General features: G+C 41.8%; 1 protein-coding gene across 2 annotated transcripts; it reads right to left on the bottom strand.

Annotated features, from left to right (window-relative positions):
• Positions 1-81,307: 81,307 nt before the first annotated feature.
• dock11 (dedicator of cytokinesis 11) lies at positions 81,308-268,558 on the bottom strand. Of its 2 annotated transcripts, XM_041220293.1 has the most exons (53): positions 268,351-268,558; positions 229,747-229,863; positions 229,275-229,364; positions 228,324-228,406; positions 228,159-228,225; positions 202,737-202,832; positions 201,326-201,460; positions 199,645-199,825; positions 197,221-197,300; positions 194,925-195,008; positions 194,221-194,361; positions 191,450-191,665; positions 190,570-190,692; positions 190,191-190,273; positions 185,414-185,536; positions 184,850-184,926; positions 183,411-183,595; positions 183,252-183,317; positions 177,004-177,096; positions 176,608-176,731; positions 174,477-174,598; positions 174,173-174,256; positions 171,655-171,744; positions 162,493-162,614; positions 161,736-161,805; positions 160,531-160,656; positions 152,342-152,413; positions 151,861-152,007; positions 143,895-143,978; positions 143,468-143,579; positions 141,908-142,089; positions 141,243-141,359; positions 140,902-140,980; positions 140,700-140,797; positions 140,495-140,609; positions 140,182-140,248; positions 139,792-139,839; positions 139,016-139,155; positions 136,915-137,030; positions 136,339-136,476; positions 135,997-136,179; positions 134,795-134,908; positions 134,250-134,465; positions 131,272-131,329; positions 111,583-111,689; positions 109,400-109,522; positions 108,154-108,267; positions 107,655-107,801; positions 97,518-97,728; positions 96,504-96,694; positions 91,452-91,552; positions 91,199-91,337; positions 81,308-82,712 (listed from the first exon to the last, which is right to left on the bottom strand). In XM_041220293.1, the coding sequence occupies exons 1-53, from the start codon at positions 268,450-268,452 to the stop codon at positions 82,587-82,589; spliced, it is 6,225 nt and encodes a 2,074-aa protein (XP_041076227.1). In that variant the 5' UTR covers positions 268,453-268,558; the 3' UTR covers positions 81,308-82,586. The 2 variants fall into 2 exon arrangements, with proteins under 2 accessions (XP_041076227.1, XP_041076226.1); XM_041220292.1 differs by lacking the exons at positions 202,737-202,832; positions 228,159-228,225; positions 228,324-228,406; ... (1 more) ...; positions 229,747-229,863; positions 268,351-268,558 and adding exons at positions 142,603-142,641; positions 200,286-200,359 and having other exon boundaries at positions 201,326-201,398.
• Between the last annotated feature and the right edge of the window lie 19,800 nt (positions 268,559-288,358).

The following is a 288,358-nucleotide window of genomic DNA, read 5'->3' as shown; positions in this document are numbered from 1 at the left end:
GACCGGAGATCCGGGGGTAAGGGGGGAAGTTTGCTCTCCGGTCCTAAGGACCCCCTCGAGATACCTGACAGAGTCTGGGTGCAACGCTGCTTTGCACTCCTGGATCGCTCAGCGGGCTGTCCTGACAGCCCCCAAGCTGCGTCTGGCAACCAGCAACTCGGGAGTCAGCCACTCCGAGCGGTCGTGATCCAGGAGATCCCAGACTCCCAGATTTCAGGTAGGCAGAAGCAGGGAAAAAAAGAAACTTCGTCAAACACAACCACAGAAATCAAAACAACCAACAAATTTGAGTCACTTCAGAATTTTGATGAGCAGAACCAACAACAAGAGAACGAAAGGAACAACATCCAGGACCCTATTGACAGTGGTGACTAGACAGCAAAAAGAAGGGAGGTCATGATTGTTGGGGACTCCATACTGAGAAACACAGCAAGTTCAATTCGTAGTTTGGACCCCCTTACTGCTGCCTTCCGGGAGCCTCTGTCAAGCACATCACTGAGAACGTGGACAGGCTCCTAGAATGAACAGGAGATGATCCAGTAGTAGTTGTCCACATCGGTACAAACAACATTGGAAGAGACAGACCAAAATCCCTGCAAACAAATTCAGAGAGCTAGGAAGGAAATTAAAAGAGAAAACCAAAACTGTAGTATTTTCTGGTATACTACCGGCACCTTGCAAAGGACCATATGGACAGCTGGAAATAATTAATCTAAACGCATGGCTGAAGACGTGGTGCACACGGGAAGGCTTCACCTATCTTGATCATTGGACCACATTCTACAACGAGGACTATCTGTATAGACGGGACGGACTGCACTTAAATAAAAAGGGAACCAATCTACTTGGAGAAAAGATCCTCGAGCAGGTTCAGAAGCATTTAAACTAGAAAGGAAGGGGGGAGACCGCATCAAAACAAGGACAACAACTCAGGTAAGACAACCATTAAATGTATTTATCTAAATGCTAGAAGTATCAGAAACAAAATTCTAGAACTTGAAGCTACTGCACTAACAAGTAACTATGATGTGTTACAGAAACGTGGTTGTCTGAGAGTGATGGGGACGAATATAATATTTGTGGGTATACACTGTATAGGAAAGACAGGCAGGACAGAAGAGGTGGAGGGGTAGTGCTATACATAAGAAACCGTCTTGAAGCCCAGGTGTTAAACCTGGACAAAAAAAATAAAGCCGAATCAATATGGGTCAGAATAACGGACAAAAATTCAAAGGGCATAATAATAGGTGCATGCTATACCGCCAGATTCAGACGGTGAGCAAAATAATCTGTTATACAATGACATTAGAAATGCGTGTAGCAAAGGAGAAGCCATACTAATGGGAGATTTCAACTTCCCCCATATAAAATGGGAAAACCCGGTGGGGAGCACGACGGATGAAATTGAAATGGTGGAAATGACAAATGACTGCTTCCTAACACAATTTGTCAAGGCACCGACTAGAGGGGAGGCATGCCTTGATTTAGTCTTTTCAAATAACGAAGACAGAATAACTAAAACAGAGGTCATAGAACCACTAGCAAACTCAGACCACAACATGGTCTCATTTGAAATATTTTTTAAAACCCCCAAAGTAATGACTAAAGCTAAGTGTGGCAATGCGATTGCCCTGCACAGTGGTAAATTAGTGTTGGTGTAGTTTATATGTGGGAATGGGTTTATTTTGTGTCATTTTGGGACTTGATTTGTTTGATTGAATACAGACGGGCACTCAATTGAGACTTGCTGCCTGCTATGCTTGGTTGAGGGAAGGGCAGCAAGTGATTGGCTGTGCTGGTCCTCAATCAGCAGGTGGGCGGGTCTCGACCGAGTGTCCATCAGTTTAAAAACATCCGCGGGAGATAGCTCGGGGCTGCTGCAAGGCCTGCCGTTTTCACGGCACCTTTTGATTTATAGTGTGAGGTATAATGTTTTATTTTGCACTTTTTGTACAGTTTGCTGTATTAGTCCTCTATGCATTACCATCGCTGGTAACGTCATATGACCACGTCACTTTCGTTTTCTGTTTGTGTGAGAATAAAACCTGCGTGCCTGTGCCGGCGTTTCAAAACACCTCTGTCTCTCTGTATGCCTGAACAGCGGCTACCCACACGCGTGACCCGAGGAAGACCCTGTCACACTAAGGTTTACAATTTTAGAAAAGCAAACTATGAAGGTATGAAACAGAGACTAACAGAAGTAGATTGGAGTAAAATAGAGAAAACATCCACATAAAAAGGTTTTTCAAAAATGTAGTACTAGAGGCGCAAAACAATTACATCCCTAAAGTAGACAAATCTAAATATAAAACTAAATTGCCAAAATGGCTTAATAGATCAATTAAAAAAAATATTCAGTGAAAAAAGACACTTTACATAGCGTTAAAAAGGGACCAAAAAGAACATAAGAACATAAGAACATAAGAACATAAGAAAGTTTACAAACGAGAGGAGGCCATTCGGCCCATCTTGCTCGTTTGGTTGTTAGTAGCTTATTGATCCCAAAATCTCATCAAGTAGCTTCTTGAAGGATCCCAGGGTGTCAGCTTCAACAACATTACTGGGGAGTTGATTCCAGACCCTCACAATTCTCTGTGTAAAAAAGTGTCTCCTATTTTCTGTTCTGAATGCCCCTTTTTCTAAACTCCATTTGTGACCCCTGGTCCTTGTTTCTTTTTTCAGGCTGAAAAAGTCCCTTGGGTCGACACTGTCAATACCTTTTAGAATTTTGAATGCTTGAATTAGGTCGCCACGTAGTCTTCTTTGTTCAAGACTGAACAGATTCAATTCTTTTAGCCTGTCTGCATATGACATGCCTTTTAAGCCCGGAATAATTCTGGTCGCTCTTCTTTGCACTCTTTCTAGAGCAGCAATATCTTTTTTATAGCGAGGTGACCAGAACTGCACACAATATTCAAGATGAGTTCTTATTAATGCACTGTACAGTTTTAACATTACTTCCCTTGATTTAAATTCAACACTTTTCACAATGTATCCGAGCATCTTGTTGGCCTTTTTTATAGCTTCCCCACATTGTCTAGATGAAGACATTTCTGAGTCAACAAAAACTCCTAGGTCTTTTTCATAGATTCATTCTCCAATTTCAGTATCTCCCATATGATATTTATAATACACATTTTTATTTCCTGCATGCAGTACCTTACACTTTTCTCTATTAAATGTAATTTGCCATGTGTCTGCCCAGTTCTTGTCTAGATCATTTTGAATGACCTTTGCTACTGCAACAGTGTTTGCCACTCCTCCTATTTTTGTGTCGTCTGCAAATTTAGCAAGTTTGCTTACTATACCAGAATCTAAATCTTTAATGTAGATTAGGAACAGCAGAGGACCTAATACTAATACATACATTGGATGACATGTGGGGCATGTTGTCAGTATCTTCCTTTGTAAAAACTTGTGAAAAGTAATCATTTAATATATTTGCTATTTTTTTTTCTTCATCTACGATTTTGCCATTTGTATCTCTTAAACATTTAACCTCCTCTTTGAATGTTCGCTTGCTGTTGTAATATTGGAAAAACATTTTGGAATTGGTTTTAGCCCCTTTAGCAATGTTAATATCTATTTCTCCTTTTTGACTTGCATTTGCAGTTCCGTGTACTCTTTCTGTGTACTTTTTTCGACCAGAATTATTCCGGGCTTAAAAGGCATGTCATATGCAGACAGGCTAAAAGAATTGAATCTGTTCAGTCTTAAACAAAGAAGACTACACAGCAACCTAATTCAAGCATTCAAAATACTAAAAGGTATTGACAATATCGACCCAAGGGACTTTTTCAACCTGAAAAAAGAAACAAGGACCAGGGGTCACAAATGGAGATTAGACAGAGTGGCATTCAGAACAGTAAATAGGAGGCCCCTGTGAGGGTCTGGAACCAACTCCCCAGTAATGTTGTTGAAGCTGACACCCTGGGATCCTTCAAGAAGCTGCTTGATGAGATTCTTGGATCAATAAGCTACTAACAACCAAACGAGCAAGATGGGCCGAATGGCCTCCTCTCGTTTGTAACCTTTCTTATGTTCTTATGACTCTGGTCACTGGCCGAGATCAACAGTCTCCGCACCGAGGTGGACTCCAACACCTGCGCACCTAGGTGGGGGTTGTGCCACAGGGGCTCCAGAAGATGTCCTTCGCCCTTGGTCGGAACAGTGTCTCGGCTGACGTTGAACATGCTCCGGGTCCTGAGCAGGTCCTGGTAGAAGACCGGCAGCTTGGGGAGACGGATTCCATGGAGATCGATCCAGAACAGCTGCCGGTCGTAGCCCAGGTCTTGCAGCTGGCGCAGGAGGAGGCAAGCCAGTGTGCACCACTGCGGGGCCCTGTCTGCGTACAGGAATCTATGCAGGTTCTGTAGGCGGAAGGTGTGCACCTGACTCTTGATGCACACCAACCCCTGCCCTCCCTCGGCCAAAGGGAGGCACAGCACCCCGACAGAGACCCACTGCTTTCTGGCCCAGAAGAAGTCCGTCGGCTTCTTCTGGACCCTGGTGGGCTCAGGACGTTGAACCAATGCCAGAGCATCGACTCCACCAGCTGGTTGATGACCAGAGCCTTGCCCCTGAAAGAAAGCAGTTTCAGCAGACCCGACCACGACCTCAGCCGCGCAGCAACTTTGTCCTCCAACTCCACCCAGTTGACTATGACCGAGACCTCCGCGGGGCTCAGGTGGACTACCAGGTATTTGAAGCTGTCCGCACTCTCCTGGAACTGCTGGAGCATGGCAGGGATGGACTCCACCTGCCAGGGACTTACCAATAACCCAGAGCATTTGTTCCAGTTGATCCTGGCAGAGGACACAGCAGAGTATACGCTCTGGGAGCTCCATATGCTCCAGATCAACCAGATCAGATTGTCCGGTCAGAGGGCATCCTTGACGCACTCGTCTCCTGAACACAACGGGCACAGTTAGGGACCAGTTTATCTTGATCATGCACTCGGCAGAGGCGTACAGCATCTGGAACAGGCCCACAAAGCGCAGCCCGAATCCAAATGCTCGCAGGGTTCCGAAGAGATACTCGTGATCCACCCGGTCAAACACCTTCTCTTGATCCAGAGAGAGGAAGGCGACCGACCGACCCGTCCTCCTGCTGTAGTGCAGGAGGTCCCGAACCAGGAAGATGATGTCAAATATCGTCCGCTTCAGGACCGTGTAGGACTGATCGGGGTGGATCACGTCTGCCAGTACAGACTTGAGCCTCAGGGAGGTGGCCTTGGCCACGATTTTGTAGTCCATGCACAGCAGCAAGACCGGGCGCCAGTTCTTGAGGCAGCGCAGCTCTCCTCAAGGACTGGGCAGCAGTGTGATTACCGCTCACCTCATCGAAAGGGGCATCTCCCCGGTCTCGTAAGTTTCCGCCAGGACCCATGCAAAGGCAGGCCCCAGCAAGTCCCAAAACTGTTTGACGAACTCCACGGTCAGCCCGTTGATGCCCAGTGATTTGTTGTAGGGCATCTGACTGAGGGCATTGGTGAGCTCAGCCAGGGTCAGGTGGCCCTCGAACTCTTTGGCGACGCCTTCGCGACTGTGGGAAACCCGTCCCACAGAACCCTGTATGCATCAGAGTCGACGGGATCAGGAGAGAAGGGGGCAGAATAGAAAGCGCTGGCCCTCTCGTTCACGCTCTCTGGATCCGTCAGAAGGGAGCCGTCCTCCGCCAGGAGGCAGGTGATATTCCTTCTATCTCCCTTTTTCTCCAGGACCACTGAAGCTGCAGGTCCCATAAGGTGTTCTTCTCCTCGTAAGCGCTCTGCTCGAGTTGGTCCCCGCGAGCCAGGCGGCTCCAGATCGAGCAGCTCCCTTTCCAGCCGCTTGATCCGTGAGTCCCTCCGCCTGAACGGCGCCGGCCTTATGTCAGAGGAGCGAACGCAGTGAGCGTGGTTCAGTGAGATGTAGAACCTGTCGATCAGGGACTGAGACAACCCGCTCCTCCCTCACTGTGGTGTAGGTTAAGGCCGAGGCGTACGGGTGTTGCCACTGCCAGATGTCGAACAGAGAGAGCCAAGCGATCAGCTCCCTCAGCTGCCAACGAGAGCAGGTAGTCTGCAGCCTCGAGGGTGCAGTTGAAATCCCCCCCGAGGACCACAAGCTCATTTGCACTGATGGTGTTCAAGTAGGTCGACATCCAGCGAAGAACTGGACCCTCGCCAGACCCATGGACAGAGCATACATGTTCAAGAGGTGAACGATAGCGACCCCGTCCCGGACCCGGTGGTGTAACAGACAGCCCGGCACGACGTTGACCACATCAAGTACCGTGGGAAGAGCGTTGCCACCCCACAAGATGACTCAGTGAGGTGGCTGAACGACAGTCTCTCCCCCCCACTCCAGCAGCCAGTTGGCCTTGGCCTGCGGAGTCGAGTGGGTTTCCTGCAGGAAGCACAGAGAGTAACCCCCTATTTTCAGGAAGGAGATTACCTGGGCCCTGCGGAAATGGTCCTTGCAACCGTTAACGTTCACGGCACATGGTCTTCTGTCAGAAGTTGTTGGTGACACTCATGGAAGATCCTGAGATCTCCTGAAGTTCACCAACTGGTCAAGAAACTTTCGGGCCCATGCCCGAAGTTCTGTTGGCGTGACTGGCCCTGAGGAAGGATCTCACCGAGTTCAGAATCCTATGGAAATCCCCCCATTTGTCCAGGGCCAGCCACCTCGGGGGCCTCCTCCCCTTTCCCCCCCTTTGATGTTATTGGGAGGGGGCAGGTGTTATTTTGCCCCCCTCTGTGGGCCTCTTTGAGGGCCCCGGGGGCGAGATGGACTAGGAGGGGCGCGGTGCCGGTGCGGGTGGTTTGGTGCCCTGCTGGAGCCATTTTTTCTGGTGCCCCAGCTCCTTGCACTGTACCTCCTCCAAGGAATAGAAAATGACATAATTGGTCCCCTGGAAGGGAACTACAAAATTGCCCTTCATGGTATCCCTCCCCGCCAGTTGGATGGTCACCTGGTGGCGGAAGGACAACACGTGGCGGAGGGGCTGGTCCTTGCACCCTAGAGGGATGGAGTGGATGGCTGTTTTCAGCTCCCCTAGGGCCTGAAGATGAGGTTTCAGGAGGTCATCCTGCAAAAACGGTGGGACGTTTAAAAGGACGACCCTGCTGCCTAACTCCTCCAAGGGTTCTATGGGGATATAGATCCCACCAACCGAGAGACACTTCTCGATAGCGGTGTGTGTGACAGCCTCAGATTTTAAAAAGAAGACGGCTTTGCGTACATCTTTGAGGCCGCCACGATGGTCTACGAGCCGAAAACCTTTGCCATGGCTTTCACCATGGCCTCTATCGAGAGGCAGTCTTCCCAGCGACAGCGAATGGGAGAAGTACAGGCGTGGAAAAGTGCAGAGCAGTTTCGAAGCAGTTGGAAAGCAGGCTGACGGCTGCAGAAGAAACTAAACTTAAAAAAAAAAAAACCTCAACATGGTCTTCAAGCCAGTAATCTGTGACACCTGCTTGATGTGGGAAATCCGAGAAAACCCAGCGGAGCTAAACCAAGTGTGCGTAAAGTGCCGCGCGATCCAGGATTTGCATAAACTAGTAAGTATGCTAGAAATGGAGCTGAAAGAAGTGAGACAGCAACAGGATCTTGAGGAACTGGCACACCCACAATTCATGGAAGTCTGCATCACCCCTAACAGAGTGAAAGCCACCAGGGAGATAGAAGGTCAGAACAGCTGGGTTCAGGTAGGCAGAAGCAGGGAAAAAAAGAAACTTCGTCAAACACAACCACCAGAAATCAAAACAACCAACAGATTTGAGTCACTTCAGAATTTTGATGAGCAGAACCAACAACAAGAGAATGAAAGGAACAACATCCAGGACCCTATTGACAGTGGTGACCAGACAGCAAAAAGAAGGGAGGTCATGATTGTTGGGGACTCCATATGGAGAAACACAGCAAGTTCAATTCGCAGTTTGGACCCCCTTACTACAACAGTGTGCTGCCTACCGGGAGCCTCGGTCAAGCACATCACTGAAAACGTGGACAGGCTCCTAGAACGAACAGGAGATGACCCGGTAGTAGTCGTCCACATCGGTACAAACAACATTGGAAGAGACAGACCAAAATCCCTGCAAAACAAATTCAGAGAGCTAGGAAGGAAATTAAAAGAGAAAACCAAAACTGTGGTATTTTCTGGTATACTACCCGCACCTTGCAAAGGACCATATGGACAGCTGGAAATAATTAATCAAAACGAATGGCTGAAGACGTGGTGCATACGGGAAGGCTTCACCTATCTTGATCATTGGACCACATTCTACAACGAGGACTATCTGTATAGACGGGATGGACTGCATTTAAATAACAAGGGAACTAGTCTACTCGGAGAAAAGATCCTCGAGCAGGTTCGGAAGCATTTAAACTAGAAAGGAAGGGGGGAGAAATCAACAAAAAAACAGAAGGGAGACCGCATCAAAACAAGAACAACAACTCAGGTAAGACAACCATTAAATGTATTTATCTAAATGCTAGAAGTATCAGAAACAAAATTCTAGAACTTGAAGCTACTGCACTAACAGGTAACTATGATGTGATAGGTGTTACAGAAACGTGGTTATCTGAGAGTGATGGGGACGAATATAATATTTGTGGGTATACACTGTATAGGAAAGACAGGCAGGACAGAAGAGGAGGAGGGGTAGCGCTATACATAAGAAACAGTCTTGAAGCCCAGGTGTTAAACCTGGACAAAGAAAATAAAACCGAATCAATATGGGTCAGAATAACAGACAAAAATTCAAAAGGCATAATAATAGGAGCATGCTATAGACCTCCAGATTCAGACGGTGAGCACAATAATCTGTTATACAATGACATTAGAAATGTGTGTAGCAAAGGAGAAGCCATACTAATGGGGGATTTCAACTTCCCCCAAATAAAATGGGAAAACCCGGTGGGTAGCGCGAAGGATGAAATAGAAATGGTGGAAATGACAAATGACTGCTTCCTAACACAATTTGTGAAGGCACCCACTAGAGGGGAGGCATGCCTTGATTTAGTCTTTTCAAATAACGAAGATAGAATAACTAAAACAGAGGTCAGAGAACCACTGGCAAACTCAGACCACAACATGGTCTCATTTGAAGTGTTTTTTAAATCCCCAAAAGTAAAGACTAAAGCTAAGGTTTACAATTTTAGAAAAGCAAACTATGAAGGTATGAAACAGAGACTAACAGAAGTAGATTGGAGTAAAATAGAGAAAACACCCACAGAAGAAGGATGGTTGTTCTTCAAAAATGTAGTACTAGAGGCGCAAAACAATTATATCCCTAAAGTAGACAAATCTAAATGTAAAACTAAATTGCCAAAATGGTTTAATAGATCAATTAAAAAAAATATTCAGCGAAAAAAGACACTTTACAGAGCATTAAAAAAGGACCAAAAAGAAAGTACGCAGAAAGAGTACACAGAACTGCAAATGCAAGTCAAAAAGGAAGTTAGAAAGGCCAAGAGAGAAATAGAAATGAACATTGCTAAGGGAGCTAAAACCAATTCCAAAATGTTTTTCCAATATTACAACAGCAAGAGAACATTCAAAGAGGAGATTAAATGTTTAAGAGATACAAATGGCAAAATCGTAGAGGAAGAAAAAAAAATAGCAAATATGTTAAATGATTACTTTTCACAAGTTTTTACAAAGGAAGATACTGACAACATGCCCCACATGTCATCCAGTTCCTATCCAGTTTTAAATAACTTTAGCATAACTGAGGCAGAAGTGTTAAAGGGACTAGGAGCTCTTAAAATAAACAAATCCCCTGGGCCGGATGAGATCCTCCCAGTAGTACTCAAAGAAATGAAAGAAGTAATTTACAAACCGCTAACCAAGATCATGCAGCAGTCTCTTGACACAGGGGTGGTACCGACAGACTGGAAAATTGCAAACGTAATACCGATCCACAAAAAGGGAAACAAAACTGAACCAGGTAACTACAGACCAGTAAGCCTGACTTCTATTATATGCAAACTTATGGAAACTATAATAAGATCCAAAATGGAAAATTACCTATATGGTAACAGGGTACTGGGAGACAGTCAACATGGTTTTAGGAAAGGGAGATCGTGTCTAACTAACTTGCTTGATTTTTTTGAGGATGCAACATCGATAATGGATAATTGCAAAGCATATGACATGGTTTATTTAGATTTCCAGAAAGCTTTTGACAAAGTCCCGCACAAAAGATTAATTCTCAAACTGAACGCAGTTGGGATTCAAGGAAACACATGTACATGGATTAGGGAGTGGTTAACATGTAGAAAACAGAAAGTACTGATTAGAGGAAAAACCTCAGAATGGAGTGTGGTAACCAGCGGTGTACCACAGGGATCAGTATTAGGTCCTCTGCTATTCCTAATCTACATTAATGATTTAGATTCTGGTATAGTAAGCAAACTTGTTAAATTTGCAGACGACACAAAAGTAGGAGGAGTGGCAAACACTGTTGCAGCAGCAAAGGTCATTCAAAATGATCTAGACAAGATTCAGAACTGGGCAGACACATGGCAAATGACATTTAATAGAGAAAAGTGTAAGGTACTGCACGCAGGAAATAAAAATGTACATTATAAATATCATATGGGAGATATTGAAATTGGAGAAGGAATCTATGAAAAAGACCTAGGAGTTTTTGTTGACTCAGAAATGTCTTCATCTAGACAATGTGGGGAAGCTATAAAAAAGGCTAACAAGATGCTCGGATACATTGTGAAAAGTGTTGAATTTAAATCAAGGGAAGTAATGTTAAAACTGTACAATGCACTAGTAAGACCTCATCTTGAATATTGTGTTCAGTTCTGGTCACCTCGCTATAAAAAAGATATTGCTGCTCTAGAAAGAGTGCAAAGAAAAGCGACCAGAATTATTCCGGGCTTAAAAGGCATGTCATATGCAGACAGGCTAAAAGAATTGAATCTGTTCAGTCTTGAACAAAGAAGACTACATGGCGACCTAATTCAAGCATTCAAAATTCTAAAAGGTATTGACAGTGTCGACCCAAGGGACTTTTTCAGCCTGAAAAAAGAAACAAGGACCAGGGGTCACAAATGGAGTTTAGAAAAAGGGGCATTCAGAACAGAAAATAGGAGACACTTTTTTACACAGAGAATTGTGAGGGTCTGGAATCAACTCCCCAGTAATGTTGTTGAAGCTGACACCCTGGGATCCTTCAAGAAGCTGCTTGATGAGATTTTGGGATCAATAAGCTACTAACAACCAAACGAGCAAGATGGGCCGAATGGCCTCCTCTCGTTTGTAAACTTTCTTATGTTCTTATGTTCTTATGTTCTTATGAGAGAGGGTCTCTCCAGAGGCACCTGACCCAGTGCCTCCTGGTTATATTTTTGAAGGGGCTGCAGCCTCCCCTGCAGCCACCTTTGCCCACTGTTTGGGGGCCTGTGGAGCCTGTCCACTCATTTGTATTTTTTTATATTTGTATTTATTTAAAGTGTTCATTTATCTATTTAATTTATTTGTATTAAACAGACAAACAAAACACACACGCACACACACACACACACACACAAAGACAGACACACCCCTGCACTGCAAACAGTTACCAGTGCAGGGGTACACAAAAACAAAACAAACAGACAACCACCTACACTGTAATCAGTGTAGGGGCACACACAAGACAAAGACAAACAGAAAACAATTTTTTTTTTTTTTTTTTTTTTTTAATATTTATTTAGTTTTTAAATAAATAAATAAAATACACATGCACACACATACCCCTGCACTCCAATAGTGCACGGGCAAGCGACAGTGTGGGAGAAGTATAGCCGTGGAAAAGTGCAGAGCAGTTTAGAAGCAGTAAGGAGAAATTACATCTTTAATTGCTTTAATCAGAAAACACAGGACATTGGGCAAAGACTGCAGCTCAAAGTCAAACAGCCGCTTGTGTTTTTCTGATAACAAACAAGCTGAAACTCAGAGCAGCTGATTCAAATTCAGCGCCGTTCTGAGACACGGCAAGGGGAGGAGCCAACAGCACAGCAGAACAACGCAGTTAAACGAGGCAGTCTTCCCAGCGACAGCGAGTGGGAGAAGTACAGGCGTGGAAAAGTGCAGAGCAGTTTAGAAGCAGTTTGAAAGCAGGTTGACGGTGGCAGAAGAAACTAAACTTCAAAAAACCCCATCAACATGGTCTTCAAGCCAGTAATCTGTGACACCTGCTTGATGTGGGAAATCCAAGAAAACCCAGCAGAGCTAAACCAAGTGTTTGTAGAGTGCCGCACGATCCAGGACTTGCATAAACTAGTAAGTATGCTAGAAATGAAGCTAGAAGAAGTGAGACAGCAACAGGATCTTGAGGAGCTGGCACACCAACAATTCATGGAAGTCTGCATCACCCCTAACAGACTGAAAGCCACCAGGGAGATAGAAGGTCAGAACAGCTGGGTTCAGGTAGGCAGAAGCAGGGAAGAAAAGAAACTTCGTCAAACACAACCACCAGAAATCAAAACAACCAACAAATTTGAGTCACTTCAAAATTTTGATGAGCAGAACCAACAACAAGAGAATGAAAGGAACAACATCCAGGACCCTATTGACAGTGGTGACCAGACAGCAAAAAGAAGGGAGGTCATGATTGTTGGGGACTCTATATTGAGAAACACAGCAAGTTTAATTTGCAGTTTGGACCTTCTTACTACAACAGTGTGCTGCCTTCCAGGAGCCTCGGTCAAGCACATCACTGAGAACGTGAACAGGCTCCTAGAACGAACAAGAGATGATCCAGTAGTAGTCGTCCACATCGGTACAAACAACATTGGAAGAGACAGACCAAAATCCCTGCAAAACAAATTCAGAGAGCTAGGAAGGAAATTAAAAGACAAGACCAAAACTGTAGTATTTTCTGGTGTACTACCGGCACCTTGCAAAGGACCATATGGACAGCTGGAAATAATTAATCTAAACGCATGGCTGAAGACGTGGTGCACACGGGAAGGCTTCACCTGTCTTGATCATTGGACCACATTCTACAACGAGGACTGTATCGGATCTGTATAGATGGGACGGGCTGCACTTAAATAAAAAGGGAACCAGTCTACTTGGAGAAAAGATCCTCAAGCAGGTTCAAACATTACTTCCCTTGATTTAAATTCAACACTTTTCACAATGTATCCGAGCATCTTGTTGGCCTTTTTTATAGCTTCCCCACATTGTCTAGATAAAGACATTTCTGAGTCAACAAAAACTCCTAGGTCTTTTTCATAGAGTTCTTCTCCAATTTCAGTATCTCCCGTATGATATTTATAATGCACATTTTTATTTCCTGCGTGCAATACCTTACACTTTTCTCTATTAAAAGTCATTTGCCATGTGTCTGCCCAGTTCTGAATCTTGTCTAGATCATTTTGAATAACCTTTGCTGCTGCAACAGTGTTTGCCACTTTCTTTTTTTGTGTCGTCTGCGAATTTAACAAGTTTGCTTGCTATACTAGAATCTAAATCATTAATGTAGATTAGGAATAGCTGAGGACCTAATATTGATCCCTGTGGTACTCCACTGGTTACCACACTCCATTCTGAGGTTTCTCCTCTAATCAGTACTTTCTGTTTTCTACATATTAACCACTTCCTAATCCATGTACATGTGTTTTCTTGAATCCTTACTTCGTTCAGTTTGAGAATTAATCTTTTATGCAGACTTTGTCGATAGCTTTCTGGAAATCTAAATAAACCATGTCATATGCTTTGCAATTATCTATTATCGATGTTGCATCCTCAAAAAAATCAAGCAGGTTAGTTAGACATGATCTCCCTTTCCTAAAACCATGTTGACTGTCTCCCAGGATACTGTTACCATATAGGTAATTTTCCATTTTAGATTTTCTTATAGTTTCCATAAGTTGTTTCCCTTTTTGTGGATCAGTATTACGTTTGCAATTTTCCAGTCTGTCGGTGCAACCCTTGTGTCAAGAGACTGTTGCATGATCTTGGTTAGCAGTTTGTAAATAACTGCTTTCATTTCTTTGAGTACTATTGGGAGGATCTCATCTGGCCCAGGGGATTTATTTATTTTAAGAGCTCCTAGTCCCTTTAACACTTCTGCCTCGGTTATACTAAAGTTATTCAAAACTGGATAGGAACTGGTTGACATGTGGGGCATGTTGTCCATATCCTCCTTTGTAAAAACTTGTGAAAAGTAATCATTTAATATATTTGCTTTTTTTTTTCTTCATCTACAATTTTGCCATGTGTATCTCTTAGACATTTAACCTCCTCTTTGAATGTTCTCTTGCTGTTGTAATATTGGAAAAACATTTTGGAATTGGTTTTAGCTCCCTTAGCAATGTTCATTTCTATTTCTCTCTTGGCCTTTCTAACTTCCTTTTTGACTTGCGTTTGCAGTTCTGTGTACTCTTTCTGTGTACTTTCTTTTTGGTCCCTGTAAAAGCTCTGTAAAGTCGCTTTTTTTTGCTGAATATTTATTTTAATTGATCTATTAAACCATTTTGGCAATTTAGTTTTACATTTAGATTTGTCTACTTTAGGGATGTAATTGTTTTGTGCTTCTAGTACTACATTTTTGAAGAACAGCCATCCTTTTTCTGTGGATGTTTTCTCTATTTTACTCCAATCTACTTCTGTTAGTCTCTGTTTCATACCTTCATAGTTAGCTTTTATAAAATTGTAAACCTTTCTCATTTTATATGGGAGAAGTTGAGCCTTGAGAGGTCCCACAAGGCCACGGAGGGCGCTTTGAAATGCTTGCGCCTTCCTGCCTACCTCCAGCACCCAAGGTGGCCTTCACAGCCTGCAGGGGCAACTGGGCCTGAATGCCGCCCCCCACCCCAGAACAAAGAAACAGGCAGAGGAAGAGCCTATGTCAAGGGAACACTGCCTGCCAGGGGTAACCGGTTCTCCAGCTGAAGACTGACTCCAGGGCCTAAGAAAGATCCACCCCCTCCCAAGCCCAAGGGAGACCGCCCCTTAGGGGCCCCAGCTGCTACCAACCCCCCTCACAACCTGACTGACCAACAGACACCACCCATGGCAAGGCTGCACCCAGGGAAATGGCTGTTTTAACTAGACACCTGACATAAAAAAGTAGTGTTGCTATTACAGTGACATAAATCTTAAGTAACTTTATTTTCTGTATCCCTAGTGTGTCTACATTGCATTGCACCCCACTTTCTATGTGTATATAAACTATATTTTTGTGTTGAATACGGGACTTTTATTTTGATACCTTGCTTGCGCTGAGCCGTTTTGAAAACCGTTAGTAATCATCTTATTGTTGCTAGCTTGTTGATATTTTTTGTGCTGGATACAGGACTTTTAGCTAATAAAGTACAAAAAAGTCAGTTCTTTATTAGTAGCATTAATTATACAATGCAAAAATGGGTGGATAAAAAGAAAATAAATAATAACATTACACCAAGTTTAATTTATTTATTTATTAAATTATATTTATTTTACTGCATGTTTTTAATTGCATATACATATTACATGTACAATTAATACAATTTAAAGTAGATATTTAATGTAGATTACAATATAACAATGAAAATAATATAATATATATCATATAAATATAAAATATAAAAGGTTGTTTTAAAATGTACTTAGATTGATATAAAAGGTTGTTTTAAAATATACCTCTTTTATCAAAAACAAATGCTGCTTCTGGAGTGAGATGCGGAAGTAAGTTTTACCGGAAGTTGCTGCTGTTGCTTATTGTTGCTAGCTTACATTGCTTTCTAAAAGCTGTTACTTGTTTTACGTTTTGTTTAGCAGCCTCTGTAGATTCTTTCTTTTTAATGTGCAGTTCTGAAGCTAAATAGTGATCGATTGTATTTTCTCCAAAGTCAGATTACGAGGTGTGCAAAACAGTTTAACTCCATCTGCGTGTAGAGTTTCTTTAGGGAAATTTCTTGATACAATCCTCAGCTGAAATATACTTGTCGTCCAATTTTGGTATTTTATTTTACCTTCAGTGGTAAAAACTAGTAGATTTTAGCAACCTAAATCAAAATAACAGTGCAACACTGACTTTTTCCCACTTCCTGCACAGGGCAAAGAAAAGCCAGTACAGGCAAATTATACATCGTTGTCATGTGAACAGTAAAGAAGAAAGTTAACTGCTTTGGAGTATTTTTTTTTTTTTTTAATATTTGCTTAAGGTACATATTATTATTTTTTTTTTTACCTAAGTGCAATGCACACAAGATGGCGAATGATTTAAAAAAGGCCTAGCTATAGAATTAAGATAGGTAGTTTGCGTTGCTTGCGGTGTGCAGTATTTAAGAACATAAGAAAGTTTACAAACGAGAGGAGGCCATTCGGCCCATCTTGCTCGTTTGGTTGTTAGTAGCTTATTGATCCCAAAATCTCATCAAGCAGCTTCTTGAAGGATCCCAGGGTGTCAGCTTCAACAACATTACTGGGGAGTTGATTCCAGACCCTCACAATTCTCTGTGTAAAAAAGTGTCTCCTATTTTCTGTTCTGAATGCCCCTTTTTCTAAACTCCATTTGTGACCCCTGGTCCTTGTTTCTTTTTTCAGGCTGAAAAAGTCCCTTGGGTCGACACTGTCAATACCTTTTAGAATTTTGAATGCATTTAAACAAGGTTTCTTTTTTTTCCCTGCATACCACTCCAGTATGCATTGGACCCTAAAGAGGTGAATTTCGCGAGGACCCCTCAATTTCCCGATTTCTACGAATTCGCGAATTGGTAAACCCCTCCCTACTTATTATGGTCACAGAGATGGTTATACAGTATTGTTCATTACAGCATCCAGTCTATTCTTGAAGGATCCGATAGTCTCTGCTTCAACAACTCTATCCGGCAGCCTGTTCCAATAGTTCACCACCCTTTCTGGGAAAAAAGTTCCTTCTCCCCTTGGTTCTGAATATGCCCTTCAGCTTCCACCTGTGGCCCCTGGTTCTGTTCTCTGTGACCTGTAAAAAATAATTCTCAGCAGTTACTTTGTTAAACCCCTTGATAATTGTAAATACTATTAAGTCACCTGTGGCTCTCCTTCTTTCTAGTCTGTACAGATTCAGCCCTTTCAGTCTATCCTCATGATATACACTTCAATCCTGGGATTAATCATGTTGCTCTCCTCTGTACGCTTCAATGCCTCAATGTCATTCTTATGATAATGGGAACTGGATGCAATATTCTAGGTGTTAGGTCTCACTCGTGAAATAGGTTTTAATCTCAATGTGACTACAAGGATAATATATATATATATATATATATATATATATATATATATATATATATATATATATATATATATATATATATATATATATAGAGATATATATCTACAACCATGGGGTCATATAGTATATATATGTGGCACAGTTTTTGCAATAGTAGAAGATATAATATCTACATAATATTTCTGTGTTGGGCGACTTGTTGCAACCAGTTTGGGGTCATACAAGTACTAATATATTTGTGCACAGTTTTTGCAAAGGCTGTGTTGGGCACACAAGTCGTTGTCTTATATATTATAGATTATAAAACGACAACACGTGTCTAGAACAAAAATGGTTTTCGGAATAAGGTGTCTAGAAGGGCTAGTATTCTGATAGTATCCTAATACTAAGTGGGTATTCAGTATCACGTTTTCGGAATACTGGTATCCAGAATATAGACGGATTCATTCGGAATAACGTATGGCATGGAACAGCTATTCAAATTTCCCATTATTCTGAATACAACTGGAACAGGTGCCAGATTATGCAAACCCTGCATTATCTCCTCTCTTTTTAACTCTGGTACTTGGGAATTTAATATCTTCCTCAGCACGTCGCAGCAACGCGGTTATGAACCTTTCGAGCTAGCGGGACATGGCTGACTGGGTGATCCCCATTGTATCACCTGCTACCTTCTGGAAGGTCCCGGTAGCCAAGATACACTTCCAGACAGACACTACCAATTGCTCAGACAAGGCATTACTGTGCAGGTTTGTTATGGCCAGGTCATCATGCAGCATGTGACATAGATGAGTCTCGGTCGAGACGATACCTGGACACGATTTGCTCAATGCTGAGCTCCTCATATGTTTGCCGAGGCCGGTACACCCTTTCAGCATATCTTCGCCTATGTCGGGGTTGCTGTTGCTAGGTGTGCCTTGCATCATTCACATCCACATGTCGACAAATGCTACCCATGTTTCCCATTGTTGCCTGTTTGTAGTAAGTGCTGGAATGGTAGTTTGCGTGGAGTTAATGCAGTCCTTTTACAATCCTTATTCTGTGCGTCACAAACCTAGTTTTGTGCTTGGCGCATACCTTCGAATATACCAGGATCACACATCTTGTTGGCCACTCCCCCCATATTGCGCGATGCAAACATTTTAGTTCTTATTGTGATATGCAAAAGGACGTTTCGAATATGGCAACTTGGCACAATTTTGGCACAATGGCAATTTGCGACACGCATACCCCTCTGCGCGGTGCACAAACCTTTCAAATATTGGGCTCAGTAACTTCTGCAAATAACTAGGTGCTAATCCATTCAGGGCCTTGTAAGTTAACAGCAAAATCTTAAAATCAATTCTATACTGCAAAGGGAGCAAGTGGAAAGAGGCCAACACAGGGGTAATATATTCAATTTTCCTGGTTTTAATCAGAATTCCAGTGGCGGTATTCTGAACAAGCTACAAGCAGGATACCGCATGTTTTAGAAATAATCAATTCTTGGTGAAACAAAGGCATAAATTAGTCTCTTGGCATCTGTGACGGGGAACTCCGCGTCTATATGAACATGTTTGGAACTGGCAGGGAGGGGGTTAAATTTCTCCCTGCCAGAAAAACATGTGAGAATGTGGCTGGAGCTCTAATTGAATAACTATTGATTAATTGGGCTCCAGCCACAGGGGATAAAAGCCAGGCTGGGTGTGTGTTTTTCTGTTTGGAGTGTGTTCCTTTGTTTGGAGTGTGTTCCTTTGTTTAGGAGTTTGTTTTTGTGTTGCAGAGTTTTGTGTTTAGAATTAAAGGAGTATCTTTTAAAGACCTGGAACCTGATCATTTACTTGTAAGTTCATTTTTGATTATTTCTGTTTGAACCTCATTCTGTTGGCCCTTGTGCCTATTTATTTGATTATTTTTTTGTTTAATAAAGAACTTTATTTTTGCCTTTACCCTGTCTCTGAGCCTCAACACTCTGTCATCCTGTCACAGCATCAGATACGGAAATAATTGTTCTAAGTTTGGCTATATTTCTCAAATGGTAAAAATATATTTTAGTAACTAATATGTGTGTCAAATGATAGATCAGGATCAAACATGACCCCCAAACTCTTAATTTATAGTTTTTAAGTTTTGATGAGAGACTGCAAGGGTTGAGCTCATGTAATCCCACATTTCCTTTTAGTTGATTCTGTGAGCCCACTAGCATAACCTCTGTTTTATCTGAATTCAATATTAGAAAATTCTGTGACATCCAATCCACTGTAAGGCAAGTAGTTAATAACACCCAGGCAAAATAAATTCCTGGCTTTAGGGACAAATATACCTGGATATCATCAGCGTAGCAATGGAACTTCACTTCTGCAAATAATGTCACCTAGTGCTAGCATATATAATGAAAACAGCAAGGGACATAGAATGGAGCCCTGTGGAATGCCGCAGACAGCTTCTCATAATGCTGATTTTACCTCCGATAGCGACAAACTGAAACCTATCAGAAAGATTTGAACCAGGACAGGGCAAGGACGGACAGTCCTACTATACTTTCAAGATGACTCGGTAGGATGGAAAACGCCTACAGTATCAAAGGCAGCACTTAGATCAAGAATTATTAATACTGATGGAAAGCCCGAGTCAGAGCTTATCAAGCAGATCATTCACAACTATGACAAGGGCCGTCTCGATGCTATGTGCAACATGAAAACCAGACAAACTTCTCGAATATACCATGAAGAGTCAGAAATTTTTGTAATTTGAATTGTGTTTCTTAAGGTGGGTATTAATAACACCAAGAACATCTTTTAATAGTTTTGTGGACTAGGATCAAGATAGCATTATCTTTGTATTATTAAAGCTGCTGATTGGAAGTTCCCTGAGGACTCCTGGACAGATTCCATCGGGCCCTGGGGATTTGTTTATTTTGCTGCTAGCTCCCTTATTACTTCATTCTCTTTTATAACAAACTCTGGTAATGATGTTTGTGTACATTCTGTTAATTTTGGTATATTGTGTAAATCTTCCTTCGTAAAAATTTGTACAAAGTATTGATTACATCTATGATTTGGTTGTCTTTAGTCACTAAATCACCACTGCTGTCACGTAAACTACTGACTTCCTCTTTTAGTTTCCTTTTAGCATTAACATATGGAAAAAAACCTTTAGGTTTACTATCTGCCGCTACTTGTCTCTGTAGTTTCCTTTTTGCTCACCTGGTCTGCTTTTTCAGGTCTATTCATGCCTCTCTGTATTCTATCTGTGAGGCTGCTTCCTTTGATTTAATAAAAAGATATAATTATTTTATTTTTATTACCCATCTTAATACATCCATCGTGGTTTATTTTCTCATTTTTGGGATAAATTTATCCTGCATTTCTAACAGTATGTCTCTAAATTTAATCAAATTAGTGGACAGTTTTATTTTTTGTGAGAAATGCCCAAGGAGAAATATTACATGAAAGTGAGGTTTGCATACAGAATTTGTTTTAATCTAGTGCAGTATCAGATGTAATATTTTCAAAGAAAAATATAGGTTTGCTGTAACATTCATGTATCTAATTCATTTATTAGCTACAGCCACTTGAAATAAACTTTATGTTCAAATATCCTAGACAGTTGATTTTAGTCTTATGAAAATAGTATTTTCTACCAAATTTGTAAGTAGTGATATTAGACATTGTCAGATTAGCAAGCAGTTCTGCAGGCCTACACCAATGCTGTAGCAGAGAAGTGTGTCTACAGATACAGTGGTCTAGTGACAGCAAGGACTGTAAAAAGTATAAAAGGCTGTACATGTGACTTCCCTTCAGGAGTAGAGGATGTCACTGTGCAAACCCAGAGACTGTTTTCACAATAGGGATGTATTTCAGAATGAATGAACTTCAAAACAATAAGCAACTGCACAAAGAACATGGGCCTCACTGGCTGGGAAAATGCTTCATCACTCCCAAATCAGAAGCATGGTTTGTAATCTGGACAGATTTTAATTTTAAAAAATGAACTGGGATTTGATGCTAAAGCCTTTTTTGATGCAGACTTTTTGGTTTGGTTTCTGAATAGAAATCCCCTCACTGCTACTGTGACACTGCAGTTTGTTATACAGAATGTTACTGTTAGAGTAACACAGTGTGACATAGATCAAATACGCTTGGTGTTACCCAACCTGAGAGGGTACTAGATAAAGAGGGCATAATTCCCTGGACTAAAAGGCATGACACTTTATTCCCGTGGGTATGTGGAAGTTGACCGACTAGAAAAGGGACTGAGCTACGGTACTCAACTCAATGACCCGAACAGGAAACTGCGTGGCATCCGTGGATTGGAGAAACAGATGCACTTGTTAACCAAGGGGTCATGAGCAAGGTAGGGGCAAGCAAAGTAATCTGTTCATTTGTAAATGGTTAAAAAAACCAGCCTAAAAGTAGAGAGTGTTTTGTTAGTCTTTACCACGTAAATTTATTAAAGCCCTGGCAGGCAAGGGAGGCCTTATTTATAGCTCTAGGCAAAGTAAAGGATGATTTGCTGTGATTTGGATCACAGCTGTCCTTCAGTCTCTAAGGGCAGTCAGCTAACTTGCGAAAATGTACGTTTGCCATGAAAGAGACACAATATTTGGGATTTATAATGGGGAATGGCAGGGTGAAACCCACTGTCACCAAGGTCCAGGCTTTGGTGGACGCGGCAATCCCCAAGACCAAGACTCAGGTGAGGTCTCTACTGGGGTTAGCTGGTTATTATCACCTCTTTATCCCCAGGTATGCCACCAGAAAGAGCACACCAAATTCCATTAAGTGGTCAGAAGAATGTCAGGGGGCGTTAAGCAGAGACTTTGCCAGGCCCCCGCCCTAATCACACCAGACTTCACCAAGAGATTCATCCTCCACACCGATGCGTCGGATGTCAGCTTAGGTGCAGTCTTGTCCCAAATGGTAAACGGAGTAGAACATCCCATCCTGTACATTAGCAAAAAAAAAAGCTCCCTCGGGAGCGCAACTATGCTGTTGTCGAAAAAGAGTGTTTGGCCATCAAATGGGCTACGCACTCTTTGAGATACCGTGCAGGTAAAGACCACCAAAATGCAGATTATTTTTCCCGGGAGGGGGGAGTAATGGGAAAGGTAGATTTGCCGAATATTCCTTTGGCTCCACTCTGAGTGGTGAGATATGTGAAAGAGATCGAATGATGCTTGATGTTAGATCTTGGAAGTCAGCCGGCTAGGAAAGGAACTGAGCTATGGTACCCGAACTCAATGACCCGAACAGGAAACGGCGTGGCATCCGTGGATTGGAGAAGCGGATGCGCTCGTTAACCAAAGGGCCATGAGCCAAGGTATAAAATAGGGGCAAGCAAAGCAATCTGTTCCTTTGTAAAAGGTTAAATGGTAAACAGCCTAAAAGGAGTCCCTGCATTTAAAAGAAACCGTGAGTGTTCTGTTAATCTGTCTTCTAAATGCTGTTTGTTTGTTTCAACTGTTTAAGATTATTAGCATGATCCAGAGCTGCAGCCGCAGGCCAGCAGTAAAGCCGGACACCAGTACTTCACTTTGTACTAGTCTATTCACCACAAACATTGTCTAGTGTCTTCGTGTTTTGTGTGGGTGATAGAACTGGACTTTTTGGTTGCGGGTCAAACCCACTGTATCGCTTCCATCACTTATTATTTACGAGTATTTGCCATAAGGCTCTGGACATTGTAAACCATTTCAATATACACCCTTGCACCCTTGTTCGTAATTGTCTGTGTGATTTGTACCTGCACTGCACTTACCTGTATCTACTCACCACTTTGCCACACACGGGTAGAACTCTTTCTAGACCAGCATTGTGGCTAGTGCCTTCCTCAGTGTAATATGTAGTCTTGTTGATTAAATACCGTTTTGGACGGGACAGTCCAACTTTTGGAACACTGGTCCCAATGTCCCCAGAACTTTTCTTGGGACACTCATTTCATCTAATTTTTTCCCTGTGCATCGTCGCCCAGGTAACAAAAGATTGTATTTTCATGCAGGCAGTGTTATTACAGTACAATGACACTTGATGTGACTAAAGGGAAGATTGAATGGCAATTAATATTAACAAGCATCTGTTCAGCGCCGTGCAAATCTGGAGAATTACTGAACAGTCAACGTTCATATTTGCAACTGATCACAGAGAACTGCACGTGGGTTTATCCATTCTGTTGCTAAAGGAACTGGCGACTATCTTTGTCTGAATCATCACTCTCGATGTCTGAAGATGTTAGAATAGGTTAGTCTAACAATAACAGCTCATACAGGTACCACTGTATTGTGTTGGAAATATTCTCTTCAGCATAGATTTTTGTATATCTGTGTGGAAACGACTTTGCTTCATGTGTAGCTATGGGTGACAATTGTAGAAATCAACGCTGTCATGTCACATCACCATGCCATGTTTACATACGACGCAATGCAGTGAAGCTTGTCGTGTGTTGAACACTGCATCAAAATAGCCCATCACAACAATAGGAGGGGCTGTAAAATATGACAAAAGTATTTGGAAATATATTTTCTTGCAATCTAAATCTCTGAAGTCTATATTCACTTTCAGTTCACCACAGGTACATTCTAAAAAACATAAGTTAGTGAATAATACAAAATAGTTATTTTCATATTTGGAAAATTCAGTTTCAGAATTTTTATTTCTCTAATATACAGATTATTTTATTTTTTAGCAATAATGAAATACAATAGTTTGGTCATGTGACCATTTAGTTTTTTTAAAAAAAATATTTACATTGGTTGTTGAGCTGGTATATGATACAAATAGTTTAAAACAATTACAAAGAAAGAATCACGCCCTCCTTTTAATTGTACCTTTCTTGTTTAACAATATCTAAATAAGCTGCCTGAGAGCAGGATACATCTCTTTTAACTTGGTGAGCCCTTTTTTGTATTTCTTATTCTGCAGAGTTTAAGAGCATATAGAGAATATTTAAGATTAATGGTATCTGTTGCATAAGTGGGACAACTAAAGGTTTTTTACTGTATCACTGTGTGACAGAAATAGAATGAGTTCTGGTTGTAATCTTTCGACCTGTGAGGGTGCTAAATAGTGAAAGGAGAAGTATCTGGACAGGATGGCCTGACAGTTCATTTCTGAGGTCAGGAAGTTGGTCAGCCTGGATGGAAGTGAGACTCTGTTGCAGGAACGTATTAACCCGGAAGGTAAACCAGGTAGCAGCTGCAAGCTATAGATGCAGCTGGAATCGTTTACCAAGGGATCATGCAGGGTAGCATAAAAGGGGCCAGAGAAAGACTAATCTTTTCCTTCGCTTGGGTTGTGTGCATAAACCTGGAAGGACTGAGAGCCACAGTAGTAACTGCCTGAGAAACCGGATTGTGTGTATAATATTCGTGAGTGTTTGTTTGTTGTACGTGTTGTTAGTAATTGTCTTGTTTGTTGAATCACCAGATGGCTAAACACGTTCCGGAGCTGTCGTTTCTGGGCCAGCACAAGCCATAACTGCACTTCATGAACTGTCACCAAATAACCTGTTATCACCCACTACGACTCCTAGTACACACGCCCTGGACTGGTGACCGTGTTTTAGTATTATGGGGCGGTGTGACAGAGATCGAATGACGCTTTGTGTTAGATCTCCTTCCCGACCGGTGAGGGCACTAGAAAGAAGAAACAGAGTAACCTTAAACAAATGGCAAGACAATTTATTACGAAGGGTAGGTGGAAGTCGTGCATTTAGGAAAGGGGCGGAGCTATGGCACCCAAGCTCACTGACCCGGTTTGTGTATTAACACTGTTAAGAACATAAGAACATAAGAAAGTTTACAAACGAGAGGAGGCCATTTGGCCCATCTTGCTCGTTTGGTTGTTAGTAGCTTATTGATCCCAAAATCTCATCAAGCAGCTTCTTGAAGGATCCCAGGGTGTCAGCTTCAACAACATTATTGGGGAGTTGATTCCAGACCCTCACAATTCTCTGTGTAAAAAAGTGCCTCCTATTTTCTGTTCTGAATGCCCCTTTGTCTAATCTCCATTTGTGACCCCTGGTCCTTGTTTCTTTTTTCAGGCTGAAAAAGTCCCTTGGGTCGACACTGTCAATACCTTTTAGAATTTTGAATGCTTGAATTAGGTCGCCACGTAGTCTTCTTTGTTCAAGACTGAACAGATTCAATTCTTTTAGCCTGTCTGCATATGACATGCCTTTTAAGCCCGGAATAATTCTGGTCGCTCTTCTTTGCACTCTTTCTAGAGCAGCAATATCTTTTTTATAGCGAGGTGACCAGAACTGAACACAATATTCAAGACGAGGTCTTACTAGTGCATTGTACAGTTTTAACATTACTTCCCTTGATTTAAATTCAACACTTTTCACAATGTATCCGAGCATCTTGTTAGCCTTTTTTATAGCTTCCCCACATTGTCTAGATGAAGACATTTCTGAGTCAACAAAAACTCCTAGGTCTTTTTCATAGATTCCTTCTCCAATTTCAGTATCTCCCAATTTGCAGTACCTTACACTTTTCTCTATTAAATGTCATTTGCCATGTGTCTGCCCAGTTCTGAATCTTGTCTAGATCATTTTGAATGACCTTTGCTGCTACAACAGTGTTTGCCACTCCTCCTACTTTTGTGTCGTCTGCAAATTTAACAAGTTTGCTTACTATACCAGAATGTAAATCATTAATGTAGATTAGGAATAGCAGAGGACCTAATACTGATCCCTGTGGTACACCGCTGGTTACCACACTCCATTCTGAGGTTTTTCCTCTAATCAGTACTTTCTGTTTTCTACATGTTAACCACTCCCTAATCCATGTACATGCGTTTCCTTGAATCCCAACTGCGTTCAGTTTGAGAATTAATCTTTTGTGCGGGACTTTGTCAAAAGCTTTCTGGAAATCTAAATAAACCATGTCATATGCTTTGCAATTATCCATTATCGATGTTGCATCCTCAAAAAAATCAAGCAAGTTAGTTAGACACGATCTCCCTTTCCTAAAACCATGTTGACTGTCTCCCAGGACCCTGTTACCATATAGGTAATTTTCCATTTTGGATCTTATTATAGTTTCCATAAGTTTGCATATAATAGAAGTCAGGCTTACTGGTCTGTAGTTACCTGGTTCAGTTTTGTTTCCCTTTTTGTGGATCGGTATTACGTTTGCAATTTTCCAGTCTGTCGGTACCACCCCTGTGTCAAGAGACTGCTGCATGATCTTGGTTAGCGGTTTGTAAATTACTTCTTTCATTTCTTTGAGTACTACTGGGAGGATCTCATCCGGCCCAGGGGATTTGTTTATTTTAAGAGCTCCTAGTCCCTTTAACACTTCTGCCTCAGTTATGCTAAAGTTATTTAAAACTGGATAGGAACTGGATGACATGTGGGGCATGTTGTCAGTATCTTCCTTTGTAAAAACTTGTGAAAAGTAATCATTTAATATATTTGCTATTTTTTTTTCTTCCTCTACGATTTTGCCATTTGTATCTCTTAAACATTTAATCTCCTCTTTGAATGTTCGCTTGCTGTTGTAATATTGGAAAAACATTTTGGAATTGGTTTTAGCTCCCTTAGCAATGTTCATTTCTATTTCTCTCTTGGCCTTTCTAACTTCCTTTTTGACTTGCGTTTGCAGTTCTGTGTACTCTTTCTGCGTACTTTCTTTTTGGTCCTTTTTTAATGCTCTGTAAAGTGCCTTTTTTCGCTGAATATTTTTTTTAATTGATCTATTAAACCATTTTGGCAATTTAGTTTTACATTTAGATTTGTCTACTTTAGGGATATAATTGTTTTGCACCTCTAGTACTACATTTTTGAAGAACAACCATCCTTCTTCTGTGGGTGTTTTCTCTATTTTACTCCAATCTACTTCTGTTAGTCTCTGTTTCATACCTTCATAGTTTGCTTTTCTAAAATTGTAAACCTTAGCTTTAGTCATTACTTTTGGGGATTTAAAAAACACTTCAAATGAGACCATGTTGTGGTCTGAGTTTGCCAGTGGTTCTCTGACCTCTGTTTTAGTTATTCTATCTTCGTTATTTGAAAAGACTAAATCAAGGCATGTCTCCCCTCTAGTCCTAATTGTGTTAGGAAGCAGTCATTTGTCATTTCCACCATTTCTATTTCATCCTTCATGCTACCCACCGGGTTTTCCCATTTTATTTGGGGGAAGTTGAAATCCCCCATTAGTATGGCTTCTCCTTTGCTACACACATTTCTAATGTCATTGTATAACAGATTATTGTGCTCACCCTCTGAATCTGGCGGTCTATAGCATGCTCCTATTATTATGCCTTTTGAATTTTTGTCTGTTATTCTGACCCATATTGATTCGGTTTTATTTTCTTTGTCCAGGTTTAACACCTGGGCTTCAAGACTGTTTCTTATGTATAGCGCTACCCCTCCTCCTCTTTTGTCCTGCCTGTCTTTCCTATACAGTGTATACTCACAAATATTATATTCGTCCCCATTACTCTCAGACAACCACGTTTCTGTAACACCTATCACATCATAGTTACCTGTTAGTGCAGTAGCTTCAAGTTCTAGAATTTTGTTTCTGATACTTCTAGCATTTAGATAAATACATTTAATGGTTGTCTTACCTGAGTTGTTGTTCTTGTTTTGATGCGGTCTCCCTTCTGTTTTTTTGTTGATTTCTCCCCCCTTCCTTTCTAGTTTAAATGCTTCTGAACCTGCTCGAGGATCTTTTCTCTGAGTAGACTTTGTCTTGTGTTGTTTTCACTAAGACTACTGAGCACGATCCGGAGCTGCAGCCGGAGGCCAGCGTAAAACCCGGATATCACCACTCACCTGACCACTACAGGAACCGTCTCTTTGCATCACGAGCACTGAAATCACGCACTGTTGGAATTGTGTCTGTGTTTTGTGTTTTGTGTGGGTGAAAGAACTGGACTTTGGGTTATGGGTCAAACCCGTGGGATTATAAATTAGAAGTGATACACGCCGCTGTACCACTTCCAACATTATTGGACATTGAATTCATTTAATAAACACCCTTGCACCTGTATATCATCGTCTGTGTCATTTATCCACTCTGCACTGCACTCACCTGCACGTATTCACCACTTTGCCACATGTGGTGTTAGCAGTGGGATGGACTACGCAGCACTGTCGGCGCTGCTGGAGCAGCTGGATAGCAGACAGGAGGCGGAGGAGAGAAGGAGAGAGGAGAGGTACACCGCGCTTATCGAGAGGGTAGGGCTGGCGATACCTCCCCCCGCATTGGCAGAACTAGAGGCCATTGTGATCGAGCAGTTTTGCCATGTGGTCGGCGCTGAGACCCAAGCGTGGATACGACGCCACAACCCCGACACCCTGGACCAGGCAGTAAAACTCGCCGAGGACTTTGAAGACTCCCTGGTATCAGCCCAGACTGGGCTACTGACAACGTCATCCAACGGACCATCCGAGCCCCACCTCCTCTCTCTGCTCCACCAGCTCTATCACCAGGACCGGGACAACGACCTCCTAGAGCGCCAGCCCCAGTGGGCAACCTTGCCTCCCCCTCATGGAGACCAAGGTTGGCCCCCAGCTGGGGTAGAGGTGCTGCCCCCGCCCCGTTGCCATACCAGCAGCGGGACAGATCATTAACCTCTGTGCCCTCCTTTCCCCCTACCTGTTTTAGGTGCCACCAGCCAGGTCATCAGGCCAGGTCATGCCCATTTGCGATGGAGTGCGACGTGGCCGTATGCAATCTGGCATCTGAAGCGGGTAAGCGAGAGAAAAATGGTCGGGAGGGACCTTGTATTGTTAATGTGGTTTTGGGCAATGTGAAAACCCATGCATTAGTGGACACAGGGTGTGGTCAGACCTTAATTAGAGCATCTCTCCTAGGCGGTGTGTTGTGGCAGCCACAAGGTCAGGTAGCGATCTCCTGTATCCATGGAGACACGGCAACATACCCCACAGTTAAAGCATATTTATCGGTTGGTCCAATTAAACATCACCTGGTAGTGGGGGTGGCGAAAAGGCTACCACATCCAGTAATTCTGGGTTGAGACTGGCCAAACTACAAAGATTTGCTGAAATTAATGGCAGTCCCGACCATACATGTAAAAGTGTCAGAAAAAGCCGAAAAGGAAACGATTGGTAGCGTATTTCCTTTTCAAACAGAAATGTTCTCTCCCCTATTCCGGCCGAGAAAAACAAATAAAGAGAGAAGGTTGCAAAAATGGGAGGGAGCATTAATGAGACAAGGCTGGGGGCTGGTGGGAGCCTGCTATAACGGTGAAAAACGCCAGTCAAAGGGGGTCGGAACGCAATGCGACCGAGAAGGCGAGGTTACTGGGCCATTAAGGGCAGATGCTACTCCCGCCCCTCTCAATATACCGGACATGTGGTACTCAAATGTGGACATAGTGTGGGGCCAGAAAAACGACCCCTCACTAGTGCACATTTGGGGACAGGTCCGGTCTATTGAAGGTAAGGATGTTGAAGGCGCTGGGGCACTAGTGTTTCCACACTTCATTATCAAGGGGCAATTACTATATAGGGTAAACCTGGCCATGGGCACAGGGCAGCGTGTAACACAATTATTGGTTCCCTCGTTCTGCCGGCCAGAGGTCATGAGGCTGGCGCATGATATCCCTTTTGCGGGGCACCTCGGAGCCGACAAGACAAGAGAACGAATATTAGCTCATTTTTTTTGGCTAGGACTTTATAGAGATGTGTCGAAATATGTAGCCACATGCCCAGACTGCCAGCGAATAGCGCAGGGTTAAGTGCGCCACGCCCCTTTGGTTCCATTGCCGATTATTTCCACCCCCTTTGAACGCATCGCAATGGACATAGTCAGCTCTTTGCTACCTTCTGACTCCAGGTATACGCATATATTAGTGGTGGTAGATTACGCAACACGATACCCGGAAGCAGTTCCATTGAGGTCCACTAGTGCCGCGGCGATAGCCAAAGAACTAGTGCAGGTTATGGCAAGAGTAGGGATCCCCAAGGAGATATTGACTGATCATGGAACTAATTTCTTGTCGAACACGTTACAGCAGGTATATAAAATACTAAAAATACGTCCCATCAGAACGTCTGTTTATCATCCACAGACGGACAGTTTGGTGGAACGTTTTAATCAGACCTTGAAGGCGATGCTGAGACGGTTTGTAAATCAAGAGCAAAAACATTGGGTGTCGCTGCTTCCCTACCTCCTTTTCGCAGTGAGAGAGGTGCCACAGAGTTCGACAGGGTTCTCCCCCTTCGAACTCTTGTACGGCCGACAGCCTTGCTGCATTCTCGATCTGTTGAGAGAGGGATGGGAGGAGCACAAAGGCTTGTCTAAAAATGTAGTGCAGCATGTGCTCCTACTCAGAGATCGCCTAGATTTGGTCGGTCGTTTGGCCCAAGACAATCTCAAAGCGGCTCAGCACCGACAACAGCAGCATTACAATCAAAATGCATTGATTCAAACCTTTCGACCTGGAGACAAGGTAATGCTGCTGCTTCCCTCAACGGAATCCAAACTATGTGCTAAATGGCAGGGGCCATACGAAGTGATTCGGGCTATAGGAAAAGTGAATTATGAAATTAGACAGCCTGATCGCCGAAATGAAAAATACATTTATCATATAAATTTATTAAAGCCCTGGCAGGCAAGAGAGGTCTTATTTATAGCCCAAGGCAATGTAGAGGATGATTTCGGTCCCGAGTTAGAAACCTCTAGCACAAAGAACATTTCAATGGGGGAACAATTACTTCCAGATCAGCAATGTGATCTGCGCATGTTAATTCAGGAATTTAGTGATGTTTTTTCTAACGTGCCCGGTAGAACTAACCTTGCTGAATATGACATTATCACTCCGCCAGGTGTCACGGTGAGAGATAGACCCTACCAGATCCCAGAAAGTTGACGAAATGGCGTTCGCAAAGAGGTATGGGACATGCTCGAACTTGGGGTGACTTGGAGCGAGTGGTGCAGTCCGATTGTCATAGTGAGCAAAAAAGATGGCACCAACCATTTCTGTGTGGACTTTCGTAAGGTAAATGCCATTGTGAAGTTTGATGCGTATCCCATGCCTCGGGTCGACGAACTTCTCGAATCACAGCCGTCCTTAAGTCTCTAAGGGTAGCTCGGCTAACAGCCATCTGCGGAAATGTGCATTTGCAAAAAAAGAGATACAATATTTGGGCTTTATAATAGGGAATGGGAAGGTGAAACCCGTTGTCAGCAAGGTCCAGGCCTTGATGAACGCGGAAATCCCCAAAACCAAGGCTTAGGTGAGGTCGCTGTTGGGGTTGGCCGGTTATTACCGTCGCTTTATCCCCCAGTATGCCACAGTGGCCAATCCCTTAATTGACCTCACCAGAAAGAGCGCACCAAATTTAATTAAGTGGTCAGTAGAATGTCAGGGGGCGTTTGATATTGTTAAGCGATTTTTCCTCCACACCGATGCGTCGGATGTGGGTTTGGGTGTAGTCCTGTCCCAAAGGGTAAACTGTACATTAGTAAAAAAAATGCTCCCTCGGGAGCGCACCTACTCCGTCGTCGAAAAGGAGTATTTGGCCATTAAATGGGCTACTCACTCTTTAAGATACTACCTGCTGGGGCACTCATTTGATCTCGTCACTGACCACGCCCCACTCACGTGGTTAAGCACAATGAAGGACAGCAATGCCCTATAACTCGGTGGTATCTGGCATTGCAGCCCTTCATGTACCACGTGGTACACCGTGCAGGGAAAGACCACCAAAATGCAGATCATTTTTCCCGGGAGGGGGGAGCAATGGGTAAGGTAGATTTAGCTGAGTGTTCCTTCGGCTCCACTCTGAGCGGTGGAATATGTGACAGAGATCGAATGACGCTTGGAGTTAGATCTCCTTCCCGACCGGTGAGGGCACGAGAAAGAAGGAACTGAGTAACCTTAAACAAATGGCAAGACAATTTATTCCGAAGGGTAGGTGGAAGTTGGCCATTTAGGAAAGGGGTGGAGCTACGGCACCCAAGCTCACTGACCCGGATGGTAAATGGCGTGGCATCTGAGGATTGGAAAGAAGAACTGGACTTTGGGTTACGGGTCAAACCCGTGGGATTATAAATTAGAAGTGATACACGCCGCTGTACCACTTCCAACATTATTATTATTTGCCGGTTTGTTATAAGGCTCTGGACATTAAATTAATTTAATAATAACCTGTATATCATCGTCTGTGTCATTTATCCACTCTGCACTGTACTCACCTGCACGTATTCACCACTTTGCCACAGGCGGATAACGATTATTTTTTGGGGCAGTAAACCCGTTTGTTTGGCACGCATTGCACATTATTGTGTATTGCCGGAGCATTTTCTTTTTGGTCAACAGATTCCGGAATAATTAAAAAACCCTTTTCCTACCGGATTACAATTGTTTGTGATTTCTTCTGCACTGCATCCCCTCTACACTTGTTCACAATCACCAGCCACTTTGCCACACACTACTATTAGTTGAGAGAAGAAAAACAACACATTGATTAAAAACATATGTTTTTCCTTCAGCAAAAGAGACAAAGATCAGGGTTTGAATTACTGGGGGCTGGGGGTGGGGTCAATCCCTTTAAGTTTCTCCAGATATTTTTATTTCCATATGCCCTTTAACATGATTTAAGCTAACAGGTATAACTTAAAACAGAAAGGAACCTGTTAAAAACATGTTAATTGTGTGAAGTAATTTCCTGTCTTGTCTATGTAGTTTTTGAGCATCAGTCAATGATAATTAGAAAGCATCTCCTGACAATCTGAAGACTTCTTTTACACAGACTAATGCTTATGCTAATATTAAGAAGATTAAATAGTATTCCTTTCATAACAATGAAGTGGCAACATTTAATTTAATCAGAAAAGAAATACGATTTCATCTTAGTACACCTTTATTCATGTCTCAGCATATACTGTTGGCGCAAAAATTAAACTCCAGCAAAGAAATTAGCCTTCGCCAAATGCATACTTATCTAATTCAGATTGTCAGAAGACGCTTTCTCATGATCATTGATTGGTACTGAAAAACTTTGTAGATTGAAAATAATGGAAAAGGCAGGAAATTTCATCATGAAATTAATCCGTTTTTAAGAGGTTCTTTTCTATTTGAAGTGATACCTGTCAGCTTACAGCATGTTAAAGGGGGTGAATCTGGAAATACACCTATTCAGAGAAGCCTAATGGGCTTGCCTACCTGGATTAATATTTACCAGATTTAATAACTAGGTCAGAAGGAAACCCCTCTTTCTTATCACTGCAGCAGTGATAAAACACGACTTACAGAAGTGGATTATCTGTGAAAAGGTAGGAAAGCTTATGGGTGTGATGCAGTGGGCTACATTTATTGCGCAGTCAAAAGATATTAACCCTTTGCGATCCTATGTTGAACCAGGTCCAACATTACAGTTTTCCCTTTCCAGTCTGATGTCGAACCCTGTCTAACATCATCAAAAAGGTATCAAGCACAGGTCTCTAGTCGTTTTTTCTCCAGAAAAATCAGAGGAAACCTTTCAATGGCCAAGTGAGACCAATAGGAGCCGAGAGAAGCCGAAAAAGCAATACAATGCATATAGCCCCTGCACCACAGAGACAACACAGACATAAACAAAGAAGACAGCTGCTTCTGCAACGAGCACTCAAAGAATATCACATACATTTGCAGAGCTTTTTGAGATGTTATAGTAATAAAATAAAGACTTGGATCGCATCATTGAGGAGTTGGTGATAAAATGAGTGATAAGGGGAGGATTTATCAGTGCGCACGACTATGAAGAGGTATGTGAAAAATACAGCAAACGGGGTGGGGCTTGGAGTATCCTTTTTTCATGCAGTGCCTTGTAAACCCGTTCTACTCTGGAAAAAAGCAATTTAAACACAGCATGTAAAATAAACAGCGCTTGTGAAAATAAACTGGACCTGACGTGCATGACAAGCGCTGAATAAATGGACCACTAAGGATTAAAAACATTTCATCACCTTTTATAGCAATAGTTTAATAGTAGAAAAAAATCATAGTATCCATTAATTACGGCACACAAATGATCCAAGCAGAAACTGCAATAGGAAAAAAATACATACAGAACAAATACCATGTCATATTAAATGGTGAGAATTATTATTATTTTTTTTTTAATAAATAGAACTATTGAGATATTAAGTGTTTTCATACAGGAAGGGCCTGGTTTGCAGATTGGACACTGGAAGACAGCATAGAGATAGAAAGAAAGATTGAGAGTGGAAATCAAAGAGAGAAGTTTTAGAAAAGGGACTAGATTTGCAGCAGTAGTCAGCAATAAAACATGTTTTTGTGAATTGAGAATCTTGGAATTTGATATTTTTGAATTGCTACTGTGTAATGTAATAACCATACTTTTTGTGTAGAAATTAAATTACAAAGACAATAAGATAATATAAATTACAAAAAAAAAAAGTTTTTAAAAGTAAAACATTCCACTCTGAATATTCCACTCAGTGTCTGTACATTCCCTTTCAATATTAAATCAAACCTTGCCAAAGTGAAAATAAAAACCCCAGAGCTTCTCCAGCTTGGAAGTTGGAAGTTATTCACAATATTTCTATATTGTCCCATTTAAGGACTTAAAAATCTGGTCATCTTACTTTTAAGGCTTCTAATCCACTTTATAAAGCGCTGTGAATGTAAAGCCTTTTTGTATTTCGGAAAAACGCTTTCCGTGACTAAAATACCGAGCTCCATTACGACTTTAAACGTATAGGGTCAATCCCAGTAACTATTAAGATATATGCCCAGTTAATGACTTGAGAAGTGGAAATCACACCTTTACTTGAAAGCGAACATGTATTAAGGATGATTTATATATATATATATATATATATATATATATATGTATGTATTATTCAAACCTGCTCACATGACCACCTGGTCTAAGTGACCTCTTTAAATTCCTGTGCTTTTATTTACAGTTTTAAGTGAGCACCTGTCTACGGTGACCGGTGACCAGTGACCACAATTCTCTTACCCAGCAAGGGAGTCAAACCTGTATTAAGAACCCTTACACAGGGCTATTATATATGCTTTTAAATGTTACATCCTTAATCTAAAGGAATACGGTAACCATTTTAGCAGTCATTTATCCATAATCAATAAAACAACAGCGCTGTCTTTTAAAGGAAGAGAGAAAATGTGGAGAAACAAAAGGTGCTCCCTAGATAACAGAATTAAAGTTATTAAACTTGTAAAGATAGTATGTGCCAGAAAAACTGCTGAAATATTCAGCACTAGAAAGACGCAGAAACTTGTAAAGATAGATGTGCCAAGCAAAAATACTGCTGAAATTGAATTTTCATAGAACGCAAAAGATACAGCATGTAACTGACACAAACCTCTTGACTAAAGTTAGAAGAATTTAGTTTTGTCACAATTAATGATGTATTCAACGTTATCAAAATGGACTTACTCTGATTACTTGAACGATAATACAAAAGAAGACTTCTAAGAATAGAAGAAGAAGAAGAAGTGCTCTGAGAAGAAGCGGAGAAGACGCAGAAGCAGTCTTACCTTTAAGTTTGTGTTCTCGTTCGTTACTTCTTATTAGTGAAGGGGTCTACAATGAAATTGTACATTAAGCAAAGAGCGCAATGACTTGAACTCACTTCCCCCCAGATGTTACTCTAACATACAAATTCGTTTCGGCACTTGCCTGGCCTGGGAAACACAACTTCCAAGAAAGGGTAATTAAATGTGGTTTTCTTTCCAGATTATTTAATCCGAACGTTCGTCATAATTAATTTCCGTTCATTAATTTTCCAAGCTTTTATCGTCTAGCAGAACATCCAGCCTTAACACAGCCTTGTGTATTTCCTCCCTATAGCATTAAGACACAAAATTGTTCCCGTTTTTCCAAATCTTGTTAAAATTATAATGTAAAAATGTTCTATAAATTTTCAATTTTTTTTTAAATTAATCTCTACAATACCTCATTAATCTGTAAAGGTTTGTCATATAGCTTATGTAAAGGTATTCCTTATTAACTTGTGCAATTTTACATCAGGACAAATACACTCGTCTTGTAGATTTTAATTTTATGTTCTTAAATCAGAAAACAATTAAAAGGGATTAAAAGTGTCAAGGAAAAGTTACAGAAAAAAAAATCCTTAATGTTGTAATTGTTAGTTTATGCAAGATAAAATATTTTCATATCATACTTTTCTGTACCTTAAATTATATATTATATATATATATATATATATATATATATATATATATATATATATATATATATATATATATATATATATATATAACCTTTTTAGAGCTTCAATAGTTTATACAGTTGCATACAAATAATTATTATTATTATTTATGCCTATTAAAAAAACAAACAAAAAAACAACCTGTCTGTGAGGCGAGAGTGTATTAAATGGAATGTCCAGACAGTAATTTATGTGTACAGAAATAAAATAATTTATTTTTATTATCTATACACAACAAAACAATTAAATAACAAAAGAAAACAAAATGGTGTCAGGGAAGGCGTGCAGGGGTGAAATCCAAAACAGATCGTGAGAACTCGTCTTTAATCGTCTTCGTGGCGAACCATACATAAACAAAAAAAGACAAAAGAAATGTTAGTGTTTTCAAAAAATCCCGCTGCACCAAACTAGTCTCTCCCTCCACCCGTTACCCCGCCTATTTTACTTTCAGACCAACCCCGAACACAGTAGTACGTTCCCTTTAGTATGTAATGTCCCGCCTCTGTAGTCAGTGGAACACCAATCCCCAACTGACAAGTGTCCTTATCATTCACTTGACTCCAGTGGCTGGAATTTACATACTCGTACTTCCGCCCCTCACCAAGGTGACGCCCCTCAAAAAGATGACTTTTGCCATGGTCACGAGATCTTGGTAAGGGAAGACCCGAGTTGGTTTGATGCCATCTACTGTCGGGAGGCTGAATCACAGACCGAAATCCCTTTGACTCATCACACTGTCAATCATGAGGGTAGCATTGAAATAATCGAGTATATTTATGTATGTATGTACAGAAGATATTTATTGATTTTATTTATTAATATGACAAAATAAAGCCTGCAGGGAAAATATCTTACCACCCTTCATTCTGGGTTTCTGATCTCCTCTATATCTTACCACCCTTCATTCTGGGTTTCTGCTGATCTATACAGTGCCAAGAAAAAGTTTGTGAACCCCAGTGATAACTAAAGTTGCTAGCAACTATAAAGGCTTCCAAAGAAAAAAATGGTTCAATCATCATAAATAATCACTGATACAGCTCGCTGCATTTCCTATAATTAGTTAATGGGCTACTTAAGTTGTATCGTGTACAGAGTATAATCTTACGCTGAAGTTTAAGTGCATTGATCTGTGTTAGATACAGCCAAGATATAGGCCAATTTGTGGGTTTTGAACCTTAGCAGGGGTCAAAGGTTATGGGTGATGACATTTTTTTTATAGAGCACATATGACTTCCTATACGTGTTCAATATAAGTGATTGCCGTATCTGTGCTTGTGACAAAGTGCCTGCCCCTGTGTATATTATCTGTTATGTTGCGTATGGTTTGTTAAATGTTGGTGTATAGTCATTGGTACATGGGATATAAATGGGTCTATGTAACACGAGTGTTTAAAATGTATATTTGTATTTAGGCAAGGGACTGTACATCACTTCACGTACATTTAAAGTAGTTAATATGTGAGTACGAGGTTGCACATAATTAATTCACGTGCTGGGATTCAAGTGAATAATTAATTAGTAATTGAATCCCAGCACAACAGTATATATAGATGGAGGTTTTATTCACTCGCGGTTGGGTGTTCGGTGAGTGGAGAACGGGAGTGAGAGGAGAGTTAAAATATCAATTGCTATTGCGTGCTGGTGGGACCAGCATGATACTTGTATTTATCTGCTCACCGTGTTTGTTAGTGTGTCTGTCCGTGCACTGTGTTTTGTTAAGTATAGTCTGTTTTTGTTTGTCTATTTATTTTGGCGTAAAGTGCTGTGTCCTGTTTTTCTGTTTGTTTGTTCAACCCTTTTATTTTGCAATAAACCAGCGCAAGCAAGCGCCATCATCATTTCATTTCATCCGTCCTGTCTGAGTATTTCATTCCTTTTCCTGGTTCTGACGCCGCCCACTTCAGCCGTCTCTGTGACAGTGCTCCTTAGTCTTTTTTACCAGAAATGTTCATTTCTGACCCTTAGCAGAGGTCATGTGTAATGACATTTTTTTATAGAACACATACGGTTTCCTATATGTGTTCAATATGAACCATGACTCTATCTGTGATCCCTGAGAGGCAAGGAGTCAGTTTTTAGTTTGACCTTTTGGAGAGGTCAAAGGTCGCGGGTGATGACTATTTTTTCATAGAGCACATATGACTTCCTATACGTGTTCCATTATAACTATGACCCTGTCGGCACGCCCTACGAGATAGAATTTAAAAGTTAATTCCAGTATGGCTGCCAATCCATGTGACCAATTGCTTTTGATTTTAGTGGTTTCTACTTTATTATGGGCCTCACAACTGTACCAACATTGAAGAACATACGTGCAACACTATTCTTGTTATGGGCCATAAAAGTCGTTTTTCAATTATCAATATGGCTGCCGAACCACGTGACCAAAACACGCCATTTTGAAATCGACAGTACTTCACATTACCCTCTAATATCATACTCAGTTTCATGTCTATAGTGTATTGCATAGCTGTCATAGGGGCCCATAAAGTCGATATATAACAACATCAGTTTCATAGTATGAGGTCATAGTACAGATATCAGGTAACGTCATATCTTAAATATGATTAGGTACAAAAATTACTTTTTTCGTCCCGAAAATTTTTTGAAAAAGGACTCGTTTGCACCCTGAGCAAACGTGACAGTTTTGGTGCCAACGTCAACACATTGTTCTTTTCAGAAACTTATAAGATCGTTTGGTTATTTTTACGCAAACTTTTGTGGACTCATGAAATTGTTGTTTTGCTCGCTGTATTCATGTTTTTGTCAACAAGAGTTTTGAAAATTGCTCAATATTTTCACAAGATCTAGCCCATAGGCATCTACCTACGTATGCGTTTTCATAACTCTGTGACAAACTTTTTTAATAATATGAAATTATTACATATAATAATAAATCATTAATACAATTATTATAATATTATTTATTAATTGTTGTTATTGTTAACAAAGCCTTGGTCAGCCCCCAGCCTTTGGCTTGGAAGCCTAATTATGGCCTTTCAGGGGAGTTTAATGTTTACCATGATCGAAGCCTTCTTTTATAGGTTTATCCAATAGGGTTTATAAGGGTTTATATTAACTAATGGTGGTAGGAGTGTGATGGTTTGGGGCTGCTTCAGGACCTGGACGGCTTGCCATCACTGACACAACCATGAATTCTGCATTGTGTCAGAAGATTCTAGAGGAGAATGTCAGGCCATCTGTCTGTGAGCTGAACCTGAACCAAAAATGACTCATGCAGAAAGACAATGTTCCTAAACATACAAACAGATGTACAAAAGAATGGCTGCTGTCCATGCAAGGAAGCCCTCAAATTTCATCGAGTTGAAGCAGTTTTGCAAGGAGGAATGGGCCAAAATTCCTCAAAATCAATGTGAGAGACAGGAAACGCTTAGTTGAAGTCATTATTGCTCAAGGGGGTGGCGCCATTTACTGAATCTAAAGGGTCACATACTTTTTCACACATGGATATTGAATCTTGAACCATTTGTGGATAAATAAATGTTGAAAAAGTATTATGTTTTTGTGTCATTTGTTTAATCAGGTTATCTTTATTTATTATTAGTACTTGGATTAAGATCTAATAAAATTTTAGGTTTGAAATATGTGAAAATCCTAAGGGGTATACAAACTTTTTCTCAGCACTGTATATTACCACCCTTCATTCTGTCTCCTAAGCTGTTCATTAGCTGTCTGATCTTCTCTATATCTTACCACCATTCGTTCTGGGTTTCTGATCTTCTCTATATCTTACCACCATTCGTTCTGGGTTTCTGATCTTCTCTATATCTTACCACCATTCGTTCTGGGTTTCTGATCTTCTCTATAAATTACCACCCTTCACTCTGGGTGTCTGCTCTTCCTTATATATTACACCCTTCATTATGTGTTTTTATTTAACAAGCAAAAAACACACCCATTTTGTAAATCAATATTTTCATGTAATATAGGGAATGAAGTTCCTTACCTAGGCAATATGACCACCCGGTTTGCATACTGCTGCTAGGAGAGTTTCCATGCACGTGTCCGATCTAATCCTTCTACCGGTTTGCATACTGCTGCTAGGAGTTTCCATGCACGTGTCTAATCTAATCTTTCATATGGGTATGACAAAGGCCTGGGTTTTTGGGATGGAACCACATAAGTCTTGGTTTTGATTAGTCATTTTTGTCACAGGAATATGATGTCAACACGAGTAGAAAAACTTGGAGGCATTTTAACATTGGAGAGAGAGAGAGAGAGAGAGAGAGAGAGAGAGAGAGAGAGAGAGAGAGAGAGAGAGAGAGATTTGCTTTCCAGAATCTTTCAATTAAAATGTAATGTGACATTTTGCTGTACGAATATAACAAACTATGGGTGATTATTACTTTATGTAAATGATCAAGTTATGCACAAAGTCATGCTCAGTTTACCATAAAAAGTTAATTAATTTAAGAATAACCCTAGTACATGATCAAAGTTAATGTATTTTTTTACTCTCCACAGAGAACACTATTTTTTTTATGAAGAAACAAATACAATTTAAATATATATATATATATATATATATATATATATATATATATATATATATATATATATAATATATATATATATATATATATATATATATAATATATGCAAGAGTAAGTAGTAATGCAATATAGAAAGGTGAGGTTCTGTAGTTGCATTACTACAGGGCAATTTATCACAAAGATTTTTTTTTTTTTTTTACGTCTTTAAATTACCCCACTGAGTAGCTGCCGTAGGGCTCCACTTCTGGGCTGGTTAAAGGAGTTAAGTAATAGCAGCTGGAAGGGGGGAGGGGAGCGTTATATAAGGTGGCAAATAGCGAGGTACGGGGCTAAAAAACAACAACAGGGCAGTCGGTGCGGGAGAGAGCATTAGCCTTTGTGTTTAGAAACGGGTATTTAAAAAAAAAAAAAAGTAAACAACGTAATCAGGAGTGTGGGTTTCGTTTACAATAAAGCATGAGAACAGGAATAAACGGAATACAGTGGTGGATTCCAGCGAAACAAATTATGGACACAGGAAGACAACTACTGTGCAGCAAGGTAGTTGAAACAAACTTTTAATATCCTAAACGGGAGTGGGGCTGGGATTTTAAAAGGAGATATGTGTCGTATATTTTCACGCTGGGGGCTGTGAGTGAAGACATCAACCAAAGACTGTTTTATTCCTGCGATAACACGAGTGTGGAGTGTGTTGACATTATTTTAAAAAGAGTGTTCATTGAACTTGGAGTGCATAGTTCAGGCGATAACCCGCTTGAAAAATAATGCTGGCACCGGAGACTGTACACTTTTATAACAAGTAGCGCTTTGTGAAATTCGTGCTGGTTTTAAAGACTATGTACTATTCAAAAGGATCACCAGGAAACGCGGTGATGGACAATCCCTGCAGTATATAACTGTGTGTTAGAACCACAAGTAATGGACTGTTTGATAGAGAGTCAACACAGTTAATTTCAAGACTTTTATTTTTAGTTGTTGGCTGGAACAAGTACGTGGAATTTTGAGTTGGCTCTGTTGGGGGAAAATGAGCCTTGTTCTTTTCTTCACTTTTACTTTATAAACGCTGGGATTACTTCATCCTCCTTCGCATGACTTACCTGCTGGGGGCACCCTTGTTCGTCGGTAAAACCTGGAAGCAGAAAGTAAGTTTGTGTACAGCACTAAGCACGAATTATACATTTGCAACGATTAGAAAAGGAAATTTACCTGGGAGTCCTCCTGATGGCGAGTAGTGGAATTGCAGGCCAGGGGACTTGCAAATGAACTCTTAACGCCCCAGAGTATGGAGGTCAGTTAAGACTAGGGCCCGGTGAGTGAGCTAGGTTATATTTTCTGAGCCCCCATTTGAAAGTGTTTTGTTCTCCATTGTAAATAAACCCTCACTTATACTTCAATTCCTGCTCTTGTCTGGTCTTTTATCAGGTTACCACTCCAAAACAGAGCCCCACAGAGTACAGTGCAAAAGTTTTAGGCAGGTGTGAAAAATGCTGTAAAGTAAGAATGCTTTCAAAAATAGACATGTTAATAGATTATATTTATCAATTAACAAAACGCAAAGTGAGTGAACAGAAGAAAAATCTACATCGAATCCATATTTGGTGTGACCACCCTTTGCCTTCAAAACAGCATCAATTCTTCTAGGTACACTTGCACAAAGTCAATGATTTTGTAGGCATATAGTCAGGTGTATGATTAAACAATTATACCAAACAGGTGCTAATGATCATTAATTCAATATGTAGGTTGAAACACAATCATTAACTGAAGAAGAAACAGCTGTGTAGGAGGAATAAAACTGGGTGAGGAATAGCCAAACTTAGCTAACAAGGTGAGGTTGCTGAAGACAGTTTACTGTCAAAGGCCATACATCATGGTAAATCTGAGCACAGCAACAAGACACAAGGTAGTTATACTGCATCAGCAAGTTTTCTCCCAAGCAGAAATTTCAAGGCAGACAGGAGTTTCCAGATGTGCTGTCCAAGCTCTTTCGAAGAAGCACAAAGAAACGGGCAACTTTGAGGACCGTAGACTCAGTGGTCGGCCAAGGAAACTTACTGCAGCAGATGAAAGACACATCATGCTTACTTCCCTTTGCAATCGGAAGATGTCCAGCAATGCCATCGGCTCAGAATTGACAGAACACAGTGGGACCCTGGTACACCCATCTACTGTCCGGAGAAGTCTGGTCAGAAGTGGCCTTCATAGAAGACTTGCGGCCAAAAAGCCATACCTCCGACGTGGAAAAAAGGCCAAGCGACTCAACTATGCACTAAAACACAGGAACTGGGTTGCAGAAAAATGGCAGCAGGTGCTCTGGACTGATGAGTCAAAATTTGAAATATTTGGCTGTAGCAGAATGGGTCAGAATTAATGGTCTCCTCAATGCTGAGAAGGAGAGGCAGAAACTTATCCATCATGCAATACCATCAGAGAGACATCTGATAGGCTCCAAATTTATTCTGCAGCATGACAACGACCTCAAACATACAGCAAAAGTCATTAAGAACTATCTTCAGTGTAAAGAAGAACAAGGAGTCCTGGAAGTGATGGTATGGCCCCCACAGAGCCCTGATCTCAACATCGAGTCTGTCGGGATTACATGGAGAGAGAAGCAACTAAGGCTGCTTAAATCCACAGAAGATCTGTGGTTAGTTCTCCAAGATGTTTGGGCCAACCTACCTGCCGAGTTCCTTCAAAAACTGTGTGCAAGTGTACCTAGAAGAATTGATGCTGTTTTGAAGGCAAAGGGTGGTCACACCAAATATTGATTTGATGTAGATTTTTCTTCTGTTCACTCACTTTGCATTTTGTTAATTGATAAATATAATCTATTAACATGTCTATTTTTTAAAGCATTCGTACTTTACAGCATTTTTTCACACCTGCCTAAAACTTTTGCACAGTACTGTGTGTGTGTGTGTGTGTGTGTGTGTGTGTGTGTGTATATGTATATATATATATATATAATATATATATATATATATATATATATATATATATATATATATATATATATATATATATATATATATAATGTGTGACGGAAAGATGAGTTCTGGTGATAAATCTTCCTCCCAACCTGTGAGGGCGCTAAAGAACGGGAGGAGAAGTATCTGGAAGGGCTGGCCTGACAGTTCGTTTCCGGGTCAGGGAAGTGGGTCAGCCTGGAGGGAAGCGCGACTCTGTTGTAAGACCGTATTGATTTGAGAGATAAACGAGAGGCAGCTGCAAGTAATAAGGCAGCTGCAACCGTTTATCTTGATATCATGCGGGATTACATATAGGGGCCAGGGTAACGCTGGTCTTTTCCTTCGTTTGGGTTAAACGCTTGGAGAGAGAAGGATCGAGAGAGGAGCTCTCGTTGTTGCAGAGAATTACGTGTTGTGTTTTGTTGTGTTTGTTTTGTAATTGTCTGCGTTTTGCACCACCAGACAGTTAACTCACCTATCCGGAGCTGTCGACCAGGGTCAGCACAATCCGGATCACCACTGCACGGAACCGTCACGAAATACAGTGTCTTCACCCACCACAAGCACGTCTGCACTCACCCAGGACTGGTGACCGTGTGTTCGTTTTTGTTCGGGACTGTGTCTGTGTTATTGCTATCCCCGTGCTTTACACATTGTTGTGTATAGCCGGGGATTTATTATTTAACGGTCACCAGACCTGGATTATAAATAAAAGCACCTTTTCACTGGAAACTGTTGTCTGCCTGTCACTCCTGCATCGCATCACCGCTACACCTGTTCCCCTCCACTAGCCACTTTGCCACAATATATAAGAACATAAAAACATAAGAAAGTTTACAAACGAGAGGAGGCCATTCGGCCCATCTTGCTCGTTTGGTTGTTAGTAGCTTATTGATCCCAGAATCTCATCAAGCAGCTTCTTGAAGGATCCCAGGGTGTCCGCTTCAGCAGCATTACTGGGGAGTTGATTCCAGACCCTCACGATTCTCAGTGTAAAAAAAGTGTCTCCTATTTACTGTTCTGAATGCCCCTTTGTCTAATCTCCATTTGTGACCCCTGGTCCTTGTTTCTTTTTTCAGGTTGAAAAAGTCCATTGGGTCGACACTGTCAATACCTTTTAGAATTTTGAATGCTTGAATTAGGTCACCGCGCAGTCTTCTTTGTTCAGACTGAACAGATTCAATTATTTTAGCCTGTCTGCATATGACATGCCTTTTAAGCCCGGAATAATTCTGGTCGCTCTTCTTTGCACTCTTTCTAGAGCAGCAATATCTTTTTTATAGCGAGGTGACCAGAACTGCACACAATATTCAAGATGAGGTCTTACTAGTGCATTGTACAGTTTAACATTACTTCCCTTGATTTAAATTCAACACTTATCACAATGTATCCGAGCATCTTTTTGGCCTTTTTGATAGGTTCCCCACATTGTCTAGATGAAGACATTTCTGAGTCAACAAAAACTCCTAGGTCTTTTTCATAGATTCCTTCTCCAATTTCAGTATGTCCCATATGATATTTATAATGCACATTTGTCAAAAGCTTTCAGGAAATCTAAATAAACCATGTCATATGCTTTGCAATTATCCATTATCGATGTTGCATCCTCAAAAAAATCAAGCAAGTTAGTTAGGCACGATCTCCCTTTCCTAAAACCATGTTGACTGTCTCCCAGGATACTGTTACCATATAGGTACTTTTCCATTTTGGATCTTATTATAGTTTCCATAAGTTTGCATGTAATAGAAGTCAGGCTTACTGGTCTGTAGTTACCTGGTTCAGTTTTGTTTCCCTTTTTGTGGATCGGTATTACGTTTGCAATTTTCCAGTCTGTCAGTACCACCCCTGTGTCAAGAGACTGCTGCATGATCTTGGTTATCGGTTTGTTGTAAATAACTTCTTTCATTTCTTTGAGTACCATTGGGAGGATCTCATCCGGCCCAGGGGATTTGTTTATTTTAAGAGCTCCTAGTCCCTTTAACACCTCTGCCTCGGTTATGCTAAAGTTATTTAAAACTGGATAGGAACTGGATGACGTGGGGCATGTTGTCCGCATCTTTGTGAAAAGTAATCATTTAATATATTTGCTATTTTTTTTTTCCTTCATCTACGATTTTGCCATTTGTATCTCTTAAACATTTAAACTCCTCTTTGAATGTTCTCTTGCTGGTGTAATATTGGAAAAACATTTTGGAATTGGTTTTAGCCCCCTTAGCAATGTTCATTTCTATTTCTCTCTTGGCCTTTCTAACTTCCTTTTTGACTTGTGTTTGCAGTTCCATGTACTCTTTCTGTGTACTTTCTTTTTGGTCCCTTTTTTAATGCTCTGTAAAGTGTCTTTTTTCGCTGAATATTTTTTTTAATTGCTCTATTAAGCCATTTTGGCAATTTTAGTTTTACATTTAGATTTGTCTACTTTAGGGATGTAATTGTTTTGCGCCTCTAGTACTACATTTTTGAAGAACAGCCATCCTTTTTCTGTGGATGTTTTCTCTATTTTACTCCAATCTACTTCTGTTAGTCTCTGTTTCATACCTTCATAGTTTGCTTTTCTAAAATTGTAAACCTTAGCTTTAGTCATTACTTTTGGGGTTTTAAAAAGCACTTCAAATGAGACCATGTTGTGGTCTGAGTTTGCTAGTGTTTCTCTGACCTCTGTTTTAGTTATTCTGTCTTCGTTATTTGAAAAGACTAAATCAAGGCATGCCTCCCCTCTAGTCGGTGCCTTGACAAATTGTGTTAGGAAGCAGTCATTTGTCATTTCCACCATTTCAATTTCATCCGTCATACTCCCCACCGCGTTTTCCCATTTTATATGGGGGAAGTTGAAATCCCCCATTAGTATGGCTTCTGCTTTGCTACACGCATTTCTACTGTCATTGTATAACAGATTATTTTGCTCACCGTCTGAATCTGGCAGTCTATAGCATGCTCCTATTATTATGCCCTTTGAATTTTTGTCCGTTATTCTGACCCATATTGATTCGGCTTTGTTTTCTTTGTCCAGGTTTAACACCTGGGCTTCAAGACTATTTCTTATGTATAGCGCTACCCCTCCACCTCTTCTGTCCTGCCTGTCTTTCCTATACAGTGTATACCCACAAATATATTATATTCGTCCCCATCACTCTCAGACAACCAAGTTTCTTACTTGTTAGTGCAGTAGCTTCAAGTTCTAGAATTTTGTTTCTGATACTTCTAGCATTTAGATAAATACATTTAATGGTCGTCTTACCTGAGTTGTTGTCCTTGTTTTGATGTGGTCTCCCTTCTGTTTTTTTGTTGATTTCTCCCCCCTTCCTTTCTAGTTTAAATGCTTCTGAACCTGCTCGAGGATCTTTTCTCCAAGTAGACTGGTTCCATTTTTATTTACATGCAGTCTGTCCCATCTGTACAGATAGTTCTCATTGTAGAATGTGGTCCAATGATCAAGACAGGTATTTTTTTCAGTGTGTGTGTGTGTGTGTCTCTCTCTCTCTCTATATATATCTATATAACATATATATATCTATATATATATATATATATATATATATATATATATATATATATATATATATTATATATATATATATATATATATATATATATATATATATATATATATATATTTCTTAATATATATTATAATATATATATATATATATCTATATATATATAAATTACAATGAAAAAACTGCATTGCATTGGAATAGATACATGAATATTCATTAAAGCAGGTGTTTTCCTTTATTAAAGTCTAACCACATTTTTGAAAAGGAACATGGTATTCCAAAAAAAGGACCTCTCATTTGCTTATGTAATGTCCATCAATATATAGACATGCGTAGGGGTTTATCATACCTTAAAAAACAGAATGGCGGAGTTCAATATATTTTATTCACCTATCGCATGCAAAAACAAAAATACAATAAAGGCCTTGTGACAAGCTGGCCTGAGCTGTGACGTCAGACCCGGAAGAAACACACAGCACTGCGAGTGAAATGAAGGGAATGTGTTTTTGCGCTGGTCTATTACAAAATAAAAGGTTTTAACAAAACTAGAGAAACAGTGAACAAACAAAACAAACACTGAGTATTGGGCTACTATTGGGCAAACTACTCAATAACATTGAATGGGCACGAATGCAATTCAAGCCCACTAAGTCAAGGAGCATCTCTATAATTAAAGGTAGTGGATAAGAGGTTCTACTTTGACGCTGAGGCAATACCAACAGTGTCTGAGAAGCCTGTGCTCTGGCTGAGATGAAAAAGATTCTGGTTGGGGACCTCAAGCACAGTAGAAATAATAAAAAATAAATAAATAAAAAAAACATTTGTGAAGGAAGGTAAGTAAGCTGGGCTTAGCTGAATGCGGGACGCCAGATGCACTGTCAAGCCCTCTTAAGGTGTCATGGGCTAGTTGACAAAACGCCAACGATAGAAAGTGCACACTTGAAGACCCCAGAGAATTACCCTACTCAGCTCAGCGCAGACAGTTGTCATGCTGATACACTAGGGAGGCCACACTGTTTGATCCCTGGAGCCAGCATTGCAGCCGTTGTGTGTGCTGATGCGCTTGGGATGCAAAATAGGCTGATCCCTGGATCCAGCATTACACGTCAGCCATCAACACCAGGCAGAAGGATAGCTACATCATGAAAAGGAAGGAAACACAGATGGATCGCATTAGTTTACAGTAAAAGAAGCTATGTCTTAGTTTGTGCTTATCTTGGCGAGAGCTCAGTCAAATATCCGCATGAAGTTTTAACACCTACTCTCATTTAACGGAAATCAATTATTCAATAAAATTAAATTAACTCAAGAAAAAATGACATTTTAGCCTAAACCCTAGAGTCAACATTCCTATATTAAGAGCACTGCTGGAGCCCAGAGATGTTTTTTCCTCAGAGGAGGCAAGTATTTTATAAAATCCTATCTGTACAGCACAGGGATGCAATGAAAGATGACATGGTCTAATCCCTGGTTTTAACTGGAGGAGCAACTCCTACCCTCCCACCTCCTGTTGAAGCAGTGCTACTGTGTGCTCAATTTAGAGTGAAGTGTTGAATAATTGAAATTACAACAGTGGGTTTTGCATTCAGTTTTCTGAAGATTTTAAAGTGACCAGAAGAAAAAAGAAATCCATCATAACGGTAGGAAAAATGAAAAAAAAACATGACAAAGTTAAATACAAAGCCAGCATGTTGTTGAAATTCATCGATGACGGGAGTTGTAGTTTTTCTCAGCATTTCTGCCGACAGGAAACAGATATACTACTATTCCCAGAAGACACTGCATGATTGTATTGTCACTGGTAATGTCAGTAAAGAGAGATATTATGATAAGATTTTTTTTCTCTGGGAACAAATCTAGTTGTTAGTGTTTTTTAAATTAGTCATGCGTAAGGCCCAGTTCGATTCTCATGCAGTTTAGTAGGAAACTCCCAAAATATTATTTCCATGTGTAGAAAAGTTTACACAAGACTCGCCTGAGGAAATCCATGTGAAATTGTGTTTGACATAAATGGTTATTAAAGATCTTGTAAGGAATTTTGTAATAGTTTTTGCATTAGAACTGATTATTCTTTGATAATATGTTATTTTCTATTACAAATTGAAAAGAAACTGGTGGAGGTATGTTGGGTTTTTGAGCTTGGGAATATAAGTAGAGAAGGGTTCTCTGCTTGCTTGCGTGGGGGGATGGGAGAATCTCAGCGATAACAGATTCAAAGGAATATGAGGGGTGCTTGCCTGCCTGTGTGGTGTTGGTGAAGTTAAGGAATGTTTGTAAGGCTGGGAAACTTGCCATGTACACAGGTATAGTGAGTCATAAATGACATCATTAAAAGGGTGTGTTTTGGAATCTACCAAACTGAAGTGAATGTATGTCTGGTGCTCCGTTCTATCAATCTCAATGCAGCCCAGAGTGACGCGACTCTGTTCAATACAATTGTCTTTTCTGAGCTATAAAAATGGTAGTTCCTCGAACAAGTTAGAAAAACTAGTTTGAAATTTCTGTGAGTCTCTATACAGCTCCATCCACAGAAAAAGAATGGCTATTCTTCAAAAATGTAGTACTAAAGGCGCAAAACAATTACATCCCTAAAGTAGACAAATCTAAATGTAAAACTAAATTGCCAAAATAGCTTAATAGATCAATTAAATATATTCAGCGAAAAAAGGCACTTTACAGAGCGTTAAAAAGGGACCAAAAACAAAGTACACAGAAAGAGTACACGGAACTGGAAACGCAAGTCAAAAAGGAAGTTAGAATGGCCAAGAAAGAAATAGAAATGAGCATTGCTAAGGGGGCTAAAACCAATTCCAAAATGTTTTTCCAATATTACAACAGCAAGAGAACATTCAAAGAGGAGGTTAAATGTCTAAGAGATACAAATGGCGAAATCATGTCTACTGACAACATGCCCCACATGTCATGCAGTTCCTATCCAGTTTGAAATAACTTTAGCATAACTGAGGCAGAAGTGTTAAAGGGACTAGGAGCTCTTAAAATAAACAAATCCCCTGGGCCGGATGAGATCCTCCCAATAGTACTCAAAGAAATGAAAGAAGTTATTTACAAACCGCTAACCAAGATCATGCAACAGTTTCTTGACACAGGGGTGGTACTGACAGACTGGAAAATTGCAAACGTAATACCGATCCACAAAAAGGGAAACAAAACTGAACCAGGTAACTACAGACCAGTAACAGACTTGGATACATGCTGTGGGGATGCTTCTCATCAGCAGGGACTGGGCATCTTGTTATAATTGAAGGAAGAATGGATGGAGCAAAATACAGGAAAATATTGCAAGAGAATCTGCTTCAGTCTGCAAAAAAACTGAAGCTTTGGAGGAAATTTACCTTTCAGCAGGACAATGATCCCATGCACAAGGCCAAAGCAACATTGGAGTGGCTCAAGAACAAAAAGGTGAATGTCCTACAGTGGCCCGGTCAAAGTCCTGATCTCAATCTCATTGAGAATCTGTGGCACTATTTGAAAATTGCGGAACACAAGCGTCATCCAACCAACCTGAACAAACTGGAGCAAATCTGCCAAGAAGAATGGGCCAAAATCACTCCGTCACTGTGTGCAAAGCAGGTACATACTTACCCCAAAAGACTTAAAGCTGTTATTGCACCAAAAGGTGGCTCTAACAAATATTAATGTGTGGGGGTTGAATACTTATGCAAGCAAGATATTTCAGTTTTTTATTTTTCTTAAAAATATTTCCCAACATAAAACCAATGTCACCTTACAATAATTGATTTTGAGTTTCAGTGTTTTAAAATAAAATATCGAACAGAACGAAATTTCAATGTACCACTTGTAATTCAGTAATATGAGAAAATTGGTCAGGGGTCTGAATACTTTTGCAAGCCACTGTATATGTTAATATAGTGTAGAATAGACAATTATATTGAACAAAGTTGCATCACTCTGGGCTGCAGTGAGATTGATAGAACTGAGCCCTGAACAACCTGTCCACTTTAGTTTTGTAGATTCCAAAACACATCCTTTAAATGATGTCATCTATGACCCCCTCCTCACCATACCTGGGTATGTGGCAATTTGCCAAGCCTTACAAACATTCCTTTGCATCTTGTTAGCTCTGAGATTCTACCACCCCTACCCCCCATGCAACCAAGCAGAATCCTCTTCACAAATGGCCCTAAATGGTCATATTTGCCCACCCTTTAGTCAATCTGCAATTTTTTGAGGCAGACATTACATTCCAAAATACCCCACCCAAGCTACGTGCTCAATATCTCGCCATTGAAAGTACCATATATTCCAAATATTCTAACAATACGAGTATGGGCTATCACATTTCCTTAGAGTCCCAGCTTCTTTGTTCAATTTGTAACAGAAAATAACATCATATAAAAAGAATAATCAGTTCTAACACAAAAACTATTACGAAATTCCTTACAGTAGATACAGCGTCCGTCAGTTCTAGCAGATTCTACTGTACTTGCTGAGTGGTTTTCTCCCACTGCTAATTAAAAAATAGCCACCTAGCTATTTCATCCCAAGGGCTCAACCTGCATCATACCTATTGTAGATGCCTGTAACCAGATCCAGACTGTCATCCAGATTGCAGTCCAAACCAGACAGGACCGTTACAAAGCAACACAATGCCAAGTTTAGTGCTATGCAGAAGAGCAAAATTACTGTGGACAACAGGAATGACCAGTTAACTTCCATTATCATACATCAAGGAGAGGGTGTTACTTCCAGACACTATGTGTCTCTTCTTGCTGTGGGTGCTACTGGAAAACAGGTGAATGCAAATGATGCACTCATTGAAGTCAAACCATGGCCAACAAATGCAAAGGACATGAATATGACCTTTTATCAAGAGATCTAATGCTTTACAAATGCCTTACATTAGCCTAAGTTCATAACACAGAGAATAATGGTTTTTTTCAGCATTAAAATGTGTTAGTATACTACCCTTTAGCACTGACATGCATATGTACATTTGCATGCGTTGCGTTGTTTTGTACACGTCAATATCAATACATCAATACCCACCAAAACAGTATATTGTTTTCACCACTCATGGATGTACATTTGCAACTAAAACAATACAATGTTTACACTTTCATTATTGCCAAAAGTCCCTTCTCATCTCAGCCCTGGATCTGCAATGCCTTCCATTCTCATTATCCCTTGCACTCGTTGCCATTATTGGTCTTGTTTATCATCCTCATTGTTGGATATATATTGCTTCATGCTCTTTACTGTATTCTTTATGAATGGCTAAATGTCTATCCATGTGTGCCGGGATCTACCTGTGCATTACCTGCATTTTGTCCGTGTGTCTTCCCAAAGCATACTTGTCTGCGCCTGAGATGATGCTTCTCCCATTCTCTGTCTGTCTTTCTCTCTGTAGTACTGCTTGTAAGGATAACCAAGAACACTTCAGTCTGTGTTGAGCACTTTCACCGGCACATATGTGTCTCAGCATCTTTATTCTGGTTACAACCCAGATGATAAGGGAATGAGCATTTCACTGTAAAGTGGCGCGATCAAAAAAACAATTGTGTGAATGTTGGGCCCCAGCACCTTTCCAATTGTGCCTATTTGCTTGATGCTTGACAAGGTTGCCCCAATTGCTTCTCCTAACTTGGGCTTTTGTGTTTGATATCACCACTTTAAACTGCTGTTGCATTTTTCTCACTTGTTTTTTTGCATTAACAAAATTTTTGTTATAGATATGTTTGACACCACTAATATTGTTTATCAGTTTCATTATGTCTTACAATCTGATTTGCTGATGGGTCATGCCTGCTTTTTTGCTTTTTTTAATTTTGTTTTAGTGTTGTCGCCCTCACTGCTATTCACAGATCATCTGGTGGGGGGGTGGGGGTATATCTTTATTATTAATGAATGAATGAATGAATGATATAACTTACTGCATTTTATGCATCGCTTTTTATACAAAAGTATTGCAAAGCACTGTACAGTACATAGCAGAACAAAGAACAAACCACAATAAATTTGTATACATGGTCAACCACTCTATCCTCCTGTTCTCCTTCGCTGACCTGGGACTGCTATTGCCTGATTCTCCTTCTACCTCTCAGATCGCATGTACCGGGTTTCCTGGTGTGGCTCACCCTGTGCCTCTTGCTCTCTTTTGACAGGTGTCCCCCAAGGCTCACTCCATGGACCCCTTCTGTTTTCTCTCAACACCCGCTCCCTGGGTCCCCTCATCTCCTTCCATGGCTTCTCGTATCATCTCTATGCCAATGATACCCAGATCTTCCTTTCCTCTGACCCCGACGTTTCCTTCTGTATCTCTACCTGCCTCTCAGCCATCTCCTCTGATGCACTCGCATCATCTCAAATCCAACTTCACCAAGTCAGACCTTCTTTTCTCCCCCCTCTTCCTCCCCTACCGCTGATCACTCTATCTTAATTCTTCTTGAATCCAAAATGCTCTCTCCCTCCTTATTCACCAAGAACCTTGGTGTCACCCTCAACCCTTCCCTCTCCTACTCCCAGCACATCTCTACTCTGGCACGCTCCTGTCGCTTCTTCCTCAGCAACATACGCAGAATTTGCCTTGTCACAGATGGTTCTGGCATGTCCCTTTTGTGATATAAGTTATTAGATATTTTTGCATGGAAGGCCTTGGTTGCAAGGGTGTTTTGAAGGGTTCTTTGATGGACCCAGATTCAGTTAAAATGTGTTTGCCCACTGATGATGGGAACAAGAATGTAGAAATGGTAGCCCAGCTAACAAGATTTAAGTTTTTGCAGGTATCAGACTGTCTCCCACACCTGTGAGCAGAAACAGACTCACTGAGAACAGAAACTGACCCAAGACTAACACAGCTACTGGAATCAGGCTAATCTTTGAGATACACATGGAATATTTGTCAAACTGCAACAAATATTGTAATGACTGTAATATGTTTTAGGAAATATTTTTTAGCAGATCTGCACAGGCCTGTCGTGGTGTTCTTAGAACTAGTCCAAGCTGAGCCTGGCGCAGAGTTCAAATCCTGCTAGGAATGTGCTGAGTTATTAGACATGAATTGGATGATTTAGCCTGTATTGATTGAAATACTATGATATACTGTTTGTCAATAATTATAATAATTCTGTATATGTTCCTTTCAAAAAGATCTGTATACTCAGTAGAAAACAATGGATAGATGTGTGCAGTCTATGAAAGCACCTGCTGGAAGGAGTCAAACTTGGCAGGTTCTTATCATAAGGCCTTGTTAGCATATTCCAGTTTTATGAGAAAAAGTAGCCAGTTTCTTTCATTACTTTACTTTCACTACTTTTGGATAACAGAAGGTAGGAGTATTAGAAAATGGTTACGACCGTGTCTCATACTAATCAACACGAAACAAACTGGCAAAAGGCTAGTATGTCTTAAAACCTGCTTCAACTGGATTTTGTATGAGTAATATTAGCAACTCTTATATTGAAGTAACTGAATTAAAAATACATGTTATAAAATAATTTAAAGTCGATCTGTTATAAAAATAAAATTATTATTGTTGAAAGAACATATTACAGTTTAAAATTAAAGAAGTTCAGCACTAACTGACACTGTCAGAATATTGTAATAATTGTACTGTGTTTAAAAGAATATAAAATAAGCATAAATAATATTGCAGCAAATTATGAACAGGTTACAATGATTTGAACTAAGAAAACTGAACAAATCTTAATGTTAATAAAAAAACTTGTCTATGTGCCTTTGTTATTCGTGCACATACACTTTTGGAAGCCGGTCAGACTATTGCGCGTGGAAGCCTGTAACCTTGAAAGAAGCAGGAATTGCAAATTAGCAAAAACAAAAATGAGTTGACCAGTTAACTCAAAGATAAGAAATGTCAAGGCCGAGTGATGATCAGATTTAATGGGACTGATGTATTCAATGGAGAGACAATGCTATAAAAACCAAGGTAAAACACCAGTCAAGTATCATGCAACTTGCTAACAACAAGCTGTGTGGTCCATGCTCTGAGGATCCCTGAAAAACTGATTGCTGTCTGGGCGATGTCAAGTCTCTACCTTTTGAAGACCGTTCTTATTTTTCAATATATTCTACACTACACTGGAAGGTAAGCAAATATTTGAATTTAATATATCTTTTATATTGATGCATTGCTATAGGTTGTAAAAATTATTTTTTTTAGTTTTAAGACAGTGATATACATATTGAATGTTCTAGAATTTAGCGTTGGGCATTTTTAGCATTATGCATGCATAGCCTGATGGGTAAATATACAATAACCATATTTGTATTACTATATTGAAGTACTAAACAATATAGTAACTACAAGTTAAACTTGTAAAGGTACCAGATCGCCTGGACTGCTTATTATGGTGGTCTGCGTCAATCCAATTTTTAAAGCATTTAATAAACTGTGTGATTTTCTTGAATATTAAAAAGTTGTCTGGGCACATAGACCGCCCAGTGCACGAACAAAACCACTACTGGAGTTTTTAAAACATCTCTGTCCTCCTTGAATGTCTCCCCTGAGTTTAAAAGTGTGTTCAGAGCATATATATCAATAAAAAGAATACTTGCAAAAATTCTGACAGCCTGTTCCTCACCGACTCCACACAGCTCCTAGTTCAGACCCTGGTACTGTCCCCCCTTGACTACTGCAACTCCCTTCTGGCCGGCCTCCCTGCCTCTGTCATCAACCCACTCCAGCTCATCCAAAACTCTGCTGCTCCCCTAGTTTTTTTCTGTCCTTGTTTCTCCCATGCTACACCGCTGCTCTGCTCTCTGCACTGGCTTCCTATCACTGCTCGCATCCAATTCAAAATTCTTATCCATGCCTATCGTTGTCTTGATCTTTCTGAAAGAAACAGTGGTGCAGTGCAGACCAGGTTTAGTGCTGGCTTGTAGCGACAGCTCCCGGCTAGTGCTTAGCCTCGGTTTCTCTGTTTGGACTGGTTGTCAATTGCTGTAAGGGCCATCATTTTGTGATTGGGAGTACTATCAATTCATGATAGTTAATTACTTCCAATTTTTCCTTAACAGTCAGGTCCAGCAACCACTTCTTATCTAAATAGATTACGTAGGGATTTTATGGGTCCCAGTGCGAAATACCCTATGGTCACGCTTCCTCCGAGGAGGTTAGGTACTGACTGTCTAGCGAATCCATGATCCCGCTACTGACAAACCGTAGTACCTGAGGCAGGGGAGGACCTATTTGGCATCATGGCTGACTCCGTCCCCTTACTTGACGAGTCGGTAAGTCGGTTTCCGTGTGACCGTACAATGAACTGCTCACGCCATTCAGTATCAGGCACACTGTGTTATGTTACAAAGTGCCCTCACAGTCAACAAACCTTTCAATAAGTCGGTTTATACAGTTGTGTTTTCATAGCATTTGCCAGTATATTCTGAAGTACTGTAGAATCTGTAACCACCTGAATGTTACATGAATTTACAAACCCACAATGCAGTTTATCAAACATTTTTAGTAATAGTGTAAAACAGAAACTTGGTAAATACAATCTGTATGATTCTTTGTAAACTTAAGATGCATGTATGATTTTGAGAAGACTGAGAAAAAAGTGGGTTATCTGCAATACCAATCTGATAAGTGAAATACTGCAAACAAAGAATTAACTTCCCTGCTGCCATCTTTGGACCATGGTAACTTACATATTCCTCTGTGGCTTCAGGTAGGGCACTTGAGTGAGCTAGTTAACATTTTCATAAGACACTCATGTTTCCATGTGTAAGTGGGTGTTGATTTCACAAGCATTTCTTTGATTCTCACGCGTAAATGAGACTTTCCTGTTAAAATCCTGCGGCTGTTTTGTGGGACACTTTCACAAGTTTTTCTTGTCAACATGCATGGCCACATGAGATGAAAAAAACACACATGTAAACTGTCCTAATGTTGTATGCGGTGCATTTCAAACACACACTGGCTGCAGTGTGCAACAGTTATATTAGAATACATTAAGATGGGCTACTTTTTCTTTTCTCTGTTGGCTAGTAGAAAAAAATATGCTTGTTTAGAATGCACTTGTAGATCTCTTGATCTACCCCTCCAACTGTGCACTGGACTTCCCTGCCCTCAGCTGAAGCACTATCCTGCACTATTGCACTGCAATGTCATTGCAGATATAACCTCTTGTAATCCTAACTTTTTGCATCCTATTTCGTATTGTATTTTAGTAGTAGTAATTGCAGTTGTTGTAAACTATGCTATATTTAAATATTAATCTTGCATTCTAACCCTGTACTGCCCTGTAAGGTTAAACCTATTTCTGTAGACATACTTGCCAAATAAATAAATGGTAACACTTTAAAATAAGTGTCTGTAATTCCAATGTAACTAAAATGATTTCATACGGATTTCAAATGAAATTTCTACTGAATTCAAAAGTCACAAACTATTATTATTATTATTATTATTATTATTATTATTATTATTATTATGCATGCATTAAATACAGGCATACATTTTAACTGTAATGTTACTTTTAAACTAATGTACAAAAAAAAATGATATTTGCTTTATTGACCACAAACAATATGTCTGTGAAGCAAAATAAAGCATACATATCTTACAGTGAAAGTGTGGGAGTGACATCATGTGAGAAGTGTATCGTTAAAAAGGGCAGAGCAGTTAGAGGCAGTTTCAAAGCAGGTTGACAGCTGCAGAAACTACTCTTAAACCTACAAAAAAATAAATAATAATAATAATAATAATAACTAGAAGTTGTTAAGGCTGCCAGGGGTTTACAGCAAAATAAGATATCATATGAACATTTTGTTAATTGGAAAGCCTCATTTTATACTACTTGTGATTATTTGTGATAGAGTGCAATGCACGCTGTGGAACTTTCAGCTGCATATTTTAAATACCTCGGCTGTCAAATTTCTGTACAGCCCGAGATCACAGTAATGCAATGATTTTTTTTTTTTTTTTTTTTTTTTTTTTAAAAATGGCAAATAATATTTAAAAAATTCAATTTAAACTCTTAAAAAAATTAAGTGGGCACACTATATATTTTTATTACGATTATAAGATTTACTATTACATGTATTATTAGTATTAAGCAGTAGATGTTGCAGGGTAAGGCAATATCATTTTTATCAGGAATTACTAGTTTTCATGGTCATAAGAACATAAGAAAGTTTACAAACGAGAGGAGGCCATTCGGCCCGTCTTGCTCGTTTGGTTGTTAGTAGCTTATTGATCCCAGAATCTCATCAAGCAGCTTCTTGAAGGATCCCAGGGTGTCAGCTTCAACAACATTACTGGGGAGTTGATTCCAGACCCTCACAATTCTCTGTGTAAAAAAGTGTCTCCTATTTTCTGTTCTGAATGCCCCTTTGTCTAATCTCCATTTGTGGCCCCTGGTCCTAGTTTCTTTTTTCAGGTCAAAAAAGTCCCTTGGGTCGACATTGTCAATACCTTTTAGAATTTTGAATGCTTGAATTAGGTCACCGCATAGTCTTCTTTGTTCAAGACTGAACAGATTCAGTTCTTTTAGCCTGTCTGCATATGACATGCCTTTTAAGCCTGGAATAATTCTGGTCGCTCTTCTTTGCACTCTTTCTAGAGCAGCAATATCTTTTTTATAGCGAGGTGACCAGAACTGCACACAATATTCAAGATGAGGTCTTACTAGTGCATTGTACAGTTTTAACATTACTTCCCTTGATTTAAATTCAACACTTTTCACAATGTATCCAACCATCTTGTTAGCCTTTTTTATAGCTTCCCCACATTGTCTAGATGAAGACATTTCTGAGTCAACAAAAACTCCTAGGTCTTTTTCATAGATTCTTTCTCCAATTTCAGTATCTCCCATATGATATTTCTAATGTACATTTTTATTTCCTGCATGCAGTACCTTACACTTTTCTTTATTAAATGTCATTTGCCATGTGTCTGCCCAGTTCTGAATCTTGTCTAGATCATTTTGAACCACTGGGTCAGTATTAGGTCTTTTGATCTAGTCCTTAACACTACTGCCTTTATGATTAGATTCTGACCTTTGCTGCTGCAACAGTGTTTGCCACTCCTCCTATTTTTGTGTCGTCTGCAAATTTAACAAGTTTGCTTACTATACCAGAATCTAAATCATTAATGTAGATTAGGAATAGCAGAGGACCTAATACTGATCCCTGTGGTACACCACTGGTTACCACACTCCATTCTGAGGTTTTTCCTCTAATCAGTACTTTCTGTTTTCTACATGTTAACCACTCCCTAATCCATGTACATGTGTTTCCTTGAATCCCAACTGCGTTCAGTTTGAGAATTAATCTTTTGTGCGGGACTTTGTCAAAAGCTTTCTGGAAATCTAAATAAAACCATGTCATATGCTTTGCAATTATCCATTATCGATGTTGCATCCTCAAAAAAATCAAGCAAGTTAGTTAGGCACGATCTCCCTTTCCTAAAACCATGTTGACTGTCTCCCAGTACCCTGTTACCATATAGGTAATTTTCCATTTTGGATCTTATTATAGTTTCCATAAGTTTGCATATGCATCACCTCGCGCAGGAAGTGGAGCTCTTCCTCAAAGGTTAGTGCGTATAATCGAGGCAGTCTTCCCATCGACAGCGAGTAGAAGTCAGGCTTACTGGTCTGTAGTTACCTGGTTCAGTTTTGTTTCCCTTTTTGTGGATCGGTATTACGTTTGCAATTTTCCAGTCTGTCGGTACCACCCCTGGTAGAAGTACAGGTGTGGAAAAGTACAGAATTCATGGAAGTCTGCATCACCCCTAACAGAATGAAAGCCACCAGGGAGATAGAAGGTTAGAACAGCTGGGTTCAGGTAGGCAGAAGCAGGGAAAAAAAGAAACTTAGTCAAACACAACACCAGAAATCAAAACAACCAACAGATTTGAGTCACTTCAGAATTTTGATGAGCAGAACCAACAACAAGAGAATGAAAGGAACAACATCCAGGACCCCATTGACAGTGGTGACCAGACAGCAAAAAGAAGGGAGGTCATGATTGTTGGGGACTCCATATTGAGAAACACAGCAAGTTCAATTCGCAGTTTGGACCCCCTTACTACAACAGTGTGCTGCCTTCCGGGAGCCTCGGTCAAGCACATCACTGAGAACGTGGACAGGCTCCTAGAACGAACAGGAGAGGACCCGGTAGTAGTCGTCCACATCGGTACAAACAACATTGGAAGAGACAGACCAAAATACCTGCAAAACAAATTCAGAGAGCTAGGAAGGAAATTAAAAGAGAAAACCAAAACTGTGGTATTTTACCGCATCAAAAGAAGAACAACAACTCAGGTAAGACAACCATTAAATGTATTTATCTAAGTGCTAGAAGTACCAGAAACAAAATTCTAGAACTTGAAGCTACTGCACTAACAAGTAACTATGATGTGATAGGTGTTACAGAAACGTGGTTGTCTGAGAGTGATGGGGACGAATATAATATTTGTGGGTATACACTGTATAGGAAAGACAGGCAGGACAGAAGAGGAGGAGGGGTAGCGCTATACATAAGAAACCGTCTTGAAGCCCAAAGTAGGAGGAGTGGCAACCACTGTTGTAGCAGTAAAGGTCATTGAAAATGATCTAGACAAGATTCAGAACTGGGCAGACACATGGCAAATGACATTTAATAGAGAAAAGTGTAAGGTACTGCACGCAGGAAATAAAAATGTACATTATAAATATCATATGGGAGATATTGAAATTGGAGAAGGAATCTATGAAAAAGACCTAGGAGTTTTTGTTGACTCAGAAATGTCTTCATCTAGACAATGTGGGGAAGCTATAAAAAAGGCTAACAAGATGCTCGGATACATTGTGATAAGTGTTGAATTTAAATCAAGGGAAGTAATGTTAAAACTGTACAATGCACTAGTAAGACCTCATCTTGAATATTGTGTGTAGTTCTGGTCACCTCGCTATAAAAAAGATATTGCTGCTCTAGAAAGAGTGCAAAGAAGAGCGACCAGAATTATTCCGGGCTTAAAAGGCATGTCATATGCAGACAGGCTAAAAGAATTGAATCTGTTCAGTCTTGAACAAAGAAGACTACGCGGTGATCTAATTCAAGCATTCAAAATTCTAAAAGGTATTGACAATGTCGACCCAAGGGACTTTTTCAGCCTGAAAAAAGAAACAAAGACCAGGGGTCACAAATGGAGATTAGACAAAGGGGCATTCAGAACAGAAAATAGGAGGCACTTTTTTACACAGAGAATTGTGAGGGTCTGGAATCAACTCCCCAGTAATGTTGTTGAAGCTGACACCCTGGGATCCTTCAAGAAGTTGCTTGATGAGATTCTGGGAGCAATAAGCTACTACCAACCAAACGAGCAAGATGGGCTGAATGGCCTCCTCTCGTTTGTAAACTTTCTTATGTTCTTATGTCGTCCAGTTACACCTGGCAGCATTGTAGCGTGATCCTCTTCAGTAATTTCTCCGTCAGACACTTGAATGCTACAGCCCTCGACCAGCAGAAAAGGCAGTCTTTGGCAGCACTATAGGGGCAAGCTCCACCTGCCAGTAGCCACTTTTCAGGTCCAGTGAGCTGAACCAAGACCAGCCAGCAACCCAGTCCAGGGACTCATCTATGCAGGGCAGGGGTTTTGAATTCTTGCGCGTAAGCTCATTCAGCCACCGGTAATCCACACAGAACTGGCACACTCCAGAATATGTAACTCAACTTAAGAATCTCAATATAGCTGTCCTGAACCTCGAAAACTGCCTGCTGCTACCTTTTCCCACAGTATGAAGCCTTGGTGTACTTCTTGAAAGCAACCTCTCCTTTGATGCCCTCATCTCCTCAATCTTCCATACATTTCCAAAGTCCATCCTTACCTTTCCCTCCTGGATGCAGAGATATTTTGACATGCATTTGTCTCCTCTCAACTCGACTGCTGCAACTCTCTATATGGTGGTCTCCCAGCACGCACCATAAACCGACTGCGCTAGTCCAGAATGCCGCTGCCAGGATCCTTACCAGATGTAAAAAACATGACTACATCGCCCCATGTCTTGACTATCTGCACTGGCTATCTGTAAAGTTCAGGATTATTTTCAAAGCTCTCTTGCTCATCCAAAATACCCTTCATCACACAGGTCCCGAGTACCTCCTCAACCTACTGACCCGCTATGTCCCTGCCCGGAAGCTAAGGTTCTCTGACTCTGGCCTGCTTGTTATCCCCAAGCAAAAGTGCATCACACCTGGAGAACGCCCGTTTAGCTTCATGGTTCCGACTCTTTGGAACTCTCTCAGCTTTGGTGTGTGATGAGTCCACTGTCACTCGCTTTAAATCAATTCTCAAGACCAACCTGTTCTCTCTTGCTTTCCATGCTCTTTAAGCCTGATTTCTGCCAGTTATCTATTAGCTGCTGTGTCATTTCTACTATTTCACGTATTATGTTACTATCATGTATTTAGTGTACTATTTTATGTATTATGCACTTTCCACTGTATCATGTATTATGCATTTCTCTGTGTTTAAGGTATTATGGATTTTCTTCTTGTTAATGCATCTTGTAAAGCTCTTGTGATTGTGGTCTACTATAAAAGGCGCTATATAAAATAAAGTTTGATTGATTGATTGATTTTTGGGAACCAGGGCAACAGGTGCAGTCCTGGGCTGTGAGGCGGCTCAGAGGCCTGCCTTTCGCATCCCACTCCTGATGTTTTCAGCAGCTTCTTGTTGGCAGAGGCAGTCGATACTGAGGACCGGGTTTCCTACCCTCACAAGACAGATCCAGGGGGGTTGAGTAAGGGTCGGGCCCCCCTGGAAGCTGAGCCCCCTCCGAAGGTCAGACAATAGTCCCATTCAGATCTAGTCCAACAGAAAGACATGGGCTGGCCAATCAAGGTGCTACTGTCATGCCCATCGCCACCTTGTTTCCTGTCAGCAGACCCCAGAGCACTTCTCCCGCACACAGCATGGTCAGCACAGGTTCAAACAAATCCCACTGCAAGCCTCTGTTACAATATATTTCCAGCTATTTAACTAAAACAAAACAATGCTTTCGTGTGCTTCTTTCCTTTTCTTAGTGACAGACATGTTCTCAAAAATATTTAAAACAAACAAAAATGTCCAAACATTTTTTTAAACTGTACAGATACTACACTAATGCAAATAAAGAAACAACAGCATTGTATTATTTACTGATCGCCTTGCTATACAATATAAAGCATCCTGACTCTCTCTAAACACAGAAGATTGTATTTATTATGCATTTACCGTTCAAGAATTCATTTGACAGATAGGTCAGTTGATTGGTTAGGTTGAGGGGATAAAGATGGCACCAAGAAATTCTGAGGGTCATTCACCAGTTACAAATGCACATGGTGACTTGGGGGATTCAATAGTTTATTTTTTATTGAAAACGCATACTAATTGCTCATGTGTTTGTGGCCGTTCCCAGACAGCTACAATTGGCTGTACTGACATAATCCATTCTTTAGCTAATGCATGCAGTTTATTCACAATTCACCATTGAGACACCAGGAACCAACAAAGTACACAGTACACAAAGCTTGATAACATGCAAACTCAATCTGTGCATCAAAATTGCTATATCTATTCTTTACGCATTCAATTAAAATTTAATGTGTAATTCATATTTTTCAATGCATAAAACACCCAGTACACAGCTTATCTGGAGCACTGGCCAAAGCTATCAGGTTTCTGTGATATTCTTTTAAAACACTCTCAATTACATCAAGCATCCTAGCATTCTTCTCCAAAAATGCATTTACTTCTTTATATAAACATTAGTCAGTGGATAGTTATACTAGCTGTAGGAAATAACATCCCATTGTGTAGCACAGACAGCCAGATTAATGAACTTGTCAACAGCGCCTGCCACTGGAGCCCCACAACCTGTAATCAGTGGAGCTGCTTGTCAAAGTGTGTGGGTGAAGCGCTGCTCTTCAGCCGCTGTGTAATTAGAACATAAGAACATAAGAAAGTTTACAAACGAGAGGAGGCCGTTCGGCCCATCTTGCTCGTTTGGTTGTTAGTAGCTTATTGATCCCAAAATCTCATCAAGCAGCTTCTTGAAGGATCCCAGGGTGTCAGCTTCAACAACATTACTGGGGAGTTGATTCCAGACCCTCACAATTCTCTGTGTAAAAAAGTGTCTCCTATTTTCTGTTCTGAATGCCCCTTTTTCTAAACTCCATTTGTGACCCCTGGTCCTTGTTTCTTTTTTCAGGCTGAAAAAGTCCCTTGGGTCGACACTGTCAATACCTTTTAGAATTTTGAATGCTTGAATTAGGTCGCCACGTAGTCTTCTTTGTTCAAGACTGAACAGATTCAATTCTTTTAGCCTGTCTGCATATGACATGCCTTTTAAGCCCGGAATAATTCTGGTCGCTCTTCTTTGCACTCTTTCTAGAGCAGCAATATCTTTTTTATAGCGAGGTGACCAGAACTGCACACAATATTCAAGATGAGGTCTTACTAGTGCATTGTACAGTTTTAACATTACTTCCCTTGATTTAAATTCATGTCACTGGGAGTCCGCTGCTCAGGGAAAGCAAATAAGATCACACTGGCAGCTGCTAATAAAGGAAATATTGTCAGAAAATAAGAGAGGGATTACATTTTATCTATCCTTATAGCAGCTTTTTCAAAGTACAAAAAAACTTCTGTAGTAAAGACAACTAGTGTTGGCCACAGTTGTAATGTTTTAAAAGCTGCTTGAAGGATAGAGGTGCCAGGATATATATCACATACGCTGTCTTTTTGTTTTAATTTCTTTAACATTGTTGGATCAGATTTTAAAGTTTTATAAAGTATTATTAGATTTGTCCTCTTTTCTAGTACCAGTCATCTCCTGCTTTGTCCAGGCACCAGTGCATTCACAACCCTGCATGATGTCAGTACCTGCTGAAGAAATTCATTAAAGCACTACTCTATAGTGTATAAGTGCTACTCTACACTGTATACGCATGTAAAAATGTAGGTGTGATACAATACAAGCCAGATAGAGAGCGGATACTAGCAGGCTTGCATAAAATACACTGCTAAAAAAAGGCCCACTTTGTTTGTTGTCATGATTAAAGGGTTGCACAAGCCAGACAGTTTAAATGCACTTCCTCTACGCTGGATACCCTAGACAGTTCAAATACACTTCTTCAATGCTCAATCTTTATTAAACAAAATAAAAATACACATTTCCAATGTATTCCCTTCTCAAATAAACACCTTCTTCAGCCCCCTTAAGAAAATAACCTTGACAAAGTACACCAAAAACAAATACAATGGCAAACTAGACGCTCTAAAATACAGACATAGAACACAAGTTTTTTGGCATAAGATCAGAGCTATAACATCAATGCTTTTTGTTGTTTATTTAGTGATATAAACTCTGCACTAGATAAAAGAAAGCTTTGGGACAGCCCACTGTGTGCTATATGATACTGTATCAACATAACTGTATAAATACAGCAAACCAAATCAGAATAACCAGTAACTAGTACATAGCAACACTCTTTTACCATACTTTGTATATCAGGTGCTGTTACGGAATGGGTGCATGTAAGCTTGAAGGTGACCTGCTTTTGTATAGTCTCATGACACAGAAAGACAATACCCTGGTTAGCTAGAGATGCCAAGAGGATTACTAACAGGCAGTTAATGAGAGCAATGGTTCCAAGGCCCCAGAACAGAACTTCTAACAGGCAGTCAATGACACCAGTGGTTGCAGGGCCCCAGGAACAGGACTTCCATCAGGCAGTGAAAGACCCCAGTAGTTGCAGGGCCCCAAGAACAGGACTTCTCACAGGCAGTCAACGAGCCCAGTGGTTGCAGAGCCCCAGGAACAGGACTTCAATCGGGCAGTGAAAGACCCCAGAAAGTACTGATTAGAGAAGAAACCTCAGAATGGAGCATGGTAACCAGTGGGATCAGTATTAGGTCCTCTGATATTCCTAATCTACATTCATGATTTAGATTCTGGTATAGTAAGCAAACATGTTAAATTTGCAGAAGACACAAAAATAGGAGGAGTGGCAAACACTGTTGCAACAGCACAGGTCATTCAAAATGATCTAGACAAGATTCAGAACTGGGCAGACACATGGCAAATGACTTTTAATAGAGAAAAGTGTAAGGAACTGCACGCAGGAAATACAAATGTACATTATAAATATCATATGGGAGATACTGAAATTGGAGAAGGAATCTATGAAAAAGACCTAGGAGTTTTTGTTGACTTAGAAATGTCTTCATCTAGACAATGTGGGGAAGCTATAATAAAAGGCCAACAAGATGTTCAGATACATTGTGAAAAGTGGGGAAGGGAAGTAATGTTAAAACTGTACAATGCATTAGTATGACCTCATCTTGAATATTGTGTTCAGTTCTGGTCACCTCGCTATAAAAAAGATATTGCTCCTCTAGAAAGAGTGCAAAGAAGAGCAGCCATAATTATTCCAGGTTTAAAAGGCATGTCATATGCAGATAGGCTAAAAGAATTGAATCTGTTCAGTCTTGAACAAAGAAGGTTATACAGCGACCTATCAAGCATTAAAAATTCTAAAAGGTATGTCGACCCAAGGGTCTTTTTCGACCTGAAAAAAGAAACAAGGACCAGGGGTCACAAAAGGAGATTAGACAAAGGGGCATTCAGAAAAGAACATAGGAGACACTTTTTTACACAGAGAATCGTGAGGGTCTGGAATCAACTCCCCAGTAATGTTGTTGAAGCTGACAACCTGGGATCCTTCAAGAAGTTGTTTGATGAGATTCTGGGATCAATAAGCTATTAACAACCAATCAAGCAAAGTGTGCCTAATGGCCTCCTCTCGTTTGTAAATTTTCTTATGTTCTTATGATCCCCGTGTTTAGAGGACCACAGTCATGGTCATGTCCCCAGTCATTGCAGGGCTCCAGGAGCAGGATTTCTAACATGCATTCAATGACCCTAGCGATTGCAAAGGCCCAGGTACAGGATTTCTAACAGGCAGTCAATGAACCAGTGGCTATCGGGCCCCAGGAACAGGATATCAATCAGGCAGTCAATGACCGCAGTGGTTGCAGGTCTGTAGGGACATTACTTCTTACAGGCAGTCAATGTGCCCAGTTGTTGCAAGGCCCCATAAACAGGGTTCCTAACAGGCAGTCAATGACCCAAGTTGTTGCACGCCCAGGAAGAGGACTTATAACAGACAGTCAATGAGCCCAGTTGTTGCAGGCCCCAAGGAACAGGATTTCAATCAGGCAGTCAATGACCCCAGTGGTTACAATTCCCCGGGAACAGGATTGCTAACAGGCAGTCAATCATTCTAATTGTTGCAGGGCCCCAGAAGAGAATTTCTAACAGGCAGTCAATAATCCAGTTGTTGCAGAACTCCAGGACCATGATTTCTAACAGGCACTCAATGAGCCGAGTGGTTGCAGGGCCCCAGGAACAGGATTTCTAACAGGCAGTGAATGAACCCAGTGGTTGCAGGGCCACCAGGAACAGGAATTGTAATAGACATTGAAGGAGCCCAATGGTTACAGGGCCCCAGGAAAAGGATTGCTAACAGGCCATCAATGACCCCAGTTATTGCAGGGCCCCAGGAACAATTTCTAATAGGCAGTCAATGACCCCAGTGCTTGTGGGTCCCTAGAAACAGGACTTCTAACAGGCAGTCAATGATTCCAGTTGTTGCAGCGCCCCAGAAGAGGGTTTTTAACAGACGGTCAATTACTCCAGTGGTTGCAGGGCCCCAGGAACAAGAGTTCTAACATGCAGTCAATGAACCCATTGGTTGCAGGGCACCAGGAAGAGGATTTCTAACAGGCAGTCAGTGAGCCCAGTGGTTGCCAGGCCCCAGGATCAGGACTTCTAACAGGCAATCAATGTCCCTAGTTGTTGCTGGCCCCAAGGAACATAACCTCTAAAAGTCAGTCAATGAGTGCAGTTGTTGCAGTGCTCCAGGAAGAGCCCAGTCATTACAGGACCCTGGGAACAGGATTGCTAACAGGCAGTTAATGGCCCCAGTGGTTGCAGGGCCTTAGGAAAAGGATTTCTAACAGGCAGTCAATGACCCCGGTCATTGCAGGGCCCCAGAAATAGGATTTATAATATGCAGTCAATGATGCTAGTGGTTGCAGGGCCCTAGGAACAGGATTTTTAACAGGCAGTCAATTACCCCAGTGGGTGTGGGGCCCTAGGAACATGACATCTAACAAGGCAGTCAATGACCCCAGTGGTTGCAGGACTCCAGGAACAGGACTTCTAACAGGCAGTCAATGACCCCAGTGGTTGCAGGATTCCAGGACCAGGATTTCTAACATGCACTCAATGAGACAAGTGGTTGCAGGCCCCAGGAACAGGATTTCTAAAAGGCAGACAATGAGCCCAGTGGTTGCAGGGCCCCAGGAATAGGACTTCTAATAGGCAGTAAAGGAGCTCAGTGGTTACAGGGCACCGAGAACAGTATTGCTAGCAGGCTATCATTGACCCCAGTTGTTGCAGGACCCCAGGAACAGGATTTCTAACAGGTAGTCAATTACTCCAGTGGTTGCAGGGCCCCAGGAATAGGATTTCTAAAAGGTAGTCAATGACCCCCATGGTTTCAGGTTCTCAGGAACAGGACTTCTAACAAGCAGTTTAAACTCAACATTTTCAGGTCCCCAGTAACAGGGTTTCTAACAGGCAGTCAATGAGCCCAGTGGTTGCAGGACCCCAGGAACAGGATTTCTAACAGGTAGTCAATTACTCCAGTGGTTGCAGGGCCCCAGGAATAGGATTTCTAAAAGGTAGTCAATGACCCCCATGGTTTCAGGTTCTCAGGAACAGGACTTCTGACAAGCAGTTAACAAACTCAATGTTTTCAGGTCCCCAGTAACAGGGTTTCTAACAGGCACTCAATGAGCCCAGTGGTTGCAGGGTCCCATGACCAGGATTTCTAACTGGCAATCAATGAGCTGAATGGTTACAGGACCCCAGGAACAGGATTTCTATTAAGCAGTCAATGAGCTCAGTGCAGGGCACCACGAACAGGATTTCTAACAGGCAGTCAATAACCACAGTGGTTGCAGGGCCATAGTGACATTACTTCTATCAGGCAGTCAATGCGTACAGTTGTTACAGGGCCGAAGTACAGCGTTCCTAACAGACAGTCAATGACCCAAGTTATTGCAGGGCCCCAGGAACATGATTTCTAACCCTAGTGGTTGCAGGTCCACAGGAATAAGATTTCTAACAGGCAGTCAATGACCCCAATCATTGGAGGGCCCCAGGAATAGGATTTCTGCAGTTGGTTGCAGGGCCCGATGAAGAGGATTTCTAACAGTCAATCAATGACTCCAGTCATTGCAGAGCTCTAAGAGCAGGATTTCTAGCATGCAGTCAATGACACCATTGGTGGCAGGGCCCCAGGAACAGGATTTCAATCAGGCAGTCAATGAGCCAATGGTTGCAGGGCCCCATGAACAGGATTTCTAACAGGCAGTCAATGAGCCAATGGTTGCAGGGCCCCACGAACAGGATTTCTAACAGACACTCAATGACCCCAGTGGTTGCAGGACTCCAGAAATAGCATTTCTAACATACAATCAATGATGCTAGTGGTTGCAGGTACCCAGTAACAGAAATGCGTGTAGCAAAGGAGAAGCCATACTAATGGGGAATTTCAACTTCCCCTATATCAAATGGGAAAACCCGGTGGGTAACACGACGGATGAAATTGAAATGGTGGAAATGACTGCTTCCTAACACAATTTGTCAAAGCACCGACTAGAGGGGAGGCATGCCTTGATTCAGTCTTCTCAAATAACGAAGACAGAATAACTAAAACAGAGGTCAGAGAACCACTAGCAAACTCAGACCACAACATGGTCTCATTTAAGTGATTTTTCAAACCCCAAAAGTAATGACTAAAGCTAAGTGTGGAAGGGTGGTGGGTAATTCATTGACTCAGGAGACAGACAGGTGAACTTGAAAACACCACACAGGTGCCCAGTTTTATTTGCAAGGGTGTTTTGTTTCTTTAGCCTGCAGAGGGAGCTGTTGGTCCATGGTCTGCTTACCAACTATGGTAAACAGAACCACGGGAATACCAAACGATGGTAAACAGTTCAGGGTGCAAGCGCAATCGCAAGTGCTTCAAACAATAATTCAAGAATAGAAGGCAAAAAGAAAAAAATAAAACAGTAACAAAACTACAAAGAAAAGGTGCTGCACTTTGCAGCGATATCCCGGTCTCCACTGCCTGTGCGACCCGGATCACCGTCCTACGCTGCCGGCTAACTAGCCTGCTTGGCTATAATATTCAGGGGTCTGCCCAAGGGTTCTCTGCCCTCACCGTCTTGCTCTGAAACTCAGTTTCGTTCTCTCCAACTGGTTCTCGGTCGTGGACCAGCGCTTCTGCACTCTCAGCGCGTTTAAAAGGGCAGACCTGAGGAAACAACAGAGCGTTAACTTAATTATAGGGCTAACAATCTTCACAAGACCCGCCTCTCAGCCATTCAGAGAGGGGAAAAGTCCACACACCCACTTTCCCACCTCCCCATGTCACTGCCATGACTCACAGGCGGTTGTTGGACGACTGCTGCCCTCTTCCTGCAGCACCGTGAACACGCCAGCAGAGTCAGCACAGATCTCCCCCCTGCTACATATCCTTCCCCTCAGAATGACACCACCGGTTCATTCGAAAATCCTACACCCCCATGCCTTCCCGAGAGAAAAAGTCTGCGTTTTGATGCAGCTTTCATGCTCAGTGGACTACCCTGAAGGCATAGGACTGCAAGGCCAAGTACCACCGTGTGATTCTGGCGTTGCTATCTTTCATCCGGTGAAGCCATGCTAAGGGGCATGATCATGATCTAGGGTGAAGTGTCGCCCCAGGAGGTAGTACCGGAGTGACTCAACTGCCCATTTTACTGCGAGACACTCCTTTTAGATAGTGCTATAATTTTTCTCGCGGGGAAGGAGCTTCCTGCTGATGTACAGGACTGTGTGCTCGCTTCCTCGAACCTCCTGAGACAACACTGCCCCGAGACCTATATCTGACACATCCATTTGCAGGGTGAACCTCTTACCAAAATCCGGGCTGCATAGCACTGGCTTACTACACAGCCTCCGCTTCAAGGCGAGAAAGGCCCTCTGGCACGACTCCGTCCACTGAATCGTATTTGGGGCAGCCTTCTGGGTGAGGTCTGTCAAGGGAACAGTGAGCGTAGCGAAGCTCGGGATGAACATTCTATAATAGCCCACTAGTCCCAAGAAAGAGCGCACCTGGGTTTTGGTTGTAGGAACTGGCCAGTCAGCCAAGGCTTTCACCTTAGCAACCAGCGGTCTGATCTGGCCGCCCCCTACTCAATACCCCAAATACTCCGACTCACTCTTCCAAATGGCACACTTCCTTGGGTTAGCAGTGAGCCCCTCCTCCCACAAGGATTGCAGCACCGCCGCCACCTTGCACAGATGACTCGGCCAATCCTCACTGTGGACAACCACATCATCTATGTAAGCAGCGGCGTACTGCTGATGGGGCCGCAAGATGCGATCCATCATCCGCTGGAAAGTGGCGTTTGCTCCGTGCAACCCAAAGGGCATGGTCCTAAATTGGTACAATTGGTTATACTGTGTCTCCTGTCTGTGCTGTGCCTGCCACAAATTGTCATGCGCCCATTTCCCAACAGACTCAAGATGCTTGCGCAGGTCCAACACATACCGGACGGTATTGGTCGAATTGTCCTGCTGCTCCTCTTACATCTCTCTGACCAGATCGAGCACGCCCCGGGGTCTCCACCCATACAACAGCTCTAATGAAGAAAACCCAGTAGAAGCCCAGGGTACCTCTCTGATCGCAAAGAGAAGGGGAGGAATCAGCTGGTCCCAGTAACGCACATCACTACAAATAAACCTGCGTAACATGTTCCTAAGGGTCTTATTAAAGCGTTCCACCAGACCGTCAGTCTGAGGATGAAACACAGAGGTCCTAATGGTCTTAATTCCCAAAAGCTTACATGTTCCGCGGATTAGCCGGGACATAAAATTGGTGCCTTGATCGGTTAGTATCTCCTTGGGAATTCCCACCCGGGAGTAAACCTTTACAAGCTTGTTGGCAACAGACCTAGCGGACATAGATCAGAGGGGAATAGCCTCTGGATAACGCGTAGCGTAATCCAAAATGACAGGTAGGTGGGTGTTTCCTGCCGTGCTCCTCTCCAGTGGCCCAACTATGTCCATCCTAATACGCTCAAAAGGAGCTTCCACTAGGGGCAAGGGCATCAGAGGGGCTCGTGGAACGGCTCTAGGGTTGGCCTTTTGACATTCCCCACAACTCTCACAAAACCGCTTGACATCGCCATCCAGCCCCAGCCAGAAGAACCGTGACACAAGCCTTGCTTTAGTTTTGTCCCTTCCCAAAGGACCAGACAGGGGAATAGCGTGAGCCAGTTGTAACAAATCCTCCTTAAAGGGCTGAGGAATGAGCAACTGATGACGCACTTCACTGGTCTGGGTAATTTATCAGCACGGTACAGCAGGTCTCCATCAATTTCAAAGTGGGGGTACGTGGCAGTGCGTCTGGGCTCGACCACCCGACCATTAACCACCGCTGCTTGGTCAAAGAACCTGCCCAGCACGTCGTCACGCCCTTGCTCGAGTCAGAAGTCACGGGAGCGAGCTAAGAAATCAGCTCCCACGGCTTCCAGCTCGGGGTCAGGTCATTCCCGAGCAGAGGCAGCCGAGCCAAACCCCTGCGTTGGCTCCACAACCTCCCCCCCAGACTCTTCACCAACCGCCCCCACTTGAAACTTCTCCGACTCCCTCCATTGCCAGCCCTCATTCTTAGTGATCCTACTCTCCCGTTTAGTTTTACGGGGTTTAAATTTATGGCAAAACCATTCTGGATCGCGAAAGGGAAAAATCTCTCCAATTACTTCCTCTTTCTTAGCCAATAAAGAGGACGGGGCTGTCAGGGCAGCCAACCAATCTTTAAACTGCTCAGAACTACTGGTACCGGCAATCGAGGACATAATCCTACCTGCACCTGCGTCACCTGCTGGCCAATAGTCATACACACATTGATCTTGGGATAGGAGCGGACATCCCCATGAATACATTTAATATGTCCTGTGGCAGGCTGGCAAGTGGATAGAGGCCCAGAGACAGTCTGCAGTTCAAAAAAATAACTATTTTATTATAAACACAAAAATGAAAGGGCACAAGGGCCAAAACAAAATGATTTAAACACAAAAAGAAAGACAAAAAAGCAAAAAAACAAAAATAACAATTTCCAGGCTGGGCAATGCCTTCACTGGATTTATCAAAATTCAAAAATCACACACAAAAAAACCACCAACCTGCTTCCTCAGCTCCCTCCTCCCTACTGGGAGGCTGAGGCCTCCTTTTATGCCAGGTGGCTAAATGATAATTGATTAATTACATTAGTTGATTGCTCCCACCTGGGGCAATCAACCTGGGCAGGGAGGAGAATTTAACTCCATCCCTGCCAGTATTTCTAAGGGCAGAGCCCTGCTCTGCCACACGTCCCAATATTTGTTTATGCCCCGGTGAGATTAGGCTCTACTGTACTAGAGACTGACCACACCCTGAATCCAGGAGAGCCTGGGTTTTTGTACCATCCACTGTCACAGGAATAACAAAACCTGTGTGCTGAAGTGACTGAGGTAATTGACCTGGTCGGCTGAGGTCACACTCCATCACGGGGCAATCCCGGGCGAGGTGGCCCACCTCCCTGCACGTCCAACACCTCGGTGGGCTGGTTTCTCTCCCCAAAGTTTTGGCAAAAGGGGGAAACACTGGAGCCAAAAAAGGGGCTCGCCGATAAGGCATCTGCGCGAGACCCCAGTCCGACACTGCAGCAGCCCGTGGGTATCCCCACCCTGCCCCAGTTCCCGGGCCGGGAGCTCCCGCCGACACCCCCCGACCAAATCCTGGACTACCCCTTCCCCCCAGTCCCTTCGCCCTCTCCGGGGCCAGTTGAGGGGACGATCCAGTAGCCGCACTCCTCCCGGGCAGTTTCGCAGGCATTGGCTCCGCTGCCTGGTACTGCTCGGCCAGTTCGACCGCCCGATCCAGAGTATCTGGTGCCTGTTGCTGGACCCATAGCCGAGGTCCCGGGGCCAGACACTCCAGAAACCGCTCCACCACGATCAGCTCCACCAACCTGGCTTTGGTGACCGCGTCCGGGTTCAGCCAGCCCATGGCATAATCCTTTAGCCGGTGGGCAATAGCTCGGGGGTGCTCCCCCGCCGCAAACTGCTCCTCCCGGAATTTCTTCCGGTAGCCCTCCGGTGTGGCCCCCACACGATTTAGGATGGCTGCCTTCAGCAGGGGGTAATCCAAAATGTGTTCCGGGGACAGCGTCCTCGCAGCTGCTTGAGTCTCCCCGGTGAGTTGTGGCAACAAACAGCTAGCCCACTGGGCTTGGGGCCACCCGGCCGAGATCGCCATAGCCTCGAACACCTCCAAGTAGGCATCAGGTCGATCCTCGGCCGTCATTTTGGTGGGTCTCTGGATGGAGTGGTCTGGAGCTGCGGGTCTAGCCGCCCCCTGTACTGCCGCGGTGAGCGTCTGGGCCAGGAGGTCCATCATCGCGGCAAACTGGGTAGCATCCATTGCTAGTCTGCTCCTTCGGTGAATGCACTGCTCGTGGCAATGCCAGTGAATCCCACCTCTGACACCACGTGTGCAAGGGTGGTGGGTAATTCACTGACTCAGGAGACAGACAGGTGAACTTGAAAACACCACACAGGTGGCCAGTTTTATTTTTAAGTGTGTCTTGTTTCTTTAGCCCGCAGAGGGCGCTGTTGGTCCATGGTCTGCTTACCAACTATGGTAAACAGAACCACGGGAATACCAAACGATGGTAAACAGTTCAGGGTGCAAGCGCAATCGCAAGTGCTTCAAACAATAATTCAAGAATAGAAGGCAAAAAGAAAAAGGGAAAATAAAACAGTAACAAAACTACAAAGAAAAGGTGCTGCACTTTGCAGCGATATCCCGGTCTCCATTGCCCGTGCGACCCGGATCACCGTCCTACGCTGTCGGTTAACTAGCCTGCTTGGCTATAATATTCAGGGGTCTGCCCAAGGGTTCCCCGCCCTCACTGTCTTGCTCTGAAACTCTGTTTCGTTCTCTACGACTGGTTCTCGGTCGTGGACCAGTGCTTCCGCACTCTCAGCGCGTTTAAAAGGGCAGACCTGAGGAAACAACAGAGCGTTAACTTATTATAGGGCTAACAATCTCCACAAGACCCGCCTCTCAGCCATTCAGAGAGGGGGAAAGTCCACAAACCCAGTTTCCCACCTCCCTGTGTCACTGCCATGACTCACAGGCGGTTGTTGGATGACTGCCGCCCTCTTCCTGCAGCACCGTGAACACGTCAGCAGAGTCAGCACAGATCTCCCCCTGCTACACTAAGGTTTACAATTTTAGAAAAGCAAACTATGAAGGTATGAAACATAGACTTACAGAATTAGATTGCAGTAAAATAGAGAAAACATCCACAAAAAAAGGATGGCTGTTCTTCAAAGATGTAGTACTAGAGGTGAAAAGCAATTACATCCCTAAAGTAGACAAATCTTAATGTAAAACTAAATTGCCAAATGGTTTAATAGATCAACTAAAAAAAATATTCAGCGAAAAAAGGCACTTTACAGAGCATTAAAAAGGACCAAAAAGAAAGTACACAGAAAGAATACACGGAACTGCAAAAGGCCAAGAGAGAAATAGAAATAAACATTGCTAAGGGGGCTAAAACCAATTCCAAAATGTTTTTCCAATATTACAACAGCAAGGGAACATTCAAGAGGAGGTTAAATGTCTAAGAGATACAAATGGCAAAATCATAGATGAAGAAAAAAAAAATAGCAAATATATTAAATGATTACTTTTCACAAGTTTTTACAAAGGAAGATACAGACAACATGCCCCACATGTCATCCAGTTCCTATGCAGTTTTAAATAACTTTAGCATAACTGAGGCAGAAGTGTTAAAGGGACTAGGAGCTCTTAAAATAAACAAATCCCCTGGGCCGGATGAGATCCTCCCAATAGTACTCAAAGAAATGAAAGAAGTAATTTACAAACCGCTAACCAAGATCATGCAGCAGTCTCTTGACACAGGGGTGGTACCGACAGACTGGAAAATTGCAAACGTAATACCGATCCACAAAAAGGGAAACAAAACTGAACCAGGTAACTACAGACCAGTAAGCCTGACTTCTATTTTATGCAAACTTATGGAAACTATAATAAGATCCAAAATGGAAAATTACCTATATGGTAACAGGGTCCTGGGAGACAGTCAACATGGTTTTAGGAAAGGGAGATCGTGTCTAACTAACTTGCTTGATTTTTTTGAGGATGCAACATCAATAATGGATAATTGCAAAGCATATGACATGGTTTATTTAGATTTCCAGAAAGCTTTTGACAAAGTCCCACACAAAAGATTAATTCTCAAACTGAACGCAGTTGGGATTCAAGGAAACACATGTACATGGATTAGGGAGTGGTTAACATGTAGAAAACAGAAAGTACTGATTAGAGGAGAAACCTCAGAATGGAGTGTGGTAACCAGTGGTGTACCACAGGGATCAGTATTAGGTCCTCTGCTATTCCTAATCTACATTAATGATTTAGATTCTGGTATAGTAAGCAAACTTGTTAAATTTGCAGACGACACAAAAATAGGAGGCGTGGCAAACACTGTTGCAGCAGCAAAGGTCATTCAAAATGATCTAGACAAGATTCAGAACTGGGCAGACACATGGCAAATGACATTTAATAGAGAAAAGTGTAAGGTACTGCATGCAGGAAATAAAAATGTACATTATAAATATCATATGGGAGATACTGAAATTGGAGAAGGAATATATGAAAAAGACCTAGGAGTTTTTGTTGACTCAGAAATGTCTTCATCTAGACAATGTGGGGAAGCTATAAAAAAGGCTAACAAGATGCTCGGATACATTGTGAAAAGTGTTGAATTTAAATCAAGGGAAGTAATGTTAAAACTGTACAATGCGCTAGTAAGACCTCATCTTGAATATTGTGTGCAGTTCTGGTCACCTCGCTATGAAAAAGATATTGCTGCTCTAGAAAGAGTGCAAAGAAGAGCGACCAGAATTATCCCGGGCTTAAAAGGCATGTCATATGCAGACAGGCTAAAAGAATTGAATCTGTTCAGTCTTGAACAAAGAAGACTATGTGGCGACCTAATTCAAGCATTCAAAATTCTAAAAGGTATTGACAGTGTCAACCCAAGGGACTTTTTCAGCCTGAAAAAAGAAACAAGGACCAGGGGTCACAAATGGAGATTAGACAAAGGGGCATTCAGAACAGAAAATAGGAGGTACTTTTTTACACAGAGAATTGTGAGGGTCTGGAATCAACTCCCTAGTAATGTTTTTGAAGCTGACACCCTGGGATCCTTCAAGAAGCTGCTTGATGAAATTCTGGGATCAATAAGCTACTAACAACCAAACGAGCAAGATGGGCCGAATGGCCTCCTCTTGTTTGTAACCTTTCTTATGTTCTTATGTTCTTATGTCAGAAATTGCTGTCACTGCTGCTCCTGTATCGAATTTGAAGGAAACTTGTTCTCCATTCAAATATAGCCACTGTTGCCCACCTCTGAGTCAGACATGGACATCACACCCAGGAACACAGAATCTTGTTTGTAACTTGTCGGTCTCTTATAGACCTACATAATGCCGCAAAATGTCCTTTTCTTTGGCATTTTCCGGCATTCTGCATCTCTAGCTGGGCACATATGCGGTGAGGGTGTTGCCACATCTTCCACTATTGGGTTTGTGGTCTTGAGGCTCTTGAGGGTTGCCATTTGTGGTGTTCCTTTCTCCCTCTAAGTTCCTTTTTGAACTTTTTTCTTAAACCGGGGACTGCATCTAAATGTGCATCCTGAGGCTCAGATCTTGCACTCTGGCAGACAACGGGCTGTTGTTTTTGTATTTCTTCTCTTTGACGTACTTGCATTATTGCTTTGCAAGCGTAAGGTCTGGATCTATCTGTAGGCATTCAGATAGGTGATTATCTCTAATGCCAACTATGATCCTGTCTCTAATCATCTCTTGTAAGAGACTTCCATATCAATAGTGTTCAGCTAGTCTGTGTACATCAGTAATAAAAGCTTCTGTACTTTCACCTGTTTCTTGGCAGCGCCTGTTAAATCTTGTACACTTATATATAACATTGTGCTTCCCTGTGAAGTGTTCTTCAAAAGCATTCTTTACTATGTCATATTTCTTTTTCTGTTCAGCAGTCAGGTTTATTGCATATAAGATGTCATCATCTTTGTCTCCCATTGTATAAACAAGGGAGTTAGCTTGATATTCATTACTTTTCTCATTAAGTCCTGAAGCAATACGAAACCTCTCAAAACATCTTATCCATTGAGGTCACGCCCCCGTGTCATCAAAGTTAAAGTTTCCAGGTGAGGTTATAGTGAATATCGACTCCATTGCAGTTAAAGTCAGTTACGTTTTTTTTTTTTTTTTACTGTAGGAAACGCGCCCTTTTATCTCTTCATATGTGTGCATCACTTATTTTCTCTGTATTTTCCTTATTTGCTCATAGTATTTAAACAGTTTCTTAGCATATCTCACTTTTTTTTCTTTCTTTTTCCCAGCTTTCCCTTGGCCTCTGCTTTTTTGAATGTGCTGCTGCAGGCTGTGTTCTCCACTCTGCAGAAACTTTATCGTAACATTTGTGTTACTGCTTCGTTTTCATTTATTTCCACTTCTTTTCAAAGCGACTGGCTTTATTCCCATTTCTTTATACATATACAGTGATGGGGTTCAGTCTATTCTGACACCATGTTGTGTTTTACACAACATACGGACGGAGCACACACAGACACAGATACAAGCATTCGTGTAAGCAACATGTTTATTTTGAACTCACCCGGAACCGGAACAACTAGAGAAAGGCCATCACCATATTCTGCAATGTAGGTTAACTCTTTCATTACTTGTACAGAATTTAGGTTAAAATAGATTCTTAACAATGTATTTTCAAAACATATATTGTAAAAAAAAAACAGGTCATGGCAACTTAAAAAGATAAATATATTGCAGGAAAAAATATGAAATGTTTCATAGTACATGTTTATTCATAAAGCACATTATACAATGATTGTATCTTTTTTTAGATTCCAGCATTCTTTCATATATTATTATACAGTATAAGATAGAAATCTGCATATGTATTTTTTTCAGTGCAACAACATTTCACACTCTGTGTGTGTGTGTGTGTGTGTGTGTGTGTGTGTGTATACACACACACACACACACACACACACACACAGTGGCTTGAAAAAGTATTCAGACCCCTGATCAATTCTCTCATATTACTGAATTACAAATGCTACATTGAAATTTCGTTTTGTTTGATATTTTATTTTTAAACACTGAAACTCAGAATCAATTATTGTAAGGTGACATTGGTTTTATGTTGGGAAATATTTTTAAGAAAAATAAAAAACTGAAATATCTTGTTTGCATAAGTATTCAACCTGTGCTGTGGAAGCTCCCAGTTTGCACTGATGAAAGAAATTGCCCAAATGAGGACACAATTACCTTACCATTGGCCTCCACCTGTGAACCATTAAAGTTGCTGTCACATTTTCTGGATAAAAAACCCACTGTAGAAGGATCATTGGTAAGGCTGTGAATCTGAAGGAAAATGAAGACCAAAGAGCATTCTACAGAAGTTAGAGATAAAGTAATACAAATGGATAGATTAGGGAAAGGGTACAAAATAATATCCAAGTGTTTGGATATCCCAGTGAGCACAGTTGGATCAATAATCAGGAAGTGGAAGCTGCATCACACCACCCAGGCACTGCCAAGAAAAGGCCATCCCTCAAAACTCAGCGCTCAAACAAGAAGGAGACTTGTGAGAGAAGCCACAGAGAGGCCAACAATCACTTTGAAGGAGCTACAGAGTTCAATGGCGGGAGTGGAGTAATGGTGCACCAGTCAGTCATATCAAGAGCTCTGCATAACACTGGCCTGTATGGGAGGGTGGCAAGAAAGAAGCCGTTACTCAAAAAGTACCATCTGAAAGCACGTCTGGAGTTTGCCAGAAAGCATGAGAGTGACCCAGCTGCGATGTGGGAAAAGGTTTTGTGGTCAGATGAGACCAAGATAGAGCTTTTTGGCCAAAACTCAAAGCGCTATGTGTGGCGCAAACCTAACACTGCCCACGCCTCAAGACACACCATCCCTACAGTGAAGTATGGTGGTGGCAGCATCATGCTGTGGGGATGCTTTTCATCAGCAGGGACTGGGCATCTTGTTACAATTGAAGGAAGAATGGATGGAGCAAAATACAGGAAAATACTGCAAGAGATTCTGCTTCAGTCCGCTAAAAACTGAAGCTTGGGAGGAAATTCACCTTTCAGCAGGACAATGATCCCAAGCGCAAGGCCAAAGCAACATTGGAATGGCTCAAGAACAAAAAGGTGAATGTCCTACAGTGACCAAGTCAAAGTCCTGATCTCAGTCTCACTGAGAATCTGTTGCACTATTTGAAAATTGCGGTCCACAAGCGTCGTCCAACCAACCTGAACAATCTAGCACAAATCTGCCAAGAAGAATGGGCCAAAATCACTCTGACACTGTGTGCAAAGCTGGTACATACTTACCCCAAAAGACTTAAAGCTGTTATTGCAGCGAAAGGTGGCTCTACCAAATATTAATGTATGGGGGTTGAATACTTATGCAAGCAAGATATTTCAGTTTTTTTTATTTTTCTTAAAAATATTTCCCAACATAAAATCAATGTCACCTTACAATAATTGATTTTGAAAATAAAATATCAAAGTGTTTTAAAATAAAATATCAAACAGAACGAAATTTCAATGTACCATTTGTAATTCAGTAATATGAGAGAATTGGTCAGGGGTCTGAATACTTTTGCAAGCCACTGTGTGTGTGTGTGTGTGTGTGTGTGTGTGTGTGTGTGTGTGTGTATAATATATATATTATATATATATATATATATATATATTAGATATTATATATATATATATATATATATATATATATATATACCAAATTCATTGTGTTTGTACTACGGCAAAAGTGGTGTGTGTGCATTTGCACTTGCTTATGAATTGCAAACAAATATTGGTAAGTGAGATTTGTGACTATTAATATTGCATCAAACATTTTTATCATTGAATACATGAGTACACTGATAACATTTGTACTTTCTGAGATTAAATGAATCAGCAATAGTGAGAGGTGACCATTTACCTCAGTACAATCACATTCAATATGCCCAAAGATTATACTAGTCCTTGTCAGGTGAATCCTCCTTACCCAGATCATAATGCATCTCTCAGGTCACTCATATTTAAGCAATAAACCATGGGAATATGTAGTTTAAACATAATAGCTAATGACTTAAAATGTCAATTGAAGCTCTGCAATGTATCTAATAAGACATTGCAGTGTACAGTATTTCTCCTCCAGTCAGGTAATCATCAGTTTTTAACATTTCTTTGAGGGGAAAAGCATTCTGCATCTTCACTGTCACATTCTACTTGGTTTCTTGAGTAAGAGATGGGTGTTGTAAATCTGAACAGGAAGTAGATATATTTGTTTGTTGCAGTTTTGAGAGACACTTGCACCATGTTTGTGGGTAGGAAGGAGAGGACAAGACTAAATGGAATTAAAAAAATGTGATACCTGAGATAATTTAATACAGTAACCCTCCTTTAATGAAAGCAATCTTCAAACTGGAGCAGTGTTCCCCAACAATATCCGCCTCTCAATGGTACAGCATCAGCAGTGTTTATTGAGGGGCTACACTGTCCTTTCATTCTGCTGTACTGTAAAGTATAAAGTAACAGAAGCTGCTCTGAAGATTTGATGGAACCTTCACCACCAAGGCACTTCTCTTAGTGCACCATTATCAATATTGCACTGTATTGGGAAATCACAGTACAACACCATTCTTAATCATGATCAATATTGTACTGCATTGGGAAATCACAGTACAACACCAATTCTTATAGCAAAGTATGAATTGTTTAGCAAATCAATCTCATAACTGGCAAAAAATCTAAACCAAAAAATAAGCACCTTCTTTGACGTTGACCAGTAAAGCTGTCAGAGAAAGCAGATCAATCTTTAACAAACATAGGCTGTCCTGATTCAGTGAAACTCAATTATCTAAACTCTTCTGACGACACACAATTTTTGATAATCATGTGTTTTGAAGAATCAATGTTTTATAGGTTTTTACTGAGTAAGGAGATACTTGACAGTTTCAGCCTTGTGTTGATCCTGATAAAGACCTACATGGCAGTAGGATAGGAATGCTGGGGAGACCCGAAGCTCATCTCGGAAGAGGTCCCACTGATCGCTCTGAAGACATGCAGAGAGTTCTGCAGCAGGGAACGCATCATGTCTTCCTGGAAAATCTAAAAGAACATCAAAGGCAACAGATCAGAAATGAGGCTTATCAAATGAAATTACAATAATTGTGCTTAAAAGATTACCCAGTGTCCTTATAGCTGAATGACAAGGCAGCATGTTTAAGAGGAGAGAGGCACAAGGTTAGAACAAATCACAGGTCAACAGGATAGATTTTTCTTTTTGCAGGTGTTTTCTTTTTATAAATGTACAGAATGTATTATACATGTAAAAACTTTTCTAAACTTGTCTATCCATATGCAATGGAATATCTGGATGAACCCTGCAACACTACTAGTGTAACAGCAATATCAGCAGACATTCCTGAGTCTTGTAGTAATTTGAAGTAATTTGGAGTGTGTGCAGCAGTGCTCTGGTCTGTCACAGTCTATGTTAGGGGTGTCAAACTCATTTGGCAACATCGGCTATTTAAATTAGGACTCTTCACTTGGTGGGATGCACCGAAAAAAAAAAAAAAATTACACATAGTAATATACCTAAAAATGTCTATAAAATTGTGTGTAGGCCAATATCTCAAATATATTACTGTACACAAAACACCTCACCCCCATTCCACGATATAACAGTTTTTTTTTTCTTAGTACATATGACAAAATGTGCACTTTGCGAATTGTCGTAACGTAAATGCAAATTGCGGTATGTTTGCGCTGCAACTGGCCCATCTTAGTACATCTACCCCTTAGTCTCAATATTTAACTTATATTCCAAAATATAACGTTTTTAGTACCATTGAAAAAAAGGATACTGGCAAGCTGTGGAAATGCGATTTAGTACACAGTACCACTATGAAATGTACATTTTTATGACTTCTGTCAGGACACTTGGTCCTTCTTTTCTCACACCAGTGTCTTGATATCTGGCTGTATATCCTTAGCTGTAGTCACTCACAACACAGCAGCCAATTGTTCATCCATAAGCCTTAATCTGTGTTTTGATTTGTTAAGGTTCATTGTCGAGAACAGCTACTTGAAAATTTAAGTGCTTCCAAATAAACTCAGGATTTTGCGAAAATGTTCTGGCAATTTGGGGAACTCGTTGACTTTAAAAAAAAAAAAAAAAACCCTCAACATGGTCTTCAAGCCAGTAATCTGTGACACCTGTTTGATGTGGGAAATCCGAGAAAACCCAGCGGAGCTAAACCAAGTGTGCGTAAAGTGCTGCGCGATCCAGGATTTGCATAAACTAGTAAGTATGCTAGAAATGGAGCTGGAAGAAGTGAGACAGCAACAGGATCTTGAGGAACTGGCACACCCACAATTCATGGAAGTCTGCATCACCCCTAACAGACTGAAAGCCACCAGGGAGATAGAAGGTCAGAACAGCTGGGTTCAGGTAGGCAGAAGCAGGGAAAAAAAGAAACTTCCTCAAACACAACCACCAGAAATCAAAACAACCAACAGATTTGAGTCACTTCAGAATTTTGATGAGCAGAACCAACAACAAGAGAATGAAAGGAACAACATCCAGGACCCTATTGACAGTGGTGACCTGACAGCAAAAAGAAGGGAGGTCATGATTGTTTGGAACTCCATATTGAGAAACACAGCAAGTTCAATTCGCAGTTTGGACCCCCTTACTACAACAGTGTGCTGCCTTCCGGGAGCCTCGGTCAAGCACATCACTGAAAACGTGGACAGGCTCCTAGAACGAACAGGAGACGACCCGGTAGTAGTCGTCCACATCGGTACAAACAACATTGGAAGAGACAGACCAAAATCCCTGCAAAACAAATTCAGAGAGCTAGGAAGGAAATTAAAAGAGAAAACCAAAACTGTGGTATTTTCTGGTATACTACCCGCACCTTGCAAAGGACCATATGGACAGCTGGAAATAATTAATCAAAACGAATGGCTGAAGACGTGGTGCACACGGGAAGGCTTCACCTATCTTGATCATTGGACCACATTCTACAACGAGGACTATCTGTATAGACGGGATGGACTGCATTTAAATAACAAGGGAACTAGTCTACTCGGAGAAAAGATCCTCGAGCAGGTTCAGAAGCATTTAAACTAGAAAGGAAGGGGGGAGAAATCAACAAAAAAACAGAAGGGAGACCGCATCAAAACAAGAACAACAACTCAGGTAAGACAACCATTAAATGTATTTATAAATGCTAGAAGTAAAAGCTAACTAAGTATCAGAAACAAAATTCTAGAACTTGAAGCTACTGCACTAACAGGTAACTATGATGTGATAGGTGTTACAGAAACGTGGTTGTCTGAGAGTGATGGGGACGAATTTAATATTTGTGGGTATACACTGTATAGGAAAGACAGGCAGGACAGAAGAGGAGGAGGGGTAGCGCTATACATAAGAAACAGTCTTGAAGCCCAGGTGTTAAACCTGGACAAAGAAAATAAAACCGAATCAATATGGGTCAGAATAACGGACAAAAATTCAAAAGGGCATAATAATAGGAGCATGCTATAGACCGCCAGATTCAGACGGTGAGCAAAATAATCTGTTATACAATGACATTAGAAATGTGTGTAGCAAAGGAGAAGCCATACTAATGGGGGATTTCAACTTCCCCCAAATAAAATGGGAAAACCCGGTGGGTAGCGCGAAGGATGAAATAGAAATGGTGGAAATGACAAATGACTGCTTCCTAACACAATTTGTGAAGGCACCGACTAGAGGGGAGGCATGCCTTGATTTAGTCTTTTCAAATAACGAAGATAGAATAACTAAAACAGAGGTCAGAGAACCACTGGCAAACTCAGACCACAACATGGTCTCATTTGAAGTGTTTTTTAAATCCCCAAAAGTAAAGACTAAAGCTAAGGTTTACAATTTTAGAAAAGCAAACTATGAAGGTATGAAACAGAGACTAACAGAAGTAGATTGGAGTAAAATAGAGAAAACACCCACAGAAGAAGGATGGTTGTTCTTCAAAAATGTAGTACTAGAGGCGCAAAACAATTACATCCCTAAAGTAGACAAATCTAAATGTAAAACTAAATTGCCAAAATGGTTTAATAGATCAATTAAAAAAAATATTCAGCGAAAAAAGGCACTTTACAGAGCATTAAAAAAGGACCAAAAAGAAAGTACGCAGAAAGAGTACACAGAACTGCAAACGCAAGTCAAAAAGGAAGTTAGAAAGGCCAAGAGAGAAATAGAAATAAACATTGCTAAGGGAGCTAAAACCAATTCCAAAATGTTTTTCCAATATTACAACAGCAAGAGAACATTCAAAGAGGAGATTAAATGTTTAAGAGATACAAATGGCAAAATCGTAGAGGAAGAAAAAAAAATAGCAAATATGTTAAATGATTACTTTTCACAAGTTTTTACAAAGGAAGATACTGACAACATGCCCCACATGTCATCCAGTTCCTATCCAGTTTTAAATAACTTTAGCATAACTGAGGCAGAAGTGTTAAAGGGACTAGGAGCTCTTAAAATAAACAAATCCCCTGGGCCGGATGAGATCCTCCCAGTAGTACTCAAAGAAATGAAAGAAGTAATTTACAAACCGCTAACCAAGATCATGCAGCAGTCTCTTGACACAGGGGTGGTACCGACAGACTGGAAAATTGCAAACGTAATACCGATCCACAAAAAGGGAAACAAAACTGAACCAGGTAACTACAGACCAGTAAGCCTGACTTCTATTATATGCAAACTTATGGAAACTATAATAAGATCCAAAATGGAAAATTACCTATATGGTAACAGGGTACTGGGAGACAGTCAACATGGTTTTAGGAAAGGGAGATCGTGCCTAACTAACTTGCTTGATTTTTTTGAGGATGCAACATCGATAATGGATAATTGCAAAGCATATGACATGGTTTATTTAGATTTCCAGAAAGCTTCTTAAACTCAAAACTCTTCTTAAATTCTCAAACTGAACGCAGTTGGGATTCAAGGAAACACATGTACATGGATTAGGGAGTGGTTAACATGTAGAAAACAGAAAGTACTGATTAGAGGTAAAACCTCAGAATGGAGTGTGGTAACCAGCGGTGTACCACAGGGATCAGTATTAGGTCCTCTGCTATTCCTAATCTACATTAATGATTTAGATTCTGGTATAGTAAGCAAACTTGTTAAATTTGCAGACGACACAAAAGTAGGAGGAGTGGCAAACACTGTTGCAGCAGCAAAGGTCATTCAAAATGATCTAGACAAGATTCAGAACTGGGCAGACACATGGCAAATGACATTTAATAGAGAAAAGTGTAAGGTACTGCATGCAGGAAATAAAAATGTACATTATAAATATCATATGGGAGATATTGAAATTGGAGAAGGAATCTATGAAAAAGACCTAGGAGTTTTTGTTGACTCAGAAATGTCTTCATCTAGACAATGTGGGGAAGCTATAAAAAAGGCTAACAAGATGCTCAGATACATTGTGAAAAGTGTTGAATTTAAATCAAGGGAAGTAATGTTAAAACTGTACAATGCGCTAGTAAGACCTCATCTTGAATATTGTGTTCAGTTCTGGTCACCTCGCTATAAAAAAGATATTGCTGCTCTAGAAAGAGTGCAAAGAAGAGCGACCAGAATTATTCCGGGCTTAAAAGGCATGTCATATGCAGACAGGCTAAAAGAATTGAATCTGTTCAGTCTTGAACAAAGAAGACTACGTGGCGACCTAATTCAAGCATTCAAAATTCTAAAAGGTATTGACAGTGTCGACCCAAGGGACTTTTTCAGCCTGAAAAAAGAAACAAGGACCAGGGGTCACAAATGGAGTTTAGAAAAAGGGGCATTCAGAACAGAAAATAGGAGACACTTTTTTACACAGAGAATTGTGAGGGTCTGGAATCAACTCCCCAGTAATGTTGTTGAAGCTGACACCCTGGGATCCTTCAAGAAGCTGCTTGATGAGATTTTGGGATCAATAAGCTACTAACAACCAAACGAGCAAGATGGGCCGAACGGCCTCCTCTCGTTTGTAAACTTTCTTATGTTCTTATGTTCTTATGAATACACTGGTAGAAATCTTGCTGTGAATCTATCATTAAAATGCTGTTTGCACTAAAAATCGATAAGCTCCATTTGGAGAGCTGGCGTGGCTGTTATCACATTACAGGTAAATGGGTTTGCAAATAACTGAAAGAGGTTTTGATGAAATTGGAAGTCTTGAAATCGATAATCTAGTTTTTCTCGGCGGCGCCTGTAGGCTTCATCATCAAACTAATCTTTGTGTATCTCTTGAATCATTTGGCATGCAGTGAACTAAATTAAAGTTTTAGAAATGTTGATGCCACATATTCAGCTTTGCTTTGAAAACTCTCATCTCTTCATCCGTTAGTGTTACGATCTGCTTTGGCCCTTGGAGGCTGCATAAGATGTTTTCCTTGTTCTGACATCAAGTCCTGTATTATTGACACAAGTAAACTGCTTCTGCACTGCCAGACAACTCAGCCATGTGTAAAATACAGTAAATCATCATACTGCGATTCCAACTCGTTTAACAAGGCATGAAACTGTCAGTGCTGCAAACCCCTGCTGTGGATGAAATTCACACACTTGATATTAATGCTCATTACATGTTCTAATTCTGCTACTTTTCCCACATAATGCCTGTTGATGCAGAACACAGTGCAAGAAAATTGGTACTTCTGCATTTCTTTTTGATTTTTCCAGCACTCTGCCAGTCCACTCTTTTGCCCAGTCATATATAGTGGACCATCTGTTGTAATCGCAGTTAGTTTCTTCCATGTCCTTTCTTGTGGTTGTGTTGTTCATGCTTAAACTTAAAAGCTCTTCAATAACATTAACGTTTATATTACTGCCATTTCGGTAATACACTCAGCAACCGTGTCTACATCGATATAAATATACTACATCAGCTGTTTTAACCATGCAATGTTTAACAAATTCACCACATCAGAAAGGTTTGGCAAAACACGCAAAACTGGCACCCACAGCACTATTTTCTTCTCATTTTCAGAAGAATCTTTAGCTGGGACTCCATTCATCTTTGTGACTTGTCAGCACAAGCCTTTCCAATAAACTCAGAATATGTTGCTTTTGTGCAGTGTGTCATAGTGCCGTTGAATGTTATAAACTTTCATAACTGCAAGCAAACATACTGCTTTGCCGTCTAATTCAGTGAAAAAATAATCATCTGGCTAACGATTTTGGAATCTTCTGTGTTCCGCCTTCACCTTTCGCTTTTGTGAAATCTCCATCTACTTTTTGGCTGCTGATTTTAAAATTTTACTCAAAGTAAAAGAAATAGTTTAAACAAGCCTTCACTTCACTATTCTAATCAAAATGATGTGTGCTATGCATGTATGTGAGGAAACGGATCCTGTGCGCCATTTGATTGGCTATTTTGCTACCTCTGTGACCTGTGTTTGGTGGCTTTATGGGAATGTCACTCATACAATGCAGACTGCACATGCTGAATACACGTGTTATATTAAAGTGGCAGGTTGTTTTACTTAAGAATTCCAAAATGATACAGATACAGTACATCCATGCAATTTTAGAAACTAATGGATGGGCCGCCAAAAATTGCATTGCATGCCGTATGTTTGACACCCCTGGTTTCATCAGCATGGCATGGGGTGAGTTGTAATGCTAATGGAGAACATTGTGAACAGAAACCTGAGCAGAAGAAAAACATTAGGTTATTATCATAACCCTGGTTCCCTGAAATGGAAATGTATCCATTACCTTATGTGTATTTACCTTCGAAAGCACAGAATCCTGAATAAGATATATCAAAGTTAAGCATCTCTATCAAGGTTGCGATAGAAGCCTCCACCAGCCCAGTTTCTCATCATCGTGCACACTATATAAGGTGTCCATTAACGGGTAAACAGTAGGAGCTGTATACACATGATCCAAGGATGATTGGATTTCCAAAAGAAAATTGGGGGGGAGACGGGACAAATGGTAGACTCATCAACAAAGATAGACGGCTTTGTTTTGTCTTCTAGACCAGGGCACTTGCAAGATTGCAGTGGCCTTCTTGATCAGTGATAAGAGAACTGTCGATAGGGAGAGCTTAACTGCTTGGGACGTGCCGTCGGACTCTACATCTTCAGATGGGAATGCCAGCTCCTGTTCGCCCACCTCACCATAGGTTATAACAAAGTTTATTCAAGGCAAACATATTGCAACGTGTACCATCATATTCAGATTGTTGGTATTAAAATAAGAACATAAGAACATAAAGTTTACAAACGAGAGGAAGCCATTCGGCCCATCTTGCTCGTTTGGTTGTTAGTTAAATTACAAGAAATATTCTAGAAGTATTTACAGTCTTCATACTATATCAAGGCCAAGAGTAATCCGTTATTAAGATGAGATGTTGCTCTTGTTATTGTGCAGTATTCTTTCAGAATGTACTGAATAAATGGGATTAGAACTGTTTAAAACATATAGGGGGACATGTATCAAGATCGACCGATGCAGCGCTAAACTGGCAGTGTAAAGTAACACTCTGCCGTGGCACAAATCTGACACCATCCCGAATGTATTAACTGGCCCAAAATAAGAACATAAGAACATAAGAAAGTTTACAAACGAGAGGAGGCCATTCGGCCCATCTTGCTCGTTTGGTTGTTAATAGCTTATTGATCCCAGAATCTCATCAAGCAGTTTCTTGAAGAATCCCAGGGTGTAACTTTTACAATTTTGAATGCTTGAATCAGATCACCGTGAAGTCTTCTTTGTTCAAGACTGAATAAAGACTAATTATAACTTGTTCCACAGTATAAAGCTCCTTGACCATGTCCTTGAAGTTTGATTTTAGTCCTTCAAGATGGAACTGGCCTTAGGTCTAGTGTCAGGTTGTGGCAGCCATCTTGATAAGGTGCTTCCGATTCCAACACTTCAATCCCAAGGTTAAGCAATTAACCAAATTATTAATGAGTAGTCAGTATGGGGTTGATGGGGCGGGGTTGGGCGTATACAAGGAACTGTGATAGCTGGGGAAGGGACAGACGAGAGCCGGACTATATATAGGAATGAGACAGGACTCCTAACCTGCAGCCTTTTTTTCCTGTGACCTGGAACCCTAAGGACAGCCCGTGTAACCAGGGCTGGGGAACAAAGATACATGCCATAAAGTAACCATCTGAACTGGATGCACACAAAGCAGCCGGCTTAGTAACAGACCAGTCATCTCTTATTCTGTTTATTCTCGTCCTGCTCCCTTTTGTTTTGTTTGTTGTGACACTGTATTGTAAATACTGTAAATATACGCACTGTTTGAATTACACCTCTGGACTGTTTATTGTTTAATCCCTGCTGTACTGCCTATGCATACCAATCAACAATTACAAATATGGTGGTGCGTGGTGTCTATCATGAATTCCCTGGATACCTCTATACCAGAAGTAGGAATGAGGAACATTCTAGAAAGCCATGATATTATTTGTGACCCTCTGTGTAACAGATACCTGGGTATCCCTAAAACAGTTTGAAAAGTGAATGAATGGTACATAGGTAGTGTTAGTGGTAATACTGCACAATGGTGTATGTCTCTGTGTCTAACCTGCTCATGGATGATATCAGAAAGCTCCTTCACCATGTCCTTGAAGTTTGATTTTAGTCCTTCGTGATATTCAAACTGGTCCTCTTTGATCAAACGCTCGTTGAAGTCCAGAGCAATGCTACACGCCTGCACAAATTTCCTATTCAGAGAGAAGAGCAGGAGAGAATAAGGAGGACCACAACTGGAATCGAAACAAACTGGAACACTGGTTTCAGTTGTAAAAACCACACCTGAATATTTCTTTAAACCTTACCTGAATATTTCTTTTAACTCCTTCACCTTTTTATTTGGATACTTGCTGGATTTGGAATCATCAAGAAACACCCTGGCGTATGCTAATGGTCCAGCATTCACCTAAATATGAACAAAACATTATTAGAGAGGGGCTGTTGGGACAGAACAGCACAAAGCAACAGTGTTTAAACATCTACTACACCTGCTCTCTTACAAGCAGGGTCTGACACGGTACCGACCATGCGAATCTGTGGCATGTCATCATCAGCATGTTCCAATTTGTTGTTAATCGGTTACTATGGTTACGCATCAAGAACTGCGAGGGAAAAAATAGTTAGTAGTGCGCGCTGGAATTCGTTTATTTTTTCTTGTGAGTGGAGGAGCAGAATAATTCAAAATGAGTTCATCAAAGAGGAGGAAAGTTGATGCAGAATGCTGCATATTTAACAGACAATAGACCTCAAAATCTTTTCTGATGTGGCAAGGAAAGCTGCCTGCTTACATTGCAAAGAGAGTGTGGCTGTATTTAAAGAATACAACCTAAAACGGCATTTCGAGAGCAAGCATGCATCCAAATATTCAAACTTCTCTGCCGATGAGTAAGGAAAGACAGTGAACGGAATGCAAAAAGAGCAAAGTTGTTTCATAAAGATATATGCAACGCAAGATAGAACTACTAGAACAAGCTATGTGATTGCACACAAAATTACTCAAAACACCAAACCATTCTCACAGGGAGAATTTATCAAGCAACGCTTAGTTGAGTCTGCTGCGATATTGTGCCCAGATAAGAAAAAGCAGTTCTAGAACGTTTAATTGTAAAGGCGAAGTGTGGTGAGGTATGTCAAAGACATTGTGGATAACCTGGAACAACAGCTGAAAAGCAAGGTAAATGATTTTTCTTACTTCGCACTGGCACTTGATGAGAGTTGTGATGTCAAACAGCCCACTTGTTGATTTTATTCCGGGCATTAACAATACATTAATTTATAGAAGAACTGGCATCGATGCAGTCATTGAAAGATACCACAACTGGAAAAGACCTACTGGAGGCAGTAAATCAGTGCATTTCTAAATTAGAATTGGTGTGGAAGAAACTGGTGAGTGTGACCACTGACGGGAGTCCGAATATGACAGGCAGACATGTTGGGTTGTTGAAACGATTACAAAACCAAGGGACAGAAATAAACCCAGACCAGAAATTAATTTTTCTGTATTGCATTATTCACCAAGAGGTACTCTGCAAAAATGTTCTGAAACTAAGAAATGTCGTGGATAAAACTGGTTAACTGGTTAACTTTATTAAAGCGAGAGCACTAAACCATGGGCAATTTGTCTCTCTGCTAGAGGAGTCCGAGTCAGAGCTCAAAGATGTTGTGTATCACAAGAACGTTAGATGGCTTAGTTTGGGTAAAGTTTTAAAGACAGCGTGGGATATGAGAACAGAGATTGATCAGTTCTTGAAAATGAAAGGAAAGGATACCGATTTCCCTCAACTGAACGATGTGGAATGGATCGCTGATTTTGCTTTCGCTGTTGATGTTATGGGTCACATGAATGAACTGAATATAAATTTACAAGTAAGAGAGCTTTTTACACATACCATGTATTCCCTTGTAAATCTTTCATGACAGATTGCCATTTCTGATCAGAACTGGGAAAGATATGTCATCACTACTCACTCTGCATGCTGAATTTTGTCGTCACTCTGAGGATTTTAGAAAAATAGAAAATGACTTGTCTTTGATCTCATCTCCTTTCACATTTGATGTGAACAACGCAAGCGGGTCTAAACATCTACTGCACCTGCTCTCTTACAAGCAGGGTCTAAACATCTACTGTACCTGTTCTCTCACAAGCAGGGTCTAAACATATACTGCACCTGCTCTCTCACAAGCAGGGTCTAAACATCTACTGCACCTGCTCTTTCACAAGCAGGGTCTAAACATCTACTGCACCTGCTCTCTCACAAGCAGGGTCTAAACATCTACTGTACCTGTTCTCTCACAAGCAGGATCTAAACATCTACTGCACCTGCTCTCTCACAAGCAGGGTCTAAACATCTACTGGACCTGCTCCCTTACAAGCAGGATCTAAACATCCACTGTACCTGTTCTCTCACAAGCAGGGTCTAAACATCTACTGTACCTGTTCTCTCACAAGCTGGATCTAAATATCTACTGCACCTGCTCTCTCACAAGCAGGGTCTAAACATCTACTGCACCTGGTCTCTTATAAGCAGAGTCTAAACATCTACTACATCTGCTCACTTACAAGAAGGGTCTAAACATCTACTACCCCTGCTCTCTCACAGGCAGGGTCCAATCAGAGGGGGATCTATACACCTCTTTAACTCTTATACCAGCTTGTGGTAGGGTGCCCCGCCCCTGTGCATATTTTGTGTTTTATGTTGTTAGTGTATGTATTGGTACACGAAATATAATGTGGGGTTATGTAGCAGAAGTGATTTAAAATGGATACTTGTATTTTGACACAAGGATGGTACAATCACTTCAAGTGCAGATTAAAATGGGTATCAGTACAGTATTAATTCACATGCAGATGTACCAAGATTCTAATTGAATGACAGATTAGCAATCGAGTCTCGGTACAGCTGCATAAAAGGGTGTTCTTCACGCACATGGTGTTGAGTGTTCATGAGTGGAGAACGAGAGAGAAGAGAGGAGGTAACAAAAATAAATCATAACAATTGCTACTCGTGCTGGCTTTAAACCAGCATGATATTTGATTGTTCTGAGTTTGTTTTGTTAGTCTGTTTCTTTTGACAACATGCCTTCTGTTTTTGTCAAAGTGTTTGTACTTTGTTTAAGCCTTTTATTTTTGTTAATAAAACACTGATTGCCACAGCATCTCAATTTCGCCTGCAATTGCTGTGTGTTTTGATTTCATTTCTGGTCTGACGTCATCCCTGCAGTCATCCTGTTCAAACAGCTGTAATGCACTGACCCCCAGCAGAGCAGGATTAGAGGTAATGAGACCCATTATCATCACTTCATTCCTTCAATGTTCTGACAGCATCTTTACCTGAGCAGTGTTGTACCTACAGCTGCTGTGTTGGTTTACCTGCAAGGAGTGCAACTTCTATACCCCTGGCAGAGGGTTACTAGTGTCCATTCATTTGTAGGGACATTCTGTGGTAAAATGTGTGAACAGATTTTAAATAAAAAAAGAAAACAAGTTACACTTCAATGTGCTCAATTCTTTTACAGTAGGCCCTTGGGCTCTCAGTTTTACTTCTGTTTTTTGCGCTAAGGTATTTGCATTAGATGCAAATTAAACCAATAAACATATTGAAGCAGCTTCACTGTAAATGGAAAGTGAGAGAAACAATAAGAAATGAGTCTCCCTTTAAATCAAGCAGAAATAAGATTGCCTTTAAATCACACAGACCTTTCCTCACAAGACCTGCAATAGTATCAGGTGAGAGTGCTGTTTTTTATTTTATTTATTTATTTATTTATTTATTTAAATCGTCCTTTGTTATCCGGGGAGTAACAGGAGGTATCCATACCAGATTTGTGTTAACAGAAAGTTGTTATTTGCATGGAATACCCAGTTACTTATCAAACTGACTGTAGTTTATGGATGGACAACGTGGAGAACTACTCAGCCAGTGTTAAGAAACAATTTAAAATAATGTAGGGCACAGCAGAAGAGATGATACCATCGTCCCTGGATGAATGTATTTGCAGAGGAAGGTACAGCAGGAATTCGATGTGTTTATAAATATTCTGCATCAGATCACACAGCTGCAGGGAATGGGACCAGTGGCAGCAGGCAGGCAGACCAACCAAAAGAGAAGAACGGACAGACTGGGAGCAACGGCAACAAAATATCCATTTAACCACCAAAGTCACTTTTAACAGTGACCCAAATCTTTTTAAATTTTATTTTCAAAACCCTGTAGTTCAGGGAGAAGACTTTGGCAGTTCACCTAAATAATGTGCTTTTTTAATGAATTTTTTAACATACACTATGATGTGCATCTCACTTGAGATACCTTTAGTAAATATATCGATTTCTGACACGATTTGTTATTTTTCGAACCACTTGTGCTTTTAGCCTTGTGATCGCTCAATGTTACAAAGCAGTTTCCCCATGTCTCCATGGAGGGGTTTGGGGTTTACTTCAGAACAGAGTTTTGCATTTCTATTCTGTGCTCACGATTGATTCATCCTGTAGTTTAAGCTGTTAACGGGTGCTCTGGATTCCAAAATAAAGGAAAGCAAATCAACATGCCTGTATTTCTATTGAAAAAGAACAAAAACAAAGGTTTTCCATGTGAGAAAATATGTACACATTTCAGTGCAGAATTCTCGACCTGTGTGAATTCTGTCTTGATAACTTGAAACTAAAAATGCAATTTAAGTATGTTTCATACATGTTAACATTCTAAGAATTGAACATTGCTAAATATTGAACACTTTGCATGTTTGATGTTTATAAACATATTAGTATTACATTAAAGGTCGGGGTGGCCTACACTAAGGTCCTGCATGGCTCTCTTCTTTCTCTTCCTCTATCATGCTAAAGAATGGAGAACATCCAGCACAGGCTTATCCACTCCAGCTCCAGCAGGGGAGAAACAAGCCCTATATATACCCAAACTCTAGTGTACACTAATGTAAGTAAAATCAATCTCAGATTAGTCAACAATGCTTTGTTGTCAATAAGCTCATTGGTAAATGGTCTTCTTTCCATGTATTCACTCAATAAAAAATGAGCACACCACACCCACTCCAATGAAACCTGTAAATGAGCACACCACACCCACTCCAATCAAACCTGTAAATGAGCACACCACACCACACCCACTTCAATGAAACCTGTAAATGAGCACACCACACCCACTTCAATGAAACCTGTAAATGAGCACACCACACCCACTCCAATGAAACCTGTAAATGAGCACACCACACACACTTCAATGAAACCTGTAAATGAGCACACCACACCCACTTCAATGAAACCTGTAAATGAGCACACCACACGCACTCCAATGAAACCTGTAAATATTTTGAATCAGAGATCTCTCATGGATGGCAGTCACCTGCACTGAAACGCAGCCCTGCAGTTTTAGCTGCAGCTGGATCATATCCACGTCGCTGGAGGAACACAGCCCCTGCAGCTCAGCGGTCCTGTCTTTCATCTCGTCTAGTGCAACTTCAATCGGCTTCAGGTCCAGCTGGTGTTCGTACTTGACTGCAATTCTCTTTTTCACATAGGGGAATGTATTTGTCGCTGGGAAAGACAAGAAATGCTGTATATTATTTTTTTAAGCCATATCACTTTTATATAAGTTATAACAATACCTGTAAGATGTATTGCACCATGCTGTGCATTGCTCCAGTCGCGCTCAACTACCACACAGTAGAGCCTTCATCGACGGTCACTAACGCTTACATAATGGCACTTTTACATAACAGCGTAATAGCAAATTTTGTTTTAATAAACAATGGACCGCAGACCGTTAGAACTGCACTTCTGTCTTTCTAAAACTACACACTTCTTCATAATTTTCCTTAAATTCAAACAGCTGAATAAAAATACAATATTAGCACTACTAGTTTGCAATGCAGTAATATGTACTTCAAACACAAGAACAATACTATGCTGCTGCTTTGCAACTGAAGTGTGTGACTCATCGATTGCCAGTTTCTGATGTCACTTTTATACTCCACTGCCCTTTAAAAGTTTACCACATTTTTTTTGCACGTATCTTTTTACATTTTAATATACTGCACTAGCCACCTTTATAGTTACAGCAGAGGGAGTGCTTCTCTTTAATGTACTGATTTCTAAGACAAGGGCACCAAAACAGTTAATTACTGAACATGGTTCAAATTTTGCAATGATGTTATCAGACCTGCAGATATCCCTTACAAAAGTTTTCCAAAGTAAAAGCATAGTAAAGTGTAATAAAGCATAGTGAAAGCATGATAAAGCTTAGGTAAGCATTGTAAAGAATAGCAAGGTATACACAAATCATATTAATAAACATGCCAAACTATGATAAATGCATGGAAAAAGCATGCGTGACTGAATCATGCCCTTGGGTTCTTACTTGTCAGCACGGTTCTTTTCTTGCACTGCTCCTCGACACCCCCATGTTTCTTCCCTGATAAGGTATAAGGAGTCTCAAACACAAATCTGTTGATGTTGTGGTTCTTTTCGAAGTTGGTCTTCTTTTCAGCAAGTTCTTTCTCCTCAAAGAACGGTTTTACAAAGGTGACTTGAATGTATGCATATTTAGGGTCCAGTTGCTTAGAATCCACCTTTGAAGAAAAATGCTCTTTTACCTTGCTTTTATTGCACTGTTTAACACATATGCCTTAACATCATAATAAATATAAATAAGAACAAGCAATGTAGTGCAATGGCATTCTAATCAAATTGTTTTGTAAAAGTAAAATGGATGTGAATACATGTGATTTATATCATTGATATGTCTAGAGGTTGAAACTAGGGATGGGACGGTATAATATTTGCACGATATGATAATCGTTAAAAAAACAAACAAAAAAAAAAAAGCACCGTGGTAACCTTAATATCACCGTATACAGTACATCATGCAAGTTATAAAATAAAGGCTTAAATGAAGAAAGACTAATGTAAATCACTTAAATTACAGTAATTCACAAAAATAAAACCAACAAATCACACTTCCTTTCATAGCAACATTTGGTATTTAGTATATTACTATGCCAAATAACTTTTACATTTCTTTTTTATAAAGACAATCAGAATTAAAAAAAAAAAAAAACATAGGAAACTGGGAAATCACTGCAGCTTAAAGTCTAACATTATCTGTGTGTCTTTCTGATAACAAGCTGAAGCTCAAAGAAGTTCATGTGTCATGAGTTTTTCTTGGTGCATGCGCCTGTGCATCCAGTTTTACTGGCAAAGTGTCATTTTTGCTGGTGTTGTTGATGAGCCTGTCACTAAAAAGCAAAAAAAAAGAAGTGCAAGTACCGAATGCAGTGGGGGGAAAAATTATGATTGGGATTATAATTAGGATTTCACATACATTTCGCGGACCTGTTTAAACATTAAATATACCTAATATTTCAGAGCACTATAAAAGCCTAAAAACAGTGATAGTTAATCCTTTACAAAAACAGAGTGCTGTCATTTGTTAAAAGGCAAGCATGCATCATCCCCCAGCAGTTGCTGCCGACATTCTCTATCTGGAGTGGACTTGCCCGCACATTGAGACGGCACGCCTGCATCCACTGAATTGTTTGGAAGTGTAAGTCAAAGCTATGCCAAGTTAAAGAGATGTGGACATAAATTAGAAACGGTCCCAAAACTCGGTTACCCAAAGGTATTTTTAAAAGTCCATATATGCAGCATGTTTGTGGCCATGTTATTTGTCCCATGCACAGTAACTTATTTTATCAGTACTGAGTCAAAACAAAGAAAATTTGCCTATTCGGGTCTAAATTTCTAACTGCTTTTAAAAAGTAAACAGCAGGTTGTTTGTACCAAGGTAGCTGTGCTTGATTGTACATGTAGTGCTAATTTAACTGGTTCAATCGACACAGGAATACTTTTTTTTGTCTGCGGTAATTTTCCAGTTTGTTTTCTGAAAGCTGTTGTTTTACGTTCTGTTCAGCAGCCTCTGTAGTAGACTTTTGTTTTAATGTGTGATTCTGAAGTTACAGCGATCAATCGTGTTTTCTTTATCACATTCCAAGATGTGCAAAACAACCTCCATCTGCATGTACAGTTTATTTGCAAGGTTCGACATTAACCATGGCCTGGGGCTGGTAGAGAGCGCAGTTTGGCCGGTAGTTATGAAGCACCACAGGCCCGACTGGGCCGGTTACATTTAACTAGTATAATATATGTAGTGCACATGACTTCAGTTTCATGAATCCAGGAAAATGGGCCAGTGTGTCAAAAAGCTGAAAATTAATTTACAAACCATTTTTTAAAAACATAACTACAAACTAATCCTAACTTTCCCGCTACGTTTCATATATATTTGTTGTACAGTCAGAATCTGAGACTGCGTACGAAAGTGCTGTGTTGGTACTCGTTCCACGGCAAATATTTTACAAATTGGGTTTTCTACAACTAAGCATTTAATAAGCCAAAAGGAAAGCGCTGAAATCAATAAATCATAAAAAATGTAATTATGAAAAAAAATGAAGATGAACATTCTGAGTGGAGGCTTCATTATGAGAGAGGAAAAAAAGTAACGTTTTGCTTTGTTTGGCATCAGTTTCCCAGACTTGCAGCTTTATTTTTTGTGAATTCAACATTTCGTTTACATCATACCCAGTCTCACAGTAAGATGACCCAATGGATACCCAGATACACGATCGAATTGTCAAACTTTTTGATTTGAGATCCGATGTGTTCAGGTCAAAAATGCCATTCACAATCTTTCCAGGACTCATTGGTATCACTCAGCAAGACTGGCGCTGACTTGGCACAAGCAACAACGCTCTAAGTAGGATTGTTATTATTTTGTATTATTAATATTGTTTTAATAGTGTTTATTATTAGGGATGGGAATTTCGAATAGTTTCCTATTTGAATTCACAGGGTACAGCCTTTTTGTGTGTTTGATTACCCGAACTCTGGTCCCTTACGCTAAGAGTAAAAGGCAAATGCGTGTGCACAAGCAGACAGCATAACAGTGTAAGCCGGTAAAGTTCAGCCGAGTTCACAAAGTGTTCAAACAATGTCCAAGACAAGATTTCGTTGCTCTGTACCCTATTTCCTTAGGCACAATATAGCACATATAGCAACCTAAATATTCTACATCTGCTTAATTCTAACAAATAATATTTATAACATAATCTTAGTGTAAATATTGTTTATAACATTCCAACATTACAATAGTTTAATATTACTAATTACTACTAGCCATCAAGTACTGACATCAGATTAATTTAAGTCAAGTTACTTTGTTTATTCAGTAACCTGTAAATAATTCAAAACAAGGTCACCTGGTTGTACTTTTAATGGTCAGCGCAAATGTTGCCGTTACTCCATCCATTCACAGAAAGTCAACTGTAGATGTTTTACATTGAACTGCAGTCCAGAGTTAAAAAAATAACTCCTTTCCAACCCCAGGTATCTTGCATTTTCTTATTAGTCACTGAGTTGTTGTGCTTAACATTTAGTATGTCTTTATATTCATCATAATGTTAAATTACCTTTCTAATTTCAATGTTACCCAAGTTTGGATTACAGTACTTCTTTTAGCACTTGCTATATACATGTTTAATGGCTGAAGTAACATATACTGAAAGGCTTCGTTTAGCCACTTTCTTTTGAGACGTGGGCTCTCTTTGGTTTCCATACACAGTTAGAAACATACTGAAAATAAAAACCATCGTTAAAAAAACATATAAATATATTGGGCCAGATAAAATTGCATCCAGGCCAGTAAAAACACTAGCTCAGTGGCCCGAGGGGCCAGTAGTTAAAAACCGAAACGCAGAACCCTGATTTGGGAAATGTCTTGACACAATCATCAGCGGAAATACACTTTGCTTGTTTTGCTTTGTCATCCATTTTTGACATTTTACCTCCAATGCTGAAAACTGGATTTTAGCAACCTAAATCTGTTACGTACAGCAGGTCAGAGAAAAGCCAGTAAATACACACTGATTAAAACATTGCTATCACCTGAACAGTAAACAAGAAAGTTAACCGGTTTGGAGCATTTTTTTTTTAAATTATATTTCTCTAAGTTTTTGTTTTTGCCTAAATGCAATGCACACAGGAAGACAAAGGAATAAAAAAAAGTCTATCTACTGAAGATAGCTATGTAGTTTGCATTGCTTGCTTTGTGCAGTAATTTACAAGGTTTTTTTCCTCCCCTCACCAACTGAAACTGTCCCAATTTTTCACTCTTGCTATCTGGTCACCCTAAGTACAAGCGTGGGAGAAGTACAGAGCAGTTAGAAGCAGTAAGGAGAAATTACATCTTTAATTGCTTTAATCAGGAAACACTGGACACTGGACATTGGGAAATCACTGCAGCTTAATGTCTACAGCTGCACAACTTTTTCTGATAACAAGCTGATACACAGAGCAGTTGATTCAAATTTGGCACCGTTCTGAGACACGGGAGAGGGGCGGAGCCAATAGCACAACAGATGCAAACATAAATGATGCAGTCTTCCCAGGGACAGCGAGTGGAGGCGTGGGAGAAGTACAGACGTGGAAAAGTACAGAGGAGTCAGAAGCAGTTTGAAAGCAGGTGGACAGTTGCAGAAGCTAAATTAAACTCCCCCGCCCCCCTTCAAACCAGTAATCTGTGACACCTGCATGATGTGGGAAATCCGAGAAAACCCAGCAGAGCTAAACCAAGTGTGTGTAAAGTGCCGCAAGATCCAGGACTTGCTTAACTAGTAAGCGTGCTAGAAATGGAGCTGCAAGAAATGAGACAGCAACAGGATCTTGAGGAGCTGCAGCAATTCATGGAAGTCTGCACCACCCCTAACAGATTGAAAGCCACCAGGGGGATAGAAGAAGGTCAAAACAACTGGGTTCAGGTAGGCAGAAGCAGGAAAAAATAAACTTTGTCAAACACAACCACCAGAAATGAAAACATCCAACAAATATGAGCCACTTCAAAATTTAAATGATCAAAACCATCATCAAGAGAATGAAAGGAACAACATCCAGGACCTTATTAACAGTGGCGGCCAGACAGCAAAAAGAAGGGAGGTCATGATTGTTGGGGACTCCATATTGAGAAACACAGCAAGTTCAGTTCACAGTTTGGACCCCCTTACTACAACTGTGTGCTGTCCTCCAGGAGCCTTTGTCACACACATCACTAAGAAAGTGGACAGGCTTCTAGACCGAACAGGAGACAACCTGGGAGTAGTCGTCCACATCGGTACACACAACATTGGAAAAGACAGACCAAAATCCCTGCAAAACAAATTCAGAGACCTAGGAAGGAAATTAAAAGACAAGACAAGACGCATGGTTGAAGACGTGGTGCACACGGGCAGGCTTCACCTATCTTGATCATTGGACCACATTCTACAACAAGGACGGCTGCATGTAAAAAAAAAAAGGAAACAATCTACTTGGAGAAAAGATCGTCGAGCAGGTTCAGAAGCATTTAAACTAGAAAGGAAGGGGGGGGGGGGGGGGGGGGAGAAATCAACAAAAAAACAGAAGAGAGACCACATCAAAACAAGTCAACAACTCAGGTAAGACAACCATTAAATGTATTCTAAATGCTAGAAGTATCAGAAACAAAATGTTAGCATTTGAAGCTACTGCACTAAGAAGTAACTATGATGTGATAGGTGTTACATAAACATGCTTGTCTGAGAGTAATGGATATGAATATAATATTAGTGGGTATACACTGTATAGGAAAGATAGGCAAGACAGAAGTAGAGGGGATACGCTATACATAAGAAACAGTCTTGAAGCCCAGGTTTTAAAAATGGAAGAAAACTAAGCCGAATCAGTATGGGTCAGAACAATGGACAAAAATTCAAAGGGCATAATAGTAGGAGCGTGCTATAGTCTGCCAAATTCAGAAGCCAATACAATGACATTAGAAATGCGTGTCGCAAAGGAGAAGCCATACTAATAGGGGATTTCAACTTCCCCCATATAAAATGGGAAAACCCGGTGGAAAGCACAACGGAGGAAATTGAAATGGTGGATATGACAAATGACTGCTTCCTAACACAATTTGTCAAGGCACCGACTAGAGGGGAGGGGAGAGTTTAGAGAACCACTGGCAAACTCAGATCACACATGGTCTCATTTGAAGTGATTTTTAAAACTAAAAAATTAATGACTAAAGCTAAGGTTTAAAATTTAGAAAGGCAAACTATGAAGGTATGAAACAGAGACTAACAGAAGTGGATTGGAGAAAAATAGAGAAAACATCCTCAGAAAAAGGATGGCTGTTTTTTAAAAAATTTAGTTTAAATGCTTCTGAACCTGCTCGAGGATCTTTTCAACAAGGGAACCAGTCTACTTGGAGAAAAGAACCGAGCAGGTTCAGAAGCATTTAAACTAGAAAGGAAGGGGGGAGAAATCAACAAAAAAACAGAAGGGAGACCGCATCAAAACAAGAACAACAACTCAGGTAGGACAACCATTAAATGTATTTATCTAAATGCTAGAAGTATCAGAAACAAAATTCTAGAACTTGAAGCTACTGTACTAACAGGTAACTATGATGTGATAGGTGTTACAGAAACGTGGTTGTCTGAGAATGATGGGGACGAATATAATATTTGAGGGTATACACTGTATAGGAAAGACAGGCAGGACAGAAGAGGAGGAGGGGTAGCACTATACATAAGAAACAGTCTTGAAGCCCAGGTGTTAAACCTGGACAAAGAAAATAAAACCAAATCAATATGGGTCAGAAAAACGGACAAAAATTCAAAGGGCATAATAATAGGCACATGCTATAGACCGCCAGATTCAGACGGTGAGCACAATAATCTGTTATACAATGGCATTAGAAATGCGTGCAGCAAAGGAGAAGCCATACTAATGGGGAATTTCAACTTCCCCCATATAAAATGGGAAAGCCCGGTGGGTAGCGCGAAGGATGAAATAGAAATGGTGGAAATGACAAATGACTGCTTCCTAACACAATTTGTCAAGGCACCGACTAGAGGGGAGGCATGCCTTGATTTAGTCTTTTCAAATAACGAAGATAGAATAACTAAAACAGAGGTCAGAGAACCACTGGCAAACTCAGACCACAACATGGTCTCATTTGAAGTGTTTTTTAAAACCCCAAAAGTAATGACTAAAGCTAAGGTTTACAATTTTAGAAAAGCAAACTATGAAGGTATGAAACAGAGACTAACAGAAGTAGATTGGAGTAAAATAGAGAAAACACCCACAGAAGAAGGATGGTTGTTCTTCAGAAATGTAGTACTAGAGGCGCAAAACAATTACATCCCTAAAGTAGACAAATCTAAATGTAAAACTAAATTGCCAAAATGGTTTAATAGATCAATTAAAAAAAATATTCAGCGAAAAAAGGCACTTTACAGAGCATTAAAAAAGGACCAAAAAGAAAGTATGCAGAAAGAGTACACAGAATTGCAAATGCAAGTCAAAAAGGAAGTTAGAAAGGCCAAGAGAGAAATAGAAATGAACATTGCTAAGGGAGCTAAAACCAATTCCAAAATGTTTTTCCAATATTACAACAGCAAGAGAACATTCAAAGAGGAGATTAAATGTGTAAGAGATACAAATGGCAAAATCGTAGATGAAGAAAAAAAATAGCAAATATATTAAATGATTACTTTTCACAAGTTTTTACAAAGGAAGATACTGACAACATGCCCCACATGTCATCCAGTTCCTATCCAGTTTTAAATAACTTTAGCATAACTGAGGCAGAAGTGTTAAAGGGACTAGGAGCTCTTAAACAAATCCCCTGGGCTGGATGAGATCCTCCCAGTAGTACTCAAAGAAATGAAAGAAGTAATTTACAAACCGCTAACCAAGATCATGCAGCAGTCTCTTGACACAGGGGTGGTACCGACAGACTGGAAAATTGCAAACGTAATACCGATCCACAAAAAGGGAAACAAAACTGAACCAGGTAACTACAGACCAGTAAGCCTGACTTCTATTATATGCAAACTTATGGAAACTATAATAAGATCCAAAATGGAAAATTACCTATATGGTAACAGGGTACTGGGAGACAGTCAACAGGGTTTTAGGAAAGGGAGATCGTGTCTAACTCACTTGCTTGATTTTTTTGAGGATGCAACATCGATAATGGATAATTGCAAAGCATATGACATGGTTTATTTAGATTTCCAGAAAGCTTTTGACAAAGTCCCGCACAAAAGATTAATTCTCAAACTGAACGCAGTTGGGATTCAAGGAAACACATGTACATGGATTAGGGAGTGGTTAACATGTAGAAAACAGAAAGTACTGATTAGAGGAAAAACCTCAGAATGGAGTGTGGTAACCAGTGGAGTTCCACAGGGATCAGTATTAGGTCCTCTGCTATTCCTAATCTAAATTAATGATTTAGATTCTGGTATAGTAAGCAAACTTGTTAAATTTGCAGACGACACAAAAGTAGGAGGAGTGGCAAACACTGTTGCAGCAGCAAAGGTCATTCAAAATGATCTAGACAAGATTCAGAACTGGGCAGACACATGGCAAATTACATTTAATAGAGAAAAGTGTAAGGTACTGCACGCAGGAAATAAAAATGTACATTATAAATATCATATGGGAGATACTGAAATTGGAGAAGGAATCTATGAAAAAGACCTAGGAGTTTTTGTTGAATCAGAAATGTCTTCATCTAGACAATGTGGGGAAGCTATAAAAAAAGGCTAACAAGATGCTTGGATACATTGTGAAAAGTGTTGAATTTAAATCAAGGGAAGTAATGTTAAAACTGTACAATGCACTAGTAAGACCTCATCTTGAATATTGTGTGCAGTTCTGGTCACCTCGCTACAAAAAAGATATTGCTGCTCTAGAAAGAGTGGAAAGAAGAGCGACCAGAATTATTCTGGGTTTAAAGGCATGTCATATGCAGACAGGCTAAAATAATTGAATCTATTCAGTCTCAAACAAAGAAGACTACGCGGCGATTGAATTCAAGCATTCAAAATTGGCAATGTCAACCCAAGGGACTTTTTCGACCTGAAAAAAGAAACAAGAACCAGGGGTCACAAATGGAGATTAGACAAAGGGGCATTCAGAACAGAAAATAGGAGGCACTTTTTTACACAGAGAATTGTGAGGGTCTGGAATCAACTCCCCAGTAATGTTGTTGGTTGGAATTGGCTTTAGCTCCCTTAGCAATGTTCATTTCTATTTCTCTCTTGGCCTTTCTAACTTCCTTTTTGACTTGCGTTTGCAGTTCTGTGTACTCTTTCTGTGTACTTTCTTTTTGGTCCTTTTATAATGCTCTGTAAAGTGCCTTTTTTCGCTGAATATTTTTTTTAATTGATCTATTAAACCATTTTGGCAATTTAGTTTTACATTTAGATTTGTCTACTTTAGGGATTGTTTTGCGCCTCTAGTACTACATTTTTGAAGAATAACCATCCTTCTTCTGTGGGTGTTTTCTCTATTTTTCTCCAATCTACTTCTGTTAGTCTCTGTTTCATACCTTCATAGTTTGCTTTTCTAAAACTGTAAACCTTAGCTTTAGTCATTACTTTTGGGGTTTTAAAAAAACACTTCAAATGAGACCATGTTGTGGTCTGAGTTTGCCTGTGGTTCTCTGACCTCTGTTTTAGTTATTCTGTCTTCGTTATTTGAAAAGACTAAATCAAGGCATGCCTCCCCTCTAGTTGGTGCCTTGACAAATTGTGTTAGGAAGCAGTCATTTGTCATTTCCACCATTTCAATTTCATCCTTCGTGCTACCCACAGGGTTTTCCCATTTTATATGGGGGAAGTTGAAATCCCTCATTAGTATGGTTTCTCCTTTGCAACACGCATTTCTAATGTCATTGTATAACAGATTATTTTGCTCACCGTCTGAATCTGGCGGTCTATAGCATGCTCCTATTATTATGCCCTTTCAATTTTTGTCCGTTATTCTGACCCATACTAATTCGGCTTTATTTTCTTTGTCCAGGTTTAAATGTTAAATGTAACTGTTCATAACTTCTAACATTAACACTGATGACATGTGTGTATTGTACAAATATGTAAATGAATTGTAAAGTGTCTGTGTAACTGAACTGTGGAGCTGGCACCTCTCCAGGAAACAGCATTGCTGCTAGCTGACTGGCACCAGTACCATCCGCTTGATCTCACAAACACAATGAACTGCATGTACGTGTGAAGAAATGCATGATTCTACCACCTGAAACTATTCTTACCTGTCTTATAACAAACAGGTATTTGCAAACTTTAGATCCAATTTTGAAGAAAGTGAAAAGGCAAGATCAACATTTCAGAGAGGTATAAAATGGTTCTAATGGTATAAAACCTACAATAAAGTCCTCTTAATAATGCAGCAGCTGTGCACTACAACCCAGGGTTGTTCTTGATAGTTTCAATTGTCAGAATTGTTTTATTACTCTTATGGAATTAGCCTTTGCATGTACTTCAAAATACAGCTCATAGAACAATCATATATTCTTCTACTTGTATCATAGTCTGTAGCGTAACACTGATAACAAGCAAGAGCAATAGCAATACAGATAACATAGTGGCATAGGGAAGCGGAGGCAAGGATGTACCTTATTGGAATCTGATATGATCTTCACATTTTCACATCCAAACTTGTCACTGTAGAGACTCACAAGTCTCTGGGAGATCTCAGAGAGACCAGTCAGCTTCGGCTCCTTATAGATATACTCCTTCCCATCCTCGTCCTCAAAAAAGGACTTTAACACACAAAACACAAACAAACAGGAAAACTTCAATAGTGATACAAAGTAATACTTCAAAAACTAAACAGCCAAAAAAGGACCTGTGGCGGACATCAGGTTTCTGTAAATATTTGTTTTGAGCATATCTTTATGTGAATTCACTGTGGGAGTCTGAAAAAGTGTGGGTCTGGAACCAACTCCCCAGTAATGTCATTGAAGCTGACACCCTGCGAACATTCAAGAAGCTGCTTGATAAGATTCTAAGATCAATAAGCTACTAATGACCAAACGAGCAAGATGGGCCGAATAGCCTCCTCTCGTTTGTAAACTTTCTTCTGTTCTTATGTTCTGCTGCACTTGTACTCACCTGTCCATAAAAAGCAACTCTGAAAAATGTTCCCAGCAGCCTACGTCCAGAGTGCATGACCTCTATCACCTTGCTGTATGCCTGATGAAGCGTACTGTACAAGAGACTGAGTTTCTGGTAAGGAAGACAAGGGCTTCATTTAGCGTAGTCATAGCAACATCTTTGACTAAGTGTTTAAAGTTATGCTTGATATGATACATTAATTCTTCACAGAGTTCAGAAAATCATACTGCGCAAACATTTTATGAGGAAAGGAGCGTGCATACATCACATTTTCTGCATTACTAGCATTTTTATGTTTTAAGTCAACAGATGCAAACTTGGAATGATACCTGCTAAAAAACTGATCTCAATTCTCAAATACTACAATGCAATAAACAAAATAAAAAGCAAATTACTTAACTTCACTGACAAAACAGCAATAATATCTCCAAGCAGAGTAAACAACTCCAGTTAAGTTAATTACTCCAATAAGTAATTCTTATTGTGTTGTGCAAGTATCTTGGATATTCAAGAAATTCAATTTTCAGGTAATTTTTATGACCTGTAAGCTGCTTCCCTGTTTAATTCAATCATTAATTAATCAATCTTATTATGCTGCTCTTGTAAAACATTTGCTGTAAAAAGGAAAAACAACATCTGTTTTCAATACTGACACATTGATAATTTTAATACAATCTTTTTGCTGAGACTAGCATTTGGATTCTGTGGACCTCATTTAATTTTTATGGCTAATGTATGTGCAATAAATGCACAATATTTGCATTTGTTTTATGCAGTCTGTCCATAATACATCAGGCCATCTGACCCAGAACCTACAAATGAGTTCACTGGGAAATCACAAAGAACTGTAATAGGATACGCTCTTTCAGCCTGTGCATCAGATTCAAATATGATATGCTCTTTCAGCCTGTGCACCAGATTCAAATAGGATATGCTCTTTCAGCCTGTGCATCAACTAGGATATGCTCTTTCAGCCTGTGCATTAGCTTCTCAAATAGGATATGCTCTTTTAGCCTGTGGATCAGGAGATCGTGTCTAATTAACCTGCCTGATGTTTTTAAGAATGCAACGTCGACAATGGATAATTGCACCAGGTTCTACTGGATAGGTTCATGCTGTTATGCATTGATGAGTAGTTTGAACATTTCAGAGCAACTCTACATTACAAATAGCTTTTCTTTTAAGCAGTGGAGTAATATCACAAGACCAGCTTGGTCAAGGGATTAAAAAAAACAAACATTACTTCAAATTCTCGCCGCTTCTCATATACCGGAATGATGAACTTGGAGATCTCGGATATGAGTTCATAGCGTTCTGCTTTCCACAGGCCGTCTACACACTGCTCCAGCAATTCCACCAGCACCTCCTGTAGAGGGAAAGCCTCAGCATTATCAGCACAAACACCCAGAGGTACAAACTCAGCGTACAGTTCTACAGTGCTAATCATTCTCCATTTCCTCTGCTGCAGAGCTTGTGAAAAGGGGACTTACCATTTCCAGAAGCAAGCTGAAAGTGTTTGTGTCGTGCACATCCATAAGATTTCAAATGTGGCGTTTTGAAATAAAAACGTTTAAAGAAAACATTATTTTCCCATTTAAGCTGCAAGCACACTGGACATGAGCTAATAATGAATAAGTCACTGCAGTCAAATGGGAGTGTCCACACCAGCAGCGAGCGATACGAGCGACGTAGCTTTGAGAACATTTTGAGTCACTAAAATAGAAAGTGTTCCTATTTTTTTCCTTGCACGACTGAACTTAAACTGACCAATCAGAAGCAAGGTTAACACCCTTGACACTCAAAAACATGCTTCAAAACATGTCACGCCTCAAAACAAGTTAATCATTTTATGTAGTACCAGTAGTCGTGGCTTGAGAGTGCATTTAGAGACATTTTCTTTCTGATTATGCAAGTTGCATAAAAATAGATTTATTAATAAGCAAAAATAAACCGGACCATACATGCAGTCTACATATCCAACATTTAAATAAAAAATGTGCACTTTTGGTGGCTTTTAAAAAAGAACCAAAAAATGTCCCGCATTCACACAATTTTGTTTTGGTTTGTTTGTTTGCTTTTATGATAAATAACGTTTTGTTCACTAAATTGTTCTGTGGCACAAATCAGTGACAGGAAGAATGCCTTTACATAAAGTGAACATATGCATAAAGAGATTCACCAAACAAAAAAAATATTATCGAGGTCCTACTATTCTATACGTTGTAAAACAAAGCCAGCAACACATTTGTATTCTATGTGACACATCCCAACATTGCCAAGCTCATAGTTTTGAAGATTATGATCTGTTCATCGGACTGTTTTAAAAGGAAAAACTAAATAAAAGTCTTGCGTCTTGCCATATGGCACACGACCCTGTTCTGTGTATAATTATACCCATGATCTGATGCACCACAGTCTTCAATAGTGTTTATGATAAAGTGGAAAAATAGATTTGCAGAACGGCATCGGTAGTAATACAAGGTAAGTTGTAACTTGCGCATAATGACACAGATAATAATAATAATAATAATAATAATAATAATAATAATAATAATAATAATAATAATAATAATGTTGCACTTTAAAATACTTTAATAAGTTAATAAAAAGGGTAAATGAAGGAATTTGTAAAGAAACACAACTGAGATTGCAGTAAGTTGTATATATATAAATGTATAGCAATAAAATTATTTTGTTGAAAATATCAGTTCAACTATACTACTATACTACTATGTACCGGGCTTCAAATCAGACTACAGCACTACTACTGGTACCATGAAGAAATAAATAATAATACTATGAGTACAACAGTACAATTACTACTAACATATGATAGCAATAAAACTGTTGGATATATGGGATGTTCAATAACTCTGACCTATAGATTTTACAAGTCCAACCATTATTTTACAGCAGAGTTGCTGGAGGTCAGTGTGGTAATCTTTTGAGATGACTGCTTTTAAGGGTACTATACAAAATAAAGTTGTTTATTATTATTATTATTTTATTATTATTATTATTATTATTATTTTATTAATAATATTTTATCAAAACAAGGCTTGTTTTGTAATGGGACAGTCCATCTCTAGTATGTCCAATAGGAATGCATGGGCGGGGTCCTGTATTTATTTCCAGTCTTTTGGATCGTTTCCAGCAAGGGTCTGGTGTGGACTGACATTACGTGACTTTGCTCATGTCCAGCGTGGATGCAGCTTTACACATGATACTTGGTACGACACTCTGGGTAAAGTTTCAAGTTTGCTTGCATTGCACAGCTTGATTTCTGAGGGTGGCAGTCTGGCTTTGAGATCTGAACTAATGTTGCAGTTGTAGGCTGCTTGATTAATGCTGTGATTAAATAAATAGATAATTACTTCCCCGACTTGCCCACTACCCCACTCCTTAATATTAGTGCCTCCAGCTTACCTCTGTGTAAGACACATCTTGTGTTCCAGCATCCTCTTTCATTGCAGATTCCTCATCTATATTGAAGGTGATGTTCTTAAATGCAGACAAACCACTCACGAAGGATTCTAGATAAAGCAAAATTATGACAATTTAAAGACACACAGTATATACCTAAACACTAATGCATACATAGCACACATGTGACATTAGAAACCACCATTGCTTTCAAAACAATTTTTGTCCTGTATGACCACATAGTGATAGCTTATTTGCTGAGTATGTACTTGTGACAGAGATTGAATGATTTTTGGTGTTAGATCAGCCTCCTGACCTGCAAGGCAGCTGCATAAAGGGAACAGAGTACCCTGGTTAATTCCCAGGGTTAGGTGGAAGTCAGTTATCTAGAAAGTGGACGGAGCTACGGTACACTAAATCAATGACCCAGACAGGAAACGGCATGGCATCAGCGGATTGGAGGAGCGGATGTGCTTGTTAACCAAGGGGTCATGGTTGACAGTATTGAAGGGGACGTAGTGATCTGATCTGTTCCTTTGTAAAAGGTTAATCAACATAACTGAAAGCGAAATTGTGTTGGGATACTGTGAGTGTTTGTTTTGTTTATTGTCATTGCTAAATTATACTTGTTTGTTATTATTTAGACAGCTATTATAACACCATGTAACAATTTTTTTTTTTTTTTGTTCCTGGGTAGTAAGTGTTATTTCCTAAGCCTCAAAAGTATAGAAAATGGCTATTACTCCCCACAAACTTTGCTTTTGTGACCAGGACAGTGATATTTCAAAATATCACCATTTCCAATGGGAAAACTGGCAAATGTGTGTCTTTTTGTTCACATAAAGTCAGTAAAAAACAACATATGAATCCAAATTAACATGTATTTATATTAAAGTAATACAAAAATGACTACAAAAGATTTAGAAGTGAGTAGTTTTTCCAGATTCTCGAAAAACTACTCACTTCTAAATCTTTTGTAGTCATTTTTGCATTACTTTAATATAAATACATGTTAATTTGGATTCATATGTTGTTTTTTACTGATTTTATGTGAACGAAAAGACACAAATTCGCCCGTTTTCTCATTGGAAATAGGTAAATTTCAAAATATCACTGTCCTGGTCACAAAATCAAAGTTTGTGGGGAGTAATAGCCATTTTCTATACTTTTGAGGCATAAGCAATTAGAAAATAACACTTACTATCCAGGAACAAAAATTGTGTTACATAGTGTAATAATAGGACTGTTATTATCCCAGAGCCAACCCGCGGATTATAAATAAGCAATACACGCCGCTATATTATTTCTAATATATTATTTACTGTTTATTGCTGTTTGCCTTCAGGCCATTGGATTTAAAAACCATTAAACAACATTGAACCAGGATTAGAATTGTCTGTCTGTTTATTGAGCACCTGCACCTACACATTGCTAACCACTCTGCCACACTCCTACAGAGCTAATTTAACACGGGCCAATTTGTTGTGTACTGGCCTATGACAGGATGACGTGTGTGATGACGTCAGACCAGAAATGAACACAGCTCTGTAGGTGAACTGGTGAATGAAATGTGCTGCTGCTCGGTTTATTTAATCAGACAGAAAATAAAAGATTTTAATGTTCTCTATAAACATCTCATAGTCAACTGTACTTCTGAGAGACTGGGTCAACATGGAAGGCAAGCAACCCATCTGTTTTGGACGTTTCCAGAGTGTGGCAAAGTGTCCACCCCTGTGTGTATTTTGTGTTATATGTTAATGTTGGTATACAGTCATTGGTACACAGGATATAAATGGGTCTGTATAACACAAGTGTTTAAAATGTATATTTGTATTTAGGCACGAATAATATGTGAGCACAGGGAATTGCACTTTATTAATTCACGTGCAGTTGTACCACGACTCCAATTGAATGATTGATTAGCAATCGAGTCTCAGTTCAGCTGCATAAAAGCTGCATATTTACACTCATTCGGGGTTGTGTGTTCGGTGAGTGGAGAACGGGATTGGAGACGGCGGTAATAATACAAATAATAACGTAAAATAAAACAGAAGTTCACCGTGTTTGTTTGTGTAGTCCGTTTTGTTTGTCTGTTTGTTTTGTCGAATGTGCCATGTCCTGTGTTTTTGTTTGTTACAACCTTTTTATTTTCTGTTCTGTTAACTCATTAAACGTTCTGACGTCCCCCACTCTGGCCGTCTTTGTGACACACAGTGTCAGAACCGGGACTACCAGCACCTCCTAGAAGCAGACCAGAGCAGGATCCGCAGTTTCCGCAAAAAAAAAAAAAAGATGGCTGGAGAGATGGCTGCACGAAGCTGGAGGTCCTCAGTGGTCTGGAGGACCAAGGCTGGTGCATTGCCTGCAGGATATTAACCATTAAAAATATGGGTGTTTCCCTTTAAGACACTGAACTGAAAACTCTATACCAAAGATTCTCGCTCCCGCCCCGCAACCATAAAATTGCAGCGAGCCCTACAATCATCATCATTTTCTTCAAGATTATGACTATGAACGCTGTGACCCTGACGTTAATGGTTAAAACTCCTATTTCAAATGATAACCCAACGTTCCTTTTCAAATAGGGAATATTAACCATTACAAAATGGGTGAGCATACCCAATCGGTCACAAGGATATGGTATACAACACTGACCTGAAAAGCTAGCCATAAGCCGCTTTTTGCTATAAACAATATTCCAGTAACTGAAACTGCCAAAGGGTAGACTGGAAGCCACCCTCAGTAATCTCGTGCCCATACAGGACTCAGCCGATAGAACCTGGCAAACGTATGGTATGAAGCCCAAATCACTGCACTGCATATTTCCTGAATGGCGGGGGCAGATTGGTCAGTTCATACGCAGTCTGTATTGCGTCTGTTATGCATTTTTATAGATGCTGTTTAGACAGAGCCTGTCTCTGAGACTTAGTCCCGTAACAAACAGTTGTTTCTGACTTCCTCCAGCTTTTAGTCCTCTCCGCATAATATGCTAACACCTGCACTGGAGAAAGCATATGGAGAAAAGAGGGGGATGGAAGCCTCCAATTCCTCCGACTGATTAATTCGGAAAACCGAGATGGTCTTTGGCAGGAAAGCTGGGTTAGTATGGTGACCTTCGTTCTGGCCTCTGAAAAAAATTCGACAGGTTTTGATACAGAGAATGCCTGCATTTTACTCCTCCGCTTAGCGGAGGTGATTGCAAACAAGAAATCTGTCCTGAAAGACAAAAATTTTAGCCCAGCTAAATGCAAGGGCTATAATGGAGGTTTTTTCAGTACGTAAAGTACTACATTTAGCCTCCAACGAGGAACTAAGTCCTTCATCGGTGGCTTAAGTCGCCAGGCACCTTTACAAAAATTTCCCCGCCAGGAAATGAGCTCCTGGAGAGACTGAATCAATTTTTACATGGCACATTGAAATGGCTGCCAAATAGAACTTTAGTGTAGAGGGGGATTTCTCCTCATTGAAAAGTTCCTGTAAAAATTGCAGCATAACTGCCATAAGGCATATTGTGGGATTAAACCCACAAGTCAAAACACCGTGTCTGAAACACACCCCACTGGGTAACCATACTGGGAATGAGTAGAGGCTGCCCTGGTGTTTTGTAGGGTGTCAATCACCCTGTTTGATAACCTCAGACAGCTCAAATACTGCTGCTCAGGGGCCAGATCCAGAGCTGGCCGTGACGTTCGGGCAGGCTCCACGGCTGGCCAATTTGTAGATACATCAGAACTGGAAAACCACACTCCTGGACAGTAAGGAGCTACTAATAGCACCCTTGCCCAGTCCAGTGAGATTTCTCCATTTCTCCAGGAGCATAGCCAAGGCATTTATCGCCAGCAGGTCCCCTGCTCCTATTATGGAGAACCAGCGGGGACAATGTATCTATTCCTGGGAGGGAATATCTATCTCTGCTCTTCCGATCCGTGACACCTTTGAGTCAAAGTGGCCCTGCACCTCGAAAGCCATGGGGAACTAGAGAGAGGCCAAACGGCAAAACTTGAACTCGTACGCTGTTCTCTAAAAGCGAACCACAGGTACTTGTGCACCAGTTTCTAGGGTGGTATGGTCTCCTTTGTGAACCAATTGCCTGGCCTTCCCTCCTTTGGCTCAGAACAAATTCACCTGCCTGAGGTCGAGGATTAGTCTGAGGTTACACTGTTGGTAGAGTAGTGTACAGCACTATCGTTGCCCACAAGGGGTCGTCTGCCCAAGCAGTAATGCCACTGTACAGTAATGCAACAGGGCAGACCCTTTGTAGACCAGGGTACCTGCAAGAACGCTGTGGTCCTTTTTATCAATGGTGTCGTAGGAAATAAGTTGACCGGGAAATAAGTTGATTATGCAAGCGCAGTAATGCAAAAGTAGGCAAAAGTAAGGCGGGGCAACAGTTTCATTAAAGGGGAGGTTCACTGGATGGCTTTTTATTTTGATCTGACCATTTTATTTGCAAGACTGTGCATGTTGGTGTTTTCGTATGAACTTTAAAATGTGTGAACGACGACTCTTTATATGGTAAATTGTTTTAAACCCGTCTTTTTATGTTTGTCAGTCAGATGTAGTTTATGTGTGATGGTGGAGATTTATTTCTATATTAAATGATTTTACACATCAAAATGTTGTCAATCTTTAATCAGAATTGAAATGTTTCAGTAGTATAATCTAATGACACGCTGCAACCGAAATATTAGTATGACAAGGATGTAGTTTTACATTTTAATATTAGTATAGCTTTAACTTTAGACGTGGCAAAACGTAGGCCTACCACTGCCAGTTAAAAGAATAAATAAATAGCATATACAGTACATTGTTTTGTCTGCATGTCTTAAGCATTAACATTTAGTGTTACACATACAATTGTGTTTATTTAAAAAAGGTTCTAGGTTTAGGGTTGTGGTCTTTAGATTAGGATAGGGTGAAGAAAATAACCACAAATAGCCAGACGAAAGTTTTTTTTAGAAAGGACTTGTGTCGTGTACTCAGGCTGGGAATTAAACAAATCTCTCATGTTGTTTGCACACAATACATTAACATAAATGCCATATTCTTCGTAAACATGACAATTGTATTCCTTGCAGTAATATATCGTATTACTAAGAGATAAGAGTTATACTATGTTAAAAAGGATCCTGTGAAATCCTCTGTAGATAGGACAAATACAGAAATGAAAAACGTATGCCTAGGTAGATATGATTGCTCGTTATATGTCTTACATGGTTCTTGCACTACAGGAATGTACCATTTTTAAAATCATGTAATATACAGTAGCTTACATATACTGTATGATCTCTATTTCTTACAATAGCTACCTTGGTTGGTATTGAGCTACAGGTATTTACCATGGTTTAGCAAAGACGTTAGTTCTTTAGTTTTTAACTAATTAATGTATTGTTTCTTTCCAAACTTGTAATTGAAATGCATGCATGATGATAACCAGTCTCCTGTTTGTTTTCTGTCCTAATTATACAAAGTACTGTATGTAAAATTAAATGAAACAACAAAGCACATAATACAAAATAATAATAATAATATAATAATAATAATAATAATAATAATAATAATAATAATAATAATGTATAAGCAACACTTTTCAAGTGATTGATGTGCACCGTGGCCTAGTTAGTAATCGCAGCATGGAACTCATGCTTAACTTTTGGCTCGTATACCTGTCCATACAGCAGTGCGCTTCCCAAAACAAGAACACCTCCAGAAATGCTAGTTAACGTTGGTTACACAAACAGAAATACACACTAATATCACAGGCTACTTACAAATTTCATTTTCAATGATGCATTTGTGCTAATATATATTACAGCTATATTCACATTCCCTTATCTAGCATCATACTGTCAAATATACTACTTATTAATATAAATTATTCTTACAAAATTCATTTTAAATTACTTAATGTTTGGTAATATGTCCAAACAAATTATTTCCTGGGCTCGAGCTACTTATTTCCCAGCCTAAGCTTGTAAACATTAGAAACAATGGAACCCCCATTAAATTCTTGAGCTTGATCAACTTATTTCCTAAGACAACGGCATAAAAGCAGAAATGTCTTCATCTAGGCAATGTGGGGAAGCTATAAAAAAGGCTAACAAGATACTCGGATACATTGTGAAAAGTGTTGAATTTAAATCAAGGGAAGTAATGTTAAAACTGTACAATGCACTTGTAAGACCTCATCTTGAATATTGTGTGCAGTTCTGGTCACCTCGCTATAAAAAAGATATTGCTGCTCTAGAAAGAGTGCAAAGAAGAGCGACCAGAATTATTCCGGGCTTAAAAGGCATGTCATATGCAGACAGGCTAAAAGAATTGAATCTGTTCAGTCTTGAACAAAGAAGACTACGTGGCGACCTAATTCAAGCATTCAAAATTCTAAAAGGTATTGACAGTGTCGACCCAAGGGACTTTTTCAGCCTGAAAAAAGAAACAAGGACCAGGGGTCACATTAGAAAAAGGGGCATTCAGAACAGAAAATAGGAGACACTTTTTTACACAGAGAATTGTGAGGGTCTGGAATCAACTCCCCAGTAATGTTGTTGAAGCTGACACCCTGGGATCCTTCAAGAAGCTGCTTGATTTTGGGATCAATAAGCTACTAACAACCAAACGAGCAAGACAATGGCCTCCTCTCGTTTGTAAACTTTCTTATGTTCTTATAAGATCAGCCATATAGAGAGAGCTTAACTGCAGGGGATGTGTTATCTGGCTCCACATCCTCAGACGAAAACTACAGCTCCTAGAGACACAGTGAGCCTTGGAGAAGAGTAGAAAGTGGTTTGCTGGAAATAGACAGGTAGGATGGCTTTGCAGGTGTCACCAGGATAAAATCCACGTAGAATGCAATAGCACTGCATAGTAACATGTACACTGCTGCCTCAGTGTGCTAGACAGTAACTGGACTGTCAATAAGGCCTGATTGTTACTAGGTAGGCAGGCTGGTTTGCATGTCACGGGGATAAGACCCAGGCATAATGCAAATAACAAGCATTGCACAGAAGAAATGTACAGTTGCTGGTTCAGTTTGTTAAAAAACAGTAACTGGACTGTCAACCACGCCTGCTTGGTACTAGACAGGCAGGCTGGCTTTGATTGTGTCACCGGGATAAAAACCCAGCATCATGCAAATAGCAAACAATGCACAAAAGAATGTACCATTGCTGCCTCAGCTTGTTATGACAGTAACTGGACTGCCATCAAGGCCTGCTTGGTACTAGACAAGCAGGCTGGCTTTGCATGTGTCACAGGGATAAAATCCTGGCATTATGCAAACAACAAGCAGTGTACAGTAAAACTGTACCAATGTACCATTAAGACAGTAACTGGACTGTCAACAAGGCCTACCTGGTACTAGACAGACAGGTTAGATTTGCAAGTGTCCCAGGAAAATAATCCTGGCATTATGCAAAAAACAAGCAATGTACAGTATAACTGTACTGTTGTTGCCTCAGGAGTGCCCACCTGCAAGTCAGCCACTGGCTAAAGTGCGTAGTCAGTGCAAACACAATCAACACAGTAGCCTGCACCGAAACAGTAACCTCGATCCCTAGGGATCAGGTGGCAATGAATAGCAGTTACTGTATGTGGTGAATCAACAGGGGTGCTGTGGCAGAGCAAAGCTCTGCCCTTTTTAAACTGGCAGGGATGGGGTTAATTTCCCCTACCTGCCTGGGTTTATTATGTTCAGGTGGCTGGGGTTGATTAGGTTAATTAACGATCAATCAGTTCCCAGCCACCTGACATAAAAGGAGGCCTCTGCTTCTCATTTGAGAAAGAGGGAGCTGAGGAAGCAGGTTGGTTTTTTGGAAAGTTTGAATCCAGTGAAGGCATTGCCCAGCCTGGAAATGGTTATTTTTGTAAGTTTTGCTTTTCGTCTTTCTTTTTGTGTTTAAATTTGTTTTGGCCCTTGTGCCCTTTCATTTTTGTGTTTATTTATAATAAAATAGTTATTTTTTTGAACTGCAGTCTGTCTCTGGGCCTCTTTCCACTCGCCAGCCTGCCACAGGTGCCCACCTGAGAGTCAGCCACTGGTTAATTCTAAATTCAGAACAAAAATAGAAAGAGCCTGCTTGAAATAACCCTTTGTAATAGCAATGCGCTGCTAGCAGGAAAGCCTACAAGTTTCTCTGGATTATTTTTATTTTTTTCCCTCTCTGTAGGAATAAAAAACAGAAAAGCCAGAGGAAACACACAGTACTGCGAGATGAAATAATAAATGGATGAGCTGCTGCGCGGTTTATTATTATAAAATAACAGTACAAAAAACAGGACATGGCACTTCACACCAAAATAGACAAACAAAACGGACTAACACTTAAACAAACAGTGGATTAACAGACAAACAAGGTGAGTCAAAACAATGGTTATATATTTACGTTTATAGTTTTAAATTCTCTCCTCTCCACACCTGTTCTCCACTCACCGAACACACAACCCCGAGTGAGTGAAAACATGCTGCTTTTATGCAGCTGTACCGAGACTTGACTGCTAATCATTCATTCAATTGGATTCTCTGTACAACTGCATGTGAATTAATAAAGTGCAATTCTCCATGCTCGCATATTATTGCAATTTACCTGCATGTGAAGTGCTGTGCAATCCTTGTGCCTAAATACAAATATACATTTTAAACAAAACTCTTGTTACACAGACCCATTTATATCCTGTGTACCAATGAATATACACCAACATTAACACACCACACGTAACATACAACACAAATAAATAGCCCAGGGGCGGGGCACTTTGCCACACATGCATACACATTTTTTTAAACTTAATATTTTATTCAAAACTTGAACGCTCAAACTGAAGACTTCTAAGGGTAAGATAAGTTACAGTAAATGTTAGCAAAAAATAAAGAGAAAAAACTGAAATATGTTGATTGCATAAGTATTCAGACCCATCAACTCAATATTTGGTGGAAGCACCATGGCAGCGATTACAGCCGCAAGTCTTTTTGGGTAAGTCTCTACCAACTTTGCACACCGGCTTGGTGCCATTTGTGCTCATTCTTCTTGGCAAATTTGCTCAAGCTCTCTCAAGTTGGTTGGGGATCGCTTATGGGCAGCAGTTTTCAAGTCTTTCCACAGATCCTCAGTAGGATTCAAGTCAGGACTTTGACTGATCCACTCAAGGACATTCACTTTCTTATTCTTAAGCCAATCCAGTGTAGCTTTGGCCTTGTGCACTGGATCATTCTCCTACTGAAAGGAACATTTTTGCCAGTTTTAAGTCTTTAGCAGACTGAAACAGATTTTCCTCTAGTATTTGCATATACTTTGCTCCATCCATTTTTCCTTCAATCCTAACAAGCTTTCCAGTCCCTGATGAGGAGAAGCATCCCAATAGCATGATGCTGCCATCACCGTGCTTGACTGTAGAGATGGTGTTGACCTGGAGATGTGCTGTGTTGGGTCTGCACCAAACATAACGCTTGGCATTTAGACCAAAAAGCTCCAATTTGGTCTCGTCTGACCACAACACCTTTTGCCACATTTTTGCAGGATCACAGGTGCTTTGTTGCAAACTCCATGCAGGCTTTGAGATGACTTATTTTTAGTAAAGGCTTACTTCTTGCCATTCTGCCATACAGGCCACTTTTGTGAAGTGTTCTGGATATTGATGACTGATGCACAATTTCAACCATCTCAGCTATTGAAACTCTCTTTCAAAGTTGTCATTGGCCTCACAGTGGCATCCCTCACCAGTTTACTCCTTGCCCGGCTGCTCAGTTTGGAGGGACGGCCTGGTCTAGCCAGTGTCTGAGTGGTATAATGCACCTTCCATTTCTTGATGATTGAGTAGACTGTGCTCACAGGGATATTCAGACACTTCAATATTTTTTTCTGATCTGTGCTTTTCAATGACTTTATCACTGACTTGCTTTGACCCTCACAGAGGCAGGTGTTTTTATTCTGAAATCATGAGAACCACTAATATTGCACACAGACAGAGGCCATTCAACTAATTCCATGGCTTGTTAAGGTCATTTTGTGCACCTAAATTAACTTAGGTTTGCCACAGCAAAGGGTTGAATATTTATGCAATCATAACTTTTCCATTTTTATTTCATATTAATTATCTATTTACTTATTTTTGTTTTTGCTTTGAATGCGTGGAGTAGGTTGTGTATATAACACATATTAATTCCTACTTCAAAGTCTCATGACTGCAAGCTTTAAAGCAACAAAATGTGAAAACTGTGAGAGGGTCTGAATACTTTTGCAAGGCACTGTATATAGCACTTAAAAATGAGTTAAAGCACTAACAAGGTATATGGAGAGAAAAAAAGATACACTTATCTGTCTCAGGAGTAATCAGCTTGGCTGAAAAAAGAAACTGGCGGTGACTGTAGAGGTCACTGCTGTTTTATGGTTGCGGGGGGGAGTCTCAGCAGCGCCACCCTGCTCTAGCGAGAATGTTTGAAATAGAGTTTTCAGTTTGGGTGTCTTAAAGGGAAACACCCATTTTGTAATGGTTAATATTCCCTACTTGAAAGGTAACATACTTTTTACTGACTGTAGTAGACGCTTTATAACACTTTCTGCAAGTTTTTTCCTCATTTCATTGGCAATATGATGAGAAATAATTTCACATGACGTATCAATATCAAGGCCATAAAACTTGCAAATTAATGTCAGTAGGCAAGTCCGTAAATGGCCTTCATGATTTTACAATCTTGTAAACGGTTCGAAACACTATCTGTTGTTTACTTTTCTGCAGCAAGCATTTCAATTATTTTTTCTTTGGCCTGTTGCATAATTCTCTTAGCTTCCTTGTGAGACACAGAATTCCTGTGTTTAAAGATTTTTTTCTTCAAAGACATCTGCCTTCTTTCTTTGGTGTTCCCATGATAGCTAACTGCAGCTCTTGCCCATTCATCAGAGAGGTGAATGGGTTTACAGGAGCTTGTGCCCAATGACTGTAAATTTGCAAAAACTGTACATCCTATCTTCTTTTTCAAGCAGAAATTAGCCAAGGTTATGTCTTTTCTTTTCTTCTAAAAACTGGTTTTGTGTCCAACATTCTGGAAATTCTTGTGTGTCCTTGTCACAATGACGGCCGGAGTGGGTGGCGTCAGACCACAGCCAGGAAATAAAACAACAAGAGAGGTGGAGTTTGGTGTAAATACAGTATAATTGTAAATCTCAAAAAACTAATCACTTCTAAATCTTTTGTAGTCATGTTTGTATTACTTTAGTATAAATACATGTTAATTTGGATTCATATGTTGTTTTTGTCTGACTTTATGTGAAAGAAAAGACACGCATTTGCCCATTTTCCCACTGGAAATAGTGATATTTTGAAATATCACTATCCTGGTCACAAAAGCAAAGTTTGTGGGGAATAATAGCCATTTTCTGTACTTTTGAGGCATAAGCAATTAGGAAATAACACTTACTACCCAGGAACAAAAATTGTATTACAAGGTGTAATCAATCACTCAACTGGAGTCTCAGTACAACTGCACGTGAATTAATAAAGTGCAATTCCTCGTGCTCGCATATTATTACATTTTACCTGCACGTGAAGTGCTGTGTAATCCTCGTGCCTAAATACAAAAATACATTTTAAACACTCATGTTACACAGACCCGTTTATATCCCGTGTACCAATGACTATACACCAAAATTAAACACACAACACGCAAAGTATAACAGAAAATACACACAGGGGCGGGCACTCCTGCAGTTTTATAACCCTCAGCAGCTGTGTTATCAGGTTATGAGGTATAATCTGAGTCAAGAATTAATCCTGACTAGGTATGTTTGTCTGCGAAGACCTGGAACCTGGCATAGCTGGTACAAGCCTTGTTTCTGACTGAGTCTCTTCTGTTACTGCTTAAATGATTAATAAAAGTATTAGTGATTACAACGGCAAAAAAGAAATAAAAACATTTAAGGGGAGCTGAGCAATCATTTGATGTGAAATATGCTATCTGATTATTTCTCTTTTATTGAAATTATACAGTCAATATTGTAGTGATCTTGGTTAACGCAGACAGGTGCATCACAAAAGGCGAGGCAATCCACATACAGGCAAGAGCAGACGTGAGCCCGGGACCTCTCACACTAAAGCATAGCACCGATACTGCTGTACAAAAGAGCTTGGTCCTTTGCAAGGAGCGTATATCAGGCTTATGTCTCTGTGTGTGATTACAGTGCTTCACCTACCAGCACTGCTGCTGCCTACCTCAGTGCATGCTACAATGTGAAAATTCTATGGGTTTTAAAAAACCCTAACTAGTATTAAACTTAAACAATGTAGAAAAGCAAACAAATTGTTGTTTAATACTATAAAAAAATCACTACCAAATATGCACTGTAATATTTAAAAAGCCTTACTATCATATAGGGACCTTAATGGATAATAAAATGGTCTATTGTCTACAGGTGTCGCTGGTGTGCAGTGAACCGAGTTTTAAATAACTTTAGCTTAACCGGGGAAGAAGTGTTAAAGGGACTAGGAGCTCTTAAAATAAACAAATCCCCTGGGCTGGATGAGATCCTCCCAATAGTACTCAAAGAAATGAAAGAAGTTATTTACAAACCACTAACCAAGATCATGCAGCTGTCTCTTGACACAGGTTGTACCAACAGACTGGAGAATTGCAAATGTAATACTGATCCACAAAAAGGGAAACAAAACCAAACCGGGTAACTACAGACCAATAAGCCTGACCTCTATTGTATGTAAACTTTTGGAAACTATAATGGAAAATTACCTATATGGTAACAGTATTGTGGGAAACAGTCAACATGGTTTAACTAACCTGCTTGATTTTTTGGTCTTGCTCAGCATTTAATAAATAAACAGAACAGCAAAATAAAAAGGTTGTAACATACAAAAACACAGGGGACAACACTGGTAGCCAAAATAAACAGACAAACAAAATGGACTATACAGACAAAACATGGTGAGCTTCTTTTCAACGATTATTATTATTCTTAAGATTATTTTTACCTCCGTCTCCAATCCTGTTCTCTACTCACCGAACACACAACCCCTAGTACGTGAAAACATGCTGCTTTTATGCAGCTGTAGCGAGACTCGACTGCTAGTCAATCATTCAATTGGAGTCACGGTACAACTGCACGTGAATTAATAAAGTGCAATTCCCCGTGCTCACATATTACATTTTATTTGCACGTGAAGTGCTGTGTAATCCTCGTGCCTAAATACAAATATACATTTTAAACATTCGTGTTACACAGACCCGTTTATATCCCGTGTACCAATGACTATACATCAACATTAAACACACAACACGCAACATATAACAAAAAATACACACAGGGGCGGGCACTTCATCACAGGGAGATACTGAAATTGGAGAAGGAATCTATGAAAAAGACCTAGAAGTTTTTGTTGACTCAGAAATGTCTTCATCTTGAATATTGTGTGCAGTTCTGGTCACCTCGCTGTAAAAAAGATATTGCTGCTCTAGAAAGAGTGCAAAGACGAGCGACCAGAATTATTCCAGGTTTAAAAGGCATGTCATATGCAGACAGGCTAAAAGAATTGAATCTGTTCAGTCTTGAACAAAGAAGACTACTTGGCGACCTAATTCAAGCATTCAAAATTCTAAAAGGTATTGACAGTGTCGACCCAAGGGACTTTTTCAGCCTGAAAAAAGAAACAAGGACCAGGGGTCACAAATGGAGATTAGACAAAGGGGCATTCAGAACAGAAAATAGGAGGTACTTTTTTACACAGAGAATTGTGAGGGTCTGGAATCAACTCTCCAGTAATGTTGTTGAAGCTGACACCCTGGGATCCTTCAAGAAGCTGCTTGATGAGATTCTGGGATCAATAAGCTACTAACAACCAAACTAGCAAGATGGGCCGAATGGCCTCCTCTCGTTTGTAAACGTTCTTATGTTCTTATAAACCGGACTTGAACCAGCGATCCCCTGGCTATAGGGCGCAGCCTGCACTCCACGTGGAGCGCCTTTACTGGATGCGTAACGCTGAAGCCCATTAAAATGTTATTTCAATGCAAACATTACAGAATTTTCCTGACACACAGGGCTTTACTCAAAAAATGTAACAAATCCACTATTACAGACACTATTTCTGAAGCATTTGTTTTGTATTATTAGGAACACAAATAAAAGAAAAAAGAATGCTGTAAGTCACAGTGCATATGGTTTATTTTATAGATGCTGTTTATGATTAAATCATTGTTTGACAGCTTATGTGGAGGTTTATAGCCTTCAAAAAAAATAATGGTAGCACCGAATTTATGGGTAACAGTTTGAGTATAGAGCCCTATGACAAAGTGGATGTAACCTGAGACATTAAAATGTCAAGTTGTAAAGCAAATTTTTGGTTAACAGGCGGCAATGATGCGCCCTCCCATCAATCATGGGGTATCCATGTAAGTTTTTTTTTTAACTCGAGACATTTACATGACAAAAATGTCTCGTGTAAAATGCCTTTTTGGGTTTCCATTCGCTCAATTTATTTTACTCGAGTAAACCAGGCTTTTCACCCGATGTCATGCAAATTAATGGAAACGGTGGGGGTTTATATGTAAATTAGCTATGCATAAAGTACTCGTACTGTTTTTGTAGTGAAGTTTTGTGAAAATGTGGTTTCTATGCGCAGATAACTGGTACACGAGTGAATCTAAGCTGCTGCAATAAAGCAAAATCCCTTGTGCCTGGCTGGTTAATAATGTGTTTTACTGCTGTTGCCCAAATAGTTTTTCAAATGTCATTAGTAGTGAATACTGTTTCAATTATTGTATCTTATGACTCATTAATTAAAAATAAACTCAGAAGTATGAAATTAAGCTGACCAACACGCATTGCAGATCACCATAGCTGAAAACCGGCGGAGATGTTTATATATATATATATATCAGTACAGTGAAAAAGTATTTGCCATTGTCTGATTTTCTGCATTTTTGCAAATTTTTCACATTGAATTTGGTCAGATCTTTTTGTGGGTTGTAGCAGTATATAGAGGGAGTCTGAGAGAAAAAAAACACCAAAGTTTGGTGCTTCTTTCATTTGTTTGGGGTGCAAGTTAATCAAACATGCACTCTTCAGGTGTGAAAAAGTTATTGCCCCCCGAGTTAACGCAACCCAATTAAAGGGATAATTAGGGTCAGCTGTTTGAATAATTTGGTTAACAATCAGGCCTGATTTGGGCCAGCCCTGCCCAATGTAAATATGACTAACTTTGGCCCTTACCATCAGAGTGAAGTTGTCAGCACACAGGTTCTAGAGGCACATCATGCCTCGATCAAAAGAAATTTCTGAAGACCTCTAGAAAAATCTTGTTGAAGCCTATCAGTCTGGAAAGGGTTACAAAGTAATTTCTAAGGCTCTGGGGCTCCACCAAACCACAGTCAGAGTCATATTGTCCAAATGGAGAAAGTTTGGGACAGTATTGAATCTTCCCAGGAGTGGCCATCCTGTCAAAATCTCTCCAAGAGCAAGGCATAAAAAAGTCCAGGAAGTCACAAAGAACCATAGAACAACATCCAGGGACGTGCAGGCCTCTCTCGCCTCAGCTAAGGTCGTGTTCATGACTCCACCATCAGAAAGACACTGTGCAAAAATGGGATTCATGGCAGAGTAGCAAGGCGGAAACCACTGCTCACTAAGAAGAACATGAATGCTCATATCAAGTTTGCCAAAAAGCACCTGGATGATCCTCAAGAGTTCTGGAACAATTTTCTATGGACAGATGAGCCAAAAGTGGAACTTTTTGGCCAACATGGGCCCCATTATGTTTGGCGAAAACCAAACACTGCATTCCACAGTAAGAACCTCATATCAACGGTCAAGCATGGTGGTGGTAATGTCATGATTTGGGGATGCTTTGCTGCATCAGGACCTGGGCGACTTGCCATCACTGTAGGAACCATGAATTCTGCTCTGTATCAGACAATTCTATAGGAGAATGTCAGCCATTCGTCCGTGAGCTGAAGCTGAAGTGCATCTGGGTCATGCAGCAAGACAATGATCCGGAACACACAAGCAAGACTACATCAGAATGGTTGAAGAACAAGAAATTTAATGTTTTGGAATGGCCTAGTCAAAGTCCAGACCTAAACCCCATTGAGATGTTGTGGCAGGACCTGAAATGAGCAGTTTATGCTCAAAAACCCATAAATGTCACTGAGCTGAAGCAGTTCTGCATGAAGGAGTGGGCCAAAACCCCGAGAGACTGATCAATAACTACAGGAAGCGTTTGGTTGCAGTTATTGCTGCTAAAGGTGGCGTAACCAGTTATTGAGTCTAAGGGGGTGATTACTTTTTCACACGGGGGCATTGGGTGTTGCATAACTTTCTTTAATAAATAAATGAAATAAGTATCCAAATTATGTGTTATTTGTTCACTCAGGGTCCCTTTTATCTAATATTAGATTTTGGTTGAAGATCTGATAACATTCAGTGTCAAAAATATGCAAAAATGCAGAAAATCAGATAGGGGCAAATACTTTTTCATGGGCAAATATATTTTATATGGCACTATATATATATATATATATATATATATATATTTCATTCAGGCAATACAGCATATAGGGGATCAGGTGATGCTGCGTGTACTACCTTGGTTTAGAAACCCTACCTGTCCAGATGGCTGACAGCTGCTGAGGAAGCATTCAACACCACGCTTGGGCAAATACGGGTAGTGGGCACTTGAAAGGGAGGTGGTGGATGCTAATGAAACGGACTGAAGTGCTGCATTAATTCATTCCCAAAATTGGCACTGCCTGCTGTGAGACAGATGAGGAAGGTTACTAGTGTTGCCAAGGCTTACAAGGAAAAAAAAGCGACACTGCCTTTCAAAACAAGCGAACCCATGTTAAGAGTGGGTGTTTATGTAAGTTCCAACCAGCGACTAAAAAACAAGCCCAATTCTGCTTATTATAAACAGACTTGGCAACTGTGAAGGTTACCTCAGCCGCCAGTTTCAATTGGACAGGAGTGATCTCAGGAGTTTTGTACTGTCAGAGATTCTCTCCTTTTAAATTGTGTTGGATTTACTGTTGTGTCAAATATTAATGATGCAGACAAATAAAACACAGTCAATACATTCATTTGCAATTTTATTTGGTCAGTTCTGAGAGAGCATCTACACGGCAGATGTTGTTGCGCTGTTTCGGGCGATCAATCTGGCTCACCAACTATATTTACTAACGTGGAGGGCAGACACGAGTTGTCTTTGGACATAGTTGGGATCAAAAAAAGGATGGGAATTAATTCAGTTAGACATTTAAACAGCAAGGGTATTCTCAAACAGCTGCATTAATACTATAACATGGGCATAACGCAGTTCATGGTAAGTGGTTTTATACAGAATTGTAAACCCACAAGAGAGACCAGACACAGTAAAACTAAACTGTAACCATAAAATCGCACATCAGCCACTACTTTCTGCCATCTTGGAATCCACAGTAACGACTGACCTACTACCTTGCAATATTTATAGTTAAGTATAAACACGCTCATTAACATTTACACATGAAATGCGGGTTTCCATGCGAAACTGGGCGCTGGATTTCCTGTGTGTTTCGTCATTTACGCGAGTAAATGAGATTCACCCTATCCCTCTTTTTGGCCGTTTTTTTCCTCCACAAACCTGATTTATCCGAGTAATTCTCCCAAACGTGCATGCATATCACCATGTCACGTATAAATTAACCTGCATGGAAACCCCATGAATTTCGGTGCATAAAAATACATGTTGTATTTAGAGTAAAGCTTATCATTGCAACTCATTTTAATTAATTAATTAATTTATTATTATTATTTTTCAATCTATATAAACCAGATTGTCCACCCTACAAAACTGGAATACGGAAATGAATGCCCTCAGCTCAGTATTTAAAATGTCATATTAACAAAATATATATATTCTTATGAAATTACCGATTTAAAAACTTACAAATAGGTTTTCCTCTTGGCATTCAATTACATAGGGTTAATTACTGACGAACCGTTTTTGAAAATATATTTATTAAATGTCTATAAATACAAATTGTTTTGAAAGGCAGAATATTTTATTTAAAGCAATATTAAAGCAGCTTTGTTATTGGCGTTGTACTGCTTTAATAATTCAGAACTGTGGGTACACTGATTATATCATTATTTCCCACTCTCTTTATTTAATTATTTTACAAATGTTAAATAATTACAGTGCCAATCCAAGGCCAATTTTCTTACCTGTTTTTGTACTCTCACTGTTGCCTTTCAATTTTTTATTTTCTAATTTTAAAAAACTAAGGTCTTTACAAAGCTTTTCTCTTTCTATTTGGCATTTCAGATTGTATACTGTGCGTTTGGCTCTCCATGTCATGTCAAATTATGTCATGCGGGAGGGCAAAAAAGCACACACACAAAAAAAATAGTCTACATGGTCCATCACACCATGCTTGTTTTAGATTATGTAAAAGAAAGCTACTATGACTAATGGCCATGGAGATCAGCTGGTTAAGTATTTTATTTAAAAATGTGATAATCTTAATGCATCTGGACAAAAACTATGACCGTCCTCCTCAACACCTGACTGTATCAAGGGGAACAATTGTTTTCTTTCTGTTAACAAGGGGAACGGTGATCCCCTCTGTTCCTCCTCAATTCAAGCACTACATACATACATACATACAGACAGGAAAGACAGACTTACAGTGGAAAATATGAGAGACTAGAATTATACGCCTGCACCTCAATCATGTATTTCTTCACTATAAGCAATTGTGTCAATATTCTGCATTTACAAAGACACAGCATACTGTGAAAGTAACAAAGAGACCAGTACAGATATTTCAGATATTTTTCAGTACTGAATCCTTTCTCATTCACATGTATTCGATCCTATGTTAATGGTGCACTCACCACTAAAATGGCTTGCCTTGTCTTACTTTTATTTGCCAATATGTTTTCTCAGATTAAGGCAACCTGCAGAAGAACAGGTAATAAAGGGATGAATTGTATACATACTGACTAACAGGACTTTCATAGAAAATGCAAATTGATAAAAAAAAACTATTCAAATTCTCTAGTGACTGAAGTGCTGGAAATCAATCCACCACAGTGTGTACCGGCTGCTTATTTCCAGGCAGCCCTTCACAGGGCCTTATATCGTTCATAACCCTTGTATATGTTAAAAATATGAGAGCGAAAGGGGTTTTCAAGAAATCTTCATTTGTTTAACAGTGTCTGTTTTGTTTCCTGAGTTAAATTAAGTTGAGCTGACACTGTACTGTAACTTGCTAGCCTGCTGAATAGTAACATGTTGATTGTATTTATGTGCAGTATGAGCACACATGTCTCAAGATGGAAGGAAGTTCAGGAACCCAGATTTTTATCAGCCTCTGGCAATGTAATCAAACCAGATTGCTGTGTCTGATAAAGCACAGTGCAAGTTAGGCTAAACTACCAGATAAACTAAGAATGTACTAAACAACACTGAGGAATTTTACATTGTATTTTTATTCAAACATAAAATCTTGATTCTTAATTTTGTCTGAGATCAGAAAAAAACAACTTTAGTTTGTTGTGAAAATCCTGACATGAATGTGTCTTTTGAAAAAGATTTTCAAAAGTACACATTAGGATTTTATAAGTAACACCAGAGTGGCAGGAATTCAACTGTAGTAACACAGAGTACAGTACAAATTGATTCAGTCAGAAAGGAATTATTCAGAATGCTTACTTTTTCTGTGTAGGTATTCTGCAACCAGAGCTGCAGCATGGACATAACACATTGCTGCCTGAAATGGAAAGAACAAATTGAATAAATATCAAGTGTAAATTTAAGAAGTTATTTACAAACCACTAACCAAGATCATGCAACAGTCTCTTGACACAGGGGTTGTACCAACAGACTGGAGAATTGCAAACGTAATACCGATCCACAAAAAGGGAAACAAAACTGAACCAGGTAACTACAGACCAATAAGCCTGACTTCTATTATATGTAAACTTATGGAAACTATAATAAGATCCAAAATGGAAAATTACCTATATCGTAATAATATCCTTGGAGACAGTCAGCATGGTTTTAGAAAAGGGAGGTTGTGTCTAACTAACCTGCTTCATTTTTTGAGGATGCAACATCAACAATGGATAATTGCAAAGCACATGACAAGGTTTCATTAGATTTCCAGAAATTTTTTGACAAAGTCCCACATAAAAGATTAATTCTCAAACTGAACGCAGTAGGAAAACAAGGAAATGCATGTGCATGGATTAGGGAGTGGTTAACACTAGAACTGCCGGATTTCCGAACTACCTAACTGCCATGCGGGTCACTTTGACCCATACATTTTTTAAACTGCTTTGTTATAAAACTGAAAAGTTGCATTCATGAACATCATATCTAACATTTGCATCGCAGAAACAATGTATTTAAATGTAAAATTAAACATAAAATGCTTTTTTTTTATAATGAGCACATAAACACGACTATAAACAGAGAAAAAATATAATAAAATACACAGTTCAAAAGAAACGGATATGTACATATGCGTAGGTATAAATGAGTGTAAATGGGTATATGGACACACAAAACTATAAAACCGAAATCATTGTTTCTAATACTACATAAAAATAAAATATAACACTACTTCCGGTTTGACAGATGCATTGTGCTATGGAGGAGCGTACGCGTCTGCCAGCTGACTGTGCCTGCATCCAGGAGCTGTGCTGTAAACAGACGCAGAGCCATTAGACACTATTGTGTAAACTGGTAAATACAAACCTGCAAACCCTTTTTTTTTTTCTAAAAGTAATATAAAAAAAGAATATAAGTTGTTATCCTACCTCAAATAATAGAATATCTTACATTATATTTAAAAAAAGACATGTATTGTAATGCATGGGTCACATTGAACCACGTGGCAGTTCTAGGTAGAACTGTTTATAACTTTATCATTTTTGCGATTCTGTCTATCAAATGCCATCAGGACATTTAATTCATATATTTAGAAAAAATCAAAAATGGACATTCACATACCATTTACAACGAATGAGTAATTAACACTTTAAATTCAAAATGGGTCACAATGACCAGCGGTTCTAGTGTTAACATGTAGAAAACAGAAAGTACTGATTAGAGGAGAACCCTTAAAATGAAGTGAGGTAACCAGTGGAGTACCACAGGGATCAGTATTAGGTCCTCTGCTATTCCTAATCTACATTAATGATTTAGATTCTGGTATAGTAAGAAAACTTGGTAAATTTGCAGATGACACAAAAATCAAAGGAGTGGCAAACACTGTTGCAGCAGCAAAGGTCATTCAAAATGATCTAGACAAGATTCAGAACTGGGCAGACACATGGCACATTACATTTATTACAGAACAGTGTAAGGTACTGCATGCAGACAATAAAAATGTGCATTATAAATATCATATGAGAGATACTGAAACTGAAGAAGGAATCTATGAAAAAGCCCTAGGAATTTATGTTGAGTCAGAAATGTCTTCATCTAGACAATGTGGGAAACCTATAAAAAAAGGCCAACAAGTTGTTCGGATATATTGCGAAAAGTGTTTAATTTAAATCAAGGGAAGTAATGTTGAATATTGTGTTCAGTTCTGGTAACCTTGCTACAAAAAGGATATTGGTGCTCTAGAAAGAGTGCAAAGAAAAGCGACTAGAATTATTCCGGGTTTAAGGCATGTCACATGCACAGAGGCTTAAAGAATTGAATTTATTCAATCTGAACAAAGAAGACTACACAGTGATCTGATACAAGCATTCAAAATTCTAAAAGGTATTGACAGTATCGACCCAAGAGACTTTTTCGACCTGAAAAAAGAAACAAGGACCAAGGGTCACAAATGGAGATTAGACAAAGGGGTATTCAGAACAGAAAATAGTAGGCATTTTTTACACAGAGAATCTTGAGGGTCTGGAATCAACTCCCCAGTAATGTTGTTGAAGCTGACACCCTGGGATCCTTCAAGAAGCTGTTTGATGAGATTCTGGGATCAATAAGCTACTAACAACTAACCGAGCAAGATGGGCTGAATGGCCTTCTCTTGTTAGTAAACTTTCTTATGTAAGCACTAGTCCTCCTCCCCAGCCCCCATTTAATCTTCATGTTCTATTAAGTACTAACTAATCCCTGAAGCTAATGGTGCCACCTACTGGTAGAATGGGACACTGCAGACGTGTCCTTCCCATAGTGAGCTGCATTTTGTTGCTTCACTCCTGTGCATTATTATCGCAAGCTGCACTTTCCTTCCCCTTGAGGCTAGCTGCTTTCCTCATCATTGAGTAAGGGTGGAGTCTATTCTCAAATTGAAACATCTAATTCAACTAAATAAGAAACACCCTACCCCACCCCCTATTTGTTCTCATGTTTCAAAGCATCCAAATTGTGTGTGTGTGTGTATATATATATATATATATATATATATATATATATATATATATATATATATATATATATATATATATAGTTATCTGCAGTTTTGAGTTCTCTTTCATAGACCTTTCATAGGTCTTTGGTGTTGAAGCAGTTAAACTGAACCAAGCTTGGCATTGATTAAACTTTTTCTGGGCTGCTAAAACAGTTCAATGAATCATTAATCCAAACAGGCATTGAAACTATCTTTAAATTAGTCCTGAGTTAAGGATTTACAAATCCTGCAAGTTACAGTACTCTCAACTCTGAAATGGTACCTCAGAAAAATTTCCATTCTTCACATGAACCTTTGCCATGCTTTCGAGCCAGGTCTTCCTGAGCTCGGGGGTGCTGGCGTAAGACTTGGCCAGGCTGAACTGCAGATCCACCAGCATCTCTGGGTCTCGTTCGTGCTCCTTCATCTGAGCTGTAGCCATCAGCACGGTCCGGATTTTCTTAGTGAGGTCTTTCACCTCTGAAGGAAAAGCTGTTGCCTGTAGGAGAAAAAAGGTCCCAATCTTTAAAAAGCAATATTGATTCAGAACAATAGCCTTCTTACTGGAAGAAAACTAGACCTAAATTTTGCTAAGGCACCCCCTTGCAAAGTTTCATTACAAGCTGGTGAGCAGTTCTCAAGAAATAGGCAAAGATGTAAGTGTCTATTAAAAAACGTACAACGTATGCATGAGCCCCAATACCTGCTGTACCCCAGGTGCCAGGAGATAATCATTCTGCTGCTTAATAAACACATGCCAAATGTGCTGCCAACATTTTCTGTGCAATCTAGTAATCTAGTAGTATCATTCTGTGTAAAGCTTGGTACCTTCATGGCTTTATCGCTGTTGGCAAAATTGTTAATAATGGACAGAGACTCCTGAAACCTGGAGCCTCCAGTCAGTGCCACGTCTGCAATCAACTGACTAACTGCAATGATAATCTGAAACAGAAAAGGATTACAATTAGGAACCAAAGCAGCACAACCACACAGCTTCACAAGGGGCAGATTCACACAGCTTCACATCGAGAGCAGATTCACACAGCTTCACATCGAGAGCAGAATCACAAAGCTTCACGGTGAGAGCAGATTCACACAGCTTCACATTAAGAGCAGATTCACAGTTTCACATTGAGAGCAGATTCACACAGCTTCACATTCAGAGCAGATTCACACAGCTCCACATTAAGGGCAGATTCACACAGCTTCACATTGAGAGCAGATTCACACAGCTCCACATTAAGAGCAGATTCACACAGCTCCACATTGACAGCAGATTTACACAGCTTCACATTGATTGCAGATTCACAGTTTCACATTGACAGCAGATTCACACACCTTCACATTGAGAGCCGATTCACACAGCTCCACATTAACAGCAGATTCACACAGCTTCACAAGAAGACTCACACAGCTGCACAAGTAGCAGATTCACACAGCTTCACACCAAGAGCAGATTCATACAGCTTCACATCAAGATTATACCATTGTGCACCATGAAATGTATTTTATTTAATACCATTGTAGAAGAAAAAAATAGTTACAATTTACACATTGTGACTGAGATACAGATAATAATGTTTGACAAACATCCTTTTCAATAGGTATGTTGCATACACTGTTCTAGATGTAAATGTGGTATTTATTCAGCTAATTAATTAATATACTGTATATTAAGATACCATATAATATTAAGATACCGTAATCATATAGTATAGGTCCATTGGCTGCTAGATTTTTTTCTTTTGGTCCTAAGAAATTATATTGGGGTCTGATTTACATAGAATAGTTTTCATTGGCATCTAAAGTCGATAGGCTGTACTTCAGTGTGCAGTACAAAGCAGACTGACGGGTCTAGTTGAGAGACACTTTTGCTACATATCCATTTGGTACACATTTCCTCTACTCTACTAGTACAATTCTAATCAAGCATAGCTTATAGCTTTCAGTGTCATGTCATGTGTGCAGATGTGAATGTGAGTCTGTCCATGTGATTGTGATGGAAAGTCATTAGGGTAAAGGGTACTCACCTGGAGGTGTGTTCTTAGGAAGCTCCTCCTTTTGCTGTACTCAAAGTTGCTCCTCATGAGCAGGTACAGCAGGGCTGATGCCTCACTCCGCGTAGAGCTGAGCTTCGATGTGCAGCACTTCAGCACCTCGTAGCAGAACGCAGCACACAGGCAGACCCTGCCTTTGAAAAACGCTGCAGAAAACTGAAGAGATCATAAACATGGGGAAAAACATACAATAGCCAGCAAGAGTTCTTAATGTTTTTTTTTTTTTTTCTTGAAAGCAGGAAATTTAAACTCAATAGATTTCAAGATGCTTCTGTTGAGACCTGTTTTACACCTTATCTACAGCCCTGTACCTACCTTACTGCTGAAGGCTCTTAAGGATGCAAATACATGTTTGAGGGCTGTCTCTGACTGTCCCATCTTGAGGAAGGCAAGATAAATATCAAACACCTTCTTCATCAGGGGGTTGTCACCATCATTGTCAAGGAGCTGGGTCTGGAGACAAGCAAAGCGCATCCTTTTACCCAGTGACATTCTAGAGTGTTTCAAGAGACCAAGTACCTTATTTAACTACCTACCTCTTAACAAACGGCTTACCAGCAATACACAGCAGGCTGGTAAAAACAATGAAAATACCTTCAAGCAATTTTTATTGATTTCTTATCAAATGGGGGAAAAAAAACATATATTGTGTACCAAAACTCCAATAGCGATACCTGGTTCATACTCCAACAAGTACTGGGACACTCTGCATTGTAATAATAGTTTAAAGTTGTCAGTAGTATATCAATAGCTGATCCTCATCCTGTCTGCGTGCCAGTACGTTTCACTCACCACTTATTGAATAGCACTTATTGAATAGCCCTCACTGCCAGTCCCAGTGGATGTGTGTTTATTCATCTTAGCACACAATCTAGTGCAGCATCAACGTACCTTAAAGCTCTGGGTAAACAGGGAAACAATGTCCAGAACAGTGAGGCAGGTTTCTGTTGCAATGTTGCCTTCCAACAGGGACTGATGTGAAACATCTGCTTCTGGTGTTCCTAAGCCTGAAAGAGAGCAGCCAGCAAAGAGAGCGACATAAGCATAACTGAGGCAGAAGTGTTAAAGGGACTAGGAGCTCTTAAAATAAACAAATCCCCTGGGTCGGATGAGATCCTCCCAACAGTACTCAAAGAAATGAAAGAAGTTATTTACAAACCGCCAACCAAGATCATGCAACTGTCTCTTGACACAGGGGTTGTAAAAACAGACTGGAGAATTGCAAATGTAATACTGATCCCCAAAAAGGGAAACAAAACCAAACCAGGTAACTACAGACCAATAAGCATGACCTCTATTATATGTAAACTTTTGGAAACTATAATGGAAAATTACCTATATGGTAAGAGTATTGTGGGAGACAGTCAACATGGTTTAACTAACCTGCTTGATTTTTTTGAAGATGCAAAATCGACAATGGATAATTGCAAAGCATTTGACATGGTTTATTTAGATTTCCAGAAAGCTTTTGACAAAGTCCTGTATAAAAGATTAATTCTCAAACTGAATGCAGTAGGGATTCAAGGAAATGCATGTACATGGATTAGGGAGTGGTTAACATGTAGAAAACAGAAAGTACTGATTAGAGGAGAACCTTCAAAATGGAGTGAGGTAACCAGTGGAGAACCACAGGGATCAGTATTAGGTCCTCTGCTATTCCTAATCTACATTAATGACTAATTCTGGTAAAGAATTAAGCAAACTTGTTAAATTTGCAGATGACACAAAAATCAAAGGAGTGGCAAACACTGTTGCAGCAGCAAAGGTCATTCAAAATGATCTAGACAAGATTCAGAACTGGGCAGACACATGGCACATTACATTTATTACAGAACAGTGTAAGGTACTGCATGCAGACAATAAAAATGTGCATTATAAATATCATATGAGAGATACTGAAACTGAAGAAGGAATCTATGAAAAAGACCTAGGAGTTTATGTTGACTTAGAAATGTCTTCCTCTAGACAATGTGGGGAAGCTATAAAAAAGGCCATGTCGTGCAAATTTACGTTGAATATCTAGGATTTATGTCACATCTGTGTCCTCATCAATTACCATTAAAGAAAATACCTACTATAGCTCATAATGTAATTATTAACCATAATAAACATAATACCTCAATAAGAACTAGCGATTCTGGCATAATTATCCCTAGATTTATGATGAAAAGATTAACAATTAATATTATGTACGCTTAAGTATTCAAATCAGTCATAGATGTGTATTTGTTATAAGACAAAAAGAAACCCAACAATCCAAATTATTATTACATTTAATCATATTCTCAATAGGTTGGGTGTATGTTTATTCATATTCTAAAGGTTGGGTGTATGTTTCTCTTTGAAATATTATGTAGAGATCTGTTTTGTGTAATAAAATAATAAAATTCGCGTTGTCTGTGGTTTGTTTTGCTTGAAAGTGGATACTTTTGTAAGTATCAAATTCAAAGCTTTAATCATTAAAAATGTAGCCAGAACTGCAAGTTATTATTGGTATAGGAAGTTTCCAGTGGTTAATTAATACTGATCTATGGTAATGCTTGTGAGGATACTGGGCAGTGTATAACCCTCTAGACATATAGAACATATTTATGCATGACAGAATCAGGGTTCAGTGTGAAGGCAAGGGTGTAGTACGCACTGGGGTTCAGTGTGAAGGAGCTGAGGGTGCAGTACGCATCGAGATTCAGTGTGAAGGAGGCGAGGGTGCAGTACGCACCGGGGTTCAGTGTGAAGGAGGCGAGGGTGCAGTACGCACCGGGGTTCAGTGTGAAGGAGGCGAGGGTGCAGTACGCACCGGGGTTCAGTGTGAAGGAGGCGAGGGTGCAGTACGCACCGGGATTCAGTGTGAAGGAGGCGAGGGTGCAGTACGCACCGGGATTCAGTGTGAAGGAGGCGAGGGTGCAGTACGCACCGGGATTCAGTGTGAAGGAGGCGAGGGTGCAGTACGCACCGGGGTTCAGTGTGAAGGAGGCGAGGGTGCAGTACGTACCAGGGTTCAGCGTGAAAGAGTTTTCCAGGTTAAGCTGCTGGAGCCTGGCTTGCATCAGTCCGGGTCTGCTGCGAATTGCTGGCATGGTCTGGGACTTGCGCTCTGTAGCAAAATGCTTGGCTAGCCACAAATCATGCGTCCTACCAGCAATGGAGAGATCATTCAAATAGAGTACTGTTCTTAATTAGTACCTCAATCTCGTAAACCACTCTGTATATGATGTCAGACAACAGGTCAGTGAAACAGAGCCTATCAAGTTTCAAGGATACTGTATAACCTCATGTCTGGGACAATATAAATTACCTGACCTATGTTTACGCTGCTATATTTGACGTTGTCAGTGAAGAGTAAAGCATGGAAACATTGAAAAAGCATTGAAACTTGTATAAAGCATCATGACTCAGGGTTAGAAACTCACAGTGGCCCTGTTTATGCATTACAGTGATCACAAACCAGAATGTTGAGAAATCAGGTCCCTACTAACAGTGTTCTGAACTGAGCACCCTTTAATCAGTCTGTAGATCTATTAGAATATTTGTTTTGGTTCATGCAGCTCCAGGGGGAGGAATTGCTTACTTGACAGGTGTTAACTGGCTCAAAATCTTGGCTTCTGATCATTTAAAAAATATATTACTGAGAGCAGTTCTGAAACCTGGGGCTGGATGCAGGGATAGTGTGAGTTTCTAAGTCTGCTTACACCCCTGTATGTGACATGTAAAAACAGGTGCTCCTGAAAGTAAAATAACATCATCTCTGGATCTTGTTACATACAGTACCTGGCTATGTTCCTTCTTCCAATGTACCTGAACTGTAAGAGGCATATTCTGAAATAAAAACAGAACATGGAACATTAATGAGCATCAGTGAATGCATTAAATGCTCTTAAAACCCTTCACACATATGCCAAGAATTGGCATATGATTCCGACTTACAAAATGTTAGAAATCTTTTCACCGTTATCAGATAAATCCTTCATATAACTAATAAGCTACTCCTCCATTGATTACAGGGTGAGCAGTCACTCATCTAAGCACCTGCCTGGATTTCTCATGTCATCTGACCCACAAACAACCCACACTGTGTAAAAAGCTGCTCCTTAGAGGACAACCCTGGTCTACTCTGCTGTAGCATATAAACATTCCGCTCAAAAGATTACCAACACTTACTCCAGAACAGTGAGGAAGTTCATCCCTTCTTGGGGGGTTACCTTATTCCAGTAAGCCAGAAGAGTATCTATGAACACGATAAGAATGGAAAGGTATAAAAAGTATACAACAGAACTTCTAAAATAATAGAAACATGCAGCAATCCATGCAGTTGGATACTAACCTTCAGATATTGTTCCAATAATCTAATTCCATGCACTGTTGGATACTAGCCTTCAGATACTGTTTCAATAATGTAAATCCATGCACTGTTGGAAACTAGCCTTCAGATATTGTTTCAGTAATGTAAATGCATGCACTGTTGGACACCAACCTTCAGATATTGTTTTAATAATGTGGAGGAAGCACATAAGAAGGTTTTTGATCTCATGTTGGTCAAGCTTATTGTACGGTGGAACATTACTCCCCGCTGAGCTTCTCCTGTGGATCTGCAGAATCAGGAAAATGAAAGGGGTTATGAGAATCTGAACAATTAATGTCAAAATGTGTGCTGCCTGTGGTTCAAATGCATCCATTACCCCATCAGTAGTGTCAGACACACTCGGCTCCATGTACAAAGAGATGCGGGAGTCCTCACGCTTCACTACCTGTCGATTCTGACTCTGGGCACCGTATCCTGGGAATCAAAAAAATGTTGTATCACAGGCTTTTGAACATACACTGCAACTGCAACTAAATATGAATAATCAATTAAAAAAACAATTAGAATAGTTAACGCACCACTGTCTTTGTCTATCATGTTACTTGACCTATTGTGAAGTGTCGATGGAAAAGCAAACATCAAGTCATCTCTGGAAGCCTGTGACAGTACAAGGAAATTAAATAGCTATCAATAGACCTCTTTAAGGAACAGATTCTTTGCAGTTGTGCAGCATTTTCAGCATAATCACAAAATAATTCAAACAATACACAGGAGATCATTTTTTATATTGATATCCATGCACATCACAGCAGTCCACATTAACTGTTTTTATTGAATATTATACAATAGAATTACCACAAAATGATCACAAATGAATGGGTTTGTTTAAGATGCCCCAAGCTCCCAGTATATTACTTACACTTGCAGGCATGCCTGTGTGGAGTGAAAGGGGGTCCGTCGCAGCCAGCTGCTTCATATTTCCATAGAGCAGCTCAAACAAGGGTAGGTATAGGAGAGAGATCCTTGCCTGCTGGTTCTTGAATTAAAAACAAACAGTTTTAAGTTTTAAGAGGCCTCACCTCCATGAGGGTGTCTCTCTAGGAGCCAAGGGGACATCCTGTCCTCTCTCATGTCGGCGATGATGTCTCTCTAGGAGCCAAAGGGGAGACTCTGTCCTCTCTCACCTCCACGAGGATCTCTCTGTGAGCCAAGGGGAGACTGTGTCCTCTCTAACCTCCACAAGGGTCTCTCTAAGAGCCAAGGGGAGGGTGTCTCTCTAAGAGCCATGGGGAGACCCTGTCCCCTCTCACCTCTGCAAAGATGTCTCTCTACAAGCCAAGGGGAGAACTTGTCCTCTCTCTCCTCCGCGAGGATGTCTCTCTACGAGCCAGGGGCAGATCCTGTCCTCTCTCACCTCCACAAGGGTTTCTCTACAAGCCAGGGGGAGACCCTGTCTTCTCTCACCACTGCGAGGTTCTCTCTACAAGCCAGGGGGAGACCCTGTCCTCTTTTCGAGTCACAAGCATGGGATACAACATTTAATTTGATTATTGTATCATGTTGGATGCAGGCACTGTGACTCACCTTGTATGTTGTAAATCTGTCATCAAACGCATGCTTTATCATGAGGTTCTTCACCACAGAGATTGCCACATGCCTGATTGTATAACAGTCCTGGAGGGCAACGGCCAGCTCCCTCAGGAGAAGGCCAACGAGAAAATGATTCTTACAGTACTCTTCAGACAGACTGTACTCCAGACTCATGTCTGCAACAAATATTACACCAGCAAGGATGAAACAAACAGGCTTTTTTACAGAATGTACCGTTACTTCAGAAAAGTCTAATCTATTTAAACATGCAAGATCTGCATATGAACTTGGATACCTGGAATTCTTGTAATTTGTACAGTCCTAATCCAAGATTAGTTTTTTGTTTTTCATACAGCAAATGTTAAAAAAAAGTATAATGTACATCATTAAGCATTTTCTAGAGACTGCAAACAGTTTAAAAGCAATGGCCATACCAGAACAGACTGACTTGAACGTACCATAATGTAGTGTGAAAATAAATACGTAACAACATGTACAGTGAAATGCATAGTTTGTGCTGAAATGTAAAATACAAAACAAAAGTTAATGTTCTGTTAATCTGGTTAGGTTAAATAGGAAGTGATTATTCTGAGCATGCTTACATTTCATTAGTTTATGGTCATTAGTGCAATGCAGTATTTTAAATGTTAATTATCATTTAATTTTATACTGGGTGTGGTGACACCTACCTACTGCACTGAAACGTTCCACAGCATATGATATAATATCTAATCAACATATACAAAAGAAAGATATAAAACACACAGCATGCAATTTAATTAAACAAAAGGGATGTAAAACTGGTTTTACCTGTTATAAAAACTGGTTGCATATGTTATATAATGTATAATATATTATATAATAATGTATAACCATAGTCATGGGATTAGCATGTAAGGAACCTGGGATTTTGTTGTTTTTAAATAAGAAACAACTTTGTTTTTCAAACCATTATACAGATTCAACAATAAATTATGAGACAGACGGTCGAGTGATTTATAAACTGTCATAGAAACCCAAGATGGAATTATTTTCCTGTAACTTATTGAAGAGGCCCATCTATTATTGTGTATACTACATGGGTACCCTTTTGATACTAATATTAAAGAAGACGAGGTTCAGCAGTATCTGGATGATTGCCTTTACCTTGTTGTTAATTTCCCGTTCCTCTCCAGTTTCTCGGAGATACAAATGTCTTGTCTGTATTGTCAAGTGATTGAAAACAATACATTTTGTGTTTGAATTGAAAGTGATGCTCTTGAGGAGTCGAATGGGTCAAAGTTCAAGTATATTTTCCTCTAGAGGAATTATCACTTTTTGAAGTTACTACTGTGGTATTATTCCTTTTTTTTCGAATGGTTCTGCAAATATAGCCTCATCTCTCTCTCTCTCTCTCTCTCTCTCTCTCTCTCTCTCTCTCTCTCTATATATATATATATATATATATATATATATATATATATATATATATATATATATATATATATAATATAATATATATATATATACATTATATATAACATTATTATATACAATTAAAAAATATACATGTACCTTGAACTCTCTGAAGTTTTGTTTTTCCAAACGTCATAGGCAGATTCAGAGGAATATAGTGCTCGTGGCTGCATACCGTTAGTAAGAAATCAAACTTGAACTCAGTCAGTATCTAAAACAGAAAAATTACATAGTTACAACACATCTGAAACCATTCTAAGGAGGATTGTGTATACTATCCCTCCCAATCCATTTCTGCTGTATGGATGAGGTGTCACTTGTATTTTAGTGCTTAAAGTGGAGTTTGTTATCAATGCCATAGAGATAGAGCAATACTGTTTATTAAAATCCTAATTCCTTTTTGACTGAGGGGGAGAATACACATGCATTTGTCATAAAGTACAAAATATAGTTCAAATACACCTACATGCTAAAAAAACATAACAATGGAAATTTTACATAGCCATTAAAAACTATGAACATGTACCTTTGGGTCTTTCAAGCTAAAGCCACAGATGTAATCGTTTACCAGGCTGAAGCTGAATCCTCTATCCATGAATGTAAAACATCGCTGTAAAGAGGTAAAATGAAGATCAATTATTACAGTTGCAGGAATCAACTGACCTCAATCTCTATTTTGAATGAAGAAGGATGACCTGTCACAGCAATGCTGGGATCAAACCACAAAAGACCATGCAGATGGATGATCTTTCATATCGATGCTGGGATCAAACCACAAGACCATGCAGAAGAATGATCTTTCACAGTGATGCTGGGATCAAACCACACGGGCCCGTGCTGAAGGATGATCTTTCACAGGGATGCTGGGATAAAATCACACCGCAGAAGGAGGATGATCTTTCACAGCAATGTGGGATCAAACCTCTCGAGACCATGCAGAAGGATGATCTTTCACACCAATGCTGGGATCAAACCACATGATGCAGAAGGATGATCTTTCACAGTGATCCTGGGATCAAACCACACAAGACCATGGAGAAGGAAGATCTTTCACAGCGATTCTGGGATCAAATCACATGATGCAGAAGGATGATCTTTTACAGCGATACTGGGATCAAACCACAAGACCATGCAGAAGGATGATCTTTCACAGCGATGCTGGGATCAAACCACACAAGACCATGGAGAAGGAAGATCTTTCACAGAGATGCTGGGATGAAATCACACGATGCAGAAGGATGATCTTTCATAGTGATGCTGGGATCAAACCACATAAGACCATACAGAAGGAAGCTCTTTCAAGGCGATGCTGGGATCAAACCACAAAAGACAATGCAGAAGGATGATCTTTCACAGTGATGCTGCGATCAAACCACACAGGCCCGTGCAGAAGGATGATCTTTCACAGCGATGCTGGGATCAAACCACATAAGACCATGCAGAAGGAAGCTCTTTCAAGGCAATGCTGGGATCAAACCACAAAAGACAATGCAGAAGGATGATCTTTCACAGTGATGCTGCGATAAAACCACACAGGCCCGTGCAGAAGGATGATCTTTCACAGCGATGCTGGGATCAAACCACACGATGCAGAAGGATGATCTTTCACAGAGATGCTGGGATCAAACCTCACAAGACCGTGCAGAAGGATGATCTATCACTGCGATGCTGGGAACAAACCTCACGAGATTGTGCAGAAGGATGATCTTTCGCCATGATGCTGGGATCAAACCACACAAGACCATGTAGAAGGAATATCTTTCACAGTGATGCCGGGATCAAATCACACGATGCAGAAGGATGATCTTTCACAGAAATGCTGGGATCAAAACTCACAAGACTGTGCAGAAGGATGATCTGTCACCGCGATGCTGGGATCAAACCTCACAAGACCGTGCAGAAGGATGATCTTTCGCCACGATGCTGGGATCAAACCACGCGATTCTGATGGATGATCTTTCACAGCGATGCTGGGATCAAACCACACGATGCAGAAGGATGATCTTTCACAGAATTGCTGGGATCAAACCTCACAAGACTGTGCAGAAGGATGATCTGTCACCGCGATGCTGGGATCAAACCTCACAAGACCGTGCAGAATGATGATCTTTCGCCACGATGCTGGGATCAAACCACGCGATTCTGATGGATGATCTTTCACAGCGATGCTGGAATCAAACCACACGATGCAGAAGGATGATCTTTCATAGCGATGCTGGGATCAAACCTCACAAGACCGCGCAGAAGGATGATCTATCACCGTGATGCTGGGAACAAACCTCACGAGATTGTGCAGAAGGATGATCTTTCGCCATGATGCTGGGATCAAACCACACGATGCAGATGGATGATCTTTCACAGAGATGCTGGGTTCAAACCACATGATGCAGAAGAATGATCTTTCAAAGTGATGCTGGGATCAAACCACAAAAGACCATGCAGAAGGATGCTCTTTCACAGTGATGCTGCGATCAAACCACACAGGCCAGTGCAGAAGGATGATCTTTCACAGCGATGCTGGGATCAAATCAAACGATGCAGAAGGATGATCTTTCACAGCGTTGCTGGGATCAAACCTCACAAAACCACGCAGAAGGATGATCTTTCACACCAATGCTAGGATCAAACCACAGCAGACCATGGAGAAGGAAGATCTTTCACAGTGATTCTGGGATCAAACCACAAAAAAACATGCAGAAGGATGATCGTTCACAGTGATGCTGGGATCAAACCACACAAGACCATGCAGAAGGATGATCTTTCACAGCGATGCTGGGATCAAACCTCACAAGACTATGCAGAAGGATGATCTGTCACTGTGATGCTGGGCTCAAACCTCACAAGACCGTGCAGAAGGATGATCTTTCGCCATGATGCTGGGATCAAACCATGCGATTCTGATGGATGATCTTTCACAGCAATGCTGAGATCAAACCACACGATGCAGAAGGATGATCTTTCACAGTGATGCTGGGATCAAACCTCACGAGACCATGCAGAAGGATGATCTCACAGCGATGCCGGGATCAAACCACACGAGACCGTGCAGAAAGATGATCTTTCACAGTGATGCTGGAATCAAACCACACGAGGCCATGCAGAAGGAAAATCTTTCACAGTGATGCTGGGATCAAACCACAAAAAAACATGCAGAAGGATGATCTTTCACAGTGATGATGGGATCAAACCATACAATGCAGAAGGATGATCTTTCACAGTGATGCTGGGATCAAACCTCACGAGACAGTGCAGAAGGATCATCTTTCACAGCGATGCTGGGATCAAACCTCACTGCTCACCACTGAGCAGATTCAAATGACTGGGACTCTTATTTACTCAAAACACATGGGGACAGATGTATCAAGGTCCTATTCCCAAAATGCAATTTGAGCCTAGCTTAATTTCTGCATTGTTTGTTACTAGTTATATAACATTAATAGTTGTGCTTGTTTTCACAAATAATGATGCTGTGGCAGGTAGAGCCCTGTGTGTAAATAAGGGGCAGGACAAAGCTGATAAATGTATGGTTGTGTGTTTAATTGAAAAGAGGGGAAGAATGGATTATTATTGTTGTTTGTGTATTATTTTGGGGTGTATTTAAAAAAATGGTTTGTGGGGATATACTGTTATGATTAAAATGTATTGTTTTATGTTTAACCCTTTGCTGTCCTTTGTCAGACCAGGTCCGACATTACGATTTTCCCTTTCCAGTCCTATGTCGGACTCTGTCCAACATCATCAAAAAGACATAAAGCACAGGTCCCTAGTGTTTTTTTCTCTGGAAAAAGCAGAGAAAACCATTCAATGGCCGAGTGAGACCGCTAGGAGCCAAATTAAGCCGTAAAATAAATAAATAAATAAATAAATAAATAAATAGAGGGGTGTGTTATGTCTTTTTTTCTGTGGGATATGGTCTGCAACACAAGGAAGCTACAGACGTTAAAAAAAGCAAGATTCTAGAAGGATGAAAAAACTTACTAGCACACAGGTGGAAGAAAAATAATCTTAATGAAATTGTCCTTATATTACCATCATTAATAGTTGCAAAAAAATTATCCCTTTGTTTAAATCTGTCAAAATGGGACTGCAAGCTTTTTCCTCCTGCTTATTTACACACGTTATTTATTTAAATGTACTTAGAAACAGTACATAATTACAAAATATGAAGCATCTGTATCGTTGTTGTGCTTTTGCCGCTTCTGCGTTACTGTATTTCCCTGCTTGTAGAAGGGAGAGATCTGTGCTGACTCTGCTGGCGTGTTCATGGGCTGCAGGAAGAGGGCGGCAGTCGCCCAACAACCGCCTGTGAGTCATGGCAGTGACACGGGGAGGTGGGAAAGTGGACTTTCCCCTCTCTGAATGGCTGAGAGGCGAGTCTTGGGTGATTGTTGGTCCTATAAAATAACACTCTGCTGTCTCCTCAGGTCTGCCCTTATAGACTCGCTGACAGTGCGGAAACGCTGGTCGCGGACCGAGAACCAGCCGGGAGAGAAAAAGACACGGAAGTGTCACAGTGAGACAGTGAGAGCGGGGAACCCTTGGGCAGACCCCTTAAAAATATAACAGCAGGCTAGGTAGCCGGCAGCGTAGGACGGAGATCCGGGTCGCACGGGCAGCGGCGACCGGGATATTGCTGCAGAGTGCAGCACCTTTGATTTGTCGTTTTGTTATTGTGTTATTTTGTCCTTTGTTATTTTTGCCTTCTGTTTTCGTTGTTATTTCCTTGAGCACCTGCAAGGCGCCGGTATTGTGTACCATCGCTTGGTATGCCTGTGGTTCTGTTTACCATCGTTGGTAAATCAGACCACAGACCCACAGCGCCATCTGCGGGATAAACTGAAAAACAGCACCCCGAAAAATAAAACTGGGCACCTGTGCGGTGTTGCCAAACCCACCTGTCTGTCTCCTGTGTCAGTGAATTACCCACCACCCTTCCACACTGCTATATATTTTTTTGTAGTGAAAGTAACTGTCAGTTAAGCCTCAAAATAGTAATCAATTAATTGGGCACACAAAATATAATCGTTCTAGTACATATTGATGATTGTACCATACATTTTTGGCATAGGAGATCAGAGTGGACCTGGAATTTGGTAGCGGAGAAGGAGATGGAGGGGAGTATTTTGCGGATGAATAGGTGAAATGGTTAGAAAGGGAGAGGGTGGAATCGAATATGACCCCAAGATTATGAGCAGAGAGGGCTGAAATGAGGGACAAGGGCGGGAATGAAATGGTTGGGCAGGGTGGTGGAGACGAGGGGGGGGGGGGGGGGATTTCAGTTTTTGATGGGTTGATGAGGAGATAACAGCATGCCATCCAGGATTGGATAGTGACCAGACAGGCTGGCCAGATCATCAGCAAAGATGGAGATGGTGATGGAAGTTAAATTAGGAAATGATAGCATCTAGGGGTGAGCTGTACAGGGAGAATAGTAAAGGTCTGAGGACTGAACCCTGGGGGACACCAACAGTCAGGGGAGAGGGGGGGAAGTGACGTTATTGAAGGCAACGGCAGAGGTGAATGAAGATAGATATGACTGTAGCCAGGCAAAGGGTGTGCCAGAGATGCCCAGGCTAGTGAGAGTAGAGAGGAGGGTGGGGTGGTCAACAGTGTCAAAAGCAGAGGAAAGATTGAGAAGAATGAGGATAGAGGAAAGTCCAGCATGGGAGAAGTTGCCCAGATGGTTCTGGACAGTAAGGAGGGCAGTTTCGGTGAAATGGGCAGGACGAAAGCCAGATTGAAATCAGGCATAAAAGGGAATTGACAGATACGTAGTGAGATAGACATGAGTGAACTAGGCGCCCAAGGAGCTTAGAGAAATATGGGGGAAAGGAAATAGGGCAGTAATTAGCAGGACATGCAGGGTGAAGAGAGGTTTTTTTTAGGAGGAGGATGATGGTAGATGTTTTGAAGATGACAGGACAGATGCCAGTTGAGAGAGATGAGTTAAGAACATAAGAACATAAGAACATAAGAAAGTTTACAAACGAGAGGAGGCCATTCGGCCCATCTTGCTCGTTTGGTTGTTAGTAGCTTATTGATCCCAAAATCTCATCAAGCAGCTTCTTGAAGGATCCCAGGGTGTCAGCTTCAACAACATTACTGGGGAGTTGATTCCAGACCCTCACAATTCTCTGTGTAAAAAAGTGCCTCCTATTTTCTGTTCTGAATGCCCCTTTGTCTAAACTCCATTTGTGACCCCTGGTCCTTGTTTCTTTTTTCAGGCTGAAAAAGTCCCTTGGGTCGACACTGTCAATACCTTTTAGAATTCTGAATGCTTGAATTAGGTCGCCACATAGTCTTCTTTGTTCAAGACTGAACAGATTCAATTCTTTTAGCCTGTCTGCATATGACATGCCTTTTCAGCCCGGAATAATTCTGGTCGCTCTTCTTTGCACTCTTTCTAGAGCAGCAATATCTTTTTTATAGCGATGTGTTCAGAACTGCACACAGTATTCAAGATGAGGTCTTACTAGTGCAATGGACAGTTTTAACATTACTTCCCTTGATTTAAATTCAACACTTTTCACAATGTATCCGACAGGTATCCGACAATGTATTAAACAGGGATACTAGGTAAGGGAGAATAAGAGGGAGGAGTGGAGGTGTGAGGGAGGCAGGGACAGGGTCCAGGGGGTAAGAGGTGGGGTGAGCCTTAGAGATGATAGAGGAAAGTTCAAGTATGGAAGTAGAGGTGAATTCTGTAAAGACGGAGTTAAGAGCAAGTGGAGATGGACTGGAAAGCTGAGGGAGGGCGCTAGTCTATGAGAGAGTCAGGAGGTGGAGACGAATAGTGCTGATTTTGGTGGTGAAATATTGAGAGAGGTCATTAGCAGTGATCAAGAGAGCATTTATCAGTATGCACGTCTATAAAGAGGTATGTGAAAAATACAGCGAACAAGGGGTGGGGCTTGGCTGAAGATGCAGTACTGATGTCATTTTGCCATGCAAAACAGTTAAACCTGTTTTACTCTGAAAAAATATTTTAAACAGCATGTGTAAAATAAACAGAGCATGTGAAAATAAATTGGACCTGACACGTCTGACAATCGCTGAATAAATGGACTGCAAAGGCTGGTTTGTGCATTATTGTTTGGCACAGCGGATGAGGTTAAAGCCCCATCCCTGTAAACACATGCAGAATGTGTCCGTCTCCGAACTGATTAATTTGTTGTTAATTCGGAGATGGCCACGTGTCTATAAACATGTGTATTTGTGTATTTTGTGTGAGTGTTCAGGAAGTAGGAATGGGAGCGAGAGAGGAGAGAAAAAAACAAATGAAAATAAAAGTAAAAAGAGTGCTACTCGTGCTGGAAGGACCAACACGATGCTTGTTTTGGGTGGAAGTAATTTGTTTTGTTCAGACTTTTATTTTTGCTCCGTGAGCCATGTTTTTGTCAAACCACCGCTTTCCACTTGCAGTACCTGTCTGTGAGTCTCTGTCAGCTTCCTGGTCTGGGTATGTCACCACAAGCCGTCCTGTCATAAATGGTGTCCAGCATGGAATTACAGCAACTCCACAGACCAAGGCCAGTTCATTTATTCAGCACTTGTCAGACGCGTCAGGTTCAATTTATTTTCACATCAGCTGTTTATTTTAAACATGTTGTTTCAAATATTTTTTTTTCAGAGTAAAACTGGTTTAAAAGGCACTGAATCGCAAAAGGACACTCAGTACTGCATCTCCAGCCAAGCCCCATCCCTTGTTCGCTGTATTTTTCACATACCTCTTTATAGAAATGCATACTGATAAATCCTCTCCTGATAACTCGTTTATCACTAAATTCCTCAATATGCGATCCAAGTCATTATTTTATTACTATAACATCTCAAAAAGCTCTGCAAATGTCTGTGATATTCTTTGAGCACTGGATGTGGAAGCAGTTATCTCCTTTGTTTATGTCTGTATTATCTCTGTGGTGCATGGGCTATCAGATACGTCCTTTTTTTCCGGAGACCTGTGCTTTACGTCTTTTTGATAATGTCAGACAGGGTCCGACATTGGACTGGAAAGGGAAAATTGTAATGTCGGACCTAGTCCGAGATAAAACCTTAAAGGGTTAAAGCCCATCAAAGTAAAAACCAGTACGGGGCTTGTTTTGGGTTGGGGTAATTTGTTATGTTAAACTTTTTCCACTTGCAGTACCTGTCTGCGTGTCTTTGTCAGCTTCCTGGTCTGGGTACATCACCACAAGCCGTCCTGTCACAAATGCAGATTGTACTCTGGTGTAAAGACCTTGATAGATCGGGCCATAGAAGTCCATTTCATGAATACATTCATACCACGATCATACCACAGATAAAACATCCCTTTGCTGGTCAACTGCAGTGTGCCTAATTTAGTTCCTGTACCAGACAATACCTTTTTCCTTTGGCTAAATTACTTTGTGTGCATTTGTGTCTTTGCCTTTATAACACATGTACATGCTGTGGAGTCCTGTACATGTACAGTATGTATTTGGGGGTTCAGCGCCAATTGTCGAGATACTGACCTTAATAAAGTTGGCCAAGCCAAGATTGACATTTCTAGCCTCCTCAGGAATCTCAGCGTATCGAATAGTGATATGAGGCATTATTGCAAGGAGCAGTGACTGCAAGGCCTGGTGGTAGGAGTCTGGGAACCTCTGTGCTCTAGGCATCTGGAAAACATAACACAGAAAGCTGAGGACCAATATTTTAACATCACAAAGTAAGAGACTATTACAATAGCTGACATGTGCATTATGAAGATTAAAGCACCCCTCAATTTAATTGGTGTAAATTACAGTACAGAATAAATTTTTGAAATAATGTATTAACTATTTGGTTACTTATGACACATATAGACTCATCCCATATTTAATGTATGCAGTCAGCCCACTTCATAAACTAGGCTCTGTCAGTTCTACCATTTAAGCACTTATACAAGCCCTTCCCATCTCAAGTGTCTTCAAGTTTTCTTTCAAATTTGTAGAAAATTATAAATAAACTTGCCTTCATTTTGTTTTCCTCCAGCAGATACTGAGCCATCGACTTGATCATGGCTTCGAAGAAAAACCAAGAGTACTGAAAAGGACAGACACCACACATGAATAACATAACAATATGTATAGTTATGGCCAAAAGTTTTCCATCACTCTATATAATTAACTAATTTTGCTTCATAAAGTCAAATGAAACCTGCTGAATAATGTTACGTTAACATACCAAACTACATTCTGCCTTGTTGTTTTCCATGTACTTAATGAAAATTGAAAAATGTGACATTGCAAAATCTAACATGAAATAATGTACTACTCAGGCATATTGTAGTTTATTTGATCAAGATGTTAAATAAAAGATCTAAATTATGTTCATATATACACTCTTTTTTATCGTTTTATCGTGGGCATCAGGGTCTAATATAAATCCCCTTCGCAACCCGCTTTTTAAAAATTTTTGTATAAAAAGCAGCATACCATTTTAATTCGTACTGTGGAGGTGTGGCAAAGTGCCCCACCCCTGTGCTATTTATTTGTGTTTGATATTGTATGTAGTGTGTTAATGTTGGTGTATAGTCATTGGTACACAGGATATAAATGGGTCTATGTAACACAAGTGTTTAAAATGTATATTTGTATTTAAGCACAAGGATTGCACAGCACTTCACATGCAGGTAAAATGTAATAATATGTGAGCATGGGAAATTGCACTAACTTAATTCTCATGCAGTTGTACCGAGACTCCAACTGAATGACTGATTAGCAATCAAGTCTCGGTACAGATGCATAAAAACAGCATGTTTTTACTCACTCAGGGTTGTGTGTTCAGTGTGGGGAGAACAGGATTGGAAACGGAGGTAATAGTAATTAATACTAAATCATAATAACAGCTCACCGTGTTTGTCTGTATAGTCCGTTTCGTTTGTCTCATTGTTTTGGCTACCTGTGCCGTGTCCTGTGTTTTGTTTTTGTACAACTGTTTTATTTTCTAATAATAATGAACCGTGCAGCAGCGCTTTCATTCATTGTTTCACCTCGCATTGCTGTGTGTTCCTTTCTGGTCTGACATCACCCCTAAAGCTACCCTGTTCAAAGGAGGGAAATGGCTTCTCATCAATTTAAGTCTCCAATTACTATCATTAATCTTCCTCTCCTTTCTCAAATTATCAAACCGCTACATTGAAAGAATCCATTCCCAACATAGAAGGCTTGTTGCTAGGGAACTGACGTCACTACCTTGTGACTTCTGTGAGTGCATTGCTTAAAAAAACGCTTCAGCAAGTAGATATTTAATTTGCTTTGTGTTATTGTGCAATGCGTGTGTTTACGATAACATTATGATATTATTGCTTTGTTTTTAATTGTTCTGTATATTTTAGTTTGTGATGTGCATTACAAAATAACACGAACAGTAATGGGGAGCCAACCCCACGACTGCGATATATAATATAGCGAGGGGTGATATAACGAGGGGTGGGTTCAACATGTTCAACAGTAGATAAACTTATCTGAAATTAATTGCTATTTACTATTAGAATAATGCAGGCATTTACTAATACATGCACAGAACACCTCAGCAGTAATAATGCTCAAGACCTCCGTATAGCCCAAAAGACATTTTTTAGCGTGCGTTCCAAACAATTCCAAACTTCAAGCATAAAGTAAGGAAATAAATAGCCCAACCTGTTTCCAGAAGATCAGTTTCCTTGGCATGTTGAAAAAACACTGGCTAAAAACGAATCCTGTCATGTCACACTCCACCCACTTTTGTAAAATTCATGCGCAATATTAGGCAGAGTGCTACAACCCAACAAATAAAGGTATTTGTATCAGCTTGCAAGTGACACACTGGGTTTGAGGAGATTAGTCACCAACCCCACTCCCCTTTGTAGAGGCTTCCTGACTGTCCCTTCACAGCTGCACAGTCTGCCTTGCCATGTGCAGCATGGTCCCTACCCAACCAGAGAGGAGCTCTGCATCCATAGCACCAAGCCCCCTGGACATGCTTATTGGGAGTTGAGACACAGTACATTCTGCACAGGACTGAAAGCAAATACTCTTCATGAAGACCCAGTCTTCTGGATTAAGACGTATGGCAGCTTATATATTAATACATTACAAGGAGGTTGTGTGGTCAAGTAGTTAAAGAAACAAGCTTATAACCAAGAGGTCCCTGGTTCAAATCCCAGCTCAGCCACTGACTCATTGTGTGACCCTGAGTCACTTGTGCTCTGTCTTTTGGGTGAGACGTTGTTGTAAGTGACACTGCAGCTGATGCAGAGTTCACACACCCTAGTCTCGTATCTTGTAAAGAGCTTTGTGATGGTGGTAAACTATGAAAGGCACTACATAAAAAAAAGATGATGATTATTATTTGGGAATCATTAATAATATTAAGCATGACATTGGGTAGAAGAATTCGTAGTCGGTTGGTTCTAGGCCTTCTAGGAACTGGTTACCTGATTCCGGGAAAGGGTTAATTACACCTTTTTTGCCCCTAAAGCACTACGAACTAATGCGCACGCGTGAACTAATGTGCGTCAAAATAATCAAATTTAAAGGTTGTTGTACGTCATGGCTAGAGCAGGGGAGAAGGGAAGAATGCAAGCCAGCTGACCACATGTATTTCTGTGTGTTCTGCTTTCACACTTTTTATCTCTGGGTCATGTTTTTAAAGGGGCACAAACCTAAAGCTACGGCCAGCTTGGTCACATATGGTGTCAGAACCCTGGAAAGCCCCTGTTGTTCCAGAAAGAAAAAAAAAGACTATGGATCCAGAGTGGAAGCAACTGCTGGAAAAAATAAAAATAAATAATGCTGCTCAGGAGGAGAACAACAGGCAGTGGAGAGTGGAACGGGGACTTCCAGAGCTGGAACCAACAGAGCTGCAGTTAATGTTCGAGACGTGGGTAAGACCAGCGCCACAGTGTGAAGCCCCGCAGTCTCCAGTGCCTGAGGGAGAAGCTCCTCTGTCTCCAGTGCCTGAGGGAGAAGCAACAAACAAGGGGGAGGAGGTGAAGAAGAAGATACCTGCAGTCCCTTGCCCCAATGTCGTGGTTCCCCTACCAGAATGCCCAGACCTCCCTCCACTGGTCCTAACTACCAGGTCGCAGCATTGCCAGGCACAGTTGATTGCCTGGTCCCCTACTCTGCTCCACCTGGACTTACAGATGTCACAACATGAGGGTCAGACATCGCATGTGCTCCCCCTTTCCTCACTTAGTTCCCCCTGAAGCTCCAGATGTCGCTGTGCAGTAGTGAGGGCTCAATAAGAGTTTGGTTTGTTTGTTTTGTGTTTTGAATAAAAGTGTGCAGAATCACTTAAAAATCAGAGTTTTTATCTCTGGGTCACATTTTTAAAGGGTGTGGCAGTGCGATTGCCCTGCACAGTGGTAAATTAGTGTTGGTGTGGTTTATATGTGGGAATGGGTTTATTTTGTGACGTTTTGGAACTTGATTAGTTTGACTGTATTATTGTTTACAGACGGTCGCTCGATTGAGACTTGCTGCCTGCTATGCTTGATTGAGGGAAGGGCAGCAAGTGATTGGCTGTGCTGGTCCTCAATCAGCAGGTGGGCGGGTCTCGACCGAGTGCCCGCCAGTTTAAAAACATCTGCGGGAGATAGCTCGGGGCTGCTGCAAGGCCTGCCGTTTTCACGGCACCTTTTGAGTTATAGTTTGGGGTATTGTGTTTTATTTTGCACTTTTTGTACGGTTTACTGTATTTGTCCTCTGTGCGTTACCATCGCTGGTAACGTCACATGACCGCCTTTATTTTACTTTCGTTTTCTTTTTGTTGTTAATAAATCCTGCGCGCCTGTGCCGGCGTGTCAACACCAACCTCTGTCTCTCTGTGTGCTTGAACAGCGGCTACCCACACGCGTGACTCGAGGAAGACCCTGTCACAAAGGGGCATGAACTCAAAGCTAATGCTCGCCAGTTGATAATACCTATGCTATATATATATATATATATATATATATATATATATATATATATATATATATATATATATATATATTTTGTGAGCAGGGAGAGGGTTAATTTCCTCTCTGCTGAAAAAAAAAACATGTGCAAACGCACATTGGTTTAATTTAATTATATTTGTGTTAATTGTTTTATTAATTATCCCCTACACCTGGTGATTATTGTAAATTAGAGCCAGGTGCAGGGTATTTAAAGAAAGCAGCCAGTTTGCTCAGGGCTGCTGCTGTGTGAAGGAGCCCGATTGAAGGTGTGCTCAATCGTAATAAAAAAAAAAAAGGTACTGTGTGAAAGCCTTTTTTGTGTGTTTTGTTTTGTTAGAGATTGTGTAACAGGTAAACAGCTTAGCTGTCCTGTTTTATTGTTTAGGTTCCTGCTTGTGTTCAGTTAGTGCTCCGAATAGGAGCTAGGTGTTATTTTTGTTTATTTTGTTGTATTAAAAATAGAGCATCAGCGCTGATGAATTTCCATTTCTGTGTCCTGCGTCCTGCTTTTAAAGGAGCAACGAACGGTGGTGAGGTGTAGTCGTATTACATATGTATGTAATACGATATATGTATTACATATGTAATACGACTACACCTCACCACCGTTCATTGCCCCTGTGGCAGGCTGGCGAGTGGATAGAGGCCCAGAGACAGACTTCAGTTCAAACAAATACACTTTTATTATAAATAAACACAAAATGAAAGGGCACAAAGGCCAAAACAAAGCAATTTAAACACAAAAAAGATAAAAAGCAAAACTTACAAAAATAACAGTTTCCAGGCTGGGCAATGCCTTCACTGGATTCAAACTTTCTAAACAACCAAAAAAAAACCAACCTGCTTCCTCAGCTCCCTCTCTTTTATATCAGGTGGCTGGGCGCTGATTGATCGTTAATCAACCTAATCAACTAATCAACCCCAGCCACCTGAACATAATAAACCCAGGCAGGTAGGGGAAGTTAACCCCATCCCTGCCAATTTAAAGGGCAGAGCTTTGCTCTGCCACACACCTCCCCCCATGTACAACGTACACCGGCCGCAATCGGCCAACTCCCCCCCCCCCCCCCCCCCCACCCCCCCCCCCCAAGAGTCCAATTATGTCCCTTGGGTGGGCTGTTATGGTGGGTGGTGGTGGGCGGGGTTGATGTCGGAGCCCCCAAGCCTTCTTTGGTTGAGGGGGCCCCGAATCTCCAAGGTAGCACGGCGACGGCGGCCCGGCTCCCTCTGGTGGCGGAGGCGGCGACTGCGGCCCGGCTCCCTCTGGTGGCGGAGGCGGCGACGGCGGCCCGGCTCCCTCTGGTGGCGGAGGCGGCGACTGCGGCCCGGCTCCCTCTGGTGGCGGAGGCGGCGACTGCGGCCCGGCTCCCTCTGGTGGCGGAGGCGGCGGAGGGCGGCCCGGCTCCCTCTGGTGGCGGAGGCGGCCACTGCGGCCCGGCTCCCTCTGGTGGCGGAGGCGGCGACGGCGGCCCGGCTCCCTCTGGTGGCGGAGGCGGCGACGGCGGCGGCCCGGCTCCCTCTGGTGGCGGAGGCGGCGACTGCGGCCCGGCTCGGCCCGGCTCCCTCTGGTGGCGGAGGCGGGCCCGGCGGCGGACCGGCTCCCTCTGGTGGCGGAGTCGGCGACGGCGGCGGCCCGGCTCCCTCTGGTGGCAGAGGCGGCGGCGGCGGCCCCTCCCTCTCGGGCTCTGAGAGCGGCGGCGGCTCCTCCCTCTCGGGCTTTGAGAGCGGCGGCGGCTCCCCCCTCTCGGGCTCTGGGAGCGACGGCGGCTCCTCCTCCCTCTCTGGCTCTGGGGGCGACGGAGGCTCCTCACCCCTCTCTGGCTCTGGGGACGACGGAGGCTCCTCACCCCTCTCTGGCTCTGGGAGCGACGGCGGCTCCTCACCCCTCTCTGGCTCTGGGAGCGACGGAGGCTCCTCACCCCTCTCTGGCTCTGGGAGCGACGGAGGCTCCTCACTCCCTCTCTGGCTCTGGGAGCGACGGCAGATCCTCCTCCCTCTCTGGCTCTGGGAGCGACGGCGGGATCCTCCTCCCTCTCTGGCTCTGGGAGCGACGGCGGATCCTCCTCCCTCTCTGGCTCTGGGAGCGACGGCGGATCCTCCTCCCTCTCTGGCTCTGGGAGCGACGGCGGATCCTCCTCCCTCTCTGGCTCTGGGAGCGACGGCGGCTCCTCACCCCTCTCTGGCTCTGGGAGCGACGGCGGATCCTCCTCCCTCTCTGGCTCTCGGGAAGGCGGCTCACCCCTCTCTGGCTCTCAGGAAGGCGGCTCACCCCTCTTTATTGGAGTGACCGGGGCATCTCCCATGTCTACCGCCAGGTAATTAACCACCATGAGGGCAACCTCTGGGAAGGAGGCCGGGTGGTGTTGTTCCTCCCACTGTTCCCACCTCTCCCCATCTCGACGCCACAGCGTGTTGATAACTATGGGGAGATCGTGGACGAGGTCTGCCTCAGGGTGCATCAACCAGTCCCAGATCTCCTGGGACGGTGGTGAAGGTGGTGGTGCTGGAGGTAGTGGGGTGGCCCCTGATGCCCGGGGTGAACACGGCACCTCTTCCTGGGCCTGGTTGTAGGGGCATCCTGCCCAGTTGTGGCCATCCTCCTCACACCGGCCACACTAGTTTGCCGGTGGCACATTTGGGCAGGACCGCCAACGATGGTCCTCCTTCCCGCACCAGGAACACCAGGGGAAGAGGCTGGCCGGGTCCTCCAGTGGTGGCTGCAGCAGCTTACGTTTCTTCAGCTGCTGCTGCTTTTCCTGCCTTTGCCGCTGTCTGCTCTTCTTTCCATTTTTTTTTTTTTTTTTTTTTTCCAAAAAAAAAAAAAAACTATCCCAAAAATTCCACAAAACAAAAAAAAATACTGCTCTGAGCCTCTATGTGGCGCTATCCCACTTCTTACACCAAATATGGCAGGCTGGCGAGTGGATAGAGGCCCAGAGACAGACTTCAGTTCAAACAAATATACTTTTATTATAAATAAATACAAAATGAAAGGGCACAAGGGCCAAAACAAAGCAATTTAAACACAAAAAAGATAAAAAGCAAAACTTACAAAAATAACAGTTTCCAGGCTGGGCAATGCCTTCACTGGATTCAAACTTTCTAAACAACCAAAAAAAAACCAACCTGCTTCCTCAGCTCCCTCTCTTTTATATCAGGTGGCTGGGCGCTGATTGATCGTTAATCAACCTAATCAACTAATCAACCCCAGCCACCTGAACATAATAAACCCAGGCAGGTAGGGGAAGTTAACCCCATCCCTGCCAATTTAAAGGGCAGAGCTTTGCTCTGCCACAGCCCCTTTAAAAGCAAGACTTTGACTAGGCCATTCCAGAACCTTGATTTTATTATTTTAACAATTCTGAAAGATTTTGATGTGTGCTTTGGATTTTCCCTTTCCATTCCAATGTCGGACCCTGTCCGACATCATCAAAAAGACGTGAAGTACAGGTCTCAAGTCGTTTTTTTTCTATGGAAAAAGCAGAGAAACCCTTTCAATGGCTGAGAGAGACCGATAGGAGCCGAATGAAGCTGAATACAGTAACCCTATGCACCACAAAGATAACACGGACACAAACAAAGGAGATAGCTACATCCGCATCCAGCAGACATTTGAGAGCCTTTCGAGATGTTACAGTAATAAAACAATGACTTGGATCGCATTATTGAGGAGTTTGGTGATAAAATGAGTAAGCAGGAGAGGATTTATCAGTATGAACATCTATAAAGAGGTATGTGAAAAATACAGTGAACAAGGGCTTGGCTGGAGATGCAGTACTAATGTCCTTTTGCCATGCACTTTTAAACCTGTTTAAAAAAACATAATTAAACAGCCCATGTAAAATAAATGGCACGTGTGAAAATAAACTGGACCTGACACACCTGACAAGCACTGAATAAATTGAATGCAAAGGGTTAAACCAAGTTTTGTAGTGGAGCATTTCAGATGATTAGCCAATATCTTTTGGTATGCTATGGAATTCATTTTACCATGTATTGGAAGTACATTTCCTGTGCCATAAGAGGAAAAACAGCCCCATAGAAGAACACTACCACCTCCATTCTTGACAGTAGGCATGGTGTTCTTTTCTTTATACCTGTTTTTTAACATACGAGTATTACTATTTACAGCATGAAAATATGTTAGTCAGCATAGTAAATTATTTGAAAACACCCAAAACAACAAAGACATATTAAAAACCTCCCCATGCAGAGTGCTGCGATATGCCCCTACCTTCAGCAGCTTGTTAATGGTTAGGAAATCCGCAGCCTGCTTCAGGATGGCTGTCACAGCTGAGGCCAGCACTTCATGTGTTGTGATAGAGGCTGAAGACGGTGATTTCTCCGTCATGAAGACATACTGCAGAAGCACATGGAAAAGTTAGATTCAATGATGTTCATTATCACTTCATTACATGCAATCACAACCCTGCAGCCATGACCCTGTATAACAGCTCAGATACTTTACATCCCATTCCAAATCCAATCACAACCCTGCGCGCCCCTGAATAATAGCTCATACACTTTACATCCCATTCCAGATCTTTAATATCACATTAGCAGGAATTTGGGTGGCAAGGGCAAATGTGATAAGGCCCTGCGAAAGAAATATAATGAGTTCTGGTTGGAAATCTCCCTCCCGAGGGCGTTAAGTAGCGAAAGGGGAAGTCTTTGGACAGACATGGCCTGACAGTTAATTTCCTGGGGTGGGAAGTCGGTCAGCCTGGAAGAAGGCGAGACTCTGTTGATAGAACGTATTGACCCGGAAGGTAAACAAAGCAGCAGCTGCAGGCAATAGAGGCAGCTACAATCATTTACCAAGGGGTCATGCGTGACAGCATAAAGGGGCCGGAGAATCATAAATCTTTTCCTTTGCTCGGTTTGTGTTATAAACTGGAAGGACTGTGTGAGACGCAGAGAAAAGCGTACAAGAAATATTCGTGAGTCTTTTGTTTGTTTGTTAATGTCTGTTTAAGTAACTGTCTGTGTTTATATATCACTAGACATCTAAACACGAATCTGGAGCTGCCGCTACGGGCCAGCACAGAACCGGATCAACACTGCACTACAGTCACTGTTAAACTTGTTATCACGCACCACGAGCACTACAGCACGTACCCAGGACTGGTGATTGTGTATTGTATATTGTGGATGTATTAAATGTGTTTATTATATGGGACTGCAACCCATTATTATTAAACAGTGCAATATGCATTGTTGTGTACCGCCTGGGATTATTGTTTGAGGTCATCAGACCTGGATTTTTCTAAACCAGATTACAATTGTCTGTCTGTGATTATTCCTGCACTGCATCACCTCTGCACCTGTTCATTGTCAGCAGCCACTTTGCCACAGGCCCTCATGACAGATTGGATCCATCAAAATATAAACATTTGAAATCCCTTTGAAAACACCATAAAAAAGTCTTGGGTAGATTACCTTGAGGAAAGAGCGTAAATAATGGTCCAAGCCTTCTTCGTGGCACTTTGAAACAATGTGGATGATGACCCTGCATAGGAAAAAGGGGTTTTCAACAGCCTCCAAACAACTCTATAGTAATATGAGCTAACACACTATGACTAAGGCACAGCACACCACCCACTTCACTTTACAGTCTGACACTCACATATGCTACTGAGCATGGTGCTCAAGTGTTTTAACAACTGTGTAAACAAAAACAAAAAAACAGTGCCGAACATGTTTTTTTTTTTATGGTGGAATATTCTTTCAAAATGTAAACAAATATTGAAATATTCTTTTACTTTTAATTATCTGTCATTATCTGTTACTTTTAACTAACCTTGTCATGACAATGACCTGATTTCACTATATACTAACCTTAACCTGACTTCGCTATGGACTAACCTTGTCATGACAATGAACTGGCTTCAACAAGGATTAACCTTGTTATGACAATGACCTGACTTTGCTATGGACTAACCTTGTCATGACAATGACCTGGCTTCACTATGGACTAACCTTGTCATGACAATGACCTGATTTCACTATATACTAACCTTAACCTGACTTCGCTATGGACTAACCTTGTCATGACAATGAACTGGCTTCGACATGGATTAACCTTGTCATGACAATGACCTGACTTCGCTATGGACTAACCTTGTCATGACAATGACCTGACTTCGCTATGGACTAACCTTGTCAGGACAATGACCTGGCTTTGCTATGGACTAACCTTGTTGAGTTCACAGTGATCTCTTGCTGCTCTTTGGACACCTTTGTGAGAACCTGAAAAAGCTGGATGAGAATAGTCGGCAGGAACTTGATGATGCCCTGGGTCTCCATGGCATGCAGGCACTAGAGGAACACAGACATGCCTCTCAGGTGGGCAAAGGTGGGCACAAAGGGATGGTGTGTGTCTCAGCAGTATTACTGTAGCTCATTCTGTTTACAATCTTTGTGAGTTCAAGTTACAGAATCATAATGCATAATATACTAAAACTATGTGTTTGGAGTGTACAGTATAGATCTAACTGGAAGTGTTTTTTTAACCAGTCCAACCACTCTACTTTAAAATTTGGTAAAGGAGCCCTCAAGGGTGATGCTGTTGACAGACAGTGTTGGGCTTACTGAAAAAAATAAACTTATTGCTCGCTACTCATTTCTTCAGAAAAACAATTATATAATGTCCTTACTTATTACTTAATAAAAAAGTAGCATGTTATAGATTACTCATTATTTGTCTTTCTCTTGTACGCAGTGATAGACATGCTTCCTGTGTTTTTGAAGTGTATCATCAAAATTGGTTTGTAGGGATACTTTTTTTGTTCCTAGTACCCAGCCTCATTCAATGACACGGCTCAGAAAGACTGATTTGATAGCCCCACACCTTATTATTGCTGTGAGACATCCAAGGATAGTAAAAGGATAAGCAATCTTGCTATCTCATGAGTCAGTGTGTGTAATCACTACAGGTGCCATTACTGGAGCCCGCTCAGCAGGGGGAGAGTAACGCAAAGCTCTGGACAGACTGCAGAAGAAACTGACTGTTGTACAATTTCTAAGTTTGAAAGATAACTTAAGAATCAATCTATGATTATGTGAGTTGAAATTGATTTTGAAATTCTGTCATGCTATATATCTGTGTGTAACAGGGCGAGCAGCCCTGTTCAGGTTTATTTTTAGAACAGGGTCTCCCTCTCTGCCCCTGTACTGTATTTTGTATTTGTTTTGGTTTGCGAGTTATTGTATATATGTGTAGAAATTTATTTTTGTGTATTTATTAAATGGCGCACGCTGTGCCTTTGAACTGCAGTTACCTTTTGTTGTTTGTCTTTCTTCTGGCCTGAGTACAGAAGGCTCTGGTGATCCTAACTGCTGCCACCACGTGTGGCAGGAAGTATCGTTGCAGTGACGTCAGACCAGAAGAAGGACAAACAAGAAAAGGTAATTGCAGTTCAAAGACGTGGCGTGCGCCGTTTATTAAATACACAAAAATTAATAAAATAGTTAAACAAAAATAAACACTGCTCACACAGCGAAACAAAATATTTAAACAAAAATAAATAGACACAAAATAGACCTAAAGGTCCGGCTGGGCAGTAGCCTTCACAGATCCTTTAAATTTCGTTTTCGTTTGTCTTTTTTTTTATGCTTTGTTTTAAAATGTTTAAAAAGCTGAATCAATATGGGTAAGAATAGCGGACAAAAATTCAAAGGGTATAATAATAGGAGCATGCTATAGACCGCCAGATTCAGACGGTGAGCAAAATAATCTGTTATACAATGACATTAGAAATGCGTGTAGCAAAGGAGAAGCCATACTAATGGGGAATTTCAACTTCCCCCATATAAAATGGGAAAACCCAGTGGGTAGCACGACGGATGAAATTGAAATGGTGGAAATGACAAATGACTGCTTCTTAGCATAATTTGTCAAGGCACCGACTAGAGGGGAGGCATGCCTTGATTTAGTCTTTTCAAATAACAAAGACAGAATAACTAAAACAGAGGTCAGAGAACCACTAGCAAACTCTGACCACAACATGGTCTCATTTGAAGTGCTTTTTAAACCCCCAAAAGTAATGATAAAGCTAAGGTTTACAATTTTAGAAAAGCAAACTATGAAGGTATGAAACAGAGACTAACAGAAGTAGATAGGAGTAAAATAGAGAAAACATCCACAGAAAAAGGATGGATGTTCTTCAAAAATGTAGTACTAGAGGCGCAAAACAATTACATCCCTAAAGTAGACAAATCTAAATGTAAAACTAAATTGCCAAAATGGTTTAATAGATCAATTTAACAAAATATTCAGCGAAAAAAGGGACCAAAAACAAAATACACAGAAAGAGTACACAGAACTGCAAACGCAAGTTAAAAAGGAAGTTAGAAAGGCCAAGCGAGAAATAGAAATGAACATTGCTAAGGGGGCTAAAAAAATTCCAAAATGTTTTTCCAATATTACAACAGCAAGAGAACATTCAAAGAGGAGGTTAAATGTCTAAGAGATACAAATGGCAAAATCGTAGATGAAGGAAAAAAAATAGCAAATATATTAAATGATTACTTTTCACAAGTATTTACAAAGGAGCATACGGACAACATGCCCCACATGTCAACCAGTTCCTATCCAGTTTTAAATAACTTGAGCATAACCGAAGCACAAGAGTTAAAGGGACTGGGAGCTCTTAAAATAAACAAATCCCCTGGGCCGGATGAGAACCTCCCAATAGTACTGAAAGAAATGAAAGAAGTTATTTACAAACCGCTAGCCAAGATCATGCAGCAGTCTCTTGACACAGTGGTTGCAAACATAATACCGATCCACAAAAAGGGAAACAAAACTGAACCAAGTAACTACAGACCAATAAGCCTGACTTCTATTATATGCAAACTTATGGAAGCTATAATAAGATCCAAAATGGAAAATTATCTATAAGGTAACTTTATCCTGGGAGACAGTCAACATGGTTTTAGGAAAGGGAGATCGTGTCTAAGTAACCTCCTTGATTTTTTTGAGGATGCAACATCGATAATGGATAATTGCAAAGCATATGACATGGTTTATTTAGATTTCCAGAAAGCTTTTGACAAAGTCCTGCATAAAAGTTTAATTCTCAAACTGAACGGAGTAGGGATTCAAGGAAATACATGTACATGGATTAAGGAGTGGTTAACATGTAGAAAACAGAAAGTACTGATTAGAGGAGAAACCTCAGAATGGAGTGAGATAACCAGTGGTGTACCACAGGGATCAGTATTAGGTCCTCTGCTATTCCTAATCTACATTAATGATTTAGATTCTGGTATAGTAAGCAAACTTGTTAAATTCGCAGACGACACAAAAATAGGAGAAGTGGCAAACATTGTTGCAGCAGCAAAGGTCATTCAAAATGATCTAGACAAGATTCAGAACTGGGCAGACACATGGCAAATGACATTTAATAGAGAAAAGTGTAAGGTACTGCACGCAGGAAATAAAAATGTGCATTATAAATATCATATGGGAGATACTGAAATTGGAGAAGGAATCTATGAGAAAGACCTAGGAGTTTTTGTTGACTCAGAAATGTCTTCATCTAGACAATGTGGGGGAAGCTATAAAAAAAGGCCAACAAGATGCTTGGATACATTGTGAAAAGTGTTGAATTTAAATCAAGGGAAGTAATGTTAAAACTGTACAATGCATTAGTAAGACCTCATCTTAAATATTGTGTTCAGTTCTGGTCACCTCGCATATAAAAAGGATATTGCTGCTCTAGAAAGAGTGCAAAGAAGAGCGACCAGAATTATTCCGGGTTTAAAAGGCATGTCATATGCAGACAGGCTAAAAGAATTAAATCTCTTCAGTCTTGAACAAAGAAGACTACATAGTGACCTAATTCAAGCATTCAAAATTCTCAAAGGTATTGACAATGTTGACCCAAGGGACTTTTTCGACCTAAAAAAAGAAACAAGAACCAGGGGTCACAAATGGAGATTAGGCATTCAAAACAGAAAATAGGAGGCACTTTTTTACACAGAGAATCATGAGGTTCTGGAATCAACTCCCCAGTAATGTTGTTGAAGCTGACACACTGGGATCCTTCAAGAAGCTGCTTGATGAGATTCTGGGATCAATCAGCTACTAACAACCAAATGAGCAAGATGGGCCGAATGGCCTCTCATTTGTAAACTTTCTTATGTTCTTATGCTCTTAATATTTAAATTCAGATTTAAGTAATGAGCATAACGGCTATGGGGCACAAGCTAATAAAAATACTGACAGAAAAACTAGATTTTTTATACTTCTTCATATTTTATTAAATCCCTTACAATTCTTTTTTGTAAGTGTTTAATTATCACAACAAACAGCAGAGGTGAGAATGGAGCACATGGTGTCACAATTACTTTTACTCTATATAGTATTAACCCACTAAAGACACTTTGGTGGTAGCAGTAGAATGCATTAGAAAATGACCAAAAAAAGAATAATTATACATCACAATGCTGTTGTAACCAACATGTGACATAAGGATTCTGCATATAACTTACAACCCCTTTAGGATATCTCTTTTTTATTATTATTTTTTTTTTTCTAACTTGGCTGGATCCCAGTAGTCATTGCAAAATACGCACAATGTATCCCTTGCCACTCTATTCCCATATCCAATCTGAACAAGAATACAGTGCCTATAATAAGTATTCACCCCCCCTTGGACGTTTTCACAGTTTGTTGTGTTACAACCTGAAATCTTGATGCATTTAAATGGAATTTTTTTTCTTTTGATTTACATAACCTACTCAACACTTTGAAGAGGCAAGATAATTTTTATTGTGAAACAACAGATAATGAAAAATAAAAAAAACTGAAATTTCCTAGTTAGATAAGTATTCACCCCCCTGAGTCAATACTTGGTAGAACAACCTTTGGCAGCAATTACAGCTGTGAGTCTTTTGGGGTTTGCAAGTCTGGATCGTGCAATAATCTCCCATTCTTCTTGGCAAAATTGTTCAAGCTCTGTCAAGTTAGATGGGGATCGTTGATGGACAGCAATCTTCAAGTCTTGCCATAGATTTTCAATTTGATTCAACTACAGGCTTTGAATGGGCCACTCTAGGACATTCACTTTCTTGTTTTTAAGCCACTCCAGTGTTGCTTTGGCTGTGTGCTTGGGGTCACTGTCCTGCTGAAAGGTGAACCTCCGTCCCAGTATTAGGTCTTTTGCAGACTGAAGCAGGATTTCCTCAGGGATTTGCCTGTATTTAGCTCCATCCATTTTGCCCTCTACCCTAACAAGCTTCCCAGTCCCTATAGCATGATGCTGCCACCACCATGTTTCACAGTAGGGATGGTGTTACCTGGGTGATGTGCTGTGTTGGGTTTGCGCCAGACATACAGTGGCTTGCGAAAGTATTGACCCCCCTTGGCATTTTTCCTATTTTGTTGCCTTACAACCTGGAATTAAAATTGATTTTTTGGGGGTTTGTATCATTTGATTTACACAACATGCCTACCACTTTGAAGATGCAAAATATTTTTTATTTTGAAACAAACAAGAACTAAGACAAAAAACAGAAAACTCGAGCGTGCATAAGTATTCACCCCCCCCAGTCAATACTTTGTAGAGCCACCTTTTGCAGCAATTACAGCTGCAAGTCTCTTGGGGTATGTATCTATAAGCTTGGCACATCTAGCCACTGGGATTTTTGCGCATTCTTCAGGGCAAAACTGCTCCAGCTCCTTCAAGTTGGATGGGTTCCGCTGGTTTACAGCAATCTGTAAGTCATACCACAGATTCACAATTGGATTGAGGTCTGGGCTTTGACTAGGCCATTCCAAGACAGTTAAATGTTTCCCCTTAAACCACTCGAGTGTTGCTTTAGCAGTATTCTTAGGGTCATTGTCCTGCTGGAAGGTGAACCTCCATCCCAGTCACAAATCTCTGGAAGACTGAAACAGGTTTCCCTCAAGAATTTCCCTGTATTCAGCGCCATCCATCATTCATTCAATTCTGACCAGTTTCCCAGTCCCTGCTGATGAAAAACATCCCCACAGCATGATGCTGCCACCACCATGCTTCACTGTGGGGATGGTGTTCTCGGGGTGATGAGAGGTGTTGGGTTTGCGCCAGATATAGTGTTTTCTTTGATGGCCAAAAAGCTCATTTTTAGTCTCATCTGACCAGAGTACCTTCTTCCATATCTTTGGGGAGTCTCCCACATGCCTTTTGGCGAACACCAAACGTGTTTGCTTATTTTTTTCTTTAAGCAATGGCTTTTTTCTGGCCACTCTTCCGTAAAGCCCAGCTCTGTGGAGTGTACGGCTTAAAGTGGTCCTATGGACAGATACTCCAGTCTCCGCTGTGGAGCTTTGCAGCTCCTTCAGGGTTATCTTTGGTCTCTTTGTTGCCTCTCTGATTAATGCCCTCCTTGCCTGGTCCGTGAGTTTTGGTGGACGGCCCTCTCTTGCCAGGTTTGTTGTGGTGCCATATTCTTTCTATTTTTTAATAATGGCTTTAATGGTGCTCCGTGGGATGTTCAAAGTATTGGATATTTTTTTATAACCCAACCCTGATCTGTACTTCTCCACAACTTTGTCCCTGACCTGTTTGGAGAGCTCCTTGGTCTTCATGGTGCCGCTTCCTTGGTGGTGCCCCTTGCTTAGTGGTGTTGCAGACTCTGGGGCTTTTCAGAACAGGTGTATATATACTGAGATCATGTGACACTTAGATTGCATACAGGTGGACTGTATTTAACTACTTATGTGACTTCTGAAGGTAATTGGTTGCACCAGATCTTATTTAGAGGCTTAATAGCAAAGGGGGTGAATACATATGCACGCAACACTTTTCCATTATTTATTTTTTAGAATTTTTTGAAACAAGTTATTTTTTTCATTTCACTTCACCAATTTGGACTATTTTGTGTATGTCCATTAGATGAAATCCAAATAAAAATCCATTTTAATTCCAGGTTGTAAGGCAACAAAATAGGAAAAATTCCAAGGGGGGTCAATACTTTCACAACCCACTGTAACGCTTTGCATTTAGGCCAAATAATTCAATTTTTGTTTCATCGGACCACAGAATCTTTTGCCACATCTTTTCTCTCCCACATGCCTTTTTTGCAAATTCCAAGTGGATTTTACATGGGCTTTTTTCAAAAATGGCTTCCTTCTTGCCACTCTTCCATACAGGCAAGATTTGTGGAGTACCTCAGCTACTGTTGACACATGGACAGTTTCTCCCATCTCAGCCATGGAACGCTGTAGGTCTTTCAGAGCTGTCAATGGCCTCTTGGTTGCTTACCTGGCTGCTCAGTTTGGGAGGACGGCCTGCTCTAAGCATATTCTGGGTGGTGCCGTATGCCTTCCGCTTCTTAATGATCGACTTGACTGTGCTCCAAGGGATATTCAATGCCTTTGAAATCTTTTTATACTCCTCCCCTGATCTGTGCCTTTCCACAACTTTATCCCGGAGTTGTTTTCAAAGGTCCTTGGTCTTCATGGTAGTATCTTTGCTTTGAATGCACTACCCAACTGTGGGACCCTACCAAGACAGGTGTATTTAATCTGAAATCATGTGAACCACTTTTATTGGATGGAATCCATTTAACTTATTGTATGAATTCTGAAGGCAACTTGTTGCAGTTCAGCTTATTTAGGTGTGTCATAGCAAGGGGATTGAATACTTATCTAACGAAGACTTTTCAGGTTTTTATTTTTAATTGATTTGTTTTTTCACCCCCACCACTGTGAGAAACTGTGAAAACATCCAAGGGGGGTGAATACTTCCTAGAGGCACTGTATCCTTTCTGGGCTCCAGGCGCCTGCCCCTCTCTTAGCTCCTCCCATCTATGACATCATTGTCCTATCATTCTTTTTACTATCCTTTGAGACATTCCGGAAGAGAATGAGTCATCAGTGATGACTGAGGCACAGACATTAGAACAGTCTGGCATGTTGGGGTTAAAAAAGAAAAGACCTCCAATGTAGGTGCACAACAAAGAAAAGGTAATAAAACTAACTTGTTTCTTTTTTGGGGAAAATAACTGTAACATTATTACTCAGATTAAAAATCTTTACCTCGTTATTAACACAAGCAATATTATTACATTAACATGTTACTTAAGTAGCGAGTTACCCCAATGCTGTCGATAGATATGCAGTATTCTGCAGGACTGCAGCAGGGAAGCTAGAGAGTAAGGATTAGCAATGCAGCGAGGAACTGATGAGTCGTTCACTCCTGTACTATAGTTATGACATGCATTGCATTACTATGAGTAGGGTTGTTGAATACAGACCCTTTAGGAAAACAGGGAAAAAAGAAAAGAGAAAAGACACCAGATAACAGTAACATATTCGTAACCTTGAAACCTCAGTGATAACCTCTTCAGAACTGCAGTGACTCAGTCCCAGTCAGCACTGTACTAGAGTGCTGGGTATGCCTCCATGATTCTCTGATTATGCAGTGACTCAGTCCTATTTAGCAGTATACTGGAGGGCTGGGGCTGCCTCTCTCTCTGATTCTGCAGTGACAGTCCTAGTCAGCAGTATACTGGAGGGCTGGGGCTGGCTCTCTCACTTTCTGATTCTACAGTGACAGTCCTAGTCAGCAGTATACTGGAGGGCTGGGGCTGCCTCTCTCTCTGATTCTGCAGTGACAGTCCTAGTCAGCAGTATACTGGAAGGCTGGGGCTGGCTCTCTCACTCTCTGATTCTACAGTGACAGTCCTAGTCAGCAGTATACTGGAGGACTGGGGCTGCCTCTCTCTCTGATTCTGCAGTGACAGTTCTAGTCAGCAGTATACTGTAGGGCTGGGGCTGGCTCTCTCACTCTCTGATTCTACACACACACTGCTTTTCATTAAGCTTATCCACCTACATGACAGTCTTCACTTTGGCATTTGCAATAGGAAAAAATAAAATGAATATCTGCTTTTAATCTGTATCCCCATTCACTCAAGCAACTCTGACTAATAGATGTTTATAAAACTTCTCTACAATATATTTATTTCCTAGCAAACACTTAATCGATCTTTGTGTCACTTCAGAACCTTAAGCTGAGAAGATGGATTTTCAGATACAAATCCACAGCATAAACAGAGAACATGTGGATACAGTTAAACATTCTTTTTAATTATAGATCAGACTTTCTGTGACTTCAGGAGTTTGAAACTGTTCTCTAAAACTATTCACCATTTATGTTTGTTATGTTTTGAGTCTGGCAGCTATAACATTGAGGTGTGCTGAAGCATTTTAAAAGGCAGCAGAATATACTGTTCTGCCAAATGCAACGAATTCAAATGTAATTAACACTCAGGGCTCATGGCTAAATTGCATTATCTCAGGGCTTTTATATCACTGTAATATAGGGCAAGAGGTGGAAGGGCCAGTCACAGAAACATTAGGTACCTTTAAATATTTAACCAGCTCTCCTGGGCTCTCCTGTGATTCAGACTGTATCACCTGGCAATGCTGGAAGAATCTGTGCAAGTGTGGGTCCTATGGAATGAACACAAGCAAACTGGTAAGACACACATTTTGAAGATTCAGCTTTTTTTCCTACCACAACCGAAGAAGCCGAATAAAACGTGCAATTTAAAAAAAAAATTTTGTCAACATAATAAATAGACTCCGTCTCTAAAGCCAGCATTGCCTTAAATGACAGAATAATAATTCCATTTCTAAGTGCATTACAAGCCACATTATATGGGGTATCACAAGTGCTGTGGTACCCCATATATGATTCATGTGCTACCTATACAGAATGACTGGTAAAATAAAAGCCATAAAAAAACCATAAAAAAAGCTGCCAAGGACAACACTACATTGGATATTGCACCAGTCACCACTCATGACAATTATTTTGGGGTAAAATAGACTAGATATATACAGTACCTATAGAAAGTCTACACCCTTTCAAAATTTTCACCTTTTGTTGCCTTATAGCATGGAATTAAAAATGTTTATTTTTTTAATTTTATTTATCTACACGTCCTACTCCACAACTTCAAAGTGAAAAAAATATTCTAGAAATTTGTAGAAAATTAATTAAAAATAAAAACTGAAATAGCTTGGTTGGAGTGTCCACCACTTTGTAATAGCAATCCTAAATTCTTTCAAAAAAATTCAGGGACAAAGTTGTTGAAAGGCACAGATCAGGGGATGGGTATAAAAAAATATCAAAGGCCTAGAATATCCCTTGGTGCACGGTCAGGATGATTATTAAGAAGTGGAAGGTGTATGCTGCCTAGACTAGGCCGTCCCTCCAAACCGGATGATCGAGCAAGAAGGAGACTGATCAGAGAGGCTACCAAGAGGCCAATGGCAACTTTACGAGAACTAGAGGCTTTTATGGCCAAGACTGGTCAAAGTGTGCATTTGACAACAATATCCCAAGCACAATAAATCTGGCCAGCATGGTAGGGTGGCAAGAAAGAAGCCATTACTCAAGAAAGCCCACCTTGAATTCCGTTTGAAGTATGCAAAAAAACACTCAGGAGATTCTGTAGCCATGTGGCAAAATTTTTTTGTGGTCTGACAAAAATAAAATGGAACTTTTAGGCCTAAAGCAAAGCGTTATGTTTGGCGCAAACCCAACACAGCACATCACCCAAACAACACCATCCCTACTGTGAAGCATGTAAAGAAGAATGGTCAAATATTGCCAAATCTAGACCTATCCCAACAGACTCACAGCTATAATTGCTGCCAAAGGTGCTTCCACTAAGTATTAACTCAGGGGGCTGGAGACTTACACAATTCTGATCTTTCAGTTTTGTATTTTTTATATATTTTTTTTTCTCAATAAAAACTTTTTTCCTCTTAACAGTGCAGAGTATGGTGTGTAGATAAGTGGAAAAAGTCATCATTTCAATGCATAAAACTGAGGCACTGACACAACAAAATGTGAAAAAAGTTCAAGGGGGTTGTAGCAGAGGGAGATGTACTGACTCTGCTGGCGTGTTCACAGTGCTGTAGGAAGAGGGTGGCAGTCATCCAACAACTGCCTGTGAGTCATGGCAGTGACACGGGGAGGTGGGAAAGTGGGTGTGTGGACTTTCCCCCTCTCTGAATCTTGGGGAGATTGTTAGCCCTATAAGTTAACGCTCTGCTGTCTCCTCAGGTCTGCCCTTATAGACGCGCCAAGAGTGCGGAAGCACTGGTCCAGGACCGAGAACCAGCCGGGAGAGAAAAGGAAACGAAACGTTTCACAGCGAGACAGTGAGGGCGGAGAACCCTTGGGTAGACCCCGGGAAAAAAATAACTAAGCAGGCTAGCTAGCCGGCAGTGTAGGTCGGTGATCCGGGTCGCACGTATAGCGGCGGCCGGGATATAGCTGTCAAGTGCAGCACCTTTCTTTGCAGTTTTGTTACTGTTTTATTTTCCCTGTTTCTTTGTGCCTTCTGTTTTTAATTATTGTTTTGAAGCACCTGCAAGCGCGCCGGTATTGTGTACCATCGCTTGGTATTCCCGTGGTTCTGTTTACCATTGTTGGTAAGCAGACCACGGACCAACAGCACCCTCTGCGGGCTAAAAGAAAAAGAGCACCCCAAAATAAAACTGGGCACCTGTGCGGTGTTGCCAAATCCACCTGTCTGTCTCCTGTGTCAGTGAATTACCCACCACCCTTCCACAGGGGTGTAGACTTTCTATAGACGCTGTGTACATATATATATAATATATATATATATATATATATATATATTATATTTATATATATATATATATATATATATATATTATATAGATATATATATATATAGCGGTAGTTCATTACTCAATGAGTCTTGGCAGCCCTTTAAATAACACTTGTGCTTCATGTAAAACTGTTCTATAAAATACAACACAGGACAATTTTAACATGACGATAAATAAACATACTTTTCTTTCACAATATGAGTTAAAATGATTATATACCTGCACATACCTGGGTATAAATTGTGGAAACTACATGGCTCCTGACTTTAAACAGCAGTTTAGCATTATCAACCCATTTTATGTCAGGAAGACACTGAAAAGCCAAACAAAAATAATGTTAAGTTGGAACAGTAGAGCTGTTAAAATTATCATATCTCTAGTAAGAAACAGGGATAGGTGTGATATTCACTTTTATAAATTCTGCATCATTTTAGTCTCCTTCATCAACTGATTGATGTATCTAATATTCTTTCTTGCGTTTACTTCAACTTTGAAAATCAGACTGAGAAAATCAGCGTGAGTAATAAGTCAACCTTGTGAGAATCCCCACTCCTGTCACACAGGTAGCCGGCAGGCAGGTTAGCAGACACAGGTAACTGCTGGTCCAATGAGCAGAGACAGCCATCCTTCAGTAGTGGAAGCCAAGCACACCCGACTGCAGAGGAGAAAGCAGAGAGGAGGGAATTTATTACAACAGCAGCAGCAGCTTCTCCAAAACATACTGATGCTGGGCTTCTCGAGAGAGCTTCAGTCAAGACCAAAACTGTTGAAATCAACTACTGCCACATGCCCGCTAGACCCCTAGCCGACTAATCTTGCTCCCTCCATTATGCACACCTTCTACCTATTCCTGGACTCTGGCTCAGTTCCTGCTGCCCTCAAGCATGCCTGAGTTACGCCAGTACTCAAAAAACCCTCCCTTTCCCCGGATGACTTATCTAATTTCCGTCCCATCTCCAATCTCCCTTTTCTTTCAAAAACTCTCGAAAGGGCTGTAGCCAGTCAGCTGATGAAACATCTCAAGGACAACAATCTGCTTGAATCTCTAGTCTGGTTTCCAGCCGCATCATAGTACTGAAACTGCTCTGCTCCAGATTGTGAATGATCTCCTGCTCAATGCTGATGCTGGTGCTCTCTCTGTGCTTGTCCTCCTTGACCTAACAGCTGCTTTTGACACCATAGATCATGGCATTCTTCTTGACTGCCTTCAGAGGTATGCTGGAATCTGTGGACCGTGTCTCTCCTGGATGTCATATACCTATTTACCTATCTGGACGCATGCAGTGTGTTTTCTATGCTGGACGTAGTGGTGTTATAAACTCAGTCACTTGTGGTGTCCCCAAAGGATTTGTTCTTGGGCCCCTTCTCTTCAATATCTACATGCTTCCCTTGGGTCACCTCATCCGCCAACACAGCCTCATGTTTCACTCCTATGCTGACGACACCCAGCTCTACTTAAAACCATTCCACAGATATAGGTGTGTTTCTGGTAGCCCCTCTGCCTTGGTCCAGCTCTCGGCTTGCATTCAAGACATCGGGGCCTGGATGTCTGCCAATTTTCTTCAACTGAACACTAACAAATCTGAACTCCTTCTAGGAGGATTTAAAACTCAACTTAAGAATTTAAATATAGCTGCCCTGAACTTCGGAAACTGTCTGTTGCTGCCTTCCCCCACAGTATGAAGCCTTGGTGTACTTTTTGACAGCAACCTCTCCTTTGATGCCCACATCTCCTCAATGGTCAAATCTTCCTTCTACCATCCTTGAAACATCTCCAGAGTCTGTCCCTACCTTTCTCTCCCAGATGCGGAGATACCTTGTCATGCATTTGTCTCCTCTCGAGTCAACTGCTGCAACTCTCTATAAGGTGGTCTCCCGGCACGCACCATAAACTGACTGCAGCTAGTTCAGAATGCCGCTGCCAGGATCCTTACCAGATGTAAAAAACATGACTACATCACCCCCTGTCTTGACCAGCTGCACTGGCTACCTGTAAAGTTCAGGATTATTTTCAAAACTCTCCTGCTCACCTACAATGCCCTTCATCACACAGGTCCCGAGCACCTCCTCAACCTGCTGACCCGCTATGTCCCTGCCCCGCAAACTGAGGTCTTCCGACTCTGGCCTGCTTGTTATCCCCAAGCAAAAGTGACCCACACTTGGACAATGTTCATTTAGCTTCATGGCTCTGACTCTTTGGAACTCTCTCCCAGCTTTGGTGCATGATGCTCCCACCGTCACTCGCTTTAAATCAACTCTCAAGACCCACCTGTTCTCTCTTGCTTTCCATGCTCTTTAAGCCTGATATCTTCTATTAGCTGCTGTGTTGCTGCTATTATTATGCACTTTCCACTGTATTTAATGTATTATGCATGTTTTTTTTTTTTTTTTTTTTTTTACTGTATATCATGTATTATGTATGTCTCTGTATTTAAAGTATTATGGATTTTCTTGTTGTTACAGCATCTTGTAAAGCGCTTTGTGATGTAGGTCCACTATGAAAGGTGCTATATAAAATAAAGATTGATTGATTGATTGAAAACACGCTTCTCAGGAGAGCTTCAATCAAGATGATTTGACATAATTTTCAATAGTGTCTAGGGACATTCAATTCAATTCATGTTTATTACAAAAGCAGAGGTTTAGTGACAGACCAGTACGTACCCATTGATTCAACAGCATCCCGTTTCTTAGTGGTCCCCTTGCAGTTGTACTCACAGCTGACATGGTAGAAGGTAAACAGCAGGTGATGCCTGTCATGGAGATGTATTGGAAGCTCAATCTTAATCTGGAATGAGATGCATGGGAGTTATGTTATAATGTCAAGACTGATGCAATCATTATGTCCCACAACCCCATTTCTTTAATTCCTTTGACAAACAGCGTGGAAGGCGTGTTACAAACTGCAGGTTTCAATTTAAACTCTTAAGCAAAACATCATTGCCTGCTTTCTTGTTCACATTTGATAATGGAGTGGTTGAAGCATTAGATGAAAGTACATTATGCACTATTTATTACACTGGTATTCAGAAACACACCTATATCTGTGGAATGATTTACCTCATCATAGAACTCTGGGCTCTGGTTGTGATGCAACACGGCTGCATATGCAGAACTAGTGAAGAGAGGCCCACCAGGTTTCCCATAGATACACTGTAAGAAAGAGCAGCTAGAAATGGTGATCGGAAAAAAAAAATGCTTAAAAAAAAAAGGTTCTAAAAAATATCAACTGTTTTGAATGCTCACAATTATTTTAAAGGACTTTCATTTTAGTTTTCAAACTAATATGTCGAGTGTAGGGTATCGCTTATTGTTATATGGTTCTGTCTACACAAACTGTGCAAAATGATTCCTGTTATAATAAGACACCCTACACACAACTAATCACAAAAACAAAGACTGTACTCAGAAAGTACTATTAAACAGCTACAGCATGGTGTTCTATCCATGGAATGACACCTATACATCCTGTATCTACACATAGGAGAAGATATACTGACATTTTGAGAAACACTTAATGCTGATTGATTAGCTTTCATGCATGATTCATAATTACAAATGTGAACTTTATTCAACAACCATTTTTTGTTGTACTACTGTACAAATCCCTAAATTACTGATAAACACCCTTTGTAAGCTCAGTGGGATTGTCAGGAGGTGTGCTATCTAGGGTTGGAACAATAATCAATAATATCGATAATCACTATCATTTTGTTGCAGCGATAATTTTATATTGTTGAAACATCATTATCGATAACCATAATTGTCTCCTGTGACCCAGTGAAACAGGAAGTGGCTCTGCATTCAGCAGCAAGCAGCTCTGAACTGTCTATCTGTGTGATCACTGCGTACACTGGTAAGTTACAGCAAGTATTAACTTTAAACAATATGCTTTAAACTTTACGTCACAGTTTCATTTTGATAATAAGATGTACACTGGCAAAGTACGACTGGTTTTCCAATAAAAAAAAAATATATATATTGTTGTTTGTAAAATAAAAAAGCTCACAGTAAAAATTACTGTAGAAAAGTGGAGCTTATGACAATTAAACATTCTGACAGGATTATTTTTTTGTGTAAATTGAATGTAATTGCAAAAAGAAAAAAAAAACATATGGCACACGTGTAATATAGCCTAAACAACAGTGTTGCTTCTTTATTTTGAACTACAGTAAAGACATGTGTACTGTATGCACCGCATGGAGAACAATAAGTGGGTGCTCAGAACCCTTGTTTATATACAGTACTGTGCAAAAGTTTTAGGCAGGTGTGAAAAAATGCTGTAAAGTAAGAATGCTTTCAAAAATAGACATGTTAATAGATTATATTTATCAATTAACTAAATGCAAAGTGAGTGAACAGAAGAAAAATCTAAATCAAATCCATATCAATCAAATCCATATTTGGTGTGACCACGAGGGCAATGAGCAGGGGGATTCTCAAAGTTGAGTCATATAGTCCGTGTATGGATGTAAACATTTGTTACAAACAGGTGCTAACGATAGACATCAGTTCATGCACGTAGGTTGAAACACAATAGTTAACTCGACGACAAGAAAACAGCTGTGTACCGTCGGAAAACTGGGTGAGTCGTAAGACCGCCGACGTAAAGAAGGCGGGGAAGTCAGTTGGCAAGCAGGGGGGTGTTGAGGCCACGAAAGGAAGAAAGGAAAGAGGGGCCCACGAGCAGGGGGAGGGAGCGAGAACGGAGATCCTTCTCCCCCTCTCCCTCTCTTTGGTGTGACCACCCTTTGCCTCGGGAGAGGAGTGGGAGGAGAGACGGGGGGGGGGAGAGAGGGGGGTGGACAGGGGGGGCGGGCGGAGGAAGGACTCCCCCCCCCCCTCAAAACAACATCAATTCTTCTAGGTACACCTGCACAAAGTCAGGGATTCTGTACGCATATAGTCAGTATGATTAAACAATTATACCAAACAGGTGCTAATGATCATCAGTTCAATACGTAGGTTGAAACACAATCATTAACCGAAACAGAAACAGCTGTGTAGGAGGAATAAAACTGGGTGAGGGACCGCCAAACTCAGCTAACAAGGTGAGGTTGCTGAAGACAGTTTACTGTCAAAAGTCATACATCATGGCAAGGCCTTCATGGAAGACTTGCGGCCAGAAAGCCATACCTCCAACGTGGAAACAAGGCTAAGTGACTTAACTATGCATGAAAACACAGGAACTGGGGAGCAGAAAAATGGCAGCAGGTGCTCTGGACTGATGAGTCAAAATTTGAAATATTTAGCTGTAGCGAAGGCAGTTTGTTCGCTGAAGGGCTGGAGAGAGGTACACGAATGAGTGTCTGCAGGCAACAGTGAAGCATGGTGGAGGTTCCTTGCAAGTTTGGGGCTGCATTTCTGCAAATGGAGTTGGGGATTTGGTCAGAATTAATGGTCTCCTCAATGCTGAGAAGTACAGGCAGATACTTATCATTCATGCAATACCATCAGGGAGGCATCTGATTGGTCCCAAATGTCAGCATGACAACGACCCCAAACATACAGCGAAAGTCATTAAGAACTATCTTCAGCATAAAGAAGAACATGGAGTCCTGGAAGTGATGGTATGGCCCCCACAGAGCCCTGATCTCAACATCATCGAGTCTGTCTGGGATTACATGAAGAGAGAAAAGCCACTGAGGCAGCCTAAATCCACAGAAAAACTGTGGTTAGTTCTCCAGATGTTTGGGCTAACCTACCTGCCGAGTTCCTTCAAAAACTGTGTGCAAGTGTACCTAGAAGAATTGATGCTGTTTTGAAGGCAAAGGGTGGTCACACCAAATACTGATTTGATGTAGATTTTTCTTCTGTTCACTCACCTTGCATTTTGTTAATTGATAAATATAAACTATTAACATGTCTATTTTTAAAAGCATTCTTACTTTACAGCATTTTTTCACACCTGCCTAAAACTTTTGCACAGTACTGTGTGTGTGTGTGTGTGTGTGTGTGTGTGTGTGTGTGTGTGTGTGTGTGTATATATATATACACACACACACACAGTGCCTTGCAAAAGTATTCAGACCCCTGACCAATCCTCTCATATTACTGAATTACAAATGATACATTGAAATTTCGTTCTGTTTGATATTTTATTTTAAAACACTTAAACTCAAAATCAATTATTGTAAGGTGACATTGGTTTTATGTTGGGAAATATTGTTAAGAAAAATAAAAAACTGAAATATCTTGCTTGCATTCAACCCCTACACATTAATTTTTGGTACAGCCCCCTTTCACAGCAATAACAGCTTTAAGTCTTTTGGGGTAAGTATGTACGAGCTTTGCACACAGTGTCGGAGTGATTTTGGCCCATTCTTCTTGGCAGATTTGCTCCAGGTTGTTCAGGTTGGTTGGACGACGTTTGTGGACCGCAAATAGTGCCACAGATTCTCAATGGGATTCAGATCAGGACTTTGACCAGGCCACTGTAGGACATTCACCTTTTTGTTCTTGAGCCACTTCAAAGTTGCTATGGCCTTGTGCTTGGGATCATTGTCCTGCTGAAAGGTGAATTTCCTCCCAAGCTTCAGTTTTTTAGTGGACAGAAGCAGATTCTCTTGCAGTATTTTCCTGTATTTTGCTCATTCCATTCTTCCTTCAGTTGTAACAAGATGCCCAGTCCCTGCTGATGAGAACATCCCCACAGCATACTTCACTGTAGGGATGGTGTGTCTTGAGGCATGGGCAGTGTTAGGTTTGCGCCACACATAGCTCTATCTTGGTCTCATCTGACCACAAAACCTTTTCCCACATCGCAGCTGGGTCACTCTCATGCTTTCTGGCAAACTCCAGATATGCTTTCAGATGGTACTTTTTGAGTAACAGCTTCTTTCTTGCCACCCTCCCATACAGGCCAGTGTTATGCAGAGCTCTTGATATGGTTGACTGGTGCACCATTACTCCACTCCCAGCTACTGAACTCTGTGGCTCCTTCAAGGTGATTGTTGGCCTCTCTGTGGCTTCTCTCACAAGTCTCCTTCTTGTTTGACACTGAGTTTTGAGGGACGGCCTTTTCCTGGCAGTGCCTGGGTGGTGTGATGCAGCTTCCACTTCCTGATTATTGATCCAACTGTGCTCACTGGGATATCCAAATACTTGGATATTATTGTGTACCCTTTCCCTAATGTATGCATTTGTATTACTTTATCTCTAACATCTGTAGAATGCTCTTTGGTCTTCATTTTCCTTCAGATTCACAGCCTTACCAATGATCCTTCAACAGTGGGGTTTTTATCCAGAAAATGTGACAGCAACTTTAATGGTTCACAGGTGGAGGCCAATGGTAAGGTAATTGTGTCCTCGTTAGGGCAATTTCATTCATCGGTGCAAACTGGGAGCTTCCACAGCACAGGGGTTGAATACTTACGCAAGCAAGATATTTCAGTTTTTTTATTTTTCTTAAAAATATTTCCCAACATAAAACCAATGTCACCTTACAATAATTGATTCTGAGTTTCAGTGTTTAAAAATAAAATATCAAACAGAATGAAATTTCAATGTACCATTTGTAATTCAGTAATATGAGAGAATTGGTCAGGGGTCTGAATACTTTTGCAAGCCACTGTGTGTGTGTGTGTGTGTGTGTGTGTGTGTGTGTGTGTGTGTGTGTGTGTATATATATATATATATATATATATATATATATATATATAATATATATATATATATTATAATGTTACATTTATATTTAATAATGTTTATCGTTAATAATACATTTGGTATTAATCTCAAATTAACATAAATGTTTAAATAAATATGCATTACTTTATAGGAAAACTACATAATTCATTAATATACATAGGTATAGGTGTATTTTTATACTCACGTTTGTTCTGAGCACCCATCCGAAATGTAAAAACTTGCCACATATACTGTCTAGTTTTTTTCTTCTAAACTCAGTGACTTAGACTGCAGGTTTTCATGTTACTCAAGTATAAATTTGATAAATTACAAGAATGTTTTATATTTTATTTAGTCTGACAATAATCACAATTATCATGATAATTTACAGATGATAATCGATAACTGAAAATGTCATTTTTTACCCAACCCTAGTCCTAGCTTGTCTTGTAAGATCAGTGGGATTGTTAGAAGGTGTCCTATCTTGTCTTGTAAGATCAGTGGGATTGTCAGGACTGGTGTCCTATCTTGTCTTGTAAAATCAGTTGGATTGTCAGGACTGGTGTCCTATCTTGTCTTGTAAAATCAGTGGGACTGCAGGAGGTGTCCTATCTTGTCTTGTAAGATCAGTGAGATTGTCAGGAGGTGTCCTATCTTGTCTTGTAAGATCAGTGGGATTGTCAGGACTGGTGTCATATCTTGTCTACTGGTGCCAAGGTTTACAACCTTGAGGAGAAAAGCAGAAACAAGAATCTCATTTAATTAACTCAAATGTTCACAGTCAAGTCTCTTATTTAGGGAAGTCAGCTTGATCTGAAAGTAGTCTTTAAGCTAAACACTGGTATTCTAGAATAATTAAAACAGAATATAAGTGTAAATGTTTTATTTTAACAGAAGAACAGTTAAGTTTGAAAACAAGAGAATGTAGTGCAGAAATTAACTTAAAGTAAAAAAAAAACTTCAGTCAAAGCATAATGGGTACCAGTCTGTCAGGGATATAGTAGGATATGCTCAAGATAATGTAATTAATTTGTTAACCTTGTCTTTGCTTGAAACGAAATGGTACCAGGCACGTGGGTAACTGGAGAAAATAACTATTGGAAATTTAATTATCTTAAATTAAAATAAACAATTCATTTAATTTGGCCAACTTCACCTCTGTCGTTCCGCTGGCTCAACACTTCGCATACAGTTAGTGTATAAGCATTGATTACGTACTTCCACGTAACGTTGGCTGTGCACCTTGGAACTGTTGCCTAACAACCACTGACAGACTGTGTGTGGTGTGAGAAAATCACTCCAGCAACAACAACATAGGAGCTGGCTGCGCAAGTGCAAAGGCATCGGATCTAATTAATGTTTTTTTAAAATGTAATACATTGATAAAGAAACTCAGAAGGGCCACCACCATACCTCAAGTGGGCCGCAATTGGCCCACAGGCCGCCTCTTTCCGACCCCTGCTCTAGCACACCTCCTCTCTACTGTGATCAATGGGCTTCACTCAATTCTAAGAGACAGTAATGTCTAGAAAACTAAACAAACTACTGAGAAATGAGAAGAAACTTGTAATAAAAGTGTCATGGTAAGAAAAGGGTGAGCGATTACCCGTTAACAGGTCAAATCTGCTACCTTCTCAATACTGTAACATTTCTTGAAAAATACAATCCCTTATACCAACCTTTAAAGCAGATGCATTCTCTTCATCGGAATCCCTCAACTCCATGCACACAGCAATGTTCCTCGCCTGTGAGAAACACATGTGCATATTGCATACAGAATACTGGAATGGTCTGTTACAATATTGCAATGTTTGTTCTCAAAACATCTCAGATCTTACCTTGGCAAACGTTTTCTGGTTATCATATTTCAGCTGTAAGGGGTACACGTACATGTGGTTTTTATAGGCAGTGTAGGGGTAGATGTACTTTGCCTCTTCTGGAACAAATTCTTCAATTTCCACAGAAGCATTGCTGCAGCCCTCCTCAAAGGGTTTCACAGGAATGTAGGAGGGGGTAACAGAATCTGAAAGCAGAGCTCAGCATTCACTCATAGGTCAACTGAGACACAAATGCATCATTGGTACTTCTTACATGGGTGGGAGCAGAGCAAAGTAGCCAAGACGGAAAATGTATGGTGCCAAGCGAAGACAAGGTAAACATTTTTTGAAGTTTATATTTTAACAGTAGTTGCACGTAGCCTACACACTACACACACAAAGCAAATATGCATATACAACCTATAGAAACAAACACACTGTGCACAAAAATTGTACAAACTGTTTTATTTTACAAAACAAAGCACAAACAGAAACTTAAAAAACCTCTAAGTCGCCGTTATAAGGGCGTCTGTCAAGCAAATACAAAAAAAAAAAAAAAAAAAAAAAAAACAGGCTGTGCTCCCGCTGCCTTCAAACCAAAACTGAAAGCTTATTACTGAGCTGGGAATACCTTGTTTCCAGCTAAACATGGCTGCTTGTTTTCACTGCATTTTATCAGGTACAGCTAACCAAAGATATTCTATTTATTTCTATTCTATTAAATACAATATTTTTGAGTTAACGTTGGAATTATTTGCGCTATGTAAAAGGTAAAACGGCATTCAGACATTGAAACTCGAGCTGCTATTGAAACAATCTTTAAAAATGTATCAAGTTCTATAGATGTGTTGGCTGCAAAAAAAAAATTAACAAGCAGACAAAAATAGATTTTTTTTAAAAACAAACTTGAGTGACAAATTCAGAGACATTTTCAAGTTTTGTAAACCTTTTAAAATGATGTTGACATACTATGAAAAGGAATGTGCAATTTCCATATTTTGCTGCCTTTAAATCAATAAATCATATATATGGGAGGCAAACCTTAAATGACAAAGTTTTTGTATTTTTCTTTACTTTAAAACCACAGATACCTTCAAATTATTAGTAAATTGTAACATCATGTATGCCACTGACTCTCTAGGTCAATGTACAGACTAGTATAAACAACTCGAAAACCAATCATGAAGTTGGTATTTGTTTGACCCCGTTGCCACAGCAACCAAATGCACGGCTCTGATAAAAGTATGACTTTACAGTGTAATGTTGTAAGGAAAATAAAATGCATATTTTTCACAGCAAATTGCAAGAAGTTGAAAACAACTTTTTGCTTTTACTTACGAAATCAGCTCTCGGCTCGCCAAAGCCCACCATTGCTACAGTACACATTCCAAGCACACACTAATTTTTCACAGTTCCCAAAATATTTTTAAGACAGTTCTTACAAAATGTAAAGTTCTTACTTGGAAAGTCAGGAGGAACACATTCTATTGTGATGTTTAACTGTCCAGGAATCACCTGAAGTTTAGTCTTCTCTGGTCTAAACAAATTCATGACAGGGAGGAACAACAATTACAATTTTTATTTCAGAACAGCAAAATAGGTGCAATTCAAAATAAACAAAGTCTGCAGAGATTCAGATCAAACCCCAGTTTAGCTAGGTCAGAGATTCAGTTCTGAACCAAGTTTAGCTAGGTCAGAGATTCAGATCTGATCCCAGTTTAGCTAGGTCAGAGGTTCAGATCAAACCCCAGTTTAGCTAGGTCAGAGATTCAGATCAGTCCCCAGTTTAGCTAGGTCAGAGATTCAGATCAGACCCCAGTTTAGCTAGGTCAGAGATTCAGATCAGACCCCAGTTTAGCTAGGTCAGAGATTCAGATCAGTCCCCAGTTTAGCTAGGTCAGAGATTCAGATCAGACCCCAGTTTAGCTAGGTCAGAGATTCAGATCAGTCCCCAGTTTAGCTAGGTCAGAGATTCAGATCAGTCCCCCCAGTTTAGCTAAGTCAGAGATTCAGTCTGCACTCACTTTTTAATGTCCACCAGCAGTTTAATGAGATCTTCGTTGGAAAGTTTGCTGCTGTCTTGTCGATACAAGGGGGAGAATTTCCCCTCCAGTTCCAGACTACCTTGAAGGTCTTTAAACACCTGTCTGGAATACATGCATGAATGGAAATTATTTTCCTCTTTCTTTCCATGTGGAAAAACAAGCTTACAGGTAGTTTTATATACAGGATGGAGAGTAAAACCTGGGACTGGAAACATGACAGCCCATACCCTATTGACAGTGATACAGGACATGTGGCTATTCAGGTTAGGTTAGCAATTGAAGCTTCAAAGTGGGAACGCTGTCCTTACAAAGCATTTTCAGCTACTTCAGAAATAAAATGCAAATACGGTATTTTGCAGGACAAGATTTTATTTATTTATTTTATTAATGTACTGTAAATATTTTAATTAAATCAGCAAGATAAAGTTACATCATATTGGGGTAGGTGTACTAAGAATGGTCACAGCACAAACATACCTCAATTTGCATTTTTGTTGCGACATTTAGCAAAGTATAAATTTTGTCGTATGTACTAAGAGAAAATATGTTTATGAAAAGAGCTGCAATATACAAATTTAAATATTTGTTGCATCTTCTTAGAGCGATCTCTATTGTGAGAGTCGGGCGACATTGTTCAAATAAATAGTGGTAGTTGAGTTGTGGTTTGCTGCAGCAGAGGGTGCTGAAGGATAATGTCCATACATGCACAGGTGCAAGAATCTAAATAACATTGTTTTTGTTAAATGTAAATGTCATCTGTACAATGCATTCTGTTCCGTCTTCATTTGAACTGTTTTAATACTGATATATATAAAAAACGAGAGGTTAACCCCATCAGATTCTATAGTGGGGCCCCCACCTTCACCACAAAATAAAAACATGTATTTCTATTAAAAAGCTTTTCATAATCATACAGTAGCCCCTCACTAAACTGGATATGTTTGTCCAACACAGGCATTCAGCACAACTAGCAACACACGAGAAAAAACTGGTGCAGCTGTAAGTGTCGCAATTTGGAACTGCATTCGTATATTTCATTATAATATTTGAGAACCCTCATTTGCACTATCTCCGCCCCCTTTTTGCGAATTTATACAGGAAGTCCCACAATTACATATTCATCTACGCTTGTACCACAAACAGAAACTGCTGCCGCAAAGCATTCCCTAAAAAGTTATCTTCCCAGCAAACGCTACACAGCTTAATTTTACTTTGTGAAGGAATGCTTCACAGTGGCTGTTGATACTGGTAGAGTTGCATATATTTTGAGAAACTCACAGAGTGGGAAACACATTGAAAAGTTAATTTTCCTTAATGCACTTCAGTAGTTCTAGCACATTATTCTTTGGACAGAATATGCAGAATAAAACACTTTCAGCTCTGTTAAAAGCTTTTCCTGTTCTTCAAAGAGATAGAACTGACAAATGACTTCTTTGGTAGTTTCTGTAAGCATCTCTCACAATGTGAAGGGAATTTTACCAATGTGACTGTCACCTTTCCCTGTGAATCTTCTTAATTCATTCATTATAATATCTAGGAAAGAGTAATAAACCTTACCACGGTAATACTCTTCTAAGGGTTGAAATGAATGATCTTCTTCAGCTGAAGTGGAACTGTATTTGTACTTAGCAGGAGCTTTCTTCTTCTTGTTTGGCCAGGTATTTCTGTGAGAACCTCAATTTCTACCTCATTTGCTTTTTGAACAGCATTTTCAAATAACTTCTTGAACTCTTCATCTGCTCTTAGTAACTATTCTTGTCATCACTCCATCCACAATGTTGTAAGATGATGAAAAACTTTGCAATTGAAGTGAATTTGAATTGCTGTTTCCATAAAAACTGGTGGTGTAATTTCTAAACAAAGGATGAATTCAAAATCAATACTTCTAAGAAGCATAACTGCATCTCCACCACATGGGTCTGGTGGATTGCATGCAGACATGTCTTTTAAGAACTCTACTGCCACAGCAAAGATCTTCTTTAGGGTGTTAAGTGCCGCTTCACGACAGGCCCAGCGGGTGTCAGACAGCCTTTCCAACTCATTGACCAGCTGTGCAGGATACATTGCCAATTGTTTCTGCACAAAAGCAGCATGACGTTTTCCTGAAGTAGAAAGAAACGCATACATCTTTTCTACCATATTAAAGAATGAAACAAAATGAGGACCTGACTTAGCAGACTCTACTAGCATAAAATTTAAGCAACAGTGTACATAGAGAGCCTTTTCATTCTGTTGGAGAATCCCAGATTGCAGTCCCTTGGAAGGTCCACTCATATTAGCAGCCCCATCATAGCCTTGGTCTCTGATGTTGTCAATGTTTAGGCCATTCTTTTCAAGAAGGGACAAAACTACATATTCCAATTCTTTACCAGTTGTGGATTGAACATCAAACAATTGAATGAACCGCTCTGTTATTTTCATATCATGTACGTAACGAACAACAAAAAACACTTGTTCTGTGTGAGACACATCTGTTATTTCATCAAGTAAAATTGAAAATATTTCAGCTTCTTCAATTTCTTGAAGGATACTTCTTCTGACATGTGTACCTAAAGCTTTGATAGATCATTCTGTGTACTGATGACAGCAGAGATACCTGTGGACGCTTTCTACTGCTCTGCAAATTTGTGATTGTGTTTAGTTGTAGATTCATCACACTGTCATACTTTGCGAATAGATGGACAAGCTCAAGGAAATTCCCTTTATTCAAGCTTCCTGAACTTTCATCATCTCCTCTAAGGGTCATACCTTGCCTAGCCAGATACAGGGTAATGTCTATTAGCTGGGTAAGAATCTTTCTATTTGTTTGTTTTTTGTTTGATCTAGCATAGCTTGCCTCTCACTGTCTGCCGTTTCAAATGCTTTAACTAAAATATTATTTTAAAGCCATTCCATCGTAACATTTTTCAACCCCAGTAGATGTGCTTCAGATGAGGAATGTTCTTTTATTTTTTGAATGGCATGTTTCCAGTTTTTCACCCCTACTTTTTTCCAAAATAAAGTTAATGATGACAGGTACTTTTCTTCATTCATGAAAAGTCGACAGCTAAAACAGAACATTGCATCTTTTTCAGGAGAGTATTCCAGCCACAGTTTTTTTTTTTTCAAACCATTACTTCTGAATAGAAGCTGGTGGTAGCTCTTCCCTGGATTCATTACTTTCTCTGCCTGCGGATTCTGTTTCTGTCTGGAGCTGTGTCTCACTGAGCTCATCTCTGCTGCTGCTACTGGGAACTGAACCAACTATCCAAACCCCCCCCCCCCCCCCCCCCCCCCTCCCCTCCCTGGGTCCCCTGCCACCCCCCCACCCCCCCCCCCACCCCCCCCCCCCCCCCCCCCCCCCTCCCCCGATACATTATAACTATTTAACACACAGGTATGTTTAGATTTCTAGTCAAAATATACTTTTATTTTTATTCAACAAATGTTTAATAGTATGAAAGCCTAATGCCTACTGCGACACAACACTCACCGCTGCATTGAAAGATCATTGATGAGATTTTGGGATCAATAAGCTACTAACAACCAAACGAGCAAGATGGGCCGAATGGCCTCCTCTCGTTTGTAAACTTTCTTATGTTCTTATGTTCTTAAAACTACATTTTTCATTAACTGGTTAATTAACTGTTAATAAAAGCATGAAATATTACATAATAAATAATATGCATGCCATAAAAAAAAATAATAAAAAACAAACTGTTGCATTGTATAAGGTACAGTATTAACAGGTTGGTATAAACTACTTAATATATAGGCTACCCATTTATTACATAAATATATATACAAAAAAGTACATATAGAAGAGGAGGATAGAAATATTTTATGACAAAGCATTAACCGAGCAAACAAAAATAAAAAACAGGAACAAACAATCTAATTAAACTAATTATATTTATTCTTATTTTTTAAGTAAATGTGAACTGTGGCACAATATATATTGTTTTGGAATGACTAGAAATGTTTTATTTGTAAACCCAAAAATTACCTTTCACTCCTGACTCCTCATTTTCGTGCCTCAATGAAAACAACACCGACTCTGCTTGCTTAGCCCCTGACGTCAGCCGCACTGAGTCCATGTTATGAACAATGATGCACTATGGAATTTGCAGTTTTCTTGTCTGCTGATTGCACCCAAAACCCCACCAAACACCTAGAAATCTCAGTGTACCATTAATTTTAAAGCTACCGGTATCTTCTTTTTTTTCTCTCTAATAACTCGCAGCACGCAAAGGGCAAAATCGGGAGTATCGTTGACAATATTTTTATGACTGGGAAGGGCACTTTGGGGCATGAGGAAAGGAGGGCAGGGGCTTAAGCCACCCCGCCCCACCCACCGTGCACATCAGTGCAATGGTGCATTCCAAACAGAGACACTCTCACAGACGCAAGTGGCTAAAATTTGACTTGACTGGGGAGGAAGACTAATGCTCTGTACAGCAAAACAAAAACTTGAAGACATATTTAATCCCAGAGCAATTATTGGTAAGTGTAGGGGGGGGGGGGGGGGGGTGCAGAGTTTAGGCAGCTGTGGATAATTTCAGTCTGTCATAGACAAAGAAAGTCTACAGCGATTTATGAAGGTTTATATGAAGATGTAGAAAAGAAACACAGCGAGTAACAAAGTGATGGGGATTGGGGGACAATTGCTTATTGTATATACAGTAATTTATTATACATAAAACTGTTCTTTGTTCTAATAGAGTTAAAATGATATAATATTTTCAGCTTTATTTGTAATAGTCTTAACTATGCTTACTTGGCAGCCCATGCAAATGGCATTCGGTATTGCCCTAGCCTCATACACGTCTGTTTGGCAGCCTTCAGCACTTTCTGAGCAGTCTGGGAAAACAAAAAAAACAAAATCAGCAAGACCACGTGGAGCTCAGTCTGGGAAAACTAAAATCAGCATGACGTGTTCAGGCGAGCCATTCCTCTCTGAAGTCGCTGAGTGGGACTACAGGAGCAGGTGACACTCGCATTGGGCATTTTCAAATGGGGAAAAAAAAAACGCGAGTAACACATCACAGCTTAGTTTTGCATTGTCTTGAATCTCGCTAAGGCAGCAATAGTAATTCTGAGGTATATTTGTTTAGTTTGCAGGTCACACTGTTGAATAGACAATGAAATAGCAGGACCTTGTTTACATCAGATGTTTTGATGTAAGGCTCTGCGCAGTGAGTGATCCCATTCTGTAAGACCTTCTCTATTCTCGCCACAAGGAAGATGTCAGGATGCGTATTTGTGACTGAGAAAATGCCCTGGAAAAAAATAAAACAAATAGAATTAACAGGAAAAGCAGTTTTAACTTTTTCCAACTTTTAAAAACTACACTTGCATTAAAATTATTTAAAAAGGATTAAAAAGGATCTAAATAGCTAGGATGTATTAACCTAGAAGCACAGACCGGAATATCGTGACGTTACATTAAAGAATATAGAAACCGATACACACCCAACCATCACACACCCACAATCACACATATACATTCACTTTTTGTGCAATGTTTTTGTGCACTAAGCAACAGTCAAAGTTTGCAGCATTTACATGTTGCATTTCACATACTGTATGAACATCTGCAGAGGCTTTTCCTTTAGGTCACTTTATAATAAATACAAAAGAGATTAATTGAAAGAATAAATATTTTCTTTTTTTAACATTATTTCTATTCTGACATTCTTTTTAAGTGCCAGGGAGTAAATTATAAAATGTATAAAAAGTATAGATAGATAGATGGATAGATAGATAGATAGATAGATAGATAGATAGATAGATAGATAGATAGATATGTACACTACAAGCAGATGCATGCTTTCACGTGTATTTGAGGGCTTTTGTGAAGTCTTCATTTTTTGCATCTTGCCATTTAATAAAAGCATTTAAAAGTAGTAAAAGTATTCTCAATGCATCAAGTATTGTCAAGGAGTACCTGCCCGATATTTGGTCATGGAGATTGCTGGCTGCATGCACCTCCAGAATCACCCTGTCTATCCCACTTGTACTGGCTGTGTACGGTACCTGTTTTGGATTCTGCAGTAGAGACTCAGCCACTCTCTGAAAGATAGGCTGGTTTGCAGAGAAGCCCCTTGGGACCTGGTCTCTGTCTGCTTGTGCAGATGCCTCTGACAGCATTTCACGCACACATGGTGGGTTCAAGTCTATGTGGAAATCAGCTGAGATTTTGCAGTTTTTTGTGATGTCAAACAAAGCAAGGGTGACAAAAAAAGGCTCCAGCTGAAAATGAGAAAAAAAAACATTTTATTCAACACACATCCCCGCAACTGCTGTAAATACAAAACTAGAGCTATCGGAGTCACGAGCGGCAGTGAAAGTTCTGCATGAACATGTCAAAATGTAAGTGAAACAGACAGCTTCCTCCATGTAGACACAGATTAAGAGGTTCTCTTGAGATATATAAAAGGTAATGGCTTACGTAAATTCATAAAGTCAAAATGGAAGGCATCTCTTTACCCTTACATTTGTTGTATGAATTATGGTTTGGAAATAAAATGTATTAAACTATATGTTATGGTGCCCTGGTGTTGAATATAAATAGATCAAATTTAAAAACACCAAGGATGCTAAGGATGGTGTGTAAACAATTTTGTTGTAATATCAGAAACAAACAACAAAGTGTGTGTTGTACTGCTCTCTGTAGACGCACATGTTCTGTGCAGTGCTGCATCTATCAACACCAGTACTGCTCTCTGAACAGCCACAGCCTCTATATAGTGAAGCATCTATCTATCAACACCAATACTGCTCTCTGAACAGCCACAGCCTCTATATAGTGAAGCATCTATCAACACCAGTACTGCTCTCTGTAGAGCCACAGCCTCTGTATAGTGAAGCATCTATCAACACCAGTACTGCTCTAAGTAGAGCCACAGCCTCTGTATAGTGAAGCATCTGTCTACCAACAACTGGACATTCTTCATATTTAAGAGGTTAAATATTAGCATTAATATATTATTTGAATGTAAAAATATAATAATTGTTCTAGTCCTAACATGTATAACCTTGAAAATAATGCACTTCTGTGAAGTACATATTATTTCTTCACATACATTAATAATGGGCTGCTTTTTTAAAGTCCTGATTGATTTTCAAATAGATGCATGCTTAAACTGCATGGGTAGAAGCACAGATATAGGGTTCATCAAAGCCAACTGGTTTTACTGTTTCATGTTAGTTTAGCAGATAGAAAGTATTAATGAACAGGCTGTAGGGTTTAATACACAGCGTATTACTTTCTCTAGCTTTCTGCCAGTTGTATATATATACCTACAATGTCTTTTTCAACATAATCACAATTGTTTTTTTATATTTTTATGAACATATTACAGGCCATAAATCAGTTTTGAGTAGTTGTTTTCGTGTTATATTGGTTATACATCAGGTCTGTCTATCAAAATGTCTTCTGAATTCAAAACATCGCCTGGTTGAATTTAAACATTTCATTGGTTCCTGACTCCTTTCCCAAAGTTCAGCATTTTAATTAGTTCACCTGTCATACCTGTTCGCTCCAGCACTGGTCCAGAGGGGTGGGAACAGGTTTAATCATAACATGTGCTTTATACATAAAGAGAAGACAACCACCAATGATATTACGTATGGGATATGCCTGCCCATTGAGTAGGTATCACTGAGCTCTCTATAACACAGCTGCCGATAGGCCCCTTCCTGGGATGATGCACTCGGTCCCTCTCACCAAGGCATTAAAACTGTCATCCTGAGTAAGCCTAACCTAAGTTTGCTTTTCAATTCGAAGACTACCACCAATGACATTACGTATGGGATAAGGCATACCAGAACCACTGCGAGAGAAGGCACGGCAGCATATGAGGGACGCGCTAGCACTGTCTAACCCAGGGGTTACCAGTGTGAACATACACTCTCAAGGACCCTTGTGCCTAATGAAGGCAGGGCAGCGTATACCTCATTACGGCGGTAGAAACTGGAGAAGGTATGCAGCGTAGCCCAGTTAGCCGCAGTACAAATATCAGACATCGAGGCACCTCTGAAGAGGGCCCAAGATGTAGCCAACCCTCTAGTGGAGTGTGCAGCTGCCCTTCCAGCAAGCCAGCACCATTATACTGTGAGACAGACACTGCTTGGAGAGGGGCTGCTCCACGAGTCTGAGGTGCAAGCGTGCCAGTACTGCAGCTGTTGTGCCTGCTGAGGCTTAGACAGGGCAGTTTGAGGTGACTGTTTAGAGTGCTGGCCACGTCCTGCGTTCTCTGTAAGATCTCTTCCATGGCTGGCCCAAATGTATGTCCTGGGGATATAGACGCGTCTAGCAACGCAGCCTTATCAGCATCAGGAATTCTGCTGTCTATGGTCCATGATCAAGCTAGCCAGGATCCGGCCAAGAGCTTGCCCTTGGAGACCAGAGATCTGCAGCAGCGTGCTGGAAAAGGAGAGCGGGGCCTAGTGCAGTACACCGGCCATATAAGCTGTGAGCACACTCGTCGTGTTAGACAGGCGAGTTTCCTGTGCCCCTGCTGTATACGCCCGCTTAAGATGTGTTTCCGTCACCTTGCATTGAGGGTTAGACACATGTACATGTGCAGCAGCAGTGGTTAATCAATTAAATGGACTAGCGTCCACACTGTAAAGACACATGCACATGTGCAGCAGCAGTGCAGGCCACATGTAACTACAGGTGCAATTCCAGTGTTAATGCCTGTAAACGTGATCCATCTAATGTATTGCCCTGGTATCTATCCTTATAATGACTCAAAAAGCATGCTAACAAGCATTTGAACAAGTGTTAAATCCACACTCACATTTGTCAGAGTCCCATCCAGTTTCTCATTAACACAGCCTTGAAGGCTGAAGGCTAAATCATGACAATTGACCATAATGCGTCTGCCAAACCTCTCCTCGAAGGGCTTCACATCTGGCTCAATTCCTGATAAGTCTAACCTCTGAAGAAAATGACAGAAGGAAATGTTTGTTACTGAGAAAATATTCATTAGGAGTCAAGTGTCTTGCCACAGAGATATAAGTGATCCATTACAAGTGCTGGCTTTAATTCTACAGCAAACCTGTCATATGCAGTATAGACATTGTTTTTAATTGTGTTCATACAATACATTTTCCACATGCCTACAACCTATTACATTCACTTGTGAGACTATGGCCCGGACCAAATCAAAACTTTGACACCTGCTAATCGCACTTAACAAAACTGTACTTAATAACATTTTCTTTTTTTGTAAGTATCTTAATTCTTCTACTCATAAAAAGAAAATGTTATTAAAAACAGTTTTGTTAAGTGCAACTAGTGGTTTGTCAAAGTTTTGATTTGGTCCCAGCCTATGTCAGCAATGAGAAATACTATTGTTCCCTGCTGCTGACTGTATTATGTTCGGCAGTGTGTGACCTTCATTCCACTCCATTCTCACTATTAGTCAGGCATCCCTCCAGAACAATGTATACACCTCTGAGACAATCAAGTAACAATATGTACTTTTACTCAGGATATTACCTGTGTGTCTGGATCCAAAGAAAAGATCTGGTGTCTTCCTTCATTTCTGTTAATTTTATTGAGTTGCTCAGTTTCTCTCGCATACTGAAAAACATATTGGAATATATTTTCATCTGGTTTATTAAACATTCAAAGGGGTTTTATTTTACAGTGTCCTTTTCAAAACTGCTCTACTACAGTACAAAGATCCTGCTTTGAAAAATGCATGTCAAGTTTTAATTCTGATAGCAACAAAAGCGTATGATTGTGTGTGTGTCTGTGTCTGTCTGTATGTGTTTGTGTGTGTCTGTGTGTTTGCATGTGACAGCGTGTGTGTGTCTGTGTCTCTCTGTATGTGTTTGTGTGACTGTGTATCTGTGTGTTATAATAATAATAATAATAGTTTTTATTTATTTATTTATTTATTTATTTATTTGATAGACACCTTTATGCAAGGTGACTTACAGGTGTTACAGGGCAATACAAGGTTACAATGAAGCTTAATATATTATTCAATTTAGTTTACAATAAGTGCAAATAATACCACTGAAATACAATATGAACAAGGATGCAGAAAGTTAGGATGAATAGTTATATCAACAATGACATAGTAGTAGTGCAATAGTGCAAGGATAGTGCATTAGCTGAGAACCCAGTAACGTGGTGCGCAGATCAGGAAAGTCCAGTGCATAGTAGGAAGGCCAAATCAACAGATCTACAAGTGCAGTCTGAACAAACGGAGCAGTCCTGAGGTTATCTGGTACCTGGTTCCAACACTGAGGAGTTAGGGAAGAGAAGGATGGAAAGTGGAGGGAAGGCTTGACCAGTCGGCCAGTAGAGGACAAGCGGAGAGGGAGAGGGGGTGTAGGGAGACACGAGGGATTGGAGGTAGGAGGGGACGATGTGGTGAAGAGAGTGGTAGGAAAGAACACAGGTCTTGAATTAAATGCGAGCAGAGATAGGAAGCCAGTGGAGGGTGTGAAGCAGAGAGGTAATAGTAGACAGCTGAACGGGGCGGATAGCCGAAGCAAGGAGACCAGCAAGGAGAGAGTTACGGTAGAGCTTGGACCAGGAGTTGAGTGGAATAAGTAGTGAGAAAAGGACTGATTTGGTAGATTTTGAAAGAAGCATCAAGTATGTGTCAGGGAAGAGATATGTTGAGTGAAGGAGAGGGAGGAGTCCAGAATAACTCCTAAGTTTTTAGAAGAAGGGGATGGAGAGTGATATAGTCAAGGGATACTGAAATAGAAAAGTCAGAGAAGGGAGAGGAAGAAAGTACAGGAGGTCATTTAGAGAGGTTGAGTTTGAAGTGGTGAGAATGTATCCAAACTCAGATAGCTGAGAGGCATTCTGAGATGCGGGAGGAGATGTGGGAGTCAAAGGAGGGAAAGGAGAGAACGATCTGGGCATTGTATAGAGGTGGTTAGAGTAGCCAAAAGAGCAGATGAGAGTGCCTGGCGAGCGGGTGTAGAGTGAGAAGAGGAGGGGTCCCAGGACAGATCCTTGAGGTAGACCTGTAGAGAGGTGGTGTTGGGAAGAAAGAGAGCCATGCCAGGAAACCAAGAAAAAAGATAGGAGAAAAAACAGGTAAGAGCAGTGCCTGAGATCAAAACGGTTAGAGTGAGGAGAGAAGAATAGCATGACCAACAGTGTCAGAGGTCAAGGATGTTTACAATAGAGGACAGGGAGGCAGCCCAAGCAGAGAGGAGAGAGTCAGTTACAGAGAGGAGGGCCGTTTCCGTGGAGTGTAGAGTGTGTGTGTGGGGGGCAGGGATTACTACCAATGTGGGCACAAAATTTGAGAAAATGTCCCCACAAAGACAGTAACTCCTGAAAAAACAATGTTGTGGGGACACCCCCCACTTTGTAAAAAACTTTTTAAGAACTAAATATGCCTTTGAAAAAAAACTAAAAGTGCCAAAAGTTTAGTTTGTTGTCGACTTTCATCCTGTGTGGAGTTTTGTCTAACTGGAGTTACAAATAGTTAATAAAAATATAGTGAGAGAAAATGAGAAGTATAGGAATAGTAAATGAGAAGTATAGGAACAAGTATAGGAATACAGACATGTGTGTGTGTGTGTGTGTGTGTGTGTGTGTGTGTGTGTGTGTGTGTGTGTGTGTCTGCGTGTTTGTGTGTGTCTGTGTTTGTGTGTACTGAAGTCTGTGATGCTCTTGGAGTTCCTGAGATGTCAATAATATTTTCTTGCTGCCAAAGGTCCATTCAATGCTGACATAACTACACGCTGCAATTAAATGGTCACTTTGAAGTACACGTTTACGAGTTTTGACACACTACTATATAGATATTTCTTAATACCTTCATCAGCTCGGGATGCATGCTTCTTTCCAAGCTCTCCATCATGTTTTCCGGTTTCCCTTGGCTGCAGGGGTCATCATCTTTTGATAAAATAAACACATATTTGGAGAACAGGGTTTTTAGCTGCTATTGCATAACTGAAATAAATGCTGACATGCAATGACTCATAAGTAAAATTATTTTCAACACAGAGAAGAAGATTGCAACTTTAATTTCTGTAGTTTAGGTCAAATCACAACAACACAAAAATGTGAATAATTCTATTTTATTCATAATTATGTAACGTACAGAATTAACAATTTCCTTACACCCAGTAGGTTTGAGAGGGTCCAGCACCCGACTCCATAATCAGAATGAAACAAATGTAGGAGAGGGGTAAGTCACTGTTCTCATATTGGATGAGGTGATGTGTGTAGGGGGCAGCCTTTCCTCCCGATCACAAGTTTTAAAATTTAATTTATATGGCAGTCATTCAAGGCACACCAAGTTCCTTATTCAGGATCCTGACAAAAAATGTTGATGTATAAAAAAACAAGGAACTACAGAAAATCTTGTTATATTTTCATTTCTTTTACAAACAAGTCCTCCGAATCATAGCTTGGCAAAAACAGGCTCTGTGTTCTCCAGTGAACACTTGGGTGCACCTTCAGTAAGTCATTAAATTACATTCAAAGGCTTTTTATAACGTCAATAATTTTATTTTATTTTTAGAAAAATCATTTAAATTTTATACTTGAGCAAAAATCTTCGAAAACCATCCTACAAACATGTGTGTAAATTGGTCAAATTGTACAGTAACCTGAGAGGAGGAGAATATGCAGACTCTGCATTCCACTGAAGCAGTAATGGATTCTATACTGAACGAGTTGAGCCATGCTCCAGCCAGCAGCTGATAACAGACAAACCCAAGACAATTCAGTTAGATGCCATCTCATCCCTTCTCTATGCTTTTAGTTTCCTGATATCTGTAGTAGTTTCACAGGTGGGGAGATACAAAATCTTTTACTAGCCGAAGTGCAAAGTATATACAAGACTGAACCTGTCAACGCAGGGCCATAAGCAATTAAACTGTTGATGGGTTTCATCAGAACAGTGAATAACACTGCAAACTGTGATGGGCTTCATCAGAACAGTGAATAACACTGCAAACTGTGATGGGCTTCATCAGAACAGTGACTAACACTGCAAACTGTGATGGGTTTCATCAGAACAGTGAATAACACTGCAAACTGTGATGGATTTCATCAGAATAGTGAATAACACTGCAAACTGTGATGGATTTCAAAAGTGAATAACAGTGCTTCCTCTTCTCACAATCACACACTGTGAATAGGGTCCGTCTCACTGACACGGACTGTGATCAACTCACAGTGTGAAGAGGAAGCAGTGAATATGGTCCGTCTCACTGTCACAGACTGTGATCGACTCACAGTGTGAAGAGGAAGCAGTGAATATGGTCCGTCTCACTGTCACAGACTGTGATCGGCTCAACACTTTTCACAATATATCCAAGCATCTTGTTAGCCTTTTTTATAGCTTCCCCACATTGTCTAGATGAAGACATTTCTGAGTCAACAAAAACTCCTAGGTCTTTTTCATAGATTCCTTCTTCAATTCCAGTATCTCCCATATGATATTTATAATGCACATTTTTATTTCCTGCGTGCAGTACTTCACACTTTTCCCTATTAAATGTCATTTGCCATGTGTCTGCCCAGTTCTAAATCTTGTCTTGATCATTTTGAATGACCTTTGCTGCTGCAACAGTGTTTGCCACTCCTATTTTTGTGTCGAATTTAACAAGTTTGCGTACTATACCAGAATCTAAATCATTAGTGTAGATTAGGAATAGCAGAGGACCTAATACTGATCCATGTGGTACTCCACTGGTTACCACACTCCATTCTGACGTTTCTCCTCTAATCAGTACTTTCTGTTTTCTACATGTTAACCACTCCCTAATCCATGAGCATGTGTTTCCTTGAATCCCAACTGCGTTCAGTTTGAGAATTAATCTTTAATGCAGGACTTTGTCAAAAGCTTTATGGAAATCTAAATAAATTATAGTTTCCATAAGTTTGCATACAATAGAAGTCAGGTTTATTGGTCAACCAACCCCCCAGTAATGTTGCTGAAGCTGACACCCTGGGATCCTTTAAGAAGCTGTTTGATGAGATTCTGGGATCAATAAGCTACTAACAACCAAACGAGCAAGATGGGCCAAATGGCCTCCTCTAGTTTGTAAACTTTCTTATGTTCTTATGTTCTTATGACTGACCAAATGAATAAACTGAACTTCATACAGTAGGACTATTTGCAATGTCTTGTACTGGGAGGGGGATGCAATTACCCAATCCATGGATGTTGTACAGAACCCCTCTAATGATGTTAAAGCAAGCCCTGGTATTGGATATTAGGATGTACCTAGTAAACAGTCGAGTGAGTCCCCATTTCTCTTGTCCTGAAGCATGGTGTCAGCGCTGCTCTGAATGACCTTCTTCAGTGTGCTCACCCACTCTTCCATTTCGTGCTCGCTCTCCGCTGCCAGATAGTGACTGTACTCTGGCATCTTGAGCTCAAATCCATTGCGGCGCATCCTAGGGCACTGTGACAGAGACAACAATAGGACCCAGTCACCCTCTCTGTACGGATTTAGTCAAATTCAATAAAAAAGCCTGGGGCTCTTTAAGGGTCTATCTTTCTGAGCTACAAATGTGTTTTCTCTAAGCTAGAAATAGTTTTTATTCATTACAGAAAACAGTGGTGCACAGCGATGACTATTCTAGCCCCGATACAACTATACCCTTAATTACTTAACTGAATCAATTACACCTAATCTGGTCATTATATTATTGATAACCACTAAAACCTGATGTGGAATGGTCATTAAGGGCCAGAGTTGTGCAAGCCTGATTTCAAAGGTTTATCAAATATTCATATAAATAATGAAGAAAAAAGCAAACAAATAATGTAGAGTATATGTTTCAATACTAATATCACTGTATACACAAATAAATCTCTACAAGGTCCTCAGGTTCCTATACAAGGTAATCAGGTAGACTCACTGTATTTTATCGCTTTTATTTTATTGTGAATCATGCTGGTGTTCACCCTCAGGGGTGGTCTGTTATTAACATCTCTAAATACAAGGAAAGCACACTGAATGTTAGTCTGCCATATTCTGTAACAGCCCTGCATGCTTTTTGGAAAAAAAATAATTCAATGGCGATATGCATTATAATTTATTATTTCGTTATCCAAAAAACACTGCAATCAAATCTTCGGCTGCAACAGCACTATGTTTTTTGCAAATAGCATATGCAGAGTGTTTGCCATCAAAGTACAATACAATCCAGCCATTCACAACACAGACAGTGCTTGTTGTAAAAGATCCAAATCCAAAGTAACTTTTTGACAATGCACAGTTTGAAAAGCATGCCCTGCCTGCCACCACTGTAGACTGGGAAGAATTAGAGAGCTGGTGCAGAATGTACTCTGCTGCTTCACTGTGCACACTGGCTCCCATGCAACTTAGAAGAGCACCTAGAGTGAGGAAAGCTGGGCCAGTACCAAGGAAATTTCACAGATCAAAGGAAAACACTGTTTGATTGATGTGGGTTGTAAAGACACATGAAGGGCAGCAATGATGGTACTGGAATACCACAGAACAAGGCAGGACAATTAGTAGAATTCAGTCAGGTGATCAGCATATAACAAAAATGAGTGCTGACTTGTACTGTACCTCGTGGCTATGGTAACTGGCACAGTGGGTAACCTGTTTAGAGAGCTCGACTCACTGATATAGGGTTAGGGTTTAAAGGGTTTCTATTAACACTAGAACCGCCATGCGGGTCAGTGTGACCCATTTTGCATTTAAAATGATAAGATATTCTATTATTTTTGTAAATGCAGCAAACAAGACACGCCTCCTCCTAGCACACGTTTTTTTTTTTTTTTTCAAGCATTTGTTTGCAGACTGACTACAAGACAGACTGCTATGATTGTGGATTTGTCAAGATGCCAACAACTTATATATATATATATATTATAATATATATATATATATATTATATATATATATATATATATATATATATCTATGCACCTGAACAACATCGATACAGGAATCCAGAAAGATGGATCCTTTGGTTTCTTTGGAATTCTTTTCATCCTTGTAAGAATTGAGGATGTAAGAGCCATCAGGAAGCTGGGTTAGGTAGACGTACCTCTTCTTGAATGCCTAGAAAAAAATAAATCACATGCAGAATTTGAAATTCTATTGCATTTCCTGTAAATCCATTGACTCCTTCACTGTTAGGATACAATGTCAGTCTGCTGAGCAAGTCAATCAGATATGGATGAACCAGCTGCTGGGTACTGTTGGGTATTGGGTTAAGTAACTGAGAAAAAACAAGCAGGAAGCTTAAATAATTGTCATTCCTGTTTGCCAGTTTAAGACTTTAATAAAAACAATTCCAACTGTTAAAGCTACTAAACAAACTTGATAAGTTTCACAAGTATGTGATTAAATGATGTCTGGAATAACACGTTCAAAGAGCTGAAACGTAAACAGAGTTGTTGGATATAGTAAAGATCCTTGGGTTTCTTTTTTTATAACCTTTATTTTATTTAACAAATAATATAATGCTTGGTTTGAAATCCCATCTTTACTGCTTGTTTAAAGGTTTTATTTTATGCATCATTAACACCGTTTTATAATTTACTTCCTTAAGCCTAATAAAATACATCTTATTTCTTTTTTACATCATTATTTTAATAGTTGTTGTAATACCAATGGCTTTGTTATTTGTTACAGCGACTGACCTTGCTTTAATTTTATCAATAATATCACAATAACACTATCCTTTCCTAGCTTGCTCATTCTAATTATAGCCACGTATCTTTTTTCTCCCCGGCTCAAGAAAGTCAGAGAGGTTAGAGAGGTTTACTAAGACAGCACAATTCCCTGCCACAGCAACTCCAAAGAGCAGAGATAAAGTGTTTACTGACATTCCCAATGACAAGGACAGAGAGAGAGTGTTTACTGACCTGCACATGGACAAGGGCAGAGAGAGGGCATTTACTGACCTGCACACTGACAAGGGCAGAGAGAGAGTGTTTACTGACCTGCACATTGACGAGGGCAGAGAGAGAGTGTTTACTGACCTGCACACTGACAAGGGCAGAGACAGAGTGTTTACTGACCTGCACATTGACAAGGGCAGAGAGAGAGTATTTACTGACCTGCACATTGACAAGGGCAGAGAGAGAGTGTTTACTGACCGGCACATTGACAAGGGCAGAGAGAGAGTGTTTACTGACCGGCACATTGACAAGGGCAGAGAGAGAGTGTTTACTGACCTGCACATGGACAAGGGCAGAGAGAGGGTGTTTACTGACCGGCACATTGACAAGGGCAGAGAGAGAGTGTTTACTGACCTGCACATGAACATGGGCTCGGGGGACAAGAGCTTTAGCTGATGAAAGCTGTTTGTTGTTCTTCACTTCAAACTTACCCTCATGGTGACGGTGATGGTGCTGTTCATGTTGGCTTTGTACAGCCAGCCCTGTTTCATTATCCCTCGTTTCTGAGAACATAACGAAGAAGAGTCCTAAGAAAAGAAAACAAAGGAAACTTCATTGCAGCTCTGCTTAATAACCATACAGTAATATTGTGCTTAAATGAAGAATGAATGAGCTCCCTCTTCAGATATACAATGGTTTGCAGAAGTATTCACCCCCCTGCAAAGTTTCCACATTTTGTTGGCACCTGAGTGTACTCCACGACACTTTCAAATTAGACTTTACATGTAGAATCTACACAAACTACTCCACATTGATAAATTTAAAAAATGCACATAGAATATAAATAAGTAAGATTTACAGAGAAAAACAGATTAATCTCAATTGCATAAGTATTCAACCCCTTTGCTACTGCAGCCCTAAATCAGCTCAGGTGCAAATGATTTGTTCACAAAATTAGAGAAGTGGTTTCAGCCTGTGCGTACTCAAAGTGGTTTAATGTGTAGATAATTTCCTGCAGGTATTTAATATATATATATATATATAATATATATAGTATATATATATATATATATTACTTTTCGACTGAAATCCAACAAAGCAACCATGAAGACCAAGGACAAGGGAACACGAAAATGTCAAAGGCGTTGATTATCCCTCTCAGCACAGTGAAGTCCATCATTAAGAAGTAGAAGATGCATCATAGCACGTAGACACTACCCAGATCAGGTCGCCCTCCCAAACGGGAAATAAAAAAGGGATATAAATTTGTATTTAGGCAAGAGGATTGCACAGCACTTCACGTGCAGGTAAAATTTAATAATATGTGAGCACAGGGAATTGCACTTTTATTAATTCGCATACAGTTGTACCAAGACTCCAATTGAATGACTGATTAGCAATCGAGTCTCGGTAGAGCTGCATAAAAGCAGCATGTTTTCATTCACTCGCCGTTGTGTGTTCGGAAGTGAGAACGGGTGAGAGAGAGGAGAGTTAAATTAAAATAATATGGCAATGCTACAGAGTGCTGGCTGAAAACCAGCAAGGTACTTGTTTGTTGGGTTCGTCCACGTCCGTTTTCTGTTTTGTCTGTCTGTTTGGCCAATGTGCCCTTTATTTTATGTGTTATGTGTTTTGTTTACCTCTTTTTGTTTGTATTATTATTTAATAAAACGCTGGACGCCGTATCGTCTCAGGTTCACTGCCATCACGTGTTTTGGTTTCTGTGTTCTTCCGGGTCTGATGTCATCACTACCGTCAATCTGGTCACAAGGCCACTTAACTTGGTGTGTGATTTTGAAGGCGATTGGTTACACCTGAGCTAATTTAGGGTTGCTATTACAAGGGGGGTGGACACTTATCCAACCAAGCTATTTCAGTTTTTATTTTTAATTAATTTGCTACAAATTTCTAGAATATTTTTTTTCACTTGGAAGTTTTGGGGAAGAGTGTGTAGATAAATGAAATAAAAACTATTTTAATGCATTTTAATTCCAGGCTACAAGGCAACAAAAGGTGAAAATTTTGAAAGGGGTGTAGACTTTATATAGCAAAAACTGTGTTAATGTTAAAGCGTACATAAGGAACTTTTTATTTTATTGTGTTATTTTTATTATGTTCCCATGTGTTGCTATAACTGTTTACGTAAGGTGTGTATATTGTATAGTTTATTTATTTTTTACATTTTGACCACTTTTTTAGCTTTTAAATTTCATTCCTTGCCTCAAGATAGCTTCCCATTTATCCTCATGGACCGCTCAGAACTACATTTCATCATCCTCCCTGGTAAATCCATCTTAGTTACATATGTGAGCAAGAAGATGATGGGAAATGTAGTTCTAAGAGGACCATGCAGGTACATGGAATAATAAAATAAAAAGTCCTTATGTATCCTTTATTAAAGTTACTCAAGCAAAACCCTCAAAGTGAGGAAATTGCGAGTTAAGGTTAACACGCAACCTTAACTTTGCACCATTATGCATACGCATGACATCAGATATGACTACCCTGATGACACAACTAATCACATGACATGCTCCTCAAAGACTGGCCAAATGAACATAACCTAGGTAGTCTGCTAAAATGTATGTTCTTAAAAAAAAAAAAATGGGGAGGGGTGTTCCATCTTTGTGCTACTACTCAGTGAAGAAATATAACCACGGTTGAAATACAATGTTCAGACATTTCATCTATATGGTCTGTCTTCCACAAGTTACAGAAGGTACAATACGTCAGTCACTTATATGATATATCCTTGCATTTATGATTTTTTGATTTACACATTATACATTTAAAATGTCTATATATCCAATATCTTCTTTTCTTTATCTGAGTGCAGTATGATGGGGCTTCTGTTTTTTGGTTTTTATAAATTGCATTTTTCAGTGCTTATTTGTAGCTAATTTCGAGTTTGATGTAAATCAGTTTTTTTCAGGACTTTCGTTTTCGATATATTGCATGAAATTAGTGTTTTCAGTTACTTTACAAAAAAAAAAATACTGACGCAAAGGAAAGAAGGTACAACTTAAGCGTGCCAGTACTGTCGAGTTACTACTTGCATATTTTGACAGAAAATATGCAAGTAGTAACTCGACAGTACTGGCACGCTTAAGTTGTACCTTCTTTCCTTTGCCGTCTTCCACAACGCAGTTAAACGAGGCAGTCTTCCCAGCGACAGCGAGTGGGAGAAGTACAGGCGTGGAAAAGTACAGAGCAGTTTAGAAGCAGTAAGGAGAAATTGCATCTTGAATTGCTTTAATCAGAAAACAGAGGACATTGGGGAAACACAGCAGCAGCTCAAAGTCAAACAGCCGCGTGTGTTTTTCTGATAACAAACAAGCTGAAACTCGGAGCAGCTGATTCAAATTCAGCGCCGTTCTGAGACACAGGCGAGGGGAGGAGCCAACAGCACAGCAGAACAACGCAGTTAAACGAGGCAGTCTTCCCAGCGACAGCGAGTGGAAGCGACAGCGAGTGGGAGAAGTACAGGCGTGGAAAAGTACAGAGCAGTTTAGAAGCAGTAAGGAGAAATTGCATCTTGAATTGCTTTAATCAGAAAACACAGGACATTGGGGAAAACAACTGCAGCTCAAAGTCAAACAGCCGCGTGTGTTTTTCTGATAACAAACAAGCTGAAACTCGGAGCAGCTGATTCAAATTCAGCGCCGTTCTGAGACACGGGCGAGGGGAGGAGCCAACAGCACAGCAGAACAACGCAGTTAAACGAGGCAGTCTTCCCAGCGACAGCGAGTGGGAGAAGTACAGGCGTGGAAAAGTACAGAGCAGTTTAGAAGCAGTTTGAAAGCAGGTTGACGGCTGCAGAAGAAACTAAACTTAAAAAAAAAAAAAAACCTCAACATGGTCTTCAAGCCAGTAATCTGTGACACCTGCTTGATGTGGGAAATCCGAGAAAACCCAGCGGAGCTAAACCAAGTGTGCGTAAAGTGCTGCGCGATCCAGGATTTGCATAAACTAGTAAGTATGCTAGAAATGGAGCTGGAAGAAGTGAGACAGCAACAGGATCTTGAGGAACTGGCACACCCACAATTCATGGAAGTCTGCATCACCCCTAACAGACTGAAAGCCACCAGGGAGATAGAAGGTCAGAACAGCTGGGTTCAGGTAGGCAGAAGCAGGGAAAAAAAGAAACTTCGTCAAACACAACCACCAGAAATCAAAACAACCAACAAATTTGAGTCACTTCAGAATTTTGATGAGCAGAACCAACAACAAGAGAATGAAAGGAACAACATCCAGGACCCCATTGACAGTGGTGACCAGACAGCAAAAAGAAGGGAGGTCATGATTGTTGGGAACTCCATATTGAGAAACACAGCAAGTTCAATTCGCAGTTTGGACCCCCTTACTACAACAGTGTGCTGCCTTCCGGGAGCCTCGGTCAAGCACATCACTGAGAACGTGGACAGGCTCCTAGAACGAACAGGAGACGACCCGGTAGTAGTCATCCACATCGGTACAAACAACATTGGAAGAGACAGACCAAAATCCCTGCAAAACAAATTCAGAGAGCTAGGAAGGAAATTAAAAGAGAAAACCAAAACTGCGGTATTTTCTGGTATACTACCGGCACCTTGCAAAGGACCATATGGACAGCTGGAAATAATTAATCAAAACGCATGGCTGAAGATGTGGTGCACACGGGAAGGCTTCACCTATCTTGATCATTGGACCACATTCTACAACGAGGACTATCTGTATAGACGGGATGGACTGCACTTAAATAACAAGGGAACCAGTCTACTTGGAGAAAAGATCCTCGAGCAGGTTCGGAAGCATTTAAACTAGAAAGGAAGGGGGGAGAAATCAACAAAAAAACAGAAGGGAGACTGCATCAAAACAAGAACAACAACTCAGTTAAGACAACCATTAAATGTATTTATCTAAATGCTAGAAGTATCAGAAACAAAATATTAGAACTGAAGCTATTGTACTAAAAAGAAACTATGGTGTGATAGGTGTTACAGAAACTTGGTTGTCTGAGAGTGATGGAGATGAATATAATATTAGTGGGTATACACTGTATAGGAAAAACAGGCAGGACAGAAGATACAGAGGGGTATCGCTATACATAGTCTTGAAGCTCAGGTGTTAAACCTGGACAAAGAAAATAAAACCGAATCAATGTGGGTCAGAATAACGGACAAAAAATCAAAGGGCATAATAATAGGAGCATGCTATAGACCGCCAGATTCAGACGGTGAGCAAAATAATCTGTTATACAATGACATTAGAAATGCGTGCAGCAAAGGAGAAGCCATACTATTGGGGGATTTCAACTTCCCCCAAATAAAATGGGAAAACCCGGTGGGTAGCACGAAGGATGAAATTGAAATGGTGGAAATGACAAATGACTGCTTCCTAACACAATTTGTCAAGGCACCGACTAGAGGGGAGGCATGCCTTGAGTTAGTCTTTTCAAATAACGAAGATAGAATAACTAAAACAGAGGTCAGAGAACCACTGGCAAACTCAGACCACAACATGGTCTCATTTGAAGTGTTTTTTAAATCCCCAAAAGTAATGACTAAAGCTAAGGTTTACAATTTTAGAAAAGCAAACTATGAAGGTATGAAACAGAGACTAACAGTAGTAGATTGGAGTAAAATAGAGAAAACACCCACAGAAGAAGGACGGTTGTTCTTCAAAAATGTAGTACTAGAGGCGTAAAACAATTACATCCCTAAAGTAGACAAATCTAAATGTAAAACTAAATTGCCAAAATGGTTTAATAGATCAATTAAAATAAATATTCAGCGAAAAAAGGCACTTTACAGAGCATTAAAAAAGGACCAAAAAGAAAGTACGCAGAAAGAGTACACAGAACTGCAAACGCAAGTCAAAAAGGAAGTTAGAAAGGCCAAGAGAGAAATAGAAATAAACATTGCTAAGGGAGCTAAAACCAATTCCAAAATGTTTTTCCAATATTACAACAGCAAGAGAACATTCAAAGAGGAGATTAAATGTTTAAAAGATACAAATGGCAAAATCGTAGATGAAGAAAAAAATAGCAAATATATTAAATGATTACTTTTCACAAGTTTTTACAAAGGAAGATACTGACAATATGCCCCACATGTCATCCAGTTCCTATCCAGTTTTAAATAACTTTAGCATAACTGAGGCAGAAGTGTTAAAGGGACTAGGAGCTCTTAAAATAAACAAATCCCCTGGGCCGGATGAGATCCTCCCAGTAGTACTCAAAGAAATAAAAGAAGTAATTTACAAACCGCTAACCAAGATCATGCAGCAGTCTCTTGACACAGGGGTGGTACCGACAGACTGGAAAATTGCAAACGTAATACCGATCCACAAAAAGGGAAACAAAACTGAACCAGGTAACTACAGACCAGTAAGCCTGACTTTTATTATATGCAAACTTATGGAAACTATAATAAGATCCAAAATAGAAAATTACCTATATGGTAACAGGGTCCTGGGAGACAGTCAACATGGTTTTAGGAAAGGGAGATCGTGTCTAACTAACTTGCTTGATTTTTTTGAGGATGCAACATCAATAATGGATAATTGCAAAGCATATGACATGGTTTATTTAGATTTCCAGAAAGCTTTTGACAAAGTGCCGCACAAAAGATTAATTCTCAAACTGAACGTAGTTGGGATTCAAGGAAACACATGTACACGGATTAGGGAGTGGTTAACATGTAGAAAACAAAAAGTACTTATTAGAGGAAAAACCTCTGTTTTCAGTATTAGGTCCTCTGCTATTCCTAATCTACATTAATGATTTAGATTCTGGTATAGTAAGCAAACTTGTTAAATTTGCAGACGACACAAAAGTAGGAGGAGTGGCAAACACTGTTGCAGCAGCAAAGGTCATTTAAAATGATCTAGACAAGATTCAGAACTGGGCAGACACATGGCAAATGACATTTAATAGAGAAAAGTGTAAGGTACTGCACGCAGGAAATAAAAATGTACATTATAAATATCATATGGGAGATACTGAAATTGGAGAAGGAATCTATGAAAAAGACCTAGGAGTTTTTGTTGACTCAGAAATGTCTTCATCTAGTGATGAATGAATGTGGGGAAGCTATAAAAAAGGCTAACAAGATGCTCGGATACATTGTGAAAAGTGTTGAATTTAAATCAAGGGAAGTAATGTTAAAACTGTACAATGCACTAGTAAGACCTCATCTTGAATATTGTGTGCAGTTCTGCTCTAGAAAGAGTGCAAAGAAGAGCGACCAGAATTATTCCGGGCTTAAAAGGCATGTCATATGCAGACAGGCTAAAAGAATTGAATCTGTTCAGTCTTGAACAAAGAAGACTATGTGGCGACTTAATTCAAGCATTCAAAATTCTAAAAGGTATTGACAGTGTTGACCCAAGGGACTTTTTCAGCCTGAAAAAAGAAACAAGGACCAGGAGTCACAAATGGAGATTAGACAAAGGGGCATTCAGAACAGAAAATAGGAGGCACTTTTTTACACAGAGAATTGTCTGGAATCAACTCCCCAGTAATGTTGTTGAAGCTGACACCCTGGGATCCTTCAAGAAGCTACTTGATGAGATTCTGGGATCAGTAAGCTACTAACAACCAAACAAGCAAGATGGGCCGAATGGCCTCTTCTCGTTTGTAAACTTTCTTATGTTCTTATGTTCTAACTAAATCCCTAAGGTCACAGGCACATTCTTTGGGGATTTTGTGTGGAAGCATTTTTGTACATTTTACCACAATTATGTTTTAAGTGCTCTGTATCTTAACTGTAATACAGCTTTAAATCCCACTGACAAGCTTCCATTCCTGATTGTAATCTCGTTTTAAATCTCGCAAGCGGAGTCTCCAATAGAATCAATAAAGTCAATGCACATTGATTAACCATTTCCACAGTTTTTCCACTGTTTATTGGCTATAGACCTAATTCTTTTTTTTTTTTTTTTTTTTGTTGTAGTTCCACAGTTGGACCTCACGACACTGTTTATTGGACGATCAGACCTCATTCTTTTTTTTTTTTTTTTTTTTTTTTTGTATCTACATGCACCTCACGTTCTGTTTGTTTGTGCTGCTGGTGCTCGCATTCATTTCAATGGGTTTTTCTGCATTAGGTGTCCAGCAGGTAGAGTTTGTGCACAAATCTGATGGAATATCTCTAGCAGTGAACTTAGTCTAAAATTTGTTCTCAGGACCAAAACTTTTATAGGCACTTAATAAATGAATAAATAAATATAAGCAAACTCTGCCCAATGTGTTCTTCACAAGCAGGACAATATATTACAACTGAGAATGGATTGCAAAGCTGATTCCTATAATTGATATATAGGCATGTTGTGGCAGTGTGCCCCGCCCCTGTGTGTATTTTGTGTTTTATGTTGTATATGGATATAGTGGTGCAAGGGATATAAATGGGTCTGTGTAGCACGAGTGATTTAAAATATATAGTTGTATTTAGGCACAGGAATTCAATCACTTCACATTCACTTCACATTAATATGTGAGCACAGGGAGTGCACAGATTAGTTCACGTGCTGGGATTCAAGTGAATAATTAATTAGTAATTGAATCCCAGCACAGCTGTATAAATAGTTGCACAATTCACTCACTCAGGGTTGAGTTTTGGTGAGGAGAGAACGGGAGAGAGAGGATAGAAACAAAAATACATAATTAGTAATGATTGCTATTGCGTGCTGGTAGGACCAGCAAGATACTCGTCTGTTTGTTTCGACACACCGTGTTTGTCTGTTCATTCAGTCTGTTTTGTCTGTTTGTTTGTTTGGCCATTGTGCCCTTTATTTTGAGTGTTTTGCTTTGTTCAACCCTTTTTTTATTTGCGATAAACCGGAGCAAGCAAGCGTCTTGACCATTTCACCTCGCAGTACTGTGTGTTTCTTCCGGGTCTGACGTCACCGCTCGCCATCTTGTGACACATGTTTACAGGGTGTTCTGTGATTCCTGTAGAACACTGTGTACAAATGTCCCAGGGTGTTTCTGTGATTCCTATAACTGATATATACAGGCATGTTTAACAGGGTGTTCTGTGATTCCTATAACTGATATATACAGGCATGTTTAATAGGGTGTTCTGTGTTTCTATGACCGATATATACAGGCAGAGGTTCAGAAGCATTTAAACTAGAAAGGAAGGGGGAGAAATCAACAAAAAATAGAAGGGAGGCCACATCAAAACAAAGGCAACAACTCAGGTAAGACTGCTATTTAATGTGTTTATCTAAATACTAGAAGTATCAGAAACAAAATATTGAAGCTATTGTACTAAAAAGAAACTACAGTGTGATAGGTGTTACAGAAACTTGGTTGTCTGAGAGTGATGGAGATGAATATAATATTAGTGGGTATACACTGTATAGGAAAAACAGGCAGGACAGAAGATACAGAGGGGTATCGCTATACATAGTCTTGAAGCCCAGGTGTTAAATCTGAACAAAGAAAACAACGCCAAATCAATATGGGTCAGAATAATGGACAAAAATTCAAAGGGCATAATAATAGGAGCATGCTATAGACTGCCAAATTTAGATGCAGAACAAAACAATCTGTTATACAATGACATTAGAAATGCGTGTAAAGGCCAAGGGTGTTCTGTGATTCCCATGACTGATATATACAGGCATGTTTAACAGGGTGTAACTGGGGGAGATCTGTGCTGACTCTTCTGGTGTATTCATAGTGCTACAAGAAGAGGGCAGCAACCATTCAATATTCGCCTGTTGGTCATGGCAATGACACGGAGAGGTGGGGAAGAGGGTGTGTGGACTTTCCCTCTCTCTGAGTGGCTGAGAGGCGGGTCTTGGGCGGACTGCTAGCCCTATAAAATAAAATTCTGCTGTTCCCTCAGGTCTGCCTTTCTAAGTCGTACTGAGCGTCCAGGACCAAGAACGGCCAGGTGAAAAACCGGAAAAGAAATCCGACAGAAAAGAAAAGTAGTGACAGCGGGGAAACCTTGGGAAGACCCCATAAATGTTTTTACAGCAGGCTGAGGGAGCAGCAAGTGTAAGACAGAGACCCAGGCCATGTGGGTAACGACGGTCAATAATGCTGCCGAGTGCAGCGCCTTTTATTTGTAGTTTGATTACTGTGTTTTATTTTCCCTTTTTCTTTCACCTTTTGTTTTGATTATTCTTTTGAGCACCTGTGAGTGCGCCTGCCCTTGAACTCTGTACTGCCTCTGGTATTCCTGTGGTTCTGTCTACCATCGTTGGTAGGCAGGCCATGGTCAATAGCACCCTCTGTGGGCTAAAATGTTGAAGCACCCACACTCAATAAAACTGGGCACCTGTGCAGTGTTTTCAAGTACAACTTTCTGTCTCCCCTGTGTCAGTGAATTGCACACCACCCTCCCACACATAGTGTCAGCATGGGATTCACTGGCACTGCCCACTTTAAGCAGTGCACAAGAGAATGGATGCCACCCAGTTTACAGAGATAATAGATCTCCTGCACCAGACCCTGACTGCTGCGGTGCAAGGGGCTGCCAGACTGGCAGGACCAGATCTCAGCTTGATAAGACCCACCAAAATGACGCCAGAAAAATGACCAAAAGCCTACCTGGAGGTGTTTGAGGCCCTGGCTACCTCTGCGCTTCTCCCTGAAGCATAACCCCAAACCAGTCTGAACGAGTACGCCCTGGGGTGGCTGAATCCAGACGCGATCACCAAAGCCAGGCTGGTGGAGATCATCGTGATCGAGCGGTTTCTGGAGTGCTTGGCTCTTTGACCACGACTTTGGGTATGGCAGCAGGCACCTCCCACTCTGTTCCAGGCGATCGCACTGGCAGAGCAGTACCAGGCAGCAGAACCGACACCAGCTAGGCTGCCTGGGTGAAGCACAACAGGATCAGCCCCTCCACTGGCAGAGGATATGACGAAGGGACTGAGGGGGAAGGGGTAGACAAGTTGTCGGATGGGGGGTGGTGGTGGGAGCTCCTGGCCCGGGAACTGGGGCAGCGTGGGGTTACCCACGTGATGCTGCGATGTCGGACTGGGGTCTTGCGCAGACCTTGTCACCTTACCGTCGAGCCCCTTAAATGGCTCCGGTGTTTCCACCTCTTGCTGAGGCTCCGGGGCAAGAAACCAGTTCACTGCGGCGTTGGACGTGCATGGAGGTGGGCCACATCGCTCGGGATTGCCCAGTGATGGAGTGTGACCTCAACCGACCAGGTAAGGGTGTTCAATTATTTCAGTCACTTCAGCAGACAGGTTTTGCTATTTCTGTGTCAGTGGATGGTACAAAAAAACCCAGGCTCTCTTGGATTCAGGGTGTGGTCAGTCCCTAATACAGGAGAGCCTAATCTTATCGGGGCATAAACAAATATTGGGACGGGTGCATATTAAATGTATTCATGGGGATGTATGCTCTTATTCAAGGATTAGTGTAAATATAACCATTGGCCAGCAGGTGACGCAAGTACGGGTAGGATTGTGTCCTCGATTGCCAGTACCAGTAGTTCTTGGATGGGACTGTGGGCAGTTCAAGGATTGGTTAGCTGCACTGACAGCCCTGTCTTCCCTATTGACTAAGAAGGAGAAAGTAATTGGAGAGATATTCCCCTTCCGTGACCCGACTTGATTTTGTCATAGATTTAGACCCCAGAAAACTAAACGGGAATGCCGGACCACTAAGAATGAGGGCTGACAATGGAGGGAGTTCAAGAGGTTTCAGGTGGGGGCGATCGGTGAAGAGTCTGGGGGGAGGCCGCAGAGCCAGAAAAGGACCGACCCGATCCTGAGCTGGAAGCCATGGGAGCCGATAATTTTGCTCATTCCCATGATTTCCGGCTCGAGCAAGGGCGTGATGACATCCTGGGCAGGCTCTTTGGCCAAGCTGCTGGGCTGGATGGTGACATCAGACCTTTTTGTGAGCGTTGTGGGGAATGTCAGAAAGCTAGCCCTAGAGTCATCCCATGAGCTCTCCTGATGCCTTTGCCATTGGTGGAAGCTTCATCTGCGTGTATTGGGATGGACATAATTGGGCCACTGGAAAGGAGTGCTGCAGGATTGTGACAAAGTGCCCGCCCCGTGTATATTATCTGTTATGTTGCGTGTGGTTTGTAAATGTTGGTGCATAGTCATTGGTACACGGGATATAAACGGGTCTGTAACACGAGTGTTTCAAATGTATATTTGTATTTAGGCACGGGATTGTACATCACTTCACATACATTTAAAGTAGTTAAAATGTCAGCACGAGGTTGCACATAATTAATTCACGTGCTGGGATTCAAGTGAATAATTAATTAGTAATTGAATCCCAGCACAACAGTATATACAGATGCACGTTTTCACATACTCGCGGTTGGATGTTCGGTGAGTGGAGAGCAGGAGAGAGAGTAGGAGAGTGATAATTTCAATTACTATTGCGTGCTGGTGGGACTAGCACGATACTTGTTTATTTAACTCACTGTGTTTGTTTGTCGATCTGCTCACCGTTTGTAAAGTGTTAGTCCGTTTTTGTTTGTCTTTTTATTTTGGCGAATGTCCTGCGTCCCATGTTTTTCGCGTGTTTGTTTAAACCCTTTTATTTTCAATAAACCGGTGCAAGCAACCACCATCATCATTTAATTTCATCCATCCTGTCTGTGTATTTCATTCCTTTTCCTGGTTCTGATGCCGCCCACTTCGGTCGTCTCTGTGACACATGGTGTCCTGCGTGGGATTTAACAGCGCTTCCAAGCGTCAGACCAGGAGAGGTTTTTTGTGTGAAAAAAAAAGGGAAAAAGTGGCCAGAGGAAGCAGCAACCTCCCCAGCAGCCAGAGCAGGTGCTCTGGTTTGAGATGACTGCATCCAGGGAAATTCAGGACGAGGACCTGGACGCATTTGTGGAGGCCTGGGAGAGCCAGGGGGAATGGTGCCTCCTGTGCAAGCGCTACGGGCATGTAGTGGCTGACTGCCCTCTCCTGGATACAGAAGGGGGGCAGTTTCCACGGCAGCAGCCGGAGCCAGAGAGCCTGGAGGCCAAGGAGAGGAAGGTGAGGAGGAGGCAGAGAAGGGGAAAGGGGAAGAGGAAGGCAGAGTGTCCACCGCCCAAGTCTCCACCAGCAGGGGAAGAATGCCTGCTGGTGTCGCCTCCAGAGCCAGAGGGAGAGGAGCCGTTGTTGCCGTCTCCAGCGCCAGAGGGAGAGGTCCCACCGCTGTCTCCAGAGCCGCACCAGTCCCCTGCAAGTGAGGGAGAGCCGTACTAGTCCCCTGCAAGTGAGGGGGAGACGCACCAGTCCCCTGCAAGTGAGGGAGAGCTGCACCAGTTCCCTGCAAGTGAGGGAGAGGAGCCATCTCCAGGGCCAGAGGGAGAGAAGCCGTTGCTGCCGTCTCCAGCGCCAGAGGGAGAGGTCCCACCTCTGTCTCCAGAGCCGCACCAGTCCCCTGCAAGTGAGGGAGAGCCGCACCAGTCCCCTGCAAGTGAGGGAGAGATGCACCAGTCCCCTGCAAGTGAGGGAGAGCCGCACCAGTCCCCTGTAACAAGGGTAGACTACCCGCTGCTCTCACCTCCGTTGCCAGGAGACTACATGCCGCTCCCACCGCCAGGAGACTACATGCCTCCGCCACCTCCATCGGCAGGAGCAGAGCAGCAGGAGCTGCCTCTGCCTCCGCCACCTCCATCGGCAGGAGCAGAGCAGCAGGAGCTGCCTCTGCCTCCTCCACCAGCAGAGGGTGAATGCCTGCTGGGTCCCTGTCCACCAGCAGAGGGTGAAAGCCTGCTGGGTCCCTGTCCACCAGCAGAGGGTGAATGCCTGCTGGTATCACTTCCCCCACCAGCAGAGGGTGAATGCCTGCTGCTATCACTTCCCCCACCAGCAGAGAGTGAATGCCTGCTGGTATCACGTTCCCCACCAGTAGAGGATGAATGCCTACTGGTATCACTTCCCCCACCAGCAGAGGATGAGGGGAGCTGCCTCTCCCTGCACCAGAAGGACCAGGACTAGATGCTGGTGGTCCTCAGCAGCCCTTGTATAGGCTGCTGAGGGAAGTACGGGGAAGAATCGCCGCAGTGGCTGAAAAGAGGGCCATCACTCGCACCCCAGCTTGTCCTGATTCCCTGCCTCACTTCAACCAAGGATGCCTGCCTCGCTTCGCCCAAGGATGCCTGCCACGCTTCGCCCAAGGATGCCTGCCACACTTCGCCCAAGGATGCCTCCGCATCGCCTGGGGTTGCCAGCCGCTCCGCATCGCCTGGGGTTGCCAGCCGCTCAGCATCGCCTGAGGGTGCCAGCCGCTCAGCATCGCCTGGGGTTGTCCGCCACTCAGCATCACCTGGGGTCACTAGGACTGCTTCGCCTGGGGTTGCCAGCCGCTCCGTCTGTTGCTCCGCATCGCAGCAGGAAGTACTGTTGCCAGAACCCCACCAAGGGGAGCTGTCGGGGGGGGGGGGGGGGGGGGGGGGGGGGGGGGGGGGGGGTCTGGAGACCACCACCACCACCCCAGCAGCAGTTTCGCTGCCGGAGATTGTGGGGGAGGTCAGGAGACCTGCTCCCACTGCAGTTTCTTCGCTGCTGGAAGTACTGTGGTCGGAGCCCCACCCAGGGGAGCTGCCGGCTCCGAAGAAGGGGGAGGTCAGGAGACTACCCCCCCAAGCAGCCTTTCCGCTGCCAGGACTACCCTGGCAAGAGTATGCCACCCTGCTGTCAGCATTGCTGCTGACAGCCTTAAAACCTGTGGGCCCCTGGCCCAGGACTTTGTGTGGGACTTTTGGGCTTTTAAGGGGGGAGCTGGTCATTGAGGCCATGTGTGCTTTGCACAGGGGGTGGGGGGGGGTATATGTGACAAAGTTCCCGCCCCTGTGTATATTATTTCTGTTATATGTTGCATGTGGTTTGTTAAATGTTGGTGTATAGTCATTGGTACACGGGATATAAACGGGTCTGTAACACAAGTGTTTCAAATGTACATTTGTATACACAAACCTATTGGTCATTTTGGATTATGCTATTCGTTATCCAGAGGCCATTCCCCTCCGATCTACGTCCGCTAAGTCTGTTGCCAACAAGCTCATGAAGGTTTTCTCCTGGGTGGGGATCCCCAAGGAAATACTGACTGACCAAGGCACCAACTTTATGTCCCCGGTTAATCTGCGGAACATGTAAGCTTTTGGGAATTAAGACCATTAGGACGTCGGTGTTTCATCCTCAGACCGATGGTCTTGTGCAGTGCTTTAATAAAACCCGTTGCGCAGATTTATTAGTGCGTTACTGGGATCAGCTGATTCCTCCCCTTCTCTTTGTGATCAGAAAGGTTCCCCAGGCTTCTACGGGGTTTTCACCATTCAAGCTGTTTTATGGGTGGAGACCCCAGGGTTTACTTGATCTGGTCAGAGACATCTGGGGGGAGCAGCTGGATAATTCGACCAATACCATCCACTATGTGCTGGACCTGCACAAACGTCTTGAGTCTGTAGGAAAATGGGCACATGACAATTTGCAGCAGGCTCAGCACAGACAGAAGACACAGTACAACCGAGGAGCCCGGTTGTGCACATTTCAGCCAGGGGATAAAGTGCATCTATTATTACCTAGTTCTTCTGTCTAAGTGGCAAGGACCCTTTGAGGTTACACGCCAGATTGCGAGGGTGGACTATGAGATCTCCAACTGGAGCGACCGAGAGAGAAACACTATAAACAAGAGAAACAATATAAACCTCCTGAAGCCCTGGTTGCAACCAGAGGCGTTGTTAGCGGTGTTAGTTGTTAGACCTGATATTTCTGTGTTGGTCGGGAAAAGGTTCGGTACAGACTGCAGAGGATCTGAAACCAACACAGAAATGTCAGATTCAGGCTCTGGTGATGGAATTTCCTGACATATTTACTCCCATTCTGGGGTAGACTCGTGTAGCCCATCATCACATTGAAATTGAGCCAGGAGCGTCAGTATGCCAAGGTCCATACCGTATGCCTGAACATAAAAGACAGGCAATAAAGACGGAAATTGATGAAATGCTTAGACTAGGGGTAATAGAAGAGTGCCAAAGTGACTGGAACAGACCTATTGTTTTACTACATAAGCCAGACGGGTCAACTTGATTTTGCATTGACTTCAGGTGAATCAATGAGAAATCGAAGTTTGACACTTATCCTATGCCCCGAGTGGATGAGCTGCTGGACCGTCTAGGCATGGCTCATTTTATGACGACACTGGATTTAACGAATGGGTACTGGCAGATACTGCTGCCCCCGGAATCCAGAGAGAGGAGGGCGATTTCGACTACCTTCAGGTTATACCAGTTAATGACCATGCCCTTTGGGTTGCAGAAGTCTCAAGGAAATTCATGGTTAAATTAATTTTAATATAAGCATTTCCCAGATATTTAATTCAGACTATTGTCTGTGTGACATGCTGTGGTGATTCGGTTGTTAACACCGATTCCAGAACATTCTTAACCAGATCTACTTCAAAGCTTGTTAATTAGACCAAGGCACAGCCCAAACGTAGTGTTAACTCTTTGAAGCTCGCCTTCCAAAATGCTATCTGATTGTCTGGTCTCCTAAGGTGTCATAAAACTTACCAGGCCAATCTACAGTGACTATGCAGTTGTACCATTATTGGTACCATTAAGGTTAGTTAAAATGCTTTAAGAATCATTTTTAATACATAACTTGTGGACACAAGATTAAAAGTTCCCTTTCAATTCGAATGACAACATTTACCGAATGGGAAAGAGCCTCTCTGACCGTCAATCAAATATACAAAAGCTGCCCTATCAGGGCCCTGCTGTGAGGGGGAAGTCCCGCCCACCTCCTGCTGAAGAGGGACGTCCTCACAGTAGCACATCGCCATTTTCTCTCTCATATCTCTGAGACAGGTCATGAATTGCTTTGGTGTTTGCGTCCAAATTTGGTTGGTTTATTTGGTGCTCCAAATAAATTATAAACCACGGAATCATGCTTTCGAGCGTTAGCAACACTGCTCTCACTATAGTCCCCCGTCAGTTTTCTGGCTAGATCTGGTTTCGACCCCTCTTCAGGGATTAGCATGCGGCCATTTTTCTCACTACACGAGGATTTGTGTAGCTGATACACCGTGGTTCTGTAGGAGACTCCACAGGCTCGCGGCATCATCCTCTGCGCCGATTTAATCAGTCAGCGAACTGAGGACTATCCTAGCACAGTTGCGCTTGCCCTCGACGACCACGGCAATTGAATCGGCTGCTTACCTCGGCACCGACCGCGGTTTCCCGCCAACTTGCGAGGCTGAGAAAAACAGTGCCCACCCGGCCCCGGTTGACCCAGAGTTGGCATGAACAGCAGTGTGACCGGTGCTCAGCCAAGCTGCCCAGGCAGGATGAACACAGATCCTGCACTAGGTGCCTCGGGCCATGGCCGGCGGAACAGGGGGGAAAGGGGACCCGCTTCCTCCAGCAGAGATGTCATCCACAACATGCCCTCCCCTTATGCCAGGACTTCAAGGATTTGGTGAGCTCCTCCTGGGGAAACCCAGCGTCTGTGCCCTCAGCCACCAGAACAGCGGAGTCTCTGCTGCACACCGCAGGAGCTCAAGAAGCAGGCCTAGAGGCATTCCCCACCATCGGGGACAATGGTCAAGGTGCTGGTACAAGGTTCCATCTTTACCAATGGAACATGGACCCAACATGCCCGTCAAAGCCCTGCAGAACAACGGACGCGATGCTAAAAAAGGCATACGTGTCGGCAGTGCTGTCCGTATGAGCAGCAAATGCCATGGCCATACTGGTGCTCTACCAGAGCCAGTTGGTGGAGAGGCTGCAGGACAGAGCCAATGAGGCAGACACAGGGGAGCTCCAGGTGATGGCTAAGGCAATGAATGACCTAATAGGGGAGTTAGGTCAGGCATCAGGGAGGTCGCTGGCAGCGATAGTGACCGCGCGCCGGCATTTGTGGCTGACGCAAGCTAAGGTCGTAGAGACCAAAAAGGTGACACTGCTGGATGCCCCCTACACCGGGGCAGACTTTCGGGGTGACCATTGATGTGAGCCTTGAGAGGTCCCACAAGTCCCACAAGGCCACGGAGATAAAAGGGTCTGAACATCGCCCTCCACCCCAGAGTAGACAATCAGGCAAAGGCAGAGGCAGGGCCAGCGGTAGGGGATCACAGCAGGCCAGGGGTAAACGGTTCTCCGGCTGGAGACCGAGGCTGGGGGAGACCGCCCATAAGGGGCCCTGGCTGCCACCAAACCTCCCCACAACTGGACTGACCAACAGCAATGACCCATGGCAAGGCTTCACCCAGGACTCCTGGGTGCTATCGACTATGAGACATGGATACACTCTACAATTGCGCATAGGTCCGCCACCCTTCAAGGGTGTGCTCCTCACCACCGTCGAACCAGCAAGGGCGATACTCCTTCAACAGGAGATCACCAATCTTCGAAGGAAGAATGCTGTACAACTTGTTCCTCAAACAGAGGAAGTTCAATATGTTGACAGCACAGCGTATCCTTCAGTCCGTCCAAACGGGAGACTGGTTCACATCGATTGACCTGCAAGATGCCTACTTTCGCGTCCCGATCCATCCCGTGCACAGAAAACATCTGCGCTTCGCCTTACAAGGCAATGCGTACGAATTCTGCGTGCTGCCATTTTGCCATTTTCACAGTGCGTGGATGCAGCACTGGCTCCACTCAGACTGCAGGGTATTCGGATCCTAAACTATCTGGACGATTGGTTAGTTTGCGTGCATTCAAAAGCATGCGCAGAGGCACAAACAAAACAGGTCTAGACCATGTGGAGAAGTTAGGGCTCTCAATACATCAACAGAAGAGCAACTTCGTACCGTCTCAGTCCACAGCATTCCTGGGGAACAAACTGTACTCTGTGAGCATGCTTGCCTCACTGTCGGAAGACAGGATTCGGTCGTTGGAGACCACACTCTCCCTATTCAGAGAGGACGTTCTCCTACAGGTCAAAGTATATCAAAGGTTGTTGGGGCTGATGGCAGGCGCTTCGAGAATCCTTCCCACTGGAGCTGCTGAGAATGCGCCCGCTTCAAGCCTGGGTGAATACGCTCAAGGTTGCACCTGGTCCAAGATCGGTACCAGCTGGTGCGAGTGTCCAGACAATGCCCAAAGACACTGGAGTGGTGGCTCCGTCCCAGCAATTTGCGTCTACAGAGGCCTCCAGCCTAGGCTGGGGAGAGGAATAAGAGGTCAGTGGAAGGGACATTGGCAGCAAGCATACATAAATGTGCAAAATCTGCAAGCAGTGAGCCTGGCGTTATTACATTTTCGCCAGCAATTAGTGCACAAACATGTGCTGGTCAGGACAGACAACACCATAGTGGTAGCCCATATAAATCACAAAGACGGCCTGCGCTCACCGGGCCTTCACCACGCAGCGCACAGACTCCTGTCCTGGATGCACAGAAACTTGCGTTCCATCAGGGCAGTTCACCTCCCCGGTGTGGACAACAAGGCAGCAGACCTCCTGTCAAGAGGAGCTCCAAACAGCTTGGAGTGGAGGCTGCATCGTCAAATGGTGGAACTGATTTGGGACAGGTTTCGCCCGGCACGAGTCGACCTCTTTGCCACAGCCGAGTCCACTCATTGCCCCCTATGGTTCTCCATGGAGAGAGACAGTGGTGCCCTGGGAGTAGATGCGCTAGCTCACCCCTGGCCACAGGGGCTCTTGTATGCGTTCCCTCCGCTACCATTAATACCCCTGACACTAGAGAGGATCAGGGTGGAGAGAGCACAGGTTCTGCTGGTTGCACCCAGATTGCCAAGATGCCCCTGGTTTGCTCTCCACTCAGAAGTGTTGGGGCAGCCGTGGCAGCTCCCGCTGCGCAAGGACCTCCTGAGCCAAGCGGAGGGGCTATTATGGCACCCGAACCCAGCCCAGCTCCACCTCTGGATCTGGCCGTTGAACGGAGCCATCTATTCAGACGAGGTTTGCCAGATGCAGTAGTAGAAACACTACAGTCTGCTAGGACGCCGAGCACTAGAGCCCAGTACTCATACAAATGGAACGTTTTCCAAGACTGATGCCTTGTCAAAGGTCACGATCCGGTGACTTGCCCAATTGAGACGATATTAACCTTCTTACAACACTTGTTTGACACAGGAAAATCAGCATCCACTTTGAAGGTATACCTGGGAGCAATATTAGTGTGCCATGACAAATTTGACTCGGAGTCCCCTGGGGCACATCCTGGCAGTGCAATTTCTTAAATGGGCTCCGAGGCTTCGTCCTCCCATGAAAAGTACGGTCCCCGAGTGGGATCTAGAACAGGTACTGCGGCCCCTTATGGGTCCCCCATTTGAGCCCATGGCATCAGCAGAACTGCACCCTGTTTCATTAAAAGTGGCATTTTTAATAGCCATTACATCTGCCAGACAAGTAAGTGAGCTTCATGCACTGTCCATCAATGACACATGTATCGCTTTCACAGGAAGTGATTCGCGGGTAACATTAAGAAGAAAAGAAGAAATCCATCCTTTTTGCCAAAGGTGATATCCTTATTCCATATTAACCAATCAGTGGTTTTGGAAACTATCAGTTTCGGAAGCTCTCTGGGCTCTCTCTGGATTCGTACTGTCTAGATTCGCTCTTGCTCGCTGGATTCGTTCTTTCTTCAAAAGATCTCATCGCTCTCAACTCAAACTCTGAAGTTCTTCAATGAAGATGCAACAATGTGTTCTTCAAAGCTGTCCAGGAGAAGATGGGCTCCATCCGGAATGACAAAAGCTTTTGCCTACACACTTCATGGAGATGCTGTGCTGCTGCACAACTAACTTCCACAGAGAGGACAACCGTGTTAAGAAGACTTTGTTTTAAACATTGCACCAACAGAATAAGTATCAAATTTATATCGTGTGTTTACAAGTAACTGAACTGAAGCCATGCTATTGAAATCGTCACAATACGTAATGTGCGTCTATTCAACTAGATGCTGGAACACTGTACATGTGTACTTAGCCACTTGGAAGCTTGCGCATGTATATGTAATGCGTGACTGAACCAAACAATGCATGATGAACTATAAAGACTGCTTCAATAATGCAGAACTCTATCACCAGAAAGCACATCAAGTATTCCGTTATGAACATTTAACAATGCATTACTTTTCCTTGAATGATTTATTTTGTTTCTTCTTTATACATGTTTTTAACTATGAAGCCTAACCTTTATTCTTCTTCCTTTGAGAATATGAATAAATGTAATAAGACATGGTGCACACGGGAAGGCTTCACCTATCTTGATCATTGGACCACATTCTACAACAAGGACTATCTGTATAGACGGGATGGACTGCATTTAAATAACAAGGGAACCAGTCTACTTGGAGAAAAGATCCTCGAGCAGGTTCAGAAGCATTTAAACTAGAAAAGAAGGGGGGAGAAATCAACAAAAAACAGAAGGGGGACTGCATCAAAACAAGAACAACAACTCAGATAAGACAACCATTAAATGTATTGGTATCTAAATGCTAGAAGTATCAGAAACAAAATTCTAGAACTTGAAGCTACTGCACTAACAGGTAACTATGATGTGATAGGTGTTACAGAAACGTGGTTGTCTGAGAGTGATAGGGACGAATATAATATTTGTGGGTATACACGGTATAGGAAAGACAGGCAGAACAGAAGAGGAGGAGGGGTAGCGCTATATATAAGAAACAGTCTTGAAGCCCAGGTGTTAAACCTGGACAAAGAAAATAAAACCGAATCAATATGGGTCAGAATAACGGACAAAAATTCAAAGGGCATAATAATAGGAGCATGCTATAGACCGCCAGATTCAGACGGTGAGCAAAATAATCTGTTATACAATGACATTAGAAATGCGTGTAGCAAAGGAGAAGCCATACTAATGGGGGATTTCAACTTCCCCCAAATAAAATGGGAAAACCCGGTGGGTAGCGCGAAGGATGAAATAGAAATGGTGGAAATGACAAATGACTGCTTCCTAACACAATTTGTCAAGGCACCGACTAGAGGGGAGGCATGCCTTGATTTAGTCTTTTCAAATAACGAAGATAGAATAACTAAAACAGAGGTCAGAGAACCACTGGCAAACTCAGACCACAACATGGTCTCATTTGAAGTGTTTTTTAAATCCCCAAAAGTAATGACTAAAGCTAAGGTTTACAATTTTAGAAAAGCAAACTATGAAGGTATGAAACAGAGACTAACAGAAGTAGATTGGAGTAAAATAGAGAAAACACCCACAGAAGAAGGATGGTTGTTCTTCAAAAATGTAGTACTAGAGGCGCAAAACAATTATATCCCTAAAGTAGACAAATCTAAAAAAAAACTAAATTGCCAAAATGGTTTAATAGATCAATTAAAAAAAATATTCAGCGAGAAAAGGCACTTTACAGAGCATTAAAAAAGGACCAAAAAGAAAGTATGCTGAAAGAGTACACAGAGCTGCAAACGCAAGTCAAAAAGGAAGTTAGAAAGGCCAAGAGAGAAATAGAAATGAACATTGCTAAGGGAGCTAAAACCAATTCCAAAATGTTTTTCCAATATTACAACAGCAAGCGAACATTCAAAGAGGAGATTAAATGTTTAAGAGATACAAATGGCAAAATCGTAGAGGAAGAAAAAAAAAATAGCAAATATATTAAATGATTACTTTTCACAAGTTTTTTACAAAGGAAGATACTGACAACATGCCCCACATGTCATCCAGTTCCTATCCAGTTTTAAATAACTTTAGCATAACTGAGGCAGAAGTGTTAAAGGGACTAGGAGCTCTTAAAATAAACAAATCCCCTGGGCCGGATGAGATCCTCCCAGTAGTACTCAAAGAAATGAAAGAAGTAATTTACAAACCGCTAACCAAGATCATGCAGCAGTCTCTTGACACAGGGGTGGTACCGACAGACTGGAAAATTGCAAACGTAATACCGATCCACAAAAAGGGAAACAAAACTGAACCAGGTAACTACAGACCAGTAAGCCTGACTTCTATTATATGTAAACTTATGGAAACTATAATAAGATCCAAAATGGAAAATTACCTATATGGTAACAGGGTCCTGGGAGACAGTCAACATGGTTTTAGGAAAGGGAGATCGTGTCTAACTAACTTGCTTGATTTTTTTGAGGATGCAACATCGATAATGGATAATTGCAAAGCATATGACATGGTTTATTTAGATTTCCAGAAAGCTTTTGACAAAGTCCCGCACAAAAGATTAATTCTCAAACTGAACGCAGTTGGGATTCAAGGAAATGCATGTACATGGATTAGGGAGTGGTTAACATGTAGAAAACAGAAAGTACTGATTAGAGGAAAAACCTCAGAATGGAGTGTGGTAACCAGCGGTGTACCACAGGGATCAGTATTAGGTCCTCTGCTATTCCTAATTTACATTAATGATTTAGATTCTGGTATAGTAAGCAAACTTGTTAAATTTGCAGACGACACAAAAATAGGAGGAGTGGCAAACACTGTTGCAGCAGCAAAGGTCATTCAAAATGATCTAGACAAGATTCAGAACTGGGCAGACACATGACAAATGACATTTAATAGAGAAAAGTGTAAGGTACTGCACGCAGGAAATAAAAATGTACATTATAAATATCATATGGGAGATACTGAAATTGGAGAAGGAATCTATGAAAAAGACCTAGGAGTTTTTGTTGACTCAGAAATGTCTTCATCTAGACAATGTGGGGAAGCTATAAAAAAGGCTAACAAGATGCTCGGATACATTGTGAAAAGTGTTGAATTTAAATCAAGGGAAGTAATGTTAAAACTGTACAATGCACTAGTAAGACCTCATCTTGAATATTGTGTGCAGTTCTGGTCACCTCGCTATAAAAAAGATATTGCTGCTCTAGAAAGAGTGCAAAGAAGAGCGACCAGAATTATTCCGGGCTTAAAAGGCATGTCATATGCAGACAGGCTAAAAGAATTGAATCTGTTCAGTCTTGAACAAAGAAGACTACGTGGCGACCTAATTCAAGCATTCAAAATTCTAAAAGGTATTGACAGTGTCGACCCAAGGGACTTTTTCAGCCTGAAAAAAGAAACAAGGACCAGGGGTCACAAATGGAGTTTAGAAAAAGGGGCATTCAGAACAGAAAATAGGAGACACTTTTTTACACAGAGAATTGTGAGGGTCTGGAATCAACTCCCCAGTAATGTTGTTGAAGCTGACACCCTGGGATCCTTCAAGAAGCTGCTTGATGAGATTTTGGGATCAATAAGCTACTAACAACCAAACGAGCAAGATGGGCCGAATGGCCTCCTCTCGTTTGTAAACTTTCTTATGTTCTTATGTTCTTAATAATTTTTATTGTTGGATGAGAATATGAATAAATGTAATAATCTGGATAAATGTGTATAAATGTGTATACACATTTATACACATTTATGATATGATTTTCATCATGACTCTAGGGATAATTAAGCCAGAATCGCTGGTTCTTATTGAGTTATTGTGTTTGTTATGGCTAATAATTACATTATGAGCTGTAATGGGTATTTCCTTTAATGGTAATTGGCGAGGACACAGTTGTGACATAAATCCTAGCTATACAACGTAAATATGCACAACAGGAGCACCAGCCACTATCCAGCGGATGATGGATCACATCTTGTAGCTCCATCAGCAGTATGCCACTGCTTACATAGATGACGTCGTTATCCACGGTAAGGATTGGCCAGATCAGTGCTAAGGTGAAAGCCTCGGCTGACTGGCTGGTCCCTATGACCAAAACCCTGATGCGTTCTTTCTTGGGACTAGTGGGCTATTATAGGAAGTTTATTCCGAGCTTCACCACACTCACTGCTACCTTGACAGACCTCACACGGAAGGCTGCCCCAAATATAGTTCAGTGGATGGAGTCATGCCAGAGGGCCTTTCTCACTCTGAAGCGGAGACTGTGTAGGAAGCCAGTGCTGTGCAGTCCGGATTTCAGTAAGAGGTTCACCCTGTAGACGGATGCGTCAGAGATAGGTCTCGGGGCAGTGTTGTATCAGGAGGTCCGGGGAAGCGAGCACCCGGTCCTGTACATCAACAGGAAGCTCCTTCCCTGTGTGTCTCACAGTATGGACAGTCGTCACTCTGGTACTACCTCCTGGGGCAAAACTTCACCCTAGTTAAAGAGTATGCCCCCTTAGCATGGCTTCACCGAATGAAGGACAGCAATGCCAGAATCACATGGTGGTATTTGGCCCTGCAGCCCTATGCCTTCAGGATTGTCAACCAAGCAAGAAAGCTGCATCAAAACGCAGACTTTTTCTCTCGGGAAGTCATGGGGGTGTAGGATTTTCGGTGTATTCACAGTGCTGTGGGAAGAGAGCAGCAGCCGTTCAATATTCGCCTGTTGGTCATGGCAATGACACAGAGAGGTGGGGAAGAGGCTGTGTGGGCTTTCCCTCTCTCTGAGTGGCTGAGAGGTGGGTCTCGGGGGGTATGCTAGCCCTATAAAATAACAGTCTTCTGTTCCACAGGTCTGCCTTTCTAAGACATGCTGAGTGTGCAGAAGCTCTGGTCCAGGACCAAGAACGGCCGGGAGAAGAACCGGGTAAGAAATCCGAAAGAAAACAAAACAAAACAAAAGTAGTGATAGTGGGGAAACCTTGGGCAGACCCCATAAGTGTGCAGCAAGGGAGCAGCAAGTGTAGGACGAAGACCCGGGCCATGCGGGTAACGAAGGTTGTAGTTTGATTACCATGTTTTATTTTCCCTTTTTCTTTCGCCTTTTGTTTTGATTATTCTTTTGAGCACCTGTGAGTGCGCCCGCCCTTGAACTCTGTACCGCCTCTGGTATTCCTGTGGTCCTGTCTACCACTGTTTTCAAGTACAACTTTTTGTCTCCCCTGTGTCAGTGAATTACCGACCACCCTTCTGCGATTCATATAACTGATATATACAGGCATGCTTAACAGGTTGTCCTGCGATTCATATAACTGCTGTATACAGGCATATTTAACAGGGTGTTCTGCTATTCCTATAACTGCTATATACAGGCATGTTTAACAGGGGTTCTGCCTACCTCATCCTTTGCGTCTTCATCAATTTCAAAGGCTTGAGTTGGAAGTTTTTCTGACTTAAGGCTTTTGCTGTAAAGCACAATAATAGTAAAAAAAAACCTATTTGAAACCAAACAGAAACATAACTATGTTGTAATGATCCAACTTTTGAAAGGCTTCAGACTTACCAAGGAAGCATCCTGAAATCTCCTGAGTAAGCTTCATATTTGTAGTTGACTACATGCCAGTCCATGTTGTAAGTTTTTATACACTGTAATCAAATGAGGTACTGTTAGTTATCTCATTGTAAATAACAGAAAATAACACCTCCAACTGTACACCTCCAGTACTACCTATTTGGATGAATCTTTAGAACCGAACATGAATTCTCTTCATAATGTTCATAAAATATGATTACATCCATGTAAACAAATTGAATAATAAAAAGTATGCATTTCAGCACTTTTAAATGTCTAAACTAACTTTAGATGGAGCTTAGAATTGTTCTTTTACATATAGCTGGCAAAGTACTCAGTCAGTTATATCACAGCCTACTCTAGCTGGCAATTATTGCATTGCAAAGCCAAGCTCAGGATCAGGAGAGTTATACTAGGTGTACACTTTTGTATACACATAGTGCCCCAGGGTATAGTGTAAAGGAATGGTATATCGGAGGGTGTTGTTTGTAAACATGCAATGTGAAAACAATGTGTACAATGTGCAGAGGTATAAACAATGTGTACAATGTGCAGAGGTATAAACAATGTGTACAATGTGCAGAGGTATAAACAATGTGGCACTGAAACAAGTAATTAAACGGTAATGGAACTGTACTGAGAGAATCATAGACAATAGCTGTGTCCTATCTAAATACGCTACTTATGTCAAAGTAGAGGACCACTTATAAGAAACAACTTATAAGTTCCTCAGAGGGACGCTTAGCTCTGTGTGCATTGACGCTTAGCTTCTGTTAAGCATTAGCCCATATAAAGATATGCCACGTACAGTGTGCAGTATGAGGACAACTTAAATTTAATCTCTTTTTGCCATAAGCGCAAGCCAGATGATAACATGCAAGCATACACTCAGGAGTTTCTGTTTCCTACTCATTATAGCAAATATTCTTCTGAAAATTATACCTCTTTGGCAAACAAGCTTCGGGCCTCTTTTTCTGCATTCTGTGGCACTGAAGAATGTACAGTCCTTCTGGGACGAGGAATCGACGAGACCTAGACAATTAAATCAGTGGCATCCTAACATTGCAGTCCATCACACAATGTAATCTTGCATTAAATTAAATTAAAGTGCAGTCCATCACACAATATAATGTTGCATTAAAGTGCAGTGTCCCACCTGCTTTTTAATATGGTGACTACCTTATAAGCCCATGCAAAAAATATAGTCTCTACAGGTATAACATGTTTATCATATTATCATTTACCAAAAACATAATTTCACTTTTCTACCCCAGTAATTGAATGCAAGTTGATTATAGTTTAGGGTGCTTTCTGACAATGCACATTACCCCCAATAGGGTACACCAGGGAAGGATGGTGATTATGTCACCGATGTGGGGCAGTGCAGTTTTAACAGATACAAGAAGAAGCATACCAACACATCGTCGATGGGAAACAGCAGCAGGTCTCTGTGAGGGTCGCTGTGAATCTGCACTTTTCTTTGGATGATAACATTCTCATAATCCAGGGGATCAATTATCTTCGGCTTTTCCTGTAAAACACAGAACACGTAAACACACACAGCATTGCAGTTCAAACAAAACAGCAGCGAAATGCAGCTTCATATATTCATAGAGGAATGAAGCAGAGACATAACACCGAATTGCAGCTTCATATATTAATACAGGAATGAAGCCAGATCCACCCCAGTCCTCTGCAAGTGAGGGAGAGCCACACCAGTCCCCTGCAAGTGAGGTAGAGGTGCACCAGTCCCCTGCAAGCGAGGGAGAGCCTTCGTCGTAGCAGACTACACGTTGCTCCCACCTCCGTCGCCAGGAGACTACACGCTGCTCCCACCTCCATCCCCAGGAGCAGAGCAGCAGGAGCTGCTTCTGCCTCTACCACCTCCACCAGCAGAGGGTAAATACCTGCTAGTTCTGCATCCAACAATGTGGGAGGACTGCTTACCGCTCCCACCTCCACCACCAGAAGAGCTGGAGCTGCCAACAACGCCAGAGGGAGAGGAGCAGGAGCTGACTCTCCCTTCACCAGATGAAGGACCAGGACGTGATGCTGGCATAGGGCGTGATGCTGCCGGCTCCATCACCGCCCAATGAGGTCTTCACGTCAACGCTCGGGGATGTCTGCATGACACGGCCCAAGGATGCCTTCACGTCATCGCCCAATGACGCCTGCCTCGCTTCGCCCAAGGATGCCTGCCTCGCTTCGCCCAAGGATGCCTGCCTCGCTTCGCCCAATGACGCCTGCCTCGCTTCGCCCAATGACGCATGCCTCGCTTCACCCAAGAATGCCTGCCTCGCTTCGCCTGGGGTGGTCAGCTGCTCCGCATCGCCTGGGGTTGCCTGCTGTTCGCCATTGCCTGGGGTTGCCTGGTCGCCATCACCTGGGGTTGCTTGTGGCTCTGCATCGCTTAGGGAGGCAGTTTCTTTTTTGTCTTCCAAAGTTGCTGAGGTCCTGCTTTGCCTGGGGAGACCAGTTTGCCATCGCCTGGAGAAGCCAGCTCTGCTTCGCCTGGGGTCGCTGCCAACTTTGCTTCACCTGGGGAGTTCACTTCTGGGGTTGCCTGCCTGTCATCACCCAGGGTGTTAAGTCCAGCCGCAGCACTTTCGCTGCTGGAAATACTGTGGCCGGAGCCTCAGAAGAGGGAGCTGCTGGCCATGAAGGGGAAGAGGAGGACACCCCACCATGGCCGCCCACATGGACCACTGCTACCCTTGTTTCTGTGTCGGATAAATGACCGGGTCTTTGGGACTGAGGGGGGAGATGGCCATTGAGGCCAGGTGTGCTGCGAACAAGGTGGGAGGTATGTGGCAGTGTGCTCTGCCCCTGTGCATATTTTGTGTTATATGTTATATGTATGGTGTTAATGTTGGTGTATTGTAGTTGGCACACGGGATATAATATGGGTTACGAGTGTCTAAAATGTATATTTGTATTTAGGCATGAGGATTGCACAGAACTTCACGTGCAGGTAAAATGTAATAATATGTGAGCATGGAGAATTGTACTTAATAAATTCACGTGCAGTTGTACCGACACTCCAACTGAATGACTGATTACACTGTGTAACAAATTTTTTTTTGTGTGTATCAGGGACGCACCCAGGATCTAGTCTCATACCTCAAGAGTATTGAGAGCTGAGACAATTATTTTAAGCAAACCAATTTCTCACTGTAACAGGGAGAGATCTGTGCTGACTCTGCTGGCGTGTTCACGGGCTGCAGGAAGAGGGCGGCAGTCGCCCAACAACCGCCTGTGAGTCATGGCAGTGACACGGGGAGGTGGGAAAGTGTGAGTGTGGACTTTCCCCCTCTCTGAATGGCCGAGAGGCGGGTCTTGGGTGATTGTCGGTCCTATAAAATAACGCTCTGTTGTTTCCTCAGGTCTGCCCACTTAGACGCGCTAAGGGTGCGGACGCTTTGATTCGGGACCGGGAATCAGCGAGACAGAGAGAGAGAGAGAGAGCGGGGAACCCTTGGGCAGACCCTGGCGTATTGTGAAAGAGCAGGCTAGATAGCCGAGAGAGTAGGACGGTGATCCGGGTCGTGCGGGTAGCGGCGACCGGGATAACGCTGCCGAGTGCAGCACCTTTTATTTGTAGTTTTATTACTGTTTTATTTTCCCTTGTTCTTTTCGCCTTCTGTTTTCATTATTATTTCTTTGAGCACCTGCGAGTGCATTTGCGGTTCGTGTACCAGCTGTGGTATTTCCGTGGTGCTGTCTATCATCGTTGATAGGCAGCCCACGGTCAACAGTGCCCTCTGCCGGAGAAAAAATAAGAACCGGTCTAAAATAAAACTGGGCACCTGTGTGGTGTTTCCGAATACACCTGTCTGTCTCCTGGTCAGTGAATTACCCACACCCCTTTCCACACTCACATAAAGGAATAACACCGTGTAACATTTTTTTTTTTGTTGTTGTTCCTGGGTAGTAAGTGTTATTTCCTAATTGCTTATGGCTCAAAAGTATAGAAAATGGCTATTATTCCTCACAAACTTTGCTTTTGTGACCAGGACAGTGATATTTTGAAATTTACCTATTTTCCAGAACATTCCAGATAGATTCAGTGCTGAGTAAACTTGGAGTAACTTCTAGAACTTTCCAGTAATATAAATAGTAGTATAAATACAGGGGCCTTAAGCCCACCAGTTCAGTTTAGTTCCAGCTGCCTAAGTGGATACATATCTGCATTTTTCTGAGATGGCATCAAAGGCTGCAAGGATCCAGCAGACGCATTTTGCTATGTCTGTGGCCAATTTATCAAGACAAGAGCGAAAAAGTACTCAGTGGAAGCATCTGCTAAGATGTGTGAGGCCTACAAGGCATATTTCGGCATGCCTGTCGGGGATCAAGACAAACCCTGGGCACCTCATTTCACCTGCGAGCACTGCAAAAAAACTCTGGAAGGTAAGATGGACAATTGTTGCTCGGAATTTTATGTTATAAAATTTGTTAAAATTTTTAAAATTGTAAAAGTTTTTAATTTTAAAATGTTTTACAATTTTCAATGTTATTGAAAAAATATATCATATATGAAAAATGTTGCAAGAATCTCTTACACATTAGTCATGGGTGAAATAAATGTATTTTTATAGGATGGTACAGAGGGGAAGAGAGCCATGAAGTTCGCTATCCCAACAATTTGGCGGGAACCCACTGACCACTCAAGCAACTGCTACTTCTGCATGGTGGACCCTTCCAAACGTCGGACTGGCAAGAATGCACCTGCTATCACGTATCCGGACCTTCCTTCATCCATCGCCCCGGTGCCACACTGCCATGAGCTCCCCGTACCCACTCCTCCGGAGAGAGAGCAGCCGTCTTTAGAAGAGAGCAGCAAGTCAGAGAGCGAGGAAGACGTTGTAGATCCAGATGACAATTTCAGAGGTGGAGCTGAGGAGAGAAACCCATACTACCCCAACCAAAAAGACCTCAACGACTTGATTAGAGATCTTGGTCTCACCAAGTCCAATGCCGAGCTTTTGACGTCTAGGCTCAAGCAGTGGAACTTGTTGGATGAAAGTGTGCAAGTCGCAGATCAGAGGAAGCGTCACCAACCTTTTTCCAGCTTCTTCACCCGTCAAGATGGGCTCTGCTTCTGCCACAATGTGACCAGTCTGTTCGAGGCAATCAGAATCGCCTGTAACCAGAATGAGTGGCGCCTCTTCATTGACAGCTCATCCAGGAGCCTCAAAGCCGTGCTGCTCCATAATGGTAACAAGTACCCGTCTCTTCCCCTGGCTCACTCGGTGCACCTCAAAGAGGATTACAACAGCATCAAGACCTTGCTGGACGCCTTGAAGTATGATGAGTATGGCTGGGAGGTCATAGGAGACTTCAAAATGGTGGCATTCCTGATGGGTCTCCAAGGCGGTTTTACCAAGTTTCCCTGCTATCTTTGCCTTTGGGACAGCAGGGACACCAAGGCGCACTACCACAGGCGGGACTGGCCACAGCGGACCGAGTTCTCTGTGGGGAGGAACAACGTCAAGTGGGAGCCACTGGTGGACCCCCGGAAGGTGCTGATGCCACCACTGCACATCAAATTGAGCCTTATGAAACAATTTGTCAGAGCTCTAGATAAGGAGTCGGCAGCCTTCAAGTACCTTCAAGACTTCTTCCCTAAGCTGTCTGAGGCAAAGGTCAAAGCCGGTGTCTTCGTCGGACCACAGATAAAGAAGATCCTGGAGTGCAATGAATTCCCCAAGAAGCTCACTAGTAAGGAGAAAGCGGCTTGGAACAGCTTTGTCGCAGTGGTTCGGGGCTTCCTGGGCAATCACAAGGCCGAAAACTATGTGGAGCTGGTTGAGACTCTGGTGAAAAACTACGGCACAATGGGCTGTAGGATGTCCCTCAAAGTCCATATCCTTGATGCTCATCTTGATAAATTCAAGGACAACATGGGAGCGTACTCGGAGGAGCAAGGCGAGCGCTTCCACCAGGATATACTGGACTTTGAACGCCGCTACCAAGGACAGTATAACGAGAACATGATGGGAGACTACATTGGGGGCTGATTCGTGAAAGTGATTTACAGTATAATCGTAAATCTCGAAAAACTACTCCTAAATCTTTTGTAGTCATTTTTGTATTACTTTAGTATAAATACATGTTAATTTGGATTCATATGTTGTTTTTTTCTGACTTTATGTGAACGAAAAGACACAAATTCACCCGTTTTCTCATTGGAAATAGGTAAATTTCAAAATATCACTGTCCTGGTCACAAAAGCAAAGTTTGTGGGGAATAATAGCCATTTCCTATACTTTTGAGGCATAAGCAATTAGGAAATAACACTTACTACCCAGGAACAAAAATTGTGTTACATAGTGTTAGCAATCGAGTCTCGGTACAACTGCATAAAAGCAGCATGTTGTCACTCACTCAGGTTGTGTGTTCGGGAAGTGAAGAACGGGTGAGAGAAAGGAGGCTATATTTAAAAAGAAACCAATTGCTACGTGTGCTGGCGGGCCAGCACTCCACTTGTGGGTTTATCATTCATCCCCTTGTTTTGTCTGTGTTTGTACATTTTGTTTGTCTATTTATTTTTGGTGTGCTGTGTTTATACAAACCTTTATTTTATGGCTGTTTAAATATTAAACTGCGAATCAGCGCCATCAGTATTTCACCCGTCTTATATGTGTTTTAATTTCCTGGTCCGTGACATCACATGCACCTGCGCACTGCGACCATCCTGTCACAATCACACATTAAAAACTACAAATCCCACAACTGCCAATTTCACTGATTTATCAGAGCGATGGCTACTTGTTTCCAGACAGTTTGTCAAACCAAATTGAGGAAAACAACAAATTCATATATGTCGGTGTCTTTACAAGAAATTTGCAATGCAGGTATGTCAGAACATGAAAGCGAACAGGGAACTTCTGACTTAAGTTTGACATTGTTAAAAAAAAAAAAAACATGTGTTGCATGTTTTACCAGAATGCAGGGGAACTGATGGCAGGCAATACTACACTTTTGACAAGGAGCCAGAACTTCAAACATGAAAATATATTAAACAAAGTGCTTCAAAACGGCACGCGATGTGCAGAGAGGCAGACCATCCCGCTACCATAAACAGGCAAGTAGCACATTCTGAGGAACATGCTACCAGGAAGTTAATTTTGCATTTTAATTTTGTTGATACAAAGGTATTGAACTGCACAAGTGTTATGTAAGAAAGGAAGGAAAAAAAGATCTGTAGATATCAACAATACATTTGAGCAAAAAAATTATTATTATTATTATTATTATTATTATTATTATTATTATTATTATTATTATTTTATTATTTATTTTTATTTTTATGTATTCCCCTAAATTTTTCAGTGCACATCTATTTTTTTTTTTTTTGCTTTTAACTTAGGCGCACATGTGCCTAAAAAAGTTAGCACAGAGAGTTTGTCACGTTTTTTGTTTTGTTGTGGTTGTTTTGTTTTATTATTGCTATTACGTATTGGACCCTATTATATTAAATCCTGCTATAATTGTTGGTCATAGCATACTGGTGGATCGCGGAGTCCGCTGAGATCCACCAAAATGGATCGCTGTGTTTGGTGCATTGGCCACCACTGTGCTAGAACAGCTGCAGCAGACACACTCGCCTCCTTGAAGCTCTGTAGACATCCAGTCATTGTGTGAGCTAAACAACCTTTCTCCTCTGGAAACATGGAAACATTATAAAAATGTAGGAGTCACTGACTGTGTTGTGTTAATAGGGCAAACTAATATTTATTACAGATACTCCGATATTGAAAGTTCAAATTCAAAGGTGTAACATCTTCAGGCGTCCAATTTTATCAAGATCTTGGTTCATTACTTTGAACCTGCTACAGTATATAGGGCTCTCGGTGCTGTTTAAGTAAAAAAAACTGTTTCATTTGAACTTCCTGTCATGCTTTTGGGCGGGGAGCTAACCACAAACCACAGCCAACTCCTCTGCAAAAAGAACTGTATCAGAAACTCTGTCATCTAGGCTGCCGTTGTGACAGGCTCTTGCAAGGCTACTACTACCGCATATTTCATAGTGAACAACTGAATTGTACAGTTGAAATCTATAATGTAGAACTATATTTAGCAATGCTTTCTATAGTGCATTGTTGTAGTAAATTATTTGCAAAAAAATAGGGAAAATAATCTCAAACCAAACAGTAATATCCTAAACTGCTGTAGATTGTGGCAATGTATATGCCTGGTAGTGACATAATCTTTTCTTGCTTTCTCTGCAGTACTTGTTCTAATGATGTATTTTGGGGATATGTGTGAACTAGGTAATATGTTTGTAACAGACCAAGGCTATTCACACTGGTATCCAGTGTGGTAATTAAAAGGTAATCAAACACTGACCGTTCCAGTCATTTTGGCAGGTTTGTCCGGTAGCAAGACAATGATCTAAAATATGCCACAAAATTCAAAACCTATTAGGATTAGAAGAAGAGATGATGTGGAGTGACAGGACTGCCAGCAGCAGCACCTGCACAGCCCCACTCCTCAGGTGGTCTGGACAGCAGTGTTAACCTGTAGAGCTCCATTCCTCAGGGTGGTCTGGACAGCAGTGTTAACCTGCACAGCCCCATTCCTCGGGGTGGTCTGGACAGCAGTGTTAACCTGCACACAACCCCACTCCTCGGGGTGGTCTGGACAGCAATGTCAACCTGCACAGCCCCATTCCTGGGGGTGGTCTGGACAGCAATGTTAACCTGCACAGCCCCATTCCTCAGAGTGGTCTGGACAGCAGTGTTAACCTGCACAGCCCCACTCCTCGGGGTGGTCTGGACAGCAGTGTTAACCTGCACACAGCCCCACTCCTCGGGGTGGTCTGGACAGCAGTGTTAACATGCACAGCCCCACTCCTCGGGGTGGTCTGGACAGAAGTGTTAACCTGCACAGCCCCATTCCTCGGGGTGGTCTGGACAGCAATGTTAACCTGCACAGCCCCACTCCTCTGCAGTGGCATGGCTGTGTTTTGCTGTGTCTGCAGGCAACACAGGCAGGGTAGAGCTCCAAGGAATCTTGTTCAGCCTGGAAACAAGATGATGTTCTTACTGGGGCCAAGCTGTGCTGGGTAAAAGAGCAAGCCCAAATGTTCCCAAAACGTTCCCATAACTGCAGGTGAATTAAAATATACCTTCTTCTGTAGACCCATCATCACAACCGATATTGAGCTCTAATATGATTTATCAGTGTTGCAAATGTTAATTTCCACTCAACATTCTTTTTCAGGGCTTGATAATAAAGTGTTGTGAATGAGTGCAGATTTCCTGATCTGTGCTCTCAATGAAAATCCCCTGCACACATTCCCATTACACAATGCAATATGATTCCAGACTAATACTGTTGTACCAAACTATTTATTAGAATTTTTACAAAATGGTGGTTTGCGCAATATTATGCTACTGTTGCTTTAACTGGAAGAGATACATGCTGTGATGTTGCTGCTACTCATTGAGTTCTGTATTTTAATTCAAACAAAAGAAAAAAATTGTGCCTAAGGAAATAGGGTACAGAGCAAAGAAATCTCATATTGGACATTGTTTGAACACTTTGTGAACCCAGCTAAACTTTCCCGGCTTACACTGTTATGCTGTCTGCTTGTGCACACGCATTTGCCTTTTACTCTAGGTAGCGTAAGGGACCAGAGTTTGGGTAATCAAACACACAAAAATGTTGCACCCTGTGTATAGAAATAGAAAACTATTTGAAATTCCCACCCCTAATCCTAATAATAAACACTATTAAAACAATATTCATAATACTAAATAATAGCAATCCAATGTAGAGCCTTGTCGCTTGTGTAGCCTCTCCCAAGAGCGTCAATCTTGCTGAGTGATACCAGCGAGTCCTGGAAAGACTGTGAATGGTATTTTTGACCTGAACACATTGGATCCTAAATCAAAAAGTTTGACAATTCGATGAGTATCTGGGTATCCATCAGGACTTCTTACTGTAAGCCTGGAAATGATGTAAACGAAATGTTGAATTCACAACAAATAAAACTGTTTTATCTGCAAGTCTGGGAAACTGACGCCAAACAAGGTTACTTTTTTTGTAAAAGATTTGCCGTGGGAACGAGTACCAACACAGCACTTTGGTACGTAGTCTCAGATTCTAAATGTACAACAAATAGGACGCGCAGCGGGAAAGTTGGGATTAGTCCATAGTTATGTTTTTAAAAAATGGTTTGTAAATTAATTTTCAGCTTTTTGACACACTGGCCCATTTTCCTGGATTCATGAAACGGAAGTCATGTGCACTACATATATTATACTAGTTAAATGTAACCGGCCCAGTCGGGCCTGTGGTGCTTCATAACTACCGGACAAACTACACTCTCTACCGGCCCCAGGCCACCGGACCATGGTTAATGTCGAACCCTGTGTGTAATTTAAATTATAACACGATTTATCAAATATCATTTTAATTAAGGCTGTAAAGGTTTAAATGTTTACAGCAAACAGAAATTAAAATCCTAAATGGCATAGTAATATAAACAGTCATTATGACTGACATTCTAATTCTCCCAGTATTCTCTTATTCAACAGCAAGAGAAGGGGGGTGGGTGTCAGCACTATGAGAGGCCATTCAAATTAAAATGAGAACTTGCAGGGTTCTCACCAGCGCTGTTGATTGTAACGGGCTTAAACCTCATTACCTGGAAAAATGACGCTGTATAGAAAATGGCTATTATTCCAATGGGAAAACGGGTAAATGTGTCTTTTCGTTCACTAAAGTCAGAAAAAAAACAACATATGAATCCAAATTAACATGTATTTATACTAAAGTAATACAAAAATGACTACAAAAGATTTAGAAGTGAGTAGTTTTATATGTAATACAGTATAATCGTAAATCTCGAAAAACTACTCACTTCTAAATCTTTTGTAGTCATTTTTGTATTACTTTATTATAAATACATGTTAATTTGGATTCATATGTTGTTTTTTTCTGACTTTATGTGAACGAAAAGACACACATTTGCCCGTTTTCCCATTGGAAATAGTGATATTTTGAAATATCACTGTCCTGGTCACAAAAGCAAACTTTGTGGGGAATAATAGCCATTTTCTATACTTTTGAGGCATAAGCAATTAGGAAATAATACTTACTACCCAGGAACAAAAAATAAATAAATTGTTACACAGTGTTATTCCTTTATGTGAGAAATTGGTTTGCTTAAAATACTTGTTTCAGCTCTAAATACTCTTGAGGTATGAGACTAGATCCTGGGTGCGTCCCTGATACACAGCTCTGTAACTGAGGTATGAGACTAGATCCTGGGTGCGCCCCTGATACACAGCTCTGCAACTGAGGTATAAGACTAGATCCTGGGTGCGCCCCTGATACACAGCTCTGCAACTGAGGTATGAGACTAGATCCTGGGTGCGCCCCTGATACACAGCTCTGCAACTGAGGTATGAGACTAGATCCTGGGTGCGCCCCTGATACACAGCTCTGCAACTGAGGTATGAGACTAGATCCTGGGTGCGCCCCTGATACACAGCTCTGCAACTGAGGTATGAGACTAGATCCTGGGTGCGCCCCTGATACACAGCTCTGCAACTGAGGTATGAGACTAGATCCTGGGTGCGCCCCTGATACACAGCTCTGCAACTGAGGTATGAGACTAGATCCTGGGTGCGCCCCTGATACACAGCTCTGCAACTGAGGTATGAGACTAGATCCTGGGTGCGCCCCTGATACACAGCTCTGCAACTGAGGTATGAGACTAGATCCTGGGTGCGCCCCTGATACACAGCTCTGCAACTGAGGTATGAGACTAGATCCTGGATGCACCCCTGATACACAGCTCTGTAACTGAGGTATGAGACTAGATCCTGGGTGCGCCCCTGATACACAGCTCTGCAACTGAGGTATGAGACTAGATCCTGGGTGCGTCCCTGATACACAGCTCTGTAACTGAGGTATGAGACTAGATCCTGGATGCACCCCTGATACACAGCTCTGTAACTGAGGTATGAGACTAGATCCTGGATGCACCCCTGATACACAGCTCTGTAACAACCAACAACCATTGCAGATCTTTATTATTATACACTAATAGCACTGTCTACTGGCACAATTTTGCTTTACCGTTCTGTAGTGGAAAGAAAACCACGTCACAGTCAAAATAATGTAAAGGATTATGCAGTACATGAATATCTCTGCAAACCTATTCAGAATTTAGGAAATCTGTAATGACGTTTTTTCACGTGGGACTAAGTTTGGCATTTATTAAATGGGAATCAGAGTTAAAGTGCAAATTAAATATTTTCTCATTTTTCGTATAAAAAGCAGCACACCGTTTTAATTCGTACTGTGGAGGGTAATCACACTTCAGGTTAATCTCGTACTTTCATTTCATGAGAAAAGTGACTCTCTTCACGTGTTTGCACAATTTTCCGGCTAACTATCTAAGCTTCTCAAGTAATGCACAAACAAATGGTTGTTGTATTGTTGTATCATCCGAACACACTATCCCTCGACTTGCTGTTTACGGAACACCTGAAACGATCACGTACGACGGTGTGACACTTGTGGAGCTGACCTAGCACATTTTATGTGTTCTCGAAGTCGTTCATTATAAATTAAACGAAACACAATAACAACGTAATATGTAACACATATACTATGTTCTACGTGTGTATAATTAAGAAACAAAAATATAACAACAACACTATACGTCATTGCTTTATTTTACTTGTCATTAAGATTCACATACATGTAACGTCGATTCCGTATTCGTCAAAATCTGTCATTTTTCCAGACGCGCTATATATAGGCCTTAGGAGTCATATCGCTCCACACTATATTGCTTCCCACCCACATAATCATCCTAACATGTTCGGGAGTGATGACACAAAATGTTTTTTTTTTTCACAATAGCACTAAAAAGTGGACACTATATACTATCATTATAACGTGGTTAAACTGTAAATTTTGAGTTATTTAATATCCCTCTGTTTATGAATAAAAATTTAATTATTTACACAAATAATAAAATAATTTATAATAAGGAGTAAGTGGACTAGTACACTGATCATACTTTAGTATGTGTGCAACACACGGTTTTCACTGGCTACAACTTTCAGAACCGATGTTGAAAGTCTTCTACTACAACGATTAACCAGACATTTTTTAAATTTGTAAAAAAAACCACGGGCCCGGGCTATAAGCTTGCCAAACGGTTTGCGTGTCCGCCCATCCGGGTAGCGGCGGCAATCGCACACGGTTTTGGGGCCCGATATTCGAAAGGTTTGCGCACCGCACAGAGGAGTGTGTGCGTCGCAAATGGCTGCTGTGCCGAAATTGTGCCAAGTTGCCATATTTGAAACGTCCTTTTGCGCGTCACAATCCATTCTGCGCTGTGCAGAAATAAAATGTATGCATCGCGCAATATGGGGGGAGTGGCCGACAATATGCGTGATCCTGGTATATTCGAAGGTATGCGCCAAGCACAAAACCAGGTTTGTGACGCGCAGAATAAGGATTGTAAAAGGACTGCGTTAACTCCGCGCACACTACCATTCCAGCACTGACTACAAACCGGCAACAATGGGAAACGTGGGTAGCATGCAGCGTGTCCGTCGACATGTTGATGTGAATGATGCAAGGCACACCCAGCAACAGCAACCCCGACATAGGCGAAGATATGCTGAAAGGGTGCACCGGCCCCGGCACACACGAGGAGCTCAGCAATGAGCAAATCGTGTCCAGGTATCGTCTCGACTCATCTATGCCACATGCTGCATGATGACCTGGCCAGAACAAACCTGCGCAGTCATGCCTTGTCTGAGCAATTGGTAGTGTCTGTCTGTATGTGTATCCTGGCTACCGGGACCTTCCAGAAGGTAGCCAGACCGATCCACAGTGGGATCACCCAGTCCAGCTAGTCGTCCACCTAATCACCGGTTCATACCCGCGTTGGCCGCTATGTGCTGAGCGCATACGACGATACCCACGACTCCACAGTATACATTTAGGGGGTAATGGTGGATTTGTTCCTCTATTACGTCCTAAAAATACTGTCGCTTGTGGACAGGAACAATTGACGTTTACCCTGACGTGGGTATGACGATGTTCAGTTGGACAAGGTCTAGAGGATTCAAGATAGCCCTCAGTCAATGTAAGTCTTATCACCCCTTTCACTTATCGATAGCAAGTACGTTACATTCGTCCCATAAGGCTTACTTAGGCAGTATAAGACCTATGTCATAAGGTTTTTGCACTATGGTTATGGGTGAGTCATAATCCTATGATAGTCTTATGACATTTTTGACACGTGTTTATATAATCATGAACATACTGCGGTTTGACCAACGGCCTTGGATACGTTATGGAAGGATGCAAAAATCATCTATGGACATATATATTAGTAACATCTATTTATATAATCATTGTAGTCACATTGAGATTAAAACCTATTTTACGAGTGAGACCTAGCCAAGCAGGTAGTAGCAAGTCAATCGGACAACAAGAACAATACACAATAAAATACAATTAAGACACAGCCAAATCACATTTAAAACAATAACCAAAATACACAAAAGTAGTCAACTATTTAAAACAATTACAACTCTCAGTAACAAAATCATGCAGTTTACTCTTAAATTGCAATAAAGATATCTGGGTCTGCAGCTTTAGTTTGGACTGGAACTCATTCCAGGACCATGGGGCATAATAAGCAAAGGATCCTTTACCAGCCTCAGTATGCACATTTGGGATTTTAAAATGCAAAAAAGAATGAGATCTGAGGCTATGGTTACTATGGGAAGCTATAAGGTATTCATTTAAATAAGTATATTCATATAATTTACATTGAATAGCCTTATATACCAGAATATACCAGTGCTTCAACCTGCGTAAAGCCAAAGAAGTCCAGCCTACCAAATCGTATAATATACAATGATGAGTATTAAATCTTGTATTTGTATTGTACCTCAATGCTGCATGATATAGCGAGTCCAGTTTACCTAAAGTTGATGGTGATGCAAACCTATATACTGCATCACCATAGTCAATTTGTGGCAAAAACATACAAGCAATAAGCCTCTTTTTTTGTTTCCATAACATCGTTAGTAATCTCTCTCTCAAATGCACATAAGGGTAGGTGTTTGTCTACTCACACCTTTGTACGTGAGTGGAGAGGCAGGTCGTGTGACGGAAGGAAGACAATGAAATTATACCACTGTAACAGGGAGAGATCTGTGCTGACTCTGCTGGCGTGTTCACAGGGCTGCAGGAAGAGGGCGGCAGTCGCCCAACAACCGCCTGTGAGTCATGGCAGTGACACGGGGAGGTGGGAAAGTGTGAGTGTGGACTTTCCCCCTCTCTGAATGGCCGAGAGGCGGGTCTTGGGTGATTGTCGGTCCTATAAAATAACGCTCTGTTGTTTCCTCAGGTCTGCCCACTTAGACGCGCTAAGGGTGCGGACCCTTTGATTCAGGACCGGGAATCAGCGAGACAGAGAGAGAGAGCGGGGAACCCTTGGGCAGACCCCGGCGTATTGTAAAAGAGCAGGCTAGATAGCCGACAGAGTAGGACGGTGATCCGGGTCGTGCGGGTAGCGGCGACCGGGATAACGCTGCCGAGTGCAGCACCTTTTATTTGTAGTTTTATTACTGTTTTATTTTCCCTTGTTCTTTTCGCCTTCTGTTTTCATTATTATTTCTTTGAGCACCTGCGAGTGCATTTGCTGTTCGTGTACCAGCTGTGGTATTTCCGTGGTGCTGTCTATCATCGTTGATAGGCAGCCCACGGTCAACAACGGAGAGAAAAAATACAAGGAAAGAAAAAGAGCCGGCCTAAAATAAAACTGGGCACCTGTGTGGTGTTTTCCAAATACACCTGTCTGTCTCCTTGTCAGTGAATTACCCACACCCCTTCCACACGTGGTGTCAGAAGTGGGATTCACTGGCACTGCCCCAAGCAGTGCAGCTATAGAAGGAGCAGACGAGCCATGGATGCTACGCAGTTTGCTGCGATGATGGACCTCCTGCGCCAGACGCTCACCGCAGCAGTGCAGGGGGCGGCAAGACCCGCAGCTCCAGACCCCCAGTTGCAACGCCCCACAAAAATGACGGCCGAGGATCGACCTGACGCCTATTTGGAGGTGTTTGAAGCTATGGCGACCTCGGCCGGGTGGGATCCAGCCCGGTGGGCTAGTTACCTGCTTCCTCAGCTCACGGGGGAGGCGCAAGCAGCAGCGAGAACGCTGTCCCCAGAACGGATGATGGATTACCCCACGCTGAAAACCGTCATCCTTAATCGCGTGGGGGCCACACCGGAGGGGTATCGGAAGAAATTCCGAGAGGAGCAGTTTGCGGTAGGGGAGCACCCACGAGCCATCGCCCACCGTCTGAAGGATTACGCACTGGGTTGGTTGAACCCGGAGCTGAACACCAAAGCCAGGGTGGTGGAGATGATCGTAGTGGAGCGCTTCCTGGAATGTCTAGCCCCGGAACCTCGGCTGTGGGTCCAGCGGCAGGCACCAGACACGCTGGACCGGGCGGTCGAGCTTGCCGAGCGGTACCAGGCAGCAGAACCAACGCCTGCGAAACTGCCCGGGAGGAGTGCGGCTACTGGATCGTCCCCTCAACTGGCCCCGGAAAGGGCGAAGGGACTGGGGGGAAGGGGTAGTCCAGGATTTGGTCGGGGGGTGTCGGCGGGAGCTCCCGGCCCGGGTACTGGGGCAGGGTGGGGATACCCACGGGCTGCTGCAGTGTCGGACCGGGGTCTCGCGCGGACGCCTTATCGGCGAGCCCCTTTTATGGCTCCAGTGTTTCCCCCTCTTTCCAAAACTTCGGGGAGAGAAACCAGCCCACCGAGGTGTTGGACGTGCAGGGAGGTGGGCCACCTCTCCCGGGACTGCCCCGTGATGGAGTGTGACCTCAGCCGACCAGGTAAGCACGTTCAATTACCTCAGTCGCTTCAGCACACGGGTTTTGTTATTCCTGTGACAGTGGATGGTACAAAAACCCAGGCTCTCCTGGACTCAGGGTGTAGTCAGTCTCTAGTACAGGAGAGCCTAATCTCACCGGGGCATAAACGTATATTGGGACGGGTGCATATTAAATGTATTCATGGGGATGTCCGCTCCTATCCCAAGATAAGTGTGTGTATGACTATTGGCCAGCAGGTGACGCAGGTGCAGGTAGGATTATGTCCTCGATTGCCGGTACCAGTAGTTCTGGGGCGGGACTGTGAGCAGTTTAAAGATTGGTTGGCTGCTCTGACAGCCCCGTCTTCTTTATTGGCTAAGAAAGAGGAAGTAATTGGAGAGATTTTTCCCTTTCGCGATCCAGAATGGTTTTGCCATAGATTTAAACCCCGTAAAACTAAACGGGAGCGTCGGATCGCTAAGAATGAGGGCTGGCAATGGAGGGAGTCGGAGAAGTTTCAGGTGGGGGCGGTTGGTGAAGAGTCCGGGGGGGAGGTCGCGGAGCCAGCGCAGGGGTCTGGCTCGGCTGCCTCTGCTCGGGACCGACCTGACCCCGAGTTGGAAGCCATGGGAGCTGATTTCTTAGCTCGCTCCCGTGACTTCCGACTCGAGCAAGGGCGTGACGACGTGCTGGGCAGGCTCTTTGACCAAGCAGCGGTGGTTAATGGTCGGGTGGTCGAGCCCAGACGCGCCGCCACGTACCCCCACTTTGAAATTGATCGAGACCTACTGTACCGTGTTGATAAATTACCCCAGACCGGTGAAGTGCGTCATCAGTTGTTCATTCCTCAGCCCTTTAAGGAGGATTTGTTGCAGCTGGCTCACGCTATTCCCCTGTCTGGTCATTTGGGAAGGGATAAAACTAAAGCAAGGCTTGTGTCACGGTTCTTCTGGCTGGGGCTGGATGGCGATGTTAAGCGGTTTTGTGAGCGTTGTGGGGAATGTCAGAAGGCCAGCCCTAGAGCCGTTCCACGAGCCCCTCTGGTGCCTTTGCCCCTAGTGGAAGCTCCGTTTGAGCGTATTGGGATGGACATAGTTGGGCCACTAGAAAGGAGTGCGGCAGGATACACCCACCTACTTGTCATTCTGGATTACGCTACGCGTTATCCAGAGGCAATTCCCCTCCGATCTATGTCCGCTAAGTCTGTTGCCAACGAGCTTGTGAAGGTTTTCTCCCGGGTGGGGATTCCCAAGGAGATACTAACCGATCAAGGCACCAATTTTATGTCCCGACTAATCCGCGGAACATGTAAGCTTTTGGGAATTAAGACCATTAGGACCTCTGTGTTTCATCCTCAGACAGACGGTTTGGTGGAACGCTTTAATAAGACCCTTAAGAACATGTTGCGCAGGTTTATTCGTAGTGATGTGCGTTACTGGGACCAGCTGATTCCTCCCCTTCTCTTTGCGATCAGAGAGGTTCCCCAGGCTTCTACGGGGTTTTCACCATTCGAGCTGCTGTATGGGCGGAGACCCCGGGGCGTGCTCGATCTGGTCAGAGAGATGTGGGAGGAGCAGCAGGACAATTCGACCAATACAGTCCGGTATGTGTTGGACCTGCGCAAACGTCTTGAGTCTGTTGGGAAATGGGCGCATGACAATTTGCAGCAGGCGCAGCACAGACAGGAGACACAATATAACCGAGGAGCCCGGTTGCGCACATTTCAGCCGGGGGATAAGGTACTTCTCTTATTACCCAGTTCTGAGTCGAAACTCTTGGCTAAGTGGCAAGGACCCTTTGAGGTTACACGCCAGGTTGGGAAGGTGGACTATGAGATCTGCCAGCCGGAGCGACGGACAGAGAAACACATTTACCATATCAATCTTTTAAAGCCTTGGTTACAGCCAGAGGCGTTGTTAGTGGCGCATGCAGATGACGTCACGGACCTGGGACCTGATCTTTCTGTGTTGGCAAGAAAAGGATCGGTACAGATTGCTGAGAATCTGACACCAACGCAGAAATGTCAGGCTCACGGTCTGGTGGCGGAGTTTCCTGACGTGTTCTCTTCAGTCCCGGGGCAGACTCGAGTAGCCCATCATCACATTGATATTGAGCCGGGGGCGCTAGTTCGCCAGAGGCCGTACCGTATACCTGAGCGTAAAAGACAGGTAATAAAAGCGGAAATTGACGAAATGCTGAGACTGGGGGTAATAGAAGAGTCCCAAAGTGACTGGAACAGTCCGATCGTTTTAGTCGATAAGCCAGACGGGTCAACTCGATTTTGCATTGATTTCAGACGAATCAATGAGAAATCGAAATTTGACGCTTATCCGATGCCCCGAGTAGATGAGTTGCTGGAGCGTCTAGGCACGGCTCATTTTATGACGACACTGGATTTAACGAAGGGGTACTGGCAGATACCCCTGACTCCGGAATCTAGAGAGAGGACGGCGTTTTCGACTCCCTTCGGGTTGTACCAATTCAGGACCATGCCCTTTGGGTTGCACGGAGCCCCCGCCACTTTCCAGCGGATGATGGATCGCATCTTGCGGCCCCATCAGCAGTACGCCGCTGCTTACATAGATGACGTGGTTATCCACAGTGAGGATTGGCCGAGTCATCTGTGTAAGGTAGCGGCGGTGCTGCAATCCTTGCGGGAGGCGGGGCTCACTGCTAACCCAAAGAAGTGTGCCATTGGGAAGAGTGAGTCGGAGTATTTGGGGTATCGAGTAGGGGGCGGCCAGATCAGACCGCTAGTTGCTAAGGTGAAAGCCTTGGCTGACTGGCCGGTTCCTACAACCAAAACCCAGGTGCGCTCTTTCTTGGGACTAGCGGGCTATTATAGAAAGTTCATCCCGAGTTTCGCTACGCTCGCTGCTCCCTTGACAGACCTCACCCGGAAGGCTGCCCCAAATACGGTTCAGTGGACGGAGTCGTGCCAGAGGGCCTTTCTCGCCTTGAAGCGGAGGCTGTGTAGTAAGCCAGTACTATGCAGCCCGGATTTTGGTAAGAGGTTCACCCTGCAGACGGATGCGTCAGAGACAGGTCTCGGGGCAGTGTTGTCTCAGGAGGTTCGGGGAAGCGAGCACCCAGTCCTGTATATCAGCAGGAAGCTCCTTCCCCGCGAGAAAAATTATAGCACCATCGAGAAGGAGTGTCTCGCGGTAAAATGGGCAGTCGAGTCACTCCGGTACTACCTCCTGGGGCGACACTTCACCCTGGTTACAGATCATGCCCCCTTAGCATGGCTTCACCGGATGAAAGATAGCAATGCCAGAATCACACGGTGGTACTTGGCCTTGCAGCCCTATGCCTTCAGGGTAGTCCACCGAGCAGGAAAGCTGCATCAAAACGCAGACTTTTTCTCTCGGGAAGGCATGGGGGTGTAAGATTTTCGAATGAACCGGTGGTGTCATTCTGAGGGGAAGGATATGTAACAGGGAGAGATCTGTGCTGACTCTGCTGGCGTGTTCACAGGGCTGCAGGAAGAGGGCGGCAGTCGTCCAACAACCGCCTGTGAGTCATGGCAGTGACACGGGGAGGTGGGAAAGTGTGAGTGTGGACTTTCCCCCTCTCTGAATGGCCGAGAGGCGGGTCTTGGGTGATTGTCGGTCCTATAAAATAACGCTCTGTTGTTTCCTCAGGTCTGCCCACTTAGACGCGCTAAGGGTGCGGACCCTTTGATTCAGGACCGGGAATCAGCGAGACAGAGAGAGAGAGCGGGGAACCCTTGGGCAGACCCCGGCGTATTGTGAAAGAGCAGGCGAGATAGCCGAGAGAGTAGGACGGTGATCCGGGTCGTGCGGGTAGCGGCGACCGGGATAACGCTGCCGAGTGCAGCACCTTTTATTTGTAGTTTTATTACTGTTTTATTTTCCCTTGTTCTTTTCGCCTTCTGTTTTCATTATTATTTCTTTGAGCACCTGCGAGTGCATTTGCTGTTCGTGTACCAGCTGTGGTATTTCCGTGGTGCTGTCTATCATCGTTGATAGGCAGCCCACGGTCAACAGTGCCCTCTACCGGAGAGAAAAATTACAAGGAAAGAAAAAGAGCCGGCCTAAAATAAAACTGGGCACCTGTGTGGTGTTTTCCAAATACACCTGTCTGTCTCCTTGTCAGTGAATTACCCACACCCCTTCCACATGGTCCTATTAGCATATTGTAATGCATCGGTAAATAGAAACATGAGATGCAAATGTATTCTAGGTGGACATTCAATATGCACATAGAGCAATCAAATTTGAATTGGGCGAAAGCCCTAATTCGTCTGAATATACCAATATCTGCGCGATAATTGCGATGCGCTAGTTCCAATAACTGCGCACTGCTGGCTCAAATAGTGTCAGAGTAACAGTCCACTCTGGAGTTGGGTACAATAGTACAAACGTACAATAGTACAGAAACCCCCCCCCCCCCCCGCTAACCGGATGGGTGGATCAGTTATGTGTTTTATCACTGTATTGATATGATGGACAGCGGTAGTGTGTTTACATATACAGTTATATGTGTTCTGCACTGCTCCACAGGCATATCGGCATCCAACGTGTACCATCAAAGTATGGAAATGTAGATTGAGAGAAGGATGAAGAGGGGAGGGGGGGCCTGCCTGTTATCTTTGCTGTGTGTTGCCACACATCTGTAAATTAATTGTATAAATACGTCATACACCCATCTTGTGGCCCATTGCTTTATTTGGCTATTCCATAGGTTGCTGTGCATTACGGGTGAGGGGTGGGCAGCTGCAGTTAATGTTTTCCTAAAATCAGACCGGTGATACGATCAACCAATCAAAGACCTGTATTTTCTCTGCAGCAGTCCAATCATAAGTTAGCTGAGGCGGGACAAACAGTTCTGTTAACTGTAATTTCTGGCCGTTTTTATGCAGCTGTCCAGTCTGCTGAATGTCAATGTTGCTAATTGTACAGAGACTGTTCATTTATTGAGAAATCATAATAGGCTACAATTAACATTTTAGGAGCATATTTAGAATTAATTATGATTCTTACAAAAAAATGGCATAACGAAAAAAATCCATTCCGGCGACACTCAAAACCTTACAAACTGGGCTTAATCATGTTCAAATGGGTGAGTAGAATGAATAACATAACGCATTTCTGTGTATTGTGTATATAAAAATGCTTGATTGATGTTTACTTTGCAGGTGAATGAACTTGTTATATTTACAAATCAGAGTGTGCGCTACCACAGTAGACTTTGTCACGGCACGACTTTATATAAAAAAAAAAAATCATTCAGAAAAAAAGACAGTATCCAAAGCCTTTTTTTTAATTATTTTACTTCAAAAACATACAGCTATGTCAGATCAGCTGGCCTTTAAAGAAACCCTAGTATTTCCTTGTGATACAATACTGTCTGTAGTCAATAAAACAGTGCCGTTTACATTAATTTGAAAACTTGGCGCCTAGCTATGGAGCTAATTATATATTTGAATGGTCCGTACGTATGTGTGCACAATATATTGTGTGGTCTCGTCTGCTGTCATATCGGTTGATACTGTGGCAACAGCAATGATAGCATCTTGTCGCATTACTAATGGTGACTGTCCAATATTCTGCATTCTCGCTTGGCTGTTGTGTGCAGTTGTTATATTGGTAGTGAATGCGTAGACGGTTTTGCGAGGCACAAACACGCTTAAGGGAGTTTTTTGACGATGATAATGTCCAGCGTTGATCTGACGACTGAACAGCGCAACCTTATAGAGAGGAAACACGGTGTTCCGTGATAAAATCATCGGGCCCTAACGCGCTTCTAGCTTGTTTTTTTTTTTATAGTTTTTTTTTTTTTTTTTTTTACACGCAGCGCAGTCCTCTAATTGTTTCTATTAGAGCCTCTGTCCTCCCGCCAAATACAATGCTTGCTGCATGCACTTTACGTGATCAAGCTAAAGAGCTTTCATTGGGCAAAATGACATCAGACTAAACTGTCTGTATTGATTCTAGCAGCACACGATGAATGTGCTGGCAATCTTACACAAGTACATTTTTCAAAGCCTTCGCCACCGTGGCGAACTTCAGGAAAAATAGTTGAGCCACAAGGGAAAACGTTTCGCTTGTGGCGACGTGGCGAGCGGCTAGTGGGAACGTAGCATAACAAGCTGGGTTAAATAAATAAATCGTTCAGCGAAGAATAGTAATGTGTATTCCAAACAGTTTTGAGATATAAAATATTTTTTCTTTCAAGGGCTTAAGAAAAAAATCCAAAATTCAATAATTTTACAATAATCCTTTTGTATGACTTCAGTTTCCCATAGATAGATTTTCATATAGTATGTAGGTTTTAAAATATCAAACGTAGGACACAGTAATGTTCAGTTTTACTTGCGATAAGTGGAAAAACTGTCTAGGGAGTATCGATGACAAGATTGGGGTTTGGTGGGAGAGTGCTCGAGGTCTGTTAAACACCAGGCGAGGGGGGATGGGATCCAGTGTGACCTGCTGGGGCACGCTACCAAGACCCCCAGTGCAGAAGCTACAATAGGCCCGCTCAATATACCCAAATTCTGGTACTAGGATTTTGACCTAGCGTGGGAACGGAAAAATGACCTTATGCTGACGAACCTCTGGGGCCAGGTTCAGTCTATCGAGGGGAAGGAGGTTGAAGGCAACCGGTCGCTTATATGTCCTCATTCCATTATTACCGGGCATTTACTACATAGGGTATCCCAACTCGGGCACAGGGCAGATTGTAAAGCTTTTTTTTGGAGTGAGAGCATACAGTTGGCTCACAAAGATCCTTGTTCTTGACATCTTGGTAAAAACAAGACTCCCTAATGACTCCCGAATGCCATCAAGTAGCACCAGGGCGGGTTCGCTGGTCCCACAGTCCCTGGTTAATATCCCCTTAGAGAGAATTGCCATGGACACAATGGGTCCACTGAGCTCGTCTCACTCTGGATATACGCACATTTTACTAGTGGTGGACTACGCGACCAGATATCCAAAGGCAGTACCATTGAGATCCACTACTGCATCAGAAAGCGTAAGTCCAGATAATAGTGAGAGTAGGGAACTCCAAGGAAATCCTGACTGATCAAACTAACTTTATGTCAAAATGTTTAAATGAAAAACATAAATTGTAACAAAATTCGGTCCATTCGGACCTACATTTATCACCTGCAGAAGGAAGGACTGGTGGAATGCTTTAATCAGATGCTGAGGTGATTTGTCAATCAAGAACAGAAACATTGGGCCAAACTCCTTCCCTACCTGATGTTTACAGTAAGAGAGGTGCCTCAGAATTTGACTGGGTTTTCTCCCTTCAAGCTGCTGTATGGGAGGGTGGGAAGACCAAACTAAAAGTTTTGAGAAGCCATCTGGAATTGGTTGGTCGTTTAGCACACAAGAATTTAAAAATGGCTCAGCATCGTCAAGAGTACAACAAACAGGCAAGAATTCAAAGTTTTCAGCCAGGAGATAAGGTACTGTTGCTACCTCCCACTTTGGAATCTAAATTGTATGCTAAGTGGCAGGGACCATATGAGGTGATACAGGGAACTGGTAAAGTAAATTATTAGAAAACCTGATCACTGGTTGCAGGTTCATCATATCAATTTACTAAAACCCTGGACAGAGAAGGATGCCCTGTTTATAGCTAATGACAGCGTAGAAGAGGATTTTGGTTCCGTTGTTAATCTACCGGCTACAATTAAGAGTTATTTCCTGATCAGCAGTGTGTGCTACAAGACTTTTAAACATATTAACATTATTAATATTAGTATTATAGCTATTATTACTCCAGCAGGTGTCAAGGTCAGGGAGAGACGGAACCAGATCCTGGAAAACTGCAGGGGTCCAGTCAGCAAGGAGGTAGGGGAGGAGCCAACAGCACAGCACAGCAGAACAACGCAGTTAAACGAGGCAGTCTTCCCAGCGACAGCGAGTGGAAGCGACAGCGAGTGGGAGAAGTACAGGCGTGGAAAAGTACAGAGCAGTTTAGAAGCAGAAAGGAGAAATTGCATCTTGAATTGCTTTAATCAGAAAACAGAGGACATTGGGGAAACACAGCAGCAGCTCAAAGTCAAACAGCCATGTGTGTTTTTCTGAAAACAAACAAGAAGAAACTCGGAGCAGCTGATTCAAATTCAGCGCCATTCTGAGACACGGGCGAGGGGAGGAGCCAACAGCACAGCAGAACAACGCAGTTAAACGAGGCAGTCTTCCCAGCGACAGCGAGTGGGAGAAGTACAGGCGTGGAAAAGTACAGAGCAGTTTCGAAGCAGAAAGGAGAAATTGCATCTTGAATTGCTTTAATCAGAAAACAGAGGACATTGGGGAAACACAGCAGCAGCTCAAAGTCAAACAGCCGCGTGTGTTTTTCTGAAAACAAACAAGATGAAACTCGGAGCAGCTGATTCAAATTCAGCGCCATTCTGAGACACGGGCGAGGGGAGGAGCCAATAGCACAGCAGAACAACGCAGTTAAACGAGGCAGTCTTCCCAGCGACAGCGAGTGGGAGAAGTACAGGCGTGGAAAAGTACAGAGCAGTTTAGAAGCAGTTTGAAAGCAGGTTGACAGCTGCAGAAGAAACTAAACTTCAAAAAAAAAACCCTCAACATGGTCTTCAAGCCAGTAATCTGTGACACCTGCTTGATGTGGGAAATCTGAGAAAACCCAGCGGAGCTAAACCAAGTGTGTGTAAAGTGCTGCGCGATCCAGGATATGCATAAACTAGTAAGTATGCTAGAAATGGAGCTGGAAGAAGTGAGACAGCAACAGGATCTTGAGAAACTGGCACACCCACAATTCATGGAAGTCTGCATCACCCCTAACAGACTGAAAGCCACCAGGGAGATAGAAGGTCAGAACAGCTGGGTTCAGGTAGGCAGAAGCAGGGAAAAAAAGAAACTTCCTCAAACACAACCACCAGAAATCAAAACAACCAACAGATTTGAGTCACTTCAGAATTTTGATGAGCAGAACCAACAACAAGAGAATGAAAGGAACAACATCCAGGATCCCATTGACAGTGGTGACCAGACAGCAAAAAGAAGGGAGGTCATGATTGTTGGGGACTCCATATTGAGAAACACAGCAAGTTCAATTCGCAGTTTGGACCCCCTTACTACAACAGTGTGCTGCCTTCCAGGAGCCTCGGTCAAGCACATCACTGAGAACGTGGACAGGCTCCTAGAACGAACAGGAGAGGACCCGGTAGTAGTCGTCCACATCGGTACAAACAACATTGGAAGAGACAGACCAAAATCCCTGCAAAACAAATTCAGAGAGCTAGGAAGGAAATTAAAAGAGAAAACCAAAACTGTGGTATTTTCTGGTATACTACCGGCACCTTGCAAAGGACCATATGGACAGCTGGAAATAATTAATCAAAACGCATGGCTGAAGACGTGGTGCACACGGGAAGGCTTCACCTATCTTAATCATTGGACCACATTCTACAACGAGGACTATCTGTATAGACGGGATGGACTGCATTTAAATAACAAGGGAACCAGTCTACTTGGAGAAAAGATCCTCGAGCAGGTTCAGAAGCATTTAAACTAGAAAGGAAGGGGGGAGAAATCAACAACTAAAAAACAGAAGGGAGACCGCATCAAAACAAGGACAACAACTCAGGTAAGACAACCATTAAATGTATTTATCTAAATGCTAGAAGTATCAGAAACAAAATTCTAGAACTTGAAGCTACTGCACTAACAGGTAACTATGATGTGATAGGTGTTACAGAAACGTGGTTGTCTGAGAGTGATGGGGACGAATTTAATATTTGTGGGTATACACTGTATAGGAAAGACTAGGAGGAGAGAAGAGGAGGAGGGGTAGCGCTATACATAAGAAACAGTCTTGAAGCCCAGCTGTTAAACCTGGACAAAGAAAATATGGGTCAGAATAACGGACAAAAATTCAAAGGTCATAATAATAGGAGCATGCTATAGACCGCCAGATTCAGACGGTGAGCACAATAATCTGTTATACAATGACATTAGAAATGCGTGTAGCAAAGGAGAAGCCATACTAATGGGGGATTTCAACTTCCCCCAAATAAAATGGGAAAACCCGGTGGGTAGCACGAAGGATGAAATAGAAATTGTGGAAATGACAAATGACTGCTTCCTAACACAATTTGTCAAGGCACCGACTAGAGGGGAGGCATGCCTTGATTTAGTCTTTTCAAATAACGAAGATAGAATAACTAAAACAGAGGTCAGAGAACCACTGGCAAACTCAGACCACAACATGGTCTCATTTGAAGTGTTTTTTAAATCCCCAAAAGTAATGACTAAAGCCAAGGTTTACAATTTTAGAAAAGCAAACTATGAAGGTATGAAACAGAGACTAACAGAAGTAGATTGGAGTAAAATAGAGAAAACACCCACAGAAGAAGGATGGTTGTTCTTCAAAAATGTAGTACTAGAGGAGAAAATCAATTATATCCCTAAAGTAGACAAATCTAAATGTAAAACTAAATTGCCAAAATGGTTTCATAGATCAATTAAAAAAAATATCCAGCGAAAAAAGGCACTTTACAGAGCATTAAAAAAGGACCAAAAAGAAAGTACGCAGAAAGAGTACACAGAACTGCAAACGCAAGTCAAAAAGGAAGTTAGAAAGGCCAAGAGAGAAATAGAAATGAACATTGCTAAGGGAGCTAAAACCAATTCCAAAATGTTTTTCCAATATTACAACAGCAAGAGAACATTCAAAGAGGAGATTAAATGTTTAAGAGATACAAATGGCAAAATCGTAGATGAAGAAAAAAAAACAGCAAATATATTAAATGATTACTTTTCACAAGTTTTTACAAAGGAAGATACTGACAACATGCCCCACATGTCATCCAGTTCCTATCCAGTTTTAAATAACTTTAGCATAACTGAGGCAGAAGTGTTAAAGGGACTAGGAGCTCTTAAAATAAACAAATCCCCTGGGCCGGATGAGATCCTCCCAGTAGTACTCAAAGAAATGAAAGAAGTAATTTACAAACCGCTAACCAAGATCATGCAGCAGTCTCTTGACACAGGGGTGGTACCGACAGACTGGAAAATTGCAAACGTAATACCGATCCACAAAAAGGGAAACAAAACTGAACCAGGTAACTACAGACCAGTAAGCCTGACTTCTATTATATGCAAACTTATGGAAACTATAATAAGATCCAAAATGGAAAATTACCTATATGGTAACAGGGTCCTGGGAGACAGTCAACATGGTTTTAGGAAAGGGAGATCGTGTCTAACTAACTTGCTTGATTTTTTTGAGGATGCAACATCGATAATGGATAATTGCAAAGCATATGACATGGTTTATTTAGATTTCCAGAAAGCTTTTGACAAAGTCCCGCACAAAAGATTAATTCTCAAACTGAACGCAGTTGGGATTCAAGGAAACACATGTACATGGATTAGGGAGTGGTTAACATGTAGAAAACAGAAAGTACTGATTAGAGGAAAAACCTCAGAATGGAGTGTGGTAACCAGCGGTGTACCACAGGGATCAGTATTAGGTCCTCTGCTATTCCTAATCTAAATTAATGATTTAATTCTGGTATAGTAAGCAAACTTGTTAAATTTGCAGACGACACAAAAGTAGGAGGAGTGGCAAACACTGTTGCAGCAGCAAAGGTCATTCAAAATGATCTAGACAAGATTCAGAACTGGGCAGACACATGGCAAATGACATTTAATAGAGAAAAGTGTAAGGTACTGCACGCAGGAAATAAAAATGTACATTATAAATATCATATGGGAGATACTGAAATTGGAGAAGGAATCTATGAAAAAGACCTAGGAGTTTTTGTTGACTCAGAAATGTCTTCATCTAGACAATGTGGGGAAGCTATAAAAAAGGCTAACAAGATGCTCGGATACATTGTGAAAAGTGTTGAATTTAAATCAAGGGAAGTAATGTTAAAACTGTACAATGCACTAGTAAGACCTCATCTTGAATATTGTGTGCAGTTCTGGTCACCTCGCTATAAAAAGATATTGCTGCTCTAGAAAGAGTGCAAAGAAGAGCGACCAGAATTATTCCGGGCTTAAAAGGCATGTCATATGCAGACAGGCTAAAAGAATTGAATCTGTGCAGTCTTGAACAAAGAAGACTACGTGGCGACCTAATTCAAGCATTCAAAATTCTAAAAGGTATTGATAGTGTCGACCCAAGGGACTTTTTCAGCCTGAAAAAAGAAACAAGGACCAGGGGTCACAAATGGAGTTTAGAGGCACTTTTTTACACAGAGAATTGTGAGGGTCTGGAATCAACTCCCCAGTAATGTTGTTGAAGCTGACACCCTGGGATCCTTCAAGAAGCTGCTTGATGAGATTTTGGGATCAATAAGCTACTAACAACCAAACGAGCAAGATGGGCCGAATGGCCTCCTCTCGTTTGTAAAGTTTCTTATGTTCTTATTTAGGGGATATGCTCGAGCTGGGAGTCACTGAGCCTTCCTGAAGCAAGTGGTGCAGTCCGATGGTGATGGTGCCTAAAAAGGACAGCTTGGTTCAGTGTGGACTTTCGTAAGGTGAATGCTATCTCCAAGTTCGATGCATATCCCATGCCCCGAGTAGATGAACTCCTCGACTGACTGTGAAAGGCACAGCTGATCTCGACTTTGGATCTGATTAACGGATAATGGCAAATTCCACTAACTCGGAGATCGAAAGCAAAAACTCCTTTCTCCGTCCCAGATGGCCTGTTCCATTTCCAGACCATGCAGTTTGGACTTCACAGTGCCCCAGCCACCACTTAGAGACTGAGGGAGCAGGTCCTTGCACCCCATCAAAAGTAGGCTGCTGCATATATTGATGATGTGGTGGTTTTTAGTTTGACCTGGAAAGAGCATATTGATAGACTTTTGGTCATCCTACAGTCTCTAACGGAGGCAGGGCTGGCAGCTGTTCTGGACAAATGTGCATTTGGCAAACAAGAGACCCAATATCTCGGCTACATCATGGTTAATGGGAGGGTAAGCCAGTCGCCTCTACGTCCAACAGTGGCGTAGCTAGGAATGGAAATTTGGGTGGGCCAAAACTTCGGGTGGACGGGCAAGTACCTAAGGTCTGACGTCACAGGAAATAGTTTACATTACAAAAATGATTTAAATCAATTAAAACTCTGAATACATAAAATATCTCCCTGGGGTTTGGCAGGGCAAAGTAGCCAAGACTGAGAATGTAATGTATGGTGCCGAGTGTAGCAAGGCGAACATTTTTCGCAGTTTATAACAGTAGTTGCACGTATTCAGTACAAATACAAAACACATGTGCATACAACCTACTGAAACAAACACTGCACAACAACCGCAAAAAACGTTTCATTTGACAAAGTGCAAACAGAAACTAAAAAAATCCCCAAACAAAAAGCTGTATTGCTTTTGTCTTAGCTGTATTGTAATCTCTTAGCTATATTGTAATAACTTGTTACCTCTGTAACTCGCCCTGCATAAGGGCGTCTGACAAGCAAAAATTAAAAACCAGGCTAAGCTCCTGCTGCTTGCAAACCAAAACTAAAATCTTAGCTGTGCTGAGAATACCTCATTTCCAGCTAAATATCTCTGCTTTCGTTTTCACTGCTTTTCTCAGGTAAACCTAAACAAAGATACTGTGTTGGCTGCAAAAAATGTAACAAGCAGACAAAAATAGAATATTTTAAAAGAGCCTTGAGTGACACATTCAGCAAAATTTTTCAAGTTTTGTAAACCTTTTAGAATTATGTTGACATGCTAATGAAGCAATTTCCATAAATCTTATACACGGGAGAAAAGTTAACAGCAAACCTGACCAGACAAAACACAAGTTTTTATATTGCTTTACTACACAAAAATAATTATGAAGTTTTAAAACCACAGATACCTTCAAATTATTAATAAATTGTAACATCACACATATCACTGACTCGCTAGGTCATTGTACAGTAGTATGACTCAAACACCAATCATGAAGTCAGTATTTGTTTGACCGTGTTGCCATAGTAACCAAATGCATGGCGCTGACAAAAGTATGAATTCACTGTGAAATACTGCAAGGAAAATAAAATGCCTATTTTTTTCACTGTAAATTGTAAGAAGCTGAAAGCAACTTATTTTTTTGTCAATGCCCGCCTACAGTACACACCAAACACACTCATTTTTTAGTTCCCAAAATATTTTTAAGACAGAAAACTGTCTATAGACGGAATACTCCCAACCACTATATCTCCCATGTAAACCATTTAAAATGTTTTAGGTAGACCAAAATAAATATACTTACATATATTCGTAATGAATGTACTTTAAAAAGTTAAACAGGCAGCGTCACCAAACCAGTGAGAACACAGTACATTTGAAGCAATTACTAAATACAATGAAAGTCAGTCAGTTACTTACCATTGCCGAGTAAGTATCCTCCCATCTCCAGTCCATAGGATAAAGTGTCGGGGCTTGCAGTTATATAGTCATGACACTCCAGAAAATCGCACATATCTCTTCAAACAATTTTAAGCTATTTTGTCAATATTCGGCCAGCTGTCAAGCCTTTCTACTAAAATAAACTCTTAAAATTGTGTGCACATTTATTTTGCCATGTTGACCGCCACACTGCTGCTAACTTACTTTAAAAATGCACAATAAAATAAACATCTGTGACTTTTGAAACAATTCCACACCTATTTGACCTAAACTTAAACACCCGCCTTCGGGGCACACAATTTATTTTTTAGTTTTTTAGAAATGTATTTAAACTTGCCGTTCACATAGACACAGATCTAGGTGGGCCTGTGTACAAACTGGGTGGGCCGTGGCCCAACCGTGGCTACGCCACTGACGTCCAGGCTCTGGTGGAGACAGCGATTCCGAAAACCAAGTGAGATCAATACTGGGGTTAGCGGGCTATTACCACCGCTTTGTCCATGTGTAATCCACTATAGTTAACCCTCTGGTTGATCTCACCAAAAAGACTGCACCAAAATTAGTGAAGTGGACAGGGGAGTGTCAGTAATTCTTCAAACTGATGCCTCCCATATTGGTCTGGGAGCTGTCCTGTACCAAGAAGTTAACAGAGTAGAACATCCTATTTTATATATGAACAAGAAAATGGCTCCTAGGGAAATAAACTACTCCATCATTGAGAAAGAGTGTTTGGTCATCAAATGGGTTACACACGCACTTCGCTATTACTTATTGTGATGTTCCTTCTCTCCTGTCACAGACCACGTCTCTTTAAGGAGGCTACATACAATGAAGGAAACGTGGTATATGGCACATCTGGCGCTACAACCCTTTCACTATCAAGTGAAGCACTGTGTGGGTAAGGAGCACCAAAATGCAGATTTTTTTTTTCATGGGAATGGGGGGTGGGGGTGGGCAGAGCACTACCCGGCACTTGCCGTGTTGACTTCCCCTATACTATTGCTGGCACAGCGCTGAATTGTTATTATTTTAGTAATGAAATACATACGTTTGTTTGCAATTGAATTGAACTGTTTGGACATACACTTCTTCCCCACACCACTCAGATCCTGACAGATATCCATTCTGCTATGTATTGTATGCACTTTACCATACGACACATGTTTTCATATATATAACATCCATTCTATGTATTTTATGCACTTTGCTATATGCTGTATCTATTTTATTATATCAGTTATGCTGTCTATATGCTATTGTGGCAAAGTGCCTGCCCCTGTGTATATTTGTGTTGTGTGTTAATGTTGGTGTATAGTCATTGGTACACGGGATATAAACGGGCCTGTGTAACACGAGTGTTTCAAATATATATTTGTATTTAGGCTTGAGGAATGCACAGCACTTCACGTGCAAGTGAAATGTAATAATATGTGAGCATGGGGAATTGCACTTTATTAATTCACGTGCAGTTGTACCGCGACTCCAATTGAATGATTGATTAGCAATCGAGTCTCGGTACAGCTGCATAAAAGCTGCATGTTTTCACTCACTCGAGGTTGTGTGTTCGGTGAGTGGATAACGGGATTGGAGATGGAGGTAATAATAAAATAATAACGTAAAGTAAATCATAAATTCAGCTCACCGTGTTTGTCTGTGTAGTTCGTTTTTGTTTGTCTCTTTGTTTTGGCTGCCAGTGACATGTCCTGTTTTTGTCCTGTTTTATTTTATAAAAATAAACCGCGCAGCAGCTCATCCATCTATCATTTCCTCTCGCAGTGCTGTGTGTTTCCTCTGGTCTGACGTCCCCACTAGAGCCGTCTTTGTCACAGCTATATATTAAATGCCATGACTGGCTGAACAAGATCACTTGACCATGCAGCGAGTTGTCTTCTGCACGGCTAGGGGTGAATCACCTCTGAAGATCAAAACATACTAGATAAGAGGCAGTGTGGTCCAGTGGTTAAAGAAACAGGCTTGTAACCAGGAAGTCCGGCAGCAAAGGTCATTCAAAATGATCTAGACAAGATTCAGAACTGGGCAGACACATGGCAAATGACATTTAATAGAGAAAAGTGTAAGGTACTGCACGCAGGAAATAAAAATGTACATTATAAATATCATATGGGAGATATTGAAATTGGAGAAGGAATCTATGAAAAAGACCTAGGAGTTTTTGTTGACTCAGAAATGTCTTCATCTAGACAATGTGGGGAAGCTATAAAAAAGGCTAACAAGATGATCGGATACATTGTGAAAAGTGTTGAATTTAAATCAAGGGAAGTAATGTTAAAACTGTACAATGCACTAGTAAGACCTCATCTTGAATATTGTGTTCAGTTCTGGTCACCTCGCTATAAAAAAGATATTGCTGCTCTAGAAAGAGTGCAAAGAAGAGCGACCAGAATTATTCCGGGCTTAAAAGGCATGTCATATGCAGACAGGCTAAAAGAATAGAATCTGTTCAGTCTTGAACAAAGAAGACTACGTGGCGACCTAATTCACGCATTCAAAATTCTAAAAGGTATTGACAGTGTCGACCCAAGGGACTTTTTCAGCCTGAAAAAAGAAACAAGGACCAGGGGTCACAAATGGAATTTAGAAAAAGGGGCATTCAGAACAGAAAATAGGAGACACTTTTTTACACAGAGAATTGTGAGGGTCTGGAATCAACTCCCCAGTAATGTTGTTGAAGCTGACACCCTGGGATCCTTCAAGAAGCTGCTTGATGAGATTTTGGGATCAATAAGCTACTAACAACCAAACGAGCAAGATGGGCCGAATGGCCTCCTCTCGTTTGTAAACTTTCTTATGTTCTTATGTTCTTATGTCCGCACTTAAATCCCAGCTCAGCCACAGACTCATTGTGTGACCCTCAGCAAGTCACTTAACCTCCTTGTGCTCCATCTTTCAGGTGAGACATTGTTGCAAGTGACTCTGCAGCTGATGCATAGTTCACACACCCTAGTCTTGTATCTTATAAAGCACTTTGTGATGGTGGTCCGCTATGAAAGGTGCTATTAAAAAAAAAAAAAAAAAAAAGGCAAAATAGATATGCAATATTTTTTTTATTTCTTTTATAGTCAAACACTAACTAAATTAAGCTAAAAAAGCAATGCTATTCAATTGCTGTGAATTTAATTTCTTTACAATCACAAAATCTCGATTCTGTCGGCCACGGTGATAGTTCATTGTGACCAGATGTCGTGTGTGTTGACGTCAGACCAGAAGCAGGAACTGAAACAGATACTGCAGGTAGGGTGCAATGAAAACAAATCTTGCACACTCGAAAAACCTTTTCGTAGGTCAGGCTGGGCAGTAGCCTTCAATGGTCTGACGTTCTTTTCTATTTCTGTTTAATTTTAATTCTCCTCTCCTCTCTCGTTCCTCCTCTCGAACACTTCACTCGAGTGCAGACAGTGGCAAGCTTTTATATTAGTGACAGAGGGATTAACTAACTATCAATTATTCAATAATCCCTCGGTCACATTCTGCATGAGTTTACTAAATTACACTGGCAGAGGGAGAGCTGCCAAACTTGCCTCTGCCAGAACACACACACACGGCTTTCGCTGTCATAAATATAAATACAAAATAATAACTGCAAAGGGGCGGAGGGGTACCTGTTATAACACAAACAAACAATATTAAACAGCAGGGCTTTTCCATGCCCCCTGTCCATGTGCAGGGCTCCTCGCCCCGTCACATTCCTGTAAAGCCCCGGGCTGAACAGGCTCTGAAATCAGCGTGGAGATCGCTTGCATTGGATCGAAGGGACAGTGTATGACAAAAGTACAAAAAAATAATAATAATAATACTGTAGGTTTATATTTTCAAGAATATGGTATACAAAGTGAATTATATTCCAGTAATTGCAGACATCAGTGTGTATTATAATGAAATACATTCTAGTAATTACAGACATCAGTGTATATTATAATGCCGTGAGCAGTTGTATACAGGTTGACTGAGATGACTGATGTGACATTATGCATGACTGCCTCGCTGACTGTCTAGAGACTCTGGAATATGACAGATTTGATATTCTGCATGACTGCCTCGCTGACTGTCTAGAGACTCTGGAATATGACAGATTTGATATTCTGCATGACTGCCTCGCTGACTGTCTAGAGACTCTGGAATATGACAGATTTGATATTCTGCATGACTGCCTCGCTGACTGTCTAGAGACTCTGGAATATGATTGATGTGACATTCTGCATGACTGCCTCACTGACTGTCTAGAGACTCTGGAATATGATTGATGTGACATTCTGCATGACTGCCTCACTGACTGTCTAGAGACTGGAGAAGTTACTGTATTTGCGAGAGTTCTAAGTCGACTTTGTGTAAAAGTCGAGCCCCCCATTGTGAGGGCGAGATCCAGGTATATGTATACTTTTTTAATGTTTTCATTTGTTATTGAAACAGATGGTAAGTTTAGTGAAACAGAAAACAAAAATTTACTCCTGAAATTGAAACTGTTGTTAGAATGCACTTTAGGCATTAGTTTTCCTAAATATGTATTTAGATATCCTGATGGCTTTTCAACGGCAGATTTGCAAAAATAACAATTTTATAAGCACTTAACCCTAGAACTGCCAGACACGTCATTTTGACTCTTATTACAATTCAGTATTTTTTTTTGTATGGCTTTCAATGGAGTGTAGAGGTGGTGTGGTCTGGCAGTAATTCAATGAAACTGTGTCTGTGTTTTACATGACAGCTCCTGGATGTAAACAAACCTGGGATTATTTTTTTTTTATACATATATAATGTTACAGAATCGTTTTTTAATTTGAGAGAAATTAGAAGCATTTGCTCTGGCAACAAGGGCAACAAGGATTTCCCCACAACAATGTCAATGGAGGTGTGCTGTTTCCACAGAAGCACTCTGCTGCAGGGTCACGCTGTAACAAACAGCCCTTAGCCTACAGCCAACTATATATGTCACCAGAAATTTGAACTAGTGACTGTGACACATTACTTGTACTATTTGCTTAACACAAGAAAAACTATTTGCACTCCAATAAGGACATGAAATCAAGCTTGCAAAAAAAAAAAGAGAGAGGGCACTTTAACAAAGAGTAGAAACAGCAGAGATGTCAAAAGAGAGGAACAGGAGTAGAGGCAGGGAAGAGATGAGAAGCAAGGGAAAAGGAGGTGAGATGACTGAAAACAGAGACAGGCATGGCAGCAGAGACAGGGTATCAGTACACAACCACAAACCCAGAAGCTGCAATAAAATTCAGGACAGGTGAGAGGACATCTCACACGTTGTGTTTACAGAATAATCCTGAACTACCAATGTACACTGTCAGGGCAGAGATCAGCTGAAACTCCCTCCTTTCCCAATGAAGGAGATAGATACTAATAGAAGTAAAGCACCTCAATCAAAGCCCTCTGAGGAAAGTGAGGATTCCCTATGGATAGCACCTGGGACTTACATGAGGTGAGAGTTTGGAAGAGACCCCAACCCCGCAGAACCATGGGGTATTTCCACAAGTAGAACTCCCTATGCAAAGGAATGATTTCCACACACTTTGTAGATCAGACCGAAGCTGTAAAGGAATTACCTCAGAGGTAGCGTAAAGGTTATGTATTGTAGAGCTTAAAACCATGACTAACTAAGTAGGTAACTACGAAAGTTATTGACAAAGTATATCTTCGATGTTTTGTTTGGATATGCCGAGGGTCCGGCATAATTAAAGCCGGGAGGAATGTAATAGGTTGAAATGTGGTACTGCCTCTTTAAGAAACTATTATTCCTGCCATGGCGGGAAAATGCTGTAAGTACCCAATCAGCAGGGATTGGAGGCGGGACAAGGGTTTTGACTGAGAACAGAATGGAAGGTTAGCTGTTCAGGGGAAAAAGAAAGTTCTTTTAACAGTTGTAATTACCAAATAAAATCAGACTTTTTCAGCCTGAAAAAAGAAACAAGGACCAGGGTTCACAAATGGAGATTAGATTTGGGAAGTACAGGAAGTTTCGAAAAATGAAATAGCAGTAAGCCAGATGACTGGGAGCTGGTGATGTGTTGACCGAGTTGTGCATTTCAGACGGCTGAGCGTGAGGCCTAACTCTGAAAGATGGGAACACTGTTGCTTCATTAACCCTTAGCGGTCCATTTATTCAGCTTCAAATACCTCTTTATAGACGTGCATACTGATAAATCCTCTCCTGATCACTCGTTTTATCACCAAACTCCTCAATAATGTGATCCAAGTCATTATTTTATTACTATGACAGAAGCAGCTACCTCCTTTGTTTATGTCCGTGTTATCTCTGTGGTGCATGGAGCTATCAGGGCAGACACATGGCAAATGACATTTAATAGAGAAAAGTGTAAGGTACTGCATGCAGGAAATAAAAATGTACATTAGAAATATCATATGGGAGATACTGAAATTGGAGAAGGAATCTATGAAAAAGACCTAGGAGTTTTTGTTGACTCAGAAATGTCTTCATCTAGACAATGTGGGGAAGCTATAAAAAAGGCTAACAAGATGTTCGGATACATTGTGAAAAGTGTTGAATTTAAATCAAGGGAAGTAATGTTAAAACTGTACAATGCACTAGTAAGGCCTCATCTTGAATATTGTGTGCAGTTCTGGTCACCTCGCTATAAAAAAGATATTGCTGCTCTAGAAAGAGTGCAAAGATGAGCGACCAGAATTATCCCGGGCTTAAAAGGCATGTCATATGCAGACAGGCTAAAAGAATTGAATCTGTGCAGTCTTGAACAAAGAAGACTACGTGGCGACCTAATTCAAGCATTCAAAATTCTAAAAGGTATTGACAGTGTCGACCCAAGGGACTTTTTCAGCCTGAAAAAAGAAACAAGGACCAGGGGTCACAAATGGAGATTAGACAAAGGGGCATTCAGAACAGAAAATAGGAGGCACTTTTTTACACAGAGAATTGTGAGGGTCTGGAATCAACTCCCCAGTAATGTTGTTGAAGCTGACACCCTGGGATCCTTCAAGAAGCTGCTTGATGAGATTTTGGGATCAATAAGCTACTAACAACCAAACGAGCAAGATGGGCCGAATGGCCTCCTCTCGTTTGTAAACTTTCTTATGTTATTATCAGATTCACCCTTTTTCCGGGTTCATTCGGCTCCTATTGGTCTCACTCGGATTAAAAGGTTTTCTCTGTTTTTTCCTGAAAAAAACGACTAGAGACCTGTGCTTGATGTCTTTTGATGATGTCGGACAGGGTCCAACATTGTACTGGAAAGGGTTAAGAGAAAGGAGTAGGTACCAAGCACTTGCGTTTGAATATTGAATTCAATCTCTTTGGCATTTATACTCAACTGTCTGTTACAGTACTGAACTTTTAATATACAGTAGAAAAAACTATTTCAGAGCAAAGTACACAAGTTTAAAAAATGTACAAAACCCAATATATTGCATGATAAAAATTTGCATACTATTTTCTTTTCTAGATAAATTATATTAAAACAATGTCATGGAAAATATGATACATTAAATTTAAAAAGACAGAAAACAGCATAACGTCAGATTTGAATGGGCGTTTCCCTTCTTTATTAGCAGAAGCTGTTTAGGCATGTGCCAGCAAGCTCAGTAAGACCAGCAGTGCTTTGTGACTACCTGTGAGGAGAACATATTATGCTAGATCTGCCATGTTTATAACATGTTTCCATGTGTTACCTCCTAACCCCAATCACCCTCGCCTGTTCTTTGTTGCAATACAGCCTGTCACACCAAGAATGCTACAGAAACCAGAAGTATGATTAGTCAAGAGAAAGCGGGCAGGCAGGAAGTACAAAGAACCAACAGAACAGGCTGTATCTGCAAACCCACCCCGATAAACGAGTACCTCAAAGCACATAGACATCATTTTTATAAATTATGAACAAAAACACAGTACAGTATGACGGGGCTGATCAAAAAATTGACATATACAATGTTTGTTCTCCATTCTTTCCTTTCATAAAATATTGATGTTGCTGTTCAAAGCACAAGTAAACGGCTCTCGTGTTCAAACGATAAGCACAACTGCTTCCATCACATCCCTTGAAATGATGAGGCAACATCCACTAACATCAACCCGAGCAGCACCGGCGTATTCTGCGGGTGTTCCCCCTTGAACAAAAACAATGGAAGTGCCCGTACACGGAACAAAAATGATATGATCTACCTCTATCAATTAATCAGAACAATAAAGAAAATAACGTTACCCTTCGCCTGCATGGCTAGTCTATTGTTTTGCAGAAGTGAAAGTGGTTACAGTACTCGGCCTAGAAGGAAATTAAATTATAAATAGCTGGTAAAATGACAACTTCGCCAGCTGGCAAAGACACGCTTTATTCCAAACCAATGTGTCGAGATTAATTTCATTACTTTACGGTCTATACCAGTAAGTGCTCTCCGTTTAGCAAAAATACATACATGAATAAATCTATATTTCTCTATGTGTACTTTAGAGAAATAATCAGAAACCTCGCAATATAAAAAGATACCCTACTGCTGATGACACACTCAGGAAAAGTTGCAACACCCTAAATTTGCATCATAAAAACGATTACAAACACACACACATATATATATATATATAATATATATATATATATATATATATATATATATATATATATATATAATATATATATACTAAATTTATTACATGATGTGTTCTAATTGCGTGCAGCCCGTGGGCGCTGGTTCTATGTCGATAATGCAAGGCTCGTCTCAGTGCTCACACTAGATAGTAATTTACAGGACTGTACTATCAGGCTGCTTGTACTATACTTACCGCAATAACAGAGGTCCGCACCGCTTCACAGACGCTTTGCCTCAGCTCCGCCGCTGTCCCCGGTTTGCTCAGTCTTTTAGTAAATTTCCGAACTTCAGACATATTATTGCTTCGTTACTATATCTGTTTTGTAAATCACTGAAATCTGTGCCCTGACTCGGTATCCAGCCCAGCGTGCACAGTGAAGCACTGGTGCTCGCTGCTGTGACAGATGGGGAAGTCTCGCAGTGGCGTAGTAGCCCGAGTCACGAGGCAGGGCTTACTACCAGTGAAGAGGCACTGCAGAGAGCTCGGCTACTGCAGCTTCTTCAATGTCCCTGCAGGCGAGGTGGCGCGGTGGTCTTTGTAACATACCGCCAGCATTCGTGCATACAAGGAGGGTAACACGTTACTCCAGTTCACAGTTAATGTTACAAAACTACGACTAGAAGCTTCATTTGAATGCTCAAATTAGCCAAGTCAACAAGCTGCCCTTGTTATTAATAATCTTCTAAAACTGTTACACAACTAGAAATAACAACCTCTGGTTCTGTGGATCTAAATCTTGCAATGATGGCAGGTGTCCCTTTTAGAATGCGATCTTCTGAACTGGCACCACTAGAATAAAATGTGTAAGAATATTTTCTTCTTAAAATGGCGAGATTTGTAGCATACCAAGTGTATGTATTTACCTAGGCACCTTCATTTCTTAAAATCCGTGCTACCATTGTGAACGAAATAGTCAGAAAACAAAATTGCTGTATTGTGCAGTGTGTGTATGTATCTGTGTTCACAGCTGTACTGTGCAGTGTCTATGTGTATCTGTGTTCACAGTTGAATTGTGCCGTGTGTGTGTGTGTGTATCTGTGTTTAAAGTTGCATTGTGCGGTGTGTGTGTATCTGTGTTTACAGTTGCATTGTGCGGTGTGTGTGTGTGTGTGTGTGTGTGTGTGTGTGTGTGTGTGTGTGTGTGTGTGTGTATCTGTGTTCACAGCTGCATTGTGCAGTGTGTGCCTATCTGTGTTTACAGTTGCATTGTGCGGTGTGTGTGTGTGTGTATCTGTGTTCTCAGTTGCATTGTGCGGTGTGCAGTTGTGTGTATTTGTTTACCCTGTGTACTGCATTATGATGCTATCACGATTCGTTGGGAAACAGTGACATCTAGTGGATAGAAAAAAGGCGCTCTAATGTCTTGACTTCATTCATTAAAATTTAGCTGGTGAGTCACAACTCATCGGACCACTGCAAAATCTACACGTGGAGACGCTGTTTTGTTTTTTTCTGTTTATTATCTGCATGATGTAATTGTTATTTAGCACAGGTGTTCTTGTTTTTGACAGTTACTATTAAGATGTTGTATTTGATGTTGTATTTACTAATAAGATGTTGTATATTCTTGTTAACGTGTTCTTGTTTTTTAGCACAGGATCAGTGGTCTAGTGGAGCTGGAACGTACCAGAACTCTGTTCTGGGACATTATTTCTATAGGCAGAACCTTGACTAAGAATTAACTAAAGAACATTTAGCAAATGCTTATATAGGAGGCGATGTGGTCCAGTGGTTAAAGAAAAGGGCTAGTAACCAGGAGACCCCTAATTGTTACCCTGAGCAAGTCATTGAACCTCCACGAGGGAGAAGGAACTGCAGCATATGAGGGACATACAAGCACTGTCTAACCCAGAGGTTAGCGATGTGAACTTACACCCTCAGGGGCCCTTGTGCCTCAAGAAGACAGGGCAGGGTCTACTACATTAAGGCGGTAGAACCTGGAGAAGGTATATGGCGTAGCCCAGCTAGACGCAGTACAAATATCAGACACTGAGGCACCTCTGAAGAGAGCCCAAGATGTAACCAACCCTCTAGTGGAGTGTGCGGCTACCCTACCAGGTGGGGGCAAGCCAGGACCATTATACGCAGTCAAGACTGTATCCACAATCCAATGTGACAGACATTGCTTAGAGAGGGGTTGTCCTAGGGTCCGTGTCCCATGACAGACGAAGAGCTGGTCAAATTGATGCAGAGCTTTTTTCCTATGCATATAGCATCTCAATACCTGCACTGGGCAGAGGAAATTCAATCTCTCATCCTCCATTGAAGCAAATGGAGGTGGATGGAAGGACTCCAGTTCCACAGATTGATTAATGTGGAATCACCTTGGGGAGGAAAGCAGGGTTGGTGCGCAGAGACACCCTGCTGCCATCCTCCCAAATACCCATGCAGGAGCTGTGCACAAACAGCACCTTCAGCTCACTGACCCACTTAGCGAAGGTGATAGCCACGAGAACAGGGCCTTCATGAGAGCCTCCAGTACAATATTAAAGCTCCATTTGGGGAGAACAGTCCTCCTGGGAGGGCGTAATCGCTGAACACCTTTAAAAAACTGGGAAGCCAAAAAATGCGCACCCAGAGACACTGAATCTACGGGGGCATGCAGAGGTAGCCACTAAATATACCTTCAAAGTTGAAGGTGACCTATCAGCATCAAGTAGTTCTTGTAGAAACTGTAAGATGACTGGTATAGGGCAAGATATGGGGTCATGACTTCTAGCCAGACACCAAGTTTAGAAATACCTCCACTTATAGGTGTACAAGATCTTGGTGGAGTCTGCCCTAGCACTCTGCAATGAACCCACAACCGCATCTGATAGTCCTAGGGCTAACCAGAGGTCCCTTTCAGGGGCCAGACCCATAGCCAGAACCTGCCTGGTTCTGGGTGCCAAAGAGCCTTTTGTCTGACTGAGATCCACGGGCAGTGGACTCTCCCAGTGCTGGCCATGCAACAGCTGGCACAGAGTCGAAAACCAGACTCTCCTGGGCCACTTGGGGGCCACTAGGAGAACTGATGCTTCCTCTAACTGGACCTTTTCGAGAAAGACCAGGAGCAGTGGTATAGGTGGAAAGCGTACAAAACGCTTTGGGTCATTCATGTGCTAGGGCATCCACGCCAAGTGGACCGCCTAAGCGGTGGAGGGAGTACATAGGGAGGAATGTGTCATCTCTGCCGAGGTGAAAAGATTGATCTACTCCTTCTAGAACCGTTCCCACTATCTGAGGGTGGAGTAGCTACTCTGACGGATGCGGACCATTCCTGGAGAGGAGGTCCACTGCCCAGTTCACCTCTCTGGGAATGTACATAGTCCATAGGGACAGCAAGTTCCTCTGAGCCCATGTCAATAGCCTGAAGGCCATGTGATGCAACCCCAGAGACTGTAGTCCACTCTGGTGATTGACATACGCCACCACTGTCGTGTTGTCCATCCAGATCAACACATGTGTATCGCTCAGCACTGAGAGAAAATGATGGAGAGCAAGGGATACCGCTTGCAACTCCAGCATGTTTATGTGCAGGGATGTCCAGTGGTCTAGCAAAGATCTGCGTACTCCTCTGCCTTCCCAGACCGCCCCCTAACCCAAGTTTGAGGCATCTGTCATCACCACTTTGCAATTCAACACTACTCCCATTCGCACACCTTCACGCAGGTAAGAGGTTGTCCACCACTAACGTAGGGCTGTCTATGGTGTCTGTCGCATTTAGTGTTGAGGTGGAACTCCTTGAGCCACGCTTGTAGCGGGTGTATGCAAAGCAGACCCAGCTAAATGGTCTATATGGCTGCAGCCATCAGACCCAATAGTTTCTGGCACAATAGAGGGTGTCCTGCGATCCCTGTTGAAACAGGGAGAGGCAACCCTGGATAGCTGAAATTTTGTTGTCTGACAGGTATGCGCGCATTGTATTAGAGCCCCAAGTACATTGTGCGCTGCATCGGTGTAAACCGACTCTTTGCATCGTTGATCATGAGGCCCAGCCTCACCAGATGCTCTGTCATGACCGCCTTGTGGGCCACTACTCCTTCCCATGACTTAGGATAGCGTCCACGCAATTTGAATATGTATGAGGAGCTAGGGAGAGGCCGAATGGCAGCACAGCAAATTTGGAAACGCTTCCTTGAAAAGAGAAGTGGAGATACTTCCTGTGCTCTGGACGAATTGGAACATGAAAGTACGCGTTCCGTCTGTCCACGGTGGAGAACCAGTCACCTGGCTGATGGACTGGAGAATGTGACAGTGCATTTGGAACCTTCTTTCTTTTAAGGACTCGATGAGGAGCCTCGGGTCTAAGATGGGGCGAAAGCTACCATCTTTTTTGGGTATCAGAAAATACCTCGAGTAGTACCCCACTCCATGAGAGCTAGGGTCTACGAGATGAATGGCTCACTTGCACAGCAAGGCGGCCACTTCCTTCTGAAGTACTGAGGCCTGGAGAGGGTATGTCACGAAAGAGAGGAGGTCCCAAGTGGAACTGAAGAGCGTAACCTTTTTGCACGGTGGTGAGCACCCAGGAAGTGCAAGCGCGCCTGTATTGCAGCTGTTGTGCCGAAAAGGGGGTCTGAGGTCAACAGCCTTCATGGGCCCTGCTCGTGCTGAAGTCCTAGGAGGGAGCAATGCGGCCACCTACCAGGACACCTTGTATTCCTGGTGGGATCCATATAAGATCTCCTCTACGACTGTCCCAAAGGTTTCTTTTTGGAATATATGTGCGTCAAGCAGCACGGCCTATTAACATCAGGAACTCCGTCTTGTGACAGCCACAGCTGTTTAGGTGCCACGATCAAGCTAGCAAAGCTCCGGCCAAGAGCTTGCCCTTGGAGACCGGAGATCTGCAGCAGAGTGCTGGACAGGAAACTTAACTCCATGGCCACCAGTTCAGGGAGCGGGGCCTTGCACAGTACACTATCCATATAAGCAGTCAGCACTCTCGTTGTGTTAGACAGGCAAGTTGCCTATGCCTCTGCCGCATACACATGCTTGAGATGTGTTTCCATCACCTTTCAATGAGGGTTTGGGCACACCAGGTCTCTAGCCAACCCACCCACTGGTGAAGCCTTGACCCCGGTCTACCAGGGGGAACCCCGTTAGGCCAAGCTTTTCCACGCCTTCAGAGAGGCAAGCGGTGCTGCCTGCTTTAGCATGCTAGGACCTGAGGCCGGACGATCCCAGGAGGAGCGTACCTCCTCCATGAAATCTGGGAAGGGCAAGAAGCCATTGCCTGTTTCTGCTGCTGGTGTCCAGGGGACCTGCAGGAAGGCTGTAACGCATCCCACAAGTGCATAAACTGAGCTAGACAACGGGTGGGGGCACTGGCTTCCGAGGCTACCTTGAAGCCAGGTTCTTCCTTAGCAGGGGGCTCGCCCACCTGCATGTCAGAGGAGAAGGAGGCACCCTCCTCAAAGGTTGCTATGGAGAGTGTGTCCTCTTGTGCCAGCTGAGACACCTCTTCCCATCCACCCTGAGCTCCACTAGGGAAGGGGGCTAAGGCAATTGGGGCTGCAACGGGGCATGGACTGAGGCTGGGGCCCCCGGTGCCTCTTTTACCATGAGCTCTATCGACCTGGGCCATCTGGGCCTTGATGTTTATAATGTTCCTTGTCTGTGCCTAACCTAACCGTGCGGTCACACATACCTGGCCAGCACGTAGTGTGCACCAGGGGGACACAAAGGATACTGAAAAAAGGGAGTTAGAATTGAGCAGAACAAAGAAAGAGTTTCATAAGATTAAAAGTTAGGATTTTAAATCATGAAATACCTTTAAACTTTAGTAGACAATACTTTAGTTTAAAACAAGTTTCAGAAGAGTATTCTGTTACTTGTACTTTTATTTCTTTTGAGTTCACGTACCAAGCTTGTGTTTTATTTTAAGCAGCGTAGGTCTGTCAGTTTATGTAGTTACTCATTACAAGTTATTTTTGTTGTGCATAGACGTTGTGCATAGGAGGTTAAATGTCTAAGAGATACAAATGGCAAAATCATAGATGAAGAAAAAAAATAGCAAATATATTAAATGATTACTTTTCACAAGTTTTTACAAAGGAGGATATGGACAACATGCTCCATGTGTCATCAAGTTCCTATCCAGTTTTAAATAACTTTAGCATAACCGAGGCAGAAGAGTTAAAGGGACTAGAAGCTCTTAAAATAAACAAATCCCCTGGGCCGAGTGAGATCCTCCCAATAGTACTCAAAGAAAAGAAAGAAGTTATTTACAAACCGCTAACCAAGATCATGCAACAATCTCTTGACACAAGGGGTACCGGTATATTACAGACATACCGGTTTTAGGAAAGGGAGATCATGTCTAACTAACCTGCTTGGTTTTTTTGAGGATGCAACATCGATAATGGATAATTGCAAAGCATACGGCATGGTTTATTTAGATTTCCAGAAGTCACTAGAATGGCCTCCATCCTCCCTCTCTGGCTCTCGGGACGGCAGCTCCTCCCTCTCTGGCTGAATGACTGGGCCTCTCCCATGTCTACCGCCAGGTAATTAAGGACCATGAGGGCAACCTCTGGGAAGGACTCCGGGTAATGTTGTTCCTCCCACTCTTTCCATTTCCCCCCATCTCAACACCACAGCATGTTGATAATTATGGGGAGGTCGTGGAAGAGGTCCACCTCAGAGTGCATCAGCCAGTCTCATATCTCCTGGGATGGTGGTGAAGGTGGTGGTGCTGGAGGTAGTGGGGTGGCCGCTGATGCCCAGGGTGAGAACTGCTCCTCTTCCTGGGCATGTAGGGGCATCCTTCCTCACAATGGCCGCACCAGTCTGCCGGTGGCTGTTCTGGGCAGGACCTCAAGCAGTGGTCCTCCTTCCCGCACCAGGAACACCAGGGGAAGAGGCAAACATGGAAAATCGCAAACGTAATACCGATCCACAACAAGGGAAACAAAACTGAACCAGGTAACTACAGACCAGTAAGCCTGACTTCTATTATATGCAAACTTATGGAAACTATAATAAGATCCAAAATGGAAAATTACCTATATGGTAACAGTGTCCTGGGAGACAGTCAACATGGTTTTAGGAAAGGGAGATCATGTCTAACTAACCTGCTCGATTTTTTTGAGGATGCAACATTGATAGTAGATAATTGCAAAGCATATGACATGGTTTATTTAGATTTCCAGAAAGCTTTTGACAAAGTCCCACATAAAAGATTAATTCTCAAACTGAACGCAGTTGGGATTCAAGGAAACATGTGTACATGGATTAGGGAGTGGTTAACATGTAGAAAACAGAAAGTACTCATTAGGAACCTGTGGAGTACCACAGGGATCAGTATTAGGTCCTCTTCTATTCCTAATCTACATTAATGATTTAGATTCTGGCATAGTAAGCAAACTTTTTAAATTTGCAGATGACACAAAAATAGGAGGAGTGGCAAACACGGTTGCAGCAGCAAAGGTCATTCAAAATGATCTAGACAAGATTCAGAACTGGGCAGACACATGGCAAATGACATTTAATAGAGAAAAGTGTAAGGTACTGCACGCAGAAAATAAAAATGTGCATTACAAATATCATATGGGAGATACTGAAATTGAAGAAGGAATCTATGAAAAAGACCTAGGAGTTTTTGTTGACTCAGAAATGTCTTCATCTAAACAATGTGGGGAAGCTATAAAAAAGGCCAACAAGATGCTTGGATGTAATGTGAAAAGTGTTGAATTTAAATCAAGGGAAGTAATGTTAAAACTGTACAATGCATTAGTAAGACCTAATCTCGAATACTGTGTTCAGTTCTGGTCACCTCGCTACAAAAGGATATTGCTGCTCTAGAAAGAGTGCAAAGAAGAGCGACCAGAATTATTCCAGGTTTGAAAGACATGTCATATGCAGGCAGGCTAAAAGAATTGAATCTATTCAGTCTTGAACAAAGAAGACTACTCAGTGGCCTCATTTAAGCATTCAAAATTCTAAAAGCAAAGATGAGGAGCTACAGACCAACATGTCAATCTTTCTGAAGCAAAGGGTATGAAACCTGAGGGCCCTGTAAAAAAAGAACCACATCAAAGGACTCCAGAGTCAGTTCGCAAGAGTTTTTACCCTGAGAAGTACTCCACCGACCGGATCACATTCTTTTGTTATCAGTGTGGAGAGGACAGGCACATTGGTATGCATTATGAGGCCCGAGAAGATCTTCACAGAGTGAACCAGAAGTTACTTTGTTCAATACGGAAGTGCAGGGGAGATAGTGGAGGTTCCTGAACACCACCTCCTGCTAATGCTGAAGCAAAGGTTTCTGTGAAGAAGGCCTCCTCACAGTTGGACAACATGACTGGCATGCAGAGAGGGCTGACTGGGGCGACGTCAGTTGTCTCGGTAAAGATCAAAGGTCACCCCTGTCGAGCACTTCTAGACAGCTGCTCACAGGTGACTATTGTGTTTCTGGGATGGTACCAGAAGTTTCTGTCACACTTGCCCGTACGTCCTGTTGCTGGCCTAGACTTATGGGGGGCTGTGGCAAAGTGGTTGGTAAGGGGAACAGATGTCGCGGTAATGCGGTGCAGGAGTGATGAACAGACAACAGTGATTCAGTGAATAAGTGCTTATTGCTCTTTTCCAGGTCTGGAGACCGTCAAAATAATAAATCCCTGGCAATACACAACAATGTGTAAAGCACAGGGATAATGAAAACAAGGGCACAGTCCTGAACAAAAACAACGGTACGGTCACCAGTCCTGGGTGATCGAAAACGTGCAGGTGCTCAGTGCAGTGGTGCTCCGGATAGTGCTCTCCTTTCGACAGCTCCGGAGATGTGCGTTAACTGTCTAGTGCTGAATACAAAAACAGACAGTTACACGGACAGACACAACAATACAAAACACGAACACAATCCACTCTGAGAGCTCCTCTCTCAGTCCTTCTCTCTCTCCACTCGTTTAACCCAAACGAAGGAGAAGATCAGCGTTACCCTGGCCCCTATATGTAATCCCGCATGATATCGAGATAAACGGTTGCAGCTGCCTTATTACTTGCAGCTGCCTCTCGTTTACCTTTCAAATCAATACGGTCTTACAACAGAGTCGCGCTTCCCTCCAGGCTGACCCACTTCCCTGACCCAGAAACGAACTGTCAGGCCAGCCCTTCCAGATACTTCTCCTCCCGTTCTTTAGCGCCCTCACAGGTCGGGAGGACGATTCATCACCAGAACTCATCTTTCCGTCACAGGGGCTTAGTGAGAGCAGTTACCCCTATGAAGGCTATGTAGTAGCTGAAATAGAACTGGTCGGAATCAAAGAGCCCATTTCTGTGCTGGCGTTGATTTGTCCCGAACTGAGAAATCACGACCAGATTCCAGTGATTATAGGAACGAATGCCAACCTTTTCCAACGACTCGCGATTATGTGTGCCGAAGCTGTGGGCCCTGACTTCGCGAAAACATTGTACATTCACCTCTTGTGCTCTCAAGCTTATCAACGAAGAGAAAGGGTGGACCTCAAGCATGAAGAACCACTAGGACATGTTCACCTGGGACAGCAGGGCATCCTGACTGTCGAACCTAAAAGTGTCTCTAAAATAGAGTGTGATATTAGTGGCTCTATCTTCTTGTGCTTGAAACAACCTCTGACTTGAGTGTATCTGGAGGACTGCTTGTGCCCAATGTGGTTCTGCCAGCAAAAGCAATAAGAGTGAACAAAGTTGTGATTCAGGTGAGCAATCATCACGCCCCATAGTACTACCCAGCTGGACTGTACTTAGCCCATGTATACAAAGCTGACAGCAAGACGGGGGTACAGAAGCCGATGATGTCTGCTAAAGCCTTGGACCCAAAGTTATTTGATTTCAGTAAATCACCAGTTCCCTGTTATTGGAAGAAGAGGCTTTGTGATAAGTTGGCTAAGAGGCCTAATCTTTTCTCCACTGAATAATGGGATGTTGGAATTGCCAATGGAGTGGAGCACCGCATTCATCTGAGTGACCCCAGACCATTCCAAGAATGGTCATGGAGGTTAGCTCAGTCAGACACTCCATCGGAACCATTTATTGCACCTCGGTCAATTAGTGAGGATGCCTGGACCCTCAAAGGTGGCCCAGAAACCCACCGTGACTCCTAAAGGACGTAAAGGAGCCAGGGCCGGCCAGCCTTGATCATGAGTGAGAAAGTTCACCAACAGATCCAGAGATTCCAAAGAAAGTCAAATCTTACTCATCTGATTCAGAGGACGAAGGTATGCTAACATACTAGAATGACCCACCAGTATGGCCGAGGCCCACACAGAGAGAGGACCCCAGACGATCATCATCACAACTGACAGTTGATGCACAGGAGGCTGTTGATGACTGTCTTGGAGAACCTGAAGATGATGAAAACAAGGATCCAGTATGGAAATGCTCGAGACGGAGGAGGTTCATATGGTTGACAGATCTGAGGATGATGAAGTGGTAAAATCTTATGAGGAACCAGAGGGTAGAAGATATCTCCAAAGAGCCATTAAATTATGATGAACCGGGAGTTCCTACGGAGGAACCGCTATTGATTATGAACCATGGTACAGGTTTGAATGATTAGGCGTATCCTGTATCGCATGACACCTCCTCAAAGTCTCCCATTATAAAAAGAGAGAATGTGAGCATTGTGTGAATGTGGTTGTACTTAAAACTTAGTCTGTTGGGGACAACCAGACATTTTCAGTGGGGGGAGGATGTAGCTAAGTGGTAAAATAGTACTAACAGATATGCAGAAATTCCATATAGACTATATCTAGATGGCTTTAGGACCTGTTTGCAGTAGTGTACTCAGAGGGGGCAGAGGTGTTCTCGTGGCCAATGAGGCGTTAATTGTTAAAATGATCTCATGAGAGCCAATAGTAATCGTCCATGCAAGAATGGAAGGGAGACTTCGAAAAAAAAGGAGAATAGATTGGAGACTGATAAAAAAAGGGAGTTAGACTCAAGAAGTACAATGAAAGTGTTTCATAAGATTAAAAGTTAGGGTTTCTTAAATCAGAAAATACCTTTAAACTTTAGTAGACAATACTTTAGTTTAAAACAAGTTTCAGAAGAATATTCTGTTATTTGTGCTTTTATTTCTTTTGAGTTCACATACCAAGCTTGTGTCTTATTTTAAGCAGCGTAGGTCTGTCAGTTTATGTAGTCACTCATTATTTTAAGTTATTTTCGTTGTGCATAGTTATATATTAAAGTAACATTATATTGCAAAGTTTAAATTCAAGCACTGTTAGTACATGCTTGAAACAAAAGTAAATAGACAGTGACTAGATTGCAAAGTAAACAAAGAAATTGAGAATCAACTGGATGGTGTGTGAGAAGGACTACCTTTCCAGTGAGAGCGAGAGAGAGACAGAGGGAGGTAGACTGCAGCGACCGGGAGGTTTAGTGTGATCCAGAGTCTGTAAGCAACCGGGAGCTACAGCCGGGAGAAGCCGTTTGTAATTGTGAGTCTCCACAAACTGGTTTTTGTTTTAAAATAGCTAGCGTAACTGTGTTTCAATAAAACTTGTGAAGGGGCCATTTTGTTTATTTCTAGGCCACAACGTACCTGAGCCGATTCAGGCCTGCAACAGTGTTTGTTTGTTTGTCTGTCTACATGTGTGTTACACATGGGGCTGGAGTGCACTCGATTCAGTTTATTTTGAATTGAATATATTAGAAGATTACATTTGAGTTAAATAAAACTGAAGCTTAGCGCTTTTAGTTATTGTCTAGTGGATTAAAATAATTTACAAGTTTGGTAAAATATTTTGTTGTTGTAATTGTTTATATTGTAGATACAATTTACTTACCTGCAGTTCATTATATTAGTTTAACTTGAATCCCCTTTATAAAGATTATTTTTATATAAAATTCTGTACTGATTTTATTAGTAGTACACTGCTCTTGCTTAATTTTGTATTTGTTATATTGTTGAATATAAATTCCTGTGAACGCATGCCAACAAATATTTTTATGAATTTGTGTCATAATTTATGAATTTAACCTAATTTTATTGGACGTCTGCGAGCTCTTAAAAAATCCGGGGGGGGGGGGGGGGGGTGGGGGGGGGGGGGGGGGGGGGGGGGCGTGATATACTATACATGGCACTGAGGTAATTGAAGTTCTGCGCTGGTGATGACATCATCAAAAGGAATAGAAAAAAAAAACATGCATAATAAAAATAGCGAGGGGGCTTGGAGGAGCTAAAGCCACAGTTTGCCTTAGCCCCGCCAACCTGGTCGCACAAGAAAAACTTTAACACAGTAACATCTTGCTGAGACACTGGAAATGTTACCACCATGCTTTGCAGCTACGTTACCACAGAACCCCAAATCGGTGTTTTGGATTTGTTTCAAACATGGTTGTTTTGGTTTTTTTTTACCTTTTCGGTACTGTATTGTTTTCAAACTATCATTATATTTTTTAACATATTGTAGCAAACTCAGTTAACGCAGGCACTTCTCACACTAAAGCATAGCACCGTACCACTGTACAAAAGGCCTGGCTCCTTTGCACATATATGGGCTCGTGTCCCAGCAGTATCGGCTTAATGTGAGAAGTCCCAGGTTTTGTGCCCGCCCTGCGTCTGTGTGTGGATTGCTTCGTCCTTTGTGATGCACCTGCCTGTGTTAGCCAAAATCACTATAATATGTTGCTTACGTGCCATCAAATTAAGAAAATCACTTGTGCTGGACAAACCAAATAAAAATTTGCGTAAAAAACAAAATAGCTCTGTGGTCAGGTGCAGTGAATGAAGCAGGTCCACACAATCTTTCTCCCAAAACAGTCTGTGTGTTTTAATAATAACAAAAATAATAACAAGAATAACACCAACACAAATAAGTCCACCACTTTACCAGCAATGGTACTGGGGGGTACACGGCAGCTCTTCTTAATTGAAATAAAAAGTAAACAAAAACAGGACTTTGTCCGTCCCCACGTTCTCCGTTCACGCAGTGCTCTTGGTGCTCAGAAGCGTGGTGCCGTGAGTGGTGCGGTGCGGTGCGGTGCGGTGCTGTGCGGTGCTGTGCGGTGCTGTGGGGTGCTGTGCGGTGCTGTGCTGTGCTGTGCAGGGACGTGCTCTGTATTTTGCCGGTCCGCGGCTCACTCCTCCTCTGCAACACAAAACACACATAATCCAAAAAACAAAACAAATCAATACAGGCTCCGGCCGTCTATTCTCATTCTCAGCGTAAGCGGAGGTTTTGACGTAGCTGCTCCCCTTTGTACCCAGCAATCTCCTCTCCGCAGTCACCTCGTCGCCATGGTTTCCCTAATAGGCTGCCCCGCAGCTGACTGCAATGGAATCGTCCTGAGTACTTGCAACTACGCGCCCCTCCTAATATGGTCACCTTCCGGTTTCCACCTACCACAAAGGTGGCAGCTCTAGGAGGCAGCTTACCTTCCCCCTTACACAGCGCCCTTTCTAATCGGGAGGGAGATTTACAGCATCGATCCTTTCTCTCTCTATCACAAGCTATAATTGGTGATAATAAATAGGCCTAAGTGCAAAAATAATGTGATAAATCAAAACACACAATAAAAATAAGTACAGTGTTACACACAACATTTAATATGATCAGAAAATGAATATGATGTAATCTTATTATACCTCGATCCATGTCTCAGCCTATACTGTTACTCAAAAAAATAAACTCCGGCAAAGGAATTAGCCTTCATAAAATGCATAGTTCCCTTTCAATTAATGACAACCATTACCGAATGGGAAGAGCCTCTCTGACCGTCAATTACTGAGCATATATAAAAAAGCTGCCCTATCAGGGCCCTGTTGAGAGGGGGAAGACCTCTTGTTGAAGAGAGACGTCCTCACAGTAGCACATCACCATTTTCTCTCTCACTCCACTGAGACGGGTTGTAGATAACGATTGCTTTCTGGTACCGAATTTGGCTGATTTGTTTGGTTTTCACTGACAAATTTATTGGATCCACGGTAAAATCATGCTCTCAAGCGTTGGTAAGAGTGCTCTTGCCTAATTCTCATGTCAGGTTTCTGACTAGAGCTGGTTTCGACCCCTCTTGAGGGATTGGCGAGCGGCCATTACTCTTTTTCACTACACAAGACCTTGTGTAGTTGAGCTACCGTGTGGGGAGTTGTTGTGGTGCTGTAAGAAGAATCTGAGGGCTTGTGGCGTGGTCCTCTACCCCGATTTAATCGGTCACAGTGACCAAAAACAAAACAAAACAAAAAAAAACAGCTCGGGCCTAGCACCGCTCTCAAGCCTTGGGCTTTCCTAGCACGGCTGCGCTTGCCCTCGGCGACCACGTTAACTTGCATACCCTGGCATCGACCGCGATTTTCCCGCCGACTTGTGAGGCTGTGAAAAACAGCGCCTACCTGGCCCCGATTGACTCGGCACCAGTGTAAACATCTTCGGCTCCACCTACAGCTCGGCACCGACCGTGCCTGCCATCGGCACTGACCTTGGAAGTCCACTTGGCACCAACAGCGCTTTCCTTGACACCAATTCCGGCACCGGTGACTATCTTCGGAGCCGTCTACAGCCCGGCACCGACCGCACTACCCAGGCACCGACCTCAGCACCGATTGACTCAGCACCAACCTCTCGGCACAGACCGCACACTTCTCAACGCCGAACTCGGCACTGACAGCGCTCCCCTCGATGCCGATCCAGGCACCGGTGAATACTACTATTGACATCGAGAACAGCAGCTTCACCTGCAAAGCCATGTTGGTCCAGTCGACTGGGTCCTCCGCTGGGTTCCACCAGTGTGACCAGTGCACGGCGAAGCATCCCAGGCATGACGAGCTCTGGTCCTGCGCCAATGGCCTGAACACGCGGCCAAAGCACTGGCAGGTGAGCTGGACTGCTCTCCCTGTAGGAAGTTCTTGAGGAGAACTAAGAGACGTAGTGCAGCCCTATCCCCAGCAGATTCTCTCTCCTTGAGCCATGGGAGAATGAGACCAGTGATCCAAAAGCTTCCGCAGAGGTCATCCAAGACCCCCCTGCTACAGTGACCAGGGAGCTTTCACGCACACCTGGGTCACCCTCCCCTTCCCCACCACCGGTACAGAGGCGTAGACACCTCTCAGGGGAGGCGAGTTAGTCACCGCCAAGGCAGTACCAATCGAGGGGACTCCCACCAGGGTGATCACCGAGCAAGCACCGCTCCCCTTCCCCATGCAGATGCCCAAGCTCCTCGGCCGAGCGATGCTTCGCAGAGCTAGCAGAGACTGTAAGGGCTCAGTAGACCATGCTGGAGACCCTATTAAAATTACAGGGCAGGCTGCCCCCTACCACCGGGGAGCCCCAGCCCCCAGAGTCTTGTTCTCCATCCCCTCTGCCTAGATCCTCTAACCCAGGCGAGCTGTCCTTCACAGCGTCCAGATCAGAAGTCTCGGATCCAGCCACCTCTGTTGGGCAGGTCACGGTGGGGGGCTCCTTGCCGCTCTTGCCACACGTATCGCAGAGGGAAGAGCGTGCAGCTGCAGCCATGGACGTTCCCTGACCGGCAGAACAGGAGGGAAAGGGAAATTGCTTTCTCCAGCAGAAAGGGCACCCACAGCATGCCCTCCCCTTATACCTGGACTTCCTGGAATTGGTGCGCTCCTCCTGGAGCAACCCAGCGTCTGCATCCTCAGCCTCCAGAACAGCAGAGTCTCTGCTTCATACTGCAGGAGCCCAAGAAGCGTGCCTAGGCACATTCCCCACTATCGGGGACAGGGTCACGGTATTGATGCAAGGTTCCACCTTCACAAGGGGGATAAGGACAAAACCTGCCCATCCGAGCCTTGCAGGACAACGGATGCAATGCTGAAAAAGGCATATGCATTGGCAGTGCTGTCAGTCCGAGAAGCAAATGCCATGGCTATACTGGTGCTCTACCAAAACCAGTTAGCAGAGAGGCTGCTGAAAAAGCTACAGAGGCAGACACAGGGGAGCTCCTGGCGGTAGCTAAGGCGATGACTGACCTAATGGGGGAGTTAGGTCAGGCATCAGGAAGGTCGCTGGCGGCGATGGTGGTCGCAAGCTGGCACTTGTGGCTGACAAAAGCCAAGGTCGTGGAGACCGAGAAGGTGGCACTGCTGGATGCCCTCATTACACCGGGACAGACTTTTGGGGCGACCATTTATGTGAGCCTTGAGAGGTCCAACAAGGCCACGGAGGTCGCCTCCAAGTTTTTGCGCCTTCTGGATTACAGTCAGCACACAAGGTGGCATTCGCAGCCTGCTGGGGTAAAAGGGTCTGAACACTGCCCTCCACCCCAGAGTAGACAAGCAGGCAGAAGCAGAGCCAGCGGCAGAGGACCACTGCAGGCCAGGGGTAACCGGTTCTCCAGCTGGAGACCAAGGTCGGGGCCTAAGAAAGACCCATCCCCTCCCAAGCCCAAGGGAGACTGCCCCTGATGGGTCCCGGGTGCCACCAAACCTCCCCACAACCGGACTGACCAATGGCAATGACCCATGGCAAGGCTGCACTCAGGACTCCTGGGTGCTATCGACAATGAGACAAAGATATACTCTACAATTCCGCATAAGTCCGCCACCCTTCAAGGGTGTGCTCCTCACCACCGTCAAATCAGCGAGGGCGATACTCCTTCAACAGGAGGTCGCTAATCTTCAAAGGAAGAACGCTGTACTCAGTGGCTTTTACTCCAGGTACTTCCTGGTGCCCAAAAGGGACGGCGGTTTCAGACCAATTATGGACCTCAGGGTCCTCAACTTGTTCCTCAATCAGAGGAAGTTCAACATGTTGACAGCACAGCGTATCATCCAGTCCGTCCAACCGGGTGACTGGTTCACATAGCTCGACCTACAAGACGCCTACTTTCACGTCCCGATCCGTCCCCTGCACAGAAAATATCTGCGCTTTGGCTTTCAAGGCAACGCGTATGAATTCTGTATGCTGCCATTTGGCCTCTCGCTGGCACCCTGCACATTTTCACAGTGCATGGATGCAGCACTGACTCCACTCAGGCTGCAGGGGATTCGGATCCTAAACTATCTGGACGATTGGTTAGAATGCATGCATTCAAAAGCACGTGCAGAGGCGCACACAAAACAGGTCATAGATCACGTGGCAAAGTTGGGGCTCTCAAAACATCAACAGAAGAGCAACTTCATACCATCTCAGTCCACAGTGTTCCTGGGGATCAAACTGAACTCTGTGAGCATGCTTGCCTCACTGTTGGAAGACAGGATTCGGTCGTTGGAGACCACACTCTCCCTATTCAGAGAGGACACTCTCCTACAGGTCAAAGTATATCAAAGGTTGTTGGGGCTGATGGCAGCTGCCTCGAGAATCCTTCACACTGGAGCTGCTGAGAATGCGCCCGCTTCAAGCCTGGGTGAATAGGCTCAAAGTGCACCCAGTCCGAGATTGGTACCTGCTGGTGCGAGTGTCCAGACAATGCCGGAAGACACTGGAGTGGTGGCTCCATCCCAGCAATCTGTGCCTCAGATCTCCCCTCGGATCCCTCCACAGAAGGGAAATGGTCATTACAGACGTCTCCCGCCTTGGCTGGGAAACGGTCTGGAATGGGAGAGGAATAAGAAGCCAGTGGAAGGGACATTGGCAGCAAGCGCACATAAATGTGCAAGAGCTGCAAGCAGCGAGCCTGGCGTTATCCCATTTTTGCCAGCAATTAGTGCTCAAACATGTGCTGGTCTGGATGGACAATACCACAGTGGTAGCCTACATAAATCACCAAGGTGGCCTGCGCTCATCGGGCCATCACCATGCAGTGCACAGACTCCTGTCCTGGATGCACAGAAACTTGCGTTCCATCAAGGTAGTCACCTCCCCAGTGTGGACAACAAGGAAACAGACCTCCTGTCCAGAAGAGCTCCAGAGAGCTCGGAGTGGAGGCTGCATCCTCAAGTGGTGAAATAGATTTGGGACAGGTTTCAACCCGCACGAGTCGACCTCTTTGCCACAGCCGAGTCCACTCATTGCCCCCTGTGGTTCTCCATTTAGAGAGACGGGGGCCTCCTGGGAACAGACGCGCTAGCTCACCCCTGGCCACAGGGGTTATTGTATTGGTTCACTCCACTACCATTATTACCCCTGACGCTAGAGAGGATCAGGGTGGAGAGGGCACAGGTTTTGCTGGTTGCACCCAGATGGCTGAGACGCCCCTGGTTTGCTTGCCTCTCAGACATGTTGTCGGATCAGCTGTGGCAGCTCCCGCTGTGCAAGGACCTCCTGAGCCAAGCGGAGGGGCTATTATGGCACCCGAACCCAGCCCAGCTCCAACTCTGGGTCTGGCTGTTGAACGGAGCCGTCTATTCAGATAAGGTTTGCCAGATGTAGTAATAGAAACACTACAGTCTGCTAGGGCGCCGAGCACTAGAGCCCAGTGCTCATATAAATGGAAAGTTTTCCAAGACTGGTGCCTTGCTGAATGTCACGATCCTGTGACTTGCCTGATTGAGACAATATTAACCTTCTTACAACACTTGTTTGACACAGGAAAATCAGCATCCACTTTGAAGGTATACCTGGCAGCAATATTAGTGTGGCATGACAAAATTGACTTGGTGTCCCCTGGGGTACATTTCCTGGCAGTGCAATTTCTTAAAGGGGCTCGGAGGCTTCGTCCTCCCATGAAAAGTATGGTACCCAAGTGGGATCTAGAACCGGTACTATGGGCCCTTCTGGGTCCCCCATTCGAGCCCATGGCGTCAGCAGAACTGTGTCCTGTTTCATTGAAAGTGGCATTTTTAATAGCCGTTATGTCTGCCAGATGAGTAAGTGAGCTTCAAGCGCTGTCCGTCGATGACACTTGTATGGCTTTTACTTTTTGCCAAAGGTGGTATCCTCATTCCATATTAACCAATCAATGGTTTTGGAAACTTTCAGACCTCCCCTGCATGAGTCAGAGGAGGACCGTAGACAACACATGCTATGTCCAGTTCAGGCTCTGCGTTGTCCATACTATTTTTGATAGGACAGGATCCTGGAGACAGTCCAACCAGCTGTTTATCTGCTATGGGTCCCGCTCTAGAGGTCAGGCCCCATTGAAGCAACATCTCAAAAGATGTGATACGCCTGGAGTATGAACAGACGGACTCCCCATTAGTGGGGGACATTACGATACATTCTACCAGGGGCCAGGAAACTTTGTGGGCTTTCTTTCATGGCGACTCCTTAGATGAGTAATTTGTGCGTTTTTACCGCCTTGATGTTACAAACCGAACGAGACCCTCTATGGGCTCTAGAGTGTTGCAGGTGGCATGCCCTTAGGCGTCATGTGGGCTCTGAGGCTATCGCCGTGGGGCTGTACAGTTGGTAATCTGGAGCCACGACAACTTTGGTACAGCTTTCCCATTCGGTAATGGTTGTCATTCGAATTGAAAGGAAACGTTAGGTTATTACCATAACCCTGGTTCCCTGAAAGAGAATGACAACCATTACCCTTTGAGGTCGTGTCCCCAGCTGACCTCTCTTTTCAAAAGAAAATGGCGATGTGCTACTGTGAGGACGGAATGAGCTTGGAGGTGGAAGGGGCTTCCCCCTCACAGCAGGGCCCTATAGGACAGCTTTTTTATATAAGCTCAGTGATTGACGGTCAGAGAGGCTCTTCCCATTCGACAATGGTTGTCGTTGTCTTTCAGGAAACCAGGGTTATGATAATAACCTAACGTTATCTAATTCAGATTGTCAGAAGACACTTTCTCATGATCATTGAAAATGGAATAGGCAGGAAATTTAATCGTGCAATTAACACGTTTTAACAGGTTCCTTTCCATTTTAAGTGATGTCCATCAGTTTACAGCATGTACTCAAACTCAGAAAAGCTGATTAGTGGGATTCATTTATTGTACAGTCAAAAGATATCATATTTAATACATTTCATCAACTTTAATAGTAGCAGTTTAATAGTAGAAAGTGGCTGAAAATACTTTCCTAGTATCTATTAACACGGCACACTAACGGTCCAAGGAGAAACTGCAATTCAAAAAAATATACAGAACAAATACCACGTCATAGTAATTTTTTGTAGAAAAAATGTACTATGACTCTTTGAAGAAAATAATGAAAGGTGAATTTCCTCCCAAGCTTCAGTTTTTTAGTAGACTGAAGCAGATTTTCTTGTATTTTGCTCCATCCATTCTTCCTTCAATTGTAACAAGATGCCCAGTCTCTGCTGATGAGAAGCATCCCCACAGCATGATGCTGCCACCACCATACTTCACTTTAGGGGTGGTGTGTCTTGAGGCATTGGCAGTGTTAGGTTTGCGCCACACATAGCGCTTTGAGTTTTGGCCAAA

The sequence above is a fragment of the Polyodon spathula genome, chromosome 20, assembly GCF_017654505.1.
Source record: "Polyodon spathula isolate WHYD16114869_AA chromosome 20, ASM1765450v1, whole genome shotgun sequence".
Taxonomy (NCBI): Eukaryota; Metazoa; Chordata; class Actinopteri; order Acipenseriformes; family Polyodontidae; genus Polyodon; species Polyodon spathula.
Note: the sequence above shows the minus strand (reverse complement) of the source record. Positions and strands in the feature narration are given on the sequence as shown.

What these genes read in the sequence shown, in the direction of transcription:
- dock11 (XM_041220293.1), bottom strand. Translation starts at nt 268,452, where the DNA reads ATGTCTGAAGTTCGGAAATTTACTAAAAGACTGAGCAAACCGGGGACA. An exon ending in ACCAGAAAACGTTTGCCAAG is followed by an intron (nt 183,318 to 183,410) that starts GTAAGATCTGAG and finishes TGTTTCTCACAG; the next exon opens with GCGAGGAACATTGCTGTGTG. An exon ending in AGAATGCATCTGCTTTAAAG is followed by an intron (nt 177,097 to 183,251) that starts GTTGGTATAAGG and finishes TCTTTCTTACAG; the next exon opens with TGTATCTATGGGAAACCTGG.